Source organism: Bos indicus, chromosome 3 (genome assembly GCF_029378745.1).
Source record: "Bos indicus isolate NIAB-ARS_2022 breed Sahiwal x Tharparkar chromosome 3, NIAB-ARS_B.indTharparkar_mat_pri_1.0, whole genome shotgun sequence".
NCBI classification, from domain to species: domain Eukaryota; kingdom Metazoa; phylum Chordata; class Mammalia; order Artiodactyla; family Bovidae; genus Bos; species Bos indicus.
This window is the reverse complement of record NC_091762.1, coordinates 50162544-50450901: the sequence shown is the minus strand read 5'-3', so window position 1 is coordinate 50450901 and position 288358 is coordinate 50162544. Positions and strand designations below refer to the sequence as shown.

The 288358-nt window shown below is 42.0% G+C and overlaps 2 protein-coding genes and 1 long non-coding RNA gene across 8 annotated transcripts in view; 2 read left to right on the top strand and 1 right to left on the bottom strand.

Annotated features, from left to right (window-relative positions):
* Nucleotides 1-110966, top strand: part of FNBP1L (formin binding protein 1 like) — a 119461-nt gene extending 8495 nt beyond the window's left edge. The window contains exons 2-16 of one of the 4 annotated variants that reach the window (XM_070786082.1): nucleotides 47553-47668; nucleotides 68160-68213; nucleotides 69493-69640; nucleotides 70306-70368; nucleotides 79407-79511; nucleotides 83480-83608; nucleotides 85489-85635; nucleotides 87821-88024; nucleotides 89453-89611; nucleotides 94341-94355; nucleotides 96833-96942; nucleotides 98332-98464; nucleotides 98857-98951; nucleotides 105815-105963; nucleotides 107285-110966. In XM_070786082.1, coding sequence (XP_070642183.1) covers nucleotides 47553-47668; nucleotides 68160-68213; nucleotides 69493-69640; nucleotides 70306-70368; nucleotides 79407-79511; nucleotides 83480-83608; nucleotides 85489-85635; nucleotides 87821-88024; nucleotides 89453-89611; nucleotides 94341-94355; nucleotides 96833-96942; nucleotides 98332-98464; nucleotides 98857-98951; nucleotides 105815-105963; nucleotides 107285-107463 — 1806 coding nt within the window. In that variant the 3' untranslated portion in view covers nucleotides 107464-110966. Of the gene's footprint in view, nucleotides 1-47552; nucleotides 47669-68159; nucleotides 68214-68345; nucleotides 69258-69492; nucleotides 69641-70305; nucleotides 70369-79406; nucleotides 79512-83479; nucleotides 83609-85488; nucleotides 85636-87820; nucleotides 88025-89452; nucleotides 89612-94340; nucleotides 94356-96832; nucleotides 96943-98331; nucleotides 98465-98856; nucleotides 98952-105814; nucleotides 105964-107284 lie in introns of those variants that run through there. The other 3 variants (XM_070786080.1, XM_070786079.1, XM_070786081.1) reach the window with 3 other exon arrangements.
* Nucleotides 110967-123351: 12385 nt separating this feature from the next.
* Nucleotides 123352-276988, bottom strand: BCAR3 (BCAR3 adaptor protein, NSP family member). 3 transcript variants are annotated; one of them, XM_070786078.1, is made up of 12 exons: nucleotides 276793-276988; nucleotides 243256-243583; nucleotides 214973-215012; nucleotides 152945-153073; nucleotides 149520-149965; nucleotides 145144-145247; nucleotides 143121-143773; nucleotides 138041-138156; nucleotides 133216-133387; nucleotides 130544-130655; nucleotides 127354-127566; nucleotides 123352-124479 (listed from the first exon to the last, which is right to left on the bottom strand). In XM_070786078.1, exons 2-12 carry the CDS (start codon nucleotides 243570-243572, stop codon nucleotides 124301-124303), a joined length of 2481 nt encoding a protein of 826 aa, XP_070642179.1. In that variant the 5' UTR covers nucleotides 243573-243583; nucleotides 276793-276988; the 3' UTR covers nucleotides 123352-124300. The 3 variants fall into 3 exon arrangements, with proteins under 3 accessions (XP_070642179.1, XP_070642178.1, XP_019812592.2); XM_070786077.1 differs by lacking the exon at nucleotides 276793-276988 and adding an exon at nucleotides 251613-251843; XM_019957033.2 differs by lacking the exons at nucleotides 214973-215012; nucleotides 243256-243583; nucleotides 276793-276988 and adding an exon at nucleotides 178166-181102.
* Nucleotides 158755-163510, top strand: LOC139182190 (uncharacterized). The gene is made up of 2 exons (XR_011565792.1): nucleotides 158755-159057; nucleotides 162801-163510. It is a non-coding gene; the product is annotated as an uncharacterized lncRNA (long non-coding RNA).
* Nucleotides 276989-288358: the final 11370 nt, after the last annotated feature.

The window sequence follows — 288358 nt, the reverse complement described above, 5'->3', positions numbered from 1 at the left end:
TGGTAGGCTGCAGTCCATGGAGTCACCAAGAGTCAGACACGACTGAGCGACTTCACTTTGACTTTTCACTTCCATGCATTGGAGAAGGAAATGGCAACCCACTCCAGTGTTCTTGCCTGGAGAATCCCAGGGACGGGGGAGCCTGGTGGGCTGCTGTCTATGGGTCACACAGAGTCGGACACGACTGAAGCGACTTAGCAGGAGCAGCAGCAAATAGTAAAGAATGTTGCATACTCCCATTGTATGTATAAGCTTTGTATTTTCTTCTGCCATGTGCCTGGGGTCACTCCTAGTCTGTTGTTCAGTTGCTCGGTCACATCCAACTGTTTGCGACCCCATGGACTGCAGCACGCCAGGCTTCCCTGTCCTTCACCATCTCCTATAGCTTGCTCAGACTCATGTCCATTGAATCAGAGATGCCATCCAACCATCTGGTCCTCTGTCATCCCCTTCTCTTGCCTTCAATCTTTCCCAGCATCAGGATCTTTTCTGATGAGTCGGCTCTTCTCATCAGGTGGCCAAAGTATTGGAGCTTCAGTTTCAGCCATCAGTCCTTTCAGTGAATATTAAGAGTTGGTTTCCTTTAGGATTAACTGGTTTGATATTGCAGTTCAAGGGACTTTCAAGAGTCTTCTCCAACAAGGGACTTTCAAGAGTCTTCTCCAACATCACAGTTCAAAAGCATCAATAAATTCTTCAGCACTCAGCCTTCTTTATAGTCCACCTCTCACATCCATACATGACTACTGGAAAAACCATAGCTTTGACTACAGGGACCTTTGTTGAAAAGTAATGTCTCTGCTTTTTAATACTCTGGGACCACCTTAAACCAAGTTCAGGGCTTGAAATTCCTTTGTGTTGCTGTCGGATTTTGATTTTTGTCTCCATATCTCTCGTAAGGTTCAGTTCAGTTTAGTCACTCAGTCGTGTCCCACTCTTTGCGACCCCATGAATCACAGCACGCCAGGCCTCCCTGTCCATCACCAATTCCCCGAATTTACCCAAACTCATGTCCATCGAGTCGGTGATGCCATCCAGCCATCTCATCCTCTGTCGTCCCCTTCTCCTCCTGCCCCCAATCCCTCTCAGCATCAGAGTCTTTTTCAATGAGTCAACTCTTCACATGAGGTGGCCAAAGTATTGGAGTTTCAGCTTTAGCATCATTCCTTCTAAAGAACACCCAGGACTGATCTCCTTTAGAATGGACTGGTTGGATCTCCTTGCAGTCCAAGGGACTCCCAACAGTCTTCTCCAACACCACAGTTCAAAAGCATCAATTCTTTGGCGCTCAGCTTTCTTCACAGTCCAACTCTCACATCCATACATGACCCCTGGAAAAACCATAGCCTTGACTAGACGGACCTTTGTTGGCAAAGTAATGTCTCTGCTTTTGAATATGCTATCTAGGTTGGTCATAACTTTCCTTCCAAGGAGTAAGCGTCTTTTAATTTCATGGCTGCAGTCTCCATCTGCAGTGATTTTGGAGCCCCCCAAAATAAAGTCTGACACTGTTTCCACTGTTTCCCCATCTATTTGCCATGAAGTGATGGGACCGGATGCCATGATCTTCGTTTTCTGAATGTTGAGCTTTAAGCCAACTTTTTCACTCTTCTCTTTCACTTTCATCAAGAGGCTTTTGAGTTCCTTTTCACTTTCTGCCATAAGGGTGGTGTCATCTGCATATCTGAGGTTATTGATATTTCTCCCAACATTTCTTGTATTGTTACTAAAACAAAAATCCTGATTTTCAGGATTGGCAAATATCCTTAAGGCAAAATAGGTGGTATGTGCCTTTTTCCCTTTCTGGATTCTAATTTTACTTCACTTGTGACTTTGTAATTCCTTATTATCTTGACTTGTCTTGGTGCTTTAAAATTTTTGAAATAGATTTTATCCATATTTTAAAGATTTTATCCAGTGAAATAGTCATAGATGCTTCAAATAACCAAGCCTGCCACTATTGGAAACTGGAAATTCTTAGGTTGAGTTTTTAATTTTTGCTATTACGTTTTTAATTTCCAAGAGCTACTTTTTGTTGTTTTTTGCTTGTTTTCTGAATTTTTTTTTTTTTGCCACACTGTGCAGCTTGTGGGACTTTAGGTTCCAAATCAGGGTTAGAACTTAGGCCATGGCAGTGAAAGCACCAAATCCTAACCGCTAGACCACCAGGGGACTTCCCTGAATGTACTTTTAAAATAGCATCTTCTTCTTGCATCTTGGAGCAATATCTTAACTTAGTTATTTGTGAATATTAAAGATAGGATTTTATTTTATTGTGTTTAGTTTTATTATCCTTGCATAATATCCAAAGCTTCCTTATTGCTTTTTTCCCCTTTTTTTTGGTTGCTGCCTGTGGGCTTTCTCTAGTTGCAGAGAGCAGAGGTTACTCTCTAGATGGAGTGTGTGGGCTGCGCTTTTCATTGCGGTGGCTTCTTTTTGCAGAGCATGGGCTCTAGGGCGTGTGGCCTTCAGTGGCCATGGCATGTGGGCTCGATAGTTGCAGTTGCTGGCTTCAGAGCAGACTCAGTAGTTGTGGCACATGGGCATAGTTGCCCTGCAGTGTGTGGGATCTTATTGGATCAGAGATCAAACCGGTGTCCCCTGCATTGCAAGGTGGATTCTTAACCAGTGGACCACCATGAAAGCCAGGGGTTCATTAACAGACTTACATATTTTGTGATCTTAGGACCCTGGAAAGATGTCTGTTAAGATTAGGACATACTGAGCTCTGATAATGCCCTAAGTTTAGGGTTTGGGCTGTTAAAAGTCTTTTAAAGGATTTTGTTTTATAGTTTACCTTGGGCTTGTTCAGATACTGTTTCTCTTTTCCAGTCCTGTTGTGACAGTGCTGGAGGTTAACTATAGTCTTTCTTTTGATGTCATATTTATCATTGCTGTTGATGGTGTTGGGAGCCACAGCTTGATTTAATTCCTCTTTTTACTGGTAGGTGCTTAAATAGTTTGTCTTATATGACAAGCAATTTGGAGGTAGGCAGTCACTGGCATGGGTTTATAAACTTAACACTGTCAGTTAGCATCTGTGCAGCTGCTTTGGACTTTTCCTTAGGATTGCGATGAGTACATCGCAATGGTTGTAGCTCCAACCATCATGTCTGCTATTAAGACCAAAAGAAAAAGAAAGGAAAAATAGAAAAAGAAAAGAGGAACATCAGCTATGTCTGCCTCTTTATCAGGAAGGCATATACTTTCAGAAACCCTGCAGCAAACTTCCCCTTAGGTTTCAGTGTCCAAAGCTGGGTAAATTGCCACCTGGATAGAATTAGGATTCTATTAGAAAGAGTATAAGGCAACCCAAAACACAGAATTTATAGTCTCTGTCCCTAAGGAGTTAATGATGGCTTCATAGATACACATCTATATCCAGCTACGTATATATATTTGTAGATACATACATAGTTGAATAATAGCATGGGAGTTAATAAAAGGCAGCTGTGTAAGTGACAGCAGATATTTTAGAGGTGAATTCTTAAGGGGTCTAACACAGCCCACCATCATTTTAAGAGACCTGGTGGGTGAAGGACTTAAATTTCTTCATTGCAGTCCAGTGGCTGCTTCTTGATCGGCACACTGTGCCCTGCGGACATCTCTTGCTAGAACAGACGAATGTTTTGAGCAAGTATCCACAGTTGATGGGCAGGGCATAGTGAAATGACCTGTCCTCAGACTGAGTAAAGGCACTGCAGGGACTGAGGAAAGGGTGCTGAAGTAGGAGTCTACAAGTTTATTTGTGAGTGAAAAGTTTTCCTGGATCTTGGAAATAGTGAAGATCTCTGGTAATTTCCCAGGTCTCTTGGTCACCTGGATACAATGCCAAACTATAAAACTGTTTGCAGAGTAAGAGGCCATCAGTCAGTGGGGTTAGTGGCAGTTACTTAAAAAAATTTTTTTTCTTGAAATTCATGTATTAGAATGGTACATTTGTTACAGTTAATGAACCAATATTGATGCATTATTATTAACTAAAGTGCTTAGTTTATTCAAATTTCTTTAGTTTTTACCTAATTTATTTTTCTGTTCCACGTTACATTTAATTGCCATGTCTCCTTAGGCATTTCTTGTCTGTGACATTTTCTTGGACTTTCCTGTTTTTGATCCGCTTGAGAGTTTAGAGGAGTACTGAAAGTGAAAGTTGACAGCCGAGTCCGAATCTTTGTGACCCCATGATTTGTAGCCTGACAGGCTCCTCTTTGGAGGGAGTTGCGATTCTCTTCTCCAGGGCATCTTCTCCATCCAGGAATCTGGGGGGTCTCCTGCATTTCAGGCAGCTTCTTTACCATCTGAGCTACCATTTTAGTCAGGTAAAATTGTAGGATGCCTTTCTTTGGGAATTTGCTTTTTTAGTCATGGTCAGACTGGGATTACTGGTTTTGGGGAGGATGATCATGTGCCATTTTCATAGGATGAAAGGGTATATATTATCAACAAGATTTATCATTATTGATACTGATCTCAGTCTCCTGGCTGAAGTAGTGTTTGTCAGGTTTCTCCACTGTAAAGTGATTCCTCCCACCTTCCTTCTTGTACTCTTTGAAAGGAAGTCACTATGGATCAGTTTAGTCGCTCAGTCGTGTCTGACTCTTTGCAACCCCGTGAATTGCAGCACGCCAGGCTTCCCTGTCCATCACCAACTTCTGGAGTTCATTCAAACTCATGTCCATAGAGTCGGTGATGCCATCCAGCCATCTCATCCTCTGTCGTCCCCTTCTCCTCCTGCCCCCAATCCCTCCCAGCATCAGTCTTTTCCAGTGAGTCAGCTCTTCACATGAGGTGGCCAAAGTACTGGAGTTTCAGCTTTAGCATCAGTCCTTCCAAAGAACACCCAGAACTGATCTCCTTTAGAATGGACTGGTTGGATCTCCTTGCAGTCCGAGGGACTCTCAAGAGTCTTCTCCAACACCACAGTTCAAAAGCATCAATTCTTTGGTGCTCAGCTTTCTTCACAGTCCAACTCTCACATCCATACATGACCACTGGAAAAACCATAGCCTTGACTAGACGGACCTTTGTTGGCAAAGTAATGTCTCTGCTTTTCAATATGCTATCTAGGTTGGTCATAACTTGGCTTCCAAGGAGTAAGCGTCTTTTAATTTCATGGCTGCAATCACCATCTGCAGTGATTTTGGAGCCCCAAAAATAAAGTCTGACACTGTTTCCACTGTTTCCCCATCTATTTGCTATGAAGTGATGGGACCGGATGCCATGATCTTCGTTTTCTGAATGTTGAACTTTCAGCCAACTTTTTCACTCTCCTCTTTCACGTTCATCAAGAGGCTTTTTAGTTCCTTTTCACTTTCTGCAGTAAGGGTAGCCCACCCTTAAAGAGAGAGAAGTTAGGCTTCCCCTTTTTAGGGTGGAGTGTCTACATAATTTATTTGGAATTCTTCTGCATGGAAGATTTGCTTCTTATCTCCCATTAATTAATTTATTCAATCATTTATTTATATCAGTATGGACTCAAGGATATTTATGCTTTGAGTTATAATCCAGTTCTTCATTTATTCTTTTACTCAGATTGGTCCAGTTTTGGTCAATGGGAAATCTTTCAGTTGATTACTGTAACACATATCCATCAATAAGGATTTTTTTAAGAGTACTTCCTTACTTTCTGGGACTACAAAATGGTACAGATTCATCTTGCATATTTCTTGCCCCAGTCCTAGAATCAGCCATTTCTGTAAAGAGCCCCTGTTCCTTTTATTGGAGAACGGTATTAGAAAACAATATATGGTGTAAGTGAAGAAAGCAATATCTCTAAATCAATGTTATTGTATATAATATGCAATTTTAAATATTTGATTGTAACTAATAAGCTAAATGTTGTAAAGAAAAGAAAGAAAACAATATATGGATGCTAGATGAGCTCATTGTTACTGGTATTTTATTTGTTTTAGTCTCAGCTGATAAAACAGAAATATATGTGTATACTAACCTATGTATATACACGTATTTATGAGTATTTCTTTATGCTAACCATCTCTGTCTGTATATTAAGTTAAATATGAATTCTTCCTGATATCTCCAACTGTAATCCATTACCACATGTATTCTTCTAGCCTGTTCCCTTTGTTTATCTGTAAATTCTTTAACAACTCTTATTTGGCTGCATCCGTTTGCTTGTTCCTTTTCACTGTATATGTATAGCAATATTGGAGTTGTTAGCCCATAGCCCTCTGGGAATCAACTTTATCAGCTAAAGTATAGTACATATGTGCAGTTTTCCTTTTCCCTTTAGTTTTATACATTATTCATTTTCAAAGTTACTTAGTTCAGCACCATTCCCCTCATCCTCAGTGAGATAGTTTCATACATTTGTAATTCATTTAGGTTCTCTTATTACAATCTGCGTTCTTTCCTGGGATTCTTTGACTTTCTCAATGATTTTAAGGTTCTTTTTTTGTTCTGTGAAGTTCTGTAGGTTTTGAGAAATATATAGTGTCATGTATTCACCATTCCAAGAATCATGCAGAAAAGTTTTATGTCTTACTCCCCTGTGGCCTATCTTATCCCTATGAGGAAGGCTGCTATTAAAACAACAAAAAATAATAAGTGTTGGTGAGGATGTGAAGAAATTAGAACCCTTGTGCACTATTGGTAGGAATGTAAGATGGTGCAGCCACTGTGAAAAACAGTATGGCAGTTCCTCAGGAATTAACCATAGAATTACCATATGATTCAGCAATTCCATTTTTGGGTATATACCCAAAAGAATTGAAAGCAGGGTCTTGAAGAGATATGCATACATCTATTCACAGTAGCCAGGATGTAGAAGGAACCCATGTATTCATCAGCAGATAAATGTAAAAGCAAAATGGGGTATACATACAATGAAATGTTATTAGCCTCAAAAAGGAAGGCAATGCTGACATAGCTACAAAACATTGATGAACCTTGAACATGTTGTGCTATCAGTGAAATATTTGTGTGGGCTCAGTTGGAAACCCAAGTGAAATAAACCAGTCATAAAAAGGCAAATACTGTATGATTCCATATATTTGAGGTGCCTAGTCAAATTCATAGAGAAAAAGTAGAGTGGTGGTTGCTGTTTAATGGGTGTAGAGTTTCAGTTTTGAAGATGAAGAGAATTCTGGTGATGGTTGCACAACAGTATAAATGTACTTAATATCACTGAATTGTATATTTTTAAGATGCTAATTTAAGATAATAAGTTTTGAGTATTTTACTACAGTAAAAAATAATTTCTTCATCCCCTTGCCAGTGACAACAACAAACCTTTCCAACTCCCACCCCCTGTGCTGTACCTGTTCATCCTTCCCTATCCCAACCACTGATTTTTTAATAAACTTTTTAAAGAGCAGTTTTAGGCTCACAGCCAAATTGAGATATCTCCCATATGCTACCTACCCCTACATATGCCTAGCCTCCCGCATTTTCAACATCTTCCACCAGAGTGGTTCATTTGTTACACTTGATGAACCTACACTGACATATCATTAATACCCAAAGTTCATAGTTTACGTTAGGGTTCACACTTGGTGTTGTGCATTCTGTGGGTTTAGGAAAATGTATAATAACATGTAGCCAACATAATTATATCATACAGAGTAATATCACTGCCCTAAAAATCATCTGTGCTGTTCTTCATATCTCCTTCCTCCCTAACTGGTGACCACTGATCTTTTCTTCTGTGACTTTTCAGTTGCCCTAAGAAGAAAGTCAGTACCCGTTAGGAATCACTCTCTGTATCTCCCTCTCCCCTACCACCAGCTTTAGGAAACCACTAATGTACTTTCTTTCTCTAAAAATTTGCTTATTCTTGACATTTAATATGTTCATAATATTTATAAATGGAATCATACAATTTATGGTCATTTGTGACAGACATTTTTCAATAAGAATATTTTCAAGGTTCATCAGTGTTTATTACACAAATCAGTAATTCATTATTTTTTTTTAATTACTAAATACTATTCCATTTTATGCATATACCACATTTTATTTATCCATTTCTGCGGTTAATGGATATATGGGGTGTTTCTGTTTTCGGCTGTTGTGAATACTGCTGCTTTGAAATTTGTGGCTAAGTTTTTGTGTGGATATATACTTTCTCTTGGGCATATACTTAAGAATGGAATCCCTGAGTTATATGGTAACTGTTTAACTGTTTGAGGCATCTCACACTGTTTTGTATTTTACATTCCCACAAGCAATATTCTTCATATCCTTATCCTTGCCAAAACTTATCAGCTGACCTTTTGATTTTGGATATGAAGTGGTATCTCATTGTGGTTTTGTTTTTACCTTATGACAAATGGTATTGAGGAACTTTTCATGTGCTTATTGTGCATTTGTATATTTTTAGAGAAATGTCTGTTAAACTCAGTTAAATTTTAAATTTAATGTTCATTTTAATTTGCTATGGTAGTATTAGTAAAAATATAAACAAAAACCAGTATTGATGGCATTAGTACTATATTGAGAAAATAATTTAGTTGTGATGCTGGGAAGATACTGTTCCCCGGTGGCTCAGATGGTAAAGCGTCTACCTACAATGTGGAAGACCTGGATTCGATCCCTGGGTTGGGAAGATCCTCTGGAGAAGGAAATGGCAACCCACTCCAATACTCTGCCTAGAAAATCCATGGATGGAGGAGCCTGGTGGGCTACAGTCTATGAGGTCACAAAGAGTCGAACACAACTGAGCGACTTCACTTTCTTTTCTTTCTTTCATATATTTGAGGCAGTGTATCTTTTGGGGACTCAGAGGTTAAGGTGTTCTGTCTAAAACCGCTTTGTAGTAAATGGCAGAACTAGGATATGAATTCTGATACTTGTATTTAGAACTTTCATTCTTTATGATCAATGTTATACTCACTGTCTTTATCAAATTGCTTTGTTGAGAAGCCAGCCATCAGTGTATATGCAGAGAGGTTATTTTTTGTAGGTCCTAATAATTTGCTTTCAAAAATTTGGGCTTCCCTGATAGCTCAGTTTTTAAAGAATCCGCCTGCAATGCAGGAGACCCCAGTTCAATTCCTGGGTTGGAAAGATCTGCTGGAGAAGGGATAGGCTACGTACTCCAGTATTCTTGGGCTTCCCTGGTGGATCAGCTGGTAAAGAATCTGCCTGCAATGCGGGAGACCTGGGTTTGATCCCTAGGTTGGGAAGTTCTGCTGAAGAAGGGAAAGGCTACCCACTCTAGTATTCTGGTCTGGAGAATTCCATGGACTGTATAGTCCATGGGGTCACAAAGCGTCAGATATGACTGACCAACTTTCACTTTCAATAATTTGTCAGTTTACCATAAGGACTTTTAGAATAGTACCCACTGCTTTATAGTGCATCCTCTATGAGGCTCATGGGAGAAGTTTTTCTCAAGCTTTTTATTGTATAGAAACTGTTTCCTATGACTGTTTCACATTTCTCACTTTGAACGTATGGCTAGAAAACTATCACATTTCTGGTTTATTGTTAGCAAATATGTAGGGTTTTTTGTTTGCATTCTGTTTACAAATTCATTCCTATTATCTTGTCTTCATTTTTTCCATCTCTTAAAATTATTTTATCTTGCTCTATTATTTTCACAAGTCATTTTAAAGGAAAGTGTTAAGTAATAAATAAGTAAGAGATTTTAAGCAATTTTCTGTAATTCTGGCCAAATGACTTTTTTAAAGAGTTAAACTTAGGAGAGAGAGGACCTTAAAATTTGGAACATGTCTGTGTGCCAGGCATTCTGATATTCTTTTATTTTCATGCCAGCTCTATGATGTAAGTGGTAGTATTTTCATTTTATAGAAGTTGAAACTAGTATAAGAAAGGTTAACCTTTGTCATGCAAAGCTAAAGGTTTGTGTGACTCCAAAGCCCCCTCCCCCTTTTTGTAGTGCTTCTCATGGATCTAATTTACCCAATCATAACTGCATTCTAAAGCTTGGCAGTTGGAGGATAGAGCTGAGGCCATTTTGAGTTTTCTCAAGTGGCAGAATCTGACGTGACATCTACCTGTTTTAAACTTTTCTTGATATCTAGAATGATGATGCATATTAAAAACCACAAAACTTTAACATTTGTAAAATAATACCTGCCATCAGGTGACGTTAAATGAATGGCACAGGTGTCAGTTATTATTCATTTATTTAATTCAACAACTTGATTGGTTGTTGAGCTGAGCCCTAAGGATATAATGTGAGCAAAAACAGGCATGGTGGAAAGGATAGCTGTTAGTCAAATAGTCACCCAAAGCAGTAAGTACTGTGACTGAGAGAAACAACATTCTTTTAAAGTGATAGTGACATAAAAACCCAACTTAGCACTAGGAATGGTTTCCCTGTGGAAAAAATGTTGACAGAGATCTGAAAAATGATGAGGAGCCAATAGGCAACAAGTATGTGGGAGAGAGCAGAAGGGTGAGTTCAGATAGGGTGTAGCATGTGCAAAGGCCCTCAAACATAGGGTATGTGGCCCTTTTCTCAAATGGGAAAAACAAAAAGCTTCCAAAATGGCTAGAACAATAAAATAACAGATAAAGGGTTGAGGTTGATGAAGTAGACTGCCATTCACAGAGCACTTACCATAGTTCATGTAACCCTTATAATCATTTAAGATACACATGTTGTCCATCTTACATATCAGGAAACTGAGAGGTGGTTTGTCAGAGGTAACACAGGTAATAAATGGCAGACTCTAGATTTGAATCTAGGTATCGGGCCCCAGAATCAGTGCTCTTTAACAGTTGTAGCCTGACATGATCACTCTTATATTTGAAAAGATCACTCTAGTTACAATGGAAAAATGAATTCCAGGATGACTAAAAACCTGAAAAGACCAGTTAAGAAACTACTGAAGTATTCCAAGAAAAGTTTGGTGTAGAGTGATGATAGGGAAGTTACAGAGAAGTAGGTGCTATGCTATTTTACGAAGTGAATGAATGAAAAATTAATGGAAAATGAGTCTGAACCACATGTATAAATATGGCAATATGCTGCCTTACTAAATGTTTTTCATAAGCAATAATTGCTGAACTATCTGTTGGAATAAAAACTGGGGCAGGTATAAATCATTTAGATTTATTTATGCTACTACCAAGCAAGATTTTTATCTTAAATACATGAAAGAAAAAGATGTTAATCTACAAAATAACAGGTTGTATATATCCATTTTATAACCTTGGTACACTTGATGCTATAAAGCTCTTCTAGTTCTTATTAGACCTTTAAATGTTCTTAACCAAAAACAAATTACAATACAAAGCTATTATTGCTTCTCAGATATGGGAGTAAAGGAAAAATGCTGTAAATATAAATATAGGTGAATTGAAAGGAAGAGATCATTCATTGTAAAATTGAGAATCATAGCCTTCCCAAGCAATAAAGGCAGATGGGCAGAAAAGATTTACTTTGGTATAGTTTGAAAAATTCATATTTCTGTTTCAGATATCCAGCTGTACTCATAGACTGCATTAATGCATTTTGTGGTTAAAACATTTTTATCCTAGTAAGCTAGAAGGTATAATAAGACATTAACATCTATTTTTAATATCCTACCTTTTATTTATTTATTCTCATCCTTTCTATAATTCTGAATACCTTATAGACACAGATTACCTAATTATTTAATTGTGAGGAACTTTATTTTTTAAAATACCTGGCTGTAAAACATTCAAATTCACTTTGGTTTTATAATAAGCAAACTAAGTGAAGGAAGAATCCTTTATTTAGGAATAAGTAGGAAAGTGATAGATGAAGGATGTAAAATAGAATCTGAGGTGAATGGCAGGATGTTTTTCTTCTGCCTTCTGAGCACCTCAGCTGAGGTTGAGCAAGGTTGGTTTCCTCACAGAAAATCAAGGTTGGAAGCTGTGATGATCTGGAGCAGGGTATCAGAACCTTGAGTATCAGAGTCTTAAAGAGGACTTGCGTGCTGGAGGGTGACCTATAATGTTAAGTCAGGGCTTAGTGGGGTGAGGATAGCCCCCAGATTAGGGGATGGTGTGCTCAGAGAGAGTGATGTGAGAGTATGAGTAAGATGAAGAGTCTGACCATGTGAGATGGTTGCTGCTGCTGCTGCTAAGTCACTTCAGTCGTGTCCGACTCTGTGTGACCCCATGATGGCAGCCCATCAGGCTCCCCCGTACCTGGGATTCTCCAGGCAAGAACACTGGAGTGGGCTGCCATTTCCTTCTCCAACGCATGAAAGTGAAAAGTGAAAGTGAAGTCGCTCTGTCATGTCTGACTCTTAGTGACCCCATGGACTGCAGCCTACCAGGCTCTTCCATCCATGGGATTTTCCAGGCAAGAGTACTGGAGTGGGGTGGCATTGCTTTCTCCAGTGAGAGGGTTGGGAGAGTGGTATTTACATTGGTGAAAAAGTAATTGCAGTTTCAGACTGTGAATTTTAAATCATTATAACTTGGCTCAAACACATTTTTATTAATCAAAATAGGAACCATTACAGTTAACTCAGTTTTGCTGATGAGAAATAAGTTTGTTTATTCCTGTAGCATAAAAATCTGTGCTTTAGGATTCAACGAACTCTTGGAAAACATTTTCTGCATCCTGCTGGTTGTGGAAGCATTTTCCCTGTAAAAAGTTGTTGAGATGCTTGAAGAAGTGGTAGTTGATTGGGGAGAGGTCAGGTGAATGTGGCGGATGAGGCAAAACTTCATAGCCCAGTTTGTTCAACTTTTGAAGCATTGGTTGTATGAAATGCGGGCAGGCGCTGTTGTGGAGAAGAATAGGGCCCTTTCTTTTGATCAGTGCCCAGCTGTAGGTATTGTAGTTTTCAGTGAATCTCATTGATTGAGTATACTTCTGAGATATAATGGTTTCGCTGGGATTCAGAAAGCTGTAGTGGATCAGATGGGCAGCAGACCATGAAACAGTGACCATGACCTCTTTCTGGTTCAAGTTTGGCTTTGGGAAGTACTTTGGAGCTGCTTCTTGGTCCAGCCATCAAACTAGTTGTCACTGATTGTCATATAAAATCCACATTTCATCACATCATGATTCGAGAAATGGTTTGTTGTTGTTGCATAGAATAAGAGAAGATGACACTTTAAAGGGACAGTTTTTCTGATTTTCAGTCAGCTCATGAGGCACCCACTTACCAAGTTTTTTCACCTTTTCAGTTTGCTTCAAATGCCAAACGACTGTAGAATGGTCAGCATTGAGTTCTTGGGCAACTTTTCATGTAGTTGTAGGAGGATCAGTTTCAGCTATGCTTTCAGTTGGTTGTTGTCGACTTCTGATGGCTGGCCGCCATGCTCCGCATCTTCAAAGCTCTCGGCTCCTTTGTGAAACTTCTTGACCTCCCCCACTGCACTGTACTTTTGTTACCAGTTCCTGGGCCAAATGTTGGTGTTTCCAGTTGTCTCTGCTGCTTTACAACTCATTTTGAACTCAAATAAGAAAATCACTCGAGTTTTCTTTTTGTCTAACATAATTTCTCTAGTCTAAAATAAATATAAAATAAACAGCAAGAAAGTGCTGCACTCAATATGCCAGCACATTTGGAAAACTCAGCAGTGGCCACAGGACTGGAAAAGGTCAGTTTTCATTCCAGTCTCAAAGAAAGGCAATGCCAAAGAATGCTCAAACTACCGCACAATTGCACTCATCTCACACGCTAGTAAAGTAATGCTCAAAATTCTCCAAGCCAGGCTTCAGCAATACGTGAACCATGAACTTCCTGATGTTCAAGCTGGTTTTAGAAAAGGCAGAGGAACCAGAGATCAGATTTCCAACATCCACTGGATCATGGAAAAAGCAAGAGAGTTCCAGAAAAACATCTATTTCTGCTTTATTGACTATGCCAAAGCCTTTGACTGTGTGGATCACAATAAACTGTGGAAAATTCTGAAAGAGATGGGAATACCAGACCACCTGATCTACCTCTTGAGAAATGTGCATGCAGGTCAGGAAGCAACAGTTAGAACTGGACATGGAACAACAGACTGGTTCCAAATAGGAAAAGGAGTACGTCAAGGCTGTATATTGTCACCCTGTTTATTTAACTTATATACAGAGTACATCATGAGAAACGCTGGACTGGAAGAAACACAAGCTGGAATCAAGATTGCTGGGAGAAATCTCAATAACCTCAGATATGCAGATGACACCACCCTTATGGCAGAAAGTGAAGAGGAACTAAAAAGGCTCTTGATGAAAGCGCAAGTGGAGAGTGAAAAAGTAGGCTTAAAGCTCAACATTCAGAAAACGAAGATCATGGCATCTGGTCCCATCACTTCATGGGAAATAGATGGGGAAACAGTGGAAACAGTGTCAGACTTTATTTTTGGGGGCTCCAAAATCACTGCAGATGGTCATTGCAGCCATGAAATTAAAAGACGCTTACTCCTCGGAAGGAAAGTTATGACCAACCTAGATAGCATGTTCAAAAGCAGAGACATTACTTTGCCAACAAAGGTTCGTCTAGTCAAGGCTATGGTTTTTCCAGTAGTCACGTATGTATGTTAGAGTTGGACTGTGAAGAAGGCTGAGTGCCGAAGAACTGATGCTTTTGAACTGTGGTGTTGGAGAAGACTCTTGAGAGTCCCTCGGACTGCAAGGAGATCCAACCAGTCGTTCTGAAAGGAGATCAGCCCTGGGATTTCTTTGGAGGGAATGATGCTGAAGCTGAAACTCCAGTACTTTGGCCACCTCATGCAAAGAGCCGACTCATTGGAAAAGACCCTGATGCTGGGAGGGCTTGGGGGCAGGAGGAGAAGGGGACGACAGAGGATGAGATGGCTGGATGGCATTGCCGACTCGATGGACCTGAGTCTGAGTGAACTCCAGGAGTTGGTGATGGACAGGGAGGCCTGGCGTGCTGCAATTCATGGGGTCGCAAAGAGTCGGACACGACTGAGCGACTGAATTGAACTGAATGTAATTAATAAAAAACATGAAGTGACAAATGCGCATTAAAATGATGTATAACATAACCACATTTATTTACAAATGTATTCCAGTGTCAAATGGCAAATTTTAGCAGTGTAAAACTGCAATTACTTTTGCACCAACCTAATAGCTATAACCCATTGTAGTGATTGCTTTATACTGAGTGGAAGACATCTGTGCAGGAGGGCAGCCAGGCTCAGGGTAGTGGAGCGCAGGTCGAGCGAGAAGGGGAATCCAGTGATGATTGAGCACCAGTGGCCTCAGCCTAATACAGAGTGTCTGACAAGAGAACAGTGGCAGCAGTCTAACAATGATGTGAAGACTGAGTTCAGCCAGGAAGATACCTGGGGGAAGTAGTGGCAGTAGCAAAGGTAGGTTTGTTACATATTCAGTTCACTTCAGTCGCTCAGTCGTGTCCGACTCTTTGCGACCCCATGAATCGCAGCACGCCAGGCCTCCCTGTCCATCACCAACTCCCGGAGTTCACTCACACTCACGTCCATCGAGTCAGTGATGCCATCCAGCCATCTCATCCTCTGTCGTCCCCTTCTCCTCCTGTCCCCAATCCCTCCCAGCATCAGAGTCTTTTCCAACATATTAGGGATCATTTAAGTGTGAGTCAACGAATATATTAAGGATAAAAGGAGTCAGGTTTTTCAGTTTGGAGAAGGGAATTACAAATATTGAAAGGGTATTTGTGGTGTTATATTGGAATTGGAAATATTGATGTGAACTCAAGGTTTTCAGTATATTAGGTAGATAAAGAGGTAAATGTGTGTCTGTCTATATCTACGTATGTGTGTGTACATGCACTCAAGTTCTGTTCATTGAGAGGGACTTGGAATAGTGATACACCTATAGCAGTCAATGAAAGTATCTGTTATCCAACTCCTGACTTCTGAATATCTTTCTCCACTAAAAGGAACAGAGTTCCTTGGGGAAATAGCTGATTCCAGGGCTGGGGCTGGGAAAATAAAAGATGAGCTGAAGTATTTTGTGTTGGAAGTGAGGAAGTGTTCAAAGAATGTTCAGAATATGTGAAAAACAGGTGTCAGCCTAAAGGGGCTCCCACTGGCCAAATGTGGGACAATTTGAGCATCAAAATAAATAATGATGGTTATGAACGATAGTACATGGAATACAGTAGGAGCCCATGACTTCATGCTGATGTAAATAAACTAAGTTGAAAGTCTGAGGGAAAAAAAGTATTTCATAGTTTTAAACTTAATTGCAAAGGGAAAAAGTAACTTTATACTGGAAAGCTCTGGCAGTTATTCCCTTAATCAGGTGATCAGTTAGCATCACCAGTAGTGGGACTTACTGAGGTCGTTTGTCACCTGATTGGATGCAGTGAGAAGGATGCTCCATTTCCTGCCAAAGATGCATAATCTGAATGGTGGGGACAGATTAGACAAACTCAAATCAATGATCATTTGACAAAATAACTGGCTTTAAACCTTCAAAAGTGTCACAGTCGTGATAGATAAGGAAAGATTGAAGAACTATTGCAGATAGAAAGAGACTAAAGAAAAGTGACAATAATTGTAACATTGTTCTAGACCTGGTCCTGTTGTTGTAAAGGACATAGTTGGACCAGTTCAGAAAACCTGAATGGTCTGAGGGTTAGGTGATAGTGTTATATCAGTGTTAATTTCCTGATTTTGATGGTGACATTTTTGTTACGTTGGAGAATGTTCTTGTTTGTTAAAAAATACACATTAAAGCATTTGGAAGTGAGAAAAATAAGTGGAAAGTGTGAGAAGTAGAAACAGCAAGTACACAAAACAACTATTTAAAAGAATTTTCTAAGAAAGGAAGCAGAGTAGGAGAGCTATATGAGGGCATGGTCTTACTTTTTGTCTCTCTCTCTCTTTTTTTTTTTTTTACACATGAATGATGTTGCAGGATGTATGTTTGTGAATGAGAAAGATGCAGAGGAAAGAGAAAATGATAATGCAGGAGAGGATATAATTTCAGAAGCAATGTACTTAACTAAGAAATGGCATGAGATCAATGCACAAATGAAGAACCTTATCTCAGGAGCAAGGACCAGTGGAACAGAGAAGGCAGAGTACAGGCGGATAGTTTAATGATGCAAAGATGAGATAATTATAGCTAATTATCAATTTTCCCAGTGAAATTATCAAATTTCTTAGCTGAGAATGTGGAAGGAAAGATGGTACTGGAGGTTTCATGAGAAAGAGGAAGTGAGAAATAGTCATTGTGAAAAGTAGGGGAATGAATAGACCAGGAAAATGTAATGGGATCAGAGGTAACCTGAAGGCCCTCATGAGGTTTGTGATCAAAAGCTTGAAGGTGAGACCAAGCAGTGCAAATGGCACAGCCTGCTTTTCCTACCTTCTCTTCCCACACAGGTCAGGTCTTCAAAGCATTTCTGTTCTTTTAAGTAGTTTTGCAATAATGTCTGGGCTTCTAGTCTCTTGGCTACTTCTTTGTTGAGGTAGAGTGGGAGCTCTGTATTATAAAAGGATTAGCAGCGTATTTGGCCTCTGTCCACTAGGTACTAGTAGCAGTTCCCCCATTCCCCCCAACAGTTGTGACATCCAAAAATGTCTCCAAACATTGTCAAATGTCCACTGGGTGAGGACGGGTCAAAATTGACACCAGTTGAGAATCATGTTGTAGAGTAATTGTTTTTTAATTAGTAAAAGTTGTGTATCTTTAAGTTTTGGCATATGTCTACTTGTATATAAACAAACTTATCTTTAAATCTTAGTGAAAATTTGGCTATAAGCTTAATTGATATTTATAAATTTAAATCATTTTAAGTAAGCTGTCATACTCTAATATGATAACAGCCCCTAGAAAGATTTTTACTGACTTGAAATGAGTGTGTGAGTGCTTAGTCTCTTCAGTCGTGACTCTTTCTGACCCCATGGACTGTAGCCCTTCAGGCTTCTCTGTCCATGGGATTCTCTAGGTAAGAATACTGGAGTGGGTCTCCATGCCTTCTTCCAGGGATCTTCCGAACTAGGGATCTAACCCAGGTCTCCTGGGTTGCATATGTGATATATTTATGAGAGTGAAAAAAATTCTAAAAGTGAAAAAATTCTAAAGTGAAAAAAATTCTAAAAAGTCTAAAGGTTCTGTAAAACTATAGTCAGTATTGATCATTCCAAATTAGTAAAAGTAACTAATTGAACACATATATATAGTGACACATGTTCATTTATTGTTGTTGTTTAGCTGCTAAGTCATGTCCAACTGTTTTGTGACCTTCATAGGCTATAGCCGCCAGGCTTCTCCGTCCATGGGATTTCCCAGGCAAGAATACTGGAGTGGGGTGCCATTTTCTTCTCCAGAGTATCTTCCCAACCCAGGGATTGGTTGGTGTCTCCTGCATTGGCAGGCAGATTCTTTACCACTGAGTCACCAGGGAAGCCCTGTGTAATATTACTTTCCATAAAAACTCCTATCAGGTAGGTGGTATTTTCCCTTACTTTACAGATGAGTTAAGTTCAGTTCAGTTGCTCAATTGTGTCTGACTCTGGGACCCAATGGACTGTAGCACACCAGGCTTCCCTGTCCATCACCAACTCCCAGAGTTTCTTCAAACTCAGGTCCATTGAGTCAGTGATGCCATCCAACCATCTCATCCTCTGTTGTCCCCTTCTCCTCCTGCCTTCAATCTTTCCCAGCGTCAGGGCCTTTTCAGATGAGTCAGTTCTTCGCATCAGGTGGCCAAAGTATTGGAGTTTCAGCTTCAGCATCAGGCCTTCCAATGAATATTCAGGACTGATTTCCTTTAGGATGAACTGATTGGATCTCCTTGCAGTCCAAGGAACTCTCAAGAGTCTTCTCCAACACCAGTTCAAAAGCATCAGTTCTTCAGTGCTCAGCTTTCTTTATAGTCCAACTCTCACACTCGTTCATGACTACTGGTAAAACCATAGCTTTGACTAGACGGACCTTTGTTGAACACAGGGATTAAGTAGTTTAGGCAAGATACAAGAGTCAGTAAGAGGTGGGATTGAGATTCAAACCCAGATGTTCTGTCTTCAGGATCTGAACTCTAGACTAGTCTGTTATTCTGTCTCCAAACACTGCTTGTGGCAAATGTTCAATCCTGGATTAACCTCCATCTGCCAGCCAGGTCTAAAATAAACAGGTATATATAACTAGAAAAAATATACACTACGATATATCAGCTGAACAAAGTATTTGGAAAGTAAATCTACCATAAAAACTTAATGTTAACTGTGTTCCAGAGTCAGATATTAGGGAGTTAAAAAAATCATAAACAATACTGTTCTCTTGTACAACTCACAATAACTGAGAAAGAGCTGTGTGTTATTTGCTTTTGTTCTGAATGTTTCTTTCAACAAGGAAAATGTTACAGTGCTGAAATCATGTGTGCTCTATTAAACCTATTACCCTATCCTAGTTTTCATTGTGTACGTTTCCCAGAACCTCAAAATCTTTTCTAGGCGTGGAGAAAGAGTAGTTTTTTAAAAAAAGTTTAAAAATTAAAAACTTACTTTATTCAACACATATGTATTGAGCATTTACTATGCACAAACACTGTGAGCTTTAAAATTACAGGGCTTAGAATAAATCACATTTTCCAAACCTAGGACTTACTATGATAGTAACTCTTAAGTAACAGCACTCTATGTATCATGGTGGTTCCAGTTAAGAACCTAGGTTTTTGCCTTAGTTTCTTGCCAGTATCTTGCTTGTATTTAGTATCTTAATCTCTCTGAAGAACTGTGGGCTTATTACCCTTTCCAAGTTCCTGCCAACATTCCACTCCTGGCATCCTGCTATTCTTAGAACACCTCGCTCCTTGAAGTGAGATGTTCTGTTCTTAGTAAATCTGCCAAATAAACAGGTTCCTGAACCCCATGGACCCCTCTGCTTGATTTCTCAAGAAGATTTCTATCTGGAACTTTTATATCCAGATTGACTAGATTGGACATTCCTGTTACCAACAATTCCTAAGTCATACTTAAGTTTATATGTACTGTGGACCATTGTCACCAAACCCAATTGTACATCAAAATTCCTGGACACCTTACCCCGTAGATTGATTCAGTAGGTCTTGGGTGAGACCTAGATTCATTACCTTTAAAGCCCCACAGGTACTTCTTGTCTGAGAACCAGTATTTGGGAATCTTCGCTTTGAACTGTTGATTCTCAAATGCTGGTCGCATAACAAATTTTTCACTAATATTGTAAAAAATGAGAGAAATAAGTACTACTTGGTGATTAAAAAAATAAGCTATTAATTATCCTAATTTAAAGGACTGTCTTATTCTGAGATTATGTCTTGTCTTGTTTAGTCGCTCAGTCATGTCCCACTCTTTTGTGACCCCATGGACTGTAGCCTCAGACTCCTGTGTCCTTGGGGTTTCCCAGACTAGAATGTCTTCTCTTGAAAGTGAAAGTGTTAATCACTCAATTGTGTCCAGCTTTGCAACCCCATGAACTGTAGCCTACCAGGCTTCTCTGTCCATGGAATTCTCCAGGCAAGAATACTGGAGTGGGTAGCCATTTCCTTCTCCAGGGAATCTTCCTGACCCAGGGATTGAGTCTGGGTCTCCTGCATTGCAGGCAGATTCTTTACAGTCTGAGCCATCAGGGAAGCCCATATCTTCTCTTGAGGGGGGTGTATTGACAGTTTCTTTGATAAAATGATGGTGAGTAGAGGCAGTAATTTGTTAAACGTGTTGAAACAAACACAAGGTTGATAATTGTTTGTTATCCCCAATATCTAATTTGAAATTACACTGGTCATGAAATTCAGAAGTTCAGGAGACCCTTGTCTTCAAGTGACACACCGATGAAGTTTCTCCAAAGGTCAATTTCTCCAGTTTCACTTGGCTGTTCACTCTTCCTGCTTTCTATCCCAGATATCCTCAGAATTATGCCCCGTACTTTGTAACCTGGATACTTGGTAAGTGCCTCTACTTTGGGGCATTCGAGGTCTTCTAGCTGTGAGAACATCATGTTAAAAAATTGTATACAGGTTGTTAATTTTTTGTTGATAATAAAAAACATTAGACTGTTAAGTCAAATGAGTTTTTAGTAATTTAAAAATGCAGTAATAAATAACCAATGAGGATTTACTGGGTAAAAAACAAAAACAACACCACCCCGCCCCCACCACCAAAAACATGGAGAAGGAAATGGCAACCCACTCCAGTGTTCTTGCCTGGAGAATCCCAGGGACGGGGGAGCCTGTTGGGCTGCAGTCTATGGGGTCGCACAGAGTCGGACACGACTGATGCGACTTAGTAGCAGCACCAAAAACAATAGTAACAAAAAAAAAAGGCAGAAAGAATGCTATCAACTAGATTCATAGAAAAATGAGAGACTCAATACTGTTCAACGCTGTTTCAAGAATTAGTGTTATGTTTAAGGCCCAAATCCATGCTAAGATTTAGATATTGCATCTTTCAGCCTTTATTTTAGCAATTTTATGAAACAGTCTGCCTTTTCCAAGCCAGGTGGACACAAATATTACATTCAGGATTTTCTTAGAATGCTTAGATTTATGTAGGCATTTCCAAAAATTTCAAAAGTAATATTTCTTCCAAGGGGAAGTTTAATTTTGACTCAGGTTTTCTTAATTCATGTAGTCACGATGACAGGAAAGATGCTTAGTGGTGATTCAGACAGTCCTGAGGTTTGCTTTCCAAAAGTCAGCTGTTGATTCATACATCAAAATTTGTAATTTTGCAAAATCTATTTTTCCTCCAGAGCACTGCAGTTCTTCACAGTTTGATTTTACTGAACTCAGGACAGTTTATCAAGGAGAAATGAGTAAACCTCTAGTAGCCACTTGCTCCATGCACATACCAACCTGAGTTTAGATACTTTGGATACATCAGTAATGCCTTTATCTTTTTCCTGCAGTGTCAAATGGAAATACTCCCAACTCTGTACCCCTCATAAATCACTTACCCTCTGAGAACTCATTTTCCTCTATATAAAATAAGGATAATACCACCAGTTTCATAGAGTTGTGGATGAGATAATGCATATAAAGTTCCTTCCCACTTTGGACACTGGAGTGTACTCCTTTCAGATGTCTTTATACTTTTTTAGATGACCCTAGGGACACTTTATCGTTTGGGTCTCCAGGATCTTTTAATTCTAAAACCTGCTAATTGAAAGAAACAGCTTATTAAATGTCTTCAATAGGTTTATGCATAATTAGGTTTCCAGACTGTATTTCAGATCTTCCAAATAGCACAAGAGCAAATAATGCCTGTGGTAGAATTGGTGGGTGGGGAAACCCCCATAATCTTGATCACTTCTTCCAATGCATGGTATTATTAATCCTGTGTTACCATGGAAGCCCTTCAGAGAAACGCCACAGTGGAAGAAGTGCATAACTAACAAACAGCTGAAACTTCCCGCCTTTTGTTGTAGGTATCCCTCCATATTGCGAAACAAACGTCTTAATTTCTTTATAAGCACTTAGGTCTCAGAGGTCAGTGTTGCTGTTTTTTTCCCTTTTGGCTAAAAAATCTCAAGGAACTATTTGTTGGGTTCTATTTCAGAATATTTTTACCAAAAAAACACTTCAAACCCATCTTTATTACCACAACCAGCCAATCAATAGTCTTTTGGTATTAACAGCATCGAAAAAGCAAGAGAGTTCCAGAAAAACATGTATATCTGCTTTATTGACTATGCCAACGCCTTTTAAAGCAGAAGTAGATGTTTTTCTGGAACTCTCTTGCTTTTTCAATGATCCAGTGGATGTTGGCAATTTGATCTCTGGTTCCTCTGCCTTTTCTAAATCCAGCTTGAACATCTGGAAGTTCATGGTTCACGTGAACTATTGTTGAAGCCTGGCTTGGAGAATTTTGAGCATTATTTTGCTAGCGTGTGAGATGAGTGCAATTGTGCGGTAGTTTGAGCATTCTTTGGCATTGCCTTTCTTTGGGATTGAAATGAAAACTGACCTTTTCCAGTCCTGTGGCCACTGCTGAGTTTTCCAAATGTGCTGGCATATTGAGTGCAGCACTTTCACAGCATCCTCTTTTAGGATTTGAAATAGCTCAACTGAAATTCCATCACCTCTACTAACTTTGTTCATAGTGATGCTTCCTAAAATTATGTATTCATGCAAAGTACTATGCACAGTATTGGAAACGAAAGCTAGTAGCAGTAACCCTACCTGCTCACAAGCTAGTTTTTGAGGGTGAAATAAGAATCACATAGAATTGATACGAAAAGGACAAAGTTAGCCATGTAAAAGTAAAATAGTATTGTTAACAGGGCTTCCCTGGTGGCTCAGATGGTAAAGTGTCTGCTTGCAATGCTAAAGACCTGGGTTCCATCCCTGAATTGGGAAGATCCCCCAGTAAAGGAAATGGCAACCCACTCCAGTACTGTTGCCTGGAAAATCCTATGGACAGAGGAGCCTGGTAGGCTACAGCCCATGGGGTCGCAAAAAGTTGAACACGGCTGAGCGACTTCACTTTACTTTTACTTTATTAATAGTGCCTAGTTTACGTTAGTGTGTGAGAGAATTCACTTACTTGACCATTTCCCCTTTACTCAGTGCCTCTCATCAACTTTATAATTATATTACATAGAAGAAAGAATGAAGAACAGCTAAGTTATGTACATATTTTCTGAATATTCTTCTTTTGCATCTTAGAGACTCTTCTGATTAGATTAATGTGGAGTATTTTCCTATCTCATATATAAAAGTCTATTTTGATCCTAACATTAGTTTTAATTTCTTAATTCTAAATATTAAGATTTTTCAACACTTATTATGAAAATAAACTCAGGAAATTTCTCTCTGGGCCAGCTCAGCTTCTTCCAAAATATACTAGAGCATATAAAGATATAACTACATTAAATCAATATTTTGACCATAGTAATATTAAGAGTGGGTTTCCTTGGTGTGGCTCAAATGGTAAAGAATCTGCCTTCAGTGCGAGAGACCCAGATTTGATTCCTGGGTCAGGAAGATCCCCTGGAGATAGTAAGAGTAGTGTGAGGTCACTCTTTGCAGTTATTCCTATAAATACGCCAACAAATAATTATCTCTTCAGAGAGATTTGGGCTTCCCTTGTGGCTCAGCTGGTAAAGAATCCGCCTGCAATGCGGGAGACCTGGGTTCAGTCCCTGGGTTGGGAAGATCCCTTGGAAAAGGGAAAGGCTATCCACTCCGGTATTCTGGCCTGGAGAATTCCATGGACTGTATAGTCCATGGGGTCGCAAAGAGTCGGATACGACTGAGCGACTTTCACTTCACTTTAGATAGATTAAAGCCAGGAAGTCCATTTGCTCTCTAGATAATAAATAAATATAGTCTTAAGAGCATTTATTTAACTGTACTGATCTGAAGGAGCATAACAGGAAAAAGTAATTAAGACATTTGGATCCCTTATTCAGCTCTGCTACTCAGCTCTGTTATGTTGGGCAAATAGTTTAATCTCTGGGATATAGTTTCCTCATATGTAAATAAAGAGGTTGATTTTTGAAGTCCCTGTTAGCCAGGACAGCCTATGATTAGATTTCAATTTACATTGCATTCATGGCGTAGATTAAGAGGAATGGGAAAGAGATTAGAGTGAACAGGAAAATGAGCCGGAGGGGAAGAAAGCCAAGAAGTCAAAGAGAGAAAGTATAAATGGATACTTAGCACTGTTCTAGCGAATTTTCATGTTAAGAATTATGAATTTGTTGTTATTCAGTTGCCTAGTCATGTCCTACTTTTTGCAACACCATGGATTGCAGCCCACCAGGCTGCCCTGCCATCACTATCTCCCAGACTTTGCTCAAACTCACATCCATGCTAGCTAACCATCTCATCCTTTGTTGCCCTCTTCTCCTTTTGCTTTTAGTCTTTCCCAGCATCAGGCTCTTTTCCAGTGAGTCATGTCTTCTCATCAAGTGGCCAAAATATTGCAGCTTCATCGTCAGTCCTTCCTATGAAAATTCAGGGTTGATTTCCTTTAGGATTAACTAGTTTGATTTCCTCGCTATCCAGGGGACACTCAAGAGTCATCTCCACCACCACAGTTCCAAAGCGTCAATTCTTTGTTCTCAGTCTTCTTTTTGGTCCAACTCTCAAATCTGTACATCAGTCAGTCAGTTCAGTTGTTCAGTTGTGTTTGACTCTTTGTGACCCCATGGACTGCAGCACGCCAGGCCTCCCTGTCCATCATCAACTCCCGGAATTTACTCAAATTCCTGTCCATTGAGTTGGTGATGCTGTACATGACCGCTGGAAAAACCATAACTTTGACTATATGGACCTTTGTTGGCAAAGTGATGTCTCTGCTTTTTAATACGCTGTCTAGGCTTATTATAGCTTTTCTTCCAAGGAGCATCTTTTTAATTTCATGGCTGCAATCACTTTCTTTATAGTCCAACTCTCACATCCATACATGACCACTGTTAAAACCATAGCCTTGACTAGATGGACCTTTGTTGGCAAAGTAATATCTCTGCTTTTCAATATACCATCTAGGTTGTTCGTAGTAATGCTTCCTAAGGCTCACTTGACTCACACTCCAGGAAAAATATGAATATATGTACATAAACACTGTATCTATTTTTTTATTTTCAAATTGAGTTCTGCCTTTTTTTAGTTTTTTAACATTTGAATCTTCCCAACCCAGGGATCAAACCCAGGTCTCCTGTATTGCAGGTGGATTCTTTACCAGCTGAGCCACAAGGGAAGCCCAAGAATACTGGAGTAGATAGTCTGTCCTTTCTCCAGCCGATTTTCCCAACCCAGGTATTGAATCAGGGTCTCCTGCATTGCAGGCAGGTTCCTTACCAACTGAGCTATCAGGGAAGTCCCTTAATTTTTATTTTTAACACTTTATTGAAGTATAACCAAATTACAGTGTTGTGTTAATTTCTGCTGTATGGGACAGTGGTTTATATATATGTGTATTTATGACTGAAAGATCCCAGGAAAGTGAAAGTGATAGTTGCTTAGTCATATCCAACTCTTTGGGACGCCTGGACCATAGCCCACCAGGCTCCTCTGTCCGTGGGGATTCTCCGGGCAAGAATACTGGAGTAGGTTGCCGTTCTCTTCTCCAGGGATCTTCCTGACCCAGGGGTTGAATGTGGTTCTCCTGCATTGCAGGTGGGTTCTTTCCCGTCTGAACCGCCAGGGAAGCCCTTGTGGATTATATGTAAATATATATATACACACACACGTACATATATATGTGTGTATGTATATTTTTTACCATTAGAGTTTATCATAGGATATTGAATATAGTTCCATGTGCTATATGCAGTAGGTCCTTATTGTTTATTTATCCTATTATTTAATAGTTTGCAAGACTATTTCTGCTCTTGATTCTCTGTTTTGCTAATCATATCCACTGGTCTCAGTTCAAAGGATGAATTGTCAGCTTCAGGGGTATGATACTGCATTATTGGTGTGAGGGCAGAGGGAAAGTGGCAGGAAGTGGTCCAGGATAGTAGGTAGCAAGGACAACAATGAAAGTACATCACCAGAGAATCTGAACCAGGGCAAAAGAGTATGACTAAATAAAACTAGATTTAAAGTTGTTTATCCCAAACTGTAGTCCGTGCTTTACCGTTAAGTAGCCACTGAATTACCCTGGGCTCAAGTTTGAGATTTAGAAAGCAGTACTGAACATATAGAGGCTAATGTGATACAGAAATGAAAATCTGTAGGATCCCCAAAGTACAAATGAAATGGACAGGAATGTGGAATGAAGGGACGGGTAGAAAATTGGCTCATCAATATGGATGCTATTGTAATATCAGAAATTATATAATTAAATAGGGAAGATGTTAGATAATATACTGGTATAAAGTTTGTGTCAGACCTTGCATCACACAACAGATATGTTCTAACAGTATGTAAGTTTATTTTGGATCTGTGAAATTGGTTTAATTGTGCTAAGAATGCATACTGTTTTAAAGGACTCCTTACAGAGAGCAATTATACTGTAATTAAATTTTAAATAAATACAATATTCCTTATTAAGTTTACTTGAAGACATAAAGTTCAGATACATGAATATGACCACAGTTGTTAACATCATTACTGTATTTAATATTATTGTGGGAACACTAGCCAATGAAATCAAAGAGAAATTGTGATTACTTGAGTAATAACTCTTCTTGCCACTAAGTATATTTTTACTCATGTTGTACCCCTAGTTCCAAGTTCAACATTGCTCAGTTAGTGAGTTAAATGAATGAATAATGATAGCCACCAGTTCTGAGCACTGTGTTGAATGTTTTATTTACATTTTGTTTCATGTTCTCAGTTCAGAGTCGTGTAATTACTTCAGAGTCATGTAATTACTCAGAGATCAAGAGCTAGTCAATGATACTGGGCTAGGTGGGAGATAACAGATTTATAAAAAGATCCTGCGCTTAGAGTTTATAGTCTTCTAAAAGCTGAATAAATGCTTTAACCAAACATAGAAAACATTGACATACTATTTGTGCATAGTTGATAGCAGTAGTGATGTTTGGTCTGATATTTCATATGCTGTTTTAATGCAATGATAAAGTACTCTTTTTATTGATATAATGCAATTCTTTTTTTTTTTAGTTTAAGAAATCTGAGTCATTTGCATCGTGAAATGTTCCCATTAGTTGCACCCTTTACATTAGAATTTCAGGTTGAGCAAGGGTCACTCTTTTGTAATTCCACAATTTTCAAGAGGAAGAGTCACTCAAAAAGACCCTGATGCTGTGATGAGGGAAGGAGGAGAAGCAGGCAACAAGGATGAAATGGTTGGATGGCATCACCAACTGAACAGACATGAGTTTGAACAAACTCCAAGAGATAGTAAAGGGCAGGGAAACCTGGAGTGCTGCAGTCCATGGGGTCGCAAAGAGTCAAACACGACTTAGCAACTGAACCACTACAACCATACATGCACAGAGTATATGCAATGAATATGTGCAGTTTTTACTACAAAAGTACTTATTTTCAGTATTTGATTCAGTACTAAAATACTAATTTTAATACCAGTATTTCTTTATTTGTGCATTTACTTCATTTAATATTAAAATAACAGTTTTAATTCCAGTATTTTAAAATGTTCGGAATCCAGCAATTTCTTTGAAAAGAAATAAGTGAAACTAAATCATTTAAAATATAGATCATAAATATGTTTCTGTAAATATAAAATTTACTACAAAATGGCAACTACAAACATAAATTTATAAAATGCGAAACATACATGGTTATTTTAACATAAACTAGCATTTTGTTGTGGTTCAGCTACTCAATTGTTTCCGGCTCTTTGCAACCCCATGGACTGCAGCACACCAGGCTTCCCTGTCCTTCACCATCTTCCAGAGCTTGCTCAAACTCATGTCCATTGAGACCATTCAGCATACATAACAAAAATACTCTAAAATGAAATAAACAGTACATACACTAGTGACCAGTAATTATAAAAATGAAAACAAACTTTGACCTTTTTTAAGATGATCTTTCAGTGAAAGATCCAATGGCATCATTTTATTGTGCATATTCTTATGCAAAGTTTTCCAGGTGCTGATATATTTTCTATCTGAAGAGTGGTGAGGAGAAAGCTACATGCTAACACTACATATTTTCTTCTGATGTTTTATTCTTCAAATTATCTCACCTCCTGCATAACTTATAAGAAAACCTTTTGAACAGTCTTTTTTTTAAAGGGACTAAAATCTTTTTTACTTACAGAGAGCCAAAGTTTTTCCTTATAAAAAGCATTTTTGGTAGGTTTTATCTCCTTAATTTCATCATGTAGAGATGGGAAGTTCCAAAAGCTGTGACATCATTTTCAGTACTTAGTTGCTAAGCTGTCTCCAACTCTTTGCAACCACACAAACTGTTCTACTTAATTAGAAAGTCTTTGAATTAAATTAGAATTATTCTTGTCAGAGAGCATCAGGTGGCCAGTATTGGAGCTTCAGCATCAGTGCTTCCAGTGACTATTCAGGGTTGATTTCCTTTGGGATTGACTGGTTTGATCTCCTTGCTGTCCAAGGGAGACTCAAGAGTCTTCTCCAGCACCACAGGTTGAAAGCATCAGTTCTTTCACGCTCAGCCTTCTTCATGGTCCAACTCTCAAATTTGTACAGAACTACTGGATAAACAATAGCTTTGACTATACGGAACTTGGTTGGCAAAGTGATGTCTCTGCTTTTTAATTTGCTTTCTAGGTTTGTCATAGTTTTTCTTCCAAGGAGCAGGTGTCTCTTATTTCATGACTACAGTCGTGTCTGCAGTGATTTTGGAGCCCAAGAAAATAAAACCTGCCACTGTTTTCACTTTTTCCCCATCTATTTGCCATGAAGTGATAGAAAAGATGCCATGATCTTCAGGGTTTTTTTTTTTTTTTTAATGATATTCGTTTTTTTGAATGTTGAGTTTTAAGCCAGCTTTTTCACTGTCCTCTTTCACATTTATCAAGAGGCTCTTTAGTTCCTCTTTACTTTCTGCCATTAGAGTGTTGTCAATCTGCATGTCTGAGGTTATTGATGTTTCTCCTGGCAGTCTTGATTCCAGCTTGTTATTCACCCAGCCCGGCATTTTACATGATATACTCTGCATGGAATTTGAATAAGCAGGGTGACAATATACAGCCTTCATGTACTCCTTACCCAGTTTTGAACCAGTTTGTTGTTCCATGTCCAGTTCTAACTGTTGCTTCTTGACTAGCATACAGGTTTCTCAGGAGATAGGTAAGGTGGTCTGGTATTCCCATATCTTCAAGAATTCTCCACAGTTTGTTGTGATCCACACACTCAAAGGCTTTGGTGTAGTCAGTGAAACAGAGTAGATGTTTTTCTGGAACTTTCTTGCTTTTTCTATGATCCAACAGATGTTGGCAATTTGATCTCTGGTTCCTCTGGCTTTTCTAAACCCAGCTGTACATCTAGAAGTTCTCTGTTTAATACTGCTGAAGCCTAAGTTGAAGGGTTTTGAGCATTATCTTGCTAGCATGTGAAAAGAGTATAATTGTATGGTAGTTTGAACATTCTCTGGCATTGCCCTTCTTTGGGATTGGAATGAAAACTGACCTTTTCCAGTCCTGTGGCCACTGCTGAGATTTCCAGATTTTCTGACATACTGAGTGCAGAGAACTTAACAGCATCATTTTAGGATTTGAAATATCTAAGCTGGACTTCAGTCACCTCCACTAGCTTTGTTCATAGTTACGCTTCCTAAGGCTCACTTGACTTCACACTCCAGGATTTCTGCCTCTAGGTGAGAGACCACACCATCATGGTTATCCAAGTCATTAAGATCTTTTTTGTGTATGTATGACATACATATACATGTACCTTTTTGTGTATGTGTGGTATGTTTTGTAGAAAACAAAAAGAACAACACATAACTGAAAAAGTACACTTCATAAACTATACTTTCTATTTCAGTATTCAGAGAAAAGAGAATTCTAGTGAATTCAGTTATTTTAGAAGCATATGGAATAAGAATTTTAAAATTTTGTCACCTTTCTGAAAATATTTTATATAAAATTTTTTATGTGATCTGTCATTTAGAAATTTGTATCATATATTTGGTTAACAAGTATAGAGGGAATTTGGACAATAGCATACTTAGTTTTTGTAGCCACTTTGGTTATTTCTTAGAAAATGAACCGTATAGACTTAGGTAATACCTTTCATTTTGATAGTAGCTGATTTTAACAGAAGTTTTCAGAATTACTTCATTTTCTTTCTTCCTGCATTTGATTATATAGTTTCTTCTCCCTGGAATGCCATCTTCTCTTGTTTCTAGGCATTCATATCCTACCTATTTTTCAGGACTTAGTTTAAAGTTTATCTTTTTCCCCATAGCTAGCATCTTGCCCAGTGGTGAAAGAGTTGAAAGTTTTCCCTCTAAGAACAGGAACAACACAAGTATACCTTCTTTCATTACTTCTGTTCAGTGTAATACTGGGAGTTTGTGCCAGAGAAATCATGCAAGAAAGGAAATGAAGGATACCCAAATTTGATCAACATAAGTAAAATTATCTCTGTTCACAGGTGACATGATCTTATATGTAAGAATCACTGAATATTCCAGAAAAAACTTTTAAAACGAATATAAACAAACTCAGCAAAATTATAGAGTAGAAAATCAGTACTCGTTAGTGTGTTGGATTTCTACACACTAACAATGAACAATTTGAAAGAAAATTAAGAAAATAATGCCAGTTATAATTGCACCAAGAATACCTAGGAATTAATAACTGAGGAGGTAGAAGAGTTATCCTTTGAAAACAATAAAACATTGCTGAAAGAAATTAACAAGATACAAATAAATAGATGTCCATACTAGCCAAAGGGCAACCCACTCCATTGCTCTTGCCTGGAAAACCTCATGGACAGAGGAGCCTGGTAGGTTGTAGTCCATAGGGTCGCATTTGGACACAACTGAGCAATTTCACTCACTGTACTAGCCAAAGCATTTTACAAATTCAGTGCAATCTCTATCAAAATCCCAATGAAACTTTTTTGCAGAATAGAAACATCAATTCTAAAATTCATATGAATTCTCAAGGGATACCAAGGTATCTCAAGGATACCAAGAGAATCCTGAAAAAGAAGAACATGCTTTGAGAGCTGACATTTACTGATTTCAGTACCAATACCAAGAATTCTCAAGGATACCAAGATATCTCAAGGATACCAAGAGAATCCTGAAAAAGAAGAACATATTTTGAGAGCTGACATTTACTGATTTCAAGACTTATTACAAAGGTACAGAATGGTACTGGAATACAGACATTAAACACTGATGGAATAGCATAGAAAGCCCAGAATAAACCCTCACCTGCACGATTAAATTATTTTCAATAAAGGTGCCAACTACTTTCAGTGGGACCTCTTCAGCTGGGAAAGCTGAATAGCCACATGCGAAAGAATGAGTATGAATCTTTACCTTACAACATAGAAAAAAAATTGAGTCAGTATTAACATGTATCAAGATCTAAATGTAGAAACTAAAGTTATAAAAAGCCTTAGAAGAAAACATGGGAAAGTTTCATGACATTAGATTTGGAACTGATTTCTTGGATGTGATACCAAAAACAGATATCAAAATTTGAGAAAATAGGTAAATTGGACTTCAAAATTGGACTTGATAAAAATTGAAAACTTTTGTGCGTTTAAAGAATGCTATCAACATAGTAAAAAGGTCCAGAGAATGGGAGAAAATACTTGCAAAAATATATATGAATAGGGATTAACGTGCAGAATATGTAACTCATACAACTCTGCAACAACAAACAAACCCAGACAACCCTATGAGAAATGGGTAAAGCATTTGAATAGACATTTCTTTAAAGAAGATATACAGTTGACCAGTAAGCACATGACAGGATATTCAGTGTCACTAATCATTCAGTTCAGTTCAGTTGCTGTCATGTCCGACTCTTTGCAACCCCATGAATCACAGCACAACAGGCCTCCCTTGTCCATCACCAACTTCTGGAGTTCACTCAGACTCACGTCCATTGAGTCAGTGATGCCATCCAGCCATCTCATCCTGTCGTCCCCTTTTCCTCCTGCCCCCATCCCTCCCAGGATCAGAGTCTTTTCCAATGAGTTAACTCTTTATATGAGGTGGCCAAAGTACTGGAGTTTCAGCTTTAGCATCAGTCCTTCCAAAGAACACCCAGGACTGATCTCCTTCAGAATGAACTGGTTGGATCTCCTTGCAGTCCCAGGGACTCTCAAGAGTCTTCTCCAACACCACAGTTCAAAAGCATCAATTCTTCGGCACTCAGCTTTCTTTACAGTCCAACTCTCACATCTATACATGACCACTGGAAAAACCATAGCCTTGACTAGATGGACCTTTGTTGGCAAAGTAATGTCTCTGCTTTTCAATATGCTATCTAGGTTGGTCGTAACTAATCATTAGGGAAATGCAATTCTAAATTACAGTTTGACCTTAAAGGGGGAAGAAGGGCAGAAGGAAGGACGATTGAGTAGAATCATCTACTACAGTGAAGTTCTAAAGAGAATTTAACAAGGAGGAATTGGTCAAGGAGTTTTTGGAATTCATCTGTTGGAAGATTCGTTGGTCTCCCTCAACCAGATCTTTCTTCATATCCCTACCTTCCTTGCTGTGTGGGAACAGTTGGTGGTGGGAAGCCTGGTACCTGGGGCACTGGTCAGCTAGTTGCCTGTGGTTAGAAATCTTGAGAGCCATATTCTCATAACCACAGCACCATCTTCTTATAAGTTATTTTTTACTTTTTATGCAAAATTATGACCTGCTAAATTATTGTCTTTAAAAGACATGGCTCTATTAATTAAGGACTTGGTATTCATTTATCAACCATACTTGGAGAGATTGGAGAATTGTTATATTTTTGTGTTGTTATATATGTGTAAAGTGAAGTCGCTCATTCGTGCCCAACTCTTTGCAACCCCATGGTCTGCACCAAGCTTCTCCATCCATGGGATTTTCAAGGCAAGGGTACTGGAGTGGGTTGCCATTTCCTTCTTCAGGGAATCTTCCCAACCCAGGGATTGAACCCAGGTCTCTTGTATTGTAGACAGACGCTTTATCATCTGAGCCACCAGGGAAGTCCTATATATATTTGATGCTTATTGATTTAAATTATGTTTGCAAAAGAGGAAGAGATGCTCTTTTTTCCCCCTTCAAATCTCTTAATACTGTTGCTGCAAAGTCGCTTCAGTCGTGTCCCACTCTGTGCGACCCCATAGACGGCAGCCCACCAAGCTCCCCCGTTCCTGGGATTCTCCAGGTAAGAACACTGGAGTGGGGTGCCATTGCCTTCTCTGTCCTCTTAATACTACTATATCCTTATTCTTAATTAATGACCTTGCCTCCTATTTTACTTAACAGAATAGAAGTGATCACCAGAGAATTTTCCACAGACTACTACCACCAAGCTGTCTAAACTTGTGTCCATTTACTCTGCCTTCTCTTCTGTTACTGAACTGCCTGTGGTTTTAGCAAAGATTAGTCCCTTCACGTAGGCATGCATCTGCTTTTATCTACTCAGTGTTCATTGCTCCAGTTCTTCCTTCTATATTATCAGTTTTTCTTTTATGTGTATTATTTCTATTTAGCATATGATCATATTGTTTCTTTTATCTAAAATCCACCTACATTTAACCTCACTTCTTTCTTTAATCATCCCGTATCTCTTCTCTCCTTGAAAGCAGAGTTCTTGAAAGTGGTGTCTGTATACACTGTTTCTAAATTCTTTCTTCCTAATCGTTTAAAAATCCATTTTAGTCAGACTTTTGCTCTGACTACTTCAATAAAACTCTGCTCTTGTTAAGGTTGTTAGTGATCTGCATATTGCTAAATCCTGGTGGTCAATTTTCAGTCCTCATATTACTTTGAGTAGCACTTGACTGGAAAAGGTCAGTTTTCATGCCAATCCCAAAGAAAGGCAATGCCAAAAAATGTTCAAACTACCGCACAATTGCACTCATCTCACATGCTAGCAAAATAATGGTCAAAATTCTCCAAGCCAGGCTTCAACAGTATGTGAACTGTGAACTTCCACATGTTCAAGTTGGATTTAGAAAAAGCAGAGGAACCAGAGATCAAATTGCCAACAGCCACTGGATCATCAAAAAAGCAAGAATTCCAGAAAAACATCTACTGCTTTATTGACTATGCCAAAGCCTTTGACTGTGTGGATCACAATAAACTGTGGAAAATTATGAAAGAGATGGGAATACCAGACCACCTGACCTGCCTCTTGAGAAACCTAAATACAGGTCAGGAAGCAACAGGTAGAACTGGACATGGAACAACAGACTGGTTCCAAATCGGGAAAGGAATATGTCAAGGCTGTATATTGTTACCCTGCTTATTTAACTTCTATGCAGAGTACATCATGCGAAATGCTGTGCTGGATGAAGCACAAGCTAGAATCAAGATTGCTGGGAGAAATATCAATAACCTCAGATATGCAGATGACACCACCCTTATGGCAGAAAGTGAAGAAGAACTAAAGATCCTCTTGATGAAAGTGAAAGAGGAAGAGTTGGCTTAAAACTCAACATTCAGAAAACAAAGATCATGTCATCTGCTTCATGGCAAGTAGATGGGGAAACAGTGGAAACAGTGACAGACTTTATTTTTTTGGGCTCCAAAATCACTGTAGATGGTGATTACAGCCATGAAATTAAAAGATGCTTGCTCCTTGGAAGAAAAGCTTTGACCACCCTAGACAACATATTAAAAAGGGGAGACATTACTTTACCAACAAAGATCTGTCTATTCAAAGCTATGGTTTTTCCACTAGTCATGTATGGATGTAAGAGTTGGACTATAAAGAAAGCTGAGTGCCAAAGAATTGATGCTTTTGAACTGTGGTGTTGGAGAAGACTTTTGAGAGTCCCTTGGACTGCAAGGAGATCCAACCAGTCCATCCTAAAGAAATCAGTGCTGAATGTTCATTGGAAGGACTGATGCTGAAGCTGAAACTCCAGTATTTGACCACCTGATGGGAAGAACTGACTCCTTGGAAAAGACCCTGATGCTGAGAAAGGTTGAAGGCAGGAGGAGAAGGGTACGACAGAGGATGAGACGGTTGCATGGCATCACCGACATGGTGGACGTGATTTGAGTAAGCTCCAGGAGATGGTGGTGGACAGGGAAGCCTGGCGTACTGCAGTCCATGGAGTTGCAAAGAGTTGGACACTACTGAGAGACTGTACTGACTAACAAAGTAAATAATTTTCTTCTTGAAATAATACATTATTCATGTGGTTTCCAAGATACCAAACTTTTCAGGTTTTACTTTTAACCTCACTGGTCATTCCTTCTCAGTGTCTTTTGCTGGTTCCTCCTCAATCCTTTGACCTCTAATTGTTGTTATGCAACAGAGCTTAATTGAGATTGCACACAGGATCATGTTTTACCATATGTCTTTGGGGAGACCACTTCTGTTGAATTCCAGACGTGTTATTTAAGCATCTACTCAACATGTCCACCTGGATATCCAAGGATATCAAACATAACTGTAAAATAAAAATATTTGTTTTTACTTTGGCCAAACTTGTACACTTGTTCTCCCAGTTTAATTCAAAGCACTGTATCCCTCTAGTTCATTGTGCTCAGAATTGATGTCTCTCTTTCACAGTGCATACATAAAACACTATAAAATTTTATTGGCACTGCCTTCAAAATATATCCAAAATCTTACCAATTTATACCACTCTGCTGCTTTTACCCTGGACTAGCCAAGTTATCTCTGGTATGGATTATTGCAGTAGCCTGTCTCATGTCTCTCTTGCTTTGAAACAGTTTTTATCAGCATACATGCCAGAGTGATCTGTTTTAAAACCTGTGAGGCTTATGCTCAGGACCATGAAGTGTGTTTTCATCTCACTCTGTCTTAAAGCCAAGTCCTTATAATGGAAAGTAAGGCCCGTGTGATCTGCATTCTGACCCCCCACACCTACGTTTCAGCTGTTACTACTCTTCTCTTTCTCCTATTCATTCAGCAGAGGTTGCTTATTCTTGCTCTTCCTGGAATACATCAAGCATATGCAGGCTTAGGGTCTTGAATATTTTAACAACCAAACCGGAAACTGTATTAGTTCTTTAGGTAAGCAGAAGCAGTAAGGGTATGTATGGACTGTTACTCAAAGTAATAGGCAGGAAAGCAGAATAAAAACACATGTGTTTACAGTGAAAAATTGAGTTGGAAAATGATGAAATAGGTTCTGAGTGCTTCTCTTTAGTGAGCTAAGAAGCAAGATGACTAGCTGAGAGTGAGGTAGATAGGATATGGTCTAAGTTTAAGAGAAGAAGCAAGGTTTAAGATAGTTGGTTAGGGTAATGGCGTAGTGAATGGCTTCAGGCTAAGGAGCATTAAAACCTATTAAGTTAATAGGCACAGACTTGACAAAGTATGACCTGTCAGCATAGTTATTTCTTTTTCTTTTTTTAAATGTTGCTTTAGTGGGGTGGGAAAGGGTTGATGAAGAATTAAATATAAAACTAGGGTTAATCTGACAAATCAAGAGGGCAAGGACATTCAAACTCTTTGCAAGGAGTGATTATAGTGATGGCTTAGGAATCTAAGCTGTAAAGATGGAGATGAAAACAGGAGCGGGGCGAGGAATAGTAATAATATATGAGGATGCATGGATTGAGGTCACTTGAGGGGACAGAATTACAGACTTTGGGATACTAGAGATATTGAGTTGATAGGGCTAGCTATCTGAGAAATGAGATTCTTGAAATTTATTGGGGAGACAGGAGTGAGGCTAATGACAGTGGAAATGACTATTGGATTGAGTTCCTACGGTAGTAGAGGAGAAAGTTCTATGAAGTAAAAAATATACAGAGGGATGTTGGAAGGATAACCTGGATAGATTTGGAAGTCACTAAGAGCTTAATATGTGAGTTTCCCAAATAAACAAGTTTGCATCTGTCTTTTAAAAAATAAAACCACAAGAAAATCCAAATAACTGAGGTAATTTTTAAAAACTTAGAATGTTCATCAGTTTACTTTGGAGGCAGATATTGTTGACCCTAAATTGTAAATTGATTTCTCAGATCCATGAGACTTGAAGAAGAAATTTCCACAGTCCCTTGTGAATCAGAGAATGAGAAAAGTCAGTTCTGTTAGATCTTAAAAACGTTTTCAGTAGTACTTCGGTATTCAGAAGTGCTGGAAGAACGTTGGCAGAAAATTGGAGCCATAGAGTAAGCCCAAACTAGGACAGCAAAGTCATTATTCTGCTTTTTAGTGAAGAAAGTCTTTTTTTAAATAGTTGTGACCCTTGATACTTTACTAAAAGCACTTTACTGGAACTTCATTTGGATGCAAGGCTTTACCAAAGTAATTAGGAAAACAAGGATTGAATATTTAGTAGTAACTTCTAAAACTTTACCATATTTTGTGATACATAAGACAGTTCTTTTTATTTAAATTACATTAAATATATCACTATATAGATAACAAAATTGAGTAAATATAGTATTTATTACTACCTTATTTCTCCAAGTAGAATCTTAGAGCATCATATAATTCATTTGATTTACGCTGAATGGTGTAGACATTTAAGTTGGTGTTGATGCCAGCCTTAATTTAGAATGTTTTCCTTGTGCTCCCAAATGAATAAGGGAAAATAACTTTAAACATTTTACAAAATTAAAAGACAGTGCCTGAAGGAAACAAGAACTTTCTTGGGTTTAAAAATGAAGTGGTAAGATTTAATCACTGTACACCTCTGATGAAGAGATACATTTCACAGAAACTATGGTAAGAGTAAATGTTTAAGAAAAGGAAGGAAGGCAATGACTAAGGCATGGAAATGGAAGAAGTTGGACTGGCTATAGTAGTCTAGAATAAGTCCTAGAAATAGGAGAGTTGCTAAAAGTGGAAAGAATAAGGAAGTGAGGATAAGTTACCTATTTTGATGACAATATTTTTATTTCTAATCTATAGGTGGTTTCAGAATAATGCTTAATTCTTTAGTTTGTCTTTCCACAATATTTACTAGCAGGGAGACGTATGAAGGCTTTAAGAGGTATTGCTTTTGAAGAACTTAAGTCTCAGGATTCTGATTCTAATTTTTTTATTTGAGCTTTGTACTTTATTTTGTGGTAGTAAGAGTCATTCCTCCATCTCCAGCCATCTTCTCTCATGCTTCCAAATTGTTTTGCAGACTAATGCTAAGACTTCTAAAGAAAGGGTAAATGACTTCTTAGCAGAAATGTTGTAAAGAGTGGTTATGACATTCAGTATGTGTTTGTATTAGGCAGTTTCTAACTGAGATTTTTGATTTGTTCCTTTCATCAAAGTTTCCAATCACCAAAAAATTTTTCCAGTCTTATATTTCTCTCCTGATAAAAGAAATGCATCATTTTAAGTAATACTATTCACAACTGTTACTCATTTAGATACTAAGAGTATAAAACTGGCAGTGATTTTAAAAGATAATCTCTCTAGCTAATTATGTTTGAGGAAGTCAGATAAGCATTCTGGGCATCAGCTTCAATATTTATAAAATGAAGGGTCTAGAACCATTGTTTAATAATAAACATTAATTTCTATATACTTATATATCAAAATAATAGCATGTTTTGGTTGAAAGAAAATGAGATTGGAGCCAGAGGTTGAAGTCTTTAATTTCAGAAACTTAGTTTTCCCATTTGTAAAATGCTTTATCAGTAGAGTTTTGCAGGTGATACCTGGTAATATGTGTGAAATTTTGTAAGTTCAAAAGTATATATATTATAAATAGAATGGTTACTCAGTCAGGGAGTAAGTGCCTTATATGTGCTGGACTGTGTGATGAAGTTCACTTTGCTATCTTTTCTGATTTTAAAATTTATTAAGTCACTGAATTCCATCAAAATATTAAAATCATTATGACTAAATGAATTTGTTTTTTTTGTTTCACTGCTTATTTTTTAATTTTTTGAAAACTTATTGAAGTATAGTTGGTTTATAATGTGTTTAATTTTTGCTGTACAGCAAGGTGACTCAATTATACATAATTATATTTTGAAATTTTCCATTATGGTTTATCATAGGATATTGAGTATGGTTCCCTGTGTTGTACAGTAGGACCTTGTTGTTAATCCATCCTATGTTTGCTTTTGCTAATCTCAAACTCCTGCCCTTCTCTCCTCTGCCCCTCTCTTCTTTGCAGCACAAGTCTATTCTCTATACGTATGAGTCTGTTTTTGTTTGATAGATATGTTCATTTATGTCATATTTTAGATTCCACACATAAGTGATATCCTATGATATTTGTCTTTCTGACTTCTCTCAGTATGATAATCTCTAGGTCCATTCATATTGCTGCAAATGGCATTATTTAAATTTTTTTTTTTTAGTGGCCACGTAGTATTCCATTGTGTGTGTGTACCACATCTTCTTATTCATTCATCTGTTGATGGACATTTAGTTTGTTTCCATGTCTTGGCTATTTTGAATAGTGATTGGGGTGCGTGTATCCTTTTGAACCATGTTTTTCTCTGGATATATGCCCAGGAGTGGGATTGCTGGCTCATACAGCAACTCTAGTCTTTTCAGAAACCTCCATACTGTTTTCCATAGTGAAGTGGAAGTCACTCAGTCATGTCTGACTCTTTGCAACCCTATGGACTATACAGTCCATGGAATTCTCCAGGACAGAATATTAGAGTGAGTAGCTTTCTCAAGGGACCTTCCCAACCCAGGGATCAAACTCAGGTCTCCCATGCTGCAGGCAGATTCTTTACCAGCTGAGCCACCAGAGAAGCCCTGTTTTCCGTAGTGGCTGTACCAATTTACATTTCCCCCAACAGTGTAGGAGTGTTCCCTTTTCTTCACACCCTCTTCACTGTTTATTATTTGTAGACTTTTTAATGAAGGCTGATCTGATTGGTGTGAAGTACTTCATTGTAATTTTGATTTATATTTCTCTAGTAATTAGTGATGTAAAGCTAATTTTCATATACCTATTGCCCATCCATATTTTGTCTTTGGAGAAATGTCAGTTTAGGTCTTTTGCCCATTTTTCGATTGAGTTGTTTCTTTATTGTTGAATTATAGGAGCTGTACAGAGGAAATGTAGCTTAATATAACAAGGGCTATTTATGACAAAACCACAGCCAGTATAATGCTCAATAGTGAAGAGCTGAAAGCCTTCCCACTAAAATCTAGAACAAGACAAGGATTTACTACTTCTCTTAAACTTAATATTGGAAGTCCTAGCCACAGCAATCAGACAAGAAAAAGAAATAAAACATACTCAGATTGGTAGAGAAGAGGTAAAATAGTCATTATACGCAAATGACAATAGATGACAATATTCTACTACAATAGAAGAAAACCCTAAAGGTGTCACACAGAAACTACTAGGACTGATAAATGAATTCAGCAAGGTAGCAACATACAGAAATTGGTTGCATTTTTTAGTATTAACAATGAAATACCAGAAAGAGAGTGTAAACACTCCCTTATAAAATTGCATCAAAAAATAAAATTAATAATAAACCTCACCTAGGAGGTAAAAGACGTATATACTGAGAACTATAAGACATTAATAAAGGAAATTGAAGATGACTCAAAGAAATGGAAAGATATCCCTTGCTCTTGGATTTGAAGAATTGTTGCTGTTGTTCAGTCACTCAGTTGTGTCCAGCTGTTTGTGACCCCATGGACAGCAGCACACCAGGCTTCCCTGTCCTTCACCATCTCCTGGAACTTGCTCAAACTCATGTCCATTGAGTCGGTGATGCTATCTCACCATCTTGTCCTCTGCTGCCCCCTTCTCCTTTTGCCTTCAATCTTTCCCAGCATCAGTGTCTTTCCCAGTGAGTTGGCTCTTCGCATCAGGTGGCCAAAGTATTGGAGCTTCAGCATCAGTCCTTCCTATGACTATTCAGGACTGATTTCCTTTAGGACTGAGTGGTTTGCTCTTTGTGCAGTCCAAGAGACTCTCAAGAGTCTTCTTCAATACCACAGTTCAAAAGCATCAATTCTTTTGGAAAAAGAATTTGAAAAATAATACATGTATATGTATAACTGAGTTACTTTGTTGTACTCCTGAAAGTATGATGTTGAATGGTTTGCCTTGGAAACGAACTGAGATCATTCTGTCATTTTTGACGTTGCATCCATGTAATGTATTTTGGACTCTCTTGTTGATTATGAGGGCTACCCCCTTTCTTTTCCGGGATTCTTGCCCATAGTAGTAGGTGTAATGGTCATCTGAATTAAATTCGCCCATTCCCGTCCATTTTAGTTCACTGATTCCTAAGATGTTAATGTTTACTCTTGCCATCTCCTGCTTGACCATGTCCGTTCAACATCATAGTAATCCAAGTATATGCCCCAACCACCGATGCCAAAGAAGCTGAAGTTGATCAGTTCTGTGAAGACTAACACCAAAAAAAGATGTCCTTTTTATCATAGGGGATTGGAATGCAAAAGTAGGAAATCAAGAGACACCTGTAGTAACAGGCAAGTTTGGCCTTGGAGTACAAATGAAGCAGGGCAAAAGCTAACAGAATTCTGCCAAGAAAACGCACTAGTCATAGCAAACACCCTTTTTCAACAACACAAGAGATGACTTTGCACATGACATCACCAAATGGTCAATACCAGAATCAGATTGATTACATTGTTTGCAGCTGAAGATGGAGAAGCTCTATACAGTCGGCAAAAACAAGACCTGGAACTGACTGTGGCTTAGATAATCAGCTTCTTATAGCAAAATTCAGGCGTACACTAAAGAAAGTGGGGAAAACCACTAGGCCAGTCAGATATGACCTAAATCAAACCCCCTATGATTATACAGTGGAGGTGAAGAATTTACCAGATCTAATCAAGGGATTAGATCTGGTAGAGTGTCTTAAGAACTATAGACAGGTTCGTGATATTGTACAGGAGGCATTGACCAAAACCGTCCCAAAGGAAATGAAGTGCAAGAAGGCAAAGTGATTGTATGAGGAGGCTTTACAAATAGCTGAGGAAAGAAGAGAAGCAGAAAACAGGATGAAAGGGAAAGGTATACCCAACTGAATGCAGAGTTCCAAAGAATACCAAGGAAAGACAACAAGGCCTTCTTCAATAAACAATTCAAAAATAAATAGAGGAAAACAACAGAATGGGAAAGACTAGAGATCTCGTCAAGCAAATTTGAGATATCAAAGGAACATTTTATGGAAAGATGGGTAAAATAAAGGACAGAAACAGTAAAGACCTAATAGAAACAGAAGAGATCAAGAGGAGATGGCAAGAATACACAGAAGAACTATACAAAAAAGGTCTTAATGACGCGGATAACCACGATGGTGTGGTCACTCACCTAGAGCCAGACATCCTGGCGTGTGAAGTCAAGTGGACCTCAGGAAGCACTGCTGCCAATAAAGCTAGTGAAAAATGATGGAATTCCAACAGAACTATTTAAAATCCTAAAAGATGATGCTATTAAAGTGTTGCACTCCATATGTCAGCAAATTTGGAAAATCTAGCAGTGGCCACAGGACTGGAAAAGGTCAGTCTTCATCTCAGTTCTGAAGAAGGGCAGTATTAAAGAATGTTCAAACTATCAGACAATTGCACTCATTTCCCATGCTAATAAGGTTATACTCAAAATCGTTCAAGCTAGGCTTCAGCAGTATGTGAACCAAGAACTTCCAGATGTACAAGCTGGGTTTAGAAAAGGCAGAGGAACCAAGATCAACTTGATAGCATTCACTGGATCATAGATAAAGCAAGGGAATTCCAGAAAAACATCTACTTCTGTTTCATTGACTACCCTAAAAACTTTGTGTGGATCATAACAAACTGTGGAAAACTCTTTTATTAGAGAGATGGAGATATCAGACCATCTTACCTGTCTCTTAAGAAACCTGTATACAGGTCAAGAAGCAACAGTTATGACCTTACATGGAGCAACTGGTTCAAAATTGAGAAAGGAGTACAGGGCTGTATACTGTTACCCTGTTTATTTAACTTATATGCAGAGTACATCATACGAAATGCTGAGCTGGGTGAGTTACAACCTGGAATCAAGATTGCTGGGAGAAATATAAACAACCTCAGATATGCAGATAATAGATAGCATTCTAATGGCAGAAAGCAAAGAGGAACTAAAGAATCTCTTGATGAGGGTGAAAACTGGCTTAAAACTCAGTATTAAAAAACTAAGATCATGGCATCTGGTCCTGGTACTTCATGACAGATAGAAGGGGAAAAGGTGGAAGCAGTGATGATTTCCTCTTCTTGGGCTCTAAAATCTCTGTGGATGGTGACTGCAGCCATGAAATTAGAAGATCACTGTTTCTTGGCAGGAAAGCTATGACAAACCTAAACTGTGTATTAAAAAGCAAAAACATCACTTTGATGACAAAGGTTCGTATTATCACGGCTGTGGTCTTTCCATTAGTTATGTATGGATGTGCAAGTTGGACCATAAAGAAGGCAAAGTGCCGAAGAATTGATGCTTTTGAACTATGGTGCTATAGAATACTCTTGAGAGACTCTTGGGCTGCAAGGAGATCAAACCAGTCAATCCTAAAGGAAATCAACCCGGAGTATTCGTTAGAAGGACTGATGCTGAAGTTGAAGTTCCAATACTTTGGCCATCTGATGCGAACAGCTGACACTGGAAAAGACCTTGATGCTGGGAAGGATTGAGGACCAAAGAAGAGGGCAACAGAGAATGAGATGGTTGGATGGCATCACCTATTCAGTGGATATGAACTTGGGCAAACTCTGAGATGGTGAGGGACAGAGAGGCCTGGCATGCTGCAGTCCATGAGGTTACAAAGAGTTGGACACGACTTGGCTATTAACAACAAAAAGGAAAGATGTGAAGATTACTCTCAACAGGAAGAACAGTGTTTTATGAAAAAACTGTGTAATAACCCCTGATAAAGCACTATAGTAATAATTTCCTTTAGAAAGAATATTGAGATATGGTTGTAATTTATTCACTTCATTTCTAGGTAAGTAAAGGAAATTAAAGTGAGAAGTCTGCAGAATATTACAGTATATGTTTACTTTGATTAATTTTATAAAAATAATATCTTTGAAATATAGTTGATAGACTTTTTACAGTATTTCCAAATAAAATGGGGTGGGACTGTTGAAAAGCTTTGTTTCACTCAGGTTTGCTGTTTTTCTCCTGTTGTTTTTAATTTGTTTACCTTTAATAACTGGCTGTTATCAATATGCTTTCCTAGCATGTATTTTTAAGGAAATACAATGTTTCTTTAAGACAAAAGGGAAAATTTAATAGTGAATGAATAGCTGCTTTTCCAAAGAAACTTAAGCTATGGAAAAAACATTTTGATGATGAATGTTTGGAAATGCATCATTATAGAATTTTGTTGCTGAAAGTGATATGTGTCACCTACAACTGTCGTATCTTGGACTATATCCACACTTGGAAAATATTTCGAAAATAAATTTATTGCTTGTTTTAAAGTCAGTGTGAAGGAAGAGATGTGTGTGTTGGGGAGGGAAAGAGGGAGATTTATTTATAAGGAGTTGGGTCACATGAGTTTGGAGGTTTGGCAAGTCCAAACTGCAAGGTAGGGCCAGGGAAGAGTTGCAGTTCTAGCCCAAAGGCAGTCTGCTTGCAGTCTGCTTGAAAGCCTACTGGCATCATTTCTTTTTGAAGGAAGGTCAGTTTTTGTTCTATTAAGTCCTTCTACTGATTGAATGAAGCCCACCCATATTATGAAGGGTATTGTGCTTTACATATTCCAAACTAAGCAATTTACATATTAATATTTTATCCAAAAATACCTTCACAGAAACATCCAGGATAATATTTGACTGAATTATCTGGGCACTGTTGCTCAGCTAAATTGACACAAAATCATATTACAGTCATTTTCAGTGGAGTTTGAAACTCTTTGTTAAAAATATAGAGTATTTTCTGATTAGTTTGTTAAAATAACACTGACATTTAACCACATTTTTGCATAAAATGGAATTCGAAGGTATAGTCAACAGTTGACTTTTTCCATTTAGATCTTTTCATATCTTTGTGAGGTGTCATTTATTTCCCCAGCTGTGACAGCAACTAAATTTAGTCTAAATGTTTCAGTTTATAACCTAGGCATTCAGATTGCTTTGCCATTAAATATTAAACCAAGATTTTAGAAATAATTAAGCATGTCGAATTCATTGCTTTTATTAAAATTGTTGTTTCATATTGATAAGTTATGGCCCCAAGGCTTTTGCTTTTTCATTAAAGAAGTAAAAAAAGAACTATTTGAAATAATGCTTATTTCCACTAGGGACAAGAGAATAGAGCTAATGGGGGGATCATTAAGTTGAGCTATGCTACATAAACCCATTGTGACCTAGGCACTGACTCCCATGGCAGGTTGTGTGGAAGCTGCGGGCATCACTGACAAAGTCACTGTTAAGACAGGAGGGTGAGCCCCCAGCAAGGTGAGCTGCCCTACCTGCTGGCTGGCTGGACTGTATGCTCATGGAGGGCAGGGCTGGGGCTGAGTGTTCCTCTTTGTCCCCAAGGAACTTGGCACATGGCAAGTGCTCAGTAAACATTGTGAGTAATAAACAGGTTAAAAAAATGTTTATTTCATTTTTGTTTCTTTTTAAAATTTCTCTTTTTGTGGGTTTCATAATTATGTAATACAATAACATAGTATTATAGGTAATATACATACAGGAATATTCAGAAATTTTACTGATTGGGGTATATAATAAAACATTTTTGGAGATGTCATCTAGAAGATAAGGAAGTTTAATGTAAAATTTGATGAAGAGGATGATGGGAAGAAGCCTTAAAGCACTTTGGAAAATGAAGGGTAATTGTTTTTAGCTTGGACTTTTCTTTTTCTGAAATGTTTTGTTGTTGTTATTGGGAGTTTTTCAATTTGAAATAGAATTCACGTTTATAGTGGCAAATATTAACTAACATACCAATTAAATTTACTGAGCAATGCATTCTCTTGCTGTTTTCAAATCTTCTTTGGTAGCCAAATAACAAGGGAAAAGCGCATGAAGGAATAGAATTAGAGTAGTAATACCAGACTATGAAAGCTGAGTGAATTCTGTCTCTGCTGTTTAGTTAGACTTTACTTTTATAAATAGGATTTTATAATGATTTAAAGTAGGGAAAGAAGGGACTTCTGTGGTGGTCCAGTGATTAAGACTCCATGCTTCAGGGGTGTGGGTTTGATTCCTGGTCAGGGAACTAAGATCCCTCATGCCACTTCATGTGGTCAAAAAACATTTTTTTTTTTTTTTAGTAGGGAAAAAAAAAAGGCAGATATTTTGAAATGATTTATTTGTAAATAACATGTGATTAAACCATGGGTGATTTGGAAAGATAAAACAACTAGAGATATAGAAAGGAGTGATACCTGAATGTTCTGAATATTGAATATCGATATTTAGCATTTTGATCTCTGAATATCTTGAATATGGGAGATGTAAAGAGCACCAAGTTATTAGCCAATTTGAAAATTATTCTTGAAGAATAGAAAATGATGCTTTTTCAGGCAGCAGGTAGATGGGAATATCTTTTGAAGACTGGAAGAGCCTTGCAGAACAGTGATTTTTATGTGTTAATATCTTGTTTCCTGTACTGTGTAACACTTATGAATGACCATAGTCCTGTTGAGAAGTTGATGGACTCCCATTTTATGGAAAAAGTATAAAGTGCCTTGGTAACTTGCCCAAGGTCAAAATGTACTATAAATGCAGAGCCCAGATTTTGAACCCAGGTTTATTTGATTCTGTTCAAACACTTCTTCACTGAGAGTCTGCTGTGGTGCTGGGAATAGTGCTTGTACCTTAGGAGTTCAGAGTAGAATAATACATGGCTCCTGTCCTCAACATAGTGTTGCAAATGAATAAGATAGTAATCTGTAGGGAGCTTTGGGGAGCCAGAGAAAGACCATTTAGCTCAGTCTGAAATTTTAGGGGCATTTTCTGTCTGAACTGGATCTCAAGGAAGGAGTAAGAGTTAATTGCAAAGAGATGATCTGTGGAGGGTGTTGCTTGCACCAGGGGTAACCACATGTGTAAAGATATTTAGGCATAAAAATAGCATGATTTATGCTGAAGAACATATTTCTGTCTGAGTCTTAAAGGATGAGATTGGTGGTGACCAGCAGAAAGAAGAGCCTGAGTTTTTCTTTTCATACATGATTACCTGGACAAATATCAGAAACTGGTTAAAATATTTGTGGATAAAATTTCAGCCTTTTCAGTGTGGTTTTATCTTCCTTTTCTAGGATCAGTTCGACAGCTTAGACAAGCATACACAATGGGGAATTGACTTCTTGGAAAGATATGCCAAATTTGTTAAAGAGAGGATAGAAATTGAACAGAACTATGCGAAACAATTGAGGTAAGTTATATATTTTTTTCAGTTTTCAGAAATGAAATTACACGTTTAAATAGTTAGCTTTAGATAAATGTGATACACTAGGAGTTGAAATCTGTGCTTTTCATCAGAATTAGATTGAATTAGGTAACTGGTTTGTTTTATTTATTTTTAAATTTTATTTTATTTTTAAACTTTACAATATTGTATTGGTTTTGCCAAATATCGAAATGAATCTGCCACAGGTATACATGTGTTCCCCATCCTGAACCCTCCTCCCTCCTCCCTCCCCATACCATCCCTCTGGGTCGTCCCAGTGCACCAGCCCCAAGCATCCTGTATCCTGCATCGAACCTGGACTGGCAACTCGTTTCATATATGATATTATACGTATTTCAATGCCATTCTCCCAAATCATCCCACCCTTGCCCTCTCCCACAGAGTCCAAAAGACTGTTCTATACATCTGTGTCTCTTTTGCTGTCTCGTATACAGGGTTATTGTTACCATCTTTCTAAATTCCATATATATGCGTTAGTATACTGTATTGGTGTTTTTCTTTCTGGCTTACTTCACTCTGTATAATAGGCTCCAGTTTCATCCACCTCATTAGAACTGGTTCAAATGTATTCTTCTTAATGGCTGAGTAATACTCCATTGTGTATATGTACCATAGCTTTCTTATCCATTCATCTGCTGATGGACATCTAGGTTGCTTCCATGTCCTGGCTATTATAAACAGTGCTGCGATGAACATTGGGGTACATATGTCTCTTTCAATTCTTGTTTCCTCGGTGTGTATGCCCAGCAGTGGGATTGCTGGATCATAGGGCAGTTCTATTTCCAGTTTTTTAAGGAATCTCCACACTGTTCTCCATAGTGGCTGTACTAGTTTGCATTCCCACCAACAGTGTAAGAGGGTTCCCTTTTCTCCACACCCTCTCCAGCATTTATTGCTTGTAGACTTTTAGGTAATTGGTTTGTTTTAGTGACTGGTTTAATTAAATCATTGCCTAGTATCACAAGGAATATTGGCTGGCTAGATCATGAGCATCTTTCATTCCAGAAAGATACTTAAAATTATACAATCAAGAAGCAAAATTCCTGGAAAAAGAAATAACTTGGTAATATTAATAATTTTGTGCTTTACAGTTTTTTCCCCTGAACTTTTTGCGTTAGTAATCTTTCCAAAACATTGATTTCTCCAGTTTCTCATTTCTTCATAGTTTCTAAGACTTACAAAGTGAGTGTGATGAGCTGTGTTTCTTTCTGTCAAAAAGTAGATGTATATTACTGATAAAAGATTCTGGAAAATGTGTTGGGAGATAAAAATTTTAAAGGGAAAATTTTAATCTTAAAACAAATGGAACTTAAGATTTTATTCAAGCAGAAAATCATTGTTGGACCACAACCTGATAACTAGTTTTGCTGCAGCTTACTCAATAAAAATCGTGTTTGAAGCCTGAAGACTAGAAAACAGTGTAAGGTTCTAGGTAAAGGGGTTAGGATTCTTTATGTTTTATAGTGACAGAAAAATCCAGCCCACAAGGCACACATGAGTAAGGGTCCAAACATAATTTGATCTGTGGGTCAGATGTGTTCAGGCTCCTGTTTCTTGGCTCTTCTTCCCATTGTTGCCTTTATACTTGTTTTATTCAATACCATCCTTTTTACCCAGTAGCCCTAGATTGCATATCTTCATACTCCCACATCCTGGGGAAGAATGATGATATTTGTTGTGCATTTGAGGGGAGGAGATAGGAAGGGAAAGGGGGAAGGAAGAAAGTGAAAGAAAGGAGAGGGAGGAGATGGAAGGAGAGCAGAGTGCAAGCCTGTATCAGCTTCTCTTCTCCAGAAATCACAGCAAAAGTCTCCTTTTGCTGACCCTGGTTAGATTATATGCTTATCCTGAACAGTTCACTGAAGTGAGAATGTTAGATTGATTTATAGCTAATTAATTGCCCAAAAGAAATATAAGGTAGTGGATCACAGGAGGAAGGGAGATTTTGAGTGATAAACTACATATGCCCACCATTTATAGCAGTTTATTCAAGGAGCTGACTGGTTGTGGCCATGAGATAGACTAGTATGATGAATAGGTTACTTATAATGATATACATACTACTGTTTTGACATGTATTAAAATTGTAGCATCATGCTAATTTCTTGATCCATTTGCATCCTATGTTTTTTTAAAAAAAGTAATTTCCATATGGAAATATAACCAAGGAAGCTACAAGTATATTAATAATTGTGATGATATTTTATCTGCCCAAAAGTTTTGACTTGGGAACTTTACTGTGCAAGAATCTGGAAGCATTAAAGGACCTCTGAAAAGTTAAAATAGCAGTAAAAAGAATGTGTTCATGTGTGAACAATGAAAAATTTCCCTCATTTAATTTTTAATTTGATCTCAACTCTAGCACATTGTTTTCTGGTTTTTAAGTATGCCAGTAAAAGTGAAGAGAACAAATGCTACAGACAATAATACAGAGATGTGATTACAGTGTGAAGTGACAACAAAGATTAAAATATTGCAAAAAACAAGATAAAATGTTTCCAGCTTAAAGGTACCTGTCAGTAAGGAAATGATGAAAAATACTGAGGAGTATACAATTTAAACAAGTCAGATATAGCAGCATATTTAAACTTAAAAGGGTGTTCAGTCTGTCAGTGTGAAAAGCAAGCTGTAGAACTGAAGGTACAGCAAGATGTCCTTGCTTACTTGAGGCTGAGTATATAGCTATGTATAAAATTTGTGTGTATTCTTTTTTTTTTTTAATTTGTGTGTATTCTGAAGAGATCTAAATGGGATACCCCAAATTGTTTGACCATGGTTACCCCTGGGGAACGAGAGTAGGGGGTGGGAAGGGACAGAACTTATACTTATTACTTGTACTTTTAAATTATTGAAGTTTTTCTAGTGATTATGTAATCTTAAGCAAAGAAGATGATATATTTCAAAGAATATCACCACAAATTTTAAAAGAAAAATTGGTAATTTATAAGGTAAGCTATCAGCAGTATGCTGTATTTAGTTGTCCAGAATAACTTGGGTCTCAAGGGTTTCAGGGTGGCCAAGATTTTAACAGAGTAAAAGACTGTAATCAAACAGCAGACTTGTCTGCCCTTCTATTTTGTGACTGATAATAACAGTTATAATTTTCACTTACTTGCAAAGAGAGATTTTGACAGCACTTCTTTGGAGCAGGAGTGGTTAGAACCCGTGATTACATGGTATGAAAATATACTTTTGTAGTGAGAAAATAGATGCTCTAGTTCAGTGATTTGCATCTTTTTTCTGTCCCAGCAGACTAAAGAAATTTAGTACATGTTCATCCTAACAGTGGTTTTCACTTGCAGTGATTCTCAACAAGAACAGGATTATTGGAAGGTGTTGAGGAATTCTAATAAAGAAGAGTTGGGAGGAGGCTTGTGTAACTTGAAAACCACAACTCCCTTTCCTTTGTCCACATTGATATTTGCTGCTTTGGATGAATACTTAGTAAATAATTGAATTATCAGCTGCTTTTTATAGTGTCTGTTTTGTCCAAAGGGAAGAAGTGTGCCTTGTTTATTTCCTTTTCTTTAATGAGAAAAATTCTTTTGGTTGACTCCCTCCTGTTTTGCTATGGCGGAGGAGGACAACTTCTTTTCATAGTGAGAAGAACTCTTTTTTCCTCCTAAATAATAACTGTATTCAGAATGTTAAATATTTTAAATATACTGCAGGATTAAATTTTGCAATATACTTTTGTAAATATACTATTTATTTGCATAAATTTTCACATGATTTTGGCGCTCCCTCGTTTATTTTCTTCTGTCTTCTATTTGTCTGTTTTGATGGCTTTGGTTTCACTTTATTTAAGTTTTGGTATTCACTTTTGGTAGTGATTTGAGGATGAGAATAAATAAAAAATAAAGCATCTAATTATGTTTGGAGACATAGTTATAAACAGTCCAACCATGTCCATTTTGATGGATAATAAGTGGTGACTATGAATCACTTGGTAGAACTTTCCTTTGTTTGTAGACATAAAAAGTAGAAGTTACTCTAATAAATTTATGCTATTGTATATGTATGACAGAGATTGACTAAATTTTCTTATGTGAAAAACTCTGTGCATAATGGTATGTATTATTTTTGTCTAGTAAAAATAATTACAGCAGTAAGTTCTATCATAGAGATTGCTGTATGAAATTATATTTCTCTATTTCACCCCAGATCATTCCTTTTTGGCTCAAATGTGACAGTGTGGTACTGAAAGAAAAATAGATTGGATGACTAAAAATTACTCTTACCTTAACCGGAACAGAAATCTCTCCAGATTTCTTGGATCTTATTTCTGTTTCTGTACCTTGACAACCATGGCTACATAACTGGTACCTCTAGAGCTGAGTGACTATAAGTTGAATGCATGAATGATTGAATGATCTGTGTTTCAGTTTAGTTTAGAAATTAGGATCTCAATATGCTGACCTTTGAACCATGTGCTGCTTTCTATCCATACTTGAGTTTATGTCATATATTATACATCAGTGTGAAGAGATTGCTCTACTAAGAGCTGTCCCCAATATTTAGGATAGGCTTAGATATAGAACAATGTAAATAAAACCAGTTTCTATTTTCTATTTAGTTTTTATTTTCTCATACTTCTTTATCAGAATTTTCTCTTTCTGTGTTTCTGTTTAGTAACAGAAGAACCTAGGGAGCTCATCTTTTGTGCTGACCTATGGAAAGTAGAGACTACTGTTTGTTTTTGGTCGGCCATTGTTTAACTTTTGACGCTTTTGACTTCCCTGAGTGTTTTTTTTTTTTTTTTTAGAGGATAATTGCTTTACAATGTTGTGTTAGTTTCTGCTGTACAACAGAAAGGCTCATCACCTTAACAAGAATTACAGTCTATTCCTGATTTTTGTATTAAATGTTTTGTTAAATGATGAAGCCAAACCTGATAAATAAAGCATAAAGCTCTTAAGAAAGAAAATAGAGACTTCCTTGGTGGGCCAGTGGCTAAGACTCAGCACTCCCAATGCAGAGGATGTGGGTTTGATCCCTGGTCAGGGAACTAAATCTCACATGCTACAACTAAAAGACCCCACATGTGTCAATTAAAAGACCCTACATGTGACAACGAAGGGCCTGCATGCACCACAACTAAGACCAGGTGCAACCAAATAATATTTTTAAAAAAGAAAATAAGTTCAAACCAGTTGTGTTAAACATTTTGATAGTGAACTTTCCAATGAAAAGGATTTAAAGATCTTCTTTAAACAACTATAAAGAATAAGAAGGTTGTTAATGATGTTGGCTGTATAGATCACTTAGTTAATCTCTTAGCTTTTTCATAATACCTTTAATATTTTTATTTCTAAGTTATTTGTAGCCATTTGAATTGTGTGGCAGTGTCTAAAATGAGATATAATGTTTATTTTATCATCCTAATGTTTAAAATATGGTCACATCAGATAAATTAAGCTGTTTATTTGAATCTAGGACTATGTTGTATAGTTCTTCAAGAATCTAATATTTAGAGGGAAAACAAGTTATCAACTTGCAGAAGAAAATTTCTCTGAAAAGTGTAATACTTAATTAAATATGGGGCAATCTGTTCCTTCCTCGGTCTAAATTGAGCAAATAAAATAATTTTTCTCTTTTCTGTCTTCAACATACCAGAAAATACTCTTCTGAAAGATTTGCAGTTGCCTAGAAATCACATTGTTATGCCTATTGCATCCTAAATAGTAATGAATTGTTGAATATGTTCTTTGAGTATAGAGTATGAAGCTGATAATATAGATACAGAATACAGAGCCCCATTCACATCTTACGACCTGTGTATCCTTGACATGGTAAAGATAAAGCAAAAGTAGGAACTGGCATTTTTAAGAAATAAGATACTTTGTTCACTTTAATATCCATTGAAACTTGCTTGAATTTCTTCTCCTAGGGCCTTCAGGCGTAAATTCTTTCTTTAAATTTAAATTTATTTATTTTAATTGGAGGCTAATTACTTTACAATATTGTATTGGTTTTGCCATACATCAACATGAACCCACCACAGGCATACACGTGTTCCCCATCCTAAACCCTACTCCCACCTCCCTCCCGTACCATCCCTCTGGGTCATCCCAGTGCACTAGCCCCAAGCATCCTGAATCCTGCATCGAACCTGGACTGGCGATTCGTTTCTTATATGATATTATACATGTTTCAATGCCATTCTCCCAAATCATCCCACCCTTGCCCTCTCCCACAGAGTCCAAAAGACTGTTCTATACATCTGTGTCTCTTTTGCTCTCTCACATACAGGGTTATCGTTACCATCTTTCTAAATTCCATATATATGCGTTAGTATATATATGTAGTATTGGTGTAGTATAGTATTGGTGTTTTTCTTTTTGGCTTACTTCACTCTGTATAATAGGCTCCAGTTTCATCCACCTCATTAGAACTGATTCAAATGTATTCTTTTTAATGGCTGAGTAATACTCAATTGTGTATATGTACCACAGCTTTCTTATCTATTCATCTGTTGATGGACATCTAGGTTGCTTCCATGTCCTGGCTATTATAAACAGTGCTGCAGTGAACATTGGGGTACATGTGTCTCTTTCAGTTCTGGTTTCCTCAGTGTGTATGCCCAGCAGTGAGATTGCTGGATCATAATGCAGTTCTATTTCCAGTTTTTTAAGGAATCTCCATGCTGTTCTCTGTAGTGGCTGTACTAGTTTGCATTCCCACCAACAGTGTAAGAGGGTTCCCTTTTCTTCACAGCCTCTCCAGCATTTATTGCTTGTAGACTTTTGGATAGCAGCCATTCTGACTGGCATGAAATAGTACCTCATTGTGGTTTTGATTTGCATTTCTCTGATAATGAGTGATGTTGAGCATCTTTTCATGTGTTTGTTAGCCATCTGTATGTCTTTTATGGAGAAATGTCTATTTAGTTCTTTGGCCCATTTTTTGATTGGGTCATTTATTTTTCTGGAATTGAGCTGCAGGAGTTGCTTGTATATTTTTGAGATTAGTTGTTTGTCAGTTGCTTCATTTGCTATTATTTTCTCCCATTCCGAAGGCTGTCTTTTCACCTTGCTTATAGTTTCCTTTGTTGTGCAGAAGCTTTTAATTTTAATTAGGTCCCATTTGTTTATTTTTGCTTTTATTTCCAGTATTCTGGGAGGTGGGTCATAGAGGATCCTGCTGTGATTTATGTCAGGAGACTATTTTGCCTATGTTCTCCTCTAGGAGTTTTATAGTTTCTGGTCTTACGTTTAGATCTTTAATCCATTTTGAGTTTATTTTTGTGTATGGTGTTAGAAAGTGTTCTAGTTTCATTCTTTTACAAGTGGTTGACCAATTTTCCCAGCACCACTTGTTAAAGAGATTGTCTTTAATCCATTCTATATTCTTGCCTCCTTTGTCAAAGATAAGGTGTCCATAGGTGCGTGCATTTATCTCTGGGCTTTCTACTTGTTCCATTGATCTATATTTCTGTCTTTGTGCCAGTACCATACTGTCTTGATGACTGTGGCCTTGTAGTAGAGCCTGAAGTCAGGCAGGTTGATTCCCCCAGTTCCATTCTTCTTTCTCAAGATTGCTTTGGCTATTCGAGGTTTTCTGTATTTTCATACAAACTGTGAAATTATTTGTTCTAGCTCTGTGAAAAATACCATTGGTAGCTTGATAGGGATTGCATTGAATCTATAGATTGCTTTGGGTAGTATACTCATTTTCACTATATTGATTCTTCCAATCCATGAACATGGTATATTTCTCCCTCTATTAGTGTCCTCTTTAATTTCTTTCACCACTGTTTTATAGTTTTCTATAAATAGGTCTTTAGTTTCTTTAGGTAGATATATTCCTAAGTATTTTATTCTTTTCGTCACAATGGTGAATGGAATTGTTTCCTTAATTTCTCTTTCTATTTTCTCATAATTAGTGTATAGGAATGCAGGGGATTTCTGTGTGTTGATTTTATATCCTGCAACTTTACTATATTCATTGCTTAGCTCTAGTAGTTTTCTGGTGGAGTCTTTAGGGTTTTCTACGTAGAGGATCATGTCATCTGCAAACAGTGAGAGTTTTACTTTTTCTTTTCCAATTTGGATTCCTTTTATTTCTTTTTCTGCTCTGATTGCTGTGGCCAAAACTTCCAAAACTATGTTGAATAGTAATGGTGAAAGTGGGCACCCTTGTCTTGTTCCTGACTTTAGAGGGAATGCTTTCAATTTTTCACCATTGAGGATAATGTTTGCTGTGGGTTTGTCATATATAGCTTTTATTATGTTGAGGTATGTTCCTTCTATTCCTGCTTTCTGAAGAGTTTTTATCATAAATGGATGTTGAATTTTGTCAAAGGCTTTCTCTGCATCTATCGAGATAATCATATGGCTTTTATTTTTCAGTTTGTTAATGTGGTGTATTACATTGATTGATTTGTGGCTATTGAAGAATCCTTGCATCCCTGGGATAAAGCTCACTTGGTCATGGTGTATGATCTTTTTAATGTGTTGTTGGATTCTGATTGCTAGAATTTTGTTAAGGATTTTTGCATCTATGTTCATCAGTGATAAAAAAAATTGAAATCATTTCAAGCATCTTTTCTGACCACAATGCAGTAAGATTAAATCTCAATTACAGGAGAAAAACTATTAAAAATTCCAGCATATGGAGGCTGAATAACACGCTGCTGAATAACCAACAAATCACAGAAGAAATCAAAAAAGAAATCAAAATATCCATAGAAATGAATGAAAATGAAAACACAACAACCCAAAACCTGTGGGACACTGTAAAAGCAGTGCTAAGGGGAAAGTTCATAGCAATACAGGCATACCTCAAGAAACAAGAAAAAAGTCAAATAAATAACCTAACTCTACACCTAAAGCAACTAGAAAAGGAAAAAATGAAGAACCCCAGGGTTAGTGGAAGGAAAGAAAAAATTAGGGCAGAAATAAATGCAAAAGAAACAGAAGAGACCATAGCAAAAATCAACAAAGCCAAAAGCTGGTTATTTGAAAGGATAAATAAAATTGACAAACCATGAACTAGACTCATCAAGAAACAAAGGGACAAAAATCAAATCAATAAAATTAGAAATGAAAATGGAGAGATCACAACAGACAACACAGAAATACAAAGGATCATAAGAGACTAGTATCAACAATTATATGCCAATAAAATGGACAACGTGGAAGAAATGGACAAATTCTTAGAAAAGTACAACTTTTCAAAACTGAACCAGGAAGAAATAGAAAATCTGTAACAGACCCATCACAAGCATGGAAATTGAAAATGTAATCAGAAATCTTCCAGCAAACAAAAGCCCAGGTCCATACAGCTTCACAGCTGAATTCTACCAAAAATTTAGAGAAGAGCTAACACCTATCCTACTCAAACTCTTCCAGAAAATTGCAGAGGAAGGTAAACTTCCAAACTCATTCTGTGAGGCCACCATCACCCTAATAAAAACCTGACAAAGATGCCAGGCATAAATTCTTAAGTCCTCTTATTTATTCTTAATTTATTTTACGATCTGCCACCAGTAGAGGTATATTGAGAACGAAGCATGTCCTTTAAAAAACAAATGCAGTATTCAGAATTTGTCTAATACCACTTGTACCTAATGTGAAATTTACTGTTTTAATCATTTCTAAGTGTATATTTCAGCTGTGTTAAGTATATTCATCCTTCTGTGATCAATCCTTAGAACTTAATCATCTTGAGAAACTGAAACTCTGTGTATTAACTCTCCATTTTCCCCTTCTTCTAGGCCCTGGCAATTCCACTTTCTGTTTCTGTGAAATTGACTACTCTAGGTACTGTATAAGTAAAATCATACAGTATTTGTTCTTTGGGGGATGGGTTTATTTCACTTCTATTGTTCAGTCGCTAAATTGTGTACATCTCCTTGCAACCTCATGGACTGCAGCATGCCAGACTTCCCTTCCTTCCCTCATGGACTGCAGCACGCCAGGGAAAGATGGATAGAGATCCATCACTGTCTCTTGGAGTTTGCTGAAACTCATGTCCATTGAGACATACATGATGACATACAGTCATCTCATCCTCTGTCACCCCCGTCTCCTCCTGCCCTCAGTCTTTCCCAGCATCAGGGTCTTTTCCAGTGAGTTGGCTCTTCGTGTCAGGTGGCCAAAGTATTTGAGCTTCAGCATCAGTCCTTCTAATGAGTATTCAGGGTTGCTTTACTTTAGGATTGACTGGTTTAGTCTCCTTGATGTCCAGGGAACTCTCAAGAGTCTTCTCTAGCACCACAGTTCAAAAGCATCAGTTCTTTGGCACTCAGCCTTCTTTATGGTCCAAGTCTCACATCTGTACATGACTACTGAAAAAACCATAACTTTGTACGGACCTTTGTTGGCAAAGTGATGTCTCTGCTGCTTTTTAATATGCTCTCTAGGCTTATCATAACTTTCTTCCAAAGAGCAAGCGTCTTTTAATTTCATGGCTGCGGTCACCATCCACAGTGATTCTGGAGCCCAAGAAAATAAAATCTGTCACTGTTTCCACTTTTTCCCTATCTATTTGCCTTGAAGTGATGGGACCAGATGCCATGATCTTAGTTTTTTGAATGTTGAGTTTTAAGCCAGCTTTTTCACTCTCCTCTTTCACTTTCATTAAGAGGCTCTTTAGTTCCTCTTCACATTCTGCCATTAGAGTGGTGTCATCTGTATAGCTGAGGTTGTTGATATTTTTCCTAACAGCCTTGATTCCAGCTTGTGATTCATCCAGCCTGGCATTTCAAATGATGTACCCTGGGTGGAAGTTAAATAAGCAGGGTGACCGTATACAGCCTTGACATACTCCTTTCCTGATTTTGAACCAGTCTGTGCTTCCATGTCTGGTTCTAACCAGGTTGCTTCTTGACCTGCATACAGGTTTCTCAGGAGGCAGGTAAGGTGGTCTAGTATTCCCATCTCTTTAAGAATTTCCCACAGTTTATTTCACTTAGCACAATGTTTTAAGGGTTTATCCGTGTTGGGAAGTATATCAGAATTTCCTTCCTTTTTAAGATTGAATATTATTCCATTGTATGGATAGTACCACATTCTCTTTATCCATTTATCTGTTGATAAGCATTTGGGTTTTTTCCACCTGTTTGGTATTGTGAATAGTGATTCTATGAGCATGGTGTCCAAATATCTGATTCCCTACTTTTAATTCTTTGTGTGTATACCTAGAAGAGGAATTGCTAGATCATATAGTAATTCTGTGTTTAATTTTTTGAGGAGTACCATACTGTTTTTTGCAGTGGGTGATCTAGTTTGCATCCCTACCAGTATGCAAGGGTTCTAATTTCTCTACATCCTTACCAGTGCTTATTATTTTCTGGATGATTCCTTCCTTACTACCTTCCTATACTCCTTCCAGCCTTCCTTCCTCCCTTTTTCCCTTTCTCCCTGCCTGTCTTTTTCTCCATCCACCTGCCCTTTTTGGCTTCTTTTTGTGTGTTGGCTTTATTCTTTCAGTGCAGACTGACTTTTTTGCTGCACATGGCAAGAAACATACTCACCAATTAAGTTTTATGTTTGAGAGATTCAAATCTCATTCTGGCCTCAAAGTTCTGGTACAAAACGTTTTCCATCTCTGGATCACTTAACTGAGACCCTCAAATAAGGTCATCTTTGTTAATCTGGCAACTCTTAAGCATGATAACTGTTAGAGGGAGGGAAATTAAGACAAAAGATACTAGTCAGTCTCAGATATCTAATACTACCCTTTTGCCAGAAGAAATACGAAGTTGGTACAAAAGTTACTACTGCGGTTTTACATTGTTGAACTTTGCCATTTGATACTAGAATACATTCTTAAATAAATGTTGGTATTATATATCACTTTAATACACTTTTCTTGCATTATGTTTTTTTGCTAATGACTTATTGCTGTTTTATATTTATTTTAGATTAGGGAAATGATGTTAGACAAAAAGCAAATTCAAGAGATTTTTTTTTTGAGTTCAAAATGTGTTATAAAGCAGTAGAGACAATTTGCAACATCAACAGCACATTTGGCCCAGGAACTGCTAACAAACGTTTATACAGGAAAATGGTAGTTCAAGAAGTTTGGCAAAGGAGATGAGAGCTTTTAAGATGAGGAGTGCTATGGCCAGCCATCAGAAGTTGACAGTGACCGATTGAAAACAATCATCAAAGCTGATCCTCTTAAAACTACATGAGAAGTTGCGAAAGAACTCAGTGTTGACCATGCTATGGTCGTTTGGCATTTGAAGCAAATTGGAATAGTGATAAAGTTCAGTAACCAGATGCCTCATGAGCTGACCACAAATGAAAAAAATCATCGTTTTGAAGTGTCATCTTCTCTTATTCTGTGCAACAACAACAATCCATTTCTCAATTGGATTGTGATGTGCAACAAAGTGGATTTTCTATGACAACTGGCAATGACAAACTCGAGGTTGGAGCGAGAAGAGGCTCCAAAGCACCTCCCAAAGCCAGACTTGCTCAAAAAAAGGTCATGGTCACTGGTGGTCTGCTGCCATTCTGATCCATTACAACTTTCTGAATCCTGGTGGAACCATTATATCTGAGAAGAATGCTCAGCAGATTGATGAGATGCACTGAAAACTGCAACGCCTACAGCCGGCATTGAAGAATTGGCCCAGTAGAATGGGCCCAGTTCTTCTCCACGACAATGCCCGACTGCATGTCAGAGAACCAGCTCTTAAAAAGTTGAGCAAATTTGGTTATGAAGTTTTGCCTCATCCACCATATTCACCTGACCTCTCGCAAAGCAACTACCACTTCTTCAAGCATCTCAACACTTTTTGCAGGCAAAACTCTTCCATAACCAGAAGGAGGCAGAAAATGCTTTCCAAGAGTTCACTGAGTCTTGATGCATGGATTTTTATGCTACAGGAATAAACAAACTTCTTTCTCATTGGCAAAAATGTGTTGATTATAATGGCTCCTATTTTGATTAATAAAGATGTGTTTGAGCCTGAAAAAGAGAAAGTCGATCAGTCGTGTCCCACTCTTTGCAACCCCATGGACTAAACAGTTCATAGAATTATCTAGGCCAGAATACTGGAGTGGGTAGCCGTTCCCTTCTCCAGGGAATCTTCCCAACCCAGGGATCGAACCCAGGTCTCCCGCATTGCAGGCAGATTCTTTGCCACAAAGGAAGCCCAAAAATACTGGAGTGGGTAGCCTAACCCTTCGCCAGCAGATCTTCCTGACCCAGGAATTAAACTGGGGTATCCTGCATTGCAGATGTATTCTTTACCAATTGAGCTATCAGGGAAGCTCAGTTTGAGTGTTTGAGGCTAGTTATAATGATTTAAAATTCATGGTCTGAAGCTGCAGTTACTTTCTACCAACCTGATAGTATGATTTGTTCACCCTTTACAAATGATATGGTATTTATCACCTGTTAAACAGCAATTGGAACTTGTTTTTGTTAGTTGCTCAGTCCTGTCTGACCCTTTGCAACCCCGTGGACTGCAGCATGCCAGGCTTCCCTGTCCCACACTATCTCCCAGAGTTTGCTCAAATTCATGTTCATCGAATCAGTGATGCCTTCCAGCCATCTCATCCTCTGTCATCCTCTTCTCCTGCCTTCAGTCTTTCCTAGCATCAGGGTCTTTTCCAATAAGTCAACTCTTTGTATCAGGGAGCCAAAGAATTGGAGCTTCAGCATCTGTCCTTCCAGTGGATATTCAGGATTTCCTTTAGGATTGACTGGTTTGATCTTGTTGTCTAGGGGACTCTCAAGAGTCTCTTCTCCAGCACCACAACTGAAAGCATCAATTCTTCGGTGCTGAGCCTTCTTTATGGTTCAACTCTCACATCTGTACATGACTACTGGAAAAACCATAGCTTTGACTATATGCACCTGTAGGCAAAGTGATGTCTCTGCTTTTTAATATGCCATCTAGGTTTGTCATAGATTTTCTTCCAAGGAGCAAGTGTTGTTTAATTTCATGGCTGCAAGTCACCATCTGCAGTGATTCTGTAGCCCATGAAAATAAAGTCTGTCACTATTTGCATTTTTCGCCATCTGTTTGCCATGAAGTGATGAGAACGGATACCATGGTCTAAGTTTTTTGAATGTTGAGTTTTAAGCCAGCTTTTTCACTCTTCTCTTTCACTTTTATCAAGAGTCTCTTTAGTTTCTCTTTGTTTTCTGCCGTTAGGATGGTGTCATGGGCATATCTGAGGTTATTGATATTTCTCCCGGCAATCTTGATTCCAGCTTGAGCTTTATCCAGCCCCACATTTTGCATGATGTACTCTGCATATAAGTTAAAATTAGCATGGTGACAATATACAGCCTTGACATACTCCTTTCCCAATTTGGAACCAGGCCGTTGTTCCATATCTGGTTCTAACTGTTGCTTCTTGACCTGCATCAGGTTTTGCAGGAGGCAGATAAGGTGGTCTGATATTCCCATATTCAAGAATTCTCCACAGTTTGTTTTGATCCACATAGTCAAAGACTTTAGCTTAGTCTGTGAAGCAGAAGTAGATGTTTATCTGGAATTCCCTTGCTTTTTCTATGATCCAACAGATGTTGTCAATTTGATCTCTGGTTCCTCTGCCTTTTCTTAATCCAAGTTGTACATCTGGAAGTTCTCAGTTCACATACTGTTGAAGCCTGCCTTGAAGGATTTTGAGCATTACCTTGCTAGAATGTGAAATGAGTGCAGTTGTGTGGTAGTTTGAACATTGTTTGGCATTGCCCTTCTTTGGAATTGGGATGAAAACTGACCTTTTCCAGTCCTGTGGTCGCTGCTGAGTTTTCCAAATTTGCTGGCATATTGAGTGCAGCACTTGCACAGCATCATCTTTTAGGATTTGAAAGAGCTCAGCTGGAATTCCATCACCTCCATTAGCTTTGTTGTAGTGATGCTTCCTAAGACCCACTTGACTTCAGACTCCAGGGTGTCTGGTTCTAGGTGAGTGATCACACCATTGTCGTTATCCAGGTCATTAAGACCTTTTTTGTACAGTTTTTTGTATTCTTGCCGCCTCCTCTTAATCTCTTCTGTTCTGTTAGGTCCTTACCATTTCTGTCCTTTATTGTGCCTATCTTTGCATGAAATGTTCCCTTGGTATCTCTTAATTTTCTTGAAGAGGTCTCTAGTCTTTCCCATTCTGTTGTTTTCCTCTGTTTCTTTGCATGGCACACTTAGGAAGGCTTTCTTATCTCTCCTTGCTATTCTTTGGAACTCTGCATTCAGATGGGTATATCTTTCCTTTTCTCTTTACCCTTCGCTTTTCTTTTCTCAGCTATTTGTAAGGCCTCCTCAGACAGCCATTTTGCTTTTTTGCATTTCTTTTTCTCGGGGATGGTTTTGATTACCCCCTTCTGTACAGTGTTACAGACCTCCATTATAGTGCTTCAGACACTCTGTCTCAGATCTAATCCTTTGAATCTATTTGTCACTTCCACTGTAAAATCATAAAGGATTTGATTTAGGTCATACCTGAGTGACCTAGTGGTTTTCCCTACTTTCGTCAATTTAAGTATGAATTTTGCGATAAGGAGCTGATCTGAGCCACAGTCAGCTCCAGGTCTTGTTTTTGCTGACTGTACGGCTTATCCATCTTCAGCTGCAAAGAATATAATCAGTCTGATTTTGGTATTGACCATCTGGTGATGTCCATGTGTTGAGTTATCTCTTGTGTTGTTGGAAGAGAATGTTTGCTATGACCAGTGTGTTCTCTTGGCAAAACTTTGTTAGCCTTTGCACCGCTTCATTTTATTCCAAGGCCATACTTTCCTGTTACTCCAGATATCTCTTGACTTCCTACTTTTGCATTCTAGACCCCTGTGATGAAAAGGACATCTTTGTTTGGTGTTAGTTCTAGAAGGTCTTTTAGGTCTTCATAGAACTGTTTAACTTCAGCTTCTTCTGCATCAGTGATTGGGACATAGACTTGGATTACTGGATATTGAATGGTTTGCCTTGGAAAGGCAAAAAAACTGAGATCATTCTGTCCTTTTTGAGATTGCATCCAAGAACTGCATATTGGACTCTCTTGTTGAGTATGAGGGCTACTCCATTTCTTTTAAGGGATTCTTGCCCACAGTAGTAGATATAGTGGTCATCTGAATTAAATCCACCCATTCCCGTCAGTTTTAGTTCACTGATTCCTAAAATGTCAGTGTTCACTCTTGCCATCTCCTGTTTGACCACTTCCAATTTACCTTGATTAATGGACCTAACATTCCAGGTTCCAATGGAATATTGAATTAAAACTCAGAGCCTCTCAGATGTTGAAACATTAAAAATGTAAAAGTGATTTATGTGCCTTAAACATTTTTTTTACATTTTACTACTTTCAGAACTGTGAAATGCAGTTTAAATAAAAGTGAATTAATGTTTTTAGAAATTATTTGGAAAGCTTATAATTTTCACTGAAGTTCAACTATAAACATGACAAAACTAGAATGGATAAATATTAAAATCCAGAATTTAAATATAAGTTAAGTAGTATGATATATTTAATACCACATAGAATATATAGGGAATACTGTAATTTTTAGAGAAGCCCATTAAATTTAGAAGCCTTCTCAGACTACTGAAAAGTATTAGTTTTTCTGTATCCGTGATGCATGATCCTAAGGTACTGAGAAAACATGAATGAAAGACACATGCATCAAAGCAAAGTAGTAGCTTATCTATGACATCTATTATAACATATATCTGTATAAACCTTTAATTCCTGATTTATAACACAATACTCAAAACATGTGTTACATATAAAAACTACTTTTCATAATTGGTTGTTTGGAGAGTCTCTGAATTTAGAAGAATGGGAAATTTTTTTCATAAACAGCCTAGGGAAACTGACACTAAGGGCAGATTTTTAGAAAATTTTTATTTTATATTGGAGTATAGTTGATTAACAATGTTGTATTAGTTTCAAGTGTACAGCACAGTGATTCAGTTACACATACAAATGTATCCATTCTTTTCCTTTTCCATTTAGTTTATTACAGAGTATTGAGCTGAGTTCCCTGTACTATAAAGTAGGTACTTACTGGCTATCTATTTTAAATATAGCATTGTGTACCTGTCAATCTCAAACTCCCAATCTATCCCACCCCCTCCCTTTTCTCTCCTGGTAACTATAAGTTTTTCTCTTAAGTCTGTGACTCTGTGTCTGTTTTGTAAAGAAGTCTTTTGTAATAAGCGATATCATATGATATATGTCTTTCTTTGTCCTCCTTTTAGTATGATAATCTTCAGGTCTATCCATGTTGCTACAACTGGCATTATTTCATTATTTTTAATGGCTGAATAATACTCTGGGGGGGGGTGTATAAACTTTATCCATTCATCTGTCGGTGGATATTTAGGTTGCTTCCATGCCATAGCTATTGTAAACAGTGCTGCAGAGAACATTGAGGTGCATGTATTCGTTCAAACCATGTTCTTCTCTGGATATATGCTCAGGAGTGGGATTGCTATATCATATGGTAGCTCAGTTTTCAGTTTCTTAAGGAACCATACTGTTCTCCATAGTAACTGCACCAATTTACATTCTCACTAACAGTGTCGGAGAGTTCTAAGGGCAGACTTCTTGAGAGAGATTAATTGCCTAAAGTATTTTTAGTTTAGGAGCAACGTGCATGTTTTACCCTTACATACTTAATGTAAGCCAGAGATTTATTTGACCTAATAAGCGTATTATGTTAAAAATTCAAAGCAGGGATTTGTAGGACTTAGTAACCAATCACACCTTGGAATGAATTTTTGCTGACTTCAGACTGTTTTCTTAGAAAGCCCAACTGAGATCAGATGCTTTGAGGAATATCTTTTTTTTGCGGGGATAAATTCTCTTGGTATCCTTTTATCATACTTTTTTTTTTAATTAGAAAAATTGTAATACATTAAATATGAATCACTTCTCAGTCCCCCTCCCTAGAAATATTAGTAATTTGTTGTGTCGTCATCTCCTAGCAGAAGTTTTGATTTAGTGGACTACAAGAACATTTTGAATTATGCTATAGTTTCTCTAATGGCAGGGTTCACTTGGATGGAGTCTTTATTGTCTTATATATGGTTTCTAAGGGCTTTACTGGTCCTTGGGAAGAGTTGCCTGTAGGTGGGTAACTTTTACAGAAGAGATGCAAGAGCAATTTTAAAAAATTGCTGAGTTTTAAGCCGGCATGCTCAAAAGGTAAACGTATTATTACTTTCTTCTTCCCCTTCCCTCTTGTGGTATAGGTGCTCTTCCCCAGAAGCTAGAGATCAAATTAGTGTTGTTTAGGCTATGTTTAAAGTATGAGTATCTTAAGACTTTAGTGTTAATGTCTGTGGCAGTAGCCATAGTCTTTCAAGTGTCAGAAGCCCAAATTATATTGGTTTAAGCAAAGAAAAAAATGTATGGCTTATGTAACTGAAAAGTTTAGGGATCTGGGTACTCAGAAAAGTAAGAATTTCTTTTTCTCCTGATTTTTCTATCCTCTCTGTTGATATAATTCCCAAGTAGCCTCTTTAGGGTTGTGTCCTATCAATTTAACTTTAGAATAAAGAGAACATATTGATAAACAACAAGGACCTACTTACTGTGTAGCATAGGGAACTCAGTGCTATATTCTATAATAATCTAAATGGTAAAAGAATTTGAATGAGAATAGATACATTTAAAGTTATAACTGGGCTTCCCTGGTGGCTCAGATGTAAAAGACTCTGCCTGCAGTGTCAAGAGACCTGGGTTCGATCCCTGGGTCAGGAAGATCCCCTGGAGAAAGAAATGGTAACTGAATCACTTTGCTCTGCACCTGAAACTAAAACCACATTGTTAATCAACTGCACTCCAATATAAAATAAAAATTTTAAAAGAGAACATCTCTTACCAAGAATTTCAGGAGAAATTTTAGGATTGACTTTGGCATGGATTTATGGATCTGAAAGTGTTCCTGTGGGACTTCCCTCATGGTCCAGTGGTTAAGACTGTGCTTCCACTGCAGCAGGCCTAGGTTCAATCCCTGGTGGGGGGAACTAAGATCCCACATGCCATAGGATGTGGCCAAAAAAAGAAAAAGGTGTTCCTGAACTGTTACATGTGGCCAGCACACCACAACTACATAGGCATGACAATAGAGGAGCTGTAGTTCAGGATATACTCAGTTGTACTAGAATAATAACTCCCAAATCTCATGGGCTAAGCAGAAAAAGCTTATTTCTTGCTCATGCAGTCAGCCACAAGGCTAGGTGATAATGCTCTAGTAGTCCATGTGGTAACTGAAGAATTCATATTATTTTCATCTTTATCTTAACATGAAACTTCCACAGTTGCTTCTGCAGAGAATGAGGAAGTCCGAGGTATGAGCCATAAAGCTTTAGCTTGGTATTTACACAAAAGTTACAGCCCATTATACAGAATTAGCCACAACTGGAAGTGGGCTGGAAAATGTATGAAATAACAAGGTTTTTTTGGTGAGCAGAAATGTGTCTGCTACAAACTGTTACAGAATAAAATAGCATAGTAAGTGATGTAGGTATGCAAAGACAGTGTGTTGATTATAACCTGTAATTCTAAATAATGCTTAAAATGCTGATATACAAAAAACTGTTCACAATTTGACACTACTTGCTCTTTGGAATGTTCTTTGCCCAAATTTGACTTGTTTTTGTTTAAAGTAATTTATGGATTCATGGTTTAAAACACTGACTTTAAAAGTAATTTCTGGAATGCAATCAATTTATAGGTTGGAGACTGTAGTTATAACCATAATACCATAAATTAATCAATTACCTCATAATTGCTAATTTCCATGAATATTATAGTTTCAGTTTCAATTCAGTTTAGTCTCTCAGTCGTGTCCGACTCTGCAACCCCATGAATCGCAGCACGCCAGGCCTCCCTGTTCATCACCATATCCCGGAGTTCACTCAAACTCACATCCATCGAGTCGGTGATGCCATCCAGCCGTCTCATCCTCTGTAGTATATCTCAAATTATTTGTGATAACGGACTAGATTCTTTTAAAGTGTCTACTGATGCTTTTATAAAATACAAAAAGTTTTGAATACTTGAAAAATGATGTAAAAAGAGACATGAAATGCCCTACATTTTTTGCTGTTGGATTCAACATTTATAAAATTACTCTCAACTTCTGTACTTAGCTTGTTGTGGATCGGTAATGAAGAGGAAGTGGACTTTTACTTAGTCTATGGATCATGTTTTGAGGAGCATGCTATAAAGGACTGTGGTTAGTGCTTTGCAAATACTGTCTCCTTTAATTCTCATATATGGGGTAGAGGTTACTGTTACCATCATTTATAGAAAACAGGGCATAGAGAGGGGTTTTATGTGACCCATGTAGTCCAGTTTGACTCCAGAGTCCGTGTGCTTGTCTGCCTCTGATTTTGCAGAGATGAAATGATGATCATGTTACTGTGTTAATTACTTTACATCATTAAATTCTTGGTTTAATGAAATTGGAGACTTTTAGAATGTAAGTCAATTTCGACAACAGCATTTTTAACAAATTTTAAAAAATCTTCCTGTAGAAATCTGGTTAAGAAGTACTGTCCCAAACGTTCCTCCAAAGATGAAGAGCCAAGGTAAATTATATACCTATTTATTATTGCTTATGAAAATTTAAAAGAGTATATTTTTGTTATTTAGTAAAATAAATATTATACTATTAGCTTTTTATAAAAATTTTAACAAGATTTGTATCATAATAAAAAATTATGTTTATGACAGAGGAAAGTACTATTTTTTCTTATGAGAATGCATATTTCAGTGGGCTTGATGATAGCTTTTTAGGATAGTTGATGTATGAGTTCTAAGTAATAGGTGGATTGGGACTCCACTTGAATGAATGTAGTCTCCAGAAGAGAAGGGTATTTTTTTCCATACTTTATTTTGTAGTTGTCAGCTTGTTAGATTCTTGATTTTTCTTTTACAAATAGTAAAACAATTTAGCTGGTTGGGTTAAAGGGGTAATGAAAAGGAATAGGTTTTCAGAGTAATTTTGGAACTCTGAATAAATGTTTAGGGATTGCCTACAAGCTTTCTGGCATTCTTACACACGGGGATACGTGGATGGTTGTAAAATGCAGAAACAAAAAGAAACTGGATGGTTGTAAAATGCAGAAACAAAGACTAAACTTAAAACAACTTTGTGTATGATTGTCAGTTATTTAGAGGAGTCTTTGGTTTAGTGTTAATGGAGTCCTGTCTGAGCTGTGTGCCTTCAGCTTACATAAGAGCGTTCTGGCAGTGTATTCAAGTAGATCTATACATTTTAATAGAGTTATTTTCTTTGTCTCTCTCCTTCCCTCCACACACATTTCTTTTTACCCTTATTTCTGCCCCTTCTTACCCTCTGTGGTGCCAACCAAAGTGGCACCTCACTTCCATTCAGGATGTGGGCAGGCATACAGGCAGCTGTGTCCAGAGCTGATAGCAAAATTGTTTGTAGATCACCCATCGAGATGCATTTGAGTGGTATGATTGGCAGGTTCTGTCCTGGAGAGCAAGCACATCATCTCTGCAACAGGCTCAGCTGCCAAGCCTAGGAATCCAACCAAGTTCATTCCCAAGCTCAGGCCAGTCAGTTGGCAACGTAAGAGATTCCAGTATGCCAAAAGAGCCTGCAGGTAGTATTCTTATTATTTTTTGACCCCCAAATCCTTTTATTGATAAATTATGACTACCTGGAAATATATAAACATGTACAACTTGAGCTTAAGGCAGAGCTTAATTTAGAGCTAGTAGCTGAGATTTAGGATGCATATGTTAAAATTGGTTAAGTGTCAGGTTTGATCTGTATCTCACAAAAATATTTGTAATGAGAATAAAAATAAATTTTGCCATTTTTAATGTTTTTGTCAGGTTTACTTCGTGTATAGCCTTTTTTAACATCCTTAACGAGTTAAATGACTATGCAGGACAGCGAGAAGTAGTAGCAGAAGAAATGGCCCACAGAGTTTATGGTGAATTAATGAGATATGCTCATGATCTGAAAACTGAAAGAAAAATGGTAATTTTCTTGTCATTTTTATACAGTTATAATAGCATATAATGTTTTCACAGAAATGAAGTAATTACTTTGCCTTTTAAAATTATGTATGTTCATTCAGCATGAACTGGTTTTCTATTTCACTACATTTCTTCTAGCTTAAATTATCTCAAGACATTCTTGCTAATTTGTGATCATTTTGGATTTAAGACTGAGGTTTGGTAAACTCTAGCCAGCATGCCAACTCTAGCTTACTGCCTGTTTTTGTTTCCTAGTTAGCATGAGCTCAGAATGGTTTTTACATTTTTAGATAGTTACTTACATATTGCGGGTGGCCACTTTTGCATTACATTAGCAGAGTTGAATATTTGCAAGAGACCACGTGGTTTCCGACACCTAAAATATTTATCTGACCCATTATAAAAAACTTTTTCTACCCCTATTCTCTATAATCATGTATTTTTCTAGAGATTATATGTCTTAAAAATTATATTTGAAGTATTTAAATAATATTCTAGGAAATGCATTTTAGAGAGTTTTTGTCTTCCTGAGTCTTGATAAAGTTAGATAATTAGGACCTTGAAAGTAAATTAAGTGAAAAGTCTTTTGGGAGAGGCCTTTAGACTTTAATTGGTGTTTAAATGTAATTTTAAAATTTGTGTTTTTTTGGTTGTTATCACCTTTAGCATCTTCAAGAGGGACGAAAAGCTCAGCAATACCTCGACATGTGTTGGAAACAGATGGATAATGTGAGTTATAATGTTTTCATGTTTGACATAAATTTTCGTAGACTGATTTAGCCCTGAATTCTCTTATGTGTGTTCGTGCTCAGTTGCTCGTTGGTGTCCAACTCTTTGCAACCCCATGGACTGGAGCCTGTCAGGCTCCTCTGTCCTTGAAATTTTTCATGCAGGAATACTCGAGTGGGTTGCCATTTCGTACTTGAGGAAATCTTCCCGCCCCAAGAAACAAACCCATGTCTCCTGTCATTGGCAGGCAGAGTCTTTACTACTGTGTCACCTGGGAAGCCAAGTTCTCTTGTTTCTTATCTATTTGAGTTTAATATTTCTCATTGTAGTAGTATTCTTAATTTGACACTGATGTAAATAGAGAATGTGAGATCAGTGTGTCCATTTTCCTTTTTTTTTTCCCCTGTATGGTTCTGTACTTTGTAACAACTCTGTAATCTTCAGGTATTTGTAGACATTTAGGAAGATTCTTTTTGTCTTTGCAGTTGTTATTGTAAAGTATTGGTAGAGGATAGAAATAATAAGGAAATAGTGATATATCTTAGAAGACCATTTGACTGAGACAAAGAGAACCTGGGTTCTAGTTCACCTTTCCCTTAGCATCTGATTTTTTTCATGACTTCATCTTTAGTAAATGAAAAATGAAGACAGCAGACTAGATAATATAAAATGTTTCTTCCAGTTCACTGGATCTCTAATAATGTAAATGTAAGATTCTAATCAGTGCTGATTGAGAATTCTTAGGTATATTAGTAGTCTGTTTTGATTTTTGTTTTGATTTTATTTCTGATTGGTTGCAGCAAGACTTTAAGGGACTGTTTACATTTATTAAATTTAAAATTGCCTTAACTAGCATCCTTAGTACTGCCACCTAATGAGTGTGTATGTGTGTGTGTCTTTCATTTGCACAAAATAACAAACTCCTACACTCAGGAGTTATTGGTTCCTTTAAAGACTGGAGTTGACACAAATCATTCCTGTTGATATGTGCTGATTTACCTTTAGAATAATTGTTACTAAGCATAGTTGTAAGAGTCATAAGAAAGCATCAAAAAATGTAGGAGAGATTTAAGACATTGACAGTATTATGAAATAAAGGTGAGTTCAGCTCAACTCAGGTATATTGAAGATACCCACAATATGTATTGAGTTTGATACAAAAGCAAATATGATAATGATCTTGTTTTTGTGGAACCTACAGTATAGCGAGAGACACACAAATACAATTTTTGTGTAATATGGAGAAATATATGCAGGATTCATTTTCTAGTCCCATGTCTTCATGTCTAATCAAGGAAATGAAATTGTAAAATGTCTAACACATTTGAAATAATTGACAGGAGATTTAAAGAGCTAGCAGGGGTAGGTTGAATTAGTGATGGAGTATTGAATATTGAGGGAAAAAAATTGACAGTTGTTATTGCTGGGAGAAATATCAATAACCTCAGATATGCAGATGACATCACCCTTATGGCAGAAAGTGAAGAGGAACTCAAAAGCCTCTTGATGAAAGTGAAAGTGGAGAGGGAAAAAGTTGGCTTAAAGCTCAACATTCAGAAAACGAAGACCATGGCATCTGGTCCCATCACTTCATGGGAAATAGATGGGGAAACAGTGGAAACAGTGTCAGACTTTATTTTTCTGGGCTCCAAAATCGCTGCAGATGGTGACTGCAGCCATGAAATTAAAAGATGCTTGCTCCTTGGAAGGAAAGTTATGACCAACATGGATTGCATATTCAAAAGCAGAGACATTACTTTGCCAACAAAGGTTCGTCTAGTCAAGGCTATGGTTTTTCCAGTGGTCATGTATGGATGTGAGAGTTGGACTGTGAAGAAGGCTGAGTGCCGAAGAATTGATGCCTTTGAACTGTGGTGTTGGAGAAGACTCTTGAGAGTCCCTTGGACTGCGAGGAGATCCAACCAGTCCATTCTGAAGGAGATCAGCCCTGGGATTCCTTTGGAAGGAATGATGCTGAAGCTGAAACTCCAGTACTTTGGCTACCTCATGCGAAGAGTTGACTCATTGGAAAAGACTCTGATGCTGGGAGGGCTTGGGGGCAGGAGGAGAAGGGGACGACAGAGGATGAGATGGCTGGATGGCATCACTGACTCGATGGACGTGAGTCTGAGTGAATTCTGGGAGTTGGTGATGGACAGGGAGGACTGGCATGCTGCGATTCATGGGGTCGCAAAGAGTCAGACACGACTGAGCGGCTGATCTGATCTGAAGACACTATAAAAGTACTTTTGTGTATATGCATTGCCTCAGATTATACCAAAATTGGTAGCTATAGCTGTTCAATTTGAAAACACATCTCTGAACTGAGTTTCAGATAATTCAGTGTGAAATTTAATCTTCACAGGAAAGTGACATTCCGCATTTTATGCATATTCAGATATATTTATGCTTTGAATAAATTTTAAGTATCATTTGATGTCTCATACTAATCAAAATAGTGCATTTTAAAGTTTTTATAAGAAATTTCTTACATCAAATTTTTAAATTTGATGTAACTTACAGGTATTCCTGGTACTAGCTATAAGGTCAGCTGAGCTAACTCAGACATCTTTTGGCTCCAGAGGCATGCATGCTCATTCTCTTCAGTATTGTCCATCTCTTTGCAACCCTATAGACGGTGGCCCGATAGACTCCTCTGTCCATAGGGATTCTCCAGGCAAGAATATTGGAGTGGGTTGCCACTCCCTCCTCCAAGGATCTTCCTGACCCAGGGATTGAACCTGTGTCTCTTGGCAGGTGGGTTCTTTACCACTAGTGCCACCTGGGAAGCACTTGGTTACAAATACCTAGATATAACAGCTAAAATATTTTTTATTGTATGTTAAGCTCAGCAGCAAGCTCTTACCTGAAAGAAAGGGAAATCTCTTAACTGCTGGAAGCTAAGGATAATCTAAAAGCCAGAGCAATAGGTGTAAGAGGTGATACAATGGCATTTGAAAAGTGATTCCAGAGGTGTTGGGGTATGGTTTACAGGACCTTGCTAAGGGCTTGGTATTTAGTACTCACAAAAGGACAGAGTTTAGGTTTTTAGCTCTATGTGAAGAGTTGGAACTGAAATCCCTGTATAAAGTTTGAATCTTTGAAGGGTTAAACCTTTAGTGAAAAGTGGCAGGAACTCTGGACAGGCCAAGGGAGACAACAGAGAACCTTGTCTCTATCTGAAGGTCAAGGAGTGGGAGGTAACCTGTGAGAAGGTTAAACCTTTTGACCTTGTAGTTAATGAGATTTGCACTATCTGAATAGTTTTGTAATGCCCAAGACAAAAAATTGACCTTGTAACTGGTTAGGTAAACAGAAAATGTTGACATCCTGTGCTTTCTTCTTAGTAATTCTCAGAATACAGGTAGCAAGGTATATGTTTTCCAGACAAGAAGTTGGAAGAATTTCCTCTGTGGAATTTAATTAGGTTTAGAGGAAAAGACTTAAAGATACAGGCACCATGGTTTCTCCAAGGAAACTCCAAAGCTAACTTAAAGCCAGTTAGCTTTTCAAATAAGAAGAGCAGATTGGCAGAAATCTCCAGACATAAACAGCAAAGTATACAGGGGGGAAAAAAAAAAGCAACTTTGAAGAAACAGTGACTATGAAAGGAAATAGAAATTAAAAATGAAAAGCAAACAAGCCAAACACCCAGAACTATTATTAACATTTTTCATAGGGAATAGAGAAATGATTACATCCCTGAAATAGGAACAAGATACTATTAAGAAAGGAACATACAAAGAACAAAAAAGAACTTTATGAAAAGCTGACTGGAAAGAATGAAATTGAAAAAGTCTTCAGTTCAGTTCAGTCGCTCAGTCGTGTCCGATTCTTTGCGACACCATGAATTGCAGCACGCCAGGCCTCCCTGTCCATCACTAACTCCCGGAGTTCACTCAGACTCACGTCCATCGAGTCAGTGATGCCATCCAGCCATCTCATCCTCTGTCGTCCCCTTCTCCTCCTGCCCCCAAGCCCTCCCAGCATCAGAGTCTTTTCCAATGAGTCAACTCTTCGCATGAGGTAGCCAAAGTACCAGAGCTTCAGCTTCAGCATCATTCCCTCCAAAGAAATCCCAGGGCTGGTCTCCTTCAGAATGGACTGGTTGGATCTCCTCGCAGTCCAAGGGACTCCCAAGAGTCTTCTCCAACACCACAGTTCAAAGGCATCAATTCTTCGGCACTCAGCCTTCTTCACAGTCCAACTCTCACATCCATACATGACCACTGGAAAAACCATAGCCTTGACTAGATGGACCTTTGTTGGCAAAGTAATGTCTCTGCTTTTCAATATGCTATCTAGGTTGGTCATAACTTTCCTTCCAAGGAGTAAGCGTCTTTTAATTTCATGGCTGCAATCACCATCTGTAGTGATTTTGGAGCCCAGAAAAATAAAGTCTGACACTGTTTCCACTGTTTCCCCATCTACTTCCCATGAAGTGGTGGGACCAGGTGCCATGATCTTCGTTTTCTGAACGTTGAGCTTTAAGCCAACTTTTCCACTCTCCACTTTCACTTTCATCAAGAGGCTTTTGAGTTCCTCTTCACTTTCTGCCATAAGGGTGGTGTCATCTGCATATCTGAGGTTATTGAGATTCTCCCAACAATCTTGATTCCAGCTTGTGCTTCTTCCAGCCCAGCGTTTCTCATAATGTACTCTGCATAGAAGTTAAATAAGCAGGGTGACAATATACAGCCTTGACGTACTCCTTTTCTTATTTGGAACCAGTCTGTTGTTCCGTGTCCAGTTCTAACTGTTGCTTCCTGACCTGCATACACATTTCTCAAGAGGCAGATCAGGTGGTCTGGTATTCCCATCTCTTTCAGAATTTTCCACAGTTTATTGTGATCCACACAGTCAAAGGCTTTGGCATAGTCAATAAAGCAGAAATAGATGTTTTTCTGGAACTCTCTTGCTTTTTCCATGATCCAGCAGATGTTGGCAATTTGATCTCTGGTTCCTCTGCCTTTTCTAAATCCAGCTTCAACATGAGAAAGTTCACGGTTCACGTATTGCTGAAGCCTGGCTTGGAGAATTTTGAGCATTACTTTACTAGCGTGTGAGATGAGTGCAATTGTGCGGTAGTTTGAGCATTCTTTGGCATTGCCTTTCTTTGGGATTGGAATGAAAACTGACCTTTTTCAGTCCTGTGGCCACTGCTGAGTTTTCCAAATTTGCTGGCATATTGAGTGCAGCACTTTCACAGCATTGTCTTTCAGGATTTGAAATGGCTCCACTGGAATTCCATTACCTCCACTAGCTTTGTTTGTAGTGATGCTTTCTAAGGCCCACTTGACTTCACATTCCAGGATGTCTGGCTGTAGATGAGTGATCACACCATCGTGATTATCTGGGTTGTGAAGGTCTTTTTTGTACAGTTCTGTGTATTCTTGCCATCTCTTCTTAATATCTTCTGCTTCTGTTAGGTCCATACCATTTCTGTCCTTTATCGAGCCCATCTTTGCATGAAATGTTCCCTTGGTATCTCTAATTTTCTTGAAGAGGTCTCTAGTCTTTCCCATTCTGTTGTTTTAAAGTAGAGCAAAATGACAGAGATTGATAAGAGAATTAGAGGATTCATCCTGTAGATTGATTTTCAAGGTAAGAATCATCTTAAAAAATAGAAAACATAGAAAATAGATAGGGAAAATTAATTCAGGAAGAAAATTTTCCCAGAATAGAAAGACATGAGTTTCTAGATGGAAAGGATTTTCCAGGTATCCAGCACAGTTACAAGACATAGCTTAATGAAATTTCAGGACAGTTAGAGGGAGACGATCCTACCAAACTCCATAGATGAAAAACAAAATATAAAATAAATATGTTTTATGCAAACGATCAGGGATCAGGAAGCCAGAACAATGAAGTAGTACTTTTACATGTCTGAAAGAAGACAGTTTCCTACTCAAGAGTTTCATACCCAGTTAAACTTTATAAAAAGAGATGGAAAGGCTTGGAGTCTTGGAGACTCAAAAAATTATCTCCCACAAACCTTCTTTTAGGAAGCTACTGCTGAATGTGTTCTAGCAAAATAGAGAAATGAACCAAGAGAGGGGAAGGTGTAGAGCTAGAGATTAATTCAAATTAAGGGAGAGTTGAAAGGAATCCCCAGGAAATGGTGAAGGGAAATCCCAAGGTAACAGTAGGCCTAGTTTGGTAATCAGTCCAAAATTTAGCAGGTTAAAAACCTCTTGAGTTCTTGATTTCATTAGGAAAATAAAATTAATAGAATTGTGAATGTAGTTGAATTAATTGAGGAGAGGTTTAAAGAACTGGGGACACCAGGGTTAAATTAGAGAAGAGTACATTGGAAACTAAAGCAATTTTTTAAGAAAGAGACATTAATTTAAGGATAAAAAATGTGCACAGGAAAGTAAATATATCACATGTTAAGTTCTGAATAGCTTTTGCAAAGTTATGGTAATTTGAATTAAATTTTAAATAATTCAGGAGCCATTGTGCAGATGGTATTTCTTGGGACACATGGAAGAAACAACACAAAACCAGTCTGGAGGGATGTTTCCATATTCTAAGCTACATTGGGATCCCATCAAAAAAACAAACACAAAAAAACAAGCAAACATCAAACCAATCAACAAAATGCATAAAAACCAAACAAAAACACTGAACAAACCAAAAGTCCTGCTTAAATTGAGCTTAAGTACATGTGATTATTTTTATTATAAAGAGATTGAGATGCATAATAAATATTAACTCAGTTATGCTTATAATTTTTTTCTTTACAGTCTTATGATATCTGATGTTTAAAGTGCATGGTTTGCAATAGTAAAATTTCTAATTTAGAAAAATTTCACTTTGAGTATGCAATTTTACACATTTCACAGTAGCAACACCTTAAAGTTACTTTCTTTTTTAAATTGAGGTAGAGTTGGTTTTTAATATTGTGTTGGTTTCACGTGTACAGTGATTCAGTTTTATATATATCTATATGAGTTTTTTCAGATTATTTTCCATTATAGGTTATTACAAGATATTGAATATAGTTCCTTGTAAATCCTGTTGCTGATCTGTTTCATTTATAGTAGTTTGTATCTGTTAACCCCGTACTGTTGTTCCATGTCCAGTTCTAACTGTTGCTTCCTGACCTGCATACAGGTTTCTCAAGAGGCAGATCAGGTGGTCTGGTATTCCCATCTCTTTCAGAATTTTCCACAGTTTATTGTGATCCACATAGTCAAAGGCTTTGGCATAGTCAATAAAGCAGAAATAGGTGTTTTTCTGGAACTCTCTTGCTTTTTCTATGATCCAGCGGATGTTGGCAATTTGATCTCTGGTTCCTCTGCATTTTCTAAAACCAGCTTGAACATCAGGAAGTTCATGGTTCACGTATTGCTGAAGCCTGGCTTGGAGAATTTTGAGCATTACCTTACTAGCGTGTGAGATGAGTGCAATTGTGCAGTAGTTTGTGCATTCTTTGGCATTGCCTTTCTTTGGGATTGGAGTGAAAACTGACCTTTTCCAGTCCTGTGGCCACTGCTGAGTTTTCCAAATGTGCTGGCGTATTGAGTGCAGCACTTTCACAGCATCATCTTTCAGGATTTGCAATAGCTCAACTGAACCTCGTACTCCTAGTTTAACCCTCTTCCCCCCTTTCCCTTTTGGTAATGATTAAGTTTGTTTTCTATGTCTGTGAGTCTGTTTCTGTTCTGCATATATGGTCATTTGTATTTTTTTTTTAGATTTCATTTAAAAGTGATATTATATAATGTTTGTCTGACTTACTTTGCTTAGTATGATACTCTCTAGGTCCATCCATGTTGCTGCATATGATAATATTTCATTCCTTATGGCTGAGTAACACCCATTGTGTGTGTATGTGTATGTGTGTGTATATATATATATATATATATAGCGCACATCTTCTTAAACCAGTTTTCTGTTGATGGGCATTTGGGTTGTTTCCATGGCTTAGCTATTAATATTATAAATGCTGCTGCTGTGAATATTGTGATGCATATATTTTTCATCTTTTCTGGATATATGCCCAGGAGTGCACTGCTAGATCATACGGTAGTTCTGTTTTTAGTTTCTTGAGAAAACTGCATGCTGGTTTCCACAGTGGCTACACCAATTCACATTTCTACTGTGTAGAACAGTTCCTTTTTCTCCATACCCTCTTCAGCATTCATTATTTGTAGACATTTTGATGATAGTCATTCTGAACAGTGTGAGATGATACTTCTTTGTGGTTTTGATTTGTATTTCTCTAATAATTACCTATGTTGAACACCTTTTCATGTGTCTGTTCACCATCTGTATGTCTTCTTTGGAGAAATTTTAGATCTGCCCACTTTTTGATTGTTCTTTTTTTTTTGTTTTTAAATACTGAGTTGTATATGTTTGTATATTTTGAATGTTAACCCCTTGTCAGTCACATCATTTGCAAACATTTTTTCCTGTTCCATAGGTCTTTTCATTTTGTTTATGCTTTTCTTTGCAAAGGCTTTTAAAAGTTTGATTAGGTCCCATTTGTTTATTTTTTGCTTTTACTTCTTTTGCCTCGGGAGACTGATCTAAGAAAATATTATATCTGAGAATGTTTTGCTTATGTTCTCTTTTAGGAGTTTAATGGTGCCCTGTTTTATGTTACTGTCTTTAACGTTTTGAATTTATTCTTACATATGTGAGGGGGTGTCCTAATTTCATTGATTTACACATAGCTGTCCAGCTTTCCCAACACCACTTGCAAAAGAGATTGTCTTTTCTCCATTTAATATTCTTGGCTTCTTTGTTAAAGAGGTGTGTTGGCTAATTTCTGCATTCTCTGTTCTGTTCCATTGACCTGCTGTCTTTTTTGTGCCAGTATCATACTGTTTTGATAACTGTAGCTTCATAGTACTGTCTTATATCTAGAAGGCTTATGCCTCCAGCTTTCTCCTTTTTCCTCAGGATTGCTTTGGCAGTTCTGGTCTTTTGTGGTTCCATGTATTATTTATTAGTATTAGTATTGTTTATTAACTTTTAAATGAGATAACTCTAATTTTATTTTTCAGTATTTTAATTTTTTTTAACAGAGTAAAAAGAAATTTGAAAGAGAATGTAGAGAGGCAGAGAAGGCACAACAGAGTTACGAAAGATTGGATAATGACACGAATGCAACCAAGGCAGATGTTGAAAAGGTAAGAAATAATTCAAGCTGACTTTAATATCAAAATATTATTACTTGCATATGGAGCATAGTTACAATATTCATGTTAGTATTAGCGTTTCTGCAAGAGATACTCTACATCTAATCTAAAATACACAAATATTTGTGTACTTTAAATTACAATTCTGGTCTGAGAAAGTAAACAAAATTAATAATGTCAACTGCATTCAAAGTGCATAGGAAAGATTTAATTGCTAATAGGAATGAGCTTCTATCCTATTCCCCAATAAGACAGAAAGTCTAAGGTATGTTGATAGGGTATGCAGATAGAGGCTGGATAGTGTGCTTCTCAACTTTACAGAAAGGAAAACATGATAAAACTGTCAGAAATGTGATTTATCGCTATTTGTTTATTAGTTCATTCATTCACTCATTTTGGAAAGCTGAATTCTCTCTTGTCATTCACTGAGTCTGGGCCAGAAGTTGTATAACATAACTGTTGGTAGGGTCAGTCCTATAACTGTTGTGGCTTAGCTTTTCCTTCTCCCTTGCTGTACGCTCTTTATCTTAGGATATTTGACACAGTGATAGTGTTGAAATGTTGGAGTTTTGAAATATAGACGAACCTTACTCCGTTCTTTTTGTATATACAAAGGTCCACCATTAGTATATCTTCTCCTTAGAATTTTATAATATTCTATAGCATCAGAAGAAGAAAAAGTAAGGAGAAAGGAATACTTTATTTTCTACCTTCCATTTGCTTTACCAATTTTTTAAAAACCCTAAAATCGTAAACATTTTAGGTTACAGTTACCTTAAAGATCTTCTGCTGTAACTTATGCTTTTATCTTGTCTACCCTATTTTTAATAACCTACACCTCTTATGATAGTAAGTTCCCTGTCACTGGAAATATAGAAACTTAAAATAGCCTGTTCATTAAAAAAAAAAAAAAATTACCATTTCCTTATATTGACCCCACTCATCTCCCTGTTCACTTTCAGTTTGTAAAAAAACTGAAATAACAAATCTGTTTTTCTCATAAATAGGTATTTAGATATTTTTAGCAGATTCTCTACCCATAGATGAATTGTCTGTTTCTTCAACTATTCTACATGTGAAATATCTTCAAGTTACCTTTCACTATGACTACTTCCATTTAGATATCATTTAATTAACCAATATTCCACTTAAAGTATGTTGTATATAGTTCAATTTGATCAGTTCTGAGTTTGATTACCTTGCTTGTTTTGAAACTAAATTTATATTAATTACACCCTAAATGTATATTGGTTTTTTGACAGTTATACCTTAAATGTATATTGTGTATTTGGGGTTTTTTTTGTAGGGTATACATAATACCCTAAATGTATATTGGTTGTTCGGATTGACTTTCAGTGAGTTTATGGTTAACTGAAATCCCCATGTCTTTTCATATATGAGGAGTTACAAGTTTATGTGTCTCAGACAGAACTTGTACTGTTGACATTTTAAATGCATATGCTACATCTATGTCAATTACTAGATTTGATCCTGCTGTTAAGGTTTTTGGATCCCTGAATTTGATCACCCACTATATTAATTTCCTTCTGCTGCTGCTGCTAAGCTGCTTCAGTCGTGTCCGGCTCTGTGCGACCCCATAGACGGCAGCCCACCAGGCTCCCCCATCCCTGGGATTCTCCAGGCAAGAACACTGGAGTAGGTTGCCATTTCCTTCTCCAATGCGTGAAAGTGAAAAGTGAAAGTGAAGTCGCTCAGTCATGTCCGACTCCTAGCGACCCCATGGACTGCAGCCTACCAGGCTCCTCTGTCCATGGGATTTTCCAGGCAAGAGTACTGAAGTTGGGTGCCATTGCCTTCTAGGCATCATGTAATACACACAGTGTGTTAGCATTACTTGATAAAAATGTGGACCACAACACTTGTAAACAGAACTGTTTTATATGTGAGAGTCAGGAGTCTTCCTTGCTGGTTGACACTGACTCAAGAACTCTTCTGATACATCAATATAATACATAGTTTGTGTATTAAACAAATTAGGTTTAACTGGACTCTCATTTTTAGCTTATTCATTTCTATCTATAAAGATATCTTTAGAGACTGTTCATACATCTTGAAATCTAGATATAACATGTCTACTAGTTAGTTTGACCTAACTAGTTCAGAACTTTAATGTTTATATCTTCCTTTTTTTTTTTTTCCCTTGTTTGCAGCCCCTTTAATTATTAGAGAATTGGGAAAACTTTGAGGATTTACTTTAGAATCTGGAGAGTAGAGGAATTCTGTTTTCAGTGTCTAGGAAGGGAAGGAAACATAGATTTAAGTACTGATACAATTAAAAACAAAAACAAAACAAAGGTGAAGAGGGAGCAGGCCAATTAGTGTATCTTCCTGAAGAAAAGGAAGGCAGTTGCACAACATTGAATATACACAACACTATCAAACTACACACTTAAAAATAATTAAGATGGGTACATTTTATGTGTATTGTGTATTTTGCCACAATTAATTTTTTTTTTAATTTAGTGAAATATAAAATAGAAAAAGAAAGCAAAGGCAGTAGATGTGAAAACCAGAATATGTCAGGGAAGGTGTCAGTTGTTTTAGTTTCTAGTCTTACACTTTTTCATAACCTGTTGGAGTCCTTCATCTAGGCTTTAGGTATCATAGCCAGTGACTTGAAATAGGAGGCGCCTCCCCTGAAAGAAAGAACCGTGTGGGTAGGGAATACTTGGAATCCTTCATTTCATCATAGTTTGTAAGAGGAGGGAGAAAAGGGAAAGGAGTGAATGAATGTGTTCTTAGAGTCTCAGGTTAGAACTTGAAGTGTATTTTTCTTTAGAAATACTTTAGGAAATGGTGTTTAGTTTCCATAGTACTTATTTATTTTAATCTTCAAGAACACCATGAATTAAATGGATATTTGTGGACTCATTTGAAATCTTGACTACCGTGTATATTGGTATGTCAGTTTGTTTCTGAGTTCAGAAGAACTAACTTGTGGATCTACTGTTAGAAGGTTCGGGATTACAATTATAAAAACTAGGATTAGAATAATGAAGTGTATTCACAATGTGCTTTTATTATTTTCAGAGAAGTCTCATGTAACAATTTATAGCTTGGAATACTAAGAAACTGTATTTGGAGTTTGGAATATTGAGTATTAACTGAGTTTGGAATACTGAGTGTTGGAATATTGAGAAAAGAGTTCAATTCTTATTTTTTTTTCCTATTAATTTATAAGCAATTGAGAAAATTGTTTAGATTACTTCCAGTAAACCTGGAATTAATGATTTGTGTTGTTTGTATGCAGATGTTCTCATTAATATAGATGGCATTAATGTGACTCACTGGAAAAGCATTTCTGTAAGAGCTTGAGATGAAGAGAACTATATTCTAATTAAGCATTCCTTAAAGTATCAATATCTGTTGTTTTGTATAGAGGTAGAAAGTATTGTTAAGCGTTACATTATCCCCAAATTACATTTTTACTGTTACCTGGATTCATTGTGGTTCTGAGTTGAATGTAACTGGATTATATTTGAAGAGAAGTTTTACTGATAACTTTGTAACTGTCAAAATTACTCCTGATGTTTTTTTTCCTTTTCTGATTAAATGCTTACTGACAAACCACAATGTTGTCATTTATTTAATTAGAAAAACCCATTCGTTAAGAAATTTTATTCAAATGGTTTATTACAAGGGAGAGGATTTATTATTGTAGTAAGAGGGAATATTGCAACAGGGCGACTGGCCATAACAGAGGGGACATATGTATACCTATGGCTGATTCATGTTGATATTTGACAGAAAACAACAAAATTCTGGAAAGCAATTCTCCTTCAATTAAAAAATAAAGATCTGTAAGCATCTCCTTTACTTTTAAATGATATCAGTAGTTAGAAAAAGCCTAGTTTTAGTATAACTTCTAAAAAGTGAATTAACTGTGATTTTGTTGCTCCTCTTCTCATTGGTAATGATTTGGACCAATTTGCCTCTAGGCTAAACAGCAGTTGAATCTACGTACGCATATGGCTGATGAAAATAAGAATGAATATGCTGCACAATTACAAAACTTTAATGGAGAACAGCACAAACATTTCTATGTAGTGATTCCTCAGATTTACAAGGTAAAATTTAGATATATGAAATTAACCTTATTTTAGATCTGAAAAACCTAGTCTTGAAATGTAAAACTTTAAAATGCCAGGCATCAGTCAGAATGTTTCTAGATTCACTAGTCATCAAAATTGGTAATAAATTTATGATTGATTATAGATGTGAAAAGTAATTTTTTTTTACTTTGAAATCACAAATTTTTCTACAGATTTCATAGTGGTATATTAAATAATTCACTAAAACAATGACATTTCTAGATAAATTCTCATGCTACATTAAGTATTGTGAGATGGGAGACTTCATTGGAATTTTGTATTGTAGTCTGCTTATCTAGAATTTGGACGTAGCCTTTGACACTATAACAGGATCATTGGCGTTAGTCCAGATGGCAGAAATAAATCTTAAATGCATTTGCTAGCCTGGTTTTTGCCTGCTTGTCTTCCTAGCTGTCAGATCATAAATGTAATTCAGGCTTCTAAACCCCATCCATCATCATTTAGCAGTTGCCAAACAGCCCTCAGGTAAAGACCCTGGAATTTACATGAAGGTGAAATTATGTTACTGCCTATTCTAGAAAGAAGAGAAATTAGAAAAAAGGGATTTAGTGAAACAGTGTTGAAAGAAGTGGTACCTGGGAGAGCTGAGCTTATGTGAAAAGTGTACACAGTCCAACATGTACACCTGTGGCTGATTCATGGCAATGTATGGCAAAAACCACCACAGTATTGTAAAGTAATTAGCCTCTAATTAAAATTAATTAATTAAATTTTTTTTTAAAGTGTCAGTCCAAATACACCCCCCGCCCCAGCCAAGCTATTAATAGAACTACAAAGGAAACTGCAAAGGAAGCATAGTGAGAGGTGGTGGACTAGAGAAAGTATGATATTGGTCGTTTAATCCAGGGCATCTAGTCAGCCAGTCCTCACTCTGTAGTGCTTTTCTAAACTTAATAGCTAAGTCTTCATATTCAGGGGAGACCTTAATTTGTAGATTCACTGCTTTGTTATGTTTGGGGGCTTGCTCTTTTTGTTTGGACTTTGCTATGGAGCAGTCTTGCCACTTTGTGATACTGGATTCAGTCCTTCTGTGAAAATGCTGGTCTCAAAATAAATTCCCAGGCTTTGGGAAGTAAAGAGGAAAAAATAGTATGAAGGCTATAGGAGTTAGGGGACTTAAGCAGTGTAATTGCTTCCTAAAAAGAAGAAAGGTCATTGTTGTTGACAAATAGGAAGTGTCAAAAATTGCCTTTAAGTTATTTGGCTTCATGTGCCCTGGCATAATTCTGAATAGCAGGTGCCAGTGAATTTTTTGAGTAGGGATCCCATACATGTACCACTTTGACCTTGCAGCTTCTTGTTTTTCCTCTTGTGTCCCCAACCTTTTGACACTTTAAGCTGTAGACTGTAGTAGGTTTGGGTGCCTGTTAGTATGTGGTTGACTGTGGATTCTTAGTCCAGCCAGATCTTGGCAAAGTGTTCTGAACTAACTTAAGGGTTTAGAAGTCTCACGTTTGTATATGTTGTATGCCAGCTGCTTGAAAAAGAAATAAAAGTCTCAAAATTTCTGTTTTCAAATGAAACTTTACTGAAGAATAAAAGGCAGAGGTTGTATGAAGCAGGGAGCTGGTAAGCTGTAGGGAGTCCCTTATAAGGCTTGAAAACCGGTGTCACCTGGTTTTAGGATATACTAAGCCTTGAATTTTTATTCTTTTGCTATTTCACAGGCCTCAAGTTTTAAGTGCTTTCACTCTGTAGCACTTGTTAAAAGGTACTTAAAACAGTGTAACTGTTTGGGGATATCTTCGTGGGATTTTTGTTTGTTTGTTTTTTGGAAGGGAGTTTCTTCAGAATGAAAAGTCAATTTTCTTTTTTTTTAAATTCCTAATTATTAGCAACTGCAAGAAATGGATGAACGAAGGACTATTAAACTTAGTGAGTGTTACAGAGGATTTGCAGACTCAGAACGGAAAGTTATTCCTATCATTTCAAAGTGTTTGGAAGGAATGATTCTTGCAGCAAAATCAGTTGACGAAAGAAGAGTAAGTGTTTTATAATTTGAATAATGTATTTGATTTAAATTAATGAAATGGATTGGGGGGAGTAATTGATGGATTATTGATTTTAAGTTATATTCTGTATAAGTAAGTCTGGCTATACATTAGACTCCTTCAGGCTGTAAGGATCACTTTAAACACTAAAGTTCTAATCATTTAAAAGAGTTCTAATGCTTCTCTTTCTTTTCCCCACTAATTTTTCAGTTCTATTCCAAGAGTATAACTAACTTGTAAACTGTATGTTGCAAACTGTATTATACTATTATCATTTAAACTGTTAGAGAAAGTTTAAAGAAAGTTTAAAGAAGGAAATGGTCAGATCTAGAGTTAAAAGAGTTCCTTATTGCCAGAAGAGTTGGCATTTGAGTTGCATTCTGAACCGTGAGTAGTATATGAATGATGGCCCATGAGAAAAGAAAGGAGAGCATTGTGAGTAGAAGTAACTGCCTTGAAGAAGCCCTTCTCATGCAGGCTGCAGTCATCAGGGTGTACACACTGAGCCTCAACCAACATCCTTGTTTTAGAATCATCATGTCAACCTGTGACCCTGAATCCATTTCATTACCCATTTCTTTTTATCAGTCTTTTTTTTTTTTTTTAATTGGAGTATGGTTGATTTACAGTTTTGTGCCAGTCTCTGCTGTACAGCAAAATGACAGTTATGTACATATATACATTCCTTTTTATATTCTTGTCCATTATACTTTATCAAAGGGTATAGAGTATAGTTCCCTGTGTTCTGCATCTACAGTAGGACCTTGTTGTTTATCCATTCTAGATATATAATAGTTTGCATCTACTAACTCTAAACTCCCAGACCATCCCTCTCTTTTCCCTTTTTTGTGTTCATTACCTATTTTTTTAAATCTGATTTAGGTTAAAAGAAATTGACTTTCTTTGTATTGTCTTTCTGGCAAAAAGTCTTAAGATATTTCAATTCTTCTGATCTGTTTCTAAAGATAATAAGAAGCCCTGTTCTTCTTGAAGAAATAAATTTAATTATCTTATTATATCTTGAGTAAGGTTTAGAAAAGTTCTCGTACCGGTTATTTTTCAGTAAATATTGATTTAATGACTCAGAAACTGAGGATATGAGAGAAGAGAAAGAAAAGAGAACCAGTGTTTGGGGAGTGCAAAATAGGTACTGCATATTTTAGTCTTGACAGCAGGTTGGTTTTGTATGAGTGAGGATCTTTCCTGTAACAGAATTCTGACTTAAATAAAAGAAAGAAAAGATTTGGGGGTTCTTTAATTGGGAATTCAAAGTTACATCTTGGTGTGACGGATCCAAGATTAGAAATATAGTTAGGTCCCTCCTCCTCTCAACCTGTTCTTACCCTTTAGCAAATGATTGGTGTGGGTGGCATTAGTGACAAAAAAAAAAAAGTAAGGTATAACTTAAGGATGACTTTTGACTTAAGTGATAGGCAAAATGTACTATCAGCAGAAATAAGGAATAAAATAGGAGAGGTTGGTTGGAGTGCGGGAGGAGTTTGTAAAGAATTCTGTTTGAAACTAATGAGTTTAAAGTGTCAGTAAAACATTCACATAGAGGTATATGTATGTCCAAAACTAGCATGTAATACTTAGGTGAGCTTTACGGTTTTGGGTGAATGGTCTAAGCTTTACAATTTCAGAGTTACTTTTTACACTCTACTGTTTGTGAGATCTTCATTGCTCTGTTAATATTTCCAAGTATGTCTTTAATACATTTTATTTATCCTTTCCCCTTTTGGGTAAATGGAAGCCTTTCTGCTTGTCTCCTACCCTGTTTTACAGTTAGACACCCTTTCCTCTATTCTGTAAAACAGAAAACCTTTTTCCTTTTTCCTTTAAAACTTGGAATTTCTTCTTGAGAGTAACCTCTTCCTATATCCTTTTTTGTCAGTTAGAAGTTAAATATCAGCTAACTACTCAAGATGAAATTCAGTGGGTTAAAGCTATGGAGTGAAAACATCCATGACTATTACAAATTTTATAAGTGGTCATTTGTTTGTGAAATTTTTTTATAGGAATTAAAATATTTAGGGGTTATTTCATATTTACAGGAAATAATTATTTATTTTGAACCTTTAATAAGTATTGTAGAATTATTTCTTTAAATTTTTATTTGTTTTCTGACACAGATTTAAGATTTTGAAAGCTAATATGGTACTGTTCTTACATGTAGGACTCTCAGATGGTAGTAGACTCCTTTAAGTCTGGATTTGAACCTCCCGGAGACTTTCCATTTGAAGATTACAGTCAGCATATTTATAGAACCATTTCTGATGGGACTATCAGTGCATCCAAACAAGAAAGTGGAAAGGTGGATGCCAAAACCACAGTAGGAAAGGCCAAGGGCAAGTTGTGGCTCTTTGGAAAGAAGCCAAAGGTAAAAGTCATTAAAATTTTCTGAGCTGATGATTTTGTTCTAGTCTGTCATTTAAAATAATATAGATATTGGATGGATAATGGTTTACTATTAATAGAGAATAAATATTTTTATATGAATGATTCAATTAACTTTTCACTTAGAAACATAGAATTTTGTACCTTAATAATAAAAATTAATTCTGAATTTAACATCATTTAATGAGTAAAAATATTAAATAAGTAGTATCTCTTAAATTATATACTTTTGAAATTTCATTTGTATGTAGTTTCAGTTCAAATTTTTTAGGAATCATGATGTGACTGTGAGATCACTGAAATTGCAGTTCTCAATTGGAATGATTGATCACAGCAAAAATAAATGTCAAATTAGGTCTTACAGATCATACTAACAGTTATTTTTATCATCCATGTGAATATTTTTATCATCCATGTGAATATTTAATGGGAAGGGGCTCAATGCGTGTAATTATTTGAAGTTTTAAAAAATCTCTAGTTTATTAAGAGAGTCTCTCTCTTAACTTCTTGTCTAAACCCATCTTTTGATGTGCTGGTTATTTTAGATAAATTTAGCTCAGCCAGTGAGCAATTGGAATAAATGAGTATTTAATCTTATCAATTTAATGGCTATAAAGTGTCATATCAGTAGGAGAATAGATAATCTGATGTTCTGTATTTGTTAAAGTATAGATTATTTTAATTCATTTTTCTGCTTTTGACATATGAATTTAGATAACATTTAACTCAAATTATAATATAGCTATAAAAATCTTTAAAAGCACAATTAACTCAAGCTTTATTTATGCTTTTCATAACATTGTTCCATCGAGAAGTTGAGAGGTGAGACTTTTTTAAGACAGATCAGAGTAGCTAGGAAAACTTAGATAAACAAGGAATACTGAAAATTTTTTTTAAAAAAGAGGTGCAACAGGGATGAAATAGAAACAGAGATGAAAGCCACAAATGTAATGAATTTTTTTTTGCTTGTTTATGATAGTAGTTACAGTTTTAATACTTTATTTTAATAGATATTGCCTGTTTAGATAACTTTAACTATAGCTTCTGCCGTTATCTCTGACAAGTATAGGTTAAGTGTGACTAACTAGGTGGTTTTAATAATCTATAAATCAGAAGATATTTTTTTATCTAGGTCATATTGCTCTCTCTAACCTTATAATTTGTATACTCTATATTTTCAGTCTGTTAGCTTGTAAAAAAGTGATCAAATGAAATGGTACATTTTTAAAAGTACATTTGACTTTAAAATGACAGTTCTGGCAAAACTGTGTTAAGATTCTTATAATATTTTTACAGAAAACTATTTGAGATATATTTTGTAAAAAGTATGTTGCCAAAAATAGAATTTTCATTTAGGAAAAAAAGGTATGCACATTTGGCTTATTGATTCCTTTCTTTATTTCCATATTAGCCACAATCCCCACCCTTAACCCCTACTAGTTTATTCACATCCAGTACTCCTAATGGGTCCCAGTTTCTCACATTCTCCATTGAGCCCGTGCATTATTGTATGAATGAAATAAAAACAGGGAAGCCCAGAATTCCTTCTTTCAGAAGTCTCAAAAGAGGGGTAAGTTTAATAATGGGTTAAAATGCATGACGGCCTATTGTGTGTGTAGTGTGGCTTTTAATACTCTCCACCCTCATTATAAGGCTCTCTCCTATAAATATATAGTTTAAAACACCACAGAATTAAGTATAGCTGCCCTCAAGTTAAAAATAACTCCTCTTTATAACATTTGAAATGCTCAACCATAAAAGAATGGTATTATAAAGAGGGTGCTGGGTACAATCATATTAGCTATTTTTCTTTTTTTTTGTTTATGTGAAGTCATATGTCCACCATTGTCTTGTAATGTATTTACATTTTTAAGACTTTCAGTAATTTGTCACTGAAATTATTCATGTAATAATCTGTCACTAGTGACTTCTGTGAATTTTATAAAGTATTATTTTGTTGGCAAAAAAAAAAATAAAGTTCCATTTTAATTTTAATTGCCCTACTTTCAGAAACATAAAACACAATTGCCAATAGTTAAATTTAAAAAATCAAAGACAGGCATGTTAAATAATCAAGATTGTAGATCAAATTAAAATAATATATTGCAAAGTATATTGTATAAGTTATAAAGCCTATAAAAATACTAGATTTTATTGAGTAATGGATACATGGAATTTGTTTTCTTAAACTGAAAAAAAAAAAAAGTTTTTTACCAAATTTTTCATTTTTTTCCCCATAAGCTAGCCTTTATCATTTACTTATAACTAAAGATTCCCTTGGAGAAGGAAATGGCAACCTACTCCAGTATTCTTGCCTGGAAAATCCCATGGATGGAGGAGCCTGGTGGGATACAGTCCATGGAGTTGCAGAGAGTCAGACAGGACTGAAAGACTAACACAAAGATACTCTGCAAATGAAAAGTTTTAGGATAGTGAAAAACAAATACTAAACTGTTTCTTAGCAACAACTGTTAAATACTACTGATAAATTAGTGTTAATTCATTATGTTAGACTAATTTCTGTTGTTTAAGATCTGATTTGAAGGGCATGGTTGTAATATTCATAGCTCGTAATTTAGATACATTTAGATTTGTATGAGCATTTGTTTAGACATATAAAAATCTTAGGTGTAATAACCCACAGATGAGAACTCAAGAGTTTGTTAGTGTCATAAGAAGTCTAGTTGTTAACAGCATTGCACTCACTCTTGGACTTACTCTTACTTTCAGTCCCTCTCTCCTTTCTCTCTCCCTGCTGCTACTCCCTTCCTCTCTCCCTTTCTCCCCTTTCTTTTTCCTGTTCTGTCTAGCCTGTATGCTTCTCACTCTTCGGTAACAGTTTCTATCTTTAAATTGCTTTAGTTGGGTTTCTCTTTTGGTCATATGTAGAACAAGATACATATCTTATAGGGCAATATTATATTATTATTTGCTTTTCTACTCAAACAGTATGACAAGCTAATTGGTGTTAACAAGGCAACAGAAATGTCCCAGTGTATTACATTCTTTTGGGGACTTCCTTTTTTTCCTGTAATGACCTGAACTTCTTTGCATTACCTTTCCTAATTCTGTGTGTGAATGTAGGTTAATTCATGGCATTCTGAAAAGTCCCTGTGAATGAGTCTGTGTTACCCTTACAGGCACTACAGGTGCCTGTAATCAGTTTTAAAAGCTCTTTTCACTTGTTTAAAAGACTTTAAGAAATCATACTTGGGATTTTTGTTGCCTGAATTATGAGAGTAGAATTAATTCCCATCTTTCTTCTTTGTGATGACTTAGACTTCATTAAATATTATGCTCTTGCAGAAATCAATGGTAATCAAAAATTGCAATTATGTTTGTAATTTCTAGGAGCCATATTTTTGGAATCTCTCAGGTATCCTGCATATCGAGTCTACCAGGGCCAGTTACAGTACCTTGCACAGCATAGTCTTAGGGATATGAAGTACATACAATTCTGTGAAAAAAAGTTTAGTTAGTTAGAACTGTGAGCCCTGGAGAAAGAAGCTTAAATAAGTGACATCTTTATTGTTACTGAATAAATTCATAGGTAGAATTTTATAACTGTCGAACTTAAAAGTGTCTGTGTGGTCATTACTTATTATATTTCCACATATTGCTTCAGCTTTAAATACTAGGACATTTGTTGGGGTAGGGAGGCTAATTCCAGTAGGCCAAAATGGTTGCATTTATTATTAGTTATCATGCCAAAGAAAAAAGCAGTATGCAAGATAGAAAATATGATAGACAAACCAGCTGGAGAATGGAGAATAGAACAGGAAGTATAAAGTTCATTACCTTGGCATTGAGAAGTTTCTTTCTGCTTTGATTGATATTTGGTAGTTTAATTGATACTATTTCAAAATTGTGTTTTATTTCCACTTAAGAATGTTCTCAATATAGAAAAGGAAGAAGATATGCTTTAACAAACCATTTATGTGTTTTTACATGAATTTACATGTAAGTCCATAAAACTGAAAAAGTCTTATGGTTTATTAAAGCTGATGAGTTGTACCATTCAAATCAGAATCTTGTTTTGAGCTATATTTGTTTCATCATTTTTCTTAAATATCTGCTTTTGGCTTTTATAAAAATTTATAATTTCTTTCATTCTTAAGAAAACCTGCAGTTTCCATTATCTTTAAGGACATGAGAAATGTTATATTGGACCAGTGTTTTTTAATTTGATGGTGGTACTGGTAGACTTTTTCTGAGGGATGAGGGTCTATAATTTCCTTCTGTGACATCAAGGTCTAACCTTAAATAGATATTTAGTGCACATTCAAAAGCTATTTAATATAGAAATGAATAATTTTTAACTACTTCATTGGTGCTTACTGGGTGCTCCTTTTTCTTAGTGTATATATATATATATATATATTTATCTAGCAGTAGTGAGTCCATCTAGCAAGTCCATGTTTACTGTCTAAATTATTCATGATCTTATAGGCTTATAGAGTCATTTTTGTAAGCTTTTATTATCCAGAATACTGTTCTCAGGATTTTCCTACCTTAAAGTTAAATACACGTAATAATTTGAATTGCTTAACTGATTTCCTTTTTAGCTCCCTTATGTATTTATTAAGATATAGGAGGTATGTGAAATTTTCAGTATAGTATTTCTCTATTGAACATGAATTGCTTTAAAAAAGACAAAATATATTTCTAATATTTACGAAGAACTTGAGTTTTTATATCCCCAAATCTAATGAACTGTGATTTTACTGTCTAATTAATAGTAAAACTAAGTTAGCTAAAAACTGAAACATTTAATATTTCAGTTTTAACTATATTACTCTTTTCTCTAAAATGTATTAATAAAGAAACTGGAAAAATAAGCTGCTTGAGATTATCATAAAAGAAATTCAAATAATTTACCTATTTTGTTTCTTATTGATATGATTTTGTTTTAATAATATTTATAGAAGACCATAAATATCTTATAAAAATTTAAAACTCGAATCTTAACAGGAATTTTGTCATAGCAAAATAAGTTGTGGTTTTTGTTCCCTGAAACTACTGACAGTCTAAAGAATGTTAAGCTTAATTTGGAAAGATAATGGATAGCATATGTCATCTTTTCTTATCATTGTAACCATTAATATATATGGCCAGATCATCAGCGATAAGGGGTAGATATTTTTCTCAGCTATTTATTAAAATCTGTATTTTTATGTGAAATTCTACCTGATGTCCTCCATATTCTCTAAAACACCTTGGCTTAGTAAACAGGGAAAAACAGAAATTTTAGAAACTGCTAAACAAATGCAGTGAATGTGAAGATAAACTTTGTAAGTTCTCCTGGGTATTATGAGTCACTGTGTGTGAGTATGTGGGTGTGCGCACACACGTATGCATGTGTACATGTGTGTTTAGTTGGGATGCTTGACAGATGCAATGCCGGTTGCAGAACCCTGGGAACCCACAGAATATGGATGATACATACATAAGCATATATATATATTTATATATTCATAATATGAGAGGACTCGGCTATGTCGGATTTTCAGAAAGAATAAATTTTAACCAGTTTTCTAAAAATCAAAGTTATATTTTTAGTGTTGCTTTTCGAGTGTATGGATTTCAGAATGAAAACTGAAAAAGAGAAGCTATATCTTCAAAGCAAAATTCAACCCATATATTGTATCTGTTAGCAAATATGTATGGGAAACATGAATCTAGGTGGCTCATTATTATTTTGATAATAGTGTGTTTTTTTAATGTGTCTGTACATTAAAAATAGCATCTTAAAACTAAAGTAGAAATGTTACCCTTATCTACCCATGACATATTCAAGTTCAAAACAATATTTTGAATTATAAAAATTCAGATAATGATGTTTAATGCATTGGGAAGAGTATTCCATTCTTTAATACTACATATAATATTTCTTTAAAACGGCTAATATTAGATCTTTATGTTCAACTTTTTGAGCATTAGGATTTTGAGAATGAAGAGCTGTATATGTGAAATCCACTTATGTAAAAGTTCTCTTTTAAAGAAGAAAATACATGATTGCTGATAAAATCATTACTATTTACTTTTGAGTTTTAGTTGCACTTAGAAAATATCTGCCCATTATCATCAGTGTATATATTTTTTTTTTGCAAGTAATTTACTTTCCCCAAAATGTGGTTACAGTTGTTTTTCTGGCATAATTGTTTGGATTGTGAAGTGTACATGATTTATTTTAATATCGTAAAAAAAAAAAAAAAACAGTATAAGTTATTGCATCTTCTGTATTATGGTTTCATGTGAATAATATACCATTTCTTTCTATTTTCCATTGAACTATTCAGTGGTCGGTGAAGATGGTAAGCCTTATGTGCTGATGTGTATACTGTGCCAGTATTAAATATATCACAAAACATTGTTTTGTTTAATTTAAAGCAAAGTGGTAAGGTCCATCCCCACATGTTACCTTGTGTGTCTTTTCTTTCTATAATCCATAGTCCAACACATGCCAGTACCTTTGATGTCATAAAATTTAATAATAATGTGGTTAACTGTAACTCATTAAGCACTTAAATGTTATTGGGTGGAGTCTTTTCATGTTACAGAGAATAAAATTAAACATCATTTTAAAAGTTACCTGGTGGAACAAAAGTTTATGTTTTTACAAAAGGAAAATTAAAAATGATTTTTCTTAACTCTGTAAAAAGAAAGATCCTGTAAGTTTGATATGTAGTTTATCACAAACATCATTAGATTTTCCAAAAAGTGAAAAAGAAAGATTTCCTACTCGTTTCATTAGTCAGTGCTTTCTTTTTGTCTACTACTTGAATGGGGATGAAAGTACAAATAACCTAAATATCGTGTGTGTGCGCGTGTATGTGTGCATGTGTAGTATTCCTTTATACATATGTTTCAAACAAATTAATGAAACTGCATTGTGAAGACCTAACATAAAAATTATTGGGTGTTTACATAGTTTCTCATTTTTGGAAAACAAACCAGTCTTTTTCAGACTCTTGCAGTTTGACCCTTTATGAATTACCATGTAGTAGAAGAGGTTTTTTAATGTCTCAGAGTCTTCTTTACAGCCATAGGAAATAGAATGAGTTTAGTTCTCATATTCTATAAAGGAATATGTTATAATGTCAAAATGGGATATTAGAGATTCAAGTGCCTAGCTATTGTTAATAAATTTGAGAACAGTTTCATTACAGATAGTGAAAAGAAATTTGGAAGATTTATGTCTAAAGTCATTGTGAATTTATTACAATACTGCCAACAAAACCATATTGAAATATACTTTTTCATTTCATTATATTTTTATCTTTGGCACAATATAATAGTTTTCAAACTATTGTACCTCAAATTAGATTAAATCTGACAACTTATATTTCTAATTGACCCCTAAATTTAAAGGCACTTTGTAGGAAATTTTGCCATTTGTTTATTTACATCAGATTTTTTGTGATTGATGGATTTTTATTTCTGGTGACTGGTAGATTAAAAAGCAAAGGTCACTTAGGAAAGATGTCCTCTTTTTTTCAAGGCAGGCTTATTGAATATCTGTAATGTTCAGGTCATTTGCATAAAATTTTGTTATGAATTAAATGTTATATTTGATCATGTATTATCTGAAAGGTGAGTTTGATTTTTTAAGAGAAACACAAATGATGAAATAAAGCTGTTTAACTATGTTATAGGCATAAATGGCTCAAAGAGCAAGGATGCATTTGTTGTGGGAGTTTATTTCAGCAATACTTTAAAAATTGAACTTATATGTTCTTAAAATCCCCATTTTTAAAATAAAAATGAAGAATAATAGTTGTCATCAATTTTTGAGTATGTAAAATCTTACATAAACATAGGCTCATATTAAACAGAATCAATACTTGCTAACATTGGATGTAGTTGTGTCATCTTTAAGCAGATAACTAAGGTAACAATGACATGATTAATATTTAAGAGGAGAAAGACATCATTTGAATCACAAGTTACATCAAAGTACTAGAATGTTTTCTTAAATGATGTAGTTTTCTTGAATATAAAAACATTAAAAATTTTCAGACATTGAGGATCCTTCCTAAATAAGGATTTTGTCTTTCTTTGGATTATATCTCTATTTCAAGAACTGAGGTATGGTTGTACAGAAGGATAATTGAAAATAAATCCCTTATTGGAATATAATTTTGACTGACATTTCACACAGTGGATAGTTCTACCTTTTTATTTTTTAATGATCAAGTATGTTTTGGTCCTAATGAATGGTTTAATAAATGTAGTCACTCAAAGACTGTGTAATATTAAAATATTTTTCATTAGTTTGCCTTTATGAGGTAAGTTGCTTAATTGACTCAATTATATAAACTTTTAATATGTTCAGTCTTAACATTTGTAATATCCTTACTGTCATGGCAATAGATTTGATTTGGGAATGTGGTGGAATATGTTATATATAAAATATTTTGTATAGATGAGAAATGTTACATGTTTCCATTTCGTTGTTGTTGCTGTAAGAAGGTTCATCTGTATTTATTTTAACTCTGCCAAGACCTGAATATAATGTTATACTGGTAATAACCAGTTTTCTGGATCTGGTGATATTTTTACCTATTCTATTTCATGATTTTATAAAGTGACTGGAATCTGAACTCTTTCTTCAGTATGATTATTTTAATTAACATACATGTACATACATATGTAGATTTCTTTTTCTTAAAAGGAGTCGTTGGGCTAATTTGAAATTAAAATTGATATATATTCTTTCTTTATAATAGGTGTATTTTAGAAATAAAATTTCATGAAAGTATTTTTATAATGATTTAGATTCTCTTTTCAGGGCCCAGCACTAGAAGATTTCAGTCATCTGCCACCAGAACAGAGACGTAAAAAACTGCAGCAGCGCATTGATGAACTTAACAGAGAACTACAGAAAGAATCAGATCAAAAGTATTTTCCCATTAAGTCCTCTCTATTATTCCTTTCGGAGTCTAATATGAATGATATGTTTAAATGTGGGGTATAAAAGGCTTAAAAATTATACATCCTAATTGAAATACTTTTTCAGGGAAAACTAGATTTTGGAAAATTGTGTGATTGCTCTGTGATATTTTTAAACTGAAATGTTAGAGAGTTTCTTAGGTTCAGTTTACTTATTGGATGCTAATAGTGTATGTGTATGTCTTCCATAAAATTTAAAGATAGTTTTGATTTATTATCAAGGGTATATACTTTGATAATTTTTGTTTTGCTTTGGTATGTAAATGGAGCTCAATAGAAATCTGAGGCTGAAATTACTGTGCAGCAGAAATGTTGGAAAACGGTGTTTAATTACTTGCAACTGCAGATCATTCACTCATAGCTTTAATTTTTTTTCAACTTCATAAAGAGTTTCTTTTGGTTCAGTTTTATTTTAGTAAATATAGAAATTTATATATGATGAATAAAGGGTTATTACAGTGATTGGTAACTTATATCTGCTGTTACACTGAAGATAAAATTGAAGCTTAAACTCTAACATGAGTGATTGAAGAATTCATATTTGAGAATCATCTGAAGATAGGTGGTATTAGTCAATTATGTCTCAGTGAAACTGGAAAAAACAAAGCAATGAGATCCTCCTTAAAAAGAAGGACCGTAGGATGAGACGAGAAGAAATCTGTCATTTTATGAAATACACTTAAGGATGAACAGAAAAAAAGGAGGAGCCAGTGAGGGAAATAATGAGATAAAGGTAAAAGGAAAGAAAAAGAAAATATTACCTCCAGGAAATCAAGGAAGAAAAGAGTATTAGGGGATGTTAGTAATGTCAGATGTTAAGAGTCCAGAGGAGCTAATTGAGGCATAATTTACAGTGGTAAGATTGGAGAAGTGAAGAGGATGAGTGATGTGAACTTAGAGAGAGGTGGTATAGATGGGTTGGGAGGATGACAGTGCTCTGAAGTAAGGTAAGGAACACCAGTGGAATAATGTGTCTGGATGGGGGCATGTAGTGACTTTGATTTGGGACATGATGAGTTTAAGAACATTGGGGAATATTCTTCCAGCCCTTGATTAAATCTATATAATCTCATTTAGGAAGCAAGAAATGAGACATGAAATCTTTTTTGAAAAAATTATAAATGTTTTAAAAGACTGTCTCTATAAATTACTAATATTCATTATGTACATGATCAACTTTGTGCAGATTATCTTTAATCAGGTAATGTTTGATTAAAGTTAAAGAACTAGGACTCTTAAGATTAGGCTGCATGTGAGTCCCCAGAATCAAATGAAACTCTTTTACCTGGAAACATGTGAAGTGAATGTTTAATTTTGTGGCTTCCTTCTCATTTTCAGAGAAGCACTCAACAAAATGAAAGATGTATATGAGAAGAATCCACAAATGGGGGACCCAGGGAGTTTGCAGCCTAAATTAGCAGAGACCATGAATAATATTGACCGCCTGCGAATGGAAATCCACAAGAATGAGGTAGATTTGTTGTTTAGCAGTTTTCAAAGATAAGTTCATTTTTACAAACTTCATTATGATAAATTGGTTCTTGATAGAATTATCCTCAAATATTTTCTTGTAGGGTTTATAATCTAAAAGTAAGGCATCATTATGATATAAAAATAAGGTATCATCTTTAGAATTAGCCCCTCATTGAAGTTTTTTTCTTATTTAAAACTTTATGTAAAACTAAATGTTTATACTATTTTTAATCAGCTGTAACACTGATCACTGACCAAATTGAAATAAAGATTTCCCTTGTCTAAGAATTACATAATAATAAAGGCTCAAATCACATTTTCAATGTAGAATATCTTATGAACTTTAAAATATACTTATTGAGCTCAGTTTTATTTGTTTTTCCCCCTAAGGCTTGGCTCTCTGAAGTTGAAGGCAAAACAGGTGGAAGAGGAGACAGAAGACATAGCAGTGACATAAATCATCTTGTAACACAGGGACGAGAAAGGTTATTTTTGCATTTTATTTGTATTTTTTTCTCCCCCAACCCCCAGACTTTTCTCTTTTGTCCTAAATTTTGGACAATTCTCTTTTTTCCTAATCTGATAAGTTTGGCTTTTAATAACTCAGTCTTTGAACCTAAATAATTCTCTGTTCTTTACATTAGCTACAGATGAATTATGATTTCTTATTTTGCTACTCATTTCTAGTTTGTAATGCATCTAAAAACAGAGGTAGGAACTTGGAAAATTCTGGGAGTTATAGTCTGGAGGCATGGGCTCCTCAAACCTAGGAAGAGTGCCTGAAAGTTTAGATGGAGTTGGGTAGCTTATACCAAAGAAAAATTTAACTGTCAAATTACTCAAAGTTTTGTAAATAAAATAAGTGTATATTGCTAGATTGGATCAGAGCTTCCAAAAGACATTTTACCAAGTTTCCATGTTTTCAGATCATTTGTGACATTTTCTCCCTTTGAATAATATTTCCACCACCCCATCCCCACCTTATAGTAAAATCCAACAAATTTGGACTCAGAGAAGAATTTGAGAGATCTAGTATCAATAATTGGTTTATATCTAATTACATTGTAATTTGAGCAAATTGAGTTTTTAAAACAATTTTACTGGCTTATAGTTGATTTATGGTATTAGTTTCAGATGTACAATAAAGTGATTCAGTTATACGTATAATCATTTTCAAATTCTTTTCTCATATAGGTTATCACAGAATATTGAGTAGAGTTCCCTATGCTATACAGTAGATCCTTGTTGGTTATCTATCTTATGTATAGTAGTGTTGTGTGTGTGTTAATCCTAAAATCCTGATTTATCCCTCCCCTTCACATTTAGCAAATTCATTTTTAGTGTTGAGTCTCAGTTTCCTAAAATATAAAATAAAGATGAAAATACCTGTCATTCAGGGTTATTGGTAATGAAGGAAATAATGTACACAAAGCACCTAACAGTAAGATACCTGGTAGCAGGATGTTAATTCCTCTTCCTCTCCCTTATCACTTTTTGAAAGAGTACATTTCCTTAAGAGATAGTACAACACGAGTTTTTGTTATTAAATGATAGGATACTGAAAGGGGAACTCCCCAGGTCAGTAGGTGCCCAATATGCTACTGGAGATCAGTGGAGAAATAACTCCAGAAAGAATGAAGGGATGGAGCCAAAGCAAAAACAATACCTAGTTGTGGATGTGACTGGTGATAGAAGCAAGGTCTGATGCTGTAAAGAGCAATATTGCATAGGAACCTGGAATGTCAGGGCCATGAATCGAGGCAAATTGGAAGTGGTCAAACAAGAGATGGCAAGAGTGAATGTCGACATTCTAGGAATCAGTGAACTGAAATGGACTGGAATGGGTGAATTTAACTCAGATGACCATTATATCTACTACTGTGGGCAGGAATCCCTTAGAAGAAATGGAGTAGCCATCATGGTCAACAAAAGAGTCTGAAATGCAGTACTTGGATGCAATCTCAAAAACGACAGAATGATCTCTGTTCGTTTCCAAGGCAAACCATTCAATATCACGGTAATCCAAGCCTATGCCCCAACAAGTAACGCTGAAGAAGCTGAAATTGAATGGTTCTATGAAGACCTACAAGACCTTTTAGAACTAACACCCAAAAAAGATGTCCTTTCCATTATAGGGGACTGGAAGGCAAAAGTAGGAAGTCAAGAAACACCTGGAGTAACAGGCAAATTTGGCCTAGGAGTATGGAATGAAGCAGGGCAAAGGCTAATAGAGTTTTCCCAAGAGAACACACTGGTCATAGCAAATACCCTCTTCCAGCAACACAAGAGAAGACTCTACACATGGATATCACCAGATGGTTGACACTGAATTCAGATTGATTATATTTGTTGCAGCCAAAGATGGAGAAGCTCTATACAGTCAGCAAAAAAAGACTGGGAGCTGACTGTGGCTCATATCATGAACTCCTTACTGCCAAATTCAGACTTAAATTGAAGAAAGTGGGGAAAACCACTAGACCATTCAGGTATGACCTAAATCAAATCCCTTATGATTATACAGTGGAAGTGAGAAATAGATTTAAGAGACTAGATCAGATAGACAGAGTGCCTGATGAACTATGGACAGAGGTTCATGACACTGTTCAGGACAGGGATCAAGACCATCCCCATGGAAAAGAAATGCAAAAAAGCAAAATGGCTGTCTGCGGAGGCCTTACAAATAGCTGTGAAAAGAAGAGAAGCAAAAAGCAAAGGAGAAAAGGAAAGAAACAAGCATCTGAATGCAGAGTTCTAAAGAATAGTAAGAAGAGATAAGAAAGCCTTCCTCAGCGATCAGTGCAAAGAAATAGAGGAAAACAACAGACTGGGAAAGACTAGAGATCTCTTCAAGAAAATTAGAGATACCAAGGGAACATTTCATGCAAAGATGGGCTTGATAAAGGACAGAAATGGTATGGACCTTAACAGAAGCAGAAGATATTAAGAAGAGGTGGCAAGAATACACAGAAGAACTGTACAAAAAAGATCTTCATGACCCAGATAATCACGATGGTGTGATCACTCACCTAGAGCCAGACATCCTGGAATGTCAAGTCAAGTGGGCCTTAGAAAGCATCACTACGAACAAAGGTGGTGGAGGTGATAGAATTCCAGTTGAGCTATTCCAAATCCTGAAAGATGATGCTGTGAAAGTGCTGCACTCAATATGCCAGCAAATTTGGAAAACTCAGCAGTGGCCACAGGACTGGAAAAGGTCAGTTTTCATTCCAATCCCAAAAAAAGGCAATGCCAAAGAATGCTCAAACTACTGCACAATTGCACTCATCTCACACGCTAGTAAAGTAATGCTCAAAATTCTCCAAGCCAGGCTTCAGCAATACGTGAACCGCAAACTTCTTTAGATGTTCAACCAAGTTTTAGAAAAGGCAGAGGCACCAGAGATCAAATTGCCAACACCTGCTGGATCATCGAAAAAGCAAGAGAGTTCCAGAAAAACATCTATTTCTGCTTTATTGACTATGCCAAAGCCTTTGACTGTGTGGATCACAATAAACTATGGAAAATTCTGAAAGAGATGGAAATACCAGACCACTTTACCTGCCTCTTGAGAAACCTATATGCAGGTCAGGAAGCAACAGTTAGAACTGGACATGGAACAACGGACTGGTTCCAAATAGGAAAAGGAGTACGTCAAGGCTGTATATTGTTACCCTGCTTATTTAACTTCTATGCAGAGTACATCATGAGAAACGCTGGGCTGGAAGAAGCACAAGCTGGAATCAAGATTGCCGGGAGAAATCTCAATAACCTCAGATATGCAGATGATGCCACCCTTATGGCAGAAAGTGAAGAGGAACTAAAGAGCCTCTTGATGAAAGTGAAAGAAGAGAGTGAAAAAGTTGGCTTAAAGCTCAACATTCAGAAAATGAAGATCATGGCATCTGGTCCCATCACTTCATGAGAAATAGATGAGGAAACAGTGGAAACAGTGTCAGACTTTATATTTTGGGGCTTCAAAATCACTACAGATGGTGATTGCAGCCATGAAATTAAAAGACGCTTACTCCTTGGAAGGAAAGTTATGACCAACCTAGATAGCATATTCAAAAGCAGAGACATTACTTTGCCAACAGAGGTCCATCTAGTCAAGGCTATGGTTTTTCCAGTGGTCATGTATGGGTGTGAGAGTTGGACTGTGAAGAAGGCTGAGTGCTGAAGAATTGATGCTTTTGAACTGTGGTGTTGGAGAAGACTCTTGGGAGTCCCTTGGACTGCAAGGAGATCCAACCAGTCCATACTAAAGGAGATCAGTCCTGGGTGTTCATTGGAAGGACTGATGCTAAAGCTGAAACTCCAATACTTTGGCCACCTCATGCAAAGAGTTGACTCATTGGAAAAGACCCTGATGCTGGGAGGGATTGGAGGCAGGAGGAGAAGGGGACGACAGAGGATGAGATGGCTGGATGGCCTCTCTGACTCGATGGACGTGAGTCTGAGTGAATTCTGGGAGTTGGTGATGGACAGGGAGGCCTTGAGTGCTGTGATTCATGGGGTCACAAAGAGTCGGACACAACTGAGCGACTGAACTGAACTGAGATTAAAATAATCTAATCTCTGTGGTTTGTGTTATTAAGAATGTAGCTTCCAGACATACTGAAAATACTGCAAAATCTAATCAGGCAAATTTTACTATTATTAAAATCTCATTCAGTCATCTGATTATTTGGCAAAATTAACATTTTTCTCTTTTGAAGTAAAAATTTACCAAAAAATTGTCTTTGTCTTGCCTGCTCTCTTGGATTTTCTTAGTTACTAACTTTCCTGTTAATGTGGTTAGTTGGAAATCAATTTTCCTAGGAGTCTTTTGATTTTCAGTGACAGGATGAGTCTTCTACCCATACTGACTTAAACAGAAACGGGATTGTATTGACTGACTTTAGGGAGAGCTTGATCTAGGAACTCAGATGATATCTTCAGTTTTCCATTTCTTCCTCACAGTTCTGTCTTCCACTGTGTTAACTTCATTTTAAGGCTCTATATCAGTTCAGTTCACTCACTCAGTCGTGTCCAACTCGTTGCAACCCATGAACCGCAGCATGCCAGGCCTCCCTGTCCATCACCAACTCCCGGAATTTACCCAAACCCATGTCCATTGAGTCAGTGATGCCATCCAACCATCTCATCCTCTGTCGTCCCCTTCTCCTCCTGCCTTCAATCTTTCCTAGCACCAGGGTTTTTTCAAACGAGTCAATCTTCGCATCAAGTGGCCAAAGTATTGGAATTTCTGCTTCAACATCAGTCCTTCCAATGAACACCCATGACTGATCTCCTTTAGTTTGGAGTGGTTGGATCTCCTTGAAGTCCAAAGGGCTCTCAAGAGTCTTCTCCAACACCACAGTTCAAAAGCATCAATTCTCAGTGCTAAGCTTTCTTTATAGTCTAACTTTCACATCCATACATGACCACTGGAAAAACCATAGCCTAGACTAGTGAACCTTTGTTGACAAAATAATGTCTCTGCTTTTTAATATGCTGTCTAGGTTGGTCATAACTTTCCTTCCAAGGAGTAAGCGTCTTTTAATTTCATGGCTGCAATCACCATCTGCAGTGATTTTGGAGCACAAAAAATAAAGTCAGCCACTGTTTCCACTGTTTCTCCATCTATTTGCTATGAAGTGGTGGGACTGGATGCCATGATCTTTGTTTTCTGAGTGTTGAGCTTTAAGCCAACTTTTTCACTCTCCTCTTTCACTTTCATCAAGAGGTTCTTTAGTTCTTCACTTTCTGCCATAAGGGTGGTGTCATCTGCATATTTGACGTTATTGATATTTCTCCCAGCAGTCATGATTCCAGCTTGTGTTTCTTCCAGCCCAGCGTTTCTCATGATTCACTCTACATATAAGTTAAATAAGCAGGGTGACAATATACAGCTTTGACATATTCCTTTTCCTATTTGGAACCCGTCTGTTGTTGCATGTCCATTTCTAACTGTTGCTTCCTGACCTGCATATAGTTTTCTCAAGAGGCAGGTAAAGTGGTCTGGTATTTCCATCTCTTTCAGAATTTTCCATAGTTTATTGTGATCCACACAGTCAAAGGCTTTGGCATAGTCAATAAAGCAGAAATAGATGTTTTTCTGGAACTCTCTTGCTTTTTCGATGATCCAGCAGGTGTTGGCAATTTGATCTCTGGTTCGTCTGCCTTTTCTAAATCCAGCTTGTACATCAGAAGTTCACGGTTCACGTATTGCTGAAGCCTGGCTTGGAGAATTTTGAGCATTACTTTACTAGTGTGTGAAATGAGCACAATTGTGCGGTAGTTTGAGCATTCTTTGGCATTGCCTTTCTTTGGGATTGGAATGAAAACTGACCTTTTCCGGTCCTGTGGCCACTGCTGAGTTTTCCAAATTTGCTGGCATATTGAGTGCAGCACTTTCACAGCATCATCTTTCAGGATTTAAAATAGCTCAACTGGAATTCCATCACCTCCACTAGCTTTGTTCGTAGTGATGCTTTCTAAGGCCCATTTGACTTCACATTCCAGGATGTCTGGCTCTAGGTGAGTGATCACAACATCGTGATTATCTGGGTCATGAAAATCTTCTTTGTACAGTCTCTATATGGTGATCTTCTAAATCTGTAAGCTCATATTTCTCCAGGTTTGGGTCCAGTGATAAAGGAAGGGAGTTTCTCTTTCAGTAATCCCAAACAAGAGTCTCTTATATCTTACTGAGTTACATGCCTACCTGTGGGCTATTCACTCTGGTCATGCAAGTTCTCTGCTAAGATGGATCTTCTGGAACCAGGGCAGAGCAAGTCTACCTGAAGCCTGTGAAGTGAACATGGGTCTGTGTGGGTCCTCTAAGAAATTTTAGTTTTCTTGCAAAAGCAGTGGGTGAATCCCTCCATCCCTCTTGAATCTGGGATGATAAAAACCAACTGTTCATGACACTTTTCCATTTTATCTCTGGACCCCGTGATAATGAGACATATTTACTAAGTACATGTTATATGCCTGCTGCTGCTGCTACTAAGTGACCTCAGTCGTGTCCGACTCTGTGTGACCCCATTGACCGCAGCCCACCAGGCTGCCCCGTCCCTGGGATTCTCCAGGCAAGAATACTGGAGTGGGTTGCCATTTCCTTCTCCAGTGCCTAGAACATTATTATCTTTAATTTTTTTAATTTCATAAAATCCAACAAAGAAGCATGTTGAATTAGAAGCCATGCAGACACACATATTTCAACATTTAAGAAAATAAAAGCTTAATTGGGAACTGTGTCATTGATTTTTGATTCTCTCAATTGATCTTGTGGAGATCAGTTTGTAGATAATATAAAAAGTTCCCATCTTTGTGATACCTGATGAGATATAATTTTGTTTTATAGTCCTGAGGGAAGTTACACTGATGATGCAAACCAAGAAGTTCGTGGACCACCCCAACAGCATGGCCACCACAGTGAGTTTGATGATGAGTTTGAAGATGATGATCCCTTGCCTGCTATTGGACACTGCAAAGCTATCTACCCTTTTGATGGTATGATTTTCTTAATGCATTGTATTTGATAAAATTGGTTCCTTAAAGTCTACATGTGTACTGAGTCCCTGTCCTTATAGCTAAATACAATCACTAGAAAATTATCCAGGCTCATTAGTGTGAATATTAACTACATTACAAATAGAGGTGTTCCTTCTATATATGACATTGAAAGAAAATTGCCTATGTTACCAGTATCCTAATAAAGATTATTGTTTAATTATCAACTTTGCCTGATAACAGAATTTCCCAAAGAGACCTTACTAATGTACTCTTCAAAGCTGAAGCTGCTTGAGCATATAGCTCAACCCAGGAAGTGGAAGGCTGGTAGATACCACTTCATGCTCTTCCTTGTAAGTTGCTATCATTGAGTGGCTGGTATAAGGCAAATGGCATAGCTGACTGCACTACCATATCCTGAGTCTGTTGGCCATATTTTCAAATGTGGGAAGGAGAAAATGTAGCTTCTGAATGTGCCATCCTTCTCCTGTGATAGTTGGAGAACAAACTGTGAGGGAAGGAAGGTGTGGTCCTGTCACATGTTTTTAGTTACCCTTCTCTTTCTTGGACTTTGAAAAATTGTTTCCTTCATTTCACCAAGGAGCAGAGTAACACCTTCACAAAGAAGTCGGTATTAAAATGGTATATGATTTAAGGTCCTTCCCTACCCATCTATGGTTTTGGTTTTTAAATTGAGTAATTTTCAGTTATTCCTCACTCTGAGAAAATTGTGTTAAGTAAGATCTTGTTGTAATGTAGAGAGGAAGGGAAGAATTTAGCATATGTTAAATAAAGATTCATTTGTGAAAATTGTTACTGTTAAGCAGCTTGGGAATGGCTAAGGGATTGGGATTTTGAAGGAGATTTGTGGTTTATGATTATGACCATTCTGCTTCTACAATTATATTCTTATTTCTTCCAGCCCTTTCACTGTCTTTTTACTCTTTTCTTGATCTAAACTTCATGAATTTTCTAGATAGCACTGCCACTCAAATTTGAGGAAGGAGTTAGAGTAATGAAATGAAGTTTGTGTACCCTGTCAAATCATACAATATTATTGTAGCTCAGATACTTCCTCTTTCACGGTGCTGCTGTTAATGCCAGCCTCACAGGGTTATTGTGCAGTTCAAACAAGATAAATATATGGAAGTGTTGGGCAAACTACAAAGCATCATGGAGTCGTTGGTAACGAGAGTCAGTGTGCTCATAGTTCTATTATATTGAAATCTAGCAGGGTTTCACATTGTTTTGTATTTGTAACTTTTATTCACAATTGTTGTTATGCTTAAATTATGATTGTGCTATGAAAACTCTCATTTAGGACATAATGAAGGCACTCTGGCAATGAAAGAAGGTGAAGTTCTGTACATTATTGAGGAGGACAAGGGTGATGGATGGACAAGAGCTCGGAGACAGAACGGTGAAGAAGGCTACGTTCCCACATCATACATAGATGTAACTCTAGAGAAAAACAGTAAAGGTGCAGTAACTTACATCTAAACTAATTGGCAACTTTGTAACACATATGACATAGGAATGATAACAAAATGAAAACACAGTCAGTGGGTGGGAAAACATAGGAAAGCTTAAACGGCATCCAAGATTTATTGTTCACTGTGAGCTGAGCGTAGGCTCGATCTTAGGGATGTGAACATTACCACAAGAAGCTATTCTTGTGACGCTTTACCATTTGAGTGATGTTGGTGTGAAGCTTAACTGATGCCTTTTGCTCTGTGTTCTGCTTAAGTCTGTGTGAAGGATTTATGTTTTTCTGCCGTATAAATCATAGAATTTGATCTACTGGGCAGGAATCCATAGATAGAAAGCTCCCTACCCCGTTACACTTTGCTTCAGGAAACAGTGATGGTAGTGAACTCAAGTAAAACTGCACTGAAATGCTTGCTGATGCCCAAAAGAGTGGTTTGGTATAGGAGTTTCAAATTGTAGCTACAGTTTCTAGGAAAAAGTAATAATAATTAGCTAATGGATAAAATACGGATGTAATCATTTTCGTTTTTGTCCCTGTTCTTAATTTTGGTTTCCTAAAGGAAGAAAACAGGCATGTAGCACATAATCTATTTTGTAGTAGGCTAATCAAGAGATGCAAAATAAATGGGCCTGGTCTTGCTCTTAAGTGAATAAAATGGCTTTCTTTTGAGACCCAAGGATATTTTCAGGTTTTCTAGTAATTTTCAGTAATGTACAAGCTTTCTTCTGAATTAATGCTTGTATTTTTCATCTTGAAATGTCTTTTGAGAAATGTCACTTTAGTGATACTAGCATTTAGCAATTATACATAGGAAAGTGGATTCTAAATAAACTAAGATAGAGGACATCTTGCATAGTGGGGAAGTACTGGCAAATTTTGCCTGAAAGAAAAAATGACTTTTTTTCACTAAATGGGTTGGAGGAATATATCTGTACTATCATGAAGGGCATTTCCTCATTTTAACTGAATTGTCAGTTATTAGGATAGTTTTTTTCCCAACTAATTTTAGTAAGCATTTGTGGGAAACACTGTACAGTCAAGATAGGCAGTGCTAGTTGTCTAGGGAAGTAAAGTGAAGAAGCAGTTAAGAGACTGGTCCTTAATTTTGCTCATGTTCCAGCATTTTTTGGTGTTTTTAATAGCTGACTATAAAATGATTTTAGAGGCATTTGGGATGGATGCTTTAAACTGGACATCCCTTTTGGTCTTACCAAAGGTCTTCAGTAATTGTTCTTTTCTTTTTCCTCCTGGACTGCAGGTTCCTGAAGAGGGTTTCTGAGGAAATGGGCAAGATGTTGAAGGAGGTTACATGCAGCTGCTTTTGGGGGGGGAGGTGTTAGAGTTGTCAGGCTCAGAGAGAGTGAGAGAAGCAAGTTGCATGAGTGCATGCAGACATGATTATTTTTTACTAACTTCATTAGCATTTCCATGTGTTGTTTTAAAAAATCATTGTAATACCAACCCTTAAATTTGTCATTTATAGTTATTCATATAAAGGAAAAAAAGCCAACAATGGCTAACCTTTTTTCCATCTGTTTTACTGATATTCAAATTAGAAAGAATGCAGAGCTCTTATTAAATTTGACTGTCGTAACAGGACTATCCGTCCCAGCTCTGTTTTAATTGGCTTTTAGACCCATTGTCTGTCAGAATCCTTGCCATTTGTCAGTGTCTGCCTGCGCCACCTCTGTGCTTGCTTAACATCCTGTTGCATGTCTAGAGTGATCGGGTTTAGATTTTTAGGCATGTTTTTATAATCCCTTGTTCTTGTCAAAGCCTTTGTTTTGTTTTACATTTGTAGTGCAAATCACTCTGTCAAACATCTCCAGCACTAATGTTTCCATCCTAGCATTTGTGTATGCTGCTATAATGTCCCCACTACAGAACATTCCAGTTTTGGCATTATGAAGAAGTAGTTTGTGAACCTGAAGTATTTATGATCAGAAAAAGAAAACATCTCTGCTCTAGCCTACAGCCCAGTTCAAAGAACTCTTTGAAACATGATCGATCTTCAGCCCCTCAGTCTGGGAAGAATCTATAGTCAGCAGTGAAATCCTGGCATAATAAACACAGAAGATACTCACCGCCTCAAGACAAAGGACTGTTGTCAGAAGTCAGCTGCTTCCATTCAAATGCTGCCTTAAACTAGAGTGCCTAAATCTGTTGATTGCCAACTCTACCACTACAGTATCCCACAAAGGGCTTCATGTGTCAGCTCACTGCGACCTCCTTTAACTTGGCAGTGCTGCTGCAGCTGCCATACAACCTCCATAGGGGGCTTTTAGAGCTCTGCCACGTTTGATGGTGCATCTTCAAATTTACACATCAAACTAGAGACATGTCTGAGTCCATTTTACTTTACTCAGTGTTTTCAATAAGAAGTTTTATGGACCTTTCCCCTCATTGTCTTTTAATTTGGGGTTACCGTGTTCTCATTTAATTATTACAATGATAGTCTGTTTCCGAGTGATGATTTTATTTGAACTGGATAAAATATAGTGAAACTTTGTAATGATCTATGTGCACTTTTACTTGTAAAATGGGAGTTTCTGTATGTTTATACTTGTATATATAATTGTCATCAGTGCCCCTATTGCTCATGTTGTCCTGCCTTGCATTTGTGATTCTGTTAATGACTTGTATCTTAACTGATTTCTTAGTGGCATTTAATAGGGAGGTGGGTGGGGGAGGGGGGAATATTTGTAACATGGAAGATTGATTAATTTGGTTCTTTACTGTTTCGAGGGAGGAAAGAAAACGTGAAATGGTCTATGTATTGTTGGATTTCAAGCAATATTTTAGAAGCTGTGTGACTGCTTTAATAATTTTCCCCAGTGTTATTTGAATTGTACTACCAGTTATATTAATACTAAAGCTGAATGACAGTTGTGTGAAAGTGGATGCCTTCGTAAGATCAAGTACGCTCCTATTACACAGCTGACATATAGTGTATTACCTTTAAGGCTAGTAAACTATGAAGTTTTAGATTTTAAATCTCGTTACAGGGTTATTTATATAATGTGACATTATTCAGTACTGACAGACTACATAAAGTAGCTTTAAAATCCAGTGCTATTTTTATTTTCAAGGTTAGCAATGAAGAGGAAATGTGATCTGGCTGTGTTTGTCTTCTGTACAAAGCCTGAAGTGCTTGTGTTTTTTTGGCTAATAGCCACAGAGGGCAAAGTTTAAGGCTTTCTTGTGAGGACTAACTGTTCTTTACAAGCTACTGTTTGTTTTTCTTGCAGGATTTGCTTCCGTAGGAGGCAGGTTCCTTCATGTGGAATAGTGCAACCTGTATATGGATTATTACAATAAGGAAGACATTTGTACTTGCACAGTTTAAATCATTCTTAAATTTGAACATGTGAATTGTCCAAAAGAAATCTTTAATTTTTCAGTAATTTTTACTCTTTCTGTGCACATGTTGATTTCTTAATGTAAATGCTTTGTTTAAGATAGTGTTCTCTGTTGAGAATATTTTCATGGAATAAAATAATCTTTTCATGGTCCATTAAGGTGTATAGAATTCTCTCTTATTATCGCTATGTGAATTAAAGAGATGTATTGGTTTTGTTATTGAATGTGCTACACTCCAGGTAGTACAACTTAGATGGCTACATTCCATAAATGGCAACAAGTTTTGCAAAGCAGTTTTGAAAGTTATATTCTAGTTTTAGTTTCTCTCAAGCTTTCCTAAAGAAAAAAAAAAGTTAACTTTCTTTACAGTGAATAATACTTTGTATTTCTTAATCTTTGTTCTACAGTAGCTGTGTTAGACTTTTCCTTTTACACCATCTTATCCTCTGCATCCATAAGAACTGTCCCTGTACTACATAGCTTGATCTAGTCTCAGGCTGGTCAGCATTTCCCATGCTTCTGTCAGAGCGAGTGCCTGTGTCTTCATGGCATCTCAAAACATGGAAACAGAATGTTGGCCACAGTTAGTGTCACATCCATGATTTTAGGATGTCTTAATTTCAGAAGATTAACCTTTTTAAAAGGGCAAATACAAAACTATGATTAGTAAGTTCTAGAAACTATAAAAAGGAATGAAATTCAGAGTTGATCCTGAACAATGAGGGGCTGTAATTGTTGAGATGAAAATTTAGAGATCCATGCCAAGCTTGTAAGCAGGGACATACACAAAACAAAACATCAGGAAAACAACGCCTATCAGAATACTCAACAATGAAAAGGACTTTTACTATCTGAACCAAAATCAAGGAAGTCATATCCTACTTGGTAGGGAAAGATAACATCCTTATAGCAGTATTAAGGAAAGAGTAAAAGGAAAAGGATCTCCAGACTTATTGTAAAGGATAGATTTTCTTCGTGAAGAACGTATTAGTGCAAGTGAAAAAAATATTTTAAAACACCACCAAAACTACTTCAATGAGCTCATATACCTGGGATCAAATATTGGGTTGGCTAAAAGGTTTGTTTGTTTTTTCCCATAAGATGGCTCTAGCAGTGCTTAGTTTAACAATGTTGTTAGATTGTATTGTAACTGCTGCCATATCAGTGTGCGTTAGAAAAAAGAAAATTGGTGAATTTTTGTGTAGCCATTTTAATACTGAAGATGGAAGGAAAAAAAAGCAACAATTTAGGCATATTATGTTTGTTATTTCAAGAAAGGTAAAAACTCAAATACAAAAAAATGCAGTGTATAGAGAAGGTGCTGTAATTGATCAAATGTGTCAGGAGTGGTTTGTGTAGTTTTGTGCTGGAGATTTCTCTCTGGACAAAGTTCCATGGTCTGTTGGACCAGTTGAAGTTGATAGCAATCAAATCAAGAACATTATACCACACGGGAGATAGCCAACATCTCAAATCAAGTGTTGAAAATCACTTGCACCAGCGTGGTTATGTTCATCTCTTTGATGTTTGGGTTCCACATAAATTACGTGAAAAAAACCTTCCTGATCATGTTTCTGCGTGTGATTCTCTACTTAAACATAATGAAAATGTTTTTAAAATAGTGATGGGCAATGGAAAGTGGATGCTGTACAGTAATGTGGAATGGAAGAGATCACAGAGCAAGCAAAATGAACCACCACCAACCACACCAAAGGGTGGTCTTCTCCCAAGAAAGTGATGTGTGTATGGTGGAATTGGAGAGGAGGCCTCTATTATGAGCTCCTTCTGGAAAACCAGACAATTCATTCCAACAAGTCCTGTTCCCATTTATATCAACTGAAAGCAATCACTCAAAATTATCCACAGTTAGTCAAGAGAAAACCCATAATCTTTGATCAGGAGAACGTAAGACTGCATGTTTCTTTGATGACCAGGCAAAAACTGTTAACAGCTTGGCTGGAAAGTTCTGATTGATCCACCTTATTTACCAGACATCGTGACTTCCAATGTCCCATTTATTTCTGTCTTTACAAAATTCTCTTAATGGAAAAAATGAAAAAATTCCTTGGAAGACTGTAAAAGGCACCTGGAACAGTTCTTTGCTCAAAAAGATAAGGTTTGGGGGAAATGGAATTATGAAGTTGCCTGAAAAATGGCAGAAGGTAGTGGAACAAAATGGTGAATACGTTGTTCAATAAAGTTCTTAGTGAAAATGAAAAAATGTGTGTGTGTGTTTTGTTTTGTTTTGTTTTTTCTTAAAAACCAAAGGAACTTTTCGGCTAATCCAATATATTCCTGGGTATAATCACTGTCTGTAATCAAAGAAACTATAGACAATGTAAGAGATGCCAAAAGGTGGGGGATAAGAAAATATAAATTAAAACATTTTTTTAATTGATTTAAATGTGTTAATTTCTGTACAGCAAAGTGATTCAGTTATACAGACATATATATTTGTATGTTATATATATACAACACACACAGATTCTTTTAAAAATTCTTTTCCATTATGGTGTATCACATGATATTGAATATAGTAGGACCTTGTTGTTTGTCCATTCTACATTTACAAGTTTGGATCTGCTAATCCCAAACTCCCACTCCATCCCTCCCACCTCCCGTAGCAACCACAAGTCTGTTGTCTATGTGTCTTAAGTCTGTTTCTATATGTAGATAGGTTCATTTGAGTCATATTTTAGATTTAACAGAAAAGTGATATCACATGGTATTTGTCTTTCTGACTTAACTTGATAATGATGACAGTCTCTAGGTCCATCCATGTTCCTGCAGATGGTTCATTCTTTTTTACGGCCGAGTATTATTCTATTTGTATATATGTGCTATATCTTTATTCCTCTGTTGATGACTATTTAGGTTGCTTCCATGTCTTGTCTATTGTGAACAGTGCTGCTATGGACATTGGGGTGGATATATCTTTTTGAATAATAGTTTTGTTTGGATATGTGCTCAGGAGTGGTATTGCTAGATCAAATGGCAATTCTAGTTTTTTGAGGAACTGCCATACTGTTCTCCATAGTGGCTGCACCAGTTTATGTTCCCACCAACAATGTAGGAGGGTTCCCTTTTCTCTCTACCCCTCCAGCATTTGTTGTTTCTAGATTAAAAAAAAAAAATTACGACCATTCTGACAGGTGTGGGGTGGTACTTCATTGTAGTTTTGATTTGCATTTAATAATTACTTATGTTGAGCATTTTTTCATGTGCCAGTTGCCCATCTGAATGTCTTTGGAGAAGTGTCTAAGTCTTCTGCCCATTAAGAAATACAGATTTTGACGAGTAACTTCTGTGAACTTTGACAACTCTTAAAAGTACTGGATAATTTTTGTCAGCATTTAAGAGAAAATATAATGGGCACCTGACCTGGGTCCTAAGAATAAGTCACATTTCGGTAGCCTCATTTCTTCCTTTACATATAGATGGGAAATTCTACAGACATTAATTATCCTGATTTCAGCACAATTTCAGTAATTAACAAGATTTTGTACTCATTTTTATAAGATTGTAATGGCATTATTATAGAGAATGGGAGCTTGCAATGAGCTGATTTGGTAAACCCCAAATGTCAACCCTGAGGAGATAAGAACCATCATAAAATAAACATAAATCTGTCAACTCAAGAAATAGAAAATTACCATTTCCATCTTCTTCAAAGATAACTGCTATCCTGAGTTTTATGTTTCTTGTTTTTTTCATTTTACCACATGGGTTTTTTTTCTTTTCTAAACCTGATGAGTTTTCCATGTTTTGAGCTCTGTAAAGATGGTGTCATACTCTGTTATGAGCAGGGCTCATATGTAGCCAGTGCACACTGAAATAGCTGCAGTTAATGCTGTAGAAGTATTTCCTTACTGGTTGGTAAAAAATAATTCTGAAAAGTAGTAAAACTTGTTAATCTTATAAATTTCACTACATGTGGTTTATTTCAGAAACCACGTGACACTCCATGATGCATTTCTGGCTTGAGTACTAGAGACAAAGTTGAAGGTCTTACTATAGATATATATTATTTCAGGTGTTGGGGAATCTTCTTGGTTTCATAAGCCCCTTGAGTGGGAGAGGACCCTGGACAGCTAAGCTGAGGAGACCTCCTCTGTTCACCCTTCAAAGAAATGCCTCGTCCTGCTCAAGGGGAGGAGACATATCGAAGATCTGGTAGCAGCTGGGGATACTGGAAGGGAGTGTGGGTAGACACTGGTGTTTGGGGGCATAGCCTCTTGTGGTGCAGAAATGGCCCTTTCACCACTCAGTGGACGTGCATTTGAGCAAACTCTGGGAGCTGAGGACAGAAGAGCCTGGAAGGCTGCAGTCCATGGGGGTCACAAAGAGTCAGACACCACTTAATGACTAAACAACAGTAGTGCCCCTTTAGATTTTTTTTTTTTTTTTTTAGCATTTTGTTTTATTTGGCATCTTATGCTGTGGTGGAGGGTTAGCCTGCCTTGGTCATTAAAGACGGGTGAGGAGAGGGAATCTACCATCCTCCGTTTCATAACCCAGAAGAATATGGTAAGTGACAGCACTACTGCTCCCTTGGCTCATCTGAGACAAAGTACAAGTTCCCAGTTCTGGCAGCCAGGATCATCAGTCCCCACCCAATTTGCTCCCACTCCCTCATCTTTTGTGCTGTCTGTCTTCTAACTGGGTGCTCCTGCCACTGGCTCTTGGCATACAGCCTGCATCCAAATGGTACTGTTCTAACCAGTGAGGTGAGACGGAGATCAGCTGCGTGTCTACTGTCTCTGGGTGCCAGGTAGTACACTAGTAAATTAATAATTAGCAACGGGAAGGGGAAGTCATTGGAAGAGTTTGCAGCCCTGTGTTAAATCATGGAGGCATTATTTAGTTGGTGGTAGTCAACAAAGTTATACCAACCCAACTTTAATTATTTTATGGAAATTATTAGTGATTGATGTTGTACCACTTTTATTGCTTGATAAACTTATGTGTATTTAAACAGTAAAGGGGATTATTTTAGTTGATTTGCACATTGATTTGTACATTAATTCATTTGTTCATAGTGATTTATGTATTAACATCCCACTTCTTAAGTATATTTGAATATTGCATAGTATCTTCTATTTATTTACTTATTTGGCTTTGCTGGTTCTTCATTGCTATGTGGGCATTTTTCTAGTTGCAGAGAGGGGTCTGCTCTTCATTGAAGTGCACGGGCTTCTCATTGTGGTGGTTTCTCTTGTGGAGCAGAGGCTCTAGGGCACTTGGGCTTTAGTAATTGTGGCACCTGGGCTCAATAGTTGCAGTTACTGGGCTCTAGAGTGCAGGCTAGTAGTTGTGGCCCATGGACTTAGTTGCTCCATGGTGTGTGGGATCTTTCCAGACCAGGGATCGAACCCATGTCTCCTGCATTGGCAGGTGAATTCTTTACCACTGAGTCACCACGGAAGCCCCTGCATGGTGTCTTCTGAGAGTTGCTTTTTCCACTTAATAGATGTATCCATATTTATGCATAGTTCAGTGTACTGTGTATAGTATTCCATTATATAAATATACAGAATTTATCTGTTCTCCTGTTGATGGATATTTGGTCTGTTTACTGAATTTTGCTAGAACAAACAGTGCTCTTATGTACATCCATGTGCATGTTTACTAATATAAGTCTCTAAGATCTATGGCTAGGAATGGAATTGCTAAGTTATGGGTTATATTTATCTTTAATTTAAAAAGGGAATGCCACATTTTCCCCTTGAAGTGATTGTAACATTTTTACAGACCTACAAGTTAATGTATAAGGGTTATTTATTCTCCCATCCTCACCAACAATTTAGGAGTAAGACTTCATTTTTTTTTTTTTCCAGTTCAATGGATGTAAAATAGCATTTTATTATAGTCTTGCTTTTTCTTGATTATTGATAATGTTGACCATCATATTTAGCTTTGTGTTTCTTCTGTGAAAAGCCTCTATATCTTTTGCCCATTTTTTCCTTAGGTTGGTATCTGTATTTATTCATGGGTGTTCTGACCAGGGTTGCAATCATCTCAAGACTTTGACTCACACTGGACTGGAGAGTCACTTCCAAGATCATTCACATCATCCTTGCCATGTGGACCTCTTCATAGGGATGTTCATCACTATGTGTGGCATCTTGCTTGCTTTAGTGAGTGATCCAAAGGAGAAAAATTCAAGGTAGAATAGGCAATCTTTTATAGCCTAATCTCAGATGTGCAAACCAGCCCTGGTATATGTGGGAGGGGACAACACAAGGGTGTGAAACCAGGTGGCAGGGAAGCTCTGGGGCCATCCTGGCGGTTACCTGCCATACTAATACTTTGTTATTTTTATGTGCTGCTGCTATCTTTCAGTTTTTTCAGTCTGTCTAGGATTATTTTTTGATGAATAGAAGTTCATTTTAATGTAGATCGATGAATCTTTCATATTTAATGCTTTCCTATCTAGTTTTAAGAAATTCTTCCTTGATTCAAAGTAAAAATGATATTCTCCAGTGTTTTCTTCTAAAAGTGTTATGGTTTTGCGTTTCACATGTGGTATTTTAATTCATCTAGATTTTATTTCAGCATATGAGGTAAGGAACCATCTCCTCTACCTTTCATTTGCTTCACCATTTGTTCAAGAATTATTTAAAGAATCATCCTTTCCCCCACTGAGTGGCAATGTTATGCTCCTGTCATATATCAAATTTTTAATGACAGTTTTTTTGATTACTGTAATTTAACTCATTATTGACCAGGGGATTTTGCAGAAATGAATGCCTATGGCTGGCGATTTTTATTTTGGCCCAGCCAATAATTAATTACTTCACTAACACTTTGCAGGTTATTACATGCAGTAGTTATACATGTAAAGTCTAATTTTCATGAAATGTTTGCAATCCACTCTTCTGCAGAAGCAAAGGAGCATTCTCCAGCACTGTGAGTTTCATTTTCACTTTCTGTATCAGAATCAGTCACTGAAGTTTTTTTGTCTTTGTTGGTCTAATACTCAACATCATCTGAATCAGAACTATATTCTGAAGAACTGTCATTTGTGACACTAGTGTATACGTTGCTCAGCCAATCAGAGAAAGTATCTGTATCTGCATAAGATTCACTGAAAAATTTTTCTTCACTCAAAATTTCACTCTGTGTCCTTTTTGAAAATTTGTACATTTATAATATACATAGGGTTGGAACAAAAACCTGAGTGCAAAATGTAAATGGTAATGATAGTCACAAGTTGTCTAATGAACCCTGGATCATTTTAAGCTCTAATCACTTCACATGGTGATGTTAATTGTGCATGCATGCTAAGTCACTCAGTCATGTCCCAACTCTTTTCAACTCTGTGGGCTGTAGCTTGCCAGGCTTCTCTGTCCATGGGATTCTCCAGGCAAGACTATTGGAGTGAGTTGCCATTTCCTCTTCCAGGGGATCTTCCTGACCCAGGGATCAAACCCGTGTCTCATGCCTCCTGGGTAGGCGGGTGGGTTCTTTACCACTAGTGCCACCAGGGAAGCCCTGATGTTAACAGTATCACTCTCTAAAAACATATTAATATTGTCTCCAGTCAATAGTGTATTTTAATCATGAGCTTTTATATTTGGTAGAACAGATACCCTCCTCCATCTGTCTTACTTTCCTAACCATTGATGGTCTTGACTTCCTAGCCATTACAGGTTTAGAAAAAGCTTAATCAAGCTAGCTTGAAAGGTCCTATTGAATTTTGAGTGGGGTTGCATTGAATTTATAGATCATATTAAGAACTAATTATATCTAATACTGAATATTCTAGTTGATGAGCATGGTTCCTTCATTTACTTCTTTTCAGTGGTTTTCAGATTTTTAATAGAATAACATTAAAAAATTTCTTCACCAAGTTCTGATACTTCAGTTCAGTCGCTCAGTTGTGTCTGACTCTTTGTGACCCCATGGACTGCAGCACGCCAGGCCTCCCTGTCCATCACCAACTCCTGGAGTTTATTCATGTCCATTGAGTCAGTGATGCCATCCAGCCATCTCATCCTCTGTCATCCCCTTCTCCTCCCGCCTTCGATCTTTCCCAGCATCAGGGTCTCTTCCAGTGAGTCAGCTTTTCACATAGGTGGCCAAAGTACTGGAGCTTCAGCTTCAGCATCAGTCCTTCCAATGAATATTCAGGACTGGTTTCCTTTAGGATGGACTGGTTGAATCTTCTTGCAGTCCAAGGGACTCTCAAGAGTCTTTTCCAACACCACAGTTCAAAAGCATCAATTCTTCGGTGCTCAGCTTTCTTTATGGTCCAGCTCTCACATCCATATATGACTACTGGAAAAACCATAGCTTTGATTAGATGGACATTTGTGGCAAAGTAATGTCTCTGCTTTTTAATATGCTGTCTAGGTGGGTCATAACTTTTCTTCCAAGGAGCAAGCATCTTTTAATTTCATGGCTTCAGTCACCATCTGCAGTGATTTTGGAGCCCCCCAAAATAAAGCCTGTCACTGTTTCCACCGTGTCCCCATCTATTTGCCATGAAGTGATGGGACCAGATGCCATGATCTTAGTTTTCTGAATGTTGAGTTTTAAGTCAACTTTTTCACTCTCCTCTTTCATTGAGAGGCTCTTTAGTTCTTCACTTTCTGCCATAAGGGTGGTATCATCTGCATATCTGAGGTTATTGATATTTCTCCAGGCAATCTTGATTCTAGCTTGTGCTTCATCCAGCCCAGCATTTTGCATGATGTACTCTGCATATAAGTTAAATAAGCAGGGTGACAATATACAACAATATACAAATATTCCTAAGCAATGCTTAACATGTTATGATAAAATATTCAGAAAATGTATAAAACATAAATGTACAGCTTAAGTTATTAGAAAGTCAGTAACTTTTAAGTCAGGCAAAAAAGCACTACCAGCACCTCAGTAACCCACCACATTCTTCTCACAAAGTATACCCTGTTCTTTCATAATTATCCTGACCTTTTTAGAAAGTGAATTTTCAATTTCTATGTATTTTTATGCTTTATTTCTCTTTTAAATACATAGAGTGGTTTTGTTGTAAATTTAGTTGATCACCTCTGACTTTTAACTAGAGGGTTCAGTCTGTTTACATTTATAATGACTATTGATAAGTTCAGACTTATTTCTGCTGTCTTTGTGCCTGCTATTCATCTCACTTTTTTATGTCTCTTTAAATATATTTTTGGTTTGTTGTTGTTCAGTTGCTAAATCGTGTCTGACTCTTTGCAACCCTGTGAATTGTAGCAGGCCAGGCTTCCCTTCACTATCTCCCAGAGTTTGCTCAAATGCATCCATTGAGTCAGTGATGCCATCCAACCATCTCATCCTCAGTCTTTCCCAGGATCTGGGTATTTTCCAGTGAATCAGCTTTTCACATCAGGTGGTCAAAGTATTGAAGCTTCACCTTGAGCATCAGTCCTTCCAGTGAATATTCAGGGTTGATTTTCTTTAGGATTGACTGGTTTGATCTCCTTGCTGTCTGAGGGACTCTCAAGAGTCTTCTCCAGCACCACAAATTGAAAGTGTCAGTTCTTCAGCGCTCAGCCTTCTTTTATGATCCAGCTCTCACATCCGTACATGACTACTTGAAAAACCATAGCTTTGACTATATGGACTTTTGTTGGCAAAGTGATGTCTCTGCTTTTTAATGCACTGTTTAGGTTTGTCATAGCTTTTTGTCAGGGAGCAGACATTTTAATTTCGTGGCTTGTCACCGTCTGCAGTGATTTTGGAGCCCAAGAAAATAAAATCTGTCACTGTTACCACTTTTCCCCTCTTTGCCATGAAGTGATGGGACTGGATGCCATGATCTTCGTTTTTTGAATGTTGAGTTTTAAGCCAGCTTTTTCACTCTTCTCTTTCACCTTCATCAAGAGTTTCTTTCTCTTCACTTTCTTCCATTAAAGTGATTCATCTGCACATCCGAGTTGTTTATATTTCTCCCGGCAATCTTGTTGGTATTCTCCATTTTTTTTTTTCTCTACTAGTTTGAAATTTGGACCATAATTTCTGTTCTTGTAGTATTTACCCTTGATACTTTGCATACTCACTTAAAACTTAAAGCTAATTAGTATCTAAGAGTAATTAGTACTTTATCAAAACTCTAGTAACTAGTCACCCCACTCCTGGTTTGTGCTACTGTTTTAATTGACTTTTTTTAACCCCACATAGTAGACACTATTTTTAGTGTTTGCCTTAATATACCTATAAGCTTAGCAGTTTCTCTGCTCACTCTTCTGGATGAATTCCTTCCCCTCTCTCTCTCTTTCCTTCTTGAGCTCTGATGAGATGCATTGGGTCATTCTATTACAAATTATTCAGGTCTTTTAATCCAGTATTCTTGCCTGGAAAATCCTATGGATGGAGGATCCTGGTAGGCTGCAGTCCATGGGGTTGTGAAGAGTTGGACATGACTGAGCAATTTAACTTTCACTTTTAATCTCTCCTATTTTTTTTTGTCTTTGCTGTATTCTGGCCATGGTCTTCCGATATGTTTTTGAAGTGTAATCAGTCATGTCCAACTCTTTGCAACCCCATGACTGTTCTTATAACCCTGGAAATAATACTGGAATGGGTTATCATTTCCTACTCAAAGGACATCTTCCTGACTAAGGGATTGAACCTGCATCTCTTGTGTCTCCTGCTTTGGCAGGCGGATTCTTTACCCCTGTGTCACCTGGGAAGCCAGTTGGATCTAATCTTCTGTTTATTATTAGCATCCAGTGAGTTTTGAGTTTCATTATTATACATTTCTAAAGGGTCTACCTAGTTTCTCTTAAAAATCTGATCCTTTTTTAAATACTCATTTCCTGTTTGAGTTCATGTTTTCTTTATACAAATCCATATATGAATGCTTTGCATTCAAAATGGGATAATTCCAGTATCTGAAGTTGTTGGGATTCTAAATCTTTTCCCCCCAGCATTTTATTTTTCATGACACTGTTTCTGTTTGTGTTATGCTGCTGCTGCTGCTAAGTCACTTCTGTCATGTCCAATTCTGTGTGACCCCATAGACGGCAGCCCACCAGGCTCCCCCATCCCTGGGATTCTCCAGGCAAGAACACTGGAGTGGGTTGCCATTTCCTTCTCCAATGCATGAAAGTGAAAAGTGAAAGTGAAGTCGCTCAGTCGTGTCCGACTCTTAGTGACCCCATGGACTGCAGCCTACCAGGCTCCTCCATCCATGGGATTTTCCAGGCAAGAGTACTGGAGTGGGGTGCCATTGCCTTCTGACATATATATATATATGTATATATATAGTGTGTGTGTGTGTGTGTGTGTGTGTGTGTGTGTGTGTGTGTGTGTTGTTACCACTGTAAATCAGTTTCTTGGTTTTGAGTTTTATAAATTTTGTCAAGTTTACTCCAGACCTATTTGAGGACCGGCTTATAGTTGCTTCCCTGCAGAGACTCAGGTTTGATTCCTGGGTTGGAAGATCCCCTGGTGGAGCGCATGGCAGCCCACTCAAGTATTCTTGCTTGGAGAATCCCATGGACAGAGGGGTCTGGTGGACTACAGTCCATGGGATAGCATAGAGTTGGACACAACTGAGTGATTAACACTTTCACTTGTAGTTGCAAATCCTCGCCAAAGACCATTATCATTACAATTATTTTTCTTATTGTAAATGTTCCCTGGTAACCTCTCTTTTCCGGCAAATTATTTCTTTTCCAGCTTGCCAACAGGGATCCTTTAAGGATTCCTACTTAATGGAGGCATTTCATGTTCAGCTCCCTTAAGATACTGTCTTCCATTCGTGAGTTGATGTCAGTATTTGCCTTTAGGGCTACCCAGGGTCTTTAACTTCCTTTTACAGAGTTTATTTAAATTTGCTGTTCCTTTTGATGAGTGAGGTGAGGAGTAGAAGATTATTTCTTAGGGATTCCCTTTTCATTCTGTCAAACTTGAAAGTGAAGTGAAAGTGGAAATTGGTCAGTTGTGTCCAACTCTTTGTGACCCCATGATCTGTAGTCCATGGAATTCTTCTGGCCAGAATAATGGAGTGGGTAGCCTTTCCCTTCTCCAGGAGATCTTCCCAGCCCAGGGATTGAACCTGTGTCTCCCACATTGCAGGCGGATTCTTTACCAGCTGAGCCACAAGGGAAGCTTAACAGTGCATTAAAAGGTATGTTTATGAAAATTTAGTTAGAGGGATTTCTAAGAGCATCTGAACCCCCATACCACCAGAAGTATAAGTGTGCTTTGGTGTTTTCAGGAAAAAAAAAAAAAAAAAAGATGGCTTTTAAAAACTGGAAGAAGGGCTTCATGATTCTAGGCTGTATTAATGAGAATACAGAGTCCAGGATTTGAAACTAATATTTCCATTAAATAGACCACATGAGAGCTTTGTACTTAGTTCTGGTGGACATACTTAAGATTACCGATAATAGAGTGATGGTTAAATTATAGTGTAACCTCTGGAACCAATCCTTTTTTTCAAAGGCCACCCTGGAGAAATTTTCACAACTTCTTGGAGAAAAGTGGGATATAAAACTATTTTGTGTGATCCCCATATTATTTAGAAGACAGGAAGAAAAAGCAGATCGCTAAGTGACACTTGGTGGCAGAGTGATAGAAGTTTATTATTGATACTTTAAAGACTTGTATTCAAATTCTACAATAGAAAAAAATTGAGACAGATAACTGTTAAACTAGAAAGTATCCCCTTTGGGAAGTCAAAAAACCTAGAAAACTCATACTTATCAGCTAGAGGAAAAGCTACTTTATTGTGAAATAATGTGGTGAAGCACACTAGCATCTGGTGCCCACTGCATACCAGCCGCTGTGCTGCACATGGGATTTGAGGGCTAACTTGACTGAAGTCCAGCTGCCAGCAAGCACCAGAGCGTCTGTTGGAACTTGTAGGTATTCTGGGGTCAGCTCCACCTATAGCACTATTTTACCCTGTCCCCTAAGCCAGATACCTTAAATTTTCTATACCACTCTCTTGATTTTGGTTTACTATCAGGATGTGGTGGCAAGGGAACAGGGTGCCCCAAGGAGTTAGGAGGTAGAATTATTGTACTACAATGAATTGTTTGTTTAGTATGAAAGAGACTGGATACAGTTGTTTCACAAAAAGATATATTTTCATATGACTATTTACATTTTTCATATTTAGTTAGAGAATATCATACAACTGATATCTTCAGTTTCATGCTTTTAAACTCTTCTATTTACACTTATCTGACATGGAATTAAAACTGAAATGGTCATATACCTCAGTAATAGAAAGCAACCAGCCAATATAGCTGGGTCTTCACTTAAATTTGTTGATCAACATTAGCAACAGTTACCTTAATAAATTACCATTTATTTTAAAATCAGTAGTAATTTTAAACAATTCATAAATAAGTGTGCTCTGTGCAATTTACATGTTTAATATCCTGTGGATACTAAAAGCTGTATATTGTCAGTTTTGCACATTATTACTTTTATCAAATGATAAGCTTTCTCTGAGGAGAAAGTAGATAAGCTTGAAATTATATCCTAAGCTTCTCTGGAGAGTTATCAAAACTCCATCTGCTTTACAGGAGGAGGTTCCAATTTACGTGAGAGGGCAGTTAAAATCTGATTGAATTTTTCGTATCTCTCTGTCTGATTGACTTGTGCACCTTTGCTGCCCCAAAGCAATCTCATTTGGAATTCAGTCTTGAAGACTTCACTCATTTCTTCATCTGGTTGAAAACCTAATAAAAACAAAACCAAAAAAACTTCAGTTCTGCTTGAAACAGTGTTGAAAATAGACTGAAAACTTGCTTGTTTAAAGTAAGATCAAAATGAACATCTCTCAGAACTTAAAAAATGCCCTCAAGGAAAAATATAGGATCTTTCTATATAAGGAAGGGGAGACCATCCCCCACCCCCAAGGATCTGAGCAACTTCAGAGAAAGAATAACTAAGTCACTATGACAGAATAAAATTTGTGCGCACAAGCCACCATGGGTTGTAGTAGTGCAGGAGTGTTCAAGTATTTTTTTTTAAAGCTTTATAATTTACTTGGCATGATTCACCCTTTTTTTAGCTGTACAGTTTATAGAGTTGTATAAACATCACACCACTTTAGAACCCTAGAAAATCTCTAGTACCTCTTCTCAGTCAATCCCTGAACCTACCCCACACCATTAATCTGCTTTCCATTGCTATTTTGCCTTTTCTAGAAATTTGATATTATTCCATATTGTTGCCTGTTAATAATTCCTTTTTATTGCTGAGTAGTATGCAGTTATATGGATATACTGCATTTTGTTTACTGAGTGGTAAGACATTTCGATTGTCTCCAGTTTCTGGCTGTTATGAATAATGTGAACATCTGTGATTAAGTCTTAGCATGGACATGTGTTTTCATATCTTTGGAAGTGGAAGTACTGGCTCATATGGTAAATATATGTTTAAAGAAACTGTCAAACTCTTTTCCAAAATGTCTATACGTCTTATATTCTCATCAGTAACATAATGAAGAGTCCAGTTGTGAACTCTATTGTCATTCTAGATAGTGGTGCTGGCATCTCACCGTGGTTTAATCTTATATTTCTGTAATAACTAATGCTTTGAACATTTTTCCATATAGATATTTGTCATTGTATATCCTCTCTGGTATAGTGTCTATTCAAATCTTTTCTTCTCATTCAGTTGTAAGAATTCTTTATATTCTAGATAATAAGTCCTTTATCAGATGTATGTTTGCCAAATACTTTCTTCTGGTCTGTGGTGTGCCTTTTTGCTTCCTTAATAATGTCTTTCAAAGAGCAAAATGTAAAATTTTGATTTATCAGTGTTTTATAGTTCATGCTTTTTATGGCTTAAGAAATTTTGCCAGACACAAGGACTTTCTATGTTTTCTCATAGAAGCTTTACAGTTTAGCTTGTATATTCTATGAGGTAAAATTGAAGGGTTTTTTTTTGCATGACATTCAATAGTTCTAGCACCATTTGTTGAAAGACTACTTTATCCAGTGAATTACCTTGCCACCTTTGTCAAGAAACAGTTAACAATCATATGTTTGGGCCCATTTCTTAACTCTCTTTTCTGTGTAAGAGATCTGTTCTACTTATGGCCAAGGATGCTCTCAGTCAGCTCTGTTAGAGCAGGGGAAACCTCTAGCTCGAGTCATACAGGCAGATGTTTCTCATCCTTGATTACTGCTGGAGTAGTTGGCTCTGTCATTAAATATAGTCCCAGCATCTAAATCATAGTCTCTTGGTGGTGGAAAGGGTAACAGAAGCCTATTTCATTCTTCATGTGATGCCAAAATATCTTTGGCAGATAACCAGCTAGAGGCCAGATGACAACTTCCATTCATTGAGTTAATCTGCTTTGAGCCCCTATCCTGGGCAGGGTACTGGGATATGTCGGTGAGCAAATTTCTGCCCTTACTGGGTTCACAGTTAATTCCAGCAATAAGAACTTGCTGTGAAAACCTGTAGCAGGATCAGCTGAGAAGTATCAAATACCTTTAAGGTGATTTGCTGTAAAACAGCTTAAAACATACTTTTCTCAAAATCCACCCTGATACATTGGCTTAGGGAACATCTAATGTAATATACTTACTGGTTTTGTATAAGCAGGCATTCTAATAATATCTACTGACTTGAATTATATATGCTTTTATTGTTTGAGCCACCAGGGAAGCTCCTATAATTAGCATCTGAGTCCTATACTGCCAACCCTGCTGAACTTTCTGAGGAAAAGAAACAGGTATGTATTGCTTATACCTAGAGCAGACATAGTGCAAGTTGTTTAGTCCCAAATTCTGTTTCAGGTCAAAATACTAGGCCTCTCCTGCCCCATATATTTCTTAACCTTCTGGATCAAACTGTAGGTCCTTGAAGAGTTTTAAAAATTATACAGTGGTGAAGAGACAAGGCCCTTATTCTTGTACTCGCTTCCTAAGTGGTCTTTTTGCCTACAAGCTTCAGCCCTCCAGCCTTCCTGCACAAAGATGCCAGACTGAAAACAAACCTAATCATGTGATAACATCTTCTTATATTTAAAACCCTTCACTGGCTCTTCCTCAGCCACAGTCCTACATGGAAGGCCTTCCCACCTCTGTCCCCCTCTTTGTTTAGCCTAGCTGGCCACTCCTGAAGACACACGTTACACTAATCCAAACCCAAGTTTGGATCAGTGTACTTGTGTTGCTATTCTCCAAGCTCTCTCAATCTCAGAGGCTTGGCTTATGGTAGACCCTCTGATGCCAAGAGCAGAGGAGCTCATGTCCCAGTGTGTCTGGGAAGAAACAAGAATATAGATAAGTCCAATAGAACCCTAACTCCTCATGTGGGCCCATCATGTTTTCTAATTATTATTATTAGTGGTACTAATGGTAAACAAACTGACAAATTCTTTCTTGATCCTTTCTCTATTTTCTTTATAACACTGACACAAAAGAAGAGAGAAGGATCCTTAAGTCAGGAATTAAGAATAAGTAATACAAGAAATGGAATTCCCAGGTCTTAATCTTTCCTATTTGGTCTTTTTCTAATTGAGAGCATTGATGCTCTTTTCATTCCTTCATTCCAATTACTGTGCAGAGAGCAGCTTAACCAAAACCAGCTCTTACCGGCCAGGATCTTCTCAGCATTCATCCGGTAGCTGTCTGCAGCTTCCGCCATGAGTCGGGCCGTTGCCAGATGGTTCAGCATAATCTCACAGCTTTCATCGTTTTTTTCCCACATGTCAGTTCCTTCAAAAGTGACAGCCTCACGTTCCATTAAGGTCACAAGAGGCATCAGCAGTGGGACCGATACATTGTTTGGGGGAACACATGTGGACTCTGAAAAACAGGGGCAGGGGTAAAGTTCTCCATATCATGTTTTTTTTCCCCAAGTTAAATGCAGAGAGTTCCAGTTGAAGATGGCAATGTAGGAGAGTCCTGGGCTTACCGCCTTCTGTGGACACAGTGAATCTATGGCTAAGTATGGAACAACTTCCTCTGGGAAAAATCCTAAAGACTGCATTGTGCAAATAAGAGAAGACCCACATCAAAGCAGGTAAGAGGGGCTGGGAGACAGTCACACTATAAACCCTCTCCTGGGGCAGTGATCCACAGTCAGGAGGGAACTCAAAACCTGGAGCTTCAACCTGAGGAGCAAAGGGCTTGAACCCCACGTGTACCACTGCAACTTTTAAGACCAGCACCTGAGATACAAACCCCCAAAACATCTAACTTTGAAACTCAAACACTGTACCTGTCTGTAAGACCCCAAGGCTATAATTGTCTGAGAAACAGGTCTTAAAGGGCTTACAAGCTTGAACTCACCTGATCCAGGGCTCAGTACAGAGGCAGCCAATTGAGAGGTGCCTAGATATTATGCAAATTAGGCTCATTTGCCAATATTAAAGTTTTAGCCTGAAAGACAGGCTTCTGCTTTGGCATATAGCTAGGGCTTAGGAGGCCCTCAGCAAATGGAAGCTGATAGATGATGCAGTCCTTGTGTGCTGTCTCTGCCTTGCTCCAGCTCACTGATATATCCTAGAAAAGAGCTTATACCTTTGTCCAGCTACCTCTAGAACACTACACATTGCCTAGCTCTGAGGGCCAAAGGGGCTTATGCCCATGGATCCTATAGGACTGTAACCTTTATAATGCCACAAGAAAAGAAAATTATAGGCCAGTATTTGCAAATTGAATTCAACAATACATTAAAAGGATCATATGGATTGATTAAGTGGGATTTATTCCAGGGAAACAAGGATGGCTCAATATTCACAAATCAATATGACATACTGTGTTAATAAGATGAAAGAAAAATAATAGATGCATAAAAATCATTTGACAAGATCTGACATCCATTTATGGTTAAAAAAAAAAAACTCCCAACAAAGTGGATATAGAGGGAATGTACAACAACATAATGAGGCCACATATAACAAGCCCATAAAGCTAAAAACTTTCCATCTGAGAACCGGAATAAAAGGATGCCAATTCACCACTTCTGTTCACACCATACACAAAAATAAACTCATGTAAGACACAATACCATAAAGCTCTGACACGAGAATATAGGCAAAACATTCTCTGGCATAAATCATAGCAATGTTACCTTAAATCAGTCTCCCAAGGTAGTAAAAATAAAGGGGATCTCATTAAACATGTTTTTGCAAAGGAAACCATAAACAAAATGAAACGACAACCAACAGATGGGAGAAAATATTTGCAAACAATGTGACCAACAAGGGCTTAATTTTGAAAATATACAAACAGTTCATACAACTAGCAAAAAAAACATAGCCCCCTGAAAAAATAGGCAGATGGCCAACAGATACATGATGCTCAATACACAACAGATGCTCAACATTGCTAATTATCAGAGAAATGCGAATCAAAACTACAATGAGGTATCACTTCACAGTGGTCAGAATGGCCATCATCAAAAAGTCAAATAATAAATGCTGGAGACAGTGTTGAGAAAAGGGCACCCTCCTATACTGTTGGAGAGAATGTAAATTAGTGCAGCTACTATGGAGAACAGCATGGAGATTCTTAAAAAACTGAAAACAGAGTTGCTATATGATCCAACAATCCCACTCATGGGCATGTATCTGGAGAAAACCCTTAATTTGAAAAGATGCCTGTACCTCAGTGTTCATAGCAGCACTATTTACAATAGCCAAGATATGGAAGCAACCTAAATGTCACTCAACAGATGAGTGGATAAAGAAAGATGTGGTATATGTATGTACACAATGGAATACTACTCAGCCAGAAAAAAATGACAATGCCATTTGCAGCAACACATGGATGGACCTAGAGATTAATTATCATGCTGAGTGAAGTGAGTCAGACAGATAGATATCTCACGATATCACTTATGTATGGAATCTAAAAAATGATACAAATGAACTTATTTACACAACAAGGTCCTTTTGTATAGCATAGGGAACTATAATCAATATCTTGCAATAATCTACGATGAAAAATATTAAATATATAACTGAATAATTTTGCTGTACACTAGATTTACACATCATAAATCAACTATAACTTAAATTTTAAAAGATGCATATGTGTGTATACATACAATGGAATATTATTCAGCCATTAAAAAGAAATCCTGCCATTTGTGACAACACAAACTTGAGGGTATTATGCTAAGTGAAATATGTCAGACAGAAAAAGATAAATAGCATGTGAACTCACTTACATGTAGAGTCTAAGAAAAACAGAAACACCCCTTGAGCTCATGGATATAGAGGACAGATTGGTGGTCACCTGAGACAAGGGGAGAAGTGAAATGGTTGAAGGGATCAGAAGGTACAGATTTCCAGTTATAAAGTAACTCCTGGAGATATGCTATACAGCGTGGTGACTATAGTGAATACTGTACTGCATATTTGAAAGTAGCTAGCAAAGTGAATCTTGAAAGTTCTCATCAGAAGAAAAAAAAATTTTTGCACCCATGTATGGTGATAGATATTAACCGGTCTTATTGTGATCATTTTGCAACAATCAAATATTGAACCATTATGTTGTACACCTGAAGCTAATATGTAAATTGTACCTCTGTTTACAAAGTTAAGCTCAAAACGAGGTGACTGGTACCCTATGTCTTGTTTTAGCAACCGAATACCTACAAGCAACTCTTGTCATCTGATACAGGCTTGACTGACAATCCTGACTGACTCATTGACAATCCTGCAGATAACTTGGAGCCTTTATAACACGCCCTGCTAAAAGCTTTGCTCAAACCAGAACAGATAATGACACTGCCAAGCAGCCCGCAGGCCGCCTGCCCTGACCCAGTGCTCACCTCTGCCTTCATGCAGGACTTTGCTGAAAGGCTTCAGCTGTTTCTCATAGAGGATGGCGGTTTGTGTGTACTGGTGCCGCAGGGCAGTCCACGTTTTTTCTAACCGTGTGATCTGGAAGAAAGAAAACTGTTATAGCTTTGGAAAAAGGCTCTTTTAAAAATTACCTTGGTGCTTAAGTTTTGAAATGAATGACAGATGGACATGATAAAAACTCAAAGCAGTTGAAAGAGTATAGAGAAAAGCTAATCCCTACCCACTCCCTGCTCCATGTTGCTCTCATGACCCATTAGAGACACACACTTTTTAAAATAAATGCATATCATACTATACACATATTTTCCTGTTCCTTGTTTGGAAGTTATTTCACATAAGTACATATAGAACAGCATACAACAGTCTTGTTTTATCTCAAGTGGTCCATTTATGCATAAACCATAGTTTAGCTAATTTCCTATACATAAGAGCTTTAAACATATTTTCCTGTTATAGAATTATCTCAAAGATTTTGCAGATGTGCACAAGAGAATATCTGGAGGATAAATTTCCAGAAGTAGAACTACTGGGTCAAGAAATAAAATCTTGATAGGCATTGCCAACTGTCCTCCAGAGTTTATACTGATGTAAGGATGTAGAATTGTGATTTTAAGCATTTTAATGTTACTTTTAAGTAGTAAAGTCTGAAACATGGAAAATTGCCTAGGCCATGTGATGCCACTGCTCATTTCTTTGGAATCGTTTAGTCCAGACCAACATATGCCACTGACTCTGACTATCCTAATAGTCCCCCATTCACACCCTAAAACCAGCAAGCCTGTGTCTGATATCTTCTACATGAAACAAGGAAGGGGGGGAAGGGAACTAATATTTAGGGAATGAGGGCCAATTCTGTCAGGTATTTGAGGAATTTCATTTAATCCTCACAGTGCTCTATGAGGCAGTATTTTGACTTCATTTTACAGATCAGAAGACAAGAGATTAGATAACTTAGTCAAGTTTCACAGCTAAATGGCAGAGATTCATTTCCTTGGCCTCAAACTCCCTGTGTATTCCAAGAGGAGGGTGAGAAAGGATCACCACCAGCAGGTCTGCTGGGAAGGGGAGGATGTGGCTTATCTTCCTCTGGCCACCCATGATGCCACCATTTCTTCTCATGCCCCCTTCTTCTTCCCTGCCCTGAAGCATCCACCTTCTGAAAGGAGCCCTTGTCTTGGCCCATCTCCTGGATGCGCTCTCTTGATACCAGAAACTGAGAACAGAAGGCAGCACAAATGGCTGTAGTCCAGGGTCAGGTTTAGATGATACACAGAAATGACATGACTCTTGTCTCTGGTTTTTCCTAGGTCTGCCACTCCCTACCCCAAACAGAGCCCTGAGCACTCTGGAGGACTCTGACCCCTCACTGCTGAAGTGTTGCAGATAGGAAGAATATGATGCTGCCGTGGGATGGGGGGACCACCTATAAAGGCATGTTTATGTGCTTTGGGATAAGTCCCTAATTGCTGAGTTTGATGTCATGGACAGCAACCATATTAATGTCACAAATTCCCCTTCACTACTCTCAGAGGAAGCTCTGGGCTGGGAAGCTATACGAATAGCTAACCTATTAGTTCTCAGAATTATAGGCAGTTTTGGATAAGAGGAAATAAACATAATGTAAATTAGAAACAGCCAAATGAAAAATGATAACTCCTGTTAGTATAGTAGAAGTCAGTATATCATGAAAATACAGCTGAACTTGCTTATTTCAAATATTGACCCAAATAATTTCAGTGCATCTAAAGAAATTTGAAAGTTCTTAGAATATTATAATTGGAATTGACCCTTCTCAAAATTTCCTGGTGAAAGCATGAAGCATTTCAGCTTCTTGTTTGAAAGGTGACCTTGGTTTCATATAAGGAAATTATGTTCTTAACATGCAGGATTTCAGAGAATCTGTGGCTGGTTGCAAAATAGCCAAGCTAAATGAGCGGTGGCTTTGGTATTACTCTTGCAGACTGGGTTTGTGGGACTGTGATCTCATACTCAAAGTCACTGAGCATCTACCTCTATGAGGTCCACTTGGCTTCAAAAACAAATTTTCAGTTTCAAACCTCATTCTAAAAACAGACTGTCAAAGCAGATAAATTCAAAGTGCCTGATTTCAGAAACTCTGCTTTAGGGGGTTGTATGGCAAATGAGTCAGGAAGCTGAGTCTTTTAACAGGAGTCTGTTTTAGGTGACCTGAGGAACATACTTTGAGATAAACCACTCTAGGGATCCTCAGAGATCAGCTCCCCAAATGTCTTGGTTTCCCAGTCATAACCCCAAACAGCCCGCCTGCCCAGTGACCCAGATGGAAGCAGTCTTTCTTACACAACACACTTGAGCCAGACTTAATCACCCTAACCGGTTCTTCAGGAACATCTGTTGTTCTTGAGGATGACCCTTATTGTACATCACAGAGAAAGTGTAGGCAGTCAGCGATTATCTGCTGTCTTTAAAAACAGAGCCAGAAACTTGCAACGCTGCTCTTGTTTGCCCCCTAATCAAAGCAGCTTTCACTAAGACACGATTTACCTTTTGCATTGACCAAAGTCACCTGTGGTTTGCCAGGCATGGACTTGAAGACCACTTTGCAGAGCATTAAGTACACACAGGCCCACAGGGCTGCATAAAGCAAGTTGAAATTTACCTGTGGCATTTCCAAGGCCTTCATGATGGCTGAGAAAGAATAGAGGTCCCCCATGGAGTCTTTCAGCTCCACTGCCACCTGGATGATCTTATTGAGGGTGGCTGCTCTGTCCTCCAGACTGCCCGTGCAGCCCAGAATGTCCACTGCGATGCCGATGGCCATCGTGTTGTGTCTGAAAGGAAGGAGATGAGCGATCAGGCCCAGGGCTAATAGGACCAGGAGGAAATGAAACCAAACTGGCCAAGGAAAGGACTGGCTGTGCACCATTTGCCACTGTCTTCCTGAGACACACTGGCAGCTCACACAGTTTGGTTGCTGATTGCAAAGACAGACCACCCCCATCAGAGTGACTGCAGAAGGGCCTCAGTGGGCGTCCTGTGGAGAATCAAAAAGGACAGAAACCCCAGGACATGGCATGTTCAGCCCTGGAGCAAGGGGCATGAAGGGGCCTTCCTGTGCTGAAGCTGCTCAGAAGTGCACGTGGCTCCTTGTCCCTCTCACCATGACAGGTCCACAGAGATGCCAGGTCCCCAACACACTGAGGAATCCTTTGGGAAGTCCCTAAGCCCCCTGGACTGGGGAATGGAAGGGACAGAAAGATGAGATAATATGCTAGATCCAGGAAGACAACATGGATGTGAGAACAAGGGATGAGCTAAGAATAAAGTGGCTTGGGTCAAGGGGCCAGAAAGTGAGTGGGAATGTGGACAAAGACTCAATAGTGAGCTGGCAGGATTTCTCTGTAAGGTCAGACCCTCATAGAAAGAAATCTTGTATCTACCAACAATCCTCCCTTTTCTCATCCTGAATGCCACGGGTCAACTGCGCAGACCCAGAAGACGAAGCAGAGTGGTCTTTTCTGTACAGACAATGGGATGGATATGAATGGGGTCACAGAGAGGTCTCCTCCCTGGTGGCAGCAGTCTGTAAACCTGCCTCTCCCTCCCTCTGTGGCCCAGGAATGAGCATTCCCTACCTTGGGCCAGAGTGAAAGTGAAAGTTGCTCAGTCATGTCTGACTCTTTGCGAACCTATGGACTATACAGTCCATGGAATTCTCCAGGCCAGAATACTGGAGTGGGTAGCTGTTCCCTTCTCCAGGGAATCTTCCCAACCCAGGGATCAAACTCAGGTCTTCTGCATTGCAGGCGGATTCTTTACCAGCTGAGCCACCAGAGTGGCCTTGGGTAAATTTCTCTCCAGGCACTGGTACGAGTGCTGAAGGTGAAGCACTAATTCACAGCTACGGTCGCTACGATATGACTTGCCTCTGAAACTCTGGGGCCACCTTTTCCTAGAAGTTCACAGCTAAGGATGATATTCCACGCTTCCTGTGCTGGCCTCCTCCTCACTCTTCTAAAGCAAAGAGAGGAGTGATTCATCTAGTGGCTAGCACTACCAGTTTCTCCAATGATTTTTAAATCAGTAACAGGCTCTGCTGTCTCTGAGCATTTGCACATGTGGGTGTGCAAGGTGGTTGCTCAAAGCGTGACCTTAGGCTCCACTGCTCCACTCTAAAATGGGAACAAGGGCTGTTGTGAGAAAGACTGTGTGTGCGCGTAAAGATAATTAAAGTGCCTGGCTCAGCAGTACCTAGCAAATAGCAGTTGTTACTACCCTGGTATCTGTGTGCACATTTCTCCCTCTGTATGTTGGTCCCTTTTGCCTATATCTCTTCCCTTTATCTTCTTTTGCTAATTTCCTGTCTTTCTTAATTAATGGATCTTTAAAATAGACTTAAACACATGTATACCTGTGGCGGATTCATTTTGATATTTGGCAAAACTAATACAATTATGTAAAGTTTAAAAATAAAATTAGAAAAAAAAATCAAATAACTGTAACTCTGAAGTACTATGTGAAATATGTTATTATTTTATTATCACATCCACTAAGAATGTAATAAAGGTTTATGTTATTAAAAAAAAAAATAAAATAAAAAACATGCAGAAGGAAGATGGTAGCAGCAAGCAAAGGAGATTGAGGAGGGGCTAGGCAGGGAGAGGTTACATGAGGAGTTTGTGGTGAAACAGAAGCCCAGAGGGAGCATCTGTATAGAGAGGTCAAAGAAGATGAGAGAAAATGAAATTTCAGACTATAAAAGGGGTCTGAAATGTTACTGTCAGGACAAGGTATGACCAATACCTCTTCAAGTCTGTAATGTGCATGTCATGTGTTAATGTTTAAACCACGCTGAAGCCAGATTCTCAAATGATCCTAATAAAGATTTAGCTTTGTTGAAAAAAAAAAATAGACTTAAAGTATATTTTTATTATGTTAAACTTATTGAAGAGTTTTGTTACCCATTTGCAAAGTGTTAAGGTTGAGATGCACATTTTAGCTGTTTAATAGTAAACTAACTTCCTATGTTGCCGTAATTGATTCTTTAGTCAATGTTTTTTCCTATGTTTTAAGGCCCTTAATAAAAGACAGGTTCTCTATTTAAGAACTGGCTTTATATCAACAGTTAATTGGGTAATTATATCCATTCATTCGAACAACATTTGCCTCAAACCTCCTGCACACACCGCCTTGGGAAAAACAGCTCAGCAAGGCAATTGTGTAGCAGAAGCTCCTGAGGTGGGTAGGAGGCACAAAACATTTCAGAAGGACATCCCACTCACTAGCCTTGGAATGGGTGGTGACTGAACTGAAGTTTAAAATGGAGGGTGGTTTACATTAGACTCTCAAACACAAGGCTGTCACCTGATCCTGCAGGACTGCTGTAACCTTAATTTAGTAGATACATTGTAATGGAGAGAACCACTCCCCAGGCCCTAGCAGGTAGATCCTACAGGTCAGCTCTGGATGGCGAACAAAGCAAGGAGCCAGACCCCAGGCAGGCGGCAATCAGGAGGAAGAGGAAATGGATGTAGACAAGAGTGGAAGTCAGAAAATAGCCCAGAGAGAAGCCACAAGCCTGCTGACCTCAGCCTGGGCACCCATAAAGCATGCCCAACACAGCTCATGAAACTGATAAAATAAGGCCTGCAGGGCTTCCCTGGTGGCTCAGTGGTAAAGAATCCACCTGCCAATGCAGGGATCATGAGTTTGATCCCTGGTCTGGGAGGATCCCACACGTTCCAGAGCAACAAAGCCCATGGGCCACAGCTATTGAGCCTGTGCTCTAGAGCCCGTGCTCGGCAACAAGAGAAGCCACTGCATTGAGAAGCCCGCACACTGCAATGAAGAACAGCCTCCGCTCGCCACAACTAGAGAAAGCCTGCACGGCATCGAAGACCCAGCTCCGCCATAAATAAATAAACAAGGCCTGCAGCTGGGGAGCTTTCAGTCTGAAAAGTATCACAGGAGAAACAGGGATGCACGGCAGCACAGCTGGTCTCTGCTGAAATAATGACCACGGACCCAGACCAGGAGGGACGGCAGGCGAGTGGAAATGAGAAGCCAGGCCCTGGGGCATGGGGAGGGAGAGGATGCCTTGGAGAGCAGGGCTGGCATCTAGAAGAGTGAGCAGGGAAAGTAGGGGAATTCAGAAGTCAGACCTACCATTGCCCAAAGACACTGAACAATAAGCTGACAGGCATGCCTGAACAAAGGCAGCAGGCTCGCGTCCTGCCCTCCTGCCTCCCAGAAGTCTTCCATTCGGTGCTGGGTGTTTCCTACGGGAGGCACCTGTGGCAGTGAAACCACAGCAACAGAGGCACTGGAGCCATTTTATTTGCTTCATAGTTGGGTAACCTTGAAAGCAGCTGCTACCAACTCTCCCAGGCCATTTGAAATATAGTGTTTACTTTCTAGGGGCTAGTGGTAGTCTAGGACTGCACTGTCCACAGACCACATGTGGCTATATTTATACTTAAAATGCTGAAGAGTAAAAATAAATTTCATCCTTCAGTTGCCACATTTCAGGTGCTCAGGGGTCACCAGCGGCCAGTGGATGCTGTCAGGAGATTTCTGCCATCAGTGTTGTACTGGACAGCGCTGTGACCCAGAACATCACAGAAAACCATGGGCAGGGGATGATGGTGCTAGGGCTCCGGCTTCTGAAGCATCACTCGCCTCTCCTCAGGAGAAGCCAGGGCCCTGGCTGCCCACTAAAGACCACACGAGTGCTGTGGCAACCAGGAAGCTGGTTGGAAAAACAGAAAACTTCAGATAACAAAGCAGTCTTACCCAAAACAACTATCTTTTCATGTGTATCAAAAAGGCCAACTTCTATGGTAACGTGAGATTCTAGTCTAGTGCTGCTTAAAAACGTGCCTTGCTACTTCTACCTTTCTAGTTTCTAAATATCTGATGTGAGTGGGTTTTAATGGCCAGCCAGGGCCCTGGCTTTCCACGAGAAGAGGGCAGTGATGCTTTAGAGGTCGGGCCTGAGCACCTCATCTCTTGCCCTCTGATCCCCCATTTGTCCACACTTCAAAGAAAACACCGTTCAGACCCTATTCTTCCCAACTTCCCCCACAAACCCCCACTTGATTCCTAAAGCAGACAGAGGGGCTGCAGCTCAGGCTGGAGGGAAGTGGCGTGGCACCCCCGCTCCATCTGCCGCAGCACTGCCCCCACCCCAGGCCAGCAGGGGTGGTGGTGACCTGTGCTCTAGGGCTGAGCCTCTGCCGGCTTCTCCATCTGCCCATGGAGCAGAGTTGCGAACGTGCTATCTGTTCCCTGACTTCCTCTTTGCCACCTGAGCTTCTCCAGGAATTCTCTGGTCACGGCTTCTGGGAAAGGCCTTCAGGGGCCACACTTCCTCGAGTGAGGTGGCCCTGGGCCAGAGGGTACCTGGCGTCTCCCAGCTCTGAAAACTGTAGCTCTGACAGCCTATGGAGTTGAAAGGACCATAAGTACAGAGCAGCACTACTCACCTTTCAATGATGTCCAGGCGCAGTTGGTGACCATAAGGCAAGGTGATGAGCTCCAGCCCTGAGTTCACGCCCATGTTCTTCCTCATCTCTTCCGAGACTTCAAGTATCCTCGCGACCTGTCAAGAACACAGGTTGAAATGAACTGGACCAGGAAGTGGGCTTGCTGCGAACATGGAAAGAAATACACTAAACCGGGACACTGTGGATGCACTTGACTTGTGGCACTTCTTTTTGAGCAGCAGCATCTGAAAATACAGTCTTAATACACTATTTGGAGGCTTTTGATACATATACTGGAATGTAAAACCTGGCAGGAAAATACCTAGATTGGTCTGCAGATTTGGTGTTTCTGCCCAGCCAGAGAACAGTGTGGTTCTTCGAGCTTGTGTCTAACATGGCTGGATCCTGCTGCTAGATTTGCCGCCAACAGCAGGGCTATGTGCGCACGGAGCAGACTGATCCCCGGCAGTGGAAAAGTGGAGCTGCGTCCAAGTGCCACTCTGCTGCAGGCTCTGCCGTTTATGTTCTCGCTTAACAGCAGGGCTGGCTCCTACTACCCGTAATCACGCCTCTCCTGGGCTCAGTAAACGCACTGTACATCTGGAAACTATTAGAAACATGTACGGCTATGTGAAACCTGAGGTCTCAAACACACCCACTTCTCCCCCTGAGAGGTCTTCCTTAAAGAAAATCTGGTTTGTTTGTCCCAGTCAGCACTCCCCATCTCAGTTCCAGTGTGTGATCACAGCTTATTGGAATCAGGTATTAGTTAACCACTTATAGTTATTACATTACTTCCAAATGCTACAGCTGAGTCAGGGCATCTCTAAAACGGGGCTGGTGACACTCACAGAGCACTGATATGTTGATACTAACAGTGCAATGAGCAGATGTGTGTGTGTGCTAAGTCGCTTCAATTGTGTCCGACTGCAACCCTATGGACTGGAGCCTGCCAGGCTGTCCATGGGATTCTCCAGGAAAGAATCCTGGAGTGGGTTGCCATGCCCTCCTCCAGGGGATTTTCCCATTGAACCCACATCTCCTGTGGCTTCTGCATTGCAGGCAGATTCTTGACTGCTAAAACACCAGGGGAGGTCCAACTAGCAGATATAATGGGTCAAACCATCCCTGGACATGTGGCAGACACAGGACAATTCCTTTCCTCGTTCCTGTGGAGTTGTTCTCCACGATAATTATCCTGAGCATATGAACAGTCCAGGTGTCTTCATAACAGTCCACCAAAAACATCTGGCAGTTTAGCTGATATTAACCTTGACCTTTAACTTCTGTAGTTGAGCAAAGGCACCACCATCAGTCCTGGGGATGAGCTGTCCAGTGCAGACTCCAGAATAAGATGCAGGATTCATCTGCTCTCGGCCTCAGTTTCCCCTTCTCTAAAACAACTGCTGAGTTTACCTTCCTCAAGGACTTTGCCAAGGATCAAATGACCCTAAAACCCGAGCTATTTACAAAGCTAAGTTATGAATCACTGGCCATGTGGAAGGGGGAAGAATTCTGGCCCGATCTCTGGAAAGAGATTTACGCCTTGACCATGACAAGGCAGCCGAGATGGACACCCTGGTCACCTGCAGTCACACACTCTTTGCTTGTTTAGACATCTGCCCTGTCAGAGGCTCCAAACCTAACACATTCAGTCCACACACACTCTGTAATAGTCACAGGCTTGTCGTTGATTCGCTTTTATTCTGGAAGCTGTATTCCCCTCTTGCCTGTTTTCCTTCAGTGTAAACATGCAGTCCCCTGGTCACTTTCCTGACGTATTATCAGGAAAAGCCAACACCTGGTTGCCCCAAGGCTGAGCTCTGGGACAAGGGGTCCTGAGGTCACAGAGCAGCCTGGATTAGGGCTCCTGGGAAAGCCTGGGGCCATGATGCTCAGAGAGGGAGAGGAAGGATGAGCACTTCTAGAGGATTCACTCTGAGCTGGACCCGGCGGGGCAGAATGACACCCGTCCTCATGAGACCCGGCTGCCTTCTGCTCTCCTGATCTTAGCCATCCTGGCTCTGCAGGGTCTCTTAGTTTTGTCCGCTCTTCATCCGACTGCCTGGGGAATGGCTGTGGTGACCCAGTGGAGCCCCGACAGGAGCCTGGCTGGCCTTCTTCCCAGCTGCCAGGAACCATCTACCGAGAAATGAGGTCGCCGTCTCGGTTGCCCTCCGTAGAGGACTCTGATGGGCACTCTGCACTTATGGGCCTGTCTCCCTCACTGAACTGCAGAGTGCCCTGAAGGAAGCAACCTGGAAGGAGCCCAGAAGTAGAGATTTAAAAACAAAGACAGACAGATTTGCCAGGCCCTCCCCCTACAGACCCCATTTCCCTCACTACCCTTCCAGAGTGAATCCTTCATAAACATAAAATCTCCCATGGTTCCGGGCCTCTCAGTCTCTGCAAGTGTGTGCTGCCTGCCACCTGGAAGATGCTTTTGTGTTCTGCATCACCAACTCCTATTCAGCCTTCAAAGCTTGTCTCAGAAATCCCCACCCTGACCCCTCCCTCCACTATGTTTGAGACGGTACCTTGGAGGCCCTGCAGAGCATTTCCCACCTGGACCGTGGTCCGAATTCTATGTCACTGTCGCTCCTGCCTCTCCCACCATGACCTGGCCTGACCTGACCTGGCCCACAGTTGGTGTTCAATCAAGGCTCAATACATAACACTAGGGAACCGTCACTCAGCCTGTCTGGGGCAGGCACTGTATGAGGGCTTTAGTCTTCACAAGCACCTGGACTGTGGTGCTCTTCTCCCTTTAGAAACTCAGAGGCGGCGGGCGGGGGGTCGGGGGGGAGGTTAGACTCAGGTAGCTCACCCCCAGAGGCCAGGCCCTTGGCCACTGGGCCCGTCTCCTTCTAGCTTCTGCAGAGACAAGTGGGTAAAGCAGAGCGTTACCCATTCACAGGGTGGGAGCGGCTCAGTGGACGCCCACCCAGCCCCAGCCTGCGAAGGGGTTTGCCCTGCTGCCTCCAGGCATTCAGGACCACCCACAGCCCCCACAGGCTGGGCTCTGGGCACAGGTGGGAACCAGCATTTGGGCCCTGGATGCTGCCCAGGCCAGCTCTAGGCTTCCGGGTGGGCTGGTCTGGTTGCAGTTAGAGTCAGTTAGGTGACAACAGCCTTTGTTTTACTTCTTAAGAGATGCTTGCTGTTCCTGCTCTGTTGGCAAAGCCCCGCAGTCAGTAGTTCAGGAAGAGGATAAGGAAATGAGGGCGGAAGGAAGACGAAACAGCCCCGCCCTGGGGACTAGGGGTGGGCTCATCGTCAGGGGGCTCCCACTCAGGTCTCTGCCTCACTGCCTGGGGGCTCCACCCAGCGCCTCTTCCAGGGGGGCCTAAAGGCATACGGGGGGGAGTGGGACCCCCACCAGGAGGACAGAATGCAGACAGAGAAACAGAACAAAGAGGAGGCTACACATTCCTTCAGCTGAGAACAGACTGCCAAGGCAGTGGGAAGGTTCCAGACTCCTGTGAAGAGCAGTCGGGCCTCTCACCTCCTCCTAGACTACTACCAAGTCCTGCCTGAGAACACAGCGGGGAAGCATTCATTTACTCCCAGAAATTAGGCTGTTCTGTAAACCCAGAGCCATGTTCCCACAAGGAGCTTCCTCCACCGAGAACTCAAACAGGTTCACACCAGGCTCCTGGCCTGCTGGTGTGGTTCTGCTGTCTCAGACCCAGGGCCTATTCATACCAACTAGAACAGGAGACTAAATCCTCTTCCTGTCCAAACAGGTTTAGCTCCCTCTGAATGAGATAAGGTCTTAACAAGGAAAATTATCTGACCACTTGGGGCCCTGCCCAAGGACACCCAGTGAACCACACAGACAGTCCTTGTTCCTCCAACACAGCCCCATTCCTGGCAGCCCCTCGGCTGTTTGCCCCGAAACAGCCAGCGCCTGCTTAATATTCCTTAAGACAGCTTTGGGAGGTCCCATGCGCCCTGTGAGCCTCCATCAACCGAGGAACTCCCTGGGGAATGCTTGGAGATTAGATTTCCTGCCATGATTCATGACCCAGGAAATTTATTTAGGAAAACCAGTTCCTCAATAAGCCCTGACCTTTGAAGCTAATTGACTTCACTGAGCTACAAATGAAAAAGGGCTTTAAATCTAAGGCCTCATCTGTTGCTCAAATGAAGGGATCTGTCTCCTTATATTGAGGGGTGGGCTGAGCACACCCCAGCCTTAAACGCTTGCTTTCGAGAAATTACTCTCTGAAGGATGAGGTTGTCTTGGGGCCAGCTATGAACAAAAGCCACCCATATCTAAAAGAAATGCATCAAAAATGATAATTTTTTAAAAAATGATGATGTAAACAGAGGTTTATATAGTCACATGGAAAGATAGTCATGCTATATTGTTCCATGAAAGACAAAAAAGGTTTGAAGTGGTATGCATAGGCCTGTGGCATTTCTGTGGTAAACAAATAGATATGCGTGCAATTATTTACACATCTATTGGCGGAACAAATGTTAACAACGGTGATCACCAAGAAACTGGATTTTGTGTGGTTTTCATTTTTTTTCTCCTAATCTGTATTGTGTAACTTTTCTAAAATGATATCTTTTATAATTGTTTTATATTTTTTCTCAACTGAGCAAGTAACTTTAAAAATTTTACCCTAAAGACCATTTTCATAACAATAAAAATAAATATATAATGTACATATGTGGCATATAATGAAATAAAAACCACGAAGGCTCTGCTACTCCAGAAACTCCATTTTCATCTACAATCTACTCTTCTTTGGACTTGACTTCACCAGTTCTGATGGAGTTCAGGCAGGGGGAGAATTGAAAATCCACACGAGCTGGGAGAAGGGCACGGCAGGGGTTGGGGGAGGAGAGCAGGGTCCTGGGTGGCCCTGTATCCTTCTGTCCCAGGTGAATTTCACAAGCTTCCTGCCTGGGCAAGGGTTGTCACAGCCTGGGTTCCCACCCCTTCAATAAATCCCACACCCAGGTCATCATCTCCATTGTCCTATGAGCAAACAAGCCACAAGGTAAGGCAGAATGAGGCCCAGACAGAACCGCCTTTCAAGCATCTGGAAATTCCTCCGGCACCTACCTTGCAGTCCACGCTGAGCAAGTGCTGGGCAATGACCTTGGGGTCACTGTTGGTGAACAGTTCTTTTGCACGTTTCAGCATCGAAGTTTCCAGGGGCTTGTTCTCAGGAGGAAGCAGCTTCGACTCAAAGTCATTGGGCTTGAACGAAGAGGTGGTCTCTAGGAGGGGCATCACAAATGTGTCCTGGTCCTCCCCCACTGTGTCCCCTGGGGCTGGCGGCGGCTTCCAAGGCCTTGTCCTATCATCATCATCAAGGATCAAGTAGCTGGTGTCAGAGTTCCGGGTGCCCAGCCCCCCATTCTGCTTGGCTGTCAGCAACTCCACGTAGCTGTCCTGGGCACAGAAGGGCAGCCTAGATGCCCCATCATAGCTGGCCGCCAAGGCTGGGTTCAGTTCGCAGTAGTTGGCTTCAGAGTTGAGCCAGATAGATGGGGACGGGGGAGCTTTGAGCAGGGGTGCCTTGCAGGGCTTGGGGGGCGGCTTGGGGCATAGCTGGCTGTCTGAGCCCCTCAGCGCCTCCCCTGGCCTAGCGTCTGAGGAGACCCTCCGCACCACAGCTGGACTCAGAGTGGGCTCGCTGCCCGTCCTGAACACTGGTGAGTTTGGGCAGGGGCTTGTGCCCACACTTGGGGACTGAGGAGTCAGCTTACCGCCTGTGGAGGATAACAGAGGGTCAGAAAAAGCTCAGCTGTGAGGAAAACACAAAACAGACAAAATTAGAGTGACAGCTTCTGGCCCTCAATTCATACTCTAGGGCTTTGATTTTTACCCACAAAAGACCAGCCAGTATGACCACTGCAGGTCTGGTCTAGAGCAGTCAAGAGCATCTCAAGGGCATAGGTGGCCCCATGCCACTTCTTGGGGAATTCTAAATCCTGGTGACTACCCACAGCTGGGCAGCAATGCCATTTTATGGTCACAGAAGGTTATACAGTCAAAACAGGGAAATACATAGAGCTTGGAGGGTGGTGAGTAATCTAACCTTACCCTAAGAAACATGTCTTTAGTCACATAGTATAAAAGGGGGAGGGGTCTGAGTCACTCTCAAAGCCAGAGTGGATCCTGCCAGCTTTAAGGAAGAGACAGAGACACATGGGGAAGGGAGAAAAAGATGCTGAGAAAACCCACTTTCAAACAGTTTATGAAGGGGTGACAGGAAAAATCATCCTGTGGTTCCCCAAGGAAGGTCCATTACAAAAATAATGAAAAACAATCCCATTGCCTATTAACACAATTGCTTACCTGGTTCCCCCACATCCCACACCATCTCACTCTTCCAGCTGTGACAGCAGAATGGAGAGGAGGCGGGGTTTCTACCAGGAACCCCTGGACTGACCCATTCACCCTCTCCCCAGGGAGGAGACTAAGGGGAAGGCACGTTTGTCATGATGACCACCAGTTTGCAGTTGGGCTCAGAGTCAGGAAACCTAGGTTCAAAGGCTGGCTTCACCACTTACTAGACAGATGCATCTACAGGTCAATTATATCCATGCCTCAGTCTCCTCACCAAAAAGAGGATAACCATGCTCACCTTTAAGGCTTCTTATGAGGCTTAAAAGCTAGCACACATTAAGCATCCAGGCTCTCCTGTGGCTCAGATGGTAAAGAATCTGCCTGCAATGCTGGAGACCTGGGTTTGATCCCTGGGCTGGGAAGATACCCTGGAGAAGGAGATGGCAACCCACTCCGGTATTTTGCCTGGAGAATTCCATGGACAGAGGAATCTGGTCCATGGGCTCACAAAGAATTGGACACGACTGAGTGACTAACACACACACACACACAGAGTACATGGAGTTGCAAAGAGTCGGACACAACTGAGTAACACACACACACACACACACACACACAGCATCCAGCTCAGTGATTTGCATCTGGATACAGTTCTATGAACCCCTCAGCCTCCAGATGTGGAGTCTTATGTCTTTCCCAAATTAGGTGACCAGAAGGAGCAGGGGAGACAGCCTGCAGAAAATCAGGGGAACACCATCACCCTCCTCCCCCCAAATTCCCAAAGACTTACCAATTGGCAGGTAACTTTCTGACTGGTGGGCTTTGAGGGACAAGGCTCTTCTGTCCTGCATGTGATCCAGGCAGGCTGGCTGGCTCCCACTCTTCTCTTTATTTCTGAAGCAAAAGACAAATAGGGCAGAAACATGTCATTAAATTGTAAAACCTTTAGGCAACATCATGGAAAGTTTAAAAAAAGAAAAAGACTGCTCAGAATGAGAGCACTCCCATATAGCCTAAGAGTAAAGGAATGTTGGCTGGAGGAGGAAATCACTGATGGGGGTGATTAGTACATGACTGTGCCATGGACTCCTTGCCGTGTCCCCAGGACCCATCCAGTTAGATCCCCGGCTGCTGCTTCTGAGTCTTTCCATCCTGTTAAGCAGAGCAGGGTAAAGGCTTCAAGATACTCTCAGGAAAATCTGATAAGCTGGAATGTGTACTTTCAACAGCGCCTAAAATTACTTACAGACCCAGGAGGAATGACTTGTATAACTAACACGTGTTTTCCACCAAGCCTTTCAGTGTCACAGTTAGGAAGGAGGCTGTGGGGCAGTTTCCAGTGGAAAGTTCAGTGTCCCCCAAATAACCTGCAGGATTGCCCAGGGAGGCTGTCATACCCATTCAGAAGGACCCCACTGGGGGATCCCCTGGCCAGCCTCCTTGGGCTGAGTCAGGGAAAGGGCCGTGGGGTCATCAAGCAAGCTGGGAGGCACAGGACACAGCATCACAGGGAAAGTAGACCCTAACAACACGATTCACCAGCATGGCTCTGCCCCTTGCCAGTTCAGACTGGCAGTTTCTCTGATTGGGAAGCACAGAGCACAGCAGCGCAGGGCAAGCAGGCCCAGCAGACCCTAGTGACACAGTTCGCCAGCATGGCTCTAACTCTGCCCGTTCAGATCAGGAATTACTCTAATAAGCACCAAAGAACAGAATCTCCCGTTAGCTAAAACAGAAAGCACTTCACCAGTCGAGTGGTAATGAACTTTATTAGTCACCACCCCCAACCCCCAAACTTATGTTACAGAAATTGTGAAAGTTCTTTCCTACCTTTGCAGACAACCAGAGGGGAAAAAAAAAAAACAAAAAACAAAACAAAACCAAACAGCCCCCAAACTCCAGCAACCCCTCAGAGATAAGGCTGGGCAGAGGGCAAATTCCAAAAGACAGTGGCTTCAGTGAAGCGATATTTAAGCAGTGATCCCCACCAGCAGTCAGACTCCGTGGTCATACACTGGCCTGGAATGTAACCTGGCCAAGCGCACACCTTTTTTGGGGGGTGGGGGCAACCATCTGGCCTGACGTCAGGGAATGTGGGGAGCCACTGGCGGGCGGAGGGGCAGGGCTTCCAGCCTCTTCCGTGTTGAGTCCACCCCACCCCCACATCTAGGTCTTTCTGGACCTGCAGCCTATGCCAAGTGTGATAAGGCTTAGCAAGCTCTGCTTTCAAAGAGCAATCCCCAAGAGTGGCTCTGTTAGCTTTGTGTTATCAACAAGGAGACTTTCTAAGCTTTTCTTTCATTTTTATCTTAAAAATTTTTTTTTGTATTTTAAATTCAGGTTGTTGAGGGTAGACCAAGGGGCCTTCCTTCCCAGCACTGTTCCTAGCAGGGGTTCTGCGGGTCACTCTGGCTCTGTTCACATTAACTCCCTACTCATTAGTTGATCAACCAACCCCTAACTCCCAAAAGAACAGAAGATAGTGTTTTAATATTAGGCTGGTACAAAAGTAATTGTAACTTTGGACTATGAATTTTAAATCTTATAACTAGGCTCAAACACATCTTTATTAATCAAAATACAAACCATTACAATCAACATGTTTCTTTGCCAAGGAGAAATAAGTTTGTTTATTCCTGTAGCATAAAAATCCATGCTTTGAGATTCAATGAACTCTTTTGGAAAGCATTTTCTGCCTCCTGCTGGATGTGGAAGCATTTTCCCTGCGAAAAGTTGTTGAGATAATTGAAGAAGCAGTAGTCGGTTGGTGAGAGGTCAGGTGAATATGGTGGATGAGACAAAACTCTGCAGCCCAATTCGTTCAACTTTTGAAGTGTTGGTTGTGTGACATATGGTCAGGTGGTGTGGAGAAAAATTGGGCCCTTTCTGATGACCAATGCAGCTTCCCTGGTGGTTAAAGCGTCTGCCTGCAATGCGGGAGACCCAGGTTCAATCCTTGGGTTAGGAAGATCCCCTGGAGAAGGAAATGGCAACCCACTCCAGCGTTCTTGCCTGGAGAATCCCATGGATGGAGGAGCCTGGTGGGCTACAGTCCACGGGGTCGCAAAGAGTCAGACACGAGTGAGTGACTTCACTTTCACTTTTGATGACCAATGCCGGCTGCAGCTGTTGCAGTTTTTGGTTCATCTCATTGATTTGCTGAGCTTCCTTCTCAGATGTAATGGTTTCACTGGGATTCAGAAAGTTGTTACGGAACAGACTGGCAGCAGACCACCAAACAGTGACCATGACCGTTTTTTGGTGCAAGTCTGGCTTTGGGAAATGCTTTGGAGTTTCTATTCGGTCCAACCGCTGAGCTGGTTGTCGTCAGCTGTTGTATATAATCCACTTTTTGTCGTGCGTCACAATCAGATTGAGAAATGGTTCATTGTGGTTGCATAGAGTAAGAGAAGATGACACTTCAAAACGACAGTTTTTTAAATTTGTGGTCAGTTCATGAGGTATCCACTTATCAAGTTTTTTCATCTTTCCAGTTTGTTTCAAGTGCGGAACCACCATAGCATGAGTTCTTTGGCAACTTCCCATTTGGTTGTAAGAGGAGCTTCAAAGATGCTCTCAGATGATTGTCGTCAACTTTGAATGGCCGGCCACTATGCTCCTCATCTTCAAGGCTCTCATCTCCTTTGCAAAACTTCTTGAACCACCACTGCATTGTACAGTCATTCAAAGTTCCTGGGCCAAATACATTGTTGATGTTGCAAGTTGTCTCTGCTTTTGACCCATTTTGAACTCGAATAAGAAAATCATTTGAATTTGCTTTTTTTCTAACATCATTTCCATAGTCTAAAATAAATATAATGCACAGCGTCTTGCCAACTTTTCTTTCTTGGCAACTAGATAACACGCTCAAGGACTCCTCACTGCCTGAGAGACAAGTCCAGTATTAACCTAGGGCACATCACTTGTAATTGACGGTGGGGCTAGCCCAGCACTCAGTTCTCTGAACTCTTCTCTCCAAGATCCCCCAAGGGTCAGCCTGCAGCCCCCAGGCTCTCAGAATCTTCTGTCTTAGGAATCTCATCTCTTCTGACCTAGTCAATCACCCTTTCTGTGTGGACCAAGTCCTCATCTAAGCTTTCAGGACTAACTTCGCTCCCTAACTCCAGAGCTGTTGCTGGACACTGGCCCTTTGCAAGCCCAAAGTCGCACCTCAGATGGAGCAACTGGTTTTCCTCCAAAGTCTACCCACTCTGGTCCCTCCTTTGGTATCTGACTTGCCCGTCTCCACCTCCCCACAAGCAGAAGTGTCAGGAAGCCTGGTTCTGAGCCTCCTGACTTTCCTCGCTACTCCATCTGCATAGCCTGATCCTTCATAGCTCACTAGCTGCCTTCCTGCTCCTCTCCCCTCTCACCCTTCTTGCACATCACCATTCCGTCTTGTTCTTAGGACACTCCATTCCCTATGTTAAGTCTTTGAGGCACCTCAAAGTCTGGCACGAAAGCCTCCCTGATCTGGTGGGGTCAGCTCCCTAAACCTCCCTCTGTCAGCCCCCTGCGTGGACACACCCTTTGTTCCAGTTCCTCCAGTTTCCACACTCTGAGCCACGCTTGCCCTTTTCTAACTCTGCAACTCAGGCTCTGTCTGAGCCCCCTCCCTCCAGGGGGACACCCTCCCCTCTGCAGCATCTATCCAAATGTCCCCTAGCTTTCAGACCAGCCGGAATCCGTACCTCCTTCACAAGGTCTCTCCTGGTCAGCCTTCCCCTTCCTCAGCAACAGCACCATTTTTTTTATTTTTTTTGGCACCAACTCAACTGGCAACTGAGCTTCCCAAGTAGCACTAGAATAAAGAACCCACCTGCCTCAGGAGACCTAAGACACGCAGGCTCGATCCTGGATTGGAAAGATCCCCTGGAGGAGGGCATGGCAACCCACTCCAGTATTCTTGCCTGGAGAATCCCGTGGACAGAGCAAGCTGAAGGGCCAGTCCATGGGGTCATAAAGAGCCGGACACGACTGAAGCGACAGCACAACTGGGAACTGTGCAATGCCCTGTGTCAGCGATTCCAGCGCCACTTGGAGTTCCACTAACATCTTTCATTGTTCCTCTGCTCCTATGGGAAGCTCGTCTGCTGAGCAGAGCTGGGCCCTGGCCAGGTGAGTGCCCCCATGGTCCCAACACCACCCGAGGAGGCCCTGACTCACCTGAGGAGGTTGCCCCTGGGCAAGCCCTGCTCTCGGGCCTGGGTTCCGCCCACAGTGAGGCTCAGCCTCTTGGCCGCGTCCGGCCTCCCCTCAGTGAGGCTGCCCTCGTGGGCCCGGTCTGGGGAGGAGGCTCCGTAGCGCTCCTCCAGGCAACGCAGGGGCACCGTCCTGTTGATGGGCTGGAAGATGATGGCTCCGCTCTGCTGCGAGATGGGCCGCCGGTTGCCCACATAGCAGCGTACCAGGCCAGGGATGGAGTCGAAGCTCTCCATCTCAAACTGGTACTGCACGCGGCTGTAGGCCTCGCTGAGCCGCACCACCGTCCGGCGGATCTTGAAGTGCTGAGGGAGGTTCTTCCACTGGCAGGTCAGGACGAAGTCTCCCGGGCTGGACAGAGAATCACGAACCAGGAAGTCACCATCTCGCTGCATGAGGTTTTCTGACACCTTTGGGACAGAACGGCGAGTGAGGAACAGGCAAGGCAAGCTTAGCTGCACTACGGACAAGGCTATAATGTCTCCTCTTCCTCGGTCGGCTCTTTATTTTGTCAAATTCTGAGAAGATTCATTCACTTATGAACTATTTGTTGATCACCTACTGTGTGGCATCACCGACTCAATGGACATGAGTTTGAACAAGCTCGGGGAGATGGTGAAGGACAGGTAAGCTTGGCGTGCTGCAGTCTATGGGGTTGCAGGGTCGGACATGACTGAACAGCAACACTGTGTGCCAAGTACTGCTGTAGGCACTGCATTTATATAGTGAATGAAGCTGAGCCTCCACTGGCTCAGAGCTTCTGTTTTCACTGGAGAGCTTCTATTCTAGTAGGACAAAAAAGGAACAGGTATGCCATGTCAGATGTTGTAAAGTTAAGGAAAAAGTAAATTGGGATGGGGGCTGACCTTTTAAATATGGTGGTTAGGAGGGTATCAGGAGAAGATGACATCTATGCAGACCTGAAGGATGTGAAGTGATAAAACTAAATTTGTGTCTGGTGGGTCTGATTCTTTCTCTCCCTGCAACACCTGGAGGAGGATGTTGGTTGTCATCTATGGGTCATCCTCAGAGCCCTCTCCAAAGGAACCCCTCTCCAGGCCTGGTGGGTGGGGAGGAGGAGGGTCTGCATGCAGGTGGAAGCCAGGGACAGTAGAACTAGACCTCTGAGGGTGGCTCTGGGCACAACGATTATTCTGTGGGCCTGGAACAAAGTGGCCAGTCTCTCATCCCACAGAGTTATTGGGAAGGTTATATATTTGTATACATAATATACGAGGCATCCCTGGTGGCTCAGTTGGTAAAGAATCTGCCTGCAATTCAGGTGACCTAGGTTTGATCCCTGGGTTGGGAAGATCCCCTTGAGGAGGGCATGGCTACCCACTCCAGTATTCTTGCCTGGAGAATCCCCACAGACAGAGAAGCCTGGCAGGCTACAGTCCATGGCTTCGCAAAGAGTTGGATACGACTTAGCAACTAAACCACTGCCACATAATATACACAAAGCACTAGCACAGAGACTGGAACATAGTAGATGTTAAAAAAATCATTAGCTATAAGGATACTGAAGTTGGTAACAAAAGGAGAATTTAAACTGTGTCATAGAATGGTTGTTCCCATAGCTAGTCTGCCTGGGTTTGCATTCTGGCTCTTCTGTGAGACAAGTTACGTGTACAAGTTACACTCCATTACATCATCTGTAAACCAGGATAATATCTCCTACAGAGTAGCTATAAAAATTTAAAGGAGTAAAGTGTTAACTATGTATGTGTTAGTCAGAGTCGTGTCTGACTCTCTGCAATCCCATGGACGATATAGCCTGCCAGGCTCCTCTGTCCATGGGATTCTCTAGTTAAGAATGCTGGGGTGAGTAACCATTCCCTTCTCCAGGAGATCTTCCCAATGCAGGGATCGAACTCAGGTCTCCTGCATTGCAGGTGGCTTCTTTACCATCTGAGCCACCAGCGAAGCCCTTCAGAGTTAACTACAACGATCATTATTATCGTTACAGTCTTTAGATATACAATCTAGATGATGTATAGCTGAAAATTTATCCTCATGGCAAGTGGGAAACAAATTTTATGATTATGATAAGGAGAATGATGGTGATGACAGATATCAGATTTATAAACTTTGACAAGTTTTCCAGGACCTGCCAACATTTGATCAGCTAGCTCAGAATAGTATGTTACCATGGTTACCTTAAAATTGCATCTTAGCCTTAAAAATGTTTTCACACAGAAATTCCACTTCTTGGAAGTGAGCCTGAGGAAATGATGATAGTGATGAACACAGTAGTTATCTTAAAGGGTGTTGGGAGAGTGCCCAATACAGAGCGGAGCAAACATACAATGGATGCAGACAATGGGGGCTGGCTGAGAACATTTCATAGCAGGAGAAAATTCCCAGGTTACATCATTACGGGAAGAAAGTGGGCTGCTAAGTTATAGGCAAAATGAGCTCAAGCTTGATTTGGAAAAGTCTGGCAGGATTTATATCAAAATATTCATAGTGGTTATCTCCAGAAGGGAGAATTATGGGTGAGAGTTTAATTTGCTCCTTTTTTAATTCTATTTTCTATCATCAATTTTAAGCTCAAAGAAGAAAAACAAAGTTGAAATAAGAATTATTTCTTTGATGGTGCTGAGAATCTGCTACATTAAAAACAAAACAAACCCATTCACAATATGATGCCCCTCCCCCACCCCCCCTTTCCTGTCCTGTGGTCCTGAGTGACTGACTGGTCGGATCATGTTACAATAAAAACTCAAGGAAAATTCTATACCTCAATTCTGCACTTATTTTTCAATTTCTATACTATTAAATACAAAAACATTATTCATGGCTATGACCCAAAAGACAATCACACAAAGTATATTCTGGCCATGAGTCTGTCTGGCCATGAGTCTGTCTGGCCATGTCTGTGGTCGCTGGTATAATTCCTCTTCCCTATTTCTGGGCCAGGGGCCGGATGGGGCAAGGGTAGAGAATGAATAATTGCCGGCCCCACTAGGGCACAGGCGGCCTATTTCTCTGGGTTACCTGCCCTGATGATACCCTCTTTTCACCTGAAATTAAACCACGGCCTTAAGAAGGAAGCAGGCTCCACAGGGTATGAGGCTGCAGGCAGCTGGCCAAGAGTTCAATTAGCTGAACCACAGCCCGCCCTCATACTCCCCGAGGTGCCACCCTGCATGGCTGCCTCCCGCTGGGCCCGTGTTTACAGACCACAGAACACCTGCTTTTCCTTCATCCCCTCACTGGCCACAGGCAAATGGACTTTGAATTCCTGACCTTAGCTCTTCCCAAGATCTCCTTAGAAATGGGCCTACGTTAAGTCACCGCAAGCCACTTCATATTATTTCATTTGGGCTGAACTGGAGCTTGCTCCTAATGGCCCTGGGCACATGACCCTGTGTGCGGGCGGGTACCTGTCGGGGGATGCGGCCGTGGTACCAGGCGTGGCTGCGCAGATCCTCACTGCTCAGCAGCAGCTCCTCCTCCAGCTCCTTCTTCAGCCTCTCGGGGGTCCTGTCCATGACGTGCCTCTCCTTGGAGAACTGCAACACAGGGACCCCAGTCACCAGTGACCTTCCCACCCTGCTCAGACTGGCGAGCCCAGGCCAGCCACCCGGAGAAGACGGCCTTGCAGTCAGCTGCTTTGCTATCAAAGCGGTATATGCCCAAAGCCCCGGTCAGGTAGGGGAGCCTGGATAATGATTACAATTAGCTGTGACCTTTCATTTCTCTGGCTGCAAGTGTGCAGTAAAATTTTCACCTGCACACAGGGACTATGACAGCAGAGTTAGCCAAGCTGTTCCTTTTATCCGTCTGCTCGTGTAGCAGCTGAAAACGTGGGGAGCAGGGTGGGGGGCACCAGGGAGAGAGATGTGTGGGGCATGAGGAATATCGAAGTTGCCTAGGGAGCTTCCTCATTCTCCTTCTGAACTGTCCTGACACACAGCTGGGAAGGCCACGGTCCCCACCTGGACCTGGAGGGACAATACTGTCCAAAGAGCTGCCTTGAGGACCTGAATTTTTTGCTACTGGCCAACTCCAGAGCAATTGGACAGGGTAATGTCTCCTGCATCTACTAACAGAAGTCTTGAGTTTGTGTTTTGTATGTAATTTTAATTTCATTTTTCTAATATTTCATTTTTTTTATAACAGACTGGAAATTGAAACTTAAAGAACTGGCTCTTCCCTTCAGGCAGTTTGAGAATCACTGTATCTAGGTCTTTGCCCAGCGGCCGGGACAGGAGTTCTGGGTGGGTAGCACTCACTGGGGTTTAATTTAGAACCCACGCCCACTTACAACATATGAACTGAACTTGGACACCTGCCTGGCTCCTAGCAAAACCAGGCTCAGGGACTATGGCTGAAGGTCATACAAGAAGGAAAAGGTCATGTCCTTGTATTTTCTCAATTTCCCCAGGTTGGCCTCAAAAGCCTGTAGGACTCACAAAATATCCTCATCACTCTGCCCTGCACCTTAGCAAGGAAAGAGCCCCCAAACTGCCTTCAATCGAGGAAAAGACCTGGGGGCTTCCCCGGTGGCTCAGTGGTAAAGAATCCACCTGCCAATTCAGGAGACACAGGTTTGATCCCTGATCCAGAAGTTCCCACAGGCCGCAGAGCAACTAAGCCCACGTTCCACAACTACTGAGCTAGAGCTCTAGAGCCTGGGACCTCAACTACTGAAGCCGGCGCAACCTAGAGTCTGTGCTCTGCAACAAGAGAAGCCATTGCAATGAGACGTCTGAGCACTGCCACTAGAGAAAAGCCTGCACAGCAATGAAGACCTGGCAGAGCCAAAAGAAAATAAGTAAAATTTTTTTTAAAAAAAGAAGAAGAAAAAGACTTGGGATTTTACTGCTGGATTCTTATCCTCAACCCATGAGGGCACTGGCAGTAGAATGACTCCTGGGCCACTTTCGAGGTGAGGCTCTGGCTTACTAATTGTTTACTTCTCCCCCCTCCCCTTCCCCTCCACTCCTCACAGTGCAGGCCCTCGGGAATGTTTGATGGACGAGCTGAATTCCTATCAAAGTGATGCTGATGCTGGCTGCCCACGGCGCCCGCAGGCATTAGCAGTGATGTCTGACACTGTTGGCTTCGATCATTAATTATGTACAGGTACATCTGAAGAGAGCTCCTGGGGAAGACTTGAGTACAGAATGCAGGCTGTCATCCAGGCCACGTGTGCCATTCATTTATTGTCTGTCTCACCTCCTGCTAGATAATCAGCTTCACGAGACCAGAGCCCATCTGCCTACCTCGCTGTTGCCCTCGAGAAGTGCATGAACACGTGGGCTACTCCCTACTCACTGAATGAACAGATAACCCAAGATGAGGAAGGTCTGTGACTTTTCTTAGTTATGAAAGTTCTGTTTCCTCTCAAATTATCTGAAACCCTGTTATAGTTGGGTGTGTTGCCATACAGCTACAGGATGATATTCCTCAATCTCCCTCTCTTACTGGGAGGTGCAGCCACATGACCAAGTTCTGGCCAAAGAAGGATAAACTGCCACGCTGGTGGGACTTGCAAGCTGAGATGTGATGGCTGGAGCTGCAACACCATCCTGGAGCATGAGGAAGAAGCCAAGCCACAGGAATGGGGGTAGGGGGTTGGGCGGGCAGAAGGCCTGAACAAGCCCAGGTCCCTCACAGCAGTAAGGCCAACACCCCAGCCCGAGATTGCCCATTTCCAGGTCTTCCATGTAACCTTTCTTTTTTAAGCCTGTTATTTTCAGTGTTCCTCTCACTAGCAGCTGAGTTAAATCCTAGCTGATACTGTGACCCAGGCCTCTATTTAGCCACCCTGGCAATCTGTATGCCCAGCCTAAATCCCTTGTCCTGAGCCCTGAAAATGCAGCAACCAGCAGGTCCCATCCTCTGTATAACCCTCCACTGAAACTGCATTTGCCCTAAGCCCTGAAGCTATTGCCGTACTTCTGTTTGCATTCTCCTTGCTCCCTGCTACCCAACACCCAGGCCATGTCCCCCCACCCTCACCCTCTCTCTCTTTCTCGCATCTCATCAACATCAAAGTTGTTTTTAACATTTATACATGACAATCTTTTACTCTAGGTTTTGAGATAATATTGTTCACACTTGTTACCGAAAATATAAAATCAGCTCTGTTATTTCTGTCCTTAGAGGAAAGTGCACAATTACTGCTCTCTTCCCCTATGGACTTGAGAGGCACTCTAGGGAGGTACCTAGAGAAGAGAGAAAAGATCAGAAAGACCGACCCTCTCAAATAATCTGGGACAGAAACCAGACTTCAAAAAATAAGCCCTTAAGCTCTTGCATAATTTGTGAAAAGTCAGGAGGTTACACAGTTGTCTAGACTTGTATTTTAAAAGAGGAGGAGGAGAAGGAAAAGGGAGGGAGATGGGGAGAGAGAGGGGAGAGGGGAGCGGGGGAGACAGAGCCACAGTGAGCAAGAACTGCAAAGGGCTCCTTATTTCAAGCTGGTGAGGGCTGGTTCTACCGCATTAAAAGGAGGCAGGTGGGCTGCTGGGAGCGTCTGCTTCAGCAGATGACATGGGCGGTGTCTCCCAAACAACTGAAGAGGCGAGTCAAAAGTCACCCACAGGTGACTGATCACCCTCATGATGAAATAGTGGTTATTTGGAGGGTTATTTGGAGTGGTTATTCCTTCTAGAACTTTCACTTGTAGTTTTAATCATATATATTAACACAACTTTTATTTTTCTCAAGTGCCTGTTTTATGAACTCTTGACCTTGGTGACTCTGATTTTGCCACTGTAGGTAAGTATTTTGATCAGCTAGCAACCCCATGGGTGGTGAGGGGTGACCATAGAAAGGTTGGCGAAATGTATCCATCTGACTGCACTGTGACTGCTACTTGTGCACCTTGAGGACCAGGAATGACCAGGAATGACCAGACCTGTGACACTTGGCAGAATTCAGACGGCTTCCCCCAAACAACGGAAACTTTGCTAATGGCGCACCCTTCCACTTAATTGCTCCCATCCGGCAGGCATTTGAAATTTCTTCTGAAATGCCGCCATCTTGGATAATTTGGGGGTCTTATGGGGCTTCCCTGGTGGCGCAGAGGTTAAAGCGTCTGCCTGCAATGTGGGAGACCTGGGTTCCATCCCTGGGTCAGGAAGATCCCCTGGAGAAGGAAATGGCAACCCATTCCAGTATTCTTGCCTGGAGAATCCCATGGATGGAGGAGCTTGGTGGGCTACAGTCCATGGGTTGCAAAGAGTCGGACACGACTGAGTGACTTCACTTTCACTGGCTACGAAGTAAATTCTAGTGATTTAAGGTAACACAACAGTACCTCAGCAATGTTTTTTTTTGTTTGTTTGTTTTGTTTTAATTGGAGGCTAATTACTGTATTGCAGTGGTTTTTGCCATACATTCACATGAGTCAGCCATGGGTGTACATGTGTCCCCCATCCTGAACCCCCCTGGTTTTTATCCCATTTGCATGGTCATCCATGTCCTCTGAAATTCTAATTGATACTACTAATGAATCCTCCCGGCCTTCCTTAAATTACCTTCTAAGGAGAGCAGCTCTCACTCATACACTGTTAGTTTATGCACAGCCGAGAATTCAGCATGAGAGACTGAATGAGGGACAGGTCCCAGCCCTCCGACAGCTTCCAATCTTGGGAAAATAGGGAGGACACAGCACATCTTCCATACCCAGTCGAGTCCCCATAGCCTTCTCCCCAGGCTGATCTCTTCACATATGTTTCCACACACATCTTCTGAATTCAATGTGCTTCAAAGACTGGCTGGACACAGTCATTTTCAATCTGCACTGGGCACCATGTACCCAGGCATGTGTAATTTCAGCTCTGCTCTCAGGTTACACTGGACAGAAGTGCACTGCTCACCAGCCCTTTGGACTTTACATTCTTCAACTGTCAGACGGAGACAGCACGGAAATAATTAGGAACAATCAGTCTCTCAAACAGATGCTATAGATGTTCCTAACGGCCACCTTATAGTTGTACAACTTTTTCTTCAGGCTCAAATTCTCCATTTGTCCTTAACTTTGAACTTCATTCCAAGAAGACAAGTCTGATTCCTTGTCTCTCAAGCCTCTTATCTTTAGGGGAGACCACAGACAAGGGACTTCGGTTTCTCTGCACCAGCACAGGCTCTGGCCACCCCGATCACCTCCGCACACAGCAGCTGGGCCACAACTTCCAGAGGGAGGGAAGATGCTAGGCTTTGGATCAAGAACATTCTGCCCACGAGCCTTGACAGGTTCATTCTAGGGACCAATCCCACTCACAGCCCCCATAAAAGAAAGATGCAGTCTGGACATACATCTTCTACTCCACATCTTGCCTGAGTTGGATCTATCAGAGATTTGAGAGCAGTTGCTTTTTTTTAGGAGGGGGACAGAAGAGTGTAATAAAAAGTGCTGTGTACGTAAGTTAAGTAATAAGCATACCTTGATCAGGAAAGAAAAGGAAGGAAGGAAGGAAAGGAGGGAGGGCTTAGCAACTACTGTATCAGAATTACCGCTCACATGGCTCCACTTCTAAAACTTCATCTGGTCCCAGTCGTTAGCACTGGGGTCTGAGATGAGAGGCAGGTAAGTGATAACTATGGCAAAGAAAGGGATGGATGAGGTCCACAACTGTCCAACCACACTGAAGAGTAGCTGGAAAGTTCATTAATTACTATAACTGTTGCTTCTCACGGAAATCTGAGTCTAACTACTACTTTCCTATTGCTGGCATTTCCATAACTCTAATACCAACGAAAGTTACAGCACAGCCTTTAAGAGCTCAGGCCAGCCTGCCCGCTACATCCACAGGCCACTGTGCCACTCACCAGCTGTGTGGCTTAGGGCAAGTGACTTTACCTCTCTGCAGAGCTCCTGGTCTTTACAATGAGGATAATAATGTATGATGAGAGGTTAATAAGGATGAAATGGATCAATATCTGTGAAGCACTTATACCATGGTACACAGACAGCACTGTTAATGGTTTTTATAGACATATCAGAACACTATTCTGGTTAACTAGAATGGAAGGTTGACGTTTGAGATGTTTAAGGTCTGATGCACAGCCATGATGAAGTGGGTGGGCTGGTATTTGGGAGGAAAGCAGCCTGGTACTTGGCCACGTGTCCACTGTCTACTTCAGTCCTCTTAAGAACCTCACTGTCCACCTGCCCCAGGTGGTCCAGTTTTGTGGCCAGGACCGGTCCTGGCTTGCTGAGGTTGGCTCTGAAAATCACTCTAATCTGGAATGCACATCTCTGGAGCCTCACATGGCAGGCAAGTCTGGTCTTGACTTGCTGGAATAGCTGGAGCCCAGGAGATGCTTGGAAAACACATTCTGGAGGCACAGAGCCAGCTCCGCTGACGTGCTGGGAACCTCGATTAACGAGGAAACCTACATTTCAACAGTTCTCCGAGGAAGAAAAGCTGGTCCAGCTGCGGGAGGAACAGCTCGGGTCTTGAGAAGGCTGTGTGATGTGTGATCTTGCATTTCAAATCAGGCAGAACAATGGGACCCAGCCTCTCAGGAGGTTTGCGTTGTAAGTGTGCGTGTTGGGGTAGGGGACGGGAGGGGGGGGGGGCGGGGGGGGCGGGGGGGTGGGTGGTGGAGGGGAGGGAGGTGTGTGTACCACAAGCGCAATGGGCGGGAAAGGCCCAGAACAGCTCATTTGTGTGCAGGAAACAGAGAGGATTAGAAAAAGATGGCATCTGCATTATAATTAATATTTATTTTACTCTCTCCCTGCCTGTAAGAAAAGCTTCCCAGTTCCCAGAGAATTTTAAATTGTGCAAGGTCATGGAAAGACCATGTCCCCGGGCTGGGAGCTGTGTGTGGAAAGGAGAAGACTGTGAGGCGCCATCGTGGGGCCACTGACAGATAGCTCAACTGGTAAAGAATCCATCTGCAACGCAGGAGATTCCGGTTCAATTCCTGAGTCAGGAAGATCCCCTGGAGAAGGGCATGGCAACCCACTCCAGTATTCTTGCCTGGAGAATCCCCACGGAGAGAGGAGCCTGGTCGACTACAGTCCACGGGATTGCAAAGGTTCGGACACGACTGAGTGACTAAGCACAGCACAGGCTGCTGGAGGGCAGTGACAGCCTGGGGCCCACCCTCCCGAGGGCACAGTATCCTAGAAGCCAACACAGGGAATGGTGTAACACATCCTTGAGCACTGAAGACAGAGCACTGAATTCTCATCCCTGCCCCTCCGGCTCCTTAGTCTGGGGGAAATTACACCACCTGTTGATCCTTTGATTTTCCTCTGCGACATAAGGGCTCCCTATGAGATAGGGAGGAGGAAGGAGAGGATAGGATATCAGGGTTGGCCCTTGAGGGTAAAACTTGAGAAGAGGGAGAGTGCTTTGGGCATTTGAGCTAAGAGCACCTGGGCTTTATCAGATAGAGGTTCTGGTTGGGGTGGAGAGGGCTGAAGCAGGCAGAGACATCTGGTCACAACATTGTTTTTTTCCTCGCCAAGAGAGCTCTATCTTTTCTCTATGTGGTTCAGACCCACTTCCCCGGCCATTGCTGGCTGACCCAAGCTGGCCCAATCAGAGTTCTTCCTGGGATCTTTCTAAGTGAATTGAGTAAAAAAACACCCTGCTGCTGCTGAGTCACTTTAGTTGTGTCCGACTCTGTGCGACCCCATAGACAGCAGCCCACCAGGATGCCCCGTCCCTGGGATTCTCCAGGCAAGAACACTGGAGTGGGTTGCCATTTCCTTCTCCAATGCATGAAAGTGAAAAGTGAAAAGTGAAAGTGAAGTCGCTCAGTTATGTTCGACCCTCAGCGACCCCATGGACTACAGCCTTCCAGGCTCCTCCATCTATGGGATTTTCCAGGCAAGAGTACTGGATTGGGATGCCATTGCCTGCTCTGGAAATATCATGAGACTGGAAGTACGGAGGTTGCTTCATTTTTTGACCCACAGTGTGGATGAGACTGGGCTGGGAGAATGAAATCATTGTGGGAAGAGAAGAGGAGCAAGAGATGGAAGTGTCAAGTGGCATGCATGTCCCTAACCCCAGGGGATTGCATCAACTTGTCAACTCCCCTGTGACCTCAGTTAGTTTGCACTGGACTCCTGTCACTTGTGACCAGAGAAGTCCCGACCAGGAAGGTGGGGATAGGACAGATCAGACAGAGGGGCACTGCAGGCTGAGGGCTTAGACCTCCACACTCCAGACAGTGAGGGTTGTTGACAATTGCTGCCCGGGATGGCAACAGGTACAAAGAAAGAGATGCTTTTAGACAGATCAATCTGGCTGCAGTGAGCAGAAGGGAGTGGAAGGGGCTGGGGTTAGTGGCACAAGGCCAGTTCAGTCTTTTGAAAGGTGCTGATGATGCCCAAATCCCCATTTCCAGCCTTTAGAGCTGGTGCCGTGGTAGGATATTTACCAGAATCCACTTCAGAGCTCAGATGTCGATATGGATAAATGGAACTCATCTTCTCTGGAAAGCCTGCTCTTCTCCCCCTCCCCCAGACACTGGCACCTCCTCTGCCCTCATTACTCACACAAGAACCCTCAGAACTGGCTTCCACTGATCAAGCAATTCCTGATTTTCCCTCTCACTAAGGTCCATTCTAATCCCCATGAAAGTTACCCTGTCCTGTTTTCTCTAAACCTTTACAATCGCCTCCTGACAATTTCCCTACCTCCGTGGTCCAGTGGTCCAACCGCTGCCTACAAAGTCAGAGACTTCTGTAATTCCTGCTCAGGGACTTTAGTCAAGGGGTGCCCCACTAGGGCTCACACGAGTCACAGTCTCTCCCAACCCCTCTTCCCCGCAAACAAACGGGCTTCTTACATCTGGTCTGCACTCTCCCAAGGCTCAGACCTCATCCATAAGGGACACAGACATGCATCCTGCCCTCTCATCCCAGATTCCTGAGCTTTGAACACATTACATTTCTCACAGCCCCGTGAGCTACAGCACCACCCTGGCCGTATACTGATACCTCATATTGGGAGCCAGGTCTGAATTCGATAGAAGGCCCAGGTCATGAGAAGGTGCGGATACATAAGTGGAGACATCTTTGTGGGTCGCCAGAAATAAGCGGCAGAGGCTTCACTGATGGAGAGAATGCACAAGGGCCCTGCTATTATGCGGCGGAATCCATGAAAGTGTTAGTAGCTCGGTTGTGTCCAGCTCTTTGCGACCTCATCGACTACAGCCTGCCGGGCTCCTCTGTCTATGGAATTCTCCAGACATGAATACTGGAGTGGGTTGCCATTCCCTTCTCCAGGAGATCTTCCCGACCCAGGGATTGAACCCAGGTCTCCTGCAACACTGGCAGATTCTTTACCACTGAGCCACCAAGGAAGCCCTTAAGTCAGCAGATTTGGGGCATTAAAGTTTTTTGGACTATATTTAAAGGGTCCACATGTTCCAAAGGGTCACGGTATTCTACAAATAAAATCCAAAGGCCAGAGATGCCCTTCTCCATCTGGCCGGGAGCTCCCTTTCTGAGGTGCACTGACCAGGGCCCTGGTCACTGGGACCTTCCCCAACTTCCCAGACACACAGTCTTGTACATCCCTCCTCCATACTCTCAGCCTGTGGTCCACAAACAGCAACCCCTCTGTAAGTGCCACTGTGCAGCCTGGTTGGAGCCCAGGCTGGTGAATGGGGAGAGGCTAGAAGAGAGACGGACAAGGAGGCTGGGCCTTGAAGGCCACATTGAATTAGTCTGATTACATCAAAGGGGCAGGGGGTCCACTGTCACATACTGCACAGGGGGCCAAGGCTCTCTGCCAGGCATGAGCTCTGGGGGGCCAGAGGCCATGGCTCACTAGTCTGTGGCTCCCAGAGCCTAGCCTGTGACTGGCACACAGCGTGTGTCCAGTAGCCACTTATTGACTGGAACCCTGCTTGCCTTCTTGCCCTCCATGTGGCAGCTTCCTTGTCACTGGGCGGGGAGAAAAAGAGAGAGTCTGAAGGCCGGTCAAGAACAGGTGACGAAAAACAGGCATAGGTCAATGGAACGCAATAGAGAGCCCAGAAATGAACCCACACTTTTACGGGCAATTCATCAATGACAATGGGGGCAAGAATACACAGTGGGGGAAAGTCAACCTCTTCAATAAATGGTGTTGGGAAAACTGCACTTACGTGTAAAAGAATCAAATGAGACTCCTTTCTCACACCACATACAAAAATAAACTCAAAATGGATTAAGGACTTAAATGTGAGACCTGAAACTATAAAAAACTTCTAGAAGAAAACATAGACAGTGCACTCTTTTGACATCAGTCTTCATAATTTTTTCCTCCTCAGGCAAGGCAAACAAAAGCAAAACCAATGGGACTGCATCAAACTAGAAATCTTCTGCACAATGATGGAAACTATTAACAAAATGAAAAGGTCTCCTGCTAAATAGATATTTGAAAACAATATATCTGATAAGGGGTTAATATTTTAAATATACAGAGAGTTCATACAACTCAAGAGCAAAAAACCAAACAACCTGACTTTTTAAAATGGGTAGAGGATTGAGATAAATATTTTTCCAAATAAGACCTAATAGATGGCCAACAGGCACGTGAAAAGATGCTTACCATCACAAATCATCAGGGAAATGTAAGCCAAAACCACAATGAGACATCACCTCACACCAATCAGAATGGCTATTATCAAAATGACAACAGATAATACAAGTTGGAGAAAAGGGATTCCTGGTGCACTATGGGTGGAATGTAAATGGGTACAGAAGCTGTGGAAAACAGTACAGAGATTCCTCAAAAAATTTAAAACAGAACTACCATAAGATTCAGCAATTCCACTCTTGGATATTTATCTGAAGACAACAAAAACACTGACTAGAAAAAAACTATGCACCGCTGTGTTCACTGCAGTGTTACTTACCATAGCTGAGATACGGAAGCAATCTAAGTGCCCATCAATAGACGAATCGATAAAGAAGACTTGGCATATACACACAATGGAATATAACTCGGCCATAAAAAAAAAAAAGAAACCTCGCCATTCGTGACAACGTGAATGGACCCAGAGGGTATCATGCTAAGTGAAATAAGTCAGGAAAAGACAAATACCATAGAATTTCAGTTATATGTGGAATCTAAAAAACAAAACAAGGGACAAACATAACAAAACAGAAACAGACTCAGAGATACAGAGAACAAACATAAGGGAGTGGGGTTGGGGGAGGAGATAAATAGGTGAGGAAGATTAAGAAGTACAAACTTCCACTTGCAAAATAAATGAGTCAGGGGATGAAGTGTACAGTGGGGGGAATACAGTCAAGAATTATGCAATGTATCTGTGTGCTGACAGATGGTAACTAAACTTATCATGGTAATCATGTGAATGTACGGAAATATCAAATCATTACGCTACATAACCGGAATTAACATAGTGTTATATACATCAACAGTACTTCAAAAACAAACTCATAGGAAAAAAAGATCAAATTTGTAGTTACTAGAGGCCAGCGTCGGGGGAGGGAGAATTGGATGAAGGCAATCAAAAAGTTCAAGGTGAATAAGTTCCAGGGATATATGTACAACATGATAAATTAATACTGGTTCAATGTCATTGCCTGGGAAATCCCATGGAGAGAGGAGCCTGGCGGGCTGTCCATGGGGTTGCAAAGAGTTGGACACGACTGAGTGACTGAACACATACACGTGTATGTTACAAATGTTAACACGTATGTTAAGAGAGTAAATCCTGAGTTCTCATCACAAGGAGAACAAATACATTTTTTCTATTTTTTATATACACAAGATGATAGATGTTCACTAAACTTACTGTGATAATCATTTCATGATGTATGTAAGTCAAATCATTATGCTGTACACTTTATATAGTTCTGTATGTCAATTATATCTCAATAAAACTGGAAGAAAAAAAAAGAACAGATGATCTTGGCCACCTTTCTAGACTTCTCTTTACTTGCATCTGTCTACATCTGGGGGTTTTAGTACCCACTTCACTGGGCTACCTGACCTCATGTACCTGGCTTTTAAAAAAAAAACAAGGACCTGGCAGTGTGCCTAGCATATAGTATATACTCATATGGAACAATGTAGAATTTGAAGCCCCTTTAAAGATGCCTCTTAGCTACAAAAATAGAGTTGCTTCACCCACTAAAGAATTTTTTTTTAAAAGAATTATACAATCCATCAGAAGGTTTTAGAGATATCTGGTCTTTGAGAATTTAGCTCTAATGGAGTAAAAAAGCTAAGAGTTGAAACTACCAATTTCTACTCAGGTGTAGGTGTGTTTATTCTGTTCATTTCAGTTCCAAGTTAATAGTTGCTGGGTTTTTGAGTGCCACTAAATGCTTCCATCTGTGCAGAGTGACGCTGAGCACCTGTAAAAAGGCACCGTCCCTTGGTGACATGTGTCTCCGTATGAACACACACATGCAGTCACTCCAGCCAGTCACACGTCCATAGCACCCAGGACAGGGAAGCAGCCTGAGTGTGCAGGGAAGTTGTGTGTTTTGTGCGAGGGCTGAGGGGTCCTGGTATAGAGATGACATGTCCTGTGGGGCCCAAGCGGCTTAGTCATCAACATGTTTTTTTGTTGAATTTTTAAGATTGGGATGATTTTCTAGTCATTCATTCTATGATCAAGGTTGGGAACTGACTTAAGATAAAAAGGGAGGATGGACAGGAATGTGCACAAGAAAAGAGGAGCGAGGGAGTGAAGAGGGAGGGAGGGAGTTTCTGGGCTATTCTATCCTAGTTTAGAACATCAGACCACAACAGCCAGAAAGCTATCAGGCTCCCAAACAAAAGTCTCTTTCTTCTGCACAGGGATGATTTTCTCAGCTGAGGGAGAGATCCACAACAGTCCAGGCTGCTCGTCAGGTTCAACCAAACAACTCCACAGGTCACATTTCTCCAGAAGTCTCATCCAGAAATTACGATCACAAACAAAAGTATCAGTCTCACTGCAAGTAAAACTGGTCTCATTTCTGAGCAAAGACCATGTCCTCTGATGGGCTGGTGAGAAACCCCTCTGGGTATGCCATGCACTGTCCATAAGCTGGCTGGAGCCAGGGCAACACAGGCGTCCAGGTAAACAGACCCTCATCTGAAATGCGCTGAACTCCTGCACGTGATGATGTGATGGCTGCACCATGCGGATCCCTAACAAACGCTAGACACACGAAGAGGTGGCGCTCCCCCACCTTGGAAAAACGACACTGTCGATCACCTTTACTGGAGGATTCTGAAGCCTCACCAAGGATTGTCTTATAAAGTAAATCCACCTAAAAATAAGATACTTTGGAGATTTCAGAAACTCAGCACCTTTGAACCACTGCTTTGGGCTGAATTTTAAGCAGTGGGCCAGTTTATAACCACATTCCAAAGTATATCAAGGGCTTTCAGAGATCCAACTGGTATTTTTACCATTGAAAACCAGCATAAATTGATCATGAAGGCACGGAATGAATAAATCCCAATTACTTCTGCACTCTTAACCATAACCACAGCCTGAAAAACAAAAACCCACTTCTCCACCAGTTTCAGGCCCAACAATTTTTAGTACAAACCCTCAGCTGTTTCAATCCGAGGTAGAATGGGAAGAAACGGGATGGTGTTTGTGGCAATCCTAAGACCTTGAAATGAAACAATTCATATACTGGTTTCTGGGTCACCTTTGATTGACACTTGCTGGCTTTCATGGCTTGCCCAGAAATATTTTATTAGAATCCAAAGATAAGTGAAGAAAAGCTTGAATTACTAATCCAACTTTTCCCATTGGGGTGCTAGGTTAGACAAATACAATTTCTTACTCTAATAACTGACTAAAACCAAAGTCTCTACTTAAGAGAACACTTAATTTTGCAACTAAAAGTCCAAAGAGAAGAAATGTTAAATTCAAATTTTAAGTCTCCTATTTGGTAGGTAAAGCAAAGAGTGGCATGGGCAGTTGGGCATTTCGGCCTGGCCCAGCGCAGTGGTGGGCACACAGTGGTGGGCACACAGTGGTGGCCAGTGGCTCAGGGACATGTGCAACACAGGAACATATCTAAGGAGGGGCCCTTCATGCACAACCATCGAAAATTTGTACACAACTGTTGCCCAGCAGATGGCAATAGAGTGTCTCGGGGAAGTGGCGCCTTATTCTAATTCACACAAAAGTATGCTACAAGCTAGGAGGGAAAGGCCCCGGGCTGTCCCAGGGGCCTCTCCGCCTGTTTGGTGTTGGGCTCTTGACAAATGGGGGTCTATGGTCTCATTTAGGCCCCTTGCCTCTGAGCCCACTCTTCTCAATCCTGAGATTAAAGCTCAGTGAAGCAGTCTTTGGGGGCAGCTTCCTAACCCACACATACTTCATCCTATTGGCCAGAGTTCTGCAGAAACAATCAGGTAGTCTTAAGAACTTGATAGTCACTGGAACACTGTGCCTTCAATGAAGCTCAAGGACTTCCGGAGTGTCCACTGTGCTCCTCCCAGGCTAGATTGGAAGGGAGACGCAGATGTGAGTAAGAAATACCCCATGGCCTGACCTGGGCTTACGGCCTCTCTGAGGAGACAAGACATCTGAAGGGAATGTACAGCAATAAATCACATGATGTTCTGCTGAAGTTCTCAGTGTTCTCTGTCTTATTAGAGGTCAGCGAGGGCCCCTGGATCCTTCTGAGAAAGGGATCAGTGGCAAAGAGATTTCTGAAACACTTCACTTAATTTGATGCTAATGTTCAAGTTCCTGGGTGATACAAATTTCTCTTTTCTAAAACCTAGAAAGAATCTAATCTTCAGCAAAGATTCTACAGATGGGTTTTGATGCTGTTTTCCCATTTTATAATTAAACCTGAGTAATTTATCACACTTTACATCAGATCCTCCAGTGCCATTAAAAACGGATTTGCAATTTGCTGTTAAATTAAGATGCCTTTATTTTTTTTCACTCTGGGTGATCTTCCTTTTCACAGACAAAGGATGAAACAGGGGTCATCAGATTCTTAACACAGAAAGGAAAATGCCAACAACACCCTCCCATCCCGCAGCCCCAGTCCAAGAGATTTCATTTTATTCATTATCAAACCTTATCAAAAGAGGCTCAGAAACCATGAATAAGAAACGTGAAGAGGATAGCTGTGGACCTCTGGGCTTATCAAGGTTCTGAGAAATTCCCACTAAAATTCTGCTTTCCATGTGTGTAAATGAAAAAGATTGCTTTCATTTTAATTTGTGCAGACTGGAGCCTTAAAGCAGCGTACCCACTAAGCAGGCAGCAGTAACTTAATCCTCCATTCCAAACTAATTACACTAGAATCATTCTGATTGGTACCCACGGCTCCCTTTGATGTTAAACTCCTGTTGCCTTTTATCCCCAATCATTCTCTGGGCAAGGTTCTCCCCCCACACCTTCCCATCCTGCTAGATCATGAAGCTATTGCTTTTGAAATTCAATTTCATTTTGATGAAACACCAAGGGATTGAAAATTATTTCTCACTGAAGAGACTGATTTCGGTCTGAAAACGGCAGGAGGAATTCTAAGTGTGACAGAATGCAGCACATCCAACAAGAAAATGTCTCTTCCTTCCTTCAAAAGGTTACTCACAAGTGAAAGGACTCGCCCTATGCACTCACTACACTGTAAGAGCTCCACACCAGCCCCCACAACCCAGCCCAGTGGGTTTGCCCATCACGTTTCTCACCCTTTTGACAAAACATTATTTACTCAGGGGCTCACTCAGTGCTCAGCTCCAAGGGGGTCTCACCTTTCTCTGGTAATAGATACACTGAAACACGATGAGATTTTCAACAGGCCATTTGTTAACATCCGGCCCTGCTGAAAGCTGCGGCGGGTACCCTCGCCTCTAGATCAAATTTAGATGATGATTTCCTGGAGCAGACATCCAAGTAACCCCCGTGCGGCAGCCCTGTATTCTGGTTCCTCCTGGTGAAAAGTCGGATGTGCCCACACTTACAATGAAGGCTGGAGGTCCCTGGTTGCACTTAATCATTTATTGGGTCAGTGATATGAAGGGCTTCAAATAAAAGTCGAGTACCAGTTCCACTGATGAAAACCACCTCTAAACTGCTTTGCTGCCTTTAACCATGTCCTCAAGTGACTTCTGATAATAACCCCCTTTCTCACAGGGTTGGCACACAGGCTAAATGAGACAATGCAAGTGAAATATTAATCGCTCAGTCTGGCAGTGAGGTTCCATTCAGTAAGAGTAGTGCTTTGTTAACATCTATGGAGAATGAAAAACAGACTTCCCTGGCTAAGGCAGACCCAGGATAAGGATTTGGAGACCAACTGACCAGAGGTCAGGATGCAGAGAGAGCCAAACCAGAAAGCTTACCACTGGTAATTCAAGCTTGTTAATTCAACATCTTAACTCAAATTATGGGTCACCTGGAACACAGCCGTACACCAAATGGATGCCCTATTTGCTCTTAAATAAGAATATCAGAAAATAAAAATCAATTCAAATACAATCCTTTACAAAAACAAACAAACCCCAAACCCAAATTCTATCCTTTCCTTACTTCACCTCAAATGAATGAGGCATTACTGAATAAACAAAATGCATTGTGACTGAAAGACACTAGGAGATGTAACTGGCAGAAAAGTGAGATATACCAAACACATGGAGAAAAATTCAAAGACTCAGAAAGCCTTTCAGTGTGGGGTGTGGAATAAATGACTTTCCAAATTCTCTCTTTCCAAAATAGCACATGACTAACAACTGTCTCAAAAAGTGCATTATATATCAGAGCTAAGTATATAGTAGGTTTTCAGGAGAACTAAATGATTCATCACAAAATGGGTTTTGGCCAAGCATCAACATTATGGTTATGGTTTCCAATATACAAGTCACATGCATGCCACTTTAAAGGTATATATTTCTCTCAGAGGAATTCAAAGGTCTTGACACCCACATAACTCATCTAATAAGTTTTTTTTGTGTTTTTTTTTTAATACAAACACCATGTTAGATGTCATGGGCAGGATCAGGGAAACAGTAGCTGGACTTAGAGGGAGAAGACACCTGATACAATACAACTCATATCTCATGAATCATACAATGTCCTTGAAGTTAAAGAGGTAGCAAGAATAATTATATCTCACAAAAGAAAACATGACCAAGGCCGTGAATTTTCGTGACTCGCTTAGACTTTTGCAGTAAAGGATTGCCTGAAAACTAGAATCCAAGTCCCCCAAAATATACAAAGAACTAAACATGTTTAGTCTGTACAGAAATGACGTGGGGAACATGAGGTATTGACATATACACAGGTTTGAGGTGTTCTCATCCTAAGATGACAGGTCACATATTCTTGGTTCAACTCCATAGAGAAATGAATCCAGACTCCCTCCTGTCTTATTTCTAGGTGTCTATTCATACCAACTAATTTGGCCTCAAATAGACATGCTCGAGGGGGAAAAGCACGCATCTGAAGGGTTTACACCATTTCACTGAAGAATAATAATAGCTGAATATTGCAGGGCACAGATTCTGACTCAACACAAAGAACAACTTTCTAGTAATTAGAGTTTTCAAATGTGGGGATGTATTTCCTTGAGGGTACAGTATGCCTCCCGTCTCACGAAATGTCAAATAGAAGGGTAGTGAAATGATCTCCTATGAAGATTCAGGGCCAGATGACCACTTAGGAAGTTACTGCAGAATTCCAAGCAGTAACAGGTAATTAGGGACTTTCCTGGTGGTCCAGTGGTTAAGAATCAACCTTCCAGTGCAGGGGAAGGAGGTTTGATCCCTTGTTGGGGAACTAAGATCCCACATAACGTCGGGGCAAATAAGCCCACGTGCCACAAACTATAGAGCCCATGTGCTCTGGAGCCCACACTCCACAACGAAAGATCCCTCGTGCTGCAACCAAGACCTGTAAATTTTCAAAATAAAATGGTATTTTTTAAAAACAGACAATGAGACCTGGACTAGTACAGTACTGGTGGCAGAGAAAGGAGGAAGGGGCACATGAGACAAGAGTTTAGGAGTAAAGTCATGAAGACTTATAATTGATTAGACACGGAAGATGAAGAGGGAGAAGAGACATGGGAGCTACTGGAAGATGACTGAGCCACCAACTTCCAGCGCAGAAGCACGAGCGGGGATCAAGTCTGCGGAGGAAGATGTACATCCGGAGCTGTCTGGATGGAGCGGCTCACCCCGTGTGGAGAAGGGCTTGAGAATCCTCAATGCAGAGGGGGTGTGCTGTCTCAAATGCCCCCCAAGATATGAGTTACAGAGGGAATATGAGAAGAAGGCTGGGGACACTGGCTTTTAAGAGGCAGGCTAGAAAGAGAAGCTGAAGGACAGGTGTCTTAGTCCCTTTTAGCTCCTGTAAGAAAAATACCACAGACTGAGTGGCATAAGCACAAAACATTTCTTTCTCACAGTTACTGGAGGCTGGAAAGTCTAAGATCAAGGCACTGGCAGACTCAGTGGTTGATGAGAGTGCATCCTAGTTCATAAATGGCCATGTTCCTGCTGTGTCCTCACATGGTGGAGGTGGAGAGGGCAAGAGAGCTCCCTTGGGTCCCCTTTATTTATAAGGGCACTAATCCCAATCATCAAAGCACCACCCTCCTGACCTAATCACCTCCCAAAGGGGACACCTGCTAATACCATCATGATCAGGGTTAGGGTTTCAACATGAATGGGGGGGTTGGTGGCAGACACAAACATTGAGTCCATAACCCCACAGTATGATGGGTCGGGAAGGATCTAGGAGAAATAAGCAGAGTGCATTGTCCTAGAGGTTGAGAGCAGACTTCCAGGAAGGGATGGCCAACAGTGCCAAGTGCAGCAGAGAGTTCTAATAGCATCAGAACTGGACAGCAGCCACCGGACTTGGCAAGGACAGGCCGCTGGTCCGGTCAAGGGGGCTGAGTGGCCAATGGGAAGTGAGGCAGAGACTGTGTTAACCAGCTCTCTGGATGGAGGAAGCCAGGGACCAGGAAAGAAGACATCGAAATGGTGATTATTTTTAGAATAGGGAAGACTGGAGCTAAGGGGAAAGTGCTGGTAAAAAGGGACAGACTGAAGGTGCCTGAGGATTCTTTGGGAAAGGGGGTGGTCATGGGCACAGGTGGCAGGGCGGGCCTTGGTCTGGGAGAGGGACATTTCATCCTCAGAGGATGCAGGCAGGAAGTGAGAATCATGGATTCAGACACGGATAGAGCTGCAGCTTGTGGGGGCAGCAGTGGGGACGGAAAAGTATCCTGCCTGATGGTCTGAGCTGCTGCTGTGGAGTTAGAAACAGGATCTTATTATGCGTGTTAGAAACAGGCTTAAAGAGAAGCTGGAGGGAGGAAAATATGAGTGAGCTGAGCAAGGACAAGCAGAGCTGATGGGAGGCTTCAAGGACAACAGCATGAGTCAGGGGAGACTCTGGTTAAGCTCCCTAAACTCATCCTGATACGGGAGGCTGGCACCCAACCTTCACCCACTCCCCGTTCTGAGTGTGCACTGGCTCCCCACTGCCCTGTGCCATCTGTGTGCTGGCCTCTTCTCTGGCCTCATCTCCCTCCATTCCTTAGCTTCAGCCTGAAGTCCCGGGTTGATGTTCTTTTTCTCCCGGGGGTGTCTTCCTCCTTTAAGACTTGCCCAGTGTTACCACCTCCGGGAGGTTCCCTGACCCCAAATTGGGTTAATCCCTCTGCCCAGCATTTCACATTGTGCTGTGACTTCTCCCTGCCTCTGCATCACCATGCACCTTGGAGAGAGTTGCCTGCATGTCCATGTCCCTGGCCAGACACAGAATTGCTCCTTTAGGACAGAAACTTTCACTGTCTCCCCAGGACCCACAGGCCCTCGAGACACATGCTGGGCATGGAGGTGGGGAGAGTAGATGAATTCTGAGTGGGAGGTTGGCTCAGTGGTCCCTCAAATCCCAACTAGAATTAAACTAGAATTAAACAATGCTAGCTTTTTGGTTCTTTGTGTACATGTGCTTTTGTAAAAATGCACACATATTAGAGTGGACACTGGGCAGAGTTCTCCACACAAACTGAAAGACTGATCATAGCTCTTTCATAAGCTAGAAAAATAGGCCGTGACATTCTCATGGCCAGAGCCAGAGCCCAACAGTAGCTCTGGGGCTGTGGACACGCCCTGAAAATCCAGATGTGGTCAGGGATGCTACAGGAGTGTCCACCCCAGGAGGCACTCCCCAGCTCTCCCCACCAGGACAGCCCAAGTCTCCTCTACGGCCCCCGGGGATGTCCAAAATGTGCATCAGCTGGAAGGCCCCACACCTGTCTTTGAAGACATCTTTAAACCCAGCACAGAGGCCTGAGCCCTCCGTGTACTGCCCGCTCGCACATGGTGCGTGATGATTTTTGTGGCCCAAGCACCCCCACTCACCAGCATCCTCCCCAGAGGCAGGCACAGCCTCATCTATCTGCTGTCCTGGAGGTACTGGCCCACTAACAAAATTTTCCCAGGATCCCAGTCTCAGGTCTGCTTCCCACCCACGTCTCTCCAACAAAAACAAAGGTCTCGGCCAGGATCCAAGCTCCAGGGTCTGTGGTGCAGGGGGCTCTGGGACCCAGCCTCTGTCAGGCATGTCCTTCCCCTGGTACTGAAACCAGATTCCCGCAGCCTCCAGATGCCAAGGGAATACATTTAGTTTCTTTAAAAAAGCTGTGCTAGGCTTTTTTTTTTTTTTTCCCCTTTCTTCCTTTGGAGGGCAGGAGAGATAAATGAGCAACTACCAACCACCACAAGCAGGGGCTGAGTCACTTAGACGTTTCCCCAGTGGTTTTTTCTACCTCGCACAGCGTGTGCTGACGGTGCAACAGCCCCACGACAAAGGCAACTGAGGCTACCGTCAACACTGGGACGTATCAGCAGTATGCACGTGGTCACAATGGCAGACAGACAAGAGATGGGCCACGGGGACAATGAGCAGGACCTTCCCTCCATCGTGCTCACTCTGACACAGAAAGGCAGCTCCCAATGAAAGCAAGCTCTGAGGACCCAACTCTCCAAGGATGGGCAGTTGAGAGACCTCAGGCTATAATGTATATTCATAGAGAGGCTCTGGATACTTTTTTCAGGGATAAGGGAAATGAGCTAAAACAAAGCAAAATGCAATACCATGATTTAAGCACTTCCCACTACACGGAACTTCGTGGCTACAAAGACAGTCACACCTCCGTATGGGAACATTTATGCTTAAAATCCACTGCCTTCTAACAATAACTTCTTGTTGACTAGACCAGCGCCACTGGACTTAGTGACTGGTTAGCTGAGACTTACTGATTCATTTATCCTCTGATTCCCTACTCCAGCCTCCCTGTTGGTGTTCAGAAAGGTGAAATTAAAAGACACTTGCTACTTGGAAGAAAAGCTATGACAAACCTAGACAGCGTGTTAAAAAGCAGAGACACTGCTTTGTCAACAAAGGTCTGGATAGTCAAAGCTATGGTTTTTCCAGCAGTCAAGTATGGATGTGAGAGACCATAAAGAAGGCTGAGCACCAAAGAACGGATGCTTTTGGATTGTGGTGCTGGAGAAGACTCTTAAAGAGTCCTTTGGACTGCAAGGAGATCAAACCAGTCAATCCTAAAGGAAATCTCAACCCTGGATATTCATTGGAAGGACTGATGCTGAAGCTGAAGTTCCAATACTCTGACCACCTGATGCAAAGAACTGACTCAATGGAAAAGACCCTGATGCTGGGAAAGATTGAGGGCAAGAGGAGAAGGGGGCGACAGAGGATGAGATGGTTGGAAGGCATCAATGACTCAATTGACATGAGTTTGAGCAAACTCCAGGAGATAGTGAAGGACAGGGAAGCCTGGTGTGCTGCAGTCTCTGGGGTTGCAAAGAGTCAGACAGGATGAGTGACTGAACAACAACAAATTCTGCACTTGCAAGGTTAACTCCTGTCTCTGGTTCCCCTGAAGTTTCTTGTACAATCACACCTACCTTCCTCAGGAGCAGCCGTTGATATGCTGGCAAGTTTCAGCTCCTGTTCCCCTGCCTACATGCAAGGAGAATCAGAGACACGAGGGGCCAGAAGAAATGGGGGCTTGTCCCCATGGCCAGTCCCAGAAGCGGGCTCTATTGTGCTTCCCCCAGTTCCTTCTGCAGTTCTCTATGGACAGAAAGGTGGCCCTGCCACTGCCCCAGGAGGGAGACCTAGTATGTGAAGACCAGTTTTGTGTCTCCCTGAAGTCTCTCCTGAAAAGCTGAGGTTCACGCTATTCTTTCTGAACTGTTAACTGAAGTACTATCTGGGACAAAATTACCTTGTTCCACATTCAATGGTCTTCCTACGGTATTGGAGAAGGCTTCCCTGATGGCTCAGCGGTAAAGAATCTTCCTGCAATGCAGGAGCTACAGGAGATGTAGGTTTGATCCCTGGGTTGAGACGATCTCCTGGAGGAGGGCATGGCAACCCACTGCAATATACTTGCCTGGATAATTCCACGGACAGAGGGACTGGGTGGGCTATAGCCCATGGGGTCGCAAAGAGTCAGACATGACCACAGTGACTTAGCATGCACAGTATTGGAGACAGGACATTGGGCTTGAGGCCACAGAAACCTGATTTCTACTCCTGGTTCTCCAGTAAACGATTCTAGGGCAGGGAGTTTCTCTGAGCCTCGGCCTCTCCCCTGTGGAAAAAGATAAACGATTGCCCTGCGTGACTCAGCTTGCCTTGAGACCCCAGTGAGATAACTAGTGAAGGAACTCAGAAAGCCTTCTGCAAATGGAACAAATGACTCTGTAGACTAACGCTCTAGTGGGAAGTCCTTCAAAGGCAGGAACCTGCCTCAACTGTCATTAATCACCCCCTGCCCCACCTAACAGAGTGCTTACACATGAAAAGGCTACAATATTTGACATTTGGGGATTTTCAAACTCGAATGTGCTCTACTAATGTCATGGATCTGGAATATCTTCACGGCGAACTCTTTTCCACTGGGTATAAGCAAAAACATCCCTTCCTTTTCTTACCCAAGAGGCAGTAGTCTTTTGTGAAATGAGTGCCTTATGTGAACCCTTCTGGGCTGCTAAAGCCATGACCCTTGACATAGCCTCAACTCTGTGAGCACCAGCAATGCCTGCATATCCTTGACTTCCTCTCACTCCTGGCCTCCCAATTAATTCCTTTCCAGGACATGTCTATACAAGTCCACATGAGGCCCTTAAACACAAATGAAATTCTGCATCATCTCTGCAAATAAAATCTTATTCCCTGAAAGCGCCTGTGTGTTTGGTCTCCTATGTGATGAAGGAGCTTTTATATTTTTAGTTTTCTTCCCATACAACAAACACTATTAATAACATTCTACTTTCTCCAGAGATGATATGGATTAGACCAAATGGAAAGTTACCATGGCTACTGCAGTGTTATTTTTGGTATGAGAAATTCATGCCAAGAGAAGCAGCATCCATGGTCAAGAACTGGAGCTTTATTTCCGCTTTGCTATCAGGCAATCAATCCCAATTTAATTTTGAAACTCTAATTACAACAGAAACTAATTATGAGTGGCAGGACCTGAAACCCCTAATTAAAGTGGGAGTCAATAAAGCGATGCAGCATTATCTCTGGGGCAACACTGGCAGGAGGAGGGATTTAAACACAGGGGCGTTTTCTTTCCCAGGTAACTAAGTAAAACAAGACAGGGAAATGCTTGTTTTAACAAGGGTCCATGGGGAACCTTGAGCTGAGTCTGAAGGTTTCAGGTTCTGGTGAGTGAGCAGATCAGGCCCCCTCCCTGGACTATGACGATGCTACAAACTAGGGGTGGGAGAGGAAGCCCAGGTGGGAAGGAAGGTGTTTCCATCAACAGTCAGTCACCAGGAGTGACCGTGGTGGGGAAACCAGAGGACAGTTACAAATATGAGAACTGGATCATAAAGAAGGCTGAGCACCAAAGAAGTGAGGCTTTCAGATTATGGTGCTAGAGAAGACTCTTAGAGTTCCTTGGACAGCAAGGAGATCAAACCAGTCAATCCTAGAGGAAATCAACCCTGAATATTCATTGGAAGGACTGATGTTAAAGTTGAAGCTCCAATACTTTGGCCACCTGATGTGAAGAGCAGACTCACTGGAAAAGACTCTGATGCTGGGAAAGACTGAAGGCAGGAGGAGAAGGGGGCAACAGAGGATAAGATGGTTGGATGGCATAACCAATTCAGTGGGCACAAATTTGAGCAAACTCCTGGAGATAGGGGAGGATAGAGGAAGCCTGGCATGCTGCAGTCCATGGGGTCGCAAAGAGTCGAACACGACTTAGCAAATGAACAAGAGCAGCCCCATGTTACTGTGGCCTGGTCCTGGAGGAAATAACTGCAGAGGAACAGGGGTCTCCAAACAGAATCTCACCATCCAGACTAGATACTTATGGGTTATTTCCTAATATACCAAATGCTGAGTTGCACTTTACTGAATTAGCAGACGTTGGCTTATGGGAGGACTTCTATTAGAGGGTAAACCTACTGCCAATCCCTGACGTGCACGATTCCCTCTGGGACCTCCTGGTCTATCTCTGACAGCTTTAAAATACTGTTAATGGCATGACTTCATCTGCCCCACACCAGAACGATCCATATTTAGGCCAGAAACCACATGGTCCTCATCACCCCCACTGGGCTCCAGGATAGAAAGGCGCTTTCAAATGCGGGAGGAAACACTTTTAACCTATGACTACTCACTCTCCTTCAAATCCCCTGACAAAGAGACAGAAACGAACTTTGCAGAATGGTTAGAAATCTACTCTGAACACTCCAAAAGGGCAGTAAGATATGAAGAAGCCTCTCCTCTTCTCAGTGTATACTTTTCTACAAAGGGCTCTTTCTGCCTTTAACAGGGTTTCCTGTTAAATTCTCCTGTTGTAGCTTTTTCAACAGCACCGAATAAGTCGGTCCCTCAGGAGAGGGAGCTCTGCTGTCAGGGTGGGAAGAATTCCTTGAGAGCTTTCTTATTCCTATTTCCCATGAATAAATGAGGTCCCCAGTCCTGCCAGGGCCAACAGGATTTTCCCAAAGCAGACAAGCGCCCAGATCAACAACAGCCTGTACCAAACAGGATTCTTAAGTGTTGTCACAGGTGGGCAACAGAACAGAGGCTTGGTCTTGAAATAGTCAAATGAGGTTGTTTGAATATTTTTATCAAAATAAATAGTGCATTGACATATTACGCAAAACCTTGGATACTGATGTCTTGTAACAAAGGTTAAAAACGGGAGCAGTAAAAAAAAAAAAACAGTTCTGAATGAGAAAATGTTTTGGAACATGACTTTAATTTGAAAGGAGATATTTGATGGTTTTTGTACTTCTATACGTCGTTGACATAAGGGAGGAGCGGGGCAAGTGAAGAGAGGGGCTCAGCCATCTCACATTTATTACGAACAAGGGAAGACAGGCAGAGACAGAGAGAGAAGGAAAAAAAATAGTCTTGAGCTACTTTGGTATAAAATTTCAGCCCAAGGAAATGGAAAGTCTCCTGAAAAACAGAGCTTTCTCGCTAAGCAAGACAAGGTGTCCCCTTCCGCGTGGCCCGATTCTGCTTGCAGGGAAGCTCACCACTAGGAGCTTGTGAAGATCCATCCATCAGAGCAAGTGTCTCTGATTTTAGAGCCAGTGTGCTGCCAACTTTTCCTAGTGCTTTCAAGCCCTCCCAGAGAACTTTAGCTCTACCTTATTTCTAACCACACCTACCTTGACTCCAAGGAAAGACCTGCGGTGATAGAAGCAGCACAGAGCGGCTGAGAGGGCATGGAAGGCATTGCATTCCTTAGGCATCTTTCAGTCTTCAGTCCCTGGGCCACACACTGTCTTTAGGGTTAACCGAGATGGGTCTTGCGGCTGACACCCCAGTCCTGCCGCAGCAGCTGTGCAGAGCAGGGAGGAGTGAGCGGCTCCTTCTCCCAGGCCAGGCTGGGACTTTCCCTCTTCGCTGAAGCCAATACGATCCACTCGCTCAATTCTGGCAGGCGGGTGTCCAGCCTGCCATGCACTCGGTGCCAGAAATCCTCATGTGACCAGACTCACTTTCTGATGAAATTCTAACCTCTCTCAGAAGAGGCTTTGGGCTTTAGCTGTCCCCTCAATTTAGAGACCCAGCAGAAATCATTATTCCCCCAGGGCTGAAGGCACCAGGCACTCTGCTCCTAGAGCTTGTGTCTGTTTGCCTGTCACCCCAGGACGTGGGAGTTCAAGGAGCACACATCACACCACTCCGTGATGAGAGAGAGGCTCCTTTGAGACAAGGACGGGAAGGCAACCTGGGTGTGACTTTCCCCTGGGAGCGATCCTAGCAGTCCTGAGAAACCTGGGACTCTCCCAGACCACCCCTCAGAACTGTTTATTTTTAATTAGGATGCTCCTGGGCAGCCAGTTTGCAGCTGATAACGCTGGCACAGCCATCACTATTGGCAAAGCAATATTGCCTTTTGGTGTTTAATTAGCAAGTCTGTCAGCAAACACCCTGAGCAGCCCTGCCCTCCCCACCTGGCCCTGCAGCAGTCTGTTGGGAGGATGGGGGACAGGCTGTGTGCCCTCTTTCGACCCAACTGTTTTTCTCACTCCCTTCCTTCACTTTAAATACTTCACTGTAACTGTTCACCCTGCCTAACCCAGATCCAAGGCATGAACCTCGCATCTAACACCACTGAGTGATTCTCCAGCACTTCTTAGGCCTTTATCCCTACCAAGAGCCCCCTTGACACCTTAGCGGAAAAGAATTGCTTTTCTTCTTTCATTCCAGTCATAGTGGATTCCCAACAATTCTTCTTCTTTTTTTTTTTTAATCAAACCCAGATTTCTGCCTGTAGCACTTCCTCTCCTATGTTCCAAATATTAACTTTCTGTGGCTTCGGCCACTCAAAAATGGAATGTGTCCTGAAGCTTTCTAAAACTTCACACAGGCAGAAACTTGTAATGAGGAAGAAACAGAACCTATTCAGTCCAGAAAGGAACAATATCAAATGAGGCATGAGGGAGGTATGAGAAATACCAACAGGATTAGCCTCAAATCCTCAGGAGGCCTCGGCCTTTGGACTAGGTCAAGTCAGCCTGTAAAAATAGAGGATTGTTTGTTCGATGCCTGGTGAGCAGCTCCTGTACTTGAATGAGGGCTCTGGAGAGTGACAGCCCTCACACTTCCCTGAAGGAGCAGAGGTTCAGCCTAATAAACACCTCGAAAAGGGCATGGAGCTGTCATCACAGAACAACCAGGGGGGCTGACTTCCTTTCTGGTCCCTCCACTTGCTCCCCTTCCCCCACCAGGATTCCAGGGCTCAGATGTGCTGCCCTGGGTCCTAGGAAGTCCACCTGAGACCTTGGAAGCAAATACCAAGGTTGGGAGGATTTGTGGGGTTTGGAGCTGCAGGGGCCCTTGGAGATGGTTCAGTTGGTGGGTCAATACTGTCCCCACAAGGTCTATGAACTGAACCTATGAGGAGGCATTTTCTCTGTGTGCCTTCATTTCCACTAGATGGGGTTCAAAGGGTAATAAGTCCACATGAGTGGCCAGGGCCCATGGCCCCAGCAGTTCTGTGGAGACGACTCATCCATCAGACCAAAGCCACCAGGAAGGTGTCCAGTCTGCACCTGCCATTCCTCTTTGGCTGGAATGAGTAAGAAACTCATTGTCAGAGTGAGAAACTCCTCCAAAAGGCTAGAAAGGGACTATTCTCAGCTCAGGAAAAAGAAGAGAAACAGCTCCTTAAATCCTGAACAGAAATTCAGTGAGATTAGTCAGCCAAAGCCTCTGAATTTCAATACCCTACCCCCACTCCCAGAAAGCGTGAATGAAGTGCATTCCTGAAAGAAAATGTACTTAAAAACACTCAGACTTATAAATTACACAGAATTATGTAGTCAGGTGCTCCAGGGCCAACAAAAGGCATGCAGGTCACTGCAGAATCGCAGCTCTTGTCACCTGAGGTTTTCCCTGTTTACGCAAAAAAAAGAACATCTCCAAAATGCACAAAGAATTGGTTCTGTCAGGATTAAAGAATGAGCTAATCTTATTAGGTAACTGTTTCCTAAGCACTTTTTATTTTTTTTGTTCCACACCAAAAATAATTTCTAAAGCAGCACTCAAGTTTTAATCAATTTCCTCTTGAAAAGGCCAAGGAGAGAGACTAAAATAACATGATGTTATTGCAACTAAAGATGATAATTGCATGAATTTGTAAAGTGCCCTTCACTGACTTGTTATGCTTTTAAAGTCTCCCATCCACACTGATCAATTCCCCCACATTCTTCCCACAATGATGATTCTATTCTAGTTACAAAGAAACAGAGGACCAGAATGGTGTGCCACTCATCAGAGAAAGGACCCGGAACTCCAGCTTGTGCTTTTGCCAGAACCTAGTATCTGATCAACAAATAGATTCTTCTAATGTCTTATAATTAAACTTGTCACATAGCTTCATGAAAACAGCTTGTGACCCGGGGCAGGGAGTCATTGTCTGATGATTCCCTACATGTGATTTCAATTCAGTTCAGTTCAGTCGCTCAGTCGTGTCCAACTCTTTGCGACACCATGAATCGCAGCACTCCAGGCCTCCCTGTCTATCACCAACTCCCAGAGTTCACTCAGACTCTGGTCCATCGAGTCGGCGATGCCATCCAGCCATCTCATCCTCTGTCGTCCCCTTCTCCTCCTGCCCCCAATCCCTCCCAGCATCAGAGTCTTTTCCAATGAGTCAACTCTTCGCATGAGGTGGCCAAAGTAGCCATCCAGCCATCTCATCCTCTGTCGTCCCCTTCTCCTCCTGCCCCCAATCCCTCCCAGCATCAGAGTCTTTTCCAATGAGTCAACTCTTCGCATGAGGTGGCCAAAGTACTGGAGTTTCTGCTTTAGCATCATTCCTTCCAAAGAAATCCCAGGGCTGATCTCCTACATGTGATTTAGGACCAGCCAAATTTGTATTCAGGGCTTTCTAAACACCAGGCCCTTCTGGGGACAGGGGTCAGCATCTCTAATGCAACCCCAGCAACTGACAGAGGTGGGAGGCCAGGAGCAGGCAACACAGAGCTCTGGGAACCCACCATGCTCTCTAGCGCCCCCTCTGGCTTCCTGGGAGATTCACTACTCAGCACCAAGAAAAACACCTGTTTAAAAAAAAAGCCAGTGCTGGGCAGGCAGGTGAACCCTGGAAGAAAATACTCATGATCTCAGGTCAGATGCTGCCCATCCTATCTGGGGAGAGGATTAGAGTAGACCAGAGGAAAGCTCCTGCACAAGCCATTCTTTCCTTGGGCAGCCCTAATACGAACCTGCCCTATTTAGTAACCATGGAAACAGGAGCTGCCTGCCAGTCATATTTCACAGACAAGGTTTCTTGCTGGCAGCAGCCCTGGGGCTGGGAGGGACTGAGAGGTGAACAGAGTCCCTTTCCCCAAGTGCCACAGTCCCCACTAGAAGATCAGCCTCCCTGTGAGGTAGGTGCCCTCTCTGACATGGAATGGCGGGGTGGGGTGGCGAGGTCTCTGAGGAGGAAGATATGTCTGCCAGGGACCTGCTTTTTCCTGTTTCAGGGCCACTGAGAACACAATGCTGCCCACACCTCCACTCCCCTCCCCTCCCTGGGGCCAGCCCAGAAGCAAGGCAACAAGCCTCACACACAACACACACCAAGGTGTTCTCGGTCACTATCAAGCAGTCCCGAGTAGGGTGACACTGCCCAAGATGGGCAGCAGGCTGTGACTGGGGGCACTGGTCCAAGGCATGAGGCCTGACTGGTCTCTGCCCACGGGGGACACACTCGGAACATCAGTCAAGAGATGAACAGCAGTCCACACGCTGAGACGCCTTCACCTCCCTGGAAAGATCTATCCCTCCTGGGTTTTTGCCTCCACTAAACCCCAGTGATCCAGCTCTCGGTGAACCAAGACAGCCCTAAGGAGCTAGCGTGTAAGGCGTTCCTCCTGGGGTAGTGGAAGCAGGAAGAGGAACCTGTACTGGCCCAATCCTAAGGACCCAAGGCCACCTTCTGCAGGCCCCGTTCCTGGGCTCGGGAAGCCCTGGGCAGGAAGGAGGCATGCTTATCAACAGCCCTGCTTCCCTGGCACTGGCCTGTCTGCGTGATTCTGATCACAGTAACCAGGAGGCGAGGGGGCAGGGAGGGGCCAGGGGTCTAGGAGCACCCACCCTCCATAGGAGCCACAAGGCTGGAGGAGAACAGCTGGGAAACCACTGAGGAAGGAGGCCCAAGGAAGAGGTCACCTCCTCCTCACGCCAGACTCAGCAGCTACACAAGATGCCAAAGACAGTTCAACACATTTTCCTATAGGCAAACGTGATTTAGTTCCTACTCCAAAAGGGAATGAAAACTGGACTTGGCGGGAGGAGGGCGGGAAGCGCCGGTCGAGTTCTTAGGGCTGCTTTGTGTGTCGCCGGCAAAGAGAGAGGAACACAGAGGGTGCATTTACAAGCATCTGCTGTGCACATCTCTCTCTGAGGGTTCCCTCAGATTCCTCCAGGGGATGAAAGAGTATGGCTGTGAAATGGTCTCTATCCAGAAGCAGTATTGATCCGCTCAGCACATCAACAAAGAGACAGTATTCACAAACAGATTTCTCTCTCTACTGAGTCTTCTGTCCCCTCCACAAAGTTGGTTTCTCTAACAGGTACTGAAATTGTATAACTGATAACGTGAAGCACCATCAGGTGAGAGCACCCAGCCCTGACTGCCTTCTTGAACCATTGCATACAATCTTGTCCCATACATCCCTCCACCAACACCATCACCTATTTCCTGACACGCCCCCAGAAATCCTATATTAGGCAAGCTCAACTTTCTATTTTTAGCATTTAGGGAAAATTAAAAGAACATGCACGAGGCGTAATTCCAGCCTCTCAAACAGCAGTTTCAGACTTTCTGGCCGTCTCAGCCTTCTTTGAGAGTCTATGAAAACCATGGACCCTCCTCTCAGAACAAAAGGCACATATTGTGATGTTTAACATACAATTTCAGGGGATTCCTTGCCCTCTGAAGCCCATCCTTACACCCCTGGGAGTCTGACTCATTTGAGACGATCCGCCACCCACCTCCCAAGCTTCCTTCCACCCTACACTCGCTGTGTGGGCATTGCACGCAGAGCTCTCATTTGTCCTCCTGTCACTGTAACTCGACTTTCTTCGCTGGATGCTTTGCTCTTTCCCCTTCGAGCAACTCACAGAGACCACAAAAGCCCCTCAGAGATCCCCCACCCCCATGCAGAGTGCTGCGGAAATGGCCAGAATGCGCAAAGGCTCCAACCAGATCCAGCCACACTGGCTCCCACCTTGGCTGCCACTGGCTCGCCCCTCTCACAAGCACTTCTGCAAAATGCATCTGCCGAAACAGCTTCAGGACACAGCGCGTGTCAGGCGCTGCTGGGAGGTGGCAGGCTAGAGGGAAAGCAAGGGTGGGTTCAGGTCTTTGTTGTACCACTAGCAAGCTGGGTAACCACGGGAAATTTCTTAACCTCTCTGAGCCCTAGTTTCCTCCTCCAACTTACCAGGTTTTTTTTTTCTTTTTGGAGGATCAAGTGAAATAGGAGATAAAGAGCCTGGCAACACAGACCAGACACTCAGCCAGTGTGTGCTTTCTTGCCCTCCAAAGGAAGGGCTCACAAAACCTGGACCCCTAGACCATTCCTCCCTCAGGGCACACACCCAGCTGCATCCTGTCTCCTGGCCCTAACCCAAGGGGCAGGCTACAGGAGCCATGCCCTGCAAGGACAGTGTGGACAGCAAAGGCCTGAGCCGTTGACTGGCCCCAGCTGGTACACAGTAGCTCTTAAGACTTGAAGGCCAGGAAACAACGAGAAGGAGTTTAGAGCTTCTTTAGCCGTGAGATATTTTTTAGCCTTCAAATTTTAAGATCACATATTAAAACTGCACATATGGTTTGAATCACACTTGCTCAGATAGCTCAGATGATTTTCTATGGCAGAGTCTCTGTCACTTGGGGAGTTGTTTGTTTTAACACACAGCATGTGAGTCCACAGCATCTGCCCACTTGGCCCTCACCCAGGGGGACTCCTGGGTCCACTCGCAACTACCACGCTCTCCATGTCCCACCACTGTCCCAGCCAGTCTGAGTGGGGGTCCCGGGGCCCCTCCTTTCCCACTGTCTCCACACCAGGTTGACTGCAGAGCTGGGCTTCAGCCTCTGTCCCACCCGGATGCCCTGCCTGATGCTCCTCTAACCTCCCCTACTGCCTGGCCTTCCAGATACTTGTCCTGAGACCAACCCTTCCACATGTATCTAGAGTCCCCAGAAGGGCCATCTCCCATGTGCCTCTTTCTTATTTTACCAGCCCATGTAACTGGGTACATGGATGCCAACCATTTCTAGAATTAGAAGTGTGTCTGGAACAGCCCTTCCTTGGATGCTGTGCCTGCCTCACCCCGCTGCTCTCTCTGGACATTCTCGGTCACCTCCGATTCTGCTGTCTGCACCTCCTCCTCACCAGCCCCCGAGGGCAGGATCACCAGAGTTACAGTGCATTCTTCCAAGGCCACACCCCTCAGAGAGGCTACCGAGGTTCTGAGTGGAGGAAGCAGCCACAAGGGATGCCTGAGAGGGCAGGAATGCTGAGGCAGAGGGCGGGGTCGGCACCAGGTGAGAGGTGCAGGCAACCTCACCTCATTCCTGCCTTGAACTGGCCAAGAAAACAGAAAGTGATCTTATTAATCTCTTCTCCTCTGGTTTCAAGCAAATTCCAGCCACCTCAACAAATTATTTCTGCAGGAAAACATCATTTCTTCATAGTCATAAACTGATCCTGGGGATCACTGGAGGGACATGCTGGATATTTATGCATTCTGCCCAAAGAGCTATGAGAACCAGTCTAGACCAGGAGTTCTGAACCTCGGAGTGGGAGGGGGCTTCCATGAACCATTGGAAATTGTATACAAACTGTTGTATGAGTACCTGTTCAACCAGGGGAGGGGGCCATGGTTTTACCCAAGAGTCATGTGACCTAAAAATCCTCACTGATCCACAAAGACTTTTAGTGGCTTTTAAAGACGTAGCCTCTGAGGGTCTTACTTGGTCTACTTTCTAACAGAGAGACGAGTACAATGGATACCCTGGTCATCATGGACATGAGCAAAGACAACACCCCTGCCCTTGATCACCATGAGCGCAGTCGAGTCTTGGCAAGGCTGCAGTTGGTAAGAGGAGATAGAGAGCTCTGAGGCAAGCAGGGCCACCTTCCTTTCCGCTGTTGGAGTGACTTTAAATACCTGCGAGAGGAGGAGAGCTCCTTCCCCCAGCTGGCAGAAGGGCCCGTCTGCACAAAATACTTAGCAAATGCAGAATAGCTACCAGTGTGACCTTCAGCAGCCCCTCTCCAACCACAGTCTTCTGGGATGCAGTCCCTCCCACTAGACTGTGACATCTTTCCACTTCTCAGCTGGGCTCCTCAAAGGAGCCTTCAATGACCCAATATGCAAGGTCCTCAAGAGCCAGTATTCATACAGAAAACTTTTACCATAGTGTCTGTTTAATACTCACATGAGGAGACACATGGGCTTCCCTGGTGGCTCAGAGGTTAAAGTGTCTGTCTGCAATACAGGAGACCCGGGTTTGATCCCTGGGTCAGGAAGATCCCCTGGAGAAGGAAATGGCAACCCACTCCAGGATTCTTGCCTGGAGAATCCCATGGACAGAGAAGTCTGGTGGGCTACAGTCCATGGGGTCGCAAAGAGTCGGACACGACTGAGCGACTAGACTCACTCACTTAGGAGACACATTATCTCCATTTCACATGTGAGACTGAAAAGTTCTTAGAGTTAATAATTAAAACGACTATGAATCAGAATGGCTGGCTCTATCGGCCGTGCTCATGGAAGCAGGGATACCACCTGGTTGCCTGGAGTATCTTATCTTGTGCAAACCCAAAAGGCAGAACTATAGCTGCTGCAACCGCCCTCTCCCTCCTACCGAGTGACCGATATTCTCGGCAACATAGACGCAGGTCTCCTCTGAAATAGCCCCGATCAGAGGTCCTCGTCATTACTGATGGGAAAGGGCAGGACATGCACAGATGGACACTGAGGCCAGAATCTAAGAAAAGCCAGAAGGCAGCAAAGCTGATAAATGGAGCACTAAGACCGTCTTTGTGGTAAATGGAGATGCCAACTGTGCCCATTTCTCTATAGGAACAGGCCGACTTGGAGGGTGAGCTGTACCGGAAAGACTGTACTTATTACTAGCTTAGAAGTGACACTCAGACAGTCAACACTCGTGGAGACAACAGGTTCTTTCTGTCAGTGATTCAAAGCACAATACAACCCTTGGCCTTGTGTGTGTACCCAGAGGGGTGGGAGGACAGTGTGGAGGAAGGCAGTTACCAGGAAGAGCAGCAGGAACCCACCTGGACCATCCTCTAGGAACAACACACCAGCCTCAGGGTTAGGCCACTTGTGACAAGAGATGCAGGGATTTCTCCAAAGTCAAACTCTACAGGGGGATCCTAGCCTCTCTGCACCACTCCCTACCTCCCACCTATAATTTCCCTGTTAACAGTATGGATCTGATAATTAAGCTGGGAGGCAATGGATATCCAGCATATAAGTAAACCAGGAGGGAGACAAGCTAGAGAAAGGCAAGTATAGGACTTGAAAAGATCAAAACAAAAATATCTTTGTAAAACCTAGAATTCATATGCCAACATTTTATGTAAGTATCCTGAATAGACAGTGACAGTTAGAGACATAGCCTGGTAGATTCTGATCCTCAACATTCACGGGGGAAATGATGTAGATAGCAGACAGTGTTTATTACATTTAAAACCTTTACTCCATGGCATGTGTACTCATACTTGTAATGGTTGTGAGAGCCAATCAGGAAACTGAACACTTAATTCTCCAGGCAAGAATACCAGAGTGGTAGCCATTCCCTTCTCCAGGGGATCTTCCTGACCCAGGGACTGAACTTGTGTCTCCTGCTTTGCAGGCAGATTCTTTACCATCTTAGCTCCAGGGAAGCCCCTAATGGTCCAGGAGTGGACATGTGACCTAAGTTAGACCAATCAGAGTCCTTCCCTGGGATTTTTCAAATCAGAGCAGAGGGAGAGGCCCACTTTTCCTTTTGGACCATAAGTTTTAAGTTTATAAGCTCAGAGCAGCCAATAGCCATGTGCCCCCAACTACACGGAGAAGCTGATCTGAGAGAATGCAGCCAACATGCTGAGAGAAGCAGATGCAAGGTCTCAGAGTCCAGACGTGTTTTCCTTCCCCAGAACAATCAACCCAGGACACTCCACCCTGCCCTTCCCAGTGATAAACTTCCTAGCTCACATCATCAGTTTGACAGTTTATAGGTTCACCTTATCAGCGTAAGATTAGGTGAAACCTGAGAGTGAAATATAACACATCTGTGTTGGGCTCCGCTAGAGTTCACATGTATAAGACGTCATCCCTAAACCTGGAAATGTTAACAAGGAGTCAACATAAACTGATGTTACATGGAAACATGTACGACATATGCCCTAGTAACAGGGTGGTACACTCATGTTTTAGTGATGGGTGGAAATTAATGGTGTTTCACGGCCTACTCCGAGGACACTCCATTATAGACACGAGTTGTCATGAGTTCTCAAGGATGAAGCTGGCATGAGTCTGCCTGTAGGAAAAGACAGAGGACTCATGGAGTTGGAATGCTGTGTGCCACTGAGTGTAGGCGTGAGGTTTTGCTCCCACGCCCACCATCCCTCCCAGGCTAGGGGGAACCGCTAACAAACAGCCCACTCCATCCTGCTTATACAGGCAAGAGCAGCATCTTAAGATCCCAGAGAACATTTCCAAAGGCTATTCTGTTTTGTAGAAAGCCTGAGGACCTGATTCAGAGGTAAAGGCTGAGACATTTCTTTACAAAGGAGAATTTTATCAGGTACGATGGATTACCTGGGAGTGCAACTTCCATGACTTCTAGGTCAAAAGAAAGGAAATGTACAGCAACCCCAAGTTATATTTAGATCTTCCGAATGTGTTCCCTAGGTCGTCCTTAGGTGGACACATCCTGGAAGGAGCCCTGGTGCCCAGGTTGTGTGGCCCTATGGGGTTTCCTTTGCCCACTGCTCTTATTCTATTTATCCCAGTGAGAGGCTCCAGCTCCAACTCCGTCTTCAAGCATCCAGCTACTCAAACACTCATTAAAATGATCTGTGTCCATGTCTGGTGACCTCAGGACCCAGGCCTCAGTCACTGTCATCATGCCAATACCCAGCACGGTGCCAGAACATTTGGAGATAGCACAGGCAATTCTCAATCTGGATCCACAAACACTTTGGAAGTAAGATGCTCAGTAAGTGTGTGTGCGTATTTGCAGAGATGGGTTTCTTATTCATCAAATTTGCAGAAATACTATTAACTATTTGGGACCCCCCCCCCCAAATAGTTAAGAATCACAGAGGCACAAGATATGACTTGGCACAGGGGGGGATGTGGTCCTCGTTGGTGAATCTGCCTTGCCATCCCTGCGGCTGGATTAGGGCTGGTTGTCACTTCGGTGCTGAGAAGCACTTGCCTCTCTCAAACTGGGAACTACCTGGGTTCCCAAACAGGAAGAGGCTCCCAGGACACAGTAATTCCCAGCTCCCACCACCTGTGCTCTGTGTGAGCAACCTTGGAATGCTTTGCAAACCAGGAGAGGAGAGGACATGGCCCTGTTGTGCTTAGGCTCCTTCCAGGAAAGACCATGGGAAGACAGAGGGGCAGAGACTGGATCTGATGGATGCAGCTGGACTCCTTTCAGAAAGCACCCAACTGGGCCTGTGAAAAATAAGGATCCAGCTGGGGACTGGTGGCCACAGGAAACAGGCCATCAGCTTCATCATTTCTTCTGTACCAGAAGCTCTTTTGAGAGTGTGAATGGGGCTTTGTGTAGTCAGTTCTCATCCACGGGCTAATAAATATGTGAAACAGCCTCTCAGACCAGGTTCCTGCAGCCTGGACACTGAGGTCATTCAAGGAACAATTAGATGCCATCTGGAGAAAGCTGGGACTCGAAGGGCAAAGTGGCATGCTCTGGTTCCCAGGGTGTGACACATCCTTATCTTCACTGACAGAAAGGATGAATGGAGTCAGCCAGCTGATCCATGCTGGGAGCAGAGAATGGGCAAATACATAGCAATGAATATAAGCTTAAGGACCAGGGGAATGTTCACATTCAGCCTGCCCCAAGGAAATGTACCCCTTGAATGCATTCACACACCCAAGCTGAGTACCTTTGCCATGAACCAAGCTTTTACCTCACCAAGATCTAGGATTCCATGGTTTTAATATAATGCAATTAAAGTACAACAGCAACTGCTGTGGCCCAGGTCCTCACAGTATATAGTGAGCAATGACTTGATTGCGTGAAATAGAGTTAGTACTTACTGAGGCTTCACAGTCCCATTGTAAAAAAACAGGCGGACAACTGTGAACCCATATTTCTGGGATACAGTCTCAGTTTTTTCTTATTTTTACATGAAAATTTTGGCCTTCCCTGGTAGCTCAGATGATAAAGAATCCGCCTACAATGCAGGAGACCCAGGTTCCATCCCTGGGTTGGGAAGATCCCCTGGAGGAGGGAATGGCAACCTACTCCAGTATTTCTGCCTGGAGAAGTCCATGGATAGAGGAGCCTGGTGGGCTACAGTCCATGGGGTGGCAAAGAGTTGGACATTAACACTTCTCTATTTATGATCAGTATTTTAAACGTAAATGCAATTGCTGAGCAAGCTGGGTTTAAAAAAAAAAAGCATAGCTAGAGAAAAAAATATGGATTAAGATAAACAGTGATTATTTTTAAGTGTTTCTGCAGCTTTATAACAGCTCAAGTGGCAGGAGGACAGCAGGGCTCACAGTGGTCTCAGGGCCCACAGGGGCCTCTCAGAGAGTCCATGAGGTCAACACTATTTTTGTAATAATATTGAGACCTTTTTGCCTTTTTCACTGGGTTGATATTTATGCTGACAGGACAAAAGCCATGATGGGTAAAACCACTGGGACCGTAGCAGTAAGCAAGGGGAAGGCACCAACTCTTCAGTAGTCATTGTGTTTCTTGACCACCATGTTTTTTTAAATTTCTTTTTAAATGTGAAAAGTTAAAAATATACTACTACTTTAAAAAAGAGCCAGTTTCACTTAAAGAGTCCTTGATGAAGCAGTAAGAATCACAGTAGTTTCCCCTCATGTGCGGACAATGTTCCAAGACCCCCAGTGGATGCCTGAAATCACAGACAGGACCAAACCATATACATGTACATACACACACACACACACACAATGTTTTTTTCATATATATATATATATTTTTTAACATACTTATGATAAAGTTTAATTTATAAATTAGGTACAGTAAGAGAACATCTAAATTGCCAACACGACTAGTCTTGTGCTTTGGGGCCGTTATTAAGTAAAATAAGGGTTATGTGAACAAGCACTACAATACCTTGGAAGTCAGTCTGACATACAGATGGCTCACACACACATGAAAAGATGCTCAACATCACTCATTATCAGAGAAATGCAAATCAAAACCACAGTGAGGCACCATTTCACGCCCGTCAGAATGGCTGCAATCCAAAAGTCTACAAGCAATAAATGCTGGCGAGGGTGTGGAGAAAAGGGAGCCCTCTTACACTGTTGGTGGGAGTGCAAACTAGTACAGCCACTATGGAGACTAGTGTGGAGAGTCCTTAAAAAACTGGAAATAGAACTGCCATACGACCCAGCAATCCCAATGCTGGGCATACACACTGAGGAAACCAGAAGGGAAAGAGACACATGTACCCCAGTGTTCATCACAGCACTGGATATAATAGCCAGGACATGGAAGCAACCTACATGTCCATCAGCAGATGAATGGATAAGAAAGCTGTGGTACATATACACAATGGAGTATTACTCAGCCATTAAAAAGAATACATTTGAATCAGTTCTAATGAGGTGGATGAAACTGGAGCCTATTATACAGAGTGAAGTAAGTCAGAAAGAAAAACACCAATACAGTATACTAATGCATATATATGGAATTTAGAAAGAGGGTAACGACAACCCTGTATGCGAGACAGCAAAACAGACACAGATGTATAGAACAGTCTTTTGGACTCTGTGGGAGAGGGAGAGGGTGGGATGATTTGGGAGAATGGCATTGAAACATGTATAATATCATATAAGAAATGAATCGCCAGTCCAGGTTCGATGCAGGATATAGGATGCTTGGGGCTGGTGCACTGGGATGACCCAGAGGGATGGTATGGGGAGGGAGGTGGGAGGGGGGTTCAGGATGGGGAACATGTGTACACCCGTGGTGGATGCATGTTGATGTATGGCAAAACCAATACAATATTGTAAAGTAATTAGCCTCCAATTAAATAAATTAAAAAAAAAAAAAGAAAGTCACTCTGACAAAAGATGGCTACCAAGTGACTAACCAACACCACCACCACCAAGTGACCAAGGGACAGGATATGTTGGACAAGGGGATGATTCATGGGTTAGGTGGGAAGGAGTGGGAGGGCATGAGATTTCATCAGGCTATGCAGAATGATGCATGAATTAAAACTTATGAATTGTCAAAAAAAAGAAAAAAACACTTGAAAAGATACATGCACCCAATGTTCATAGCTGCATGGCTTACAATTAATTGCCAAGATATGGAAGTGTCCATCCAAAGACGAATGGAAAAGGAAGATGTGTATACACAAGCGTGTGCCCACATGCACGCACACACACAATGGACTACTACCCAGCCATAAAAAAGAAATTAAATTTTGCCACTTGCAACAACATGGATAGACGTGAAGAGCATTATGTTAAGTGAAATAAGTCAGAGAAAGACAAATAGTGTATGATATCACCTATGTGTGGAATCTAAAAAATTCAACAAACTAGTGAATATAATAATAAAGCAGCAGACTCAGTGATACAGAGAAAAAAACTAGTGGTTACCAGTGGGGATAGGGAAGCAGAGAGGGGTAAGATAGGGGCAGGAGATTAAGAGGTACGAACTACTAGATATAAAATAAGCTAAAAGGATATATTACATAACACAGAATGTCATCAATATTTTATAACTATAAAAGGAATATAACTTTTAAAAATTGTGAATCACTACATTGTACACCCATAAGTTATATAATATTGCACATTAACTATGCTTCAGTTAAAAAAAATACCGTACCACCACATAAAATGAAACTTATGAAATGTTTCTTTCTGGAACTTTCAGACCATGGTTGACTGGGTGACTGAAGCTGCAGATCGGAGGACTACTGTATTACTTTAGCACATCCTGGCCCCTGAGTCCATGTCTCAAACATTCCGTGTGGCAAGACAGGAAACAGACACACAGCTCTTCTGCTGCACACCCCACACAATGGCTGTCTTGAGGGAGAGCGACGGTGCCATTAAACCGAGGGCTGCACCAGCTGCTGTTTCACGGAGCGCCGTTTTTACTTCAAGGAATGCCTGACAAACAATGGTTATTCAGACTTGAGAATTTATTCGGCAGACATTTTCCAAAAAAATGAACAAAGTGAGCCTGTCACTTCAAGGAATACAACTGACATTGTTTGTTGCCAATGCTAAAACCTGAGCTTTTAACTGAAAATTAGAATTTCGGGAAACTTGCATTTATCACCATAAGCGGTAAATACTTTAATGATTTTTCCCAATACTTTAATGATGTTTTTCATGAGTGATGATAATGAGTGTGAATTTTTGGCACTGTATAGTGATGTATGTTAACAGCTGGAATATCTGCATAACTCAGCAAACCAATATTTTTCAAATGATCAATGCACGATGATACAAAATCATGCACAGTTAAAATCCATTCACATGGCCAGACAGACCAATGGGTTTTAAGGGAATAGAGTTAAAAAAAAAAAAAGAAAAGGTCACTGATATGACTTCAGATTCCACACTGCAATTAACCTTTATGGAACTACAACTTTACAAATTTTAGTATAATAACAAAGAAAAATATCTCTAATGATCAGAAAAGGCGATTTAAAATACTACCCTAGGGGATGAGAGGTGGGAAATGGGTGGAAGGGGGTCAAAAGGTACGTATTTCCGTTATAAAGTGAACAAGTCCTGGAGACGTAATGTAAAGCACAGTGACTAAAGTTAGTAACACTATACTGTATATTTGAAAATAGCTAGCAAACTGGGTCTTGAAAGTTCTCATCAGAAGAAAAAGATTTTTGGTAACTATTGTATGGTAATGGATGCTCACTGGTCTTATTTTGATCATTCTGCAATACATTCAAATCATTATGTTGTATACCTGAAACTAATAAAATGTTACACTAATTATACCTTAATACAAAAAGAGTATTCCTCCCTTTTTGAAATAAATTTTAAAACTGAAGTATAGCAGACTTTGTTCATTCGTAGTGATGCTTCCTAAGGCCCACTTGACTTCACATTCCAGGATGTCTGGCTCTAGGTGAGTGATGACACCATCGTGATTATCTGGGTCATGAAGATCTTTTTTGTACACTTCTTCTGTGTATTCTTGTCACCTCTTCTTAATATCTTCTGCTTCTGTTAGGTCCATACCATTTCTGTCCTTTATTGAGCCCATCTTGCATGAAATGTTCCCTTGGTATCTCTAATTTTCTTGAAGAGATCTCTAGTCTTTCCCATTCTATTGTTTTCCTCTATTTCTTTGCACTGATCACTGAGGAAGGCTTTCTTATCTCTCCTTGCTATTCTTTGGAACTCTGTATTCAAATGGGTTTATCTTTCCTTTTCTCTTTTGCTTTTGGCTTCTCTTCTTTTCACAGCTATTTGTAAGGCCTCCTCAGACAGCCATTTTGCTTTTTTGCATTTCTTTTTCTTGGAGATGGTCTTGATCCCTGTCTCCTGTACAATGTCACAAACCTCCATCCATAGTTCATCAGGCACTCTGTCTATCAGATCTAGTCCCTTAAATCTGTTCCTCACTTCCACTGTATAATCGTTAGGGGTTTGATTTAGGTCATACCTGAATGGTCTAGTGGTTTTCCCTACTTTCTTCAATTTAAGTCTGAATTTGGCAGTAAGAGGTTCATGATCCAAGCCACAATCAGCTCCCACTCTTGTTTTTGCTGACTGTATAGAGCTTCTCCATCTTTGGCTGCAAAGAATATAATCAATTTGATTTCGGTGTTGACCATCTGGTGATATCCATGTGTAGAGTCTTCTTTTGTGTTGTTGGAAGAGGGTGTTTGCGATGACCAGTGTGTTCTCTTGGCAAAACTCTATTAGCCTTTGCCCTGCTTCATTCTGTACTCCAAGGCCAAATTTGCCTGTTACTCCAGGTGTTTCTTGACTTCTACTTTTGCATTCCAGTCCCCTATAATGAAAAAGACATCTTTTTGGGGTGTTAGTTCTAAAAGGTCTTGTAGGTTTTCATGCATGCATGCTGAGTCGCTTCACTCATGTCGGACTCTGTGTGACCCCATGGACAGCAGCCCACCAGGCCCCTCTGTCCACAGGATTCTCCAGGCAAGAATACTGGAGTGGGCTGCCATTTCCTTCTCCAGTAGGTCTTCACAGAACTGTTCAACTTCAGCTTCTTCAGCATTACTGTTTGGGGCATAGACTTGGATTACTGTGATATTGAATTGTTGTCTTGGAAAATGAACCGAGATCATTCTGTCATCTTTGAGATTGCATCCAAGTACTGCATTTTGGACTCTTTTGTGGACTATGATGGCTACTCCACTTCTTCTAAGGGATTCTTGCCCACAGTAGTAGATATAATGGTCATCTGAGTTAAATTCACCCATTCCAGTCCATTTCAGTTCGCTGATTCCTAACATGTTGACGTTCACTCTTGCCATATCCTGTTTGACCACTTCCAATTTGCCTTGATTCATGGACCAAACATTCCAGGTTCCTATGCAATATTGCTCTTTACAGCATTGGACCTTGCTTCCATCACCAGTCACATCCACAACTGGGTGTTGTTTTTGCTTTGGCTCCATCTCTTCATTCTTTCTGGAGTTACTTTTCCACTGATCTCCAGTAGCATATTGGGCACCTACCAACTTGGGAAGTTCATCTTCCAGTGTCCTATCTTTTTGCCTTTTCATACTGTTCATGGGCTTCTCAAGGCAAGAACACTTAAGTGGTTTGCCATTCCCTTCTCCAGTGGACCACATTTTGTCAGACCTCTCTACCATGACCTGTCCGTCTTGGGTGGCCCTACATGGCATGGCTCATAGTTTCACTGAGTTAGACAATGCTGTAGTCCATGTGATTAGATTGGTTAGTTTTCTGTGATTGTGGTTTTCAGTCTGTCTGCCCTCTGATGGAGAAGGATACGAGGATTATGGAAGCTTCCTGATGGGAGAGACTGACTGAGGGGGATACTGGGTGTTTTCTGATGGGCAGGGCCATGCTCAGAAAATCTTTATCCAATTTCTGTTGATGGGTGGAGCTGTGTTCCCTCCCTGCTATTTACCTGGGGCCAAACTATGGCTTCCCTGGTGGCTCAGAGGGTAAAGCGTCTGCCTGCAATTTGGGAGACCCGGGTTCGATCCCTGGGTCAGGAAGATCTCCTGGAGAAGGAAATGGCAACCCACTCCAGTACTCTTGCCTGGAAAATCCCATGGACAGAGAAGCCTGGTAGGCTACAGTCCATGGAGTTGCAAAGAGTCGGACAGGACTGAGCGACTTTACTCCAAACTATGGTGGAGGTAATGAAGATAATGGTGACCTCCCTCAAAAGATCCCATGCATGTATGCTACACGGAGTGCCCTCAACCCTACAGCAGGCCACCACCAACCCACTGGAGACTCCTGGACACTCACAGGCAAGTCTGGGTCAGTCCCTGTGGGGTCACTGCTCCTTTCTCCTGGGTCCTGGTGCACAAGGTTCTGTTTGTGCTCTCCAAGAGTCTATTTCCCAGTCCTGTGTAAGTTCTGGCAGCTCTATGGTAGGGTTAATGGCAACCTCCTCCAAGAGGGCTTATGCCATATCCAAGTCTGTTGCACCCGGAGCCCCTGTCCCTGTGGCAGTCCACTGCTGACCTGTACCTCCACAGGAAATGCTCACACACAGTTCTGTCTCAGTCTCTGTGGGGTCCCTGGGTCCTGGTGTGCACAAGGTTTGTTTGAGCCCTCTTAGCACCTCTGGCAATGAAAGTGAAAGAGGAGAGTGAAAAAGTTGGCTTAAAGCTCAACATTCAGAAAACTAAGATCATGGCATCCAGTCCCATCTCTTCATGGCAAATAGATGGGGAAACAGTGTCAGACTTTCTTTTTCTGGGCTCCAAAATCACTGCAGATGATGATCGAAGCCATGAAATTAAAAGACACTTACTCCTTGGCAGGAAAGTTATGACCAACCTAGACAGCATATTAAAATGCATATACATTACTTTGCCAACAAAGGTCCATCTAGTCAAGGCTATGGTTTTTCCAATAGTCATGTATGGATGTGAGAGTTGCACCATAAAGAAAGCTGAAGGACCAGAGAATTGATCCTTTTGAACTATGGTGTTGGATAAGACTCCTGAGAGTCCCTTGGACCACAAGGAGATCCAATCAGTCCATCCTAAAGGTGATCAGTCCTGAGTGTTCATTGGAAGGACTGATGCTGAAGCTGAAAGTCCAATACTTTGGCCACCTGATGCAAAGAACTGACTCATTTAAAAAGACCCTGATGCTGGGAAAGATTGAGGGCAGGAGAAGAAGGGGATGACAGAGGATGAGAAAGTTGTATGGCATCACCAACTCAATGACATGAGTCTGGGTGAACTCCAGGAGTTGGTGATAGACAGGGAGGCCTGGTGTGCTGCAGTCCATGGGGTTGCAAAGAGTCAGACACGACTAAGCAACTGAACTGAACTGATAGCAGACTTACAATGTTGTGTTAGTTTTTTGTGTACAGCAAAGAGATTCAGTTATATGTACGTGAGTGTGTGTGTGTGTATGCATGTGCTCAGTCACTAAGTCATGTCCAACTTTGCGATCTGATTGACTGTAGCCTGCCAGGCACCTCTGTCCATGGGATTTTCCAGGTAAAAACAATGGAGTGGGTTACCATGCCCTCTTCAAAGGGATCTTCCTGACCCATCGACTGAACCTGGGTCTTCTGTGTCTAACGCACTGAAGGTGGATTCTTTACCCACTAAGCCACCAGGGAAGTCTCAATATATTCCTTTGCAGATAATTTTCCATTACAGGTTATTGTAAGATACCGATTATGATTCTGTGTGCTATACAGTATTCCTTCCTTTTTTATTTACATATCTGTGCCAGGCCAGATTTTCTTCAGACTTAAACCAAAATAACGTAACACAACAGACTGAAGGCTGAAGCATATGTGGGAGTCAAACTCATTCTATCAGACACTAAAGAGATCTGCAAAAATGCAAACCAATGCCATTCTTTCTTTCTCACTAAATTTTGTTCTGGAAAATGACTATTTTCATAAAAATATGCTATTTATATTCCCATAATAGGTTTAATGTTGTTATTTTTAATGAGCTAAATAAACAGTAAAAATTCCTACACTGTAATTTCTCATACAGTAAACCAATAGCTAAAACCCACATCACAAAAGGTCTTTGCAGTCCTCAGTAATTTTCAAGCACTGAGAGGGGGTCTTGAGACCAAGGAGTTTGAGAATTTCTGCTGTCGGACCTCTCACCTACTTGTTTTATATAATTTTGTTTAGGCTATAAGTTTTCAGCATCAAATCTGGAGTAGGCTAAGGTATGTCAATAGAGGAGTATTTTTATTTTTATAACTATCATAAAAGCATTAATAATTATTAGAGAAAATTTGGGAACAGAAATGTGAAAAACAAAACTCATTAGTTGCCAGGAAGTTAATTTTTACTTCTTACCCAACACCCAATCCTTCCATGTGTTTATCTTACAGAAATTCTCACACATGCACACCCAGCCATCTCAGTGGAAGGCAGTGCCATCCTTCCAGTACGGTGCATCATCCTTTTCTCCCACCCATGTCTAGTCCCGCAGCAGATCCTGAGGCTCTGCCTTCATACTATATGTCTAGAATCCCCCTTCCTTACCACCCACTTCTGCCATCACAGATCCAAACCATCACATCTCTCATCTGGACGGTCACAACTAGCTCCCAACTGATTTCCCTGCCCCTGCCAGCAACACGCAGGACACAGTGATCCTGAGATGGCTCCCCATTCCACTTCATAAAAGTTCACATCCTCACAGGGACATCCAGGCCTGTGCAACCCGCCTCGTGCCCCTTCCTCACTCTCTCACACAAGCTTTCACCGCTCTCCCTCAAGGCCACTCCTCAGGCCCCACTGGCCTCTCAGCCATTCCTCAGTGGAAGAGGTGAGCTCCAGCTTCATGGCCTTGTCCTTCCTGCGTCCTGTCCCCATCAGACATCACTCTTTATTTTGGTTGCCCTCCCTCCCTTTTTTACCTTCGTCCACATTTTTTTGTTTGTTTGTTTAAAGCCATGAGGCTTGCAGGATCTTAGTTCTCTAACCAGAGGTTGAAACCAGGCCCTTGGCAATGAGAGTGCAGAGTCCTAACCACTGGACCGCCAGAAAATTTCCCAGACATCACTCTTGACTTGCCCCTCCACTAGAAAGTTGCCTTCTGGGTGAAGCCTTCCCTGCTTTAAATTTAACATCTCTTTAAATTTAACATCTTTAAAATTAACCCTTTTAATTTAACATCTCTTTAAATTTAAAGAGATGCTTTAAATTTAACATCTCTAAATTTAACCCTCTTTAAATTTAACATCCCCTTAACTCCAACATTTCACAGACGCTTCCTCTGATGACCTTTTTTCTGCTGAGTGCATATCATTACCGAACATGGTATACTCTGTTGCCTTCTTTGTCTTGTCAGTGTTCCACCCCATAACGTAAGCTCCACAGAGGCAGGGACCTTGTTCTGTTCACTGCTGTATCCTCAGCCCCTGGAACAGTGACCAGCAGATGGCAGACAGACACTCAATAAACATTTGTTAAATGATATGCCTTGTATAACAAATGTGACTACATTTGTTAAATAACAACAAAGCTGTTTTTAACAAGAACCCAAATGTCAGTAGGAAATCAGTTAAATATAACTGTCTCATACAATGGCATATTGGATAACCATTTAAAATAAGGAGCTAGATTCAAGCGTTTAATATGGAATGACATACAATGAAAAAAAGCAAGTTGCAGAGCCATATGTAGTTACACATAGTTTTTGGCAATCAGTCAAATTGTTCCCCAACTCAGCCTTCTTGTTCTCTTAATTAACAGTTTGACCGTTTCAGAATTTCCTAGGAACACCTGAAGTTTCCTCACCTTTCCCATGCAGTAAATAAGAGAGTCCCTATTCTTCTTTGCTGGGCTTCCCAGGTACTCAGTGGTACAGAATCCACTTGTCAATTTAGGAGGCCCAAGTTTGATCCCTGGGTTGGGAAGATCCCCTGGAGAAGGAAATGGCAACCCACTCCAATATTCTTGCCTGGGAAATCCCATGCACGGAGGAGCCTGGTGGGCTACATATAGTCCATGGGGTCCCAAAAGAGTCAAACACAACCCAGTGACTAAAAAAAAAAACACTTCCCTACTGATCTCTCCTGCCCCAGGCAGCCTGGGCATACATTTTCCCACAGACTGGGGTCTCCCTCTCAGTCTCTTAACATGTTCATATCTCTCTTCTGCCTCACCTAATACCCGCTTCCTTCAAGTCACCATTTTGTTCAGCTGTCAAATCACAATTCAAACATAATTTTTTTCAAGAAAACTTCTTGGTAACAACATGTGAAACTTCAGATCAATGCCAATCCCCCACCTCAAAATCTACATACAGTACTGCAGCGTGTTAGAGTTTTTGTCCAAGAATGTTAGAAAATTTATTCTAACAATAAAATGCCTTGACAATTTTAATTTGTCTTATATGAAGCTAATGAAAATGACTTGCCATTTTACAAAGTTTAAACAGAGCCCTTAGTTCTGAAGTTGTAATGCTATGGCACACTATTACATTTAATATTATGCTTAGTCACTCAGTCGTGACTCTTTGTGACCTCATGGACTCTAGCCCACAAAGCTCCTCTGTCCATGGGATTCTCCAGACAAGAATACTGGAGTTAGTTGCCATGCCCTCCTCCAGGGGATCTTTCAGACCCAGGAATCGAACCCAGGTCTCCCACAATGCAGGTGAATTCTTTACCATCTGAGCCACCAGCGAAGTCCATTACATTTAATATTAAACCTCCCAGAATACACAGGTGTATTGCAGCCAAATGCTGTGCTGTTGTGTCATTCAATTACCACTAGGGGGCAGAGTTTAACAGCAAACGGTTCCAATACTGAAGAGCCTGACCGCCCATCAGCAGGTTGAAAAGTTACTGGAACCCCATATCTGATAACAACATCCCAGAGGTCAGAAGCATTGAGGTTGCCAGAACTACACTTTTAAACAGTATATAGTAGTAGTAGTAGTAGATTGGAGGAGGAAATGGCAACCCACTCCAGTGTTCTTGCCTGGAGAATCCCAGGGATGGCGGGGCCTGGTGGGCTGCCGTCTATGGGGTCGCACAGAGTCGGACACGACTGAAGCGACTTAGCAGCAGCAGCAGCAGCAGCAGCAGCAGTGCAAGTCGCTCAGTCGCGTCTGACTCTTTGCAACCCCATGGATGTAGCCTGCCAGGCTCCTCTGTCCAAGGAATTTCCCAGGCAAGAATACCAGAGTGGGTTGCCATTTCCTTCTCCAGGGTGTCTTTCTGACCCAGAGATCAAACCGAGGTCTCCTGCATTGCAGGCACATTCTTTATCGTCTGAGCAACCAGGAAAGCCCTCTTTACCATACACTTCTGCCTAAATGTGTGAGTGTATATGGTGCCACTGTGACCCCAAAGTTTTTATCCTATACTATGTTGGCAAGAGCAGAGAGGTTAGGTGTGGGAACCTCCTTGTTCTCATGAAATAAAATCACTGAGGAATTTCTGAAAAAATTTTAGAGATGTGAGTGCCACTTATTCTGGGAAACTTAGAGATCTTTGGAACAACCTCACTGCCTCTCCCCTCAATTTAAATGCCCTCCCTATCTGGTTGTATAGGATCATCAGTCAGCCCATCAGTTGCTAAATGTCTAAGAGGACAAGAAAGGGTCCTTGCCCTCAGAACTCACATTCTGAGGACTTGCCCTGAGAACTCACAGTTCTGAGTTCTGAGGAGTTGGTTGTTGCTGTTAATGGAACTATAGAATTTGAAGTGCTATGAGGATAATAGAGTAGTAACACAGTGACTGGAGCGTTGCTTTTAGCAGGGAGGTCAGGGGAGGTCTCTCTGAGGCCGTGGAATCTGAGTGGGGGTGCACCAGGCACATGAGAATTAGGGTGACAGCTACAAAACCAGCATTTCCTGAGTGTCTGTGCTAACAATTTTGTGAGCATTAACTCATTTAAGCCCTACTTCTCCCATTTATTGTTAAGGAAATTGAGCTCCAGAGAATTTTAGGAACTTGCCCCAAAGTCACACAATCATGAGAAAATGGCTAAGATGGGGCTGTGTATCTGTATTAGTTTCCTAGGGCTGCTGTAACAAGTCACCACAAACTTGATGGCTTTAAAACAGAAACATATTCTCTGACAGTTCAGGAGGCTAGGAGTCCAAAATCAAGGTGTCCCAGGTCTACACGCTCTCTGAAGGCTCTAAGGTGGGATCCTTCCTTGCCTCTTCCTACCCTGCCCAGCGGTGGCTGCTGGCAATCCTCGGTGTTCCTAAGCCTATGCACACAACAACCCCAATCTGTCTCTGTCATCGCTTGGCATACTCCCTGTGTGTCCAAATTCCCCTCTTTTTACAAGACACCAGTCATTGGATTGTTGTTTAGTTGTTAAGTTGTGTCTAACTCTTGTGACCCGATGGACTGTAGCCCACCAGGCTCCTCTATCCATGGGATTTCCCAGGCAAGAATACTACCATGGGTTGCAATTTCCTTCTCCAGGGATTTTCCTGACCCAGAGATTGAACCTGCAAATCCTATTTGGCAGGAGGATTCTTTACCACTGAGCCACCTGGGAAACCCAGTCATTGGATAGACTTACCCTAAACCAGCACAACCTCACCTTGATTTGATTACATCTCCAATGATTTTCTTTCCAAATGCAGTTACTTTCACAGATATTGGTGTGTTAGGACAGATGTCTTAGGACTTCAGCACATCTTTTGGGGGTACACAGTTTAACCCATGACAGTAATCTAGCACCCTCTTCAAGCCACTCAGCTGTTCTACCACAAAAGAACCTTCCAGCCTAAGGAAAGGCAAAGACCCAGGGCAGCAGAAAAAGCCAGCATGGAAAAGTTTGTGAGTAAGGTGGATGGCAGGAGATGAGGTTAGCGATAGGCCACAAGGGGAGGGCCGTGAAGCCCAGTTACAAAGCTGATTCTGGTCAGAGGCCATGGCTTCAATCCTTGCTTACATGTTAGTTCTCATCTCTTCACCGCCTCTCTGACTGATTGGGATCTCAGAAGAGTTCTCTTTCTTCAGCCAAGGATGAAGGCTGTAGCACAGAACAAGAATGTCAACCGGCCATATCCCACTTACAGGCCAGATGAGGCTCCCTAGAGCACCTCCAGAGGGCAGCCCAGGCTTCGACCTTGATTCAAACCATCAAGTTTAGGAGTGTAGGGAGAATTCTCTTCTGACCTGGGACACTGACAAAATACACCTCAGGCTGTCCTGGCAATGTCTGGCCTGAGGAGTTAGCCACACAAACCCCAGGCAAGAGCAGTCAGGACTCTAGCTGTTTCCACACACCTGCTCACCCAGCAGAGCCGAAGATGCTAACATGACAAGAGAGACGCTGCTACTCAGAGCAGACAGGTCTACCTGACGAGATGCCGAAATATGTCCCCACTGCGCAGTGTTGCAACAGCATCATCTCTGAGATTGTGCAAGAACACACAATCTGCACAAGGACTCACTGCTATGTCATTAGGTAAGGTCAAGGTGATGTTGATGACCCATGACTGCATCATGGAAGTGGTGGCATGAAAAGATGAGGTTTTTGTTGAAAGCCTGCTACACACTGTTCAGAAGTGAAACACGGGTAGTGTATGTGTATACAGCCTAGAGGAGGGGTCTGGTCTGCAAACCTTTTCTGTCAAGGTCCAGATAGTAAACAGCTCAGCTTTGCTACCTATTCTCTCACAACTACTCAACTCCACCTCATAGTGAGAAAGTGGTGATGCGCCAATGAACGGATGTGGCTGTGTTTCAATAAAATTTATGCATACTGAAATTTGAATTTTACAACTTTTACACTCTTCTTTAAAAACAAAAAACAAACATGTAGAAACATAAAATCTATTTTAGCTTGTGGACTACAGCAATAGACAGCAGGCTAGATTTGATCCCAGGCTGTAGCCTGCCGACTGTTCCCTGCACACCCCCGCTGCCCCACCCCCTAGGCTAATGCTATCCCCAGATGCTTAACTTAACATCATTGTGGTACCATGGTCTTCAATTGAAAATCTCTCTTCCGCCCCTAAAATCCTTACTGACTTCTGGCAAGATGCCAGGCACTGTGTGAACTCTGGATTTCCCCCTGGCTGCTTCTCCATCACCACCCCCATTTAAGTCCTGCCAGGAACTGTCAACTCACCTCATACAATGACTCTTAATTCTATCTCTAAAAGGCCTCCAGCACCTGCCCTGACTTTCCATTCCCACTGTCACTATCCCAGGTTAAGTTGGCCACGGTATACATATATCCTCTCCATTCAGGTTAGGCTCTTGATGACACTTTCTTCCCACCCAGCCTGACTTGACTGAACAATTACTCACACACAGAATCTTCCCCCAAACTATCTGCTGAATGAACCAAAGCAGTAAAAATACCCACAAGCTCAGCACTCTCTCCATCTGGTCAGCAGTCTGATGTGGCCCATCTCAAAACCAAAAATCTCCTATAGTGAGATGGCAGTACTTAAGGCTTCAGTTTGCTTTTTTAAAGTCAGGCTCGGTGAGGTATAATTTGCAAATACTAAAAGTCACCCCTTTCCGTACAGTTCTATGAGATCTGAAACAACCCCAATCAAAGTATTTCTATCATTCCCCCAAAGTTGCCTTATTCCCTTCTGCAGTCGACCTCCCACCCCTTCAACCACTGCTCTGTTCTCTGTAGTTTTATCTGCATCCAACGGTCCATTCCTTCTTAATGCTGAAGAGGATGTCACCGTGTGGGTCTGCAGTTTATCCGCTCAGCAGTCAAAAGACACTGGCGCTGTTTCCGGTTTTTGTCAGTTAGAAATAATGTCACTATAGACACTAACATACAGATTTCTAAATAGACATATGTTTTCATGATGAAGTTTCACTTTTTATAAATGGCCATATTTTCACAGACCCACAGGATAGGATTCCATGAAATTAAAGAATATCCTCCATGCCTATTCTTCTCACCCTGCCTCAGCAATCTTTCAAAACTGTAGTAACATTAAGCCTCCCAGGAATATTTGTAGAAAAGGTTTTTGGGGTGGAGTGGGAGGAGCTGGATGGGAGCTGTCTTTCCTTGCTCCCAAGATGAGCCCCAGGGCTGTTTCCCATTCACTGCTGGCAGTGTTTGATCTTCTGGTCCACGGGGCGGCACTGGCTCTCTGGATGTGCACACTCAGGCAAAAACCTGCAGAGCCAGCCAATCAGGCCATTATTTGGTTCGTATAACTTGTTAAAATCTCACGGAATGTACAGCGTGCCATTGTTTTTGTAAGTCCCTTTCATGACTTTGTGAGCTGGCTAATTCAGAGCAGACTGGCCTGATTTCCCCTGCTGGAAGAAAAGACCTTCCTCAAAGACAGCTATTTAACCGTGACCATGGCTGCAACCATCTTGAGCACAAAGCGGGGATGGGGGCTGCAGCCTTGCCGCCCCTGCCCCCACCGAGGCCCCCACAGCCCGGGGCACTTATTCTTGGCGCTGGAATTCACATAATTACTCCTCTTTTAATCTGCTGGGTGACCTAATGTAGCCGTGGCCAGCCGACTGCAGGAAATGGTCTTGTGAGATCTGAGCCTTGGGCAGACTGTCAAGTCTGTAGGCCCCTCTTAGAAAGAGCATTTTGGAGCATTAACCCCATAAAGGACGGGGCTCCAAGTGGCTCTAGGCTCCTAAGTAGCCAGTACACACCCAGAGGAAGAAGTCCAAGGGCTCAGGTCTCCTCTCCAGGGAAAGGCTCCAGTCCCGTCCCTTCATCTAACCTGCAAAGCAAGCCAGAAACTGCAGATGTCTTAGAAAAGCTCACAAGTGGCTCCAGCAAGAGTCCACAAGGGCTGACGACAAAAGAAAAGGCTATTCATTCACTAGGGAGCTCGTGGGAACAAAAGGCTACACTCTGTCCTGACACTTGCGGAGTCAGGAGAGCTGTTTGGTCCGCAGGCACTGTGCTATTTACAACCTGGCCTTGCCTATACAACCTTGGTTAATTTGAGAAGAGGCTTCCCTATTATGCTATTATTATATTTATTTTCCAATTTGTCTTTCTTAAGGACAATTTATTTTAAAACAAAAAATCTATAATAAACATTTCTTCTAAAAGGAAAATCACAAATTTATAATGAAAATTTCTTCTTAAAAAAATCACCCAGCTCTGCTGTAGCTAATCAGTTCCTTTCCTAAAAATATATACTTTTAAGTCTCTCTCAGAAAAGAGACTCTATTAATACAACTGTAAGGCTATGTGTGAAGAAGCTAGAAAGAATCTTCAGTCTAAAAGGAAGATAAGTATAAAGGGAAAAAAGACAGGAAATAGTATAAACTGATAAAACTTAGCGTATGTGAGTGTGTGTGTGTGTCGGGGCAACTCCTGAAGGGTAAAGAAGTAGACCCAGGAAAAGATGAAAAGAATGATAAAGAGTGAAAATGGAAGCAGGTTTCACAGGTTCAAGAAGGGGTTACAGAAGTCAAAGTGTGTGGATTATAATAGCAAACGCAGGAGTGTCGGGGGAAATCTCCAGTCTTTTGAGGTAATATGATGGGTGGGCCATTATTATCTTGTCACATCCTTGGTCTTAATGTCGGAGACACAACATAAAATGCCACCCTTGTTCCAACTGATGTGGCAGTTTTATGATCAAGAGTGACAGATTAAGAAGCCCTGACCAAAACCCTGCCCCCTCCAGCTTGCCATAGGCTTTATTGTGGTTCATCCGCCAGTCGTGTCTGACTCCCTGCGACCCCATGGACACCAGGCCTCTCCTTCCCTCACCATCTCCTGGAGTTTGCCCAAGTTCATGTTCATTGCATCGGTTCCAGTCATCTCATCCTCTGACACCCTCTTCTCCTTCTGCCCTCAATCTTTCTCAGCATCAGGGACTGTTCCAATGAGTCGTCTGTTCGCATCAGATGACCAAAATACTGGAGCTTCAGCTTCAGCATGAGTTCAGGGTTGATCTCCCTTAAGATGACTGGTTTGATCTTGCTGTCTAAGGGACTTTGGGGTCTTCTCCAGCACCACAGCTGGAAGGCATCAATTCTTTGGCTAGACCTTCTTTATGGTCTAGCTCTCACAACCATACATGACCACTGAGAAGACCATAGCCTTGACTATACGGACCTTTGTCGGCAGAGTAATGTCTCTGCTTTTCAATATACTGTCTAGGTTCCTGCCAAGAAGCAATTGTCCTCTGATTTCATGGCTGCAGTCACAGTCCACAGTGATTTTGGAGCCCAAGAAGAGGCAATCTGTCACTATTTCCACCTTTCCCCTTCTATGTGCTGTGCAGTAATGGGGCCGGATGCCATCATCTTAGTTTTATTAATATTTAGTCTTAAACTGGCTCTTTCACACTCCTCCTTCACTCTCATCAAGAGGCTCTTTAGTTCCTCATAGTTTTCTGCCATTAGAGGACTATCATCTTCATCAGTTCAGTTTGCTTCAGTCGCTCAGTTGTGTCTGACTCTTTGCGACGCCACGGACTGCAGCAAACCAGGCTTCCCTGTCCATCACCAACTCCTGGAGCCTGCTCAAACTCATGTCCATTGAATTGGTGATGCCATCCAACCATCTCATCTTCTGTCATCCTATTCTCCTGCCTTCAATCTTTCCCAGCGTCAGGGTCTTTTCCAATGAGTCAGTTCTTCGCATCAGGAGGCCAAAGTATTGGAGTTTCAGCTTCAGCATCAGTCCTTCCAATGAATATTCAGGACTGATTTCCTTTAGGATGGACTGGTTGGATCTCCTTGCTGTCCAAGGGACTCTCAACAGTCTTCTCCAAAAGCGTCAATTCTCCAGCACTCAGCTTTCTTTATGGTCCGACTCTCACATCCATAGATGACTATCGGAAAAACCATAGCTTTGACTAGATGAACTTTTGTTGTCAAAGTAATGTCTCTGCTTTTTAATATGCTGTCTAGGTGGGTCGTAGCATTTCTTCCAAGGAGCAAGCATCTTTTAATTTCATTGCTGCAGTCACCATCTGCAGTGATTTTGGAACCCAAGTAAATAAATCTGTCACTGTTTCCATTGTTTCCCCATCTATCTGCCATGAAGTGATGGGACTAGATATCATGATCTTCGTTTTTTTGAATGTTGAGTTTTAAGCCAGCTTTTTCACTCTCCTCTTTCATCAAGAGACTCTTTAGTTCCTCTTCACTTTCTGCCATAAGGGTGGTGTCATCTGCATATCTGAGGTTATTGGTATTTCTCCCAGCAATCTTGTTTCTAGCTTGTGCTTCATCCAGCCCAGCATTTTGCATGATGTACTCTGCATATAAGTTAAATAAGCAGGATGACAATATACAGCCTTGACATACTCCTTTCCCAATTTGGAACCAGTCCATTGTTCCATGTCTGGTTCTAACTGTTGCTTCTTGACCTGCCAGATTTCTCAGGAGGCAGGTAAGAAGTTCTGGTATTCTCATCTCTTGAAGAATTTTCCAGTTTGTTGTGATCCACACAGTCAAAGACTGGCGTAGTCAATAAAGCAGAAGTAGATGTTTTTCTGGAATTCTTTTGCTTTTTCAATGATCCAATGGATGTTGGCAATTTGATCTCTGTTTCCTCTACCTTTTATAAATCTAACTTGAACATCTGGAAGTTCTTGGTTCACGTACTGTTGGAGCCTAGCTTGGAGAATTTTGAGCATTACATTGCTAGCATGTGAGATGAGTGCACATCTGCATATCTGTGATTATTGATTTCCTCCTACCTATCTTGAATCCAGCTTGTAACTCATCGAGCCCAGCATTTCTCATGAATTGCTCAGTGTATAGGCTAAACAAACAGGGTAACAGCAGACAACCCTGTCATACTCCTTTCTTGATCTTGAACCAATCAGTTGTCCCATACAGGTTTCTAAGTGTTGCTTTTTGACCCGTAAACAGGTTTCTCAAGAGACAGCTAAGATGGTCTGGTATTTCCATCTCTTTAAGAGCTTTCCACAGTTTGTCATGATACATGCAGTCAAAGGCTTAGCATAGCCGAGGAAACAGAGATAGATGTTTTTCTGAAATTCCCTTGCTTTCTCTATAATCCAGCGAATGTTGGCAATTTGATCTCTAGTTCCTCTTCCTTTTCTAAACCCAGCTTTGACATCTGGAAGTTCTTGGTTAGCGTAATACTGAAGCCTAGCATGCAAGATTTTAAGCATGGCCTCACTAGCATGGGAGATGAGTGCAACTGTCTGATGATTAGCACATTCATTGGTACTACCCTTCTTGGAAATTGGGATGAGGACTGACCTTTTCCAATCCTGCAGCCATCGCTGGGTCTTCCAGATTTACTGACATAATGAACACAAAACCTTGATGGCATCATCCTTTAGGGATTTGAATAGTTCTGCTGGAATTTCATTGCATCCACCAGCTTTATTAAAGCAATGCTTCTTAAGGCCCACTTGACTTTGCACTCCAGAATGTCTGGCTCTGGGTAACTAACTACACCATCATAGTAATCCAGTTCATTAAGATCTTTTTTTTTTTTTAATACAGTTCTTCCATCACAGGCCTAAAAGTGTGGAACTAGAAGGGACACTGGCCCATCCCCTGGTTTTCTAGTTGTGGGGAAAATGGAACTGATCTTGGGTGGCCTCAGTTTGCAGTGGCTTGAAGCAGGGTTCTTGTTCCCAGCTAGAGACTGAGGTCAGGACACAGCAGTGAGAGCACTGAATCTCAGCCTCTAGACCACCAGGGATAGTGGCCAGTGACAAGGCCCTGGCCTGTCAGCTTTGTAGAAATGAATTTCCACAGAGAGACGGAAAGTAGTAAAACAAGTAAAATGTTTATTAGTAGGAAAAGGAATGTGTGAATAGACTACATGGGTGGACTCAGAGCTGCACCCGCGTGGTGGTTTGAATCACTTATATGGGGCACTTCTGCCAGGTTTCCTTTGGCCAGTCATCTCGCTTTGCCTGGTTTGAGTCTGTATTCGGTTTATTTTGGGGTCTTCTCCTATGTGTGTGCATCTCTTAGCCAAAATGGTTTCTAGAGAAGGGGCCTTATGGGTAGGTTGACATCACCTACTATGGCATGATGCCTCTTTCTGTTTTGACCTCCAAGGAGCTTTATTTTGAAAATGAGGGCTACGGGGTCTCTGTACTATCTTATCTGGGCAGGGCTCAAGTGCTGTCTTTCCTCCTGTGCCCCAACAGGGGACAAACTCCAGTTGCTTAGCCTGGGGCCCATCTATCTCCTGCCTCAGAAGCCATAGGGCAAAGGGGGTAAGTCCAAGGTCATGCTGCTAATTAGACAAGAATGTGAAACAGGCTCCCCTCCCTGGAGATCTTAGGAGCTACGTAACTTGGAGTCTCCTATTGGAATGCTATCTGGGAAGGACAACACACTGAACTATTACCATGTATTCATATTTCAGTACAATTATTTTTATCAAATGTTCTAAACACTTACCTGACACAGATCTAGGAAACTAGACACAGAGTAAATACTGAAGGCAGTAAACATATGGCAAAAAATAAACAGGAGCAGTAAGCAGGGCTTCCCTGGTGGCTCAGATGGTAAAGAACCTGCCTGCAATGCAGGAGACCTGGGTTCGATCTCTGGGTCATGAAGATCCCCTGGAGAAGGGAATGGCTGCCCACTCCAGTATTCTTTCTTGGAGAATTCCATGGACAGAGGAGCCTGGCAGGCTGCAGTCCTTAGGGTGGCAAAGAGTTGGACACGACTGAGTGACTAACACTTTCACTTTTTCACTTTCAAGCAGGTAAAGCAACCCAGAAGAGAAACTCTACTACACAGTTTTGCCTAGGGCTATTTCCTCTAAAAGCTATTTCCTCTGTTTAAAAAAAAAATTAGTTTTATCTAGGGTAAGGAATGCTAGGTACGCACAGGAAAATTCCAGAGCTTATACCACTAACCAAAGTCACTACCTTAAGAGCAGGAGGAAGGCGCAGCTGCATGGAGGTTTCTGTTTTCCAATCCACAAGAAGGGTGTTGTTCAGATACAGTGAAAGAGAATCAATTATATGTGATTACAGAAAAGTATCTCATGACTATATTTCACAGTTAAAATCAGACCTCGAAGATGATCATCATGTTTTAGGCTCCTGGCTTGGGGGGATGTGGAGAGAAGGAGGGGGATGGGGACACAAGGAAAAGGTAGAAAAAGAAAAAGCTCCCCTCTCTGGTGGTCAGAAAAGTAGAGACAGAAACAGAGGAGAATAAAGATTCCAAAATTCCCGGGGGTTCTTTGCTGCTGCTGCTGCTAAGTCGCTTCAGTCGTGTCCGACCCTGTGCCACCCCAGAGACGGTAGCCCACCAGGCTCCCCTGTCCCTAGGATTCTCTAGGCAAGAACACTGGAGTGGGTTGCCATTTCCTTCTCCAATGTAGGAAAGTGAAAAGTGAAAGTGAAGTCACTCAGTCATATCCGACTCTTAGCGACCCCATGGACTGCAGCCTACCAGGCTCCTCTGTCCATGGGATTTTCCAGGCAAGAGTACTGGAGTGGGGTTCTTTGGATCTACTCAAATTTTCTTATCACATCAAAATAGGGAATTCACCACTTAGGGTAACAAGGTGTCCTTGGGAGGCCCCAGCAGGAGGTCAGCCTGCTGAAGAAATGAAAGACTACCAAACAGTTCTAGAGCTTCCCTGCCAAGCACTCTTCTCTCCAGTTCTCACAGAGGTGCTCCTCATAGCCTGGCAACCACCCCGCAGGTCCCCTGGCATGCCTCCGTATTGATGTGCAGCAGTGCCAGCTGCGGGGAGTGCTGGGAGGACACAGTGCAAACTGGACAGAACCGCACAGTGGATTCCTTCTCCACCCAGCTCTCTCCTGCCGCAACACAGCAGCCCCATCACCCCGTGCGTTAAGGGGTCAGCCTCAGTGGATTCCTTCTCCACCCAGCTCTCTCCTGCCGCAACACAGCAGCCCCATCACCCCGTGCGTTATGGGGTCAGCCTCAGTGTCTCCTCTCCTCTAGACACGAGGAGGCAAGGGTGGCCCCAGACCTTTCTCTCTTAATCTGGGAACTGGAAAAACCAGGTGAAGATGGTTAGAAAGTCTCCCAGGTTAAGGGAGACCTGGGACTGTGACTCCCATCAGGATAAGAACGGCGGTCGGCTGGCCACCACCAGTGCTTCTACTGCAAGATGGACTCGGTCAGAGATCTGCTCCCTGCCCTCCCCCATTCTCAGGTCACGAAGAACCTCTAAAACCCCAACTCTCAGAAAGGCTCTACATGATGCAACATAATTTATACAGAACCGCTACTTTTCTCCACACCGGAGACATATTATGTATACAAAGGGATGATAGGGAAGAAAGCTCAAAGTCAGGGGGCCAAACTGCATTCACCTTATCTACATCTCTCACCTCCCTCAATCATCTTCAGCCACCCTCCAGGCTCTAGGCACCAGCTGGCACCAGTTTACGAGGCCTCTGAGGCATGGATTGGTCAGAAGCGCTCGAGAGGGTGGCTAAGTTTGAGAAATGCTAGGATGCGACTGCACTGGCCCAAGACAACTGACTCATGGGTCCATTCAGACCTTGAGGCCCAAGGCCTCTGTGGAAGTGTTTTCAGAGCTTTAGTGCCCATGGAGATAAATGAAAATCCCTTATATTTGCTCATTAAGTCCCCAAGCCATATCTCCAAACCAAGGGCAAAATGAGAAAGAAAAAAAAAAAAACAATGTGATAAGGGACACAGAAATGTCATCTCTAAAGTTCTGACCAGATTCAGACAAGGTTGATAGCAAAACGTTAAGCTTCAGAAGACCTCAGTGAGTCCCAGAAAAGGGGACTCCTTGAGCTACTACCAGGAGCAGTCCTATCACCGCCAGGGAAAGTGGGGAGCCGGGCAGACAGAAGCACCAACACCACCAACACCTCTTCTTTTAGTCCCAATTTTTAATAGTATCTTGTATTTGCCTCTTGAAGTCTATACTTCTGATTGAGTTGATGTTCACTGCTCTTTTTAAAATTATTTATTTTTAATTGAAGGATAATTGCTTTATAATATTGTGTTGGTTTCTGCCACACATCAACATGAATCAGCCATAGCTATACATATGTTTCCTCCCTCTTGAGCCTCCCTCCCACCCCTCTATATTGTCACAGAGTCCCGGTTTGAGTTCCCTGAGTCATACAGCAAATTTCCACTGGCTATCTATTATATATACGGTAGCCAATACCTCTTCTGAGTCAACATGACAACTTGCAATGACCAATTCACGAATGAGATGCAATAGCTTAGAAAATATTAATATTAAAACGAATTCTTCCCAAAGTCTCTGCTTAGGTTTAGAATTCATCACTGGATTATCTTAAAGGCTGGGACTTTAGTAAAAGAGAAAAACTGAGCTGTGGAGTAGCGAGGAGGGAAGTGAGCACAGCCTGAATGAGCCAGCAGCAGGAGAGAGCCAGTTTCTGGGACATGGAACAGAGTGAGTTCTAAAGGGCTGCTGTGATTAACACACTGGAGAATTCTAGGACACACTCTTTTATGTTAGGGTCAAGTCAGATCAGAGCATGACAGTGCCCCTAATTCCCTGCAGTGCACAACCCGCACAAAAGCACACGCGATGCACCAGGAGGGACACAGACACACCACTCATAAAGTCCTGACCAGATTCGGACTCGCTGGCTGTTGGTTTAGGATTACACATTTGCTGCAGTCAAGCTGCAACTCAGGCACAGCCTCGGTAGGAGAGACGGGAAACACAATTCCCATCTCCATTCCAACAAACTCCATTATGACTGCCTCAAGTGACCACATGGTTCTACTAGAGTCTTCTCCTCCAGCAGAAGCTTTAAACCCTCCACCCTCCGGTCTAAAAGGAAGAAATGCCGAAACCCAGGGGCAGGCACAGTCACGGGCACACAGAAAAGCAAGAATAGGCTTAAACGCTCTGAAACCTGGAGACTGACCTTTGAAAAATAAAGACGAAGTATGGCTCCTAGGGGGCAAGAACTTTAAGTCCTAACTTGTGCCATGATTTCGATGAGAATTCTCTTTTCTGTAGTAGGTGCTGGACACAATTACAGTTCTCAAAAATAAAATAAAACCAAACAAACATACACACCTGAAAACTGGGTGTGTGTGGCAGAAGCAGGAAGTGAAAGGCATTTTAAAACTTGTTTAGCAGTATTGAGTATTCAGATACATTGAATGTCAGTCCACCGGAAAGTAAAAGAATTACACTGCTCACAGGTACCAACTAGCCACCGAACAAGAGGGTGGCTACTGAGGTGGAGGGGATGGCTCAGAAAGGCTCCCTAGTGGCTCAGTGGTGAAGAATCCACCTGCCAAGGCAGGAGACACAGGTTCGATCCCTGATCTGGGAAGATCCCACATGCTGCAGAGCAACTAAGCCCATGCGCCCCAACTTCTGACCTGTGCTCTGGAGCCCGGGAGTGGCAACTACTGAACCTGGTGCCCCAGAGCCGGTGTTTCACAACGAGAGAAGCCACCACAGTGAAAAGCCTGCACATCGCAACTACAGAGTAGCCCCGACTCACTGCAATTAGAGAAACGCCGGAGTGCCGCAATGAAGACCCAGCACAGCCAAAAATAAATGAGTAAAATAAAGTCTCATAGAGACCCTTCAGTCCTCCACTGAAGACAAACACAGGTTCACAGTTCCTTGTCTACCATTCCAAAATCCCCAAACTCTGAAAACTGAAAAATTTTAAATAACTCATTCGGCAGCACAACAAACCCTAGCTCATTTGGTGACAAAAACATAATGTGATTTACACAAAATCATCTGTAGTCTATTCATCTCACTTTGTGTGAATATCCTTAAACTGTTGTAGTAATGAGTTTCATTGACTCTAGCCCCCTTTAGAGGTTAGATATATGTACCATATTACCTTTCTAAAAAACTCCAAATTTTTAAAACACATCTGGTTCCCAGGGCTTCAGACAAGGGGGAAAGTTTATAAATATATAACAGGGTGACATAAGAGCCCTGCAAAGACTACTAAAGGCCCAAGAGAATCAAATTACGTCCTGGTGGTTTCAATCTAACCAGCTTCCTACACAAGCCAGAGGATGACATTGTGCTAGAAATGGGAAGCCTGTTACCACAGGGTCCCTACCACATGTGAAATCCCGGCTTCCTACCTTCACATATTCCAGAGTTGGGTCCAGGAGATGCTGATCCCTGAAAAGAGAAAATATAAGCATGAGAACAATTGGGAACAACTCCTTCTCACACTGGGTATCTAACATTATTACACCCTATTCATCCACATTATTAAGATGAGTCCACCTCCCAGACAATATCCACAGCCAGGAAGTTAGAAAAGACACGTGTTTTCCCGTAAAATTCAAGCCCCCAACATTAGACTATTTATGGCTAGTAATTCTAGAGTCACTAAAGCATAAAAATCAGCCTAAAAGTCTGAGGTGAAGAGCTGTGAGGAGTAACAGACACACCAATAAAGCAGGGCCCTGCAGCACTCTGGACCAGGCGGCTGTGCCACACCCACTTTGACAGAAAACAGGAGCTCAGGTGGGGAGCGCAGCCGCCCAAGGTCATCCAGCACCCAGCTAGGTGAGTTCTGAACCCAGCTCTGCTTCTAAATCCCCTGTGTCTTTTGCTGTCAAGCTGAGCAACTCATTCTAATCTTCTTTGGTACCCCAGTGTTTTTTCTCTCCCCATCTAACGTCTGCTCAGATCTATTATAATACTGTTAGGATTAACCAGACAAGTAAAGTAAACAGCAGCAGTGTCACTGAGGAGGCCGATTTATTACAGTGGAAGAGGATCTTAGGCAAAGGAAGGGAGAGGGCACGTGAGAGCTGATGCCTCCAATACTGGCAGAATTAGAGCAAGGTGCCCGCCATAACACAGGATGTGAAAAGACAGTGCCTTTAGAGACTTAAACTTCACAAAATCGACACGTTCCCCTGAAGAGATGGGATCACTTTTTAAACAGAGTGGCTCTGAAGCCAGTGGGGAGGTTGTCAGTATATCTACAGAAAGCACATGGCCCTCAGAGGCGGGGGATCCCCACCCACAGGCAGCCGCCTCCGGAAGAATGAGCTCAAGCCCAGACCCTCAGGGGCTTGGACCTTCCCTCTGTGGAGAGACCCCGGGGAGACAGTAGCACTTCTCTCCTGAACGGGGGCAGCAGACCCCTGCTGGGACACAAGGAGTGGCTCCCACAGCTCAGGGGCAGCCCGTCTTGTTGTAAAGTGGACCCCATCCTCAGAGCTGTTCCTGGACTGGTCTGTCCACTGAGGGTTGCACACAGAGGCAGGCTGGCTTTGCGGACGCTCCTCTAGGCTGTGTGAGCTCATGAGCTTCTGAAATGAGTGCTTTGTAAGGCCAAAGTATCTGAGAAGGGCTTAAGCTCAGAGTCCCTGGTGCACTTCCACCAAAGAGGGGTATAAATTAGTCTTTCAGAGCCTTAAAACCAAGCATACTCTTTGCCACTAAGCTTGTGTTTGTTCATCAGGCATCTTTTCCCAAAGCGGCCGAGTCTGTCTGCTGTGCTGGGTCACCAGCTCTCCTTCTGCAGTCTGGACATCAAGCTGATGTTTCCAGGCTTTGTGACCATGAGACCACATGGTGAGGGACTATAAACTTTGTCAGCAGGGCTTTGGCCAAGCTCCCTTTTAAGTTCTCAAACTCCTGGGTTTCTACTGAAGTAACATTTTAGGCTTATAGGCATCCAGTCTCGTGCTAATCATCCAGGCCAGTGGTCTGGCCCTGGGAGTGCAGAAAGATGTTACAGCCACTTGGATGCTGTTTCTCATCTTTTTCAAGTGTCTATTTTTAGGTATGTTCTAAAACGTCCATTATATACACTCGTACATGTGTGTCTTAATGCATGGATAACAGTGTAGGTGTGTGCTGTTTATAGCAATGATTTGGTCCTGGGAATCTCTGCACACTAAATAATTGAGGACTCTGAAAAATTTTGTTCATGTGGGTTATATCTACTGATTACTGATACTAGAAATTAAACCTGAGAAATTTTCAAGGTGTTTGTGAATTCACACTTTAAATGTAAATCCATTAAAATATTTACATAAATAACATTTTTATGGAAAACATGTTTTTATAGCAAAAATTTAGTGAGAGTAGTGACACTGTCATATTTTTGCAGATCTTTTTAACATCTGGTTTACTAGAGGACGGAGAAGGCAATGGCATCCCACTCCAGTACTCTTGCCTGGAAAATCCCACGGACGGAGGAGCCTGGTAGGCTGCAGTCTATGGGGTCGCTAAGAGTTGGGCACGACTGAAGCGACTTAGCAGCAGCAGCAGCAGCTTACTAGAAGATGGGTGAATTCTCGTATCTACTTCTGCATTCAAAAATGTTGTGATATGTTTTGGTTGAAACAAATGAAGAAAATCCACCCTCATGAAGTTATGTAATTGAAAAGGGAGGGATACTTTAATAGGTTTTTCATATAATTATGGATGTTCTACTTTAAGAATATACCAAACCTTGACAAGTAATAATTTCTTAAAGGTTAGCTGTGGACTCTGAGGCCATATCTCTTACTCTTTTCCATCTGTCCTGCACTTTGAATGGATCTTTTGTCCATGTCTGATTCTTTAAACACTACTCTGGAAAATATTGGTTCACTGAGTTATGCAGATCTGCCAAATTTTGACCCAATTCATTATAATGTAAAAAAAAAAATCACATTTGTTAATATCATCACTAATCTCGTTAGAAGTTACTGCCTATAGGAATTGTCAAGCTCATGGTGGAGGATTCCATGAGTCTTCTAAAATTTTAATTTTTCACTGGAATTTTTTCATTGGCAACTAACAAGGTCAAATATTTTCCCTGAGCTTCATTTCACTCATTTTGGAGGAAATAGCTTCCAAATACCAAGACCACATAGTCATGATCTGTAATTTTAACTTTTTTTAGGTGTTCAAAGGTCATTCTTTTAATAAATTCTTTTTAGAACTTTGCCCAGGATCTGCTCTTCTCACCAGATTTACCTGTAAAAATCCTTTTCCTTTTACCTTCGAAAGCTGAAATATTCCTCTCTCTCTTTTCCAGGATAGACCTGAAAACTGAGCTCCTTCTATCAGGACAGACCCCTCAAGCTCTATTGGGAAGGGGTGTGGTAACCAACACGGATCAGGCTGGGCGCTGTGTCTGGGTGGTTCCTGAAGCAGCCCCAGCTGCAGTCAGTAGGGTCCCCATTCAGAGGTGGGGTCACCTCCAGGCAGGGTAGCCCTTGTGAGACAGGCTAGGACCTGGGACCCTTTACTCCAAGTGTTTGTATCCAGATAAATTTCACCTGGAGCAACAGAATACAAAGAAACCATAAGGAACTAAAAATAACTGCATCCACCCCTGGTTGGGGCAGGTCCTGAATGGCACGTTACAAAAAGGCCAAAATTCAGCTGCCATTTCTGGGCTGCTGGGAGCAAAAGCAGCATACTGCGCATGCCCTCTGCACCCAACAGGACCAAGGGGCTTGGAAGATCATCTGCATCACCCTCTAGCCCAACCCACCAAGCTTTCCTTCCCCTCACCCCATTTACAGGACCAGCTCTCCCCCACCGGGGGCTGGCGAGCAAGGGTGCCTGTTACTTGTTTTCACTCCCTCCTGTGGCATCAGAAGAACCCTGCCTGAAATCCTTGGCTGACCTCTTATCAGTTTCTATTGGATTAAAGAGTCCAAGGACCCAGCTCGGTAACATACCTGCTCTCCCTACCACCCTGCTCTCCTGCCCAGTGGCCCCAGCACAGAGGAGCCTGGGGTGTTCTCCCAAACATCCCCCCAGGCTTGCATGGACTCCAGTGTTCCCATTTGATCCTCCACCACACACACTTCTCTTGGCAGAAGAGAAGGAAACAGGAGGTGCTGGTTAGGGATAAAAACTGGAGTCTCCTCCTGACCCCACCCTCAACTGAACCCTGCTGAGAGAGTTCTGTTCATTCTTTAAGCAGAACAGTGTGTGAGTGCTAAGTCGCTTCAGTCGTGTCCGACTCTTTGCGACCCTATGGACTGCAGACTGCCAGGCTCCTCTGTCCATGGGGATTCTCCAGGCAAGAATACTGGAGTGGGTTGCCATTTCCTTCTCCAAGGGATCTTCCCAACCCAGGGATCAAACCCATGTTTGCTGTGGTTCCTGCACTGCAGGCAGATTGCATTCTTCTGCTCACCCTTTTCAGAGAGGCAAGGGAGGGAAGACAAAGAGAGTACATTATAAATCCAAAAGCCTTAAAAATCATTGCCTTGAACCAAATTAACAGTATATTGGGTTGGCCAAAAGGTTCGTCAGGGTTTTCTGTACCATCTTACAGAAAAACTCAAGCAAACTTTTTAGCCAACCCAAATATTTTAATGTAGAAGTGCTGTGTCTCCTTTCTCAGCCAGCCTAACCCTAACTCTAATCCATCTAACCACAAAGAAGACATAAGCTAGAAACATAGCAGTTGGCCCTGTAGCCCCAGCCTCTAATTTGAAATAGAATATCCAATTATTCATATAAGACTGCACAGCAAACACTCCTTAAACCACATCTTTATACTCTCCAACAGAGTTCACTAGAAAACAAACAGAGAAACTTGGCAATATAAATGAAAAGCTTTTTTAATCTTTTTTTTTGCTTATGCCAGTTATGAATCCCCACCCATGTGAATCCATGCTGTTGTGTGCATCTCTACCCCTGAGAGTCTGGTGGGCACCATGGGCCCTCTGTCAGGCAGGCTGCCCTGCAGAGCACCATCCACAGACCGCAGGAAAGCAGCAGGATGAAACCAGACTCTGTTATTCTGTTCTTAAGTTTTAAATAACATCACTGTGCTTACTCTGGTTAAATCATTCTTTCCAGGGTCCCACTTTCTCAAGTTCATACTGAGGATGTCTCGCTGGGAGTCTCAGAAATGTTACACATATTTACTATTTTAGTTTGTTTCTCATCAGTAACCAGGTTAATAATTTCCTCTCTCTTAAAGGGACACTTGAGCTAGAAGTGTTTGCTATTTTGAGTTAAGAGGTTCTCCGCCTTGAATACACAAACAGAATTTCACTGACATAGATCTTTTCTGAGCAGTTCAAATGCAGATGGAGATGGAAGTGCCCTATGTCTATCTTAAATGAGAGAATGTTTTAAGGGAATGGATGTTAACTTATTTAAATATTACAGGCTAAATTAACGGCTAACAGTGATGTCACACAAATGTTCGTTTGGATATAATATAAAAAGGAAATGCCTGTGATAACATGATTGTTTCATACAATGGGGGGATGTGAGAAACTAGATCCAGCTATATCAGACTGGGGCTCCCCTTAGACTCCACGCACACTGGCGGTGGTTGAGTCACTCAGTCATGTCCGACTCTTTGCGACCCCATGGGCTGTAGTCCATCAGGCTCCTCTGTCCATGGGATTTTCCAGGCAAGAAGAATACTGGAGTGGGTTGCCATTCCCTTCTCCAGGGGAACTTCTAGACCTAGGGAATCGAACCTGGTTCTCCTGCACTGCAGGCGGATTCTTTACCAACTGAGCCACCAGAGCCCTCCATGCACACTAGTGATGTGCAGAATTTGCACTCTTCCTCTGGTGCGTCCATGCATGTTTACTGTAATGGTATTTATACAATGGTATCTCCCTCTACAAGGTGAGCAATCCAAGAGAAATGGGTTGCTCACTTCCCACTCAGTATCCCCCACAGTTCTTGTATTCATCCCAAAACATTAGCAAGCAACTACAGTAGGCCAGCCAACAGAAATACAAAGGAGCAAAGGCACAGGTGCTGCTTTTATAGAGAGGCTGCAGGCAAGTGGGAAAACGATCAACCAACTCAGCACAGTTCAAGTTAGAGTCAATGGGAGGGAAGCTCCATAGAGAGGCCTTGGAGCAACATCTGAGTTAAGGTTTGAGGGCTGGGTAGGGACTTGTCCCAGTGAAGAAGCTGTGGGGCAGGTGGTGATGAGAAATCCTCAGGCAAAGAGAGAGGCATGTGATAATACACTACATATGGGGGACCACAGCACTGAGGAGTTGACTTTCCGCTAGCCCTGGCCACCATCATCTCTCACCTGGACTCTGCAATACAAATCCCCAGTTCTGCTCCATCTCTACCACCTCCACACAGTAGCCAGCATGATCCTTACTCAGATCACTGCCCTGCTCAAAATCCTCTACTAGCTCCCATCTTGTCAGAACAAAACCTTGAGGTCCCACTGTGGCCTTTGAGGCCCTGGATGGCATGATCTCAGCCAGCTTTCCAACCTGCATTAGGCAGAATTTCAAAGATGCCCCTTTCTTGAGATTCCTGTCCCTTGAAGTTAATCAAACACTAATCCAGGTACTGCTGTGAAGGGATTTTGCAAATGTTAATAATGTCACAAGTCAGCTGACCTGGGGGATTTGACATGAGGGAGTCTGTTGCCAGCGTGATGTTATGAGAGGGTCTGTGACAAGACAGAACCCATAGGAGATGAGAGCTGCCCCTAGCAGATGTCCAGAGCCCACAGTCCTACAACCACAAGGAACTGGATTCTGCCAGCAACCTGAATGAGTGTGGAAGCAGACTCCCCACCCCAGAACCTCAGATGAGAATGCAGTCACTGACATCTTGAGTGAGACCCTGAGCTGAGAACCCAGCTGAGCCACATGGGACTTCTGCCCTACAGAATCTGTGGGGTAACAAATGAATGTTAGGTCACCAAGTCTGTGGTAACTTGTCACTCAGCAAAAGAACACTGACACGCTTGTTGCCTATTCCAAAGCCCTACTGACTTTTCTTTCTGTTGTGCAAACGCATCAAGTCAGCTGTGGCTTGGCATTCATTGCTCCTTTGCCTGGAATAGTTTCTCTATATATACTTGAAGGGGCTTCCCAGGTGACGCTAGTGGTAAAGAATCCACATACCAATGCAGGAGACCTAAGAGATGAGGGTTTGATCCCTGGGTGGGGAAGATACCCTGCAGAAGGACAGGGCAACCTACTCCAGTATTCTTGCCTGGAGAATCCCATGGACAGAGGAGCCTGCTGGGCTACATTCCATAGGGTCACAGAGTCAAATACAACTGAAGCAACTTAGCACGTGTATACTTGAAGGCTCACTCAGGCCCACGTTACCCAGATCTCTCTCAAACATCACCTCCTTAACCAGCCTACCTAAATGAACACCACCACCACACTCTGTCCCCGTATCTGGCTTCATTTTTCCCATATTATGTGATAATTTATGATATGTTTATTTGCTCATGGTCTGTCTATTCCCTTGAATATAATCCTGCAAGAGTGGAGCTTTCTCTGCTTTGTTCCCCTTGGTGTCCCCCCGGCTCTGCACATAGCAGTTGCCCAGAAACCACTTGCTGAATTAAGGAGTAAAAGAACTACTAAGGAAAGCAGGGGGTTGGGGGAGGTGGTAGGTCTGGTGAGGGGTTGGGAGATCAGGATGAAGAGGAGGCAGAGCCAGACTATCAGGGGCTTGGATGCCAAGTAAACACATTTACACTTTATCTTGAAAGCAGTGGGATTTGTTGAAGGCTCTCATGCTGGAGAATAACCAGAGATTTGTGTTTTAGAAAAATCTCCATGCAGCAGTATGGAAAACAGATTAGTTGGGTCCGAATGGAGCCAGGAAGACTAAAGGGAGGATACTATGGGGTCTGGGTAAGAGATGAGTAGGCCTGGGTCAGAGTGACAGTGTGAGGGAGACTTTTAGAAGGCGGAATAGATAGACCTTGGTAAATGGCAGGATGTAGCGGGTGAAAGGAAAGGCAGAGGTAAGGACACTCACTGAACTCTTTCTAAGGGAACCAGGCAGATGGTGCCTAGCACTTGGTAGGGACTCAATACATTTGCTAAGAATGAATTAGCAAACACCGTGCAGGTGGCGCAGTGGTAAAGATTCTGCCTGCCAATGCGGGAGACGAAAAAGACGTGGGTTCTACGCTTGGGTCAGGAAGATCCCCTGGAGGAGGAAAAGGCAACCCACACCAGTATTCTTGGCATGTACAGAGGTGACTGGGGGGCTACAGTCCATGGGGCTGCAAAGAGTCAGACATGACTGAGCACACACGTATGCCTGCCTCAAGCACTATACTGTGCTGACTACCAGGATCTGAATTAGTAAGCCTTTATCCCTTCAGCACCCATTTTCCATGGTTAGTAGTGCACACATGACTGCTGCCATTTAGCTACTGAATATCCCAAATAAGCTCTTCTTCCTTCTCAACAGATACTTATTTTCTGGGGTCTTTCACATCCTTCAAACTATGAACACAGAAATCCTTCTCTTAGAGTATAATAAAATATAATATTTAAGTAATCCCTTCGTACCAGCAAAAGTAGTTAACTCATGAAAACCAAGGAACAATAAAACAAAGGAGCTGTGCAGAAGCTAGATAAGAGAGCCCAATTTTACATAACGCTTTGGTCTCCTCCATCACCCCGCCTCAGCTGCCACTGCTCGTTTATGTCTTTTCTGCAGGACTGTAAGCTCTGTCAAGTCAGAGGCTACTTCTGTCTTGCTCATTAATGTATACTAATCACGTACCAAAGTATTTGTCACATAGTAGCCAATTAATAAATAAACAAGGGCAAGGACAAATGAACATATAATGCACAATTAACCACCATATATACAAATAAAGACTCAGAAAAATAGAAAGTTCCACCCTGGGACCTTCATTTGCTTAACCTGGCAGACCAGGTAGTCTCAAATCTAAATGATAATCAAATTACAAATGTATTTTCAAATATATTGTTGAAGTCACAAGAAAGGGAAAGTCTCAGGAAACACAGACATATATATAAAACAGATACAAAAAGAGAGCAAATTCAGAACACAAAATGTGAACAACAACAAAAAGATAAGGAGGGAAGCAGGGAGGCTAAGCCCTGGGTCCGCAAGACCGAGCAACTCACTCTGAAGTGAGTTCCCTGCATAATGCTAGAACAGTCAGACCAGGACTACACCGCCCACCACAGAAGAAATGTGCTAAATACAACACAAGACAAAAACATGCTCTAGCAAAGGAAACCCAGGAGACCTGCTATCTCCACCACAGATTCTGATGGAAAAAATAGCAGTAGTAATAGTCTCCCCTAAGAATGTGTAAAGCACAAGTCATCCTTTGGGATGCAAATTGATATGACCTGCTTTGATAGAGAAGCCAAAACTGAGCAAAATATTAAAGTGTCTGGGTTAGTGTCAGGGAACAATGTAGAAGTGCTTTCTGGAGGAAAACTTCATCAACAGAAGCTACACAGGATATCCACAAGTTTGGTTAAATATAAACTCCCTTTTAGAAATAATTACATACACCAGAAAATAAGCCCCAATGACAATCTCCAAAATGAGCAGAAATGACAACCGATTGAGATCCCTAAAGAATTCAGATATTAGAATTTCAGAGGTAAGCTATAAAATAATGATGCATGATAATTCTTTTAAAAAGATGGACTAAAAAATGTGACTTAAGAATAAACAAGCAGATACAAAAATAATCTAACATCTAGAAATTTTAAAAAGTTGATCACAACATCTAGATATAAATATAAAAATAATCTTATAAATAAGCCAGACATTACTAGAGAAAATATTTATGAATTAAAATAAATAAATAAATTATACAAAACACAGCAGAGAAAGAGTCAGGGAAAATATAAAAGAGATGCAGAAGGTAGAATGAAAAGGTTTACTTATATTTAACCAGAACTCTAGAAAGAGAGAATAGAAAAAGGCAAAAAGCAACAGTCAAATAATGATGGGAAATCGTCAAAGTTAATGAAAAATACTAATTATCAGATTCAGGCATCCCATGAGTCCTAAGCAGTATAAAACAAAAATAAACACATTTTAAGGAAGTTACAGACTACCAAAAACAAAGAGAAGATCTTAAAAGCAACAGAAGAGCAAAGAAAGGTTGCCTTGACAGCAATGACAATTAGACTGACAGGAGATTTTCAGCAGCCAAAAGGGAAAGTGAGGAGCACAAAATTTCTTGCCCAGAAAACTACTGAGAACACGGGTGAATAAAGACAATCAGAGACAAATAAAAGTAGAGAATACCCTTCAGGAAGCAGGAAAAGTATGCCAGAAGGAAAACTTAGGGTCTAAGACTGAACGATGCACAGAGAAACTGGTAAATAGACAGGCAACTCTAAAACGGCACTGATGGTGAAAACAAGACAATGTCCAATCCGTGGAGTTAAAAAACAGACAATCAAGCGTTGGTAAGAATGTGGAGAAACGAATCCTGTGCACTGTTGGTGGGAATGTAAAATGGTACAGCTGCCGTGGAAAACGGTATGTTGGCTCTTCAAAAAGTAAAAGTAGAATTCCCATACAATCCAGCAATTTATGTTCTGAATATATACCCCCAAAATTGAAAGCAAGGATTTTGAAGAGATATTTGTGCACATTTATAGCAGTATTATTCACAGATGAATGGATAAACAAAATGTGCTATATACACAACGTGATCTATACCATGGAATATCATCTGGCCTCAAAAAGGAAGAAAATTCTGACATATGCTAGCATACAGAAGAACCTTAAGGACAATATGGTAGGTGAAATAAGCCAGTCACAAAAGACAAATACCCATGAGGATGTCACTTATATGAGGTACCCAGAGTAGTCAAAATCATAGAGTCAGAAAGTAGAATTGTGGTGGCCAGGGGCAGGGGAGGGTGTGCGGTGGGCAGGGAACGGGGAGTTGTTGTTTAATGTGTGCAGATTTTCCGCTTTGCAAGCTGAAGAGAGTTCTGGAGACTGGTTGTACAACAATGTGAATGTACTTACCATTACTGAACCATGCACTTAAAAATGGTTAAGAAGGTAAATTTTATGGTATGTGTGCTGCTGCTGCTGCTAAGTCGCTTCAGTCGTATCCGACTCTGTGAGACCCCATAGACGGCAGCCCACCAGGCTCCCCCGTCCCTGGGATTCTCCAGGCAAGAACACTGGAGTGGGTTGCCATTTCCTTCTCCAATGTGTGAAAGTGAAAAGTGAAAGTGAAGTCGCTCAGTCATGTCCGACTCTTAGCGACCCCATGGACTGCAGCCCACCAGGCTCCTCCGTCCATGGGGTTTTCCAGGCAAGAGTACTGGAGTGGGGAGCCATCGCTTTCTCCGATGGTATGTGTAACTAACTACAATTTTAAAAGACAAACTAAAACACAGGTCAACACTGACATAGGAGCCAAGTGGAAGGTGCCCGAAGCGCATGTTCTAAATCCTGCATTGCTTGAGAAGAAGGAAAGGTATTGTTTTACTCTATTATGTTGTATAAAGTCATTGAAAGGTATTTTTAAACTAACCATTAAATGAATAGGAATAGAGGGGTTTTTTTTTTTTTTAAAGACAATTCAAAATAAGGCAGTTAAAAAAATGACCATAGTTTAGAAAAATGTATGAACAGTACAGACACGCAGAATAAGAGGTAGCTATAAACTCAAATGTATCACCAAACATGGCAACTGTTAACCAGATTAAACTCAAGACAGATTTGCACAATGTAGGATATAGCACATGTAGGATACAATCAAAGTGGTTATTTGGAGGAGTCTAGGAGACTAGAGCCTTAAATGCTTACTTTTAGAGAAGACTGAAATTAACTGTTTCTAGCTTAAGAGAACAGAACAAATATTTAAAAAATAGACTAAAGATTTTTAAAATGCAGAAATTAAAAAAAAATGATACAGTAAGGCAGCAACAGATGAAGCCTGGTTCTTCAGGAGTCTAATAAAATAAACCTCTGACAGACATAATCTAGAGGGGGGAGAATGAGAGAAGGCACGAAACAGCAGAGAAATAAAGTGGGGGTATAATCAGAGATCCCGGGTCAGGAAGATCCCCTGGAGGAAGAAATGGCAACTCACTCCAGTATTCTTAGGGGAAAAATCAGAGGAGGAACCTGGCGGGCTACAGGCCTTGGGGTCACAAACAGCCACGTGGACATGACTGAGCAACTGAGCACACGCAGCACATAATCACAGATACAAGAGAGCACAGTAAGAGAACACTATGAACATCTTTATACCAATAAATTTGAAAGCTTAGGAAAAAAACAAATTCCTGGAAAAATAATACTAAAATAGACTCAAACAGAAAACCTGAAGAGTCCTATCTATAACAATTAAAAAATTGAGTCAGTTGTTCAACAGCTACAGATCTAGATGGTTTTTCTAACCAGGAAGTTCTGCCAAACTTTGGAATTTATTACTATGAAAATTATATAAACTCAAGAAATTTGAAAAAGAGGATATTATAATTTTGATACTAAAGGACACCAGGTTAATAAAAGAAAGAAAAAGTATAGGTTAATCTTACATATGAAGAGATACAAAAAAAATCCTAAAATATTGACAAACCTAATTTAAGAATCCAAGAATGTATAAAAATATAATCAAACTGGGTTGACTCATGGAATACAGAGTCCGTTTAACTTGATAAAATCTATTTACCACATTAACAGATTAAAAGAAAAATCATTTGGGGCTTCTAATTAATGGGAAGAGGAAGAGGATTTAAACAAATACCACCAATTTTTCATGATCTCAGCGAGGAAAAAGCTAACTCATCACAAACTAGAAATAAAAAAGAACAAATATATCTGGTAAAAACCTCATTCTTAATGGTGAAGTATTAGAATCATTACTAAAACCAATCAATCAATCAGAAACAAGATAAGGATGCCCCCTATTACTGTTTCAATGCACTGTCCTGGAGGTCCTAGTCAGTGCATTTAAATAAGCAAAAGAAATAAAAAGTATAAGAAGTGGAAAAGGAAGAAGAAAACTGTCATGATTCACAAATGATGACTGTAGAACACACAAAGAATCTATACAAAGCTGCCAAGTACAGTGCGGTTCCCAGATATGAAGGCACTGCAAAAATCATCAACTCAAAACTTACTGAGGTGAGGGACTAGGAGGTTTATACGTCTGAATGGAGTTCTAGCTTGCAAGTATCCATTTACCACAAATGACGTCATTCCTAGAACATTTAACTGAAATGCAATACAGAGAGACTTAAGGCGAGTGTGACCAATGGGCCTCTTCACACGTAGCAGTGGTGCCAAAGAAGACCAACACTGCAGCCTGGGGGACTCTACTGGTTTACCGTCCTTAACCAACCCATGTGCAAGGGCACATCGACAAGCAGGAAAGGTGAACCCAATAATTAGGAGGAAGTTTGCCCTTTGTTGGCAACCTCAGCCTACGTGCATGTGGACATGGCCTTGGAACTTAGAGCCCTCAGTCACTCTGTCTGCCAGCATGCAGTTTTATCAACATCTCAACACCTTGGGGAGCTGTGGCGGGGTAGGAAGGGATAGCAAGAGGCTTTGAATCTATTAAGATTTTGCTTCCATTGGCCAATATTTCTGACTAAACCCATGTTCTTTCAGGTAAGATTAACATGTGTGAGAGTACAGCATTCTCATCTTATATTTTATTAGACGTTATCCACGATTCGAAGGCCTTGTCCATCTCACCAGCTTCATCTCCTCACCATGCTCCTTACGCTCCAACAAATCCAAACTATTTGGAATTCCCTGAACCAAGAAGTCTACAGAGTCCCCATCGTTTCTATTCATTTCCATCTTCTCTGACCACTCTTTCCCCTTCCTCCCTCCCCACCACCAACTCACAGAATTAATAACATCTCACTGGCACTTATTTTCTATGCATTATAAAACATATAAAGGAGTACATGCATTATATTGAATTATAATTATTTGTTATAATATAAAACTTTACTATAACAAATAATAATTCAATACAATATGTATATGCCTGTTTATTTCCCTTACTGGACTATGATCTCACTAAGAATAGGGACCATATTTTATTTTATTCACCTCTGTAGCCCCAGAGTACAGCTGCTCAATCCATGCTGGTTTGAATGAATGAGTATGAGTGTGTGTGTGTGTGTGTGTTCTCTGCACTATGCAGCAGATCTAGACTCTAACCCTTCCCACCACACTCCACGGGTTCATCAAGGGAAGAATAACATTGGAGAGAGAGAGGGAACATGAGAGAAATGTTGTTCTTGGACTGACGGGCCGCCTCATGAAGGAGATAATATAGCCACAGGCCTGTGACCGAGCGGTGATGGCCGAAGACAGAACTCCCTTAGCAGTGGAAGGTCACTGCTGTCGGGCCAGCGCCTAGCTCCCCAGCCCCTCTGAGACTAGGTATTTTCAAAGTGGTCTTGAGAAGCTGGCTGCTTCAGCTGCAAATGAATCTCTCTGGACCCGTTTGAAATGCCAGAGAGGAGGTTAACCAGGGAGATAACCAAGAGGACTGAGTGGACCACAAGGTCATTTCCAACTGTTTATGGGAAAGTGAAGAACTAGATGCTTAAAACAGGACTGGCCTGGTGAGTGGAGAAATGACATCACTTGGAAAAACATGAGCTAGTGTGTAGTTAGATGGACAGTTTCTCCACTGATACTGGGAATCACATTAAAGTTGCAGTAACGAGTTACTTTATCCTAATTAAATTTAAAAGCACAGCAAAGGAAACTATACACCAGATGAAAAAAAGCGACCCTTGGAATGGGAGAAAATAATTACAAACGAAGCAACAGACAAATGATTAATCTCCAAAATATACAAGCAGCCCATGCAGCTCAATATCAGAAAAACAAACAACCCAATCAAAAAATGGGCAGAAGGCCTAAGTAGACATTTCTCCAAAGAAGACATACAGATGGCCAATAAACACAGGAATATATGATCAACATCGCTCATTATTAGGGAAATGTAAGGCAAAACTACAATGAAGTACCATCTCACACTGGTCAGAATGGCCATCAGCAAAAACCCTGCAAATAATAAATGCTAGACAGGATGTGGAGGAAAGGAACCTTATTGCACGGTTGTGGGAATGTTAACTGATACAGTCACTATGGAGAACAGTCAATGGCACCCCACTCCAGTACTCTTGCTTGGAAAATCCCATGGACGGAGGAGCCTGTTAGGCTGCAATCCATGGGGTTGCTAAGAGTCGGATATGACTGAGCGACTTCACTTTCACTTTTCACTTTCATGCATTGGAGAAGGAAATGGCAACCCACTCCAGTGTTCTTGCCTGGAGAATCCCAGGGACGGGGGAGCCTGGTGGGCTGCCGTCTATGGGGTCACACAGAGTTGGGCATGACTGAAGTGACTTAGCATAGAATAGCATGGAGATTTCTTAAAAAACTAGGAATGAAACTACCATTAGTACATACTCAGCCGTGTCCAACTCTTTGTGACTCCATGGACTGTAGCCCACCAGGCTCCTCTTCGAGATTGTATGGACTGTAGCCCACCAAGGCTCCTCTATCCATGGGATTTCCCAGGCAAGAATACTGGAGTGGGTTGCCATTCCCTTGTCCAGGGGATTTTCCCAATGCAGGGATCGAACCCTCATCTCCTGTATTAGCAGGCAGATTCTTTACCACTGAGCCACCTGGGAAGCCCCATGTAAAACAGATAGCTAGTGGAAATTTGCTGTATGACATAGGGAGGTCAAACTGGTGCCCTGTGACAACCTAGAGGGGTAGGAGGGAGGTTCAAGAGGGAGGGGACATATGTATACTTATGGCTGATTCATGTTGTTGTATGGCAGAAACCAACACAACATTGTAAAGCAATTATCTTCCAATTAAAAATAAAAATAAATTAAAAAATTTTTTTAAAGTTACTTTCTCATGCCACACAGGGGCATAGTATATGCACTGTCTTTGCTAATTAAAAGAAGGATGTAATCTGTTAACATTGTAAGTCAATTCTACTTTAATCTTTAAAAAAAAGAAGAAGCCAAAAAGAAAAGAAAAAGAAAAATCACCCATAAAAGCTAATTATGAAATTAATTATAAAATATGCATACGATTGTGCTTTAAAACGGGATGTAGCTTTAAAAACAGAGAACTATAACAGTCCTAGATGTGCATTTCAGACAGTACATTTTGTTTCATCCCTTTGCAAAATAAATATGAGATTTACTCTCCCACATCTCAAGACATACTTCTTGATTTCATTTGTTAAAGCTGGCTCACTAGTAGTTGACAGGATTAAGGCTGGTGCTTATTTTATATTCTCCTCCCAGGGTTAACCCATGACATGAGGAGTTCCTTTTCACTAATACAAAGAACCTTAGGGGTATGCCTTGATGATTAAACGTCTCTGCTTTAAAGTAGAAGAGTGATCTAGACAGAAGCTAACTGCTCTGTAGTGGAGGAATTCATCTTCTATTTCTGTTGTTGAGAGATAACAAGTCACCAGATGGGAGCTGGGCAGCCAAGTGTAACCACTTCCCTTGGTCCAATTATGAAACTTCAATTAATGCTCCTAAAATCACATTAGCTTCTTTGACAACCCTAGAATACTGCTGACTCATTCTAGGGTTGCAATTACCTAAATCCTGGAATACTTTTTCACATGTGGCTATTAAGCCAAACGCTATACATTTATTTTGTTTTTTGGACTTAGTCCAAGTCTTTGTCCCTCCTGAGTCCTTCCAGTTGGGCTTCCCCGATGGCTCACCAGGCAAAGAATTTGCCTGCAATGCGGGAGACACGGGAAACTTGGGTTTGATCCCTGAGTTGAGAAGATCTCCTGGTGAAGAGAATGGCAACCCACTTCAGTATTCTTGCCTGGAGAATCCCATGGACTGAGGAGCCTGGCGGGCTAGAGTCTAAAGGGTCGCAAAGAGTTGGACACGACTGAGTGACTCTGCGTGTGTGCATGTGCACACACACACACACACACACACACACACACACACACAGAGTCCTTCTAGTTAGGTTTGGTCTGTTGTTTCAAAATGCCAAGATCTTTTTTGGATCTTCCTTCTATCTCTGACATATTAGTTATTCCCCCAATATTCATAACATCCACCAACATGATGTTTATGTCAGCATCATTGTCTAAAAGATATTTTAAAGTTGGCTAGAAACGGGCTACAGACACAGCCTAGAGTGTGTTTCCTGTACCATCATCTGGCTTGCAATCACTTTCATCCTAAGGATATCACTGATGACTGACATCTGAATATACACCTTCTCAACGGTCCTCTAATCTACCAACAAAGTAACCCCAGGAAGGAAAGTGAAACTAGTCCGACCTGCTTTTTGGCAAAGCCCTGCTAATTACTACTGGTTGTTGCTTCCTTCCCCAAGTATTCAAAAATCATTGTTCTAATAATCCTTTTTAGAATATTTCCTGAGATGGATGTCAATCTTACCATTTTGTAGATTAATTGTATCTCCCTAGTTCCGTTTTGAAAACTAAAATCCTTATCTATCTTCATCTCTCCTGTCACTCTTGGTGATGCCAGCATTTCTCCAATGCTTCCAATGCTGGGCACTGGTCTGGTGGTCCCAGCCTTTCTTCTGGAGCCTTGGGGCTTCAGCTTATTTGATGGCATTAGAGCCTCTTGTCACGGCCTCATCTACTATCCTCCTTCACCTCTATCCTACCCTTTCCAATCAGAGAAGTCATTTCCTCGACCAAAAAAAGAGGAAAAAACGCAAGCTGAACAGAAGCTCAGCAGTTTGGTTTCTCTCACATCCCCCTCTCTTTGGTTTTATTATTCCAAACATAATTTCTGAAAGCCCTTTTTGTTACCCATAGCATTCCTTACAATCCTCTGTTCACTCTGCACTCGAGTTCTTTTCACAGCCCAGAGCCACCCTCTGATACGGGCCTCGGTTGCATGGCCCGACCTTTCCTAAGTCTGGGGCCAAGGACAGAACAGCCCAGAGCAAGTGGTGGCACAGTGAAGGCAGGCTCTGAGGGACGGTTACCTAGAAAGCACAACCTGCAATCATCTGGTCAAGGAGAAAAAGTAACATGATACCTGGAAAGATGTTAGTCAGAGGTCAAGAAAAGTAGAATTGTTTACTGAGCTAGTGGAGTGACATGGAGGGCAAAAGTGTGGATGGGAAGGCAGGTCAGCAGCAAAGAGAGAACAGGTGCAGGTGAGCTCAGATGGTTCAAAACATGCATCCCCTGCTCCCAGGGCCACGAGCTCCTCAACTGGACAAAAGCCCTGGCCTGTCTTTGAGTCTCCAGCACACAAATACTCAGGGTCCTAGTGAATGAATTTATCAGATCAGCCCTGGCTCATCATGCTACAGTCTGGGGGATCCTGTACACGGGTCAGTCCAGGCTGGAGACAGTCCTTCCTACACATCCTTAAACACGAGCGCTCCCTGGATGGTCACAACATACCTGTTCCTCCTCCAAACTCTGGTCAGCATGTTGCTGTCAGTTGTCCTGAATTGCATTTCCCTTTCAGAGCCTCAGACGGTGAGACTTTCTTTGTCATTTCCCTCAACTTGGGGAATCTTTCTTCCTACAGCCCAGGGTAGACTGTACATGAAGACACAATTCCCGTCCTGGTGACCAGAGATCCTAAGGCCCAGCTGCTTCTCAAACTCCTGCTTCTTTCACTTCAGCAGCCAATTCCTGCTCCTATGAGTCAGTTTCCATCTCATCTGAAAATACAGCCATGCCTGATGAATGTGTTCATGACATACACTGAAAGAATGGCAATTAAACCGCCTCCTCAGGCAGATTCCCTAATCATGTTAAAACAGCACCATTTAAATATCCTACATATCACACTATGGTGAGTCTCTACAGGAATCCAAGGTTAATACCAAGTGGTCCTGGTTGACAAAGACCTGATGTGCTCATGGGTTAACTTGTGTTCAGCAGAATTCCAGGACAGCATTAAGTTAAAAGCCACTGTTGAAATCTTAACTTGGCAGCAGTCAGTCAAACTGAATAGAGTAACAACGAGAAAAACCGTATCAAGGCCAGTATGTCTCTTGGCAGGCAGAGAGGTTCTGGCATCAGTGAATCATCAGGCTTCAGGCTGGCTAAGCCCAAACACAGCACTTTTGATAAAAGCAGATGCTTTGTTTGGCTGGTGTCTATCTGCCCTTCCTCCACTCCTACTGGCCCCATCCACCCTGCCCCCAACCATTCCCCTGCTGCTGCTGCTGCTGCTGCTGCTAAGTCGCTTCAGTCTTGTCCGACTCTGTGCCACCCCATTGACGGCAGCCCACTAGGCTCTACAGTCCCTGGGATTCTCCAGGCAAGAACACTGGAGTGGGTTGCCATTTCCTTCTCCAGTGCACAAAAGTGAAAAGTGAAAGGGAAGTCTCTGAGTCGTGTCCGACTCTTCGCGACCCCATGGAATGCAGCCCCCCAGGCTTCTCCGTCCATGGGACTTTCCAGGCAAGTGTACCGGAGTGGGGTGCCATTGCCTTCTATACTCACTGCTAAAGGAGTGTGTTTGTAAAGGTTTCTTCTCAACTAACTCAGAGACAGAATAAAAGTACCACTTTTATTCTGTCCGACTCCTTGTGACCCCATGGACTCTACAGTCCATGGAATTCTCTAGGCCAGAATACTGGAGTGGGTAGCCTTTCCCTTCTCCAGGGGATCTTCCCAATCCAGGGATCGAACCCAGGTCTCCCGCATTGCAAGTGGATTCTTTACCATTTGAGCCCTAAGGGAAGCCCAAGAATACTGGAGTGGGTAGTCTATCCCTTCTCCAGTGGATCTTCCCAACCCAGGAATTGAACCAGGGTCTCCTGCATTGCAGACAGATTCTTTACCAACTGAGCTGTCAGGGAAGCCCCAAAGTGCTACAGTTTTGAGAAAATAAAAGGAAAGACTTCACTCAGCCAAACATATATAGGAACATGCACCCCAGGCCCCTTTTGGAAAAGGGCAGGCATCTTAGAAAAACAGCCCTCACCCCTCAGGCAAAAATCTGAACACCAACCACTGTGGTCTATGTAACCTCTGTCCACGGAGCTGTTGAGGGATGCACAGAACCGCCAGGGAAGGAACCAACCACAGGCATAATCACCACACTGCTGACACAGGCCCACAGGGAGGGCGGCCCCGAGGGCACGTCTGGTTTAATCAAATCAAAAACGTTTTATAAAAAGAATCAAGTAATGAAAAAATGTGCTTTGTTTTACTACATACTTAAAAGATTAGATCTTTTCCTGTTGAATTTTGTCTCTCATCTCCACCTTCCTTTGAACACCAACCATGTGTGGTTCCTGCCTCATTTCTCTGCTCCCCACTGAACACTCAGCCTCCTATGCTGACTCCCCAGAATGGTCTGTGCTCGGGTTCCTCCTGGCTGGGCTCTAGGGGGCCTTCTCTTTATGCTCTATACAGCTCTCTCCCTGGCCAATGGCATCCATTTCTGGCTTTAACATCATTTGTATGCAGTCTCCTAACTTTATAACTTTTAGCCCAGACCTCGCTCTATAGCTCCAGGCTCACAACACCAACTGGTTGGTTAACACCTCCAGTAGACACGCAAACATCTCAGACTCAGCACACGTAAAACAGAAGTCTCGATTCTTTGCAATCGAACCATCCATCACCTCCTCCTCCCAGGAAAAAGCAGCCTGATCACCAAATAAAGCCCTGTTCCTCTCCACTCTTCCCTGTCTCCGTAAATGTCCCGCTCCCCCACCCAGCTCCCTGAGCCATGCTTGACTGCCCCACTGCCTCATCCCTCTCTATCGAACCCTCAGTAATTCTGGTAGATTCTACCTACAAAATAGATCTTGAATCCTCCCACTTTCATCTCCCCTACTACCCTCCCAGAACAGATCCCCTCTGCTTTCTGAACTTCTGCAACCACCTCCTACCCTCCCTCCAATTCCTATTCCGCCTTCAATCTCTTCTCCACTGAGTCTTCTATTAACAGAGCCAGATCATGCTATTCCCTTGCTTAAAACCCTTTAGAGGCTTCCCTTTGACCTGCAGAGAAAATCTAAACTCCTTAGTGAGGTCTAGACTGGAACTAACAGAAATGCAATGTGAAAAACATGTAATGTAAACTTTCCTAGTAGTCCATTGAAAAGAAAGAGGTGAACTCAATTTTAATAATGTTTTAAGTTTATATTTCAAAAATATCTTAATACATCATAACATAAAATATTAATGAAGAAGTTTACATTGTTTTTTTATATTCAATCTTCAAATGTTCCCTCCTGCAGAGAACCCTTCTCTCCCCCCAATTCAAGGAACTCAGGGCTCTCTGATATGACCTTCCATGTACCTCCTCATTCAGTTTAGTGCACTAAACTGGGCACTCCCCAAGGACAAGGCCCACATCTATACTTTATGCTCCACTGGGACCTGGTACCCAGCACAACGTGCGTGCTCAGTTACTCAGTCGTGTCCGACTCTCTGTGGCCCCATGGACCGAGAAGCCTGGCAGGCTTCAGTCCATGGGATTCTCCAGGCAAGAATACTGGAGTGGGTTGCTGTTTCCTGCTCCAGGGGATCTTCTTGACCCAGGGATCAAACCCACGTCTCCTTCATTGGCAGTCGGATCCTTCACCACTGAGCCACCTGTGAAGAACCCAGCACAATACCTGACACTAAATAAACTCAATAAATACTCAAAGAAACAGTGAAGACACAGACATTGAGTACAGGGACAAGCAGGCAAGGGCTTGGGCCAGTTCACCAAGGACAGACTCTATGTCTCAGTACCATGGTGTGCTGATTTTCCATGTGCCATGGGGTTGTCAGACCTGTAAGCTTGAGTGGTGGCTAAGATGCCCTGCTGCAGGGCCGCTTAGAGCAGACCCACATAGAGGGATTCTGGCCAGACTGTCAACACATGGGAAACCTTCTCCCACGGAAACCCACAGGCATTGAACGTGATCTCAGGTTACATACGAGGATTAGTAGCCTCCAAGTTCTGGCCCTTGGACTTCCAGGAGGAAGGAAGGGCGGAAACCAACATCTAAGCCCCTGCTCCATGCCAGGTCTGAGCTAGGTGCCTTCACGTGGGGTTGTATTTGACCCCCAAGCCACCCTTTGAGGATGTGGAGGTCAGAAAGATGAAGTAACTTACACAAGGTCACAAAGCCACCCAGTCTGTTTGCTGGAATCAACCCCAAGGTCACTAGCTGCTTTCTTTGATATCCACGGCTACATCAACATCCCAGCAAAATGACCAGTGGCCTTCAGGTCAGGCGTCACCCAGCAGAGTTGGCAGGAGAAGAATAAGCTGCTATGATCAGGTGGAAGTGAGAGCAAGGACATGACCTGTTCTACCCAGACTCCCAGAAGGCAGAACCAGGCTTAAGAGTGAAAGTCAGAGCCATGCCATTCAGTGGAACTTGCAGGTTGAGTGACCAGTGAATCTTCACAGCACCCCTCGGAAGCATTATGCTCACCCTCAGTTTATAGTTTAGAACCTGTCCTAGTTCACACACCTAATAGTGGATAGACTGAGACCTCCTGGATTACATGACTCGCGTTCTCTCTGTCCACCCCTGACTACTTTTGCAAGTGATTCTGGAACCACAGACATAAAGGCTGGGTCAACACGGAAGGTTTCTCAGACTTCTGTAATTTGTAAATAACAGCACAATCCAAAAACAGGAACACCCTCAGTGTTGGGGCCTTGGAGGAAACAAAGCTTGAAATTCTGTAGGCGATCCTGCAGCTAGCCTCTTAGAGACAGACTGGGTGGTGACAGCATAACAAAGCTGTGAACAGCAGGGTGGCTGTGGCCAGAGGTGGCCGGAGGGCTTATCACTCCTGTGGCTCCAGTCCAGTCCCCAGAAGGGATCTCCTAAACAACAAAAGCAACTTCTCCAGCTCCCACCTCCGGGCCTGGCTGGGATGGCTCCCCAATCCACACGTGATACGAACACGAGTCATCTGTAACTGCAGAACATCTTCTGTCTACAGTGTGCTTCAACCTATCCTGAGGGGTGTGAAAAACTCAGAGTTTCTGACTCACAGAAGACTGACAAACCTGACTTTTGCTCAAATAACGTGCAGGAGGCCTGAATAAACAGGAATTTAAAGCAGATTTGTTGGGGAGACTGGGGGAGGAAAGAAGATGTTGAACAGCTCTACTTAACAAGGACGGTTTTGTGTAAGTCTGATCATTTTCTTGGTTGTGGTTTACAATCAGTTAAAAAAAAAAGTACTTCAGTTTTCCCCCAGAACAGCTGAGAATGCACAGATCCCAGCCTTTAGGTTGAAACCATCCCTGTGGGTAGAAGATTTAGGACACTGTCAGGCAGCTGGTGGGCCTGCAGGCATTCCCCATTCTCTGGGCTCCCCCAACCCTGGGTTGGTACCAGATGCCCAGCAGGGGCTGAGCTCACCTCTGACCCAGCTGCTCCTGGCCTCAGCACACCAGGGGCCACCAGGGCCTGGACATGCACCATGGCTTGGAATTCACTAACCCATCCGCAACAGCTGCACTTAAACACCAAGGGGCATTTCAAACTGTTCATAAAACTTAACTTCAAAATTTAAAAATAAAAATTCAATGCATGGGTTATTACTTTCTGGAGACATTCTTGGCTGTTACGCCATTGCCACTCTGCTAACTCAATAAATGTACCTTCTACTAAAAAGAATTTATTCATATTAAATAGCCTTTTTTCAAATCTAAACCCAACTTTTTCTCTGTGCCCAAAGAGCTTCCAATCGGTAGACAGCAGACATGCCCATGTATAAATTGTGCAGATGCTTGCGTGTGGACCTTCACATAGTAGATCCTTCTGATTAACGTTGTGCTAAAGACTACTTTATGTGCATGTCTGGGGGAGCATAAATCAATAGTTCTAGAACTTGGTGGCTGTGGAAACAATTTTTCAGGTGACAGTACCGACACAGCCTAGAATCAGTGTTTGGAGTAGGGTCTTCTGCACAGAGCCTGTGTCTTAACACTTCAGCTTCAAATTTGAAGAGCTGACACTATGACACAGAAGGTTACTTAACTGCCTGGGAAAGGATACGGGATTTTAACTTGGAATCATTCTGCAGACTTTCTGGCCCCCATTAGTTAAAACACTTGTGACTAGTCAGTCAGCTCCACTCATGCAGATTAATGAAACACCACATTGTCCAGCCACATGCTCCCACAGCACAGGGGGTAGAAGGAATTACGTTCTCAGCAGCTGTTCCCAAGAATGTGCGCCTCCACGTACCCATGGGCAGGGAGAGGACCGACAGTGGACTCCAAGCGCTGACCGTTCACCTATCCCGGCAATGCAGACCTCTCATATCAGGAACGGGTCTCCTCTCAGTCCAAGGAAGGTCCCAAATTGAAATAAAAATTCATCCTTGAAGATGGATGAACCCAAGGGACACCAGACAAACAATGCTAATGTCAAGAGGAAATCCCATCTGCAGACTTCTCAGAGAAGCCTTGCTCAGCCTGCAGAACAAAGGCTCCTTCTGTGACATCAAGCAGCAGGTTTAAGAGCATTGGGCTCCTCACTTTGGCTCCTTTTCAAACCACAAGTATATCCAAGGGCAGCCAAGACAAAACAGAGCCAAGAGATACGGGTCTCGGAACGAGGAGACCAGTTCCCCTTCCAGGCCTGCCTTCTGCCTGCTCTTGGCAGCCAAGGCTCTAGCCTCCTCAAGGCGGGTGTCTGAGACGCTGCAGTCAGACCCTGGGGACTGAAGCGTTCACGCAAGAAGATAACTCAGAGATGCCCACAGCAGAGCCAGCCTTCTTGCAAGGCTACAGAGCACAGTGTCTGGGGAAGGCCCTATGATAGTTTTTGAGTCCTAATCCTAGCTCAGTCACACATGAGGGTCTAATCTTAGGTGCTTCAACCATTCAATCTCTGAACCATTTACTCAGCTGTATTGATGACAACCTAATGCTGCTGCTAACGATGAAATCTACTGTCACATAGGGTTATGATGTTCAAACAAGATAACTTATGAACAGGAAGATATTTTATAACTATAAAATGTAAGGGAATAATAGTCCATGTGAATATGACACATGTTTATATGACTGCTTACTAATGTAAATTGTTAGGTCAAAAGGAAGACTTCCTCTGCTTTGCCTAGGGCCTTCCACAGGGTTGATATTTACTTAATATTCAACCATAAAGGTGACTTTTTAGTGATTAATAAAGTAAACAAATTTGTTGGAAAAACAGCAAACTTGCAACTTAGAATATTTCACAGGACAAGGAGGTGCTATCTGGAGCGCTTCCCTCTGAGTATAGGTGGGCCCACATCAGGAGTTGCGGGGGAGGGGGGGGCACTCCCCAAGATAGCCCCACCATCATCATGCCAACCCCAAGTGCGATGGAATGGAAGGCTTGCAGGCTTGACATCTGGGAGAGTTGAACTTCAGCTACTCTTGGCTGAAGTTAACCCCTGATTCACTCTGAAAAGAAATAAGGCCAAAAGAGTTTATCTGAAACAAGGCAAAAAAAAAAAAAAGAAACCAATAATCCTGTTAAAGGTAGACCTAACTAGTCTTAGGTCCCTAGAGTCAGGGATTCAAAACTCTAAAACACACACGGCTCCCAGCTTCCAGTGGTGAGTGAACCAGGGTGGTGGGTCTCACAGCTCTGCCCGGCTGTCAGAGCTGAGTTAGGAACAGAAACGCTGTTTCTCTCTCGAGGTACTTCTGTCCAGCACCTTGGTCACACTTCCCACTCTAGAGGCTCAGGTTCTCATTCAAACAGCCTGTCCCCAGCTTTTCACTTTCACAAAATGTTACACTTGTTGACACTCTGACTTGTTCCAAAAAGTAACTGAGGCAGCTCATAATCTTATTAGGAATACTTAAAAGGATTTAGGGAGGGAAAAAAAAAAAAGAATATAAGGTGCTTTGAAGTCCTCAAAACTGAGAACAACTCAGGATATTTTTAAGACGTGTCAGGTAAACAAAATACATTAACAATAAGGGTGCGGAGTGGGGGAAGAGGACTTTAGATCCTTCGACACTCAGCATAATTTTGAAGGATGTGCATTTACTTCCTGTGCTGACCTTTAACAATAAGGTATTTTAAGTTAAGGGAAAAAAACATGAATTTGGATGAACGTAACTCTGAATCAGAAACAAACCTAAACCAACAGCACTTGTTAAGTCTTCCACAGCCTGGACTTTAAACTCATGACTTGAGTCCACCTCCGATAAGATCTAAGATCTGATCTATGTCCAAGTTAGTTTTCCAGTTAAAAAGGTTTGAACTGCTGGCAGGTTGACAGCCTGGGCCTCAGGAGTTTATTGAGAACTTCCTCAAGCTACAAAGGGTGACTCCATTACTACCCCCGGCCCCTGGGAGATCCCCCTGGTAAGAGTAGACACCTAGCCTGGACTTTGTGAACCATCTCCATGTGGAAGCCCATGGATATCTAGCTCAATATAGAGTTTAACTAAATAAATAAAAAGTAGCCACAGGAAGACAGGTAATAAGTGGGTTCTGACTCCATGAGTGCAGCCTGGGCTTAGTTCTGGCTAGCTGGAAGTTATTTTCCTTCACTGCCTCATAGCCTCCCTAAGACAGGGCAGTGATGGCTCTGCTTCTGCATGGCGGTGCATCAGGTGCCCACGATGAGATATCAACATTACTGTGCGCATGTGTGCACTTCCACATACACCTGTCATCAGCAGGCCACCCACCTGGACTCTGCAGAGCAGAACCACCTGATGCCCAGAACACCCTGGGAAGCTGTGTGGTCTGACATCAGAAACCCTGCAGACTCTCCAGTGCTTTCTCCAGAGACTATGTGGGCTCCCACTCATCTTCTCCTGTAATATTGCAATTATACAATTCTTGCCTGCCTAGGCCTTTCCCAACATGTGTACTACTTGCCTCGCAACATGCCACACTCCAGCCGCAGGTCACCCTAGCTTGTTTTCGGTTTTTCAAACATGTTCCCACCCCTGGTTCCTTGCACTTGTTCTTCCTATGCCGGGACAGCCTCCCACTGAACTCTCCTCCTCAGAGACCGTCCACCCTATAAAAAAATATAACCCCAATAAATCTCCAGCATATTACTATTTCCTCTATATCACTGACTATAACCTGCCATTGTCTTGTTTATTTACTTGTATTTATTATCTGGATCCTTCACTACAGTGTTTGCTCTGGGAGGACACCATTTCTCATGTTCCACTGCTATCCTGTCAGGGCACATGTTTCCCCACCCTGTAAAAGGGCAATGATTTGATAGCTAAAATGTCGTCTATGTCAGACCAGCCCTTTAGTTAAGATACGTAGAGGATACGGGCAGAATTTTCCTGGTGAAGCAATAGTGCTTACAAAATCAGCATATTCTAACTAACACAGGTGTTCAATATACAGGTATTGAACAAATAAATGAGCTAGGACCAAAGCGGCCTTCCGTACTACAGGGCTGCACAGAGAGAGAGAGATGTAAGGAGATACAGCGGAAGAAACCATCCCCCTGCTTACCCAACAGCATCACAGGCTGCTGGCCTTGCTCAACAGAAAAAGGGGTGCAGCGGTTCTAAACCAGCTCCACAAGCAGGTCACAACTAGGCCCATTTCAGACCCAGAGAAAAAGCCTTTATGACCATGAGTCTTATTTACCCAGGTCCCTGGTGGACAGAAGAAGAAAGCAATTCCTGTTCTAAAGTATTCTGAAGCTGACTTGATGATGGATCCAAAACCAAACAAGATTTTATTTCAGCTTGTTGACAGCTAAACACAGGTATCCCCGCTTTTTGGAAGTGTGCTTGACACTACTTTGCTTTTACAAAATGACCTACATTGGGACTTGATTTCTCTAACAGAAGTCTGAACAGGAATTTTGCTTTTGTGGAAAAAGGTGAAATGCTAAAATAGCGTTGAGTGTCTGTTTTCTGGAAGCTGCTGCACAGGCAGTGCACACGCAGAGCAGAGAGTGGCAGCACCAAGTTCCCTCCAGAACTACATGCAGCCTCTCAGCATCAAGTCGCCCTGGCCCTGAGATGTGCGTGAGCATCTGTGCTTTATCTCCATTTATGTTATGCATCCATTTATAGTATGATGTGTCCTAGGGGAACTACTACTTCACACCATCTCAGCTTATGGAAGGTTTCATAGGCATGCTCTGGATAATGGGGACGCCTATACAATTATAGACATCCTAATTATAGAAATCCTGACATCTCTATAGAAATGGATGGATGCAGTTCATAATCTGAGGCAAAAAAAAAAAAATACCATGGTTCCCTCTGAGGGACTTAATGATACAGGAAGCTGACCTTAAAATACACTTAATATCACCCAAATTGGATGATATTAAGAAATGGTTCTTTTTTTAGATGTTACAGTTTTTTATGCTGTAGCTATATGTTTTTTAAAATAAGAGTCCTTATCTTTCAAAGACATATACCAAAATATTCACAGATAAAACGAAGTCTGAAATTTGCTTCAAAATAATAACAGAGCACAATAAAGCTTTGCCTGAAAATAATAAAAATACCAGAGGCAGGAAAGTGAATGGGGTACAGCCAACCACAAGTTGATAACTGTTGAAGCTGGGTGATGGGTCCATGGGAGTTAATTAAACTATCTGTTCTACTTTGTGCATGTTTGATATTTTTCCTAAAAACACTTTTTTTTTAAAAAGTCCTTTAAAACAAATCATTTTCATTTGTGAAATTAAAGAAGCTACCTGAAGGTGAAGGCTTCGCCTTTCCAGTCTTGCAGGGGCTGCTCCTGGATGACATCCTGGATCAGAGGTGAGTGGTGCCGTGGGGATCTGGAATGGGGGAGGGTCCCCACATGACTGAAGTTATCACAGGACCTGATGGGAGGAGGGCCTTTCTTCTTCCGGGGAAGGGTGCCATGTATAGACACGTCTTGATAGGCATCTGCACGACGCTCAACGAGAGGGGACTTGCTGCTCAGAAGGTCCATGGACGAGGCGAGGGGGAACTGGTGATTCACTGGCATGTTTCTGGGAAGACTTGCAAACTTTCCCGCAGCCATGATCCTCAAGTCTAAGGGGAAAAGAAGAGAGTGAAGCCATAAATCTAAGAAAACCATGAGAACTGACTTCCTCCTTACAAAAGGAAATGGAAATAGATCATGTAACAAAAGAAAATGCTCACGAAGTGTTAAAGGATAAACATCACTTCTGAAATTTACTATGATGGGAAGTTTATTTATCCCCTTCTTCATCCTATAGAAGAATGCTCCTGGTTTGGCAGCAGGTCCACCAATGTGTGTGTGTGTTAGTCTCTCAGTCGTGTCCAGCTCTTTGCGATCCAGTGGACTGTAGCCCACCAGGCTCCTCTGTCCATGGAATTCTCCAGGCAAGAATACTGAAGTGGGTTGCCATTCCCTTCTCCAGAGGATCTTCCTGATCCAGGAACCGAACCTGGGGGTCTCCTACATTGCAGGCCAATTCTTTACTGACTGAGCCAAATGGAATAGGGCAAATACATTTCAGAGCCTTTAGAGACACACAAGCCAGTTTACTACTTCAGATTACTGAAGCTGAGGCAAAAGCATGACTAACAAAGAAGAATACTGAGGGAAGATAATGAGCTCATGCATTCCCACCACCCTATAAGCAATAAGAACAGGTGAAGATGGCTGGAATTCCTTAGCTGCTAGAACGCCTTCAACCCAGCTCCTCAGTTGTGCTACCCAGAGAGACAGGACAGATTCCTTCTGGTGAAGACCTGGTGCTTGTAAATAAATCAATGTACGCTAATTAACGAAGACGGTCAGGGTTCAGGAGGTGGGCCACTCCTCCACACATTAGTGGGCTCAGCTGGAGAGGAAAGCCATGAGGTAGGAGCTCCAATCGTCCCCCCGAGGGGTCAGGAACCCGCCTATCACCAACAATGTGCATAGGTGCCAGTGGAGTCAGGAGAGTGGGAAAGGCAAAAAAGAGAAAAAAATGGTCGAGAGCCGCAAGGAAAGAAATGAAAAACGCTGTGTGTGAAAGCAGCCTTAGCAGTTGTTCCCAGCTATCACCACTAGCAGAGTTCACCCTGAGCAGGGTTAGCACCTCTATCCTCTAAATAACCACTATGGTTTTGATCTAAGCCAAGTTAAATGATATTTTAAAGGCCAATATAGGGCTTCCCTGGTGGCTCAGTGGTAAAGAATCCACCTGCCAACGCAGGAGACATGGGTTCGATCCCTGATCCAGGATGATCCCACATGCCACAGAGTGACTAAGCCTGTGTGCCACAACTATTGAGCCTGTGTTCTAGAGCCTGTGCTCCACAGCAAGAGAAGCCACCACAACGAGAAGCCCAGGCACCACAATTAGAAAAAAGCCTGTGCAACAGGGAAGACCCAGCACAGCCAAATAAATAAAATTATAAAGGCGAATAAACAGAGAAGGAGAAACACAAGCTTGAATAAAAATTAGGGCTAGTCCCAGGAAACAGAAGGTTACAGAATCTGTACCACTAGTCACGGTATTAGACTGATCCAGAGATCACAGCTGCACAGCTAAGCCCCACGCCCTGGCCTTCCCTGAGCCTGGTGAGGAACACGCCTCTTCACTCTGCAGTCTGTTCTCAGGCCGTGCAATCCCCATTCTTCACAGACCACCGTCTCCCCTGCAAAGGGAGTGGTGCTAAGTGAAAATCATCACTCTCTAGCACCACTGCAGACAGTTCCACAAAGGACCTGGTGACCTGGGACTTGGCTTGGTAACAATCAAGAAGAACAGAATCTGGTAAAATAAGAGGTGGACCCAGAGCAGTCAGCAGAGTGCGCAGAGGAAACAAGTGACAAACACACACACACCAACACACACACACACTCAGTCCACTGTTCCCACACGTGACAGAGAGAGACACTGAAGCGCTGGGTGGAAGGAGGCCCTTCATTTAAGGCATATAATCTGAACCCTGCCAGATCTGGTAGTTCTGAGGCCTGTCTGCTCCATGCTGAACTGGGACCACACAGAAGGCCGGCTCCCGGTGGGTGCAGACAACGGACTGTCAGTCCCCACGGGGGCCCCTCCCGGGTCTGGCCAGTACCTGGCACACCGTCAGCACTTGTTCCATGTTGATCATCATTATTAAAAAAGAAACTCCTCAGCCCTCTCCTGAACACAGATGACGTAAGCCGACTAGGAGTCCCTCATCCCACCCATACACACTCACAGCCATGAACCCTCACCTGCCCGAGTTATCAGCACCTTTCTTCTCCACAGGCTTGGAGCAGTCCCAAGAACCTGGTGGGGAGACCCAAAGCCCCACCCCCATCGCACAGAATCTCTCCGCTTGCAAAGGCCCCTAGTGTTGATCACGTCTATCTCCAGGCTAGGATGACAGACAAGAGTTACACTGGCTCCAGCGTCTCCAGCAGCCTGTTTCCTCTCTGCTTATCCAAGATCTATCTATTTCAAGTCTGAGCCAAAGTGCTTTAGAATGCCCTTCGGCAAGTTATCCACACCTCAGTGTATTCTCGAGGGATGTTAACACCTGCTTTTCCTACTTCCAACTCAATAAACATTTAAGTGCCCACTCCAGATAAGATACTCAGAGAAACAAAGAGCATAAACCTCAATCCCTAACTGTGAATTCAAAGAGAATACAGTTGACATTTGAACAACTCAGGGTTCATCTGCATGTAATTTATAGACAGCCCTCTGTATCCACAGTTCCCCCACATCTACAAATTCAACTGACCATGGACTGTAGTATTTACTACTGAAAAATATCTGTGTATAAGTGCACCTATGCAATTCTACGTGCCACCCCCACCCCCACTCTGGGTGGCTCAGTGGCTAAAGAATCCACCTGCAATGCAGGAGATTGGTTTGATCCCCGGGTCAGGAAGATACCCTGGAGAAGGAAATGGCAACCCATTCCAGTATTCTTGCCTGGGAAATCCCAAGGAGCCTGGTGGGCTACAGTTCACAGGGTTGCAAAGAGTCAGACACGACTGAAGGACTAAACAACAACAAAATGACAAATGCAGTTCAAACCTGTGCTGTTCAAGGTCAACTGTAATGTAACTCATTGATGGGACCCTTAAGATGCTGGAGGGAAGAACAATTAATTTTGATAAAAGGGCTCAAGGAGGATCTCAGAGAGGGCATCACTGGAGATGAAGATTTTGAAAGGCTGGAAACTGTAGGGAAAAGCCTTCTAAGATGATGTGGTAACAGCAGATGCATAAAGGCGGGAAGTACCTGCACAGGCTCAGGAACCTAAGTTGGGCAGAGCAGCTCGAGTGAAGCTGAGAAGTACTTCCTGGAAGAAGCACAGCTTAGGACCAGATCACAAAGTCTTAAAGGGTGTGTTGAGGTGTTTGAACTTGACTGTCAGTGCTAGGGAAACTCAGGAGGAGAGGGATGGAATCCAGTCTGTGCCTGGGTAGGGAGCTCTGGTGATTCTGGAGGGGACAGAAGGGGAGGTCAGTCAGACACCAGCAACAAGCCACCAAGGAATGATGGACTCCGACATGGGACAGTGGCCACGGGAAGGGAAAGGAAGGGCAGAGCGAGGGGCTAAGAGCTCAAGGCCTCTTGTATGGGATGAAAGAGGCCACAGCCATGGGAGGATGGTGCTGTGCTGTATCACTCAGTAGCACAAGGGGTGACCCTCTCAGGACGGCAGGTAACAAGCTCACCACTGGCGCTGTTGAGTGTGAGGTACCAGGACAGTTCTGTCTTGCAGTCTAGATACTCGTATGTTCAGTTAGAGGCCAGTACAGAATGTAGATTTTTAAGAGTCATCAACATAAAGGGAGTATTTAAACCAGAGAGTAGATCCGTCAGCTTGTTATTATCAGATGTGATAACAGATGTGAAAGTACCTCTTAAACTGTCAGGAACCATGCAATATTCCATGAATTATATCCCTGCCCTCTCTCACCTGGACTGCTTCAAACCTATAAGGGCCAACGCCAGGAATGAGTTCTGGAAAAGCAGAGGCCCTCAACCTGGATGCACATTAAGAGTCCTCGGAGAAGCTTCGAAAATTCTGACACCCAAGCCATGAACCAAACCAATCAAGTCACAATCTCGGTGAATAGGACCCTGGCATCAGTCTTAAAATCCTTGCAATATTGTTCAATGTGGAGCCAGGTTTGAGAACCACGAGGTAAGTGGGTTTCTTTGGTACAGAACAACTGACACTCAGATTACTTTCTGGGTAACAGAAAAGAATGACAAAGAGGAACAGTCAGTCAACAGGAGCATCCACTAATTCTTCTATCCAACACACATCTAACAAGGGCCTCCTATGTGGTGGGCACTGTGTGGGTGCTGGGGATGGTGTCAAACAGCTGTCCTCCAGAGGTTCCTATCCTATGGGGGAAGCAGACAATAAGTAATGACTTTACGTATTGGTGAGTCCCCAGGCTACGGGGGCACGCAGAGTGGAAACTGGGGTCTAGATGAATCTAGCAGCCAGGAAAGGCTTCCCTGAGGAAGGGGTGCTGACCCGAAGGCTGTGAAGCAGAGTTTAATAATGGGAGGATGAAGATCATCCTAGTTGAAGTTTCCCGTGTTACAGTTAAATTTCTCAGCTGCAGATAAATTGGAAATACACAGGCCAGGCTCTCCTCAACAACCTGCTGCCTCTAACTTGGGACTCTTCCCCATTAAAATATAGCCTCATCCCGTGACTAGTCACTGCAAAAGACTGGTTCCAGCCTGGGTCCAATGTCAAGCTTGAGTCAATCCAACGGTGAGGGAGGTGTGCCCTGGCCAGAGACCCAACTTTATAAAAACAAACAGCAGCAACAAACTAAAGTGGGGTGGGGAGTGGAAGGGAGACCTACAGGTGGAAGAAACTCATTTGCAGTCTGTGGGTTGCTCTGTTTCCTACTTTTTATTTATTTTTATTTTTTCCAGACTCCAGGAACCTGGGGGAAATCCAGAGGTGAAGTGATGGAATCTAGGTTCAAGGTACGTACTTTCCATTCTGCCAGAGAAGCCACCTACCACAGCTGACCACTAGCAGAATCTCAGCACGTGATATGTAGATGGGATCTCAGAGGATCAAGCCCCTTCCCTTTTCCAGATAAGGAAAATACATGTTCATTCACTCAATATATATTCTCTGAGGGTTTACAATGTACCAGAGCTGAGGCTATAACAGAATAGATAAGCTCCTCCTTCTCATGGAGCCTACACTGCGATGGGGAAGTCCAATCAACACAGATTAAAAAAAAACAAATTAGGGAATATCCCAGTCATAACTGCCCTAAAGAACATGAAAGGGTGTTCTGAGAAGAGCTCTCTGAAGAGGGAACCATGACATGAGACCTGAAAAGAGAGAAGGAACCAGTCAAGAAAAGATTCAACTCCCTTCAGTTCCAGGCAGGGGATTCTGCAAATGGGAGGGTCTTGAGATGGGAACACATGGGTTGGAAGAGCATGGTGGAGACTAAATTCAAGTCTCCAGTTTCTGGCTCCCAAGTTTTCTCCACTTGGAGATGCTTCTGTCTTGATGTTCCTAGCCATTATGTACTATTTAATTTTTGAAAATCAAACATGGTGTGACTCAGAACCTAGGCTTTGAAGTAAGACACTCACAGGTTCAAATCCCTACTCTGCCACTGACTTACTGTGTGGCCTGGGACAAGTGACAACCTCTCTGACAGTTTCTCACTTGTAAAAATGGGTTAACAACATCTACTTCATGGAGTTGTTGTGAAAAGTAAATGCAATTGTGTATGGAAAGCCCTTGACATACAGCAAGCATTCCAAAAATACCATGTCTCCCTAAGCAGGGCAGAGACCATGTCTGTCTTGCTTGTCATTGCATCCCCATCACAGTGAGAGCTCACAAACGAAGTCACTGTTTCTGGAGAAGACTGCAGCCAGGAAGGATGAAGAGGGAGATGTTTAAACCAAGAACAAAAGATGTAATGACACCCAATCAAGTATGACAAGGGCACAGATACACAAGCACATGAAGTGAGCCCACATTCAGTCTTTAAAATAAAAGCCCAGGTGAGACTTTGGCCATCTGACTTCACCTGTGCAGGTAATCAGACACAGCGTCCTGACTCTGTCTAAAGCCAGATCTTGAAATATACACAAAGGTCAAAGACTCTACATCTTGATAGGAAAATATGAGACCCACGTGTACGTTCAAAGAGCTGAAATCTCAGTAGAGATGAGAGAGAGCCTGACATACTCCCAACCTATGTGCTGCCTTCTTGACCCTGGTCAGCGGCTATGCTCGAAAATGCTTGTGAACAACAGGCTTGACTCCCTTCCTTTATAGTCTCAAGGAAACTGACGATCGCACGCAAGTTGAGGCAGAGATAAGCAGTCTATTTGTTTGTATTTTTCAATCTTACTTCTGAAATGAGATATTTTCAAGTTAAATTCACAGACGGTCATGGGATGTGGGCTTTAGGAGCTTTCTGTTGTATTTTAAACTCTGGAAATGTAACCCCCTCCGCTGCCCTGTTATGACCACAACAGAGAAGTTACAATCCAGATCTGTAGCGGTATATCTTCTCTGCAGAGGCAGATAGGAAGAGGAGATGGCAAACCACACATATAAAGCTGGCTTATCCACTCAGAATGAAGCTCTGCTTGGGTGTAGGAATTGAGTATCCATCCCTTTATTTTGAAGTACATTATGAAGTCTAGCCAAATGATTGAAGTATGAATAATTCTTCCATGGATTGAATTGCAAGCAACACAGCACAGGATCTACATGATAAAGGTCTTAAGATTAGCATCCATTCGACAAGCAGTCCTTTCTATATGAATAGGAGATTGAGATCTCCTGTTAGTCATTCTGGAAATGTCAGGCTTCTCAGGGAAAGTTGGAGTCGGGGCGTGAGAGAGCCGTTAGTGTGGCAAGTTGTTTACAGCTACATTTCATATGTCCCCTTGTACACTCACGTATAACTGCTTGGCCTGTGGCTTTCCCGGTATTAACGGAGCAGCCCCTTCCCACTTGTGACTTTTTGAACCGACGTCTCCCCCTTCCTCCCGGATCTCGTTTCACTCCTTGGCAACAAGCAGGGAGATTATCCGTTCTCAAACTGACCTTCCCTCCGCCAATGTGTCTTCCTTGGAAAGATCTGTGTAGCCTTGGTAGATAAGAGTCAAGGTTTAAAATGCATGGCTGAACGCACGGCTCTACTTTCTATCTCAGCTAATAGCTTCAGGTGAAAGATAAACGAGGTTAGGAGAATAATCTTTTACCTCCTCACCCTGCTTCAAGCGAGTTAAAACCAAAACCAGTTTTCCATCACCGCCACCCAAGCCTAGGCACGACCCTCTGGGTTCCTCCACGAAACACACCGCCTCGACAGCTGCTTTGGAGCCCACTGAACTTCCCACGACTGTGTACACCTGATCAAACTTTTAAGGTGGAGGCAGCCTTAGCGGGTAAGGAAAGACCGGCTGAGACCGGAACCCACTTTGCGTTGCGCCCACCGTCCCTCCTTTCCCTGCCTTCACCTCCCCTTCCCTCCCTTCTCCGACGAAGAGGGAGCAACACAACCAACTATTCATTCTTTTTCAACAAAGGGAGAGAGGGAGGGAGCTGTTGTCAACAGTTACGGGGCGGGCGCCTTCGCCTGCTTTGCAGACTTTCCAAGAGATTAGTGGAGAACCTCGCCTCCTCCAAGCCCAGGGCTTCCAGCGGAGCAGCCCCTACCCCCACCTCCCTGGCCCTCGCATCCCGCGACCGGCTCCGGCTTCTGCGGCCGGAGGGAGGGGACCGGAGGGAGGGGACCGGGAGGCGCGGCCGGACGCTCAGGGGGTCGAAGAAGCCAGCACCCGGGAAGACGCAAAGAGCAGAGATGCTCGCGGCACGTCGCCTCCCACCGCAGGCCCCGTGTGGGGAATCCCACCCGGTTCAGAGGCCCCTTACGGGCGCAACCCCGTCCCCAGTTCTGCCACTCCAGCCCCCAGTCGCCAACTCGGCTGGGGGAGCGGTAGGGGGTCGCTGGCTCTACTTTCCCCAAAGCCTAACTTTCGCCAACAAAGTTCCCAGTCCGTCCTCCAAGGGAAGGGGGAAGCCGAAGCGCCCCGGGAGAAGCCGCACCCCCGCGGGACACGCGGCGGAGACTCACCTCCCAGCGCGGGGCCCGGGTTCTCGGGCTGGGTCTCAGAGGAGCCGCACGGTCTGCCCCGCGCCACGGCTGTTCCCGGAGCAGGAGCGGCTCATAATCGGTGGAGCGCTCCCACCGGGAAGCCGGCGCGCGTCTACCCTGTGTGCCGGGCGGCTGGGGCTCCGGTTCCCTCCCCGGCCCCCGCCCGGGCCCAGGCAGCAGCAGGCGCGCCTCTGAGCCGGCGACGCGCACTCGGCCCTCAACTGGTGATTTGCGGCTTCTCGGCCCCACCCCAGCGAGCCTATTCGCACAGCCTTGCGGAACCCCCCGCGACATTTACATGCGCTGACCTCGCGTAGTCCTCCTCTACCCGGATTTTAGTTTGGCTCTCCTCGTACCTCCTGAGAAGCCAGTCCTCAGGTGTATGTAGATCGATCACCTTGTCACTCTACCCCCAGGGGAGACAACCTCACTTTATCCACCTCTCCCCTCCCCGCGTAATTTAATTACCCAACAGATCTGATTTGCTTGTCTGCCGACACCTGGCTGGCTTTGTTTAAAGGGGTTTTGATGGGATAAAGACCCAGGTAACCACAAATGACCAAGCCCTTGGAACAAGCAAATCAATTACACCCATCTGAAGATACTAACAGCCAAGTGGGAAGTGGAAGCTGCACTCTGGTATTAGATGGCTTGGGAGGGTAAAAAATTAGAGCCTAGTGGAGGACTACCAGTTATCAAGACCTGTTATAAAGCTATAGAAAGAGTAATTGGTAGCAAGGATAGACGGGGAAGGCAATGGCACCCCACTCCAGTACTCTTGAAATCCCGTGGACGGAGGAGCCTGGTAGACTGCAGTCCATGGGTCACGAAGACTTCACTTTCACTTTTCACTTTCCTGCATTGGAGAAGGAAATGGCAACCCACTCCAGCGTTTTTGCCTGAAGAATCCCAGGGAAGGCGGAGCTTGGTGGGCTGCCATCTTTGGGGTCGCACAGTCGGACACCACTGAAGCGACTTAGCAGCAGCAGCAAGAATAGACAATAGAATCGAGTCCATAAACAGATCTACATTATAAGGTCACTTGATTTACATAGAAGATGCTGATGTGATGCACTGAGGAAAGGGTGGTCTTTTCAGTAAATGGTGCTTGATCAACTGAAAAGCCACATGGAGAAAAAAAGAAGAATCTTGACCTCTACCTTGGTGGTGGTGGTGGTTTAGTCACTAAGTCGTGTCCGACTCTTGCCATCCCGTGGACTGTAGCCTGCCAGGCTCCTCTGCCCATGGGATTCTCCAGGCAAGAATACTGGAGTGGGTTGTTGCCATTGCCTTCTCCTTCCTTATTCTGTACCAAAAAATCAATTCCAGACAGATTTAAAATCTAACTGTGAAAGATAAAACAATAAAAGCATCCAAAGTAAATATAAAAACAATTTTTTTCATGACCTTACAGTAGGCAAAGACTTCTTAAACACTCACAGTACTAACCATACTGCTAAGTCACTTCAGTCATGTCCGACTCTGTGCGACCCCATAGATGGCAGCCCACCAGGCTCCCCAGTCCCTGGGATTCTCCAGGGAAGAACACTGGAGTGGGTTGCCATTTCCTTCTCCAATGCATTTAAGTGAAAAGTGAAAGTGAAGTAGCTCAGTCGTTTCCGAGTCTTAGCAACCCTATGGCCTGCAGCCTACCAAGTTTCCTCCATCCATGGGATTTTCCAGGCAAGAGTACTGGAGTGGGGTGCCATAAGGAGGGGAAAAAAACACCTGATCATTAGATAACTTTAAAATTAAGAACTCCTGGGCTTCCCTGGTGGCTCAGTGGTAAAGAATACACCTGCTAATGCAGGATACACTGATTGGATCCCTGACCTTAGAGGATCCCACGTGCCAGGGAGGAACCAAGCCCTTGTGCCACAATTTCTGAGCTTGTGTTCTAGAGCCTGAGGGCCCCATCTACTAAAGCCCATAAGCCCTAGAGCCCTTGCTCCACAACAAGAGAAGCCAGTCAGTGAAAAGCCCGCACTGCAGCTGGAGAGTAGCCCCTGCTCGCTGCAATGAGAGAAATCCCGTGCAGCAACAAAGACCCAGAGCAACCAAAAATAAAATAAATAATTTAAATATTAACAACTCCTGTTTATTCTAAGACACCATTAGTGAAAAATCAAGCCACAGAGAAAAGATAATTGCAACATACATATCCAAAAAAGGATTTACATAGGATATATAAAGGACATTAACAGATCAGCAAGAAAAAGGCAGAAAAACCCAGCTGAAAATAAGCAGAATATTTCAACAGGCATTTTGCAAGCGGGGATAAACAGTTATTTCTCAAAAAGTCAAAAAACATACGAAAAGGTTCTCAGCTCATCTCAGAAATGCAACTTGAGGTTGTGCTGTGATCTCCCTTCACACCCACCAGAATACCTAAAATTAGAGAACTTTGTATAACATTTAAGAGACCTGTTTGGCATTATCTTCTACATAAGTGTTTGACCTAGCTCCTTCCTTATATACCCAACAGAGATACATACACTATTCACCAAAAGACATGTTTAAAAGTGTTTATAGCATTTCTCTTTATAAGAGCCCAAGAGAAACAACTCAGATGTCCATTAATAGAAGAAAGAAAAACTATGGATTCCTATAAGGATGAATGAACTGTGTCTACACTCAACAAGATGCGTGACTCTTAGTATGTGATGTTGAGTGAAAGAAACTAGACACAAATGGGTATATGTAAACTTCAAAAACAGAATATATCTATGATGTTAAGGGTGAAGACAGTGGTTATCTTGAGGGGTGTGTAGTGATAGAAGGGGAACCCAGAGGTGCTCTGGGTGCTGGTAATATTCCCTCTCTTGATCCAAGTGCTGGTTGCATAGACATGTCCTATTTAATAAAAATTAACTATCTCTCATTTTATAAAAATTGATTTGTACACTGCTCTGTCCATATGTTTTCTTTCAATAAAAATGTTTTTTAAATTGTGCCATGTTGGTATATTTTATATCATTTTCATTCCTTTGAGGACAAGCCATTGGCAAATCTGCAAAATTCTAAGTGCAGCATCTTCAAGAATCAGTTTCTATCTTTCCCTTATGGGTGTTTTTGTGGGTTAGTCTTTATCTTTCCTACCTCATTAGAAGCATAAACTTTTAATTTTTGTTAGATTTTCCCAAAGTATTTGGTGCAGTGAATGTCAAACAGACCAGCTGGTATACTTCTAAACTGAATTATTAGAAATGCATTTACTGACTTTCTGCTACTCTGAAGTGTCACTGAGAACAGTGGTAAAACTTTGGTTTTTCTTGATTTTCAAAATTCCCTAAGCACCTACATTGGGTAAAAATTCTACTAATGAAGCATCATGACAAGGTAGTAACAAAGACTAGAAGACAACTCACACCCAAGAGGCCTTAGGCGAGTCACTGTTCCTCCCAGACCCGCTATTTCTTCAGGAGTGAATGAGCAAATAAATGTTAGGAGTCAAGGAAATAATAGATGTGAAAGTGCCTAGCATATGATGGTTCTCTTCAACTATTACTAGGTCTGATGACACATCCGATCATAGTACCTCTGTGACATAGGAGGCATCTCTATCATTAGATAACATTTATATGGAAGGAATGGAGAAGGCAGTGGCAACCCACTCCAGTATTCTTGCCTGGAGAATCCCATGGGCAGAGGAGCCTGGCAGGCTACAGTCCATGGGGTCGAAAGAGTCGGACACGACTTAGCAGCCAAACCACCACCACCACCACCATATGGAAGGAAACAGATTCAGAAAGATTAAGTAGTTTCAACCATAAATTCATTCAACAAACATTTGATGTGTGTCTACTATGCGCTGAGCCATAGCTAGTGAGAAACAAAGTCAGGATTTGAATCAGATATTTTAACTTCAAGTTCAGTGGTCTTTCCATCACATCACAACTACTTTCACATTTGTATCTCCAGTGCCTAGCACATAGTGGGTGCTCAATACATTAATGAATGAGTAATGGGAGTATTTTTAATACAACCTTTTGATTAGGTAATATGATTCTTGTTACACAGATTTTATATATATACACACACATATATCTATCTGTGTACATATATGTAATCTCACACACACCATTATATATACATGAAATGGTATGCAGTGAAAAGTTCCCTTCTTAACTCTTTCTCCCATCAGCCAGTCCCCCTCCCACCATAGGTAACAACTGCTTTTAAAACGTGTGCCTGACCCAGTTTCTCTAAGTGTGTGTATTATTCCTCACTCCTACACAAAAAGTAACATACTATATCCATAGTTCTACACTTTTTTTTTTTCACTTAATATATCTTGCAGATTTCCCCATACTAGTGCATGGTATCCCTTTGAAGAGATATATTGTACTATACTTTATTCAATCAATGCTGTATTGATGGACATTTAGCTTGTTTCCAGTCCTTTCCTATTACAAACAATACTGCAATGAATAATCTTTTATGTATAGTATCGATATGTATATCTCTAAGATAAGTTTCCAGAGGTAAAATTGCAAGTCAAAAGGTATGTGCTTTTGTAATGTTGATAAGTGATACCAAGTTGCCTTCCACAGGGATTATAGGAGTTTATACACCCCAGCAATATAAGAAAATGTCTATTTCTCCACATCCTTTTCAGAAGGTATTAATTTTTGAATTTTTGCCAATCTGATAAGTAAAATGTGAATTTTAGTGCAATTTAAGTTTTCAGGTCTCATAATAAGTACTCATGTTGAGTAGCTACTTGTTTTTCCTTTTTGGAATCTGCACTTTCATTTTTCTATCCATTTGTAGGTCTTTTTATTATTTTTACATGACACCCTTCCATATTAGCTCTTTGTGGTATGAACTGTGAATATTTTTTCAATGATGATATTAAAGAAAAAATTGATATATGTAAAGCAACGTTATTTTAGGAAGCTTATTCCAGAAGCCATATGGAATGAACTAGAGAAGTGAGAGCCAAGGTGGGACACTAATTAGAAGTCCATGTCAACAGCCAATTGTCACACAACAAGAGTTTTGACCTGGCTGATGACAGTGGAAATGAAAGTTAAGGGCCAAAGTTATTACCAATAAATAATTGGCAAGAGTTAATAATCAGCAATGATAACAATGACAGTAACAGTAGCTACAATTGTTTTAGGAGTAACTACAACCCAAGAACTATGCTAAGTGCTTTACAAAATTTAAGCTGTGAATTGGTACTATTATTGCCTCTATTTCACAAATGAGAAAAGTGAAGAAGTTAAGTGACTTAACCCAAATTCACTCTAGATATAAGTGGAAGAACCTAGGCTAACCCCAGGTCTATCCGACCCCAGCTGCCTGGCAGAGTGAAGAACAATGATCAAAGGTCTGCTGGCTGAGTGCCTGAGTAATGCCTGGCTTGATGACAGATATAGAGAAGCCAGGGAACAGCTGCCTCTGACTGGAGAGCAACACGCTTACTCATAGGGGCACTGAGCATTTTTCAGTCTTTCACATACATCATTCTTCCCTCAATGTCTCTGAGTCAAAGGGGGTAGTATTATCCCTATGTTACTGATGAGAAGACTGAGGCCCCATGAAATCAAATAGCCAGTTCATATGTTCTATTCTCTGAGAAACCTTCTCTGAAACCCAAAGCAGGGCAGATTCCTAGATTGTGTGTGTCTTACAGTCTTCTTTCCTTCCCAGTATTTGTCACAGTTCATAATTACACGTTTATTTTTGTTTAACATCTCTTGCTCTATAGTCTCTAAGATCTATGCCTGGTTTTGCTTTTACTTTGGTCCTAGTTTGGAGCACATAATTTGTCTGTGTGTATTAGTCGCTTAGTTGTATCCGACTCTTTGCGACCCCACAGATGGTAGTCCACTAGGCTCTTCTGTCCATGGAATTCTCCAGGCAAGAATACTGAAGTGGGTTGCCATTCCCTTCTCCAGGGGATCTTCCTGACCCAGGGATCAAACCTGGGTCTCCTGTCTTGTAGGCAGATTCTTTACCGCTGAGCCACTAGGGAAGCCCATAATTGGCAGGCAGGAGATATTTACTGAATGAATGAATGAGCTCCAGGCCTCTAGACCCTTTGTCCTTTCGTCTTTGGTATTACATCATAAAGCTCTCTAAAGCTAAATAATGTAATGTCATGGATGTGGGCTGTGCTATAGACAATTTGAGGATTCAAACTTCTTTAAGTGTACAGTCAGCTTCCACATTAATGTTTAGACATCAAAACCCTGGGCTGCTTTAACCAAAGAGACATACGAAAGGACAACATAACCAATGAAATGGAGTTGATGACTTCGGGCAATGCGCAAGGCTTTGTCAGGGAGCACTTACCCAGGCATTGATCACCACCTGCCACAAAGTAATTTGTTGAGCCTCACCCTGTAACATCATTAGTTAACAGGTAGCTGGAGCAGGCATTGGGCAAAATGCACTTAAAGGAAGAATAACTCCTAAAATTTAAGCTTTACTCAGCTCCACATGGTAACAAGTAAGGAACAACAGATGCTTAGTCTATCACTGATGAAGGTCATACAGAAGATCTGAACTTGAACAATCACAGACAGAGAAACTGAGAATTCCCTGACGTTGCTGCTGCTGCTGCTGCTAAGTCGCTTCAGTTGTGTCCGACTGTGTTCGACCCCTGAGATGGCAGCCCACTAGGCTCCCCCGTCCCTGGGATTCCCCAGGCAAGAACACTGGAGTGGGTTGCCATTTCCTTCTCCAATGCATGAAAGTGAAAAGTGAAAGTGAAGTCGCTCAGTCGTGTCCGACTCTTAGCGACCCTATGGACTGCAGCCTACCAGGCTCCTCCGTTCATGGGATTTTCCAGGCAAGAGTACTGGAGTGGGTTGCCATTGTCTTCTCCCTGAGGTTACTATACTATAAACCACTGTCCCAAAGAAGGGGCAGCTCTGACATAGACCAGAGGAGAAAATGCTATGGTACTTTCAGAATTCTTATCCTCTAGGCTCCTGGCCCATGAAGAGCTAGCCATGGGCCTGGTGTCATGGGAATCCCAGTCTTCCAAGCAGAGAAGTCAACTCAGCTTTCAAGAGGCCTATATGATGGCCATAAATGCCCAGTCATATCAGCCAGAAAAGTCACTGTAGGAGGACTACAGTTCAATAGATCCTCAATAAATACTTACTGAATGAAGGAATGAGAGAAAAAAAGATGGAGTTCTTGATAACACAGGCTCATTTTCTATATAAGGCACATATTTGAACCACCAGTTCATGGAACTTGGACCCTCATCCCCAGTGACTTCCTTAATTTGATGACAAGTTTTGCATTAATTAGCTTCTCAACTTAGGCAATATTTGGAAGAAAATGATCTAAAATGCCTGTGGATAATTATGGAATTCCAGATGATTTTAATGTTCTTATTTACACAGCTCCAGACTTCCCTGGTGGTTCAGATGGTAAAGAATTTGCCTGCAATGCAGAAGATGCAGATTTGATTTCTGGGTTGGGAAGATCCCCTAGAGAAGGGAATGCAACCCACTTCAGTAATCTTGCCTGGGAAATCCCACAGACAGAGGAGCCTGGTGAGCTACAGTCCATGGGGTCACAGAGTCAGACACAACTGAGTGACTGAATACACACACACATAGCTCCCGCTTTCCATTTCTTCTTAAGTAAGCATGTATTATCTTTATTATTGAAAATGTCACTTAGAAGACCAATTCATTGAGCCCTACCATATGGAAATCATCACCAACCCAGCATGATATGCAGATGAGTACATCAACCGGAACTTCTGTCCTTGAGGGGAATACAGGACAGGTACAGAGAGAAGGACTGGCTGTGATAGAGGTTCCCTGTGCTGTGGAGAAACAGAGAAGGGAGAGATGGAAAGTACTGGGGGACAGATGCTGGTGAAAATAAAGGAGAGGAGTTTTGAAGAAGAAATGCTTTACTGTGGAAACAAAGAAAGAGGAAACAAACATATGTGTGACCTGGTGCAATGGCCACCGGGCTGCCCTCTTGAGTTACAACAGGAAGGGCTCAGTTTAGAGGCTGCAGACTGCCCAATGGCAAGTAGAGGTGAGCCCTGCCAGCTGTGTTCTAGTGCAGAAGAAGGAACCCGGACAGTCAGAGAGATGAAGGGAGTATGACGCCTACCAGCTCCCCTACACGGGAGAAGTCAGGCCGATGGGAAAACCTGACTTACTTGGATGTCCTCATTCAACCTGTGAGAGCAAAGTTGGCCCTCCAGATGAGTGGGCTTCAGCCTAGGAGCACGGTGTGTGAGACATGGCTGAGACACTCACATCTGCCATCTTATTAAAAAAAAATCTTCCTAGCAATCTTACCACTTAAAACTCTATCATTAGTTGCTAATTCCTTTGTGTTAGGCACTGACCTCTGCCATGCTCTTTTTGTAAAACAATGTTAATCCTTAATGGATGACTTAATAGAACCCAGGCTGTAAATGTGCACTTTGCCAAGGGATTCTGCTTCTAGGAATCTGTCCTGCAGAAATGCTCACTCATCTGTACACAGGAAGATATTCACAGCAGCATTATGTGCAGTTAAAAAAAAAATGGTTATCTGCAGAGGAACACCTAAATTGTAGCATGCCCATACTATGCAGCTGATAAGAATGAGGTAATTCTATAGGTACTGACACAGAATGATACCTGTGAAATGTTAAGTGAAAAAAGCAAATTGCCTCATTAATATAAAAATAATGAATTTGTGTGGCGATTATGTGTCTACATGTACAAAACATATGTAGGAATTTCCTCCCATCATACTGAGGGGTTAAATGGACAGAAAAGTGAGAGGGAACTTTGCTTTTTCCTTTATGCTATCCTAATCTGTTTGCATTTTTTCCAATGAGCACTGATTTCTTTCATAATTAAAAATAATTTCTACTGGTGGCTCAGACAGTGAATCCACCAGCAATACAGGAGACCCAGGTTCAATCCTTGGGTCAGGAAGATTCCCCGGAGAAGGGAATGGCTACCACTTCCATATTCTTGCCTGGAGAATTCCATGGACAGGTACTTCCATTTAGGAGCCTGGTGGGCTACAGTCCATGGGGTTGCAAAGAGTCTGGACAGGACTGAACAACTAATACATACACTACTATGTGTCAAGTACTGTTCTAACAGCTTTATGTATATTCACCAATTTAATTCTATAATAATCCTGTGAGAGGGCACTTTCTTAACCCTTTCTACAGATAAGGACTCAGTCCTTGCCCGGGTCACACAGAGATATATAAAGGTGTTGAGCTTTGAACCCACGCCAGTTGGCTCAGACTTCGTGCTCTTAATCGCTAGATTATAGTGCCTCAAAAAGATGACATAAACAAACAGGTAAATAGCACTGCTTTTAGAGGCAGACACACCTGAATCCCAGTTTCTACTGGTTAACTGTGTGATTCTTAGCAAGTGTCTTACTTCTGGGTCATTTTCTCCATTTGTAAAATGGAGATGAGATCGTCACATAACTCAGGAGACCACTTTGAGAACTACACAAAATATGTTTAGTGCCAGGCATTTAGCAAGTACTTGACAAACACAGACTATTTCCTCTATTAAGCTTAAATGATCAGCCCTTTACTGTATGTTAATTTAATTGGCTGTTTTCTTGATTAGCTGCCTGGCAGCATCTGGTGCTTTAGAGGTAAGTGGAGAAGGAGGAGTTGGGAACATGCAGGGAGCTGGGCTCAGACCCAGAACTTGAAAAGTGCTGAATTAACACTTCACAGTTTGGCCTACAGCCAGTCCAGTTAAGAAAACAAAATTAACAGTATTTAGGTGAGTTTCAAAATCATTCTAGGGTAAAATGTCATCATTCCATTTTTAGAATAAGGGTATTAAGGTTCAGGAATTTGCCCAAAGTCACCAAGCCAATTAAATAATAGAGCCAGGACTGAAATTTAGCCTTTCTAATTCCACGTCGACTGTCTTTTCACAGATCCCACTGCCTGAATTAGATAGCATCACTGACTCCATGTTCATGAGTTTGAGTAAACTCCAGGAGACAGTGAAGGACAGGGAAACCCGGCATGCTGCAGTCCCTGGGGTCAAAACGAGCTGGATCCAACTCAACAACAATAGCAACAACAACCATCTGAGTTGCCGTGGGGATACCCTGTTGGGAAGTGGTGATCACAGTTTCTCAGAAGAAATGTACTAGAAAAGTGATGAGTCTGGGAGGAACAGTACCACCGGGGGAACGCCCCACCCATTCCAGTGCGGCTGTTGCTGAGGGTGGGAAATGGCCTCCCTACACTTCAGGGATGACAAGTGTGACAAACCCCCTGTGGGTGGGGTCCACACAGCCCAGGGGCAGATTACCCTGCCCCTTTTACTCTGCTGTTTAGGGTCCTTATCTGAACAGCAGTCGTTCTACAAAAGGGACACAAGCCATTGTGGAGGAGGCAGGGGGCTGCAGGCAGGTGGCTGCAGGAAGCCGGCTGAGGGTCCAGAGCACAGTCCAGCCCTGAGCCATCAGGCTCTCAGCTCTGCCTCTCAGTTCAGTCGCTCAGTCGTGTCCGACTCTTTGCGACCCCTTGGACTGCAGCATGCCAGGCCTTCCTGTCCATCACCAACTCCCGGAGTTTACTCAAACACATGTTCATTGAGTCGGTGATGCCATCTCATCCTCTGTCGTCCTCGTCTCCTCTCATCTTCAATCTTTCCCAGCATCAAGGTCTTTTTAAATGAGTCAGTTCTTCCCATCAGGTGGCCAAAGTATTGGAGTTTCAGCTTCAGCATCTGCCTCTAGCTTCATCCTGATCCTTCCCTATTTTCCCAAAGCACCAGAGGTCAGGCAGGAGCCAAGGAGGAACTGTTCTCTCCTCTTGTGAGGCTCCAAGCCCACCACCCATTTTTTAGTCTCAAACAATCCCTGGGAGGTCGGGGTCATTACAAGTCTCCAGAGAGAAGGGAGAGCAACTGGGGAAGTGGATCAGAAAGAGGAAGAGTTCTCAACCTTTTTTCCAGCTAGACATTAACATTGCATAACTTACTCCCATTTGAATGCCCACGGTGTTTGAGCCCAGGGTATAAGGTGTGATTCCACAACTTTCTCTTTCACTCAAGACACCTTTTGGTTACTAAAATGTGGATAAATATTACAGCTGGGGTTTGTGATGCTTTTGTCTCTACTTTTGTGTATGCTGGGAAAACGCCATGATGAAGCATTACAATAAAAATTTTAAAAATCCCTTGGATGTGTAAAAGTGTTGTTATGATAAGGACAAGTTTATGTCTATCAGTTTATTTTTTAAATAAATTATTTACAGCCAGTGGTACTGCATTATCAGTAGTGAGGTACCTCTGTACCCCAGAGGCAGAGCAGCTGGGCAGCAAATTGGAAAATTGGCTGAGGTCATACATCTGGTCCTTTTCTTTTCTCTGATTCCCTCCTCATATGAACCCGTCCCTCCCCAACATCCTCTCTCCCCACCCCACTCGGTTGGTGTGGGGCACATCTTAGGTGGTGACCATTTGGAATTCCTTTGATGGTCCTGTTGACAGTATCGAGGTCACCAAACAGAACACAGTCAAGCTCCTTGGAAGAAAAGCTATGACAAGCCTAGACAGTGTATTAAGAAGCAGAGACATTACTTTGCCAACAAAGGTCTGTCTAGTTAAAGCTATGGTTTTTCCAGTAGCCATGTATGGATGCAAGAGTTGGACCATAACGAAGGTTGAACGCCAGTGAATTGATGCTTTTGAACTGTGGTGTTGGAGAAGACTCTCGAGAGTCCCTTGAGCTGCAAGGAGATCCAACCAGCCCATCCTAAAGGAGATCAGTCCTGGGTGTTCATTGGAAGGACTGATGCTAAAGCTGAAACTCCAATACTTTGGCCACATCATGTGAAGAGTTGACTCATTGGAAAAGACTCTGATGCTGGGAAAGATTAAGGGCAGGAGGAAAAGGGGACAACAGAGGATGAGATGGTTGGAAGGTATCACTGACTCAATGGACATGACTTTGAGCAAGCTCCAGGAGATGGTGAAGGACAGGGAAGCCTGCTTTGCTGCAGTTCCTGGGGTTGCAAAGAGTAGGACAGGACTGAACGACTGAACAACAACAGCAAAGTGCCCTGGAATTAGCATAAGAGTCGGCATTGAGGAGTAGATCACCACATGTTCTATGGGAGAAAAGAGCCTAAACTGCAATGATAAGCAGGCAGGAATTTGCTGTACGACACAGGGAGCTCAAACTCGGCGCTCTGTGACAACCTAGAAGGGTGGGATAGGGTGGGAGGGAGGTTCAAGATGGAGGAGACATATGTATGCCAATGGCTGACTCATGTTGATGTATGGCAGAAACCAACACAATATTGTAAAGCAATTATCCTTCAATTAAAAATAAATTTTTAAAAAATTTGATGGTAACAGCTATGTTTCCTAGCACTAGACTAAGTGCTTTACCACATCTCAATCCATCCTTTCAGCAACACAGAGAGGAAAAAGTTAGTAAACCCATTTCACAGGTGAGAATACAGAGGCAGAGAAATTAGCCAAGTTCACATGGCTAAGACGTGGAGGGCCCTTGACTGGACTCTCTGACTTCACTGCCTACATCACCTCCCATCATGAGTTTGGGTTGAATGGCTTGAGAATGCTGGGGGATAGAGGTGTGACACTTGAAAGAAGCAAGCTCTCTGGGATGGGGTAAGACTTGAACACATTGCCCAGCACTTGGTAGGAGGTGCCCAGTAGATATTTGTGAACTGGATTCTCAACGGACTTTCAGACACAGGATGCGGGTGGGTGGGAGTCTTCAGTGAGTTGGGGTCCACAGTCTGGGCCTCCATGCACTCTTGAATATACCATGGCAGGAAACCACATAGACGGGTCACAGGTGTATGGCGAGTCCTTGAGCATTTCCTGCCCTGAGTGGTCAGGGAGCAGCAGCCTCACCATTCCTGGGAGCTTGTCAGAAATCCTGATCTCGGCTCCACTCCAGACCTACAGGCTCAGAACCCGTGCACTAACCAGCCTCCCAGATGACACGTGCAAAGGCCTGGCTCAGCAACCTCCCACAGCAGAGGTGTCAGCTGTCATCCTGGGCATCCCCGGGCAACTGGGGACAATTCCTTTTCCCTGTTTGAGGCTGAGGCAGGCTAAGACCATGTGCAGCCTAATCTCCTCCCGCTGGAAAGACCCGTCTGAATGGGAGTGGGACATCTCAGTTGTCAGCATTTCCAGGAAGTTCAAGCCCCCGTGTACCCCCCATGTGACCCTGTCTGTCTCAGGGCTCAGGAACTTGGAGGGTGTGACAGGCGCACTTCCTCACAGTGTGACCAGGCAGTGACAAATGCACCACATGGAAGGAAATTAGTGAATAATCCTCGCATACTCTGCACTGAGTCATGTTGGCCTTCCTTGGGGATGTGCTCCAGCTGATTAGACTTGCGGCTTCTGTTTCTTTGTTCAGAGTATACTGCTAACGAACACCTTAGAGAGTGTCCCACAGAACATAAGTATTGGGGACAGCAGATCAGGTGGTTCCCGACCTGGAGGTAATTTATAAAGAAATAGTAATATACTGTTAGCACCTTTGGTCACAAAGAGAAAATAAAGGACAAGTAAAATGCTTCTGTCAACACAGACTATACAGTAATGATTTGACAATTACTAGGGACAGAAACCGAAGAAGGCAATGGCACCCCACTCCAGTACTCTTGCCTGGAAAATCCCATGGAGGGAGGAACCTGGTGGGCTGCAGTCCATGGGGTTGCTAAGAGTCAGACACAACTGAGCGACTTCACTTTCACTTTTCACTTTCATGCATTGGAGAAGGAAATGGCAACACACTCCAGTGTTCTTGCCTGGAGAATCCCAGGGACGGGGGAGCCTGGTGGGCTGCCATCTATGGGGTCGTACAGAGTCGGACACAACTGAAGCGACTTAGCAGCAGCAGCAGGGACAGAAACTACTCAACAGGAACTCCAGGGACCCTCCCCCGACCCACCCCCCTGCAAGCTCCCTTGCCTCTCCCACACTGCCCTCTCCCATTTGCTCTGGGCTCAGTGTAGAGTGTCATCTATAGTGACTGATGGTGGCCAGCCCTGCCCACTGCTTGAGTTCCTACAACTGGCATCTCTGTGTGGTTTGCCCATTCGATCCTCATGGCAGTGCCCTGAGTTAGTATTATGACCCTACTTTACAGATGAGGAAATTGAGGTTAAGTTGCCCACAGTCACATGTCCAGAAAGTATTAGAGGAATATAGATTTGACAGGGTTCTAAAGTTCAAGTCTCTCCTTCCACTACTGGCTACTTCAAGCTCACCTGGCTCCCTGGGGAGTTTCAGGGGCAGGATATGCAAAGAATGGAGGAGAGGGTGGCTGTCGATTCCACTTACGTGTCCCTCTGGTGCCAGGTCCCAGACTCCAGCTGCCCTGCACAAAGAGGAGAAAAGGGGACCCTCCCCAGTTCTCAGAGAATTAGCTAAGCCCATGAAGTTTGGGGGATGGTGTAAACCCCTTTTTAGAATGGACTGTTTACTGATTCTGTTTGGAAACAGAGATGAGGTAACTTAATAGAGCACTTTTGCTTTGAAACCCAGATGACAAGTACTGACCATCTGCTCTCGGGACCTGAGAGCCAGACAATAAGGGCATAGAAAGATGGACAGGACGGCCAAAGGAAGCAAGGCCAACGAGTTGATTCAAGTTTCAACCACCCTATTTACATCTGAGACAACTCTTCAGAGGAGAGATGATCCAAACCCAGACCCACAAATGTTTCAGAGCACACTGTTCTGTCTCCCCACCAGGATACCAGAAACTGAGTCTGCTATACTTCTTTCAAGGTAGAGCTCCCCAGGTAGATCCTTGCTCAGCATCCCAAATGTGAGCCCTCCTGACATGAATCCTCTCCTTCACCTCTCTCCAGGGCTCTCCTCTTGCCTGGCCCATCTCTCCCTGCTCCCTTCCCAGGGTGTCTTCCAAACCTCTCCTCCATCCAATCTTCTCTAAACTCCTCTTTCCTGCCCTGATATCAGTGTTCTCAAACTTGCCTGATCATCATAAGAATCACCTGGGAAATTTGACCATGCAGATTCCTAGCTCCTTCCCCTAGAGATCTGGATTAGAAAGATCCAGGTGGAGACCAGGAGACCCCATGTTTAACAAAATCTCATGTGTCCTTTTGATCAGGCACATTTGGGAAACCTTGACTGTCCTCCCCCTGTTTATGCTAGAGCTGGCTACAGTCCTCAAAACCGCCCACTCCTGTCCTGTGATAACACCTCTGAGGCCCAAAGGACACGACCTCTCAGCCCCAGCAACCTGCACCTGTGCTTCATTTCCTCTGCCATCTACCATCTTGTTTCTCTCCTTCCTTTCACCAAAGGCTCTGCAGTTGTCTCTGCCCCAGGCCTTCCAGTGAAATTGCTCTCCCTGAGGCTGACAATGATTTACAACGTACATGATCCAGTGGACACGATTCAGACATTGTGTAATTGAACTTTTTGCTAAGCAGACATTCATGACTACTCCATTTTTCATGAATCTTTCTACTCCCTTGACCTCTGAGACACCATTTTCCCCTGATTCTCTTCCCACATCTTCCGCAGTTCCCAGTCAGTCTTCTTTGCTGGTCCTGTTTCTCCAGCCACCTTGAAAGTGGATGTGGCCAGGTCCCGAGCTCAGCCTACTCTTTCTGGTCATCACGTGCACTTTCATAGTCTTAATGCAACCTGCTTCTTGTGCCTGTGAAGTGCTGATTATGGCATGGACAGTTCAAAATTCAGTTCAATATAGCACTTCCCAAACCTAACTAACCAAAAAGCCGGGGCCTCCTCCTTTTGTATTTTCATGTGTCAGGATGATACTTCCATTCATCTGGTTGCCCAAGCTAGAACCCTGGAAGACATCCTGGTATTCATTTCTCTCCATCCGCACACCCCCACAATACACAGCCAACCACTCACCGAGTTCTGAGGATTTCATGCCTAACTAGTCCTCAGATTCATGCCCTCCTCTCCTTCTCCCCATCATGTCTCCAGTCAAGGTCCTCACTCTCTCTCACCTGGGCATCACCTCCCGGCTGGTCTCTCTCCTTTCCATCCTGCCCTCTTCCAGTCAGTCTTCCACTCAGTCACCTGAGTGACATATCTAAAATACAGCCTCATCCCATCTCTCCATCACGTAAAGCCCCTCAGGAGCTTCTCGTCACCCACAAGTTGAAGTCCAAACTATCCAGGATGGCTCTCCTGAACTCATCAGTTTATTCCATGCCTCCATGTCAATGCTCACAATTTCGTCCTTCCTTTATGTAACCAGCTTTCATCCCACCCTCTGCTCTCATCCCACCCTCTGCTCTCAGCCCAGGCATCGTCAAACTTTTTGGTTCTGTTTGGCAGGGTTAGTGATCCTTGAAAGTATTCCTCTAACACTCTATGCTTACCAGATTACATTGGCAAACTCAACTGCTAACTGTGGAAAGAAAGTTTGAGGATAGTTTTATAGGTTTACAACCTCCCTCCAGCCCTAGTTGTTACCATAGTAACTGAGAGCTGGCTCTTCCTTGCACCTGTGAATGTGTCTGAAGCCAACCTTCTCCTCCCACTGCCTCTCAGAGTGAAGCAGGAGGACCACCCAGGAGTCAGCCCACCTTTATCCCTGCTCCTTAAAGAGAGTGGCCTCTCCTGGCTATTGGCAAAGTTTCCAGAAACTTGGCTTTGAACCATTCATGGCTAACAGGTGGTCCAGATATTCTGGCAGGGACCATGAGTATAAAGTAGAGGAAGATGGAATCATAAAACACCATGTTTTCAGAGCACCTTAAACCCTAAGGGCCAGGTCACTGGTGAGGGAATACTGTGATTATGTATGCTGGGAGTATCCTGCCAACATACCTGCCCTCCTCAGGAATCCTGAGATGTCAGAGTAAGCCTTTAGGAGGTCTATTTACAAGCCAATCTGCTGGCCCTCTGGGAAGAAAAGTGAAGAGGCTGGACCAATGCTGGAATTCTCAGAGCTCCAGAGCGTACTCCCTTGAACACAGTGGAGGCGGATGCTGACTTCAACTTCTGCAGAAGCTCCTTGAATAAGCAGGGGATTCACACTGTTACGGGAGACGGGGTATATAATACTGCTGGGCCTTGAGTGCCGAATAATGTCAGAGAGAAGAGTGTTGAATTGGAGTCTGTGGAGCCCTTCAAGTGTCCTCTGGCCTGGCCCTACTCAGGGGTCACAGCTCCTTCCACAGAGGGGGCTGGAAAAGCTGACAGTGCCAGTCTCTCTTTTGCAGCCTGTCAAAAGCCAGCCATGCTAAGGGGAGGGTTACAGCAGAGTCAGGAGCAATGAGTTCAGAGGAGGCAACAGAAGCAGCATGGCCAATCCAGATCATTAAAGCAGAGCATGGAAAATAGGGCTGCCATGTGCAGTTGTGCAGGCTGTTCACAAGGTTGCTCAGATGAAGCCGTAAATGAGGCCTGAAATCCAGCCTGTGCACCCACTTGCCAAGTTGTGTGTCCTGGTATAGAACGACATTTTCTTAGACAAGGAGGTCCTTGTTTTTAGCTTGCAAAAACGGTTTGTTTGGGATTGCAGCAGCCCTAATGGAGAAGACATTGATAACAGTAGTGAAACAGCTTAGGTGATGGCCAGAATAACTCAGGACCTGGCAGAAATGATAAGAGTTTGGTATATTCATGACTGTGGCCCTAGCCACCGAAACTCTAATGTACCATTCCTGAGCAGGCTGGAGAACACCTGGTAAAGAGAGGTTTGGGGAGCCCAAGGGACCCTCCTAGTGGGGGGCTCAGAATTTCAGCCCACTGAGATATTGCCCAGCCTCATGGTTGTGTCCTTCTCCTTGTCACCCCCTCCCCATCACCCCACTCCTTCCTACCCATCTCCAGTCATCCAAGGCCCCCATGGCCAGGGGAAAGATCAGCATATTCAGACTGTGGCCCCCACCACCTAAACCCTAATGCCCCATTCCTGAGCAGGCTGGAGGACACCTGGTAAAGACAGGCAGTCTCCTGAACTCCACCTGTGACCACTTCTTTCTGCTGTTAGTGGAGCCCTCGACTGGAGACAAGGCCACCAGCTTGTGACTGAACGCCAAAAGTGAGAAGGGGTTGCTGAGTTTCCCACTTTGTTCCTCTCTTGTTTACAGCTTTACCTTAACAGCATCTACTTTTGGTTCTCACTCCATGGTACTCCCCATGGTAACCTGCCAGGGGAACTTACAGGATTACAGCCTCATTCTGAAAGCTAACAGCACACAACGTAAGAGAGCCTGGGGGTTGCCTCCTGCCTTTTCGTCTTGGGACAGAAGGAGACACGCAAGTTAAGGAGCCTCTTGGGCACAGATGTGGAGAGGAGGCTAGAGTAGGGGAATTAGTTTTTCTGCACCTCTAGCTTTTTGATGCTGTGCATACATGGTCATATTTAATTCTCCAACAACCCTATAAAATAAATATCATCTCCATTTATAGATGAAGAAACTTTGCTTCAGACAGAAGAAATCACCCTGGCCAGCTAGGAATCTCTAGGGATCCAATCTGAATTTCCTGGTCTGTCTGACTCTGACACGTGGGTGTTTTTTTTTTTCACCCATAGTATGTCACCTGCAAAGATCCTCCCTTGAGGAGAGAGAAATTCAAAATAGGGAAAAGGAACTGAAATAAGCTTGAGGAGTTTTGCTTTAGCAACTAAAGCATATCCCCCTAGGATTTCCTTCCCATTCATAATTTCAGAACATTCTCAGGGGACATTTCATTTCTTGCTTCTTCCCCATGACAAGGATTTTTACATAGGTAAAATCATTGCATTAAAGCCATACCTTGTGAGGGGGAGGAGTGGATAGAATTCTTGAGTTAATTACATGTGAGCCAACAAGGAAGAAATTTCTTTACCTCCAGCTAGCTTCTCAACCCACTGCTCAGTCAAAACATCATTTCTTAGGGAACAATTGCCAAAACCCACAGTTGAGTTAATAAAATGTGAGAGCAGGAAGGGGCTGTAAAGAGTAATAGCCATGTTTACTGAGAGCTTATTATGTAACAGCCAAGCACTGTTCCAGGGACATTACGTAGAGACCCATTTAATCCTCAGAGTACAAACAAGGAAACCGAGACCCAGAGAGGTGTCAGCGCTTGCCCAAAGTCTCCCAGCTCTTATGATGAGGCCTTGGAATCAAACGCACACAGCCTGGTTCCTACAGGCTGCCCTACCTCCAAAGACTGTTTCTTCTCGCTGCCCTCAACCTCATTTCAGGGGTGAAGAAACAAGCCCAAGTGCAGAGCCAGGCAAGATGCTGGATCTTCTGAGGGAGAACCAGGGCTCATGCCACCAACCAGGGGCTCTGAGCACCCAGGACTTCAGCTGTATGCTAACTGCACTTCACTCAGCTCAGATTTAGATCCCACATAGTGCTCCGAACCATAAAATTCTTAAATGTCTATTATCTGTCCAACATCTGTACTGCACTTGAGCATCCCTGATGGGCTCACGGAAAGCTAAATATTGCTCCCCTCTCCCCTGCTCAGCAGCCGGATATAAACAGAAGCCAGGAGGGATGGTGGCACTTCCCACATCCAGTGGGGCTAGGCAACGACTCAAAGAGTCTCCTGCAAGGCCAGCAAATATTTTGATAATCTTTCCCCTACAGGATCCTCCTGTGGAGAACAAATGGACACAGTCGGGAGCAATCTTCTCAGCAGATTCCACAGGAAGTTACGTCGGTGGAGGGGATTTTGATGCTCAGGACTTTTGGGAAGGGAAGCAGCCTCGGAGGCAAGGGTGTGGGGGGCTGGTGGTGGACAGCAATCAGGGGGAGGCAGACAGAGTGGTGGGTACTAGGGCAGCCTTCAGAGTCAGTTTCAGACTTGGGCTTGAGGACAGGTCCTGCCACTAGAGGTTGTGTGACCTCACAGATTGCTCTGCCCCTCTCTGGTCCACAGCGTCCCTGTGTAAAATGGAGATGCCAAGAGCACTCACATCCTAGACAGGCCCTTGAGAATTAGACACAATAACGGGGAAGAGTCAAGCACGGGGCCTGGCCCTTGCAGGTGCTGAAGAACCATAAAAATAACTGGCCTCGTGGGATCCTTCACATTCTTTGAAAGAAGCTCATAGGATGTGTTGTCCACGGTCACTAGGGCCCTTTACGGAGCTTCCCTTAGGGGGCCTGACCCAAAATATGCCTTTCAGAGCAGAGGAAGATCCCTGAGTGACAGGCGACCCCTTGGCCACAAGTTCCCACCACTGGAATAAAAGAAACTCGAAGGCCCATCCCTGATGGCCACTATCTCCCACATATGTGTCTGGTCAGGTAGGCAATAGGAAAGCCCCACAGATTCCATGCATGAGACACGTCTTCACAAAAAGATTTTTTAAAATGAACAGTTATAAGAAACAACATAATATAAAGCCATTCACAAAAATGATGCGGTACAGACTGGGCAGCACAGGGCAGAGTGTGGTTGGGCAGGACCATGGTGGGGGTGGGGGGGTGGGGTGGGGGGTGGGTACCTATTTGACATTAGTGACCTGTTTTGCTCCACTCATGCCCATGTTCTGGGCCAGCCCCCAGGGCTTCTTTCCAAAGATGCATTTGCCTCTCTTTTCTGTGTCTACTGGCCCTGCAGGACAGGGACACAGAGGGCTGCCCTGGAGGCCAACATTCTCCTGGTGACTCACCAAGCAGGTAGTGGGTGTCTGAGGCAAAAGAACCACTTCCTGTGTTGCTGAGCCACTAGTCATCTAACTGATATCTGCCCCCATCGCCGTCTTCTCCTCTGAGAGCAGCCGAGTCACTGGCAGGGGCAGGGTGGGACCTGACCCAGGAAAGGGGCTGGGTGAAGATCCCAGAAAAGGCACGAACCTGTGGTTTGGGGTGGGGCGAGCAGTAGACACACCACTTTATCCACAAAAGGAGCCTCACCTTCCTAAAGGTATCGACCCATCCACCTGAATCTGGGCAGAAACACTGTCATGGTGGAGAGTCTTAGGGCCAAAACACATGCCTTGTGCACATCCCACCCCCACGCACATCCACGCCCACACAACACACACAGCCTTGTGCACATCCCATCCCCACGCACATCCACGCCCACATACCCATGTCACTGTGACAGATGCCTTCCTGAAGCTGAACCCAGGCTAATGCTTCCTTCACACTGTCCAAGCATCCTGTTTGATGGTATAGGAGGCAAGTAGGAAAGTATGAGTCTAGATAGAGTGGTGTATGCAAGAAGGTTGAGGGATGGGACAGATTTTATGTAGGGAGGGAGAATGTTGCAAGAAATCCAAGCACATGGGCCAGAAAGTCTTGAAAAACAACTGCAGTTTAACGGTCTCCCCTTTGTGCTGTCAACTTATCAGCTCAGGCCTGAGGGCAGGGGAGGGCATGGCCAGCTTCTTAAAGCCAGCGGACCTGGTTCTCGGACCCAGCACCTGGTTTTGAGCAATGAAAGTAGCCCCTGTGGCCACCAGGCCCTCCAGAAGCCCATGGAGTTTCCAGGTTCAGGCCCAGATCCTGCCTGATGGAGCAATGATGTGCCCTGTCCATGATTTGACTCTGCAGCTTCAGCTGTAGTGTTCCCTTGGAGGCAGCCACGGGCCACGATGCTTCTTCAAGACGGAAGTCAGATCACAGCCTGGGCCCTCTCTGGAAACCTCACACCAGCCAGTGGCATGGAACTGGGCTGGTTCCAGCCCTACCAGAAGCCCTGGGCATCATATTTCAGCACTTCTGCTCTAGCTACTCCCACAGGAAGGAGAGGGTCTGCTCCCGTCTTGTTTCTAATTTCAAGAATACTGCAGTCCCCTTGGGAATCCTCACCTTTTCATTAGAGTCACAGTGGCAGCTACCCATGCACTTCAGAGGCTTTAGGGCTGATTGCCATCAAGCCCAGAGCCTTGGTCTCTGCAAAGCAAACAGGCCCAGGGCTCCGAGAAGCATCCTGCTCTTTGTGGTCCAGGGCTGGCCGCTGACGCCGGCGCCAGACAGAAGAACTCACAGGTGTGCCTGCCATAGCAGCTTAGAAGTGATGAAGAAGTGGAATTTTGGTCAGGTCAAGCCGTCCTCTACTTACTAGAGGCAGGGGAGGTTACACATGCAATCTTGTGGTGAGGGATCTTATTTAGAGAGATAAAGAATACATTCATAAAATAAGAAAACTACTTTTAAAAATTATTCATTTTTTAAAGGTCAGTTTTGCATGTGTGTATATGAGTGCACATGCTGGGGACTTTTTAAAAAGGTGAACACCTACACACACTTTCCTATTATATGTACATATAATGATAATACATACTACATTTATATAATGCATTATGGTTTACAAAGTACTTTTATATGTGCATTCATTCATTCATTCAACAAAACTTCATGAGCCCCAACAAAGAACCAGACACTTTTCCTTGGCATGTAGCGACATAGCAGTAACAAGGCAAGACCCCCACTTTCACTGAGTGCACGCTCTAGTTGGGGAATCAGACCATAAACAGCAGGCAAGGGACTAGCAAGGTAATTTCAGGGAGCGATGAATGCTCAGAAGGTCATGAAGTTAGGTAAGGCCAGCACTATACTGTCCAGTATGGCAGCCATTAATTACATGTGGTTATTTACATTTAAGTCCAAACTGATTAGAATGAAATTAAATTAAATATTCAGTTCTCCAGTTCACACTAGCCACATTTCAAGTCCTGGAGAGCCACATGAGGATAGCAGCTAGTGGTACAGATACAGAACATTTCCATCATTGCAGTTATGCCCACTGCTGCTAAGTCACTTCAGTCACATCCAACTCTGTGCAACCCCATAGACAGCAGCCCACCAGGCTCCCCCATCCCTGGGATTCTCCAGGCAAGAACACTGGAGTGGGTTGCCATTTCATTTTCCAATGCATGAACGTGAAAAGTGAAAGTGAAGTCGCTCAGTCGTGTCCAACCCTCAGCGACCCCATGGACTGCAGCCTTCCAGGCTCCTCCGTCCATGGCATTTTGCAGGCAAGAGTAGTGCAGTGGTGTGCCATTGCCTTCTCCAGGAATGCCCACAGGACAGCAATAAACTTGAGTGACTGGGCTGATTTCGTCTGGGTGGTCAGGGAAGCCTTCTCTGAGGAGGTACCTTGAGTTGAAACCCCCAAATGAGAACTAATAGCCCACAGACCTGGGTGGGGGTGGAGCAGTGGGCAGAGAGTTCCAGGCAAAGGTCCAAACGTTGGAGTGAGTTTGGCAAATTCAAGGAACAGAAAGGAGGTGGGTGGGACGGAGTGTAATGGGCTGGAGGGTGGGGAGAATGGAGAATAGTGAGGTCAAAAGTAATAATACAAACAGCTGGTGGCCACTGAGTGTGTGCCAGGCATCCATGAGGTCGGTTCTATTAGCCTCCTTTCACAGATGATAACACAGACACAGAGAAGTAGACACATTAGCAAAAGTCACACAACTTCTGAGGGGCTGGGGCTGGGATTTGCCCTGGGCAGCATGGCCGTGGGGCGCTCAGCCTCTCCACAGAGACTTGGGCTGGTTAGGAACTCCCTGAGAGGGGTTGGGACCCTACCTGGGGGTCATGGGAAGTCATCACAAGTTCTTAGGGCAGGACAGTGACTTGATTTATTGCTTCTTTGAGCACTTGGTCTGCTCATAGCAAAGAGAATAGACTGCAGAGGGGTTTACTGCATCAATCCAGAGATACCGTCACTGTGTCTCCAACTAGGATGGCAGCAATTCTTTGTATCTTTTAAAGCCTAGTGAACACTGCACTTATTTTTTTGGGAGGGTGTTTATCTTCAAGGACTTGGTCATAAAAAATAATGCTTCATTTCAAAAAACCCAGAACACATTAGACACACCCCAATAATCATTTAGCAGTAGGAGAGCCAGTTTTTGCAAGTCTTCCCTAATTCCACTTAAAGATTCTTTCCTGTATTCTTTAGATTGTTGTCAATTAAGCCAACCATCTTCCTAAACAGGGAAGTTGGTCCTGGCTCCACCAGGGTTGCTGCTACAGATAGGAGAAGAAGGTGGAGTCTTGCCTTGGGTGGGAACTCAAGGTGTGGGGTTCGTGTGTGACAGATGACCTTATAAAGTCTTTACTGTATTTGTTACAATATTGCTTCTGTTTTATGTTTTGATTTTTTGGCCCCCACGGCATGTGGATCTTAGATCCTCAACCAGGGATAGAACCCACACCCCCTGCATTAGAAGGTGAAGTCTTAACCGTTGGACTATCAGGGAAAACCCCCCTATTGCTTCCTCTTTCTCTTCTCAGAAGAGATGGGATTAAGGGGAGCATGAGGGGTCAACTTGTATTTCCCTTCCAGCCACAGTTGCCTTCTGAGGCCCAGAGTGTGGTGGCCCATTTGGGGCACAGTTGAGGTCTAGGTCACAGCCCTGTGATTCCCCATACCTAAGACCCTTTCTCCTGTGTCAGTTTGGCTAAGTTCTCAGCAGCTCCCCTTCTTTATCCCTAAAATGAAGATCAGTTCAGTCCAGTCACTCAGTTATGTCTGACTCTTTGCAACCCCATGAATTGCAGCACGCCAGTCCTCCCTGTCCAACACCAACTCCTGGAGTTCACTCAAACTCACATCCATCAAGTCAGTGACGCCATCCAGCCATCTCATCCTCTGTCGTCCCCTTCTCCTCCTGCCCCCAATCCCTCCCAGCATCAGAGTCTTTTCCAATGAGTCAACTCTTCGTATGAGGTGGCCAAAGTACTGGAGTTTCAGCTTTAGCATCATTCCTTCCAAAGAACACCCAGGACTGGTCTCCTTTAGATTGGACTGGTTGGATCTCCTTGCAGTCCAAGGGACTCTTAAGAGTCTTCTCCAACACCACAGTTCAAAAGCATCAGTTCTTCATTATTGCTAAATATTGTTCTATCTCACAGTGCTGTTGTAGAATGAAACAAGTAGAATTAAAGAAGTAAAACAGAACAACTATCCTTGCTGGCTATGACATCAGATGATCATCACTGGCAAGGAGAGGATAGGAGAAAATGTGGCCAAAGCCCAAAGCCCAGTCTCAAGGTGATGATGACTAAGGATCCAGAATCACCCAGGAAACAACCGCCCCGGAGCCTCCGTGGGTGAGTCAGGATATTCTCCTACACTCCAGACGCTGCCCCAGAGGCTGCTTCCTAGGCTGGACTGACACCTCCCCGTAGCCCAGGCCATAGTTCTGCTGGCTCAGCGCTGCCAGTGCTCTGGGGCAGAGTGGCAGCCACTGGGCTCCTTCCTACCTTGCCTGTGCCCTTCTCCCTGGCTGGGTTTGGTCAGGAGCAGCTGCTCCTTAGCTTTCTCGGTCTGGTGCGGGGACGGTCACATGGCGCAGGCGAGGCCAGGCCGCTTGCTTTGTTCTGCCGGAGGATGACTGCCGCAGGTAGCAAGCTGGGGGGACCCGGGTCTGCGGTCTCTCCTGAGGGCACCTCTCCAGGCTGCTGGGCTCGCACGGCTCATGCCACCCCAATGCCTCTTTGCATGTGGTCTCAACAGCTGATATCATTCTAAGTAACAGTGACTCACAGGACAGCAGTTCCTTTTTTTTTTTTTTCCAGAACCACTTTATATAGATTGAGCCTTTCTGCCAGGTAAAGAAGGTCTTGACCTTTCAGTAGAAGTAGAGGGAGGCCAGTAAAATGTGATTAGCAGCTAAACCGAGTTTGAAACTGGCTCTACCACTTACTTTGGGACAAATTACTTAATCTCAGGTTCTTCATCTGTAAAATGGGGATAGGCTGTGACTGACACGTAGTAAGTACTTAAATAGGTGTTTAAAAAGTATATTTCAATAACAGGGGATTGATTATATAAAGTCAATATAATGGAATACCACACAGTATTCTAAATCTCTATTATAAAAGAACTGTGAACTATATTCATGATCTATTACTAAGTGAAATGACAGACACTAAGAAAACCTCAGTATACCATTATTATTGAGAAGAAAATAAATCTATATATAGTGAAAAATATAGTGAACATACATATACTAAAAGGGTGCTTTCTTATCTTAAAATATGAGTGTTCTGTGTGTTATTTTAGTAATAAAAGTAATTAGAAAACAATAGAAATTATTCAGTAGTTACAACAACACTTATTCAAACATAGTAGATGTACATAATCCAGAATAAGTTATCATGCTTTAAAATGCTGATCATGGTACTAATAGTGATTCTGACAGTTCCCTAGCCCAGTTCATTCAAAGTTGAGGCTGAGACATGACCACCACCACATGCTTTAATGATTAGCAAAGTGTTACCATCAAAAAGGAAAAAATAATAACATCTCACACTTATCCATGTCTATAAATACTATTTTCCTTCTGGGAATAGCAATAATAAAAACTGACCGTACCAACACAGCCAGATTTAAATCTTACCTACGCAACAGGTGACCAACTCACATAAATAACATAAACAAAGAAGGAAATTGCAGTATGTAGACACAGTGAATTGAGCATGCTTTGCAAGGTGGCTCGAGAAGGGAGAACTGCATGAGTAGACAGGATGGGGTGGGGTGGGGTGGGGGAGCATTCCTCCAGCCATTGAGTCAGAGGTTTCAAGAAGGAAACGGAACTTCGGGGCCTGCTAAAATAAAGGAAGCAGATAAGCATCTCTTTTTACTGCTCACTTGTGTAGAACTTGCATGGAGAAAAGAATAAGAACTACTCCCTGAACCGTGACCTTCAGCAATGAGCTGCCTTCTCGGCTCTGTCCCCAAGTCACTTCTCACCCTGCTCCAGGGGCTTTCAAAACAATGAAAATCCCCAGACAAGCTGGATTTGGGCTCTGACGGATGGGACTAATGCGAAAGTGAACCCTCTGTGTGTCAAAGGACAGGCAGCAGGATGACTCCAAAGACCATCTTAACGTCACTTCCAAGACCTGGCTGTATCCAGTCCCCCAGGAACACTTGCAGTTTCACACGTTCCCTGCCCGAGCCCAACCAACACTGGGTCCTGGGCAAGCTGTCATGATGTCTTTCATTTCCACATTTCTAGCTCATAAATTTTCTTACCTAGCATCTGATTACTCTCAGGAGGTGTAAAGAACTGTGAAAAAAGCAAAATGCTAGTTTCTGAAATCATGCTGGCTAAATGAAACTTCTGACAGACAGAAACCTGTTTCAAGACTCACACAGACTTAGAGAATGAACTTATGGTTGCCAGGAGGAAGGATGGGGCAAGGGGAGGGATAGTTAGGGAGTTTGGAACGGACATGTACCCCTGCTATATTTAAAATAGATAACCAACAAGGACTTACACTATGGCACATGGAACTCCACTCATTGTTATGTGGCAGCCTGGATGGAAGGGGCATTTAGGAGAGAACGGATACATGTGTATGTATCGATGAGTCCCTTTGCTATTCACCTGAAATTATCACAACATTTTTAATCAACTATGTGTGCCTGCTAAGTCACTTCAGTTGTGTCTGACTCTTTGTAACCCTTGGACTGTTACCCTCCAGGCTCCTCTGTTCACGGGATTCTCCAGGCAAGAATACTGGAGTGCATCGCCATGCCCTCCTCCAGGAAATCTTCCTGACTCAGGGATCGAACTTGAGTCTCTTACATCTCCTGCATTGGCAGGAGGGTTCTTTACCACTAGCCATCTGGGAAGCCTGTTAATTGACTATACCCCAATACAAAATAAAAAGTTTATCTTTTTTAAAAAAGAAACTTGTTTCAGTTCCCTCTTCTATCTTTGCAATGTCACCACCATAAAGTCCCTTGGGTAACTTACTTTATTCACAGACCATGTTGAAACCCACATGAGAAAGATCATTGCAGTAATCCTTTAAACACCTGAACTAGCTGGAATTACTTCTTTCCAAGAAAACATGGGGTCCTGGGACTGTACTGGCTCCTCCCAGGGCTGTGCCCAGAGCACAGGCAGGAGAGACTGGCAGGCTGTTCTATTTTTCAGTGAGAGCTGGCAGTGATTACAACACCCAAATAGATGCTCTCTGTTGATGTTTGTGGAGGATCAGCTTTTAAGCTTATTAAAACAGGGGTCAGGAGAACTGATTGCACATTTGGAGAAGAAAAGGAAAAGAATCACTAGGAGGAGAGAGACAATCACCTGAGAAAAAGTCCTCCTTGTGTTTAGAGAAAAGGGAGGCTGGGGAGCCCGCATGAAGTCAGAGCTTTTTCCTTCCAAGAGCAGCTGGTTCAAAGCCAGGGAGAAGGAAGGGATGAGGGCTGTCACAGGCTTCCTGAGGGCCCCCGACTGGGAGGCACATGAGGTAACACCAGGCCTTCCCCAAGGTGAGGCTGTTTTCCTTGTCCTTTCAGCAGGACCTGCTTTCTGACCCGGAGAGTTGGAGAGGCCACGCTGATTTACAGCCGCCTCTCTTTCCCCTTCTTTCTGATCCTCCCAGTCTGTGGTCTGTTCAAAGCACGCTCAAGGGAAACAGAGACCAATGAATCTGCCTAACCGGAAAGTGGTTTTGAGCCGGCACCAGTGCTGTGACACACACTTTGTCTTAAAACGGGTCCCTTGCGCTTCAGTGGAGCGCGGCTGTGTCTGTGCCGGTGTTTGCAGAGGCTCCCAGAGCCCAGAGCCCACTCCCTCTGTGGGGTCCTCCCAATTCCCCCCAGAACAGCAAGGAGGAGGGAGGGGAGAACTTCTTGGACTAGAGATGGAAAGAGGGAAAAGAAGACAACTTCGATGGAAAAACAGTTGTATTTTTTAAAAAATTCTATGTATCATTTACAATTTTAGATTGGTGGAAAAAAATTATCTGGTCAACTAACCCTTCTTTGTAAGGACTGGAGTTTTGCTCCTCTACCATTATCTTGGTAGAATTTATTTCCTTGATGGAACAGCATATAATTCTTTCACATCTCTATTTCAAATACATACTTTTTAAAATAAGAAAAAAGATGTTACCTTTCCAGAATTAAGTCACAAAATAAATAGATCTGCTCAGTGCTATATTTTCTTTGCTTTCCTTCTGCAAAGCTGTTTTAGGGAACACGTGTATCTTTAGATTTCTTTTCACTGATGAAAAAAAAGGTTAGGCTGGCTGAACCAAATCCACAAGGGAATGAAATAAGATTCCAGGAGCTTCAGTATTTTCAAAACAGTACAGATCCACTGCTGGTGGGACAGGGTGTAGAAGAGTTAGAGGTTGAAAGTCAAGAGAGGCTGGCCAAGAGATGGCCCCTTTCCTTGCATGTCATTGCGCCTACTGCAGGGACCATCCGGGAAGCCAGGCAGGCACAGCCATGCTGTGCCTGGAGCAGCTTTCTCCTCATGGCTCTGGTTTTTGTCACTTCTTCCTTTGCCCTTTGAAGGGGACTTCTGAGTGGGGAGAACTAAAACCCCAAATCACTCATTTGGAGGGACCTTATCCTGGCAGGGCTGATTGGAAAACTCGGTGCAGAATCTCGAGAGTCCACCGAGCTCTGCCTCCGCCCCTCGGCTGTAAATCATCACTCTTCCCTAGCGGATGGCTGCTACAGCTGACAGCATTCCCCCAAAGTGCGACCCCGAGTGACGGCCATGAGCTCAAATCCCTGAACCCTGACTGTGTTCCAGCTCGGCATTAGCTGCTGCCCCTGATTCCACTCACCTCCCTCTACTCTCCTCTGCTTATCTTCCATTGAAGTGACCATTCCACTCCTTGAATCCTTAACACATACAGTCTCATGCCTGAGTTTTTCAGGTTTCTGAACACCAGTGTCTCTAAGAGCCTCCTGCTGCTAAGTTGCTGCTAAGTCGCTTCAGTAGTGTCTGACTCTGTGCGACCCCATAGATGGCAGCCTACCAGGCTCCCCCGTCCCTGGGATTCTCCAGGCAAGAACACTGGAGTGGGTTGCCATTTCCTTCTCCAATGCATAAAAGTGAAAAGTGAAAGTGAAGTCGCTCAGTCGACTTAGTGATCCCATGGATTGCAGCCCACGAGGCTCCTCCGTCCATGGGATTTCCCAGGCAAGAATACTGGAGTGGGGTGCCATACTCCCGTTTTATGCTTTTAACTCTCTTTATGCAATCATTTTGCAGACTCCCTAGGCTTCTCTGGTGGCTCAGATGGTAAAGAATGTGCCCGAAATGTGAGAGAGCTGGGTTTAATCCGTGGATCAGGAAGATTCCCTGGAGAAGGGAATGGCTACCCACTCCAGTATTCTTGGCTGGAGAATTCCATGGACAGAGGAGCCTGGTGGGCTACAGTCCATGGGGTTGCAGAGCCAGAGACGACTGAACGACTAGGCTTCTCTGTGGCGTCTCCTCCCTCTTTTCTTCTCCATCCTTGCCCCTCTCCTGACACTGCCCTTCCCTCTCTTCAGCCATTTCCCTTTTCCTCTCTGGCTCCTCCTCCTTCTTGCCCCTTTTCTTTTTCACACTCTTTCTTTTCTCCCATCCTCCTCTGCTGCCCACCATTGGCCCCACCACATCACTGACCCCCAGGGTACCTGGATGAGCATCACAAGGAGACAAGGTGCAGCCCCTCCTAAGGATGGCTAACTTGGCTTCTCAGGGGTTTTCCCCAACTCTAATGGTTACAATTCATAATGAAGGCCAAATGAGGACAGGACTCCTCACAGCTGTATTGCTATTCTCTTTATCTCATTTGTCTAAGAACCTCGACTTCCTTGGTCCCCCAGAGAATGGCCACCTAATCATCCAGTTTCTTGTTGTCCCTAAAGGAAACTTCTTAGTAAGATGCCCAAGGCCACCCTGACAGCTCTGGTCTCCACTGATCTTCCACTCTCATACGTTTGCTCTTTGAACTCCTAGCACTCCTTCAGTTTCTCAAATGTGCTATATACCCTCCTGCCTTAGGACCTTCAGTCTCACTATTCCCTCTGCTTGGAACATTCCACCTCCTCCCCCTGCTTTGTCTAGTTAACTCGTTTTGTTAGCTATCTGTGGCTGTGTAACAAATTACCCCCAAACCTACTGGCTTAAAACAGCAAACACTTTTTATCTCACAATCTCTACGTGTCAGGAGTCTGGGAGCAGCTTAGCTAGATGGTTCCAGGTCAGGGTCTCTCAAGAGGCTCCATCCAAGGGGTCAGCATGGGCCCCCATCTCTGGAGCTGGAGGGTGCCTCCCCAGCTTTTTTACTTGGCACTTGGGAGACCTCAGTGCCTCTCAAGCTGTTGGTGACCTGAGTTCCTTGCTGCTTGGCCTCTCCATGGGCTGCCTGAGTGCCTTTAGCATGTGAAAGCCTGCTTTTCCCAAAAATTAATGATCAGAAAGAGAGAAGGGACCCAGAACAGTAGCTATAGTCTTTTGTAGCCTAATCTTAGAAGGGACACAGCATGTTTTCTGCCATATGCTATTGATCGAGCAGACCAACCCTGGCACAGTATGGGAGGAGACAACGCATAGTCTAAAAACCAGGAGGTGGGAGTCACTGGGGTTCTTTGTGGGGGCTAGCTAAATGATCACTTCCTTTCCCTTGATATGTATTTGTACGGTTTTGTGATTAAAGTTTATAGTCCATCGGACCATAAGCTTTTTGAGAATATGTATCTATTTTGCTCATGTATCAATCAGCCTTTGCTATAAAACAAACTACCTGAAAACTTAGTGGCTTTTAAAGTGTTCATTTATTATTTCTAAAGTGTCTATGGGTCATCAGAGTTCTGCTGACCTGGACCAGGCTCTGCTGATCCACTTGCACTTGTTCATGCGTCTGGCATCAGCTGTTAGCTGGGTTAGCTGGGCATGATGGACCTGAAATAGCCTCCCACCTCTAGTGTCTGGCAGGTGACAGGCCATTGGCTGGGACAATGAAAGTGGTGGGAGTGACACCATACCTTTTCCAGATCCAGGCCCATGAATGGGCCTGTGTTTCTTATTATTCAGCAGGCTAGGTGGGTGTGTTTGCATGGTAGCTCTAGGGTTTCAAGAACACAAGGCCTCTTGAAAGATCTGGAAAAGGTATGGTGTCACTCCCACCACTTTCTATTGGTCAAGGAAAGTCGCAAGCCCAGGGCAGATCCAAAAATGGAGAAACACACAACCTTTTAAGGGAAGAGACGAAAAGTCACACTGCAAAGGGGCTTGGATGATGGGAAGCAGAGAATGCTGCCATTTTTGTAGACACTCTTCCATGGTACACCAGAACCTGGCACCCACTGTGTGACCCCAGGCAAGTTTCCCTTTACCAAACTGAACTCCATTTTCTTTTGGGGGCTTCCCCAGGTGGCTCATTGGTAAAGAATCTGCTTGCCAAGCAGGAGACGCCAGTGCAATCCCTGGGTCAGGAAGATCCCCTGGAGCAGGAACTGCCAACCCACTCCAGTATTCTTGCTGGGAGAATCCCATGGACAGAAGAGACTGGCGGGGTACAGGGGTCACAAAAGAGTCAGATACAGCTTAGCCACTAAATAACAACAACATTTCAGAATTGCCATAGGATTCAAGTGCAATTGGACACACGAGTGCTGAACCTGGTGGCAGGCCCGGAATAAACGTCATCCCCCTCCCTTTACCCTAATGCCCTGCATCACCTTGACATCTGGCCTCGCCAGCCCCAGTCCTGGCTCACCCACCCTGTCCCAGGAAAGCTACATCTCTGCATCTCTTGCCCATAATTAGTGGCATCAGCATGAGCACACCTAAACTCCAAGTAGCAGTGCAATTCCTGCTGCTACAGATGGGCAGGAAGACCACCAGTCAGAGGCGATTTTTGCCACTGCCTGGCTCAGTTCTCTAATCCTGAGACCCAGAGGATCTTCCTCTGTGCCTCTCAGGTGTCTGGAGGCTCAGCTGCCTTCTGGTTTGCCCTCCAGCCATGTGCTTGCTGCTTAGATCTACTTTGTAATCTTCTAGACATTTCTTCTTCCCAGGTTGGCTGCCTTATCTCTACATCCTTCCCTTTCCTTTTTTACATCTCCTTCATCCCCTCTATGCCTCCTCTAACTCCAAACCTATCTTTTTTTTGAGCTTTTTCCATCTGTCAGGCCATATGCTATGTACTTTTTCTAACTGCCTCAGGATTTCTTACACCAACCCTATGGCATAAGAACTGTTACTACTATTTCCTTGATGAAGAGACTGAGGCTCAAACAGTTCACATAACTTGCTCCACCATGTGATGGGTGGTAGGCCCAGGCTGAAACCTGAGTTCTGATCCCAAAGCTTTTAGCCTCTCCCCAGCCTTATACGCTCCATCCTCTTGTTGCCTAGTTGTGCATTCTGTGGCAGCGTCCCGCTAGAACGTTTCTTCTCCTGTGTGGCTGGTCTGTGCGTTATCAGTGTTTTGTGAAAAATTCCCACCTTCCTGGATTTCCCTGGTGGTACAGTGGATAAGAATCTGCCTACCAATGTAGGGTACACAGTTTCAGTCCCTGGTCCGGGAAGATTCCACATGCTGTGGAGCAACTAAGCCTGTACGCCATAACCACTGCGCCTGCAGTCTAGAGCCTGTGCTTTGCAACAAGAAAAGCCACTGCAATGAGAAGCCCACACACTGCAGCTAGAGAGTAGCCTCTGCTCTCCACAACTAGAAAAAGCCTGCTCACGGCAATGAAGAACCAGCACAAACAACACCACCAATAATAAACTAATTTTTTAAAAAAGAAAATAGCCACACAAAAAGATTTACCACCTTTCTCCTCAACTCTTCATCCTCCTTTTCCCTAGGGCAGCGCAGTTCGACAGAACTTTCTATAGTGATGGAGATGTTCTCCGCATGGTCTATTATGGTAGCCATTAGACACGTGGCTTTTCAGAATTTTTGATATGTACCTAGTATAACTGAGAAATTGCATTTTGAATCTTATTTAACTGTAATCAAGTTAACTTAAAATAGTCATGGGTGGCTAATGACTGTATACGCCAACTCTAGGGTCTCATCTTGGTGAAGGGAGGATGGGGAGTCAGGGTGGAGAAAGGATGGGGAGAGAAGACTTCTGATGAAGCCACAGGGCTATTTTCTCTTGAATATTGAACTAAGACTAAATTCACATAAGGAAAACTCATTTAATGATGTCCAGATTCCTGGTTCAGGTCAGCAAGAATGCTTGGGCCTAGGAATTATTTTGAGGCTCTTGGGTGAGACAGACTTCCTCTGCAACACTCAGACTGAAACCAACTCATCCAAGTGTAGAGAAAGAGTGAGAAATTACTGCCGTGAAGTGTCCGTCAGTGTGTGCTAGGGAACTCAACACTGAGTCAATCTAATTTTTGGCCTGCTTTGCAATTCTACAGAGCCTCCCAATCTATAGACTTAAATGCAGATTTTAAAAAGGATACAGAAACTGAAGTGCTATTTTTTTTTTTTTTAATCAAGACAGCTTCCAGGCCTTCTACCCAAAGAGACTTCCAAAATGGTTTAGAAGGGCATGGCAACCCACTCCAGTATTATTGCCTGGAGAATTTCATGGACAGAGGATGCTGGTGGGCTACAGTCCATGGAGTCGCAAAGAGTCAGACACGACTGAGTGACTAATACTATAATGAGACTTTAAAGATGAACAAATTTCTATTGGAAAAATCTGCTCAGTTCTGGAAGCAAAACAGTCATTCTCTAACCCATTTATTCACCCAGCTTTTAATCTACCACCCACAAATATTGTGAGTTCATAGCAAGTTCTAAAGTGCAGGTAGAGAAGGCAGAGTTTAAAAAATGAGAAAGAAAAATAACTTTCATAGATTCAACTTTTTAATTTCAAAAGTAAATAGGTTAAGTTTCTTGCTAGTAACCCAAAGAATATGGTGTTATTAAGTCCATGTTCTTAGTATCTTTTATCAGGTATTTTTTTAATCTGTTCATTTATTGATCAAATATTGTCAAGTCTCTTTAATGCACAGACTGTCCATTTAGTTATTGCCACAAGAATTTTGAGGTTATAAAGCACTTAAATTGTACTGTTATTAGAGAAGTTACCTCAGTAAACTGCAGTTTATCTTTTCACACTTCTCTCTGGAGTGGGGGTCCTTGAGGGCTAGCACATGGTCACATTGACTGCAGTGTCCTCACTCCCTAGAACACCAGCTGGAGCATGGTGGGCACTGGTTAAAAGTTCCTTGAAGGAACATTAAACCATAGAAATGTGGCATTTGGCTGGATCCATGATCTGCACAGCCAGCGGTCTGTCTCTAGCATGGGAGTCAAAATCGCAAAGGAATCTGAAGTACCTTGCACTGAGATCAGCCTGCCACGAACTCACTGAATCCCTCCTTTCCTCAGTTACGTTTTCAATCTCTACAGTCTCAAAGGATAAGAAATTGTTTAAGAGCAACAGGATCGTCTTTCTTTCCTTTTTTTATCCACTCTCTTTCTGTCTCTCTCTCTTTCTGGGCATATGTTCTGAAACCTCATCGAGTTCAAAGGTTGTCCTCTATCTACCCATAACAACACAATATTTGGTGAAGATTTAAAGATTATAATACTTTCATCCATGACTTTCATAGTTTCATAAGCTTCTGTCACACTTTTTTTAACTTCTGCCTTTACAGATCAAAATGTATTCTTGAAAGAATCCTTTTCTTGAATATGAAAGTCACCCATTCTGCCTGTTTGTCATCTATATATACTCTTCTCTGGATGTCTTTCATAAAGTCCAGTAACAAAACCTGTATGGGTACTGATTCGTTTATTTGAACTCTTGTTCAACAAATGTTTATTGCAGCACTATGTGTCAGGGGCTTCCCTGGTGGCTTAGTGGTAAAGAATCCACTTTACCCTGCAACAGAGGATAAGATTCACTGAGTTTGTTTTGCAATGCAGGAGACGCAAGTTCAATCGCTGGGTCGGTAAGATTCCCTGAGGGAGGAAATGGCAATCCACTCCAGTATTTTTACCTGGGAAATCCCATGGGACAGAGGAGCCTGGTGAGCTACAATCCATGGGACTGCAAAAGAAACGACTGAGAAAAACAACAATTATGTGCCTGGCATTCCAATTCCATGCTGAGTTAAGACTGAATGAATTTACAAACCAGAAGTGCCTTCTTGTTCTCCCTCTGCTATGCTCCCTTGCTCAACTTCTAAACAAATACTGTATGTTGCCTGTTATGGGCAGAATGGGGTCACCTCAAAATTTAGATGTTGAAGTCCTAACCTCCAACACCTCAGAATGTGACTGTATTTGGAGATAGGGCCTTTAAAGAAGTAATTAAGGTAAAATAAGTCATATGGCTGGATGCCCCTCTAATATAGCTGGTGTTTTTCTAAGAAGAGGAGATTAGGACCCAGATATATACAGAGAGGGCTTCGCTGGTGACTCAGATGGTAAAGAATCTGCCTGCAGTGCAGTCCATATGAAGACACAGAGAGAAGCTGGCCACCTGTAAACCAAGGAGACAGACCTCGGGAGAAGTCAACCCTGCTGACATCCTGATCTTGAACTTTCAGCCTCCAGAACTGTGAGGAAAATACTTTTTTCTGCTGTTTAAGCCACACAGTCTGAGGTACTTTGTTATTGTAGCCCCAGCAGACTTAATACTTTGGTAATTCAGCACTCCTCTCTGTATTTTTTTTTTTCTTTTTTTTCACCTTCTTCTCTTTGTTTCATCTTATTTTGAACTGTTGATCTCTTAGAGATGTTTACTTTCCACTTGCGTATCTTCTTTCTCTGGCTAGTTTGTAAGTTCCTCAAGGGAAAAAAAAAAAAATGAGGGAAACAAAGCACGGTCTTTGGGATTTTCACCTACCCCTATGCAAAAAGTGGGGCCATTTTAAAGTTAAGGAAACGAAGGACCTGGGGAAATAGACTAAGCTGCCCAACATCTCTCAACTGGCCAGTGGGAGAGATGGAATTCTCAGTAGACCTGCCTGGTTCCAAAAGCTGCCAGACTTGCCCCCTCACCAGTCTGCCTCCTTGAGTTGACTAAGCTGGTGGA

What these genes read in the sequence shown, in the direction of transcription:
- BCAR3 (XM_070786078.1), bottom strand. Translation starts at nt 243,572, where the DNA reads ATGGCTGCGGGAAAGTTTGCAAGTCTTCCCAGAAACATGCCAGTGAAT. An exon ending in GGCGAAGCCTTCACCTTCAG is followed by an intron (nt 215,013 to 243,255) that starts GTAGCTTCTTTA and finishes TTCTCTTTTCAG; the next exon opens with GGATCAGCATCTCCTGGACC. An exon ending in ACGGCCGCATCCCCCGACAG is followed by an intron (nt 149,966 to 152,944) that starts GTACCCGCCCGC and finishes TCTGTCCCAAAG; the next exon opens with GTGTCAGAAAACCTCATGCA.